We start from the raw sequence: 244,401 nt of genomic DNA on the forward strand, positions 1-244,401 counted from the left end.
TTATAGTACTTAGAATAAATTTCACAAGAATATTTGCTCTAGTTATTTTTGGCCTGCACTTTGATAACTTACACTAACACAATGGCCAGTCTGTTTTCTTTGCTGTAGAAGTTTCTTTGTGCACTATTCCTTGAACATGGGTCTCACGTTCTAACTTTACTTAGATGAAAAAAAGTGTTAATTTCATGAATGGTTTAATATCACTTCGTAGATTAATAGACTACCTAAAAATACGTTGGCTAGCCTATAAATGTGGATTGATGTATTAGCTGGAAATCTTGTTTGGAGAATGAAAATGATAAATAAGATGCCTAATAAAATGTTTTCTCAGAGATGCCTTACTAAAGAAAGGAGAGGTTAATTACTCCAAATGATGATTTTGAAAGGGAATGTCTACAATGTCGGTTACATTGAAACAAGGTGAAGGATCTGAATTCAAGTGTGTGGGTTACTTTACAATCTTACTCTTGAACTGTTATAAAATCTGTAATTTTTAATCTGGGGCTTCATTTATTAGTGGTTTATTAGAGTGGGTTTTGTTAAAACTGATTTAAGCACAAGCCAGCAATATACTATTCGGTCACCCTATTTTACAGAAGGTGCTTTAAACTTCTGATTTAATCCTGATACACACAGTGGACTGATAAATTAACTAGAGAGTTCACAAAGGTCATACATGAAAAACAATCTGATTACCTTATTAGCCACAACTCATTTATTTTTCAAACCTGGAGATAAATGCAAGTTTCCTTTTCAAAGTCACATTATAATGCATTTTATACTTATGATACAATGAAAAATTTCCAGACTTAGAAAAGATGACTGAATATTAACATTTGCCAGGCAATTTACAGTTTCCAAAGAGCTTTCTCATTAATTACCTCAGAAAACTGAATAATGATGTGATTATTAAAGGTTAATTAAGCAAATACTTGTGAAGTAATTGGGAGGTAATCTATTTCTAATGTAACTGGTCAATCAGGGGTATTTAGGAAATATTTTTGCTGGTTAACAAGTCTAACCAAAACAAAAAGATATTTAAATTGTTTCCCTAGTGGAAAACAATAAGCCCGTGTTTGCTCTTTTAAGCGTCAATTGTTTCAAAGGGTTCCTGATTCCACCGTTTTGATGGTTTGAGAGGTTTTATGAGGACTCTGAGCTTACCCCTCCCAATGTTACCGCAAACCTCACACTGCTTTCTGCCACTTTAGAATAAAAGAAAATATCTGAAGAAAGTAATTACGAGAAGGCACAGAGGGCTGTGGAAGTCAGAGAACTAGCCATCTACTTGCGGAAAGCAACACATTTTGGTTACTGGGTATACGGAACAGTGAATAAAAATCCAACTCATATTAACAATCGAACATGACTCTCCAAGTGCATAACCAACACAACAAAATTTTCTCAAAATATTTTCCATGGGTGTAACTTATAAGATTTTCAGTATTCTCATCAGCAGTATAACTCCAAACTGCTTACTCCTAACTTTGGGTAGCCTGGGTGCTGCCTCACGATTACCAAGTGGTTTAAAATCACATCCCTCCTGCTCCCGCTTTATCAGCGAAGAGACGTTATTTCCAGGTACGAAATGCGAGGTGGCCCGCAAAAGTAGAGGTAAAAGGTCTCAGTTACAGCCCGAGGATCAGCCCTGGGGAGTCATGGGGCTCGGCTTAGGTCCCCGCACTGGCTGGTGGAGTGGACACCGGGCACCTTTGTCTGCGCCCTGCTTCCCTGGACCCGGGCGGAGAGCCGCGGGTGGGGGGGCGGGTCCAGCGGTCCGGGCGGGCCCGGCACTGTCCTGGGTAAGCTCGCGGCAAGGGCGGCCCGGCCGGGAAGCGGGAGGTCAGAGGCGGGGCGGCAGGCCCCCTCCCACGGGAGCCGCGCCAGGTCCCAGCAAGAGCCGGGAGGGATCGCTATTGTTTTTGGCTGGCACGTTAAGCCCCACGCCGACCCTCTGCGCACCCAGGTTTCCTCCCGGAGGCCATTCGGCTTCCTCCGAGGCCCTATATAGGGGCCTTGGGCCCAGGCTGAAAGAGGTGCGCGCCCGCTCCGGCCTCTCGGACAAGCCCGGGCTCGGAGCGCCTCTCGCCCTCAGGTCTCCGTAGCCAGAGGCGTCTGGAGAGGTGAGGCGGGGGAAATTTCTCCCCGGTGCGAGGAGGCCAGGAGGAGGAGGAGAAGTAGTAGGAGGAGGAGGATCCGCTTCTCCGGGGTTTCCCTGACGCCAGCAGCAGCGCTAGACGCGCGCTCCCCGCGCCTGTCCCCGGCTCCGGGGACAAGGGGGAGGGGAGCGTGCCCGCCGCCGCGGCCCGCGAGGCGGCAGCTGGGATTGGAGCGGGGGCGGGCCGCGCGCGGAGCCTAGGAGGTGTCGGCGAGGGAGGCGCGCGCCTGCGCGTGCGCGGGGGTGCGCGCCCCGGGTCCCCGCCCCCCACCCCTGCCGCCCGTGGTCTCCGCCCCCCTTGCGCTGCTGTGTGGAGCCGGAGTCGGCGGTGGGTGGCGGCGCCTGGAACCTGGAGACAGACCCACCTCCCCGCCCCGGAATGTAGTGACTCCCCGCTCTCCGCTCTCCTCCCCTCTCCTCCCCACTGCAGGAGGGAGGCGCCCCCGAGTCTCCCCTCCCGCGAGAGGGGCCGCGCGGGCCGGGCCGGGCCGGGCTGGAGCAGCGGCGGCGGCGGCGGCCGCGGGAGCCTAGCCTGCAGCGAGGGACCGGCTGAGGCGCGCGGGAGGGAAGGAGGCGAGGGCTCCGCCGCGCTGCCGCCGCCGCCGCTCGCGGGGAAGAGATGGCGGCGGAGCGGAGAGCCCGGCGACTCCTCAGCACCTTCTCCTTCTGGCTCTGCTGCCTGCTGCTGCTCGAGCGCCGGGCGTCGGGCGCCGCGGCCGCCAGGAGCGGCTCCCCGCCGCAATCCCCAGGTAAGCGGCGGTCGTGGGGTGCGGGCCCGGGAGGCGCGGGGTGGGGGCGGGGGCGCGGCACCGGCACCGGCGGCGGCCGCTGCGGTGTTTTTGTTTAGGATCCAGGAGGAAACGTGTAGGAACTTCTCTGCCTCGTCTCGGGTTGCCGAGGAGAAAGGGGGTCGCGCAGGGTAGAGAGTGAAGTGGGCAGGCGGGGGCGCTGCTGGGGGAGGGGCGGCCGTGGGGGCGCATCGGGGGCTCCGGGCTATAGTTCTGCGCTTTGTACCCGGAGGCAGGTTCACCCCTCGCCTCCCTCCCCTCCCCCAGGCTCATCCCACTTGTAAGAGTGGGACATTCTTGTGCTCACACAAGCACCAGTAGAGGCCACTACACACCTCATTAAATAAACAATCGTACGGCCAATTCATTAATTTTCAGGAAAGGAAGCGGGAGGGGGGCTTGAACTCCGCATTCCCTGGCCAGGGATTTCCCAGCTGAAGTCTCAGGGAAGCGCTGGTTGATCTCGAGGGACTCCTCGTGCGGGATTTGTAGCCCCGAGGCTGTGGAAGACAGAGGGTGTCCGAGGGACACGGTTGTCCCCTCATAACCAGTTGTGTTGACTTAACGATGAGGGCGCCTTGGAGAACAGCTCCAAGTGATTCTGTTAGTGTTCCCGTTATGAAAATGCTTGTTCTTTCCTGGGAATTACAACTATATTTACAGCCTGTTAACTGCTCTTAACCTAGGGAATGGTCTAAGCATCGGATTTTAAGTACTTGAACGTTGTTTTCAGGTGGCAATATTTAAGTATATTTAGCCGCAAAAGCCATTTTCAGGTTTTCTATATCATAGATTATTGAAGTCACCTGCATTCCTATTTATTTAAGGGGACCAATTAACAAAACGCCAAACCTGCCCGTAAGGACCTTACAGTGTAATTGCGGAGCAGATTCAGCAGATGAAGGACAAATTAGCATGTAATCTGTTTAAATTGTTTGACCAAGGTGGTGTATCATAAAACTTGACAACTTTCACCTACTTGCATGAGATCCGAAATTTCTGTATTTGAAAGTCATCTTGTCAGGCACAGTGGCAGCTTCTGTTCACTAAACCATTACTTGTTTTTCTCTGGTTTATATTTAAAATCACACGGCAATGTAATTTGGCTGATAAAAGCTTTCTTTTGATATTCTTACAGAGTATATGTAGTACACGGCTTTTGCCAGTGTTAAATGCTTTAACCCTGAAGTACCAATGGGTATTATCAAAACAGCCACATAAACAATAGTGTTTTAGTATCACACTTGCACATTCAGCCTAGAGTACACATGTTGGTCCTGAAATGTAGGTAACTGATCCAACCCTTTCTATTCTTGTGGATAGGCAAGAAAAATGTAACTATCTTGGAAGACTCTTATTTAATTTTACATGTAGTTCATCTATTATGTGTGTGTTACTGCTTAAAATTTTGTCAATAATTTTGTAAGTAAAGTGCTAGTAATTTTAGATTAATAAAAGTAATAAGTCTCTTAGGAAGTCATAACATCTGTCTCACCGTTAATTCAATTGATGGGCTTTTATTTTGTGCTGATGAGAGGTGTAAAGCATGGCTGAAATGTGCACTTTGCCTTCATGGAGTATTGCCGTCTGGCATGTGGGTTAGAAAGATAGCCATTTAGCCACTAATTATATAGTAATTAAGTTGTGATAAGCACTACTGAGGAGAAGAGTAGGTTTTGAGAAAGTGTATACTGCAGGGACCTAACCTAGACTGGGTGTCAGGGTGTCTCAGAAGTGAGATCTGAGTAGGAGTGGAGGTGAGGAGAGTCACAGCTAATTAGTGGTATGGTTGGGTCTAGAGCACGGATCTTCTGATCCTGTGCAGAGTGCATTCCACAAACCATTCTGCCTCACTTCCAAAGGGAAAGGAATAACTGCAGCAAGGAAGGGTTGGTCAGTTCTTTAGCCAGCTGCAGAGACATCAAGGGGATTGAGAAGGGAGTAAGCAGCAATGGAACAAGCTGTTTCAATAAATCAGATGTCATTCGTAAGTGGTTTAATTTTTTAATTGCTGAGATACCTTTCTGTAGGGGATTACAGTGAATAGGTGCTAGGGTATGGAGATATTTGGTAGTAAAAGGAGAACAATAGGATGTGGGACAGCAGGATAAATGGAGTGTTTTTCCAACATTGGGTAGACATGAGGAGGTGGAGGAAAGAGAGAAGGACTGGTGATAGAAAATGGTCAGCAGTGGCAGAGGGTTGGAAATGATTAGGCACACAGTCTGGCTTTAGGAAGCAAGGAGGGGCAGATTACTGAAAAGATATGCAGGGACCTAGGGCAAGATGACATGATAAAGTCAACCGCGCATTGCAGGTCTTCTCTAATCAGAGTGAACAGGTTAAGGAATGGTGCTCAGGTGGGATTGGGATGCCAGAATGGAGAACGTTAGGAAGACAATGTGAGAGCTTATTTGAAATCAGTTTGAATTTGAAGTAGACTAGATCAGCTATTTCTACCATTTCAGCATCAATTTTTTGTATCCCAAGAGCAGAAATAGTGAAAAGTTTTAATCCAGTATTGGTTGCTTCTGAGTTACATGAAATATGTAGAAATTGTTTTTTAAAACTTTTCTTAGAATAATCAAATATCCAATTCTCTGATCAGATTGCAAAAGAACATTTGATGTCCTAATGATGCTGAGGCTAGCCTTGACCTAGACTTCAGAGGTGTACTATAGAGGTCATGTAGCTATACTTCTCATTTAAGGTAAGAATCCTCTTGTCAACATCCTGCATAGGTGACTCTGTCTGCCTGAATCATTAACTTGATGATGTGATTCATTACCTCACAAGGTAGTCTATTCCCGTTTTGAATAACTTCTTTTAGTAAACTTTGCTTTATGTAGTACATTTAACTTTAATTTTCACCCTCCCCACCTTCTTGAATTTTTTTTATCTTCTCCTGCCTTTTTTTGGCGTCACCCTATCTCCTGATTCATCTCTTACTCCTCTGATCAATTCTTCATTTGTTTTCAGGTTTTTCTTTCATATTCTCATCAAATATTGGTATCTAAGGTTGATCTCATTCTGTATACTTTACTTGTGTTCAGTTGCTACTGTAAGCTAATGACTCTCCTAGTCCACTCTGCTTCACGTGTCACTCTGTAGCTTCACTGAAGAGGTACCTTGCATTACACAAGACTAAAGGTAAACTCATCTTTGTACCTCTTCCCTCATCCCCTCTCTCCAGACAATAACAAACCAGTTTCTGGTCCAGGACTCTCATATTGTTTGAATGATTGCATGGACTTGTCTTCCTTTGTTACCCACCTTGGACACCACTGTTCATCACTCAACCAAGTTGTGATCTAGAAGTCATCCTGGACTCTCCTCCTTCCCTCTTTCCCATAGCCAGTAGTTCTCCTTGATTTTTTTTTTTTTACCTCCTAGATATTTCTCGAATCATCATCACTCCACCTAGAGTAACAATAGTAGCTCTGTAAATTAATCTCTTTATCTCCGCTGTTAGCCTCTAGAAGTCTGTCCTCCTGCTAGAATGAACTTTCTTATATATTTTTCTGAGCATGCCACTCTGCTACTTATAAACTCTTAGTGTTCTGTAGCTTGAGTGTTAGAGTCTGAACTTCTTGGCATGAAGATTGTGAGGCCTTTTGTGTTCCTTACTACAGGGCTCCCACACTCCCAGCTTAAAGCCTCATCTCTTGGCACTTCTAATGTGTACCTGGTGCTCCACCACTCCAGGTTAACTGCAGAGCTTCAGGTCTCCAGGCCTTTGCACATGCTGTTCTTTCTTCCTGGGTTTTTTTATTAATTAATTAATTAATTTATTTTTGGCTGCATTGGGTCTTTGTTGCTGCGTTTGGGCTTTCTCTAGTTGCGGCTAGCGGGGACTCATCTTTGTTGCGCTGCACGGGCTTCTCATTGCGGTGGCTTCTCTTGTTGTGGAGCATGGGCTCTAGGCGTGCAGGCTTCAGTAGTTGTGGCATATGGGCTCAGTAGTTGTGACGCACGGGCTTAGTTGCTCTGTGGCATGTGGGATCTTCCCGGACCAGGCCCCTGCATTGGCAGACGGATTCTTAACCACTACACCACCAGAGAAGTCCCTTTCTTCCTGCTAATGCCACTTCCCACCTACTCATCTATTCAGTGCATTTTTTTCTAGTAGCCCCCTCCCCCAAAGAGAGTTAGAGTCATCATTCTCTGTGTGCCCATAGCTTTCTGAGTCCTTTTCATCTTGTGTTACTTATTTCTTGTCTTCTCTACTAGTCTGACCCTCCTGAGGATTTGGACTTTTCTTACGTGGTGTAGAACAAACATCTAGCACAGAGTAGATCCCCATTAATTGTTTATTGAATGAATATTGAATTTCTTTTAACTCCCGGGCCTTACAGCACTAATCTGATCCCTTTATATGATGGTCCTTCACATGTCTGATGACAAAATTTGTGTGTGTGTGTGTGTGTGTGTGTTGCTCTCTCCTTCTTTCTAAATTAATCATCCTAATTCCTTCAGCCACTCTTCATCTTACTTAGTTTTTGACCTTTTGTGAGTTTGGTCATCATCTTCTGGATATGCCGCAATTTTAATATTTATTAGTTTTGTCATTTTTGGAAAGATCAGTGATCATACTAATTGATCTGTAAACAGAGAGTGATGCCCTGCTTTGCCTGCCTAACTGGATGAAGTATAAAGGAGTTCATAGATTTCCAGGATGAATGTTCAAAGGAGATAAGAAATGTGACGGCTTTTAGTAAACCATATGAAAGTTAATATGTAGAATGGTGAAAAAAGACGTAGGATATGGAGGCAGAGGATTTGGATGTGACTCATGGTTCTACACATTTCCATATATCTGTTGGGGGCTATAGGCAGGCAAGAATAATACCTTGCTTGCCTAACTGAATTGTCAGAAGAATGAAATGTAAAATTGCTTATAAGCTGTAAAGTACAGTGTTTGTATAGAATGGTTTTAATTTTTTTTGTGAACTTAAAAATATAGTATAATTCTATTAAATTTTTTGAAAGTGTAGTTTTCTTTCCAGCAATTTATCATTGTTGGTTTCTTCTTTACGAGTTTTCTCTATGCTAATATAAAATATAGGGGTAACATTAATCTCATTATGTGGAAGTTCTGTTTACCTATTTCATAGTCTTTCTTGCCAAACCCTTCATTTTATTACTGACTTTTGTGTGTTTGGGAGGTATTTACTATGCCATTGGTAGGCATTTTGGCTTCTAGGTAAAATTGCATCAACAATAAGAGAACAGTCAGTGGAAATGACTATAGGTAAGATATTATTGACCCAGAGAGCTAATGAGGTGAGGAAAAGTGTATATGATGTTTAAAAATTGACTTTGTCATGGGACACAAGCCAGTGAAAGATGATATTAAAATATAACCCCAGTTTTGGATTTGTTCAGAATCAAAGGAGTTTTTTGACTAAGGATTTTGAAAACAGACAAAAAATTCCATTTAGACCCACTGGTATAACTGTTGGTATATTTCTTTCTAGTCACTATATGGCACATCATTTTTATGTTGTAATCATGGTGTATGTACAACCTTATATGTGCATTATTCCATTTTTCTTTGTTGCCGCACTATCTTTAAATCGTCAATTAAAATAAGTTTTTAAAAAAATACTTAAATACATGTTTGTTTTGAAGTAAAAAGAAAGTACATAAAGTAAAACTTCCACCAGCACATTCGTTTTTTAACCCATAAATAACCACTGTTAATACTTTTTCTTCTGTATTTACAGAAGATATGTGTGTATAGTTTTATTTTTTACACATAAGCAGGATCATACTAATTGTTTTTCAACTTGTTTTTCACCTAATAACGCGTTGGAGATCTTTCCATACCACTGAATACGGATTTTCCTATAATCATTATTTAAAATGTCTGTACTCTTCCAGTGAATGAATATAATATTAATAGTGGCCAATAAAAGTATTAACTGAATACTCACTGAGCTGTAGGCACTGTACCACTCTCTATTACATGCATTTAATCCTTTATACATCCTCGTGAGGAAGATGGTAATATCTCCCCATTCTACAGTTGAGGTAACTGAGTGTCAAATATTAAGTGACTTGTCATAGGCCTCACAGTTCTCATGTGGAAAAGTCGGCATTCAAATCCAGTCCTTTACAGGTCAAAAGTCTATGCTCTTTATTATACTGCATACTGCTGCTAACAATTATTCTCCTTTTATAGATGTTGACGTTGTTTTCAGTATTTTGCTCTAATAAAGAATGCTGTAATGAACATCTTCCCACGTGTAGTCTTTCCTTCTGTATTTTGGATTCCCTTGGATAGGATTATTGGTGAAAAGATAATTTGTGTGTGTATGTGGGAGTCAGGGTTCCATTTATTTTAGAAGAGTAATGATACCATTGAGTAATACCATTCATTGACCAGTACTTTTACAATTTCTTCAAGATATTTCATCTTTAATTGTGACCTTAAGGCCATAATTTTAAAATGCAGGTCCCATAGCTTCTCTGTTTCATCTGTTAACTGAAGGAATTAATTAATAATTAATAGGTGATCTCAAAGGTCCCTTCTATCTCCAAGTTTCTATAACTCTGTAGTCTATAAAATTGAGTAGTAGATTTATCTCAGCTAAATGACTTCTGCTAAGTTTTGTGTTTGAACACTGATCTCGTTTCTGTTCTTTGATTCAAGAATTACCTTTTGTCATTCTCTAAAGCCCAAGTTACTATGCATCTTTTTTTTTTCCAGTGTGAAGTCGGATATGATTGGGAAAGTCTTTTAAATTGCCTGTAAATGATCGTGTATGATTTTATTTTATATGTGTAAAAATAGCTTTAGGGCTGATTTCAAGAAATAAAACTTCAGTGTTAAGCAATTGTGAGATATTTTAAGTTGCAGTACTACTTGAAATATTAGATACTTAGGCTTATAACGGATGTAAAGTAAACTGGCAAGGTTACTGATCTAGCTGATATTTTGATTCTGCCTTCAACTTCTTTACGTAAAGAAAGGAGAGAGAGGTAGTGAGTGGTTTTATATGTCCTATTTTACTAAAATCAGTACTTGAGTTCTTCTTGTTAAGGAGTTAGCAGTTGGGCAGTCTGAATTTCAGATTGTGTCTTTGCTTTTCCTATTAAAAAGAAGCATGAGAAATAACTTCTTGTTAAAAATTTGTTATTGAAGTATAGTTGATTTATAAGGTTGTGTTAATTTTTGGTGTACAGCAAAGTGGTTTAGTTATACATATATATTCTTTGTCATGTTCTTTTCCATTACGGTTTATTATAGGATCCCCTGTGCTATATAATAGGACCTTGTTGTTTATCTATTTTATGTATAGTAGTTTGTATCTGCTAATCCCAAACTCCTAATTTACCCCTTCCCATCCCCTTTCCCCTTTAGTAACCATAGTTTGTTTTCTATGTCTGTGAGTCTGTTTCTGTTTTGTAAATAGGTTCATTTGTGTCATATTTTAGATTCCACATATAAGTGATATTATATGTTATTTGTTTTTGTCTTTCTGATTTACTTCACTTAATATGATAGTCTCTAGGTCCATCCATGTTGCTGTGGATGGCATTAAGAAATAACCTCCTTTAAGTTTGTTTTATGGCAAGAATGTTTACATTTAATTTTGTAGTCAGTCGGATAGTTCTTGTATAGCCCAAACTAGAAATTTAGGTAATTTTGACTAGTTGCAAATATGTTATCTTTGAGGTATAATTATGCACAAAGCCATGCACTGTGGAGATACTAAGATGAATTGGACATATTTTCTATCCTTGGTCTAATAGCAGAGATAATAACTTAATTTGGAGAGAGAAAGTGTAATTACTGCTGTAGGTGGAGAAACAAATTCTGGAATCATTGTGTTACTATTAATCAAGTAATAGTACTACTTTTCTCATAATTTTGGTTCTACGTCTTTAGTCCCAACTTAGTTTTAACAGGTCAGTAGACTGTAACTCTCAGAGAGAGTTATTTTTCATTTCCTCTGTGTGAAATGATTACTGGAATGTTTGAATATATGAGAATGCTAATAATGGAGCCACCTGGGGGTGCAGCTACTTCCATGTCTTCAGGAAATCCGGAGATTGATCGTACAGGTTTTCAGGATTTATTACTGGTCAGTAATAGCCAGTAAAACTTACTGAGGAGTCCTGAGCAGAGTGAATTTTTAAAGTGATACCACATGGAAACTGAATACAGAACATTTGTTTTTCAGGTGCAAAGTAAATGAGTAAAAAAAAAAATTACCAGGAAATATCTTTATGTGTAAGGTCTAGTTAAGATTATAGCATTATCATATACAAATTCAGGGAATAGAATAACAAATTATAAGTTTTATTTATAATTTTTATTCATAGCATGACTTTTAATGTAAAAACTAAAATTTGAGGATCTTTTTGGTTAATAGTTGAAAGCTTTTGGTTTGAAGTTGGGTTATTAGTTTTAAATTCACACAGTGTTGTGTGTCCAGGAGATTGTATGTACACTTCCTATGGCGATAACCCCTTTATTAATAGCACCCCACCTACATAGAACTCAACCATCATGCACCCTCACCTCCAGAACGTAACTGAAGACTAGGGAATAAGAGAAATAATTTTCCAAGTCTGTACATTGAAGTAAATAAGTTTCTCAGAGTCCCAAAAGTCTTTATTTAGAGCCTATTTATCTTTAATTCATATGTAGTTCTAACAGACTGTATTGTCTTATTTCTAAGTCGATAGTTGATCAGAAGTGGTAGAAAGACTGTCTTGAAATGCCCCCTAACAACAGCAGTTAGTCACCTTTGTAAGGAATAAGATTTAAAATAAACATAAGACCACAGAGATCTTCCTTAAACAGAAATGGTTGTCTCAGCCAAGTTGAGGAAAGTTTCTTTTCCTTTCCATCACTGCCAATGGGTATCTCCTGCCCCTGGCCATTTCTTTTGCCCCTCCTCCTATAGATACAGCTGCTGTCTGGAAAGAAATATCTTCCCTCAGAAAATTCTGTGGAGTCCCATCTCACCTCAAATTAGTGTGAGTCCAGGCTGACACTCGAGGTGGGAGAAAAGGAAATATGAATAGGAAAAGAGGTGAGGTGCCAGGGCAGGGTTCCTTCTCTGCTAGTCCCTACCCCTCAAAGCCATAGAATTTCTCTATTAGCAGCATTCTTAACCCTGATGGCTAAAATATGTCTGTCAACTTTAAATTTGGGGGTAAAATTAATTGTTGGTTTGATTTTAAGAAAATAAAAAATATTAAAAATTTTTCAAACAGTATGTAAAATAAAAAGTGAGATCATACATTCCAACCCTCTCCCCAGTGATAATCACTTTTAATAGCTATGGACTTTCTGTTTTATCTATACAATTAAATATTTAAAATATATAATATATACATGTATAACTAACAAGTGATGTAGTGCTGTGCATACTGTTTTCCAGTGTGTTTTAGGACATCTTCCCATGTGAGTACATACAAATTTATCACAGTTGTTTTGATAGCCACATGGTATTTTATAGATGTATCATAATTTATTTAACCAATTTCTTTTGATGCTCCCCAATTTTTATTGCAGACATATGCAGTGAACCCACTTTTACAAAATGTCTTTGTGCACATGTTCAAATATAGTATAGAATAAGTTTGTAAATGTGGAATTGTAGGGTAAAAGAGCATGTGTGTTAAATTTTTTGCTAGTTATTTCCAAGTGGTTCTCCAAAAAGCTGATTTTTCTCTATCAACAGCAAATGAGAGAGTGCTGTTTCCCCACACCCTTGCCAACATACTAGTTATTTTCAGACCTCATAGTCTCTGCCAATCTGATAGATGAAAATGTATATCTCTTTAAATTTTATATTTTAAAATTATTAATGGAATTGAGCATCTTTCAGATTTTTATTAATGGTTTATATTATTTTTGAGAATTGTCTATTTGTCTTTTGTTCATATTCCTTTATCCTGTCTTGAATTAATGGTTCACTTGTAAATTAAACAATATAATTAAGAATAGGAACAATTTAAAACTTACAACTGTCAAAACTCCCATGGCTACTTGTGGTTCGTCACGTAATGAGAAGTGCATAGAGTAGTCGACTCAGTCTGCTTACCCGACTTCTGCTAACCACTGTTCATGTTTGCTTGATATAGATTCATAAACTTTCAAACTGCTCTACTTTGAAGGAAAAAGAGCTCATTGATTTGAGTGAAAAATAGGAATTGAAACAGATGCTACTACCTCTTTTAAGACAGAGCAATTTTAGTTTGGAGTAAGTTCAGTTAATCAAATACTTGCATGCCAGTTTGACTCAAGATACTGAGGTGGTGGTTTAAAGTGGAAAATGGATTAAGGATGTAGCAGGAAAGACAAGTTTAAGGGACAGGATATGATTTCCATTTTTGAATACCCTGAGCCTGAGATGTCAGCAGATCATCTCTGTAAAGGTATTACAGAATTGGGGCTCAGATGAGAGGTCTCTCTAGACCTCTGGCTAGAAATATAGGCTCAGGAATTATCTGATAGAGGTGATAGTTCAAGCCATGAGACTAGATCATTTCACTGAGGAAGGAAGAAGAAAACCTAGGGCAAAGACTTGAATATACACCCATCATTGGGTGTCCAAAGGAAGGAAATATTACTCTGTCTGCAGAACAAGATAAGTACCTAGAATTAGAGCTATGTAAAATGATAAAAGTTCATTTTGCCCCTACATATCTTATTCAGAAACATCTGTGTGAATAAATGGGATAGTGCTAACATAATGTTTGTTCTTTTCCCTTCTACATGCATGGTGTGGCCCTGGGTTAGAGTGCTAGGCAGGGAGAGGGGAAGCTTAAAAGGCAATTCTGAACAATTTTTTTTTTAAAGAATTGTAAGATATTTATTTAAAAACATTTATTTATTTATTTGGCTGTGCCGGGTCTTCGTTGCGGCATGCAGGATCCTTTAGTTGTGGCATGTGAACTCTTAGTTGCGGCATGTGGGATATAGTTCCTGGACCAGGGTTCAAACCTGGGCCCCCTGCATAGGGAGCGTGGAGTATTATCCATTGGACCACCAGGAAGTGCCCCCAATTCTTTACTATAAATAACATATATAATAATTTATCACTCTGAACTGAGGTAAACAATGAGTTAATATGTGTCTGTGCTTAGAACAGAGCCTGGTTTATCTTAATCACTAATTAAATGTAAACTGTTGTTTGTTTTTATTATTTCTATAAACTGGATGGAGAGGCTAAAAATACATGAAAATTAGATAAAACTTATATAATTTGGTTTATATTATCTGATGGCTGTGTATAATTAGATTGTTAAATGAGTAAGCTTATGTGGGGAAGGATAAGGGTTTGTTTAATTTGGAGTATTTGGTTAACAAGTTTCGAGGAGGTAGACTTGAGCTGGTTTTGAAGGCGTGAGTAGGCTTTTTAGATGGGCAGGATTTTCTGGCAAGGAGAGTAAAATGAAGAGCAGTATGAGTTGAGGCAGAGTAAAGGCAAAGGCAACAAAAATGTTCTTGATCAGTAAACCATTTCTAGAAAAGACTCACTTTTGTTATTCTGAAGTTTATCTTTTGTTATGAAATGGCGGGTGATTATTAGATGATGAAATCATAGGCCAGGTAATCTTTAAAGATTGTGATGCTAGAAGGGAAGCTGGAGGTAGTGCTTGTTCCAATTCTTAATGCCTGAAAGTTAACCTTATCATTACATATTTGCTTCCTAAAACTTCATTTATTTCCTGTTAGGCTTTGTGGGTATCTTTTACGAAACATTGATTTCTCTGGATTTTATTCAGAGCCGCAGAAATAAGCTTCAGGATGATGTGTATTGGGAAGTTACTGAGGAATTAATTTTTGCTACTTTCTGAAGAAATCCTTATTTTAAAAAAATTCTGTGGAAGTGTGCACTTCCTTCTTCAGAGTAGGTGTATTTAGGTAGAGATTTTGCAGTTTCAGAATCAGCCTTATTTATCAGTCATTAATGTTCGTGGGTAAGAAATATCAGGTAATATTATGGTACTAACTTGGTATGTAGTTCCACTTTGTTCAAAATTGTTTTAAGATTTGCCTCTGCATACGCATAATAATTTGACCTTGATATAAGGTTCCTTTTTCTTTTAGAACTCACTGGACAGCACCCCCTGCCCTCCAAATTTAGTGCTATACATAATAATAATGTCTACTAGGTACCCTCATACCCTCGTCTTTTTAAAAAAATCTGTATATTTGTAGAATTTTGTGTGTGCGTGGACTTTGAGATTTAGAAATTTCATCAGGATATGATTAGATGGAAGTTTATTCATTGTTTTTTTTTTCCTCTTTAAAAAATGGTACAGTGAAGTTGCATTTTTGGTTAGGCATTAGGTTTAAATTCAGCCAGTAATGTGAAAACTGCCTATTATCATTTTCTCATTTAAATACCTTAGGAAGACCCTACATTGGAGGCTGATATTTCATCTCAGTAAGTTGGGCTTAGATAACTTTTCTTCTTAGTCTTGGAACAAGTTATTTCTTTTGTTGACTACTAAATAAAGATGAAGACTTGCATTTGTATTGTTCAAAATCATTTTTTTTTTTAACTCTAGAACTGAAGTGTGATGAGATGCACATACTAAGAGAGGCACACTGGAGCTGAGCTCAACTAGGAGAACAACAAGTTCATATCTCATATTGCATGCTTATACTGAATGGCAGGTAGAATGGTTCTATTTAAATTATTTCATATTTTCTCATGTATGATTGAATTCATTTAACTTAAAATGTGTGTATGATATGATTTCTCTCATTAGTGAGTTTTGTTGTTGTTCTGAACACACGAATCTATTTTAGGGTAGGAAAATTTCTTCTATTACTTTACTACGTATACTCTGTATTCTCTTTCTGGAATTCCACATAAGTATATTTTCTCTGTCTCTTTTCTCTATGACACTTTATTTCCCCCTTTTTTGGTGTGTCAATTTTTTTTTTTTTTTTTTTTTTGGTGTGTCAATTTTTGCTTTATATGTTTTGAGGCTATATTATTAGATGCGTATGGATTTAGAATTGCTGTCTTTCTGGTGATTAAAGTCTACTTTTTTCTGATTTTGATATAGCTATATCAGCTGTTTTGCTTAGTGTTAAAATAAGAGTTTTCACCCTTTCACTTTCAGCCGTTTTTATAGTCTTATATTTATGTTGTGTATGTAGCATACTCTTAGGTTTTCTTCTTCTTTATTTAGACTGACAATTTTTGCCTTTTTTTCTAGAGCTCTTAGTCTATTTACATATAATGTAATGGCTAATATATTCAGCTTTAAATCTTCCATTTTTATTATTTACTTCTCATTGCTTTGCCTGTTCTGTGGTCCCCTTTCTCTTTTTTCTTGATGCCTTTTGGTTATCTTCAGTTATGCAGTTTTTCCCTCTCTTAGTTACCAGTTATATATTCTTTTACTATTCATTTAGTGGTTCTTAACACATTATTGACTGGGATTTTTGCAGACACTAACGCCTGTGGCCATAATACGTCTCCGGTCAAAAATGTGTTAAATGTATCTTTGACTTATTACTTTTACCATTTATTGGATAATACAAGACCTTTTGAACACCTTAATTCTATTTGTCCTTTTCTTCTAATTTTTGTTATTATTGTTATGTATTTTAGTTCTGTTTATATTTGATAGCCACATGACATTATTATTTTATAAGCCATTATTGATTTAGATTTACCCATGTTGCTTTTATTTGTCAGTTGCTCTTCATTTCTTTCTGCATCTCTGAGCTTCTATTTGGGGTCATTTCCTTCTGCCTGGAGAATATCCTTCAGTATTTAGTTAGGTCTGCTGGAGATGAATTCACTCAGCTTTTGTCTGTCTGAAAACATCTTTATTTCATCTTCAATTTTGATATTTTTGGTGGGGGCTGCTGAATGTAGAATTCTAGGTGACAGTTTTTTTCTTTCAGCCCTTTGAGAATGTCATTCCATTGTCCACTGAACTCCATTTTTGATGAGAAATCAGCCATAAGTCTTATTTTTACTCTCTTGTGGGGAATGTGCTTCTCTCCCTCTTTCCGCCTTTGGACACTTTTTTTTTTTTTTTTTTTTTTTTTTTTTTTTTGGACACTTTTAAGATTTACTCTCTATCTATGATATTCAGAAATCTGACTGTGATGAGCTCGTTGTGATTTTCTTTGTATTTATCATCCTTGCTGAGTTTCTTGTATCCGTGGAATGATTACTTTCATCATTTTTGGAAAGTTCTTGGCCATTATCTCTTCAAATTTCTTTTCTTCCCCATTGGAGTTTAGGCTTAAGGCTTCTTTGAATCCTCGTCATTCTGATGGGTTCAGAAAAACTATGGTTTTTGTAGTTTATATGTGTTGTTTTGGTTGTTGAGGTAAGAGTGACAGTCTCTTATGACTTTCTGCATTCTAACCAGAGGCAGCACTCCATTTATTGATTTCTTAATTTCATTTATTGTATTTTTCAGATCTAGAATGTCTGTTTTGTTTTCTTTTATGGTTTCTAGGTCTCTGCTGAAATTCTCCATACTGTATCTTTATTCCTTAACCCATCCTGTCATACGTGTTACCATGAAGGTTTGCTTTTATATTTGTTATTTCTCCTGGTTTTGGGGTTGTCTTTTGTTTTTATGTGATTGTTTATTTGTGATTGAGTGCCAGGGATTGTTTATGAAAAATTATAGACATAATCTGAATGCTACTATCTTCTCTCAGAAAGGATTTACCTTTGCTTCTCTTCTGGAATGTGGTTATATGAAGTCACTAATAATCTCAGGTCACTTTAATCCATTCAGGGATTGAGATGATTTAAAATTGGGCTTCAGACCTTATGAGCTGAAATATTTTGGGTTTACTTTTATTTCTTGTATGTAGCCCTTTGAGGTCCTAATCCACAGTTTAAGAGGTTTATCCTCCTCCTTGGCAGGTCCTCACTCCAATTTTTGTCCCCTCAGGGCTTACGTCTGTCAAGAGCTATGCTCATCTTCTCAGCCTCTTCAGCAGTAGTGGCCTTTAGAATCCACAGATACCTCTAGGTTAAAAAAAAAACAGCTCCAAATACCAGGTTTATTTATTTTGATTTTCTCATTTTCTAGATCTTGGTCCCTTAATTCCTCATGACCTTGATTGCCCTCACACAGATCTTTTGTATTTTGTCTAGTTTCTTTATTTCTCCGTAGTGGAAGAGTTGGTCTGAACTGCCTACTCCGTCATTCCTGGAAGCTGAACTCTTGCAATGCCCCTTTCGTCTTTTCTCTTATTTGTGTTCTGTTAGAAATTTTCACGCTTGTCTGGTTTTTTGTCATGTGCAATCTGCATTTGTTGCCCCTGTTGTATTTCTTTGAAAAATTATTCAGTTGTTTTGTGGCTGAAAGCAGTCTGTCCTGATTTCAGATTCTCTTTTCATGTGCATGGTATTCTCAAGTTTTTTTAGGATTTCTACAGTTGAGATTTCTGTAGTTAGGAATTCTAGTACTTTAAAGTTTTCTCTCAGTAAATTTTCCAGGTGAAAAATTTTGTTTCAGTTGATAGAACAATCACTCCTTTAGCTCCTGGGTCTTTTAAAGTGTCTATTGATGGGTACTTGTAATGATGGGATGGTGTCTGTGTGTGCAGAGTATTGCTAGTTGAGATGGACTCTTAAACTTACGTGGGTTCGTGTTCTGATGTTCCAGGTCTAGATGAAAGGAGAAAATTTTAGACTTGCAGTAATTTTGTGTTGCTAGATCATTGGTTTGTAGGGAGTAGGGGTGCAAGGTATAGTCATACTGCTGTGAAATAGGTTTACTGTTACCGTGTTTGTTTTCAGTGCTGGAATTAAAAAATTCACAATTTAAATGCTGGCAGTTGGCTGTGGAACTAGCAGTAGCAGCCTCTTCTCTTTCTGCCCCTTGTCTCAAAACTTCACTTCACACATGATCTGCAATGTGAATGCTCTGCCAGGTGCTTTGCCAGGCTTTTTTCTTGGAGGCACCCCAGGCCCACATATGGTTGGCACTCTTCTGTGATTTTCAGTGGGCTGCAGATTTTTCCCCTGGGTTTTTCTTTTAATCTATTCCTTTGATTATTTCAGCGGGTATTGGGGGTGGAGTGTTGGGTAGGCATTGATTACATTTATGAGCTCAGTTTTGCCATCTTGAACTGATAATCTACACTGTGTGTGTGTTTTCTCTTTTTCAGTTGGTTTAGTTTGGTGTCTGACCCAATTAAAAAAGAATAGTTTTATTATTTTCTTTTTACTTTTATGTACTTATAGATTATAATGCAATTTCTGAAGGACTCTAATAGGCTAATTAACTCTTGCCTGATACGAACTTGTATGGAATGGGGGTATTTTTTATTCCACAGACATTTTTGTGAATGTTGAGTATGTTTTCAGGACTGTGCTAGGTTTTGGGATTACAGACTTCAGCAAGTCTCTCAATCTTATATACCTATTCTTGAGGCAGAGATACATTTCTCTGAGGCTGAAAGACTTTTCTTCGGGAGAATGACAGCAGCAGTGTTCTTAAAATTTTGATTGTTTTTACCCATTGTTAAATATAAATGGGTACAAAGTATTGATAATAGTTCTTAATGTATGTAGAAAATATTCCAGTTAAAATCTTATTTATAATTTTGGCTGTGTTACTCATTTTTTTCCATATATAGTAAATTTCAGTGTATTCTCTGACCAGGTGATCATATCAAATAATAAGGGTTTATGTTACATGCATTATTGCATTTATTCATATGTAACACATACATGGAAAGTAGGATGGCATGACTTCTTTTTAATAAGGAATTCAGAGTTCAGTAAGGTAGGTAGGACATGAAACAGAAAAGTAGAAGTGTTATGTATTCATTATGCAACCTTTTACTTACGGGAAGAAGAATTAGGAATCTGCTTCAGTCTTAAATCTAGAATTTGCCAGTCTGAAAATCATTCTTTGGAAGTGGTTTGAATGATAAGGTATAGTAGAAGGAATTAGGAAAGCAGGTAGCTGAGGCCACAGGGTGGATTGGAAAAGAAAGTGGCTAGCTTCATTATGCTGTTTCAGGAAGGACAACGTTATTTCTATCATAGACATAAAATACACTATAAGGAATGTTGGCTGTCTTCACTTTATATCCAACAAGAATAGTACAATTTAGGAAAAACTGTTTAAATTGAATCTTCCTGACTAATGTTTTGTTGTGATATAAGTTGATTTTCCTCATATGTTCATCTTAGGTTAAATACATTATTTATGTAATGTTATAAACTTGATATGACAAAGTACACTTGCTGCCAGGTTTTCAGTTTTTAATGCAGTGGCTTTCACACTTGTTCAATTGTTAGAACATCTGGAAGCAGTGGTGTGCTTTGTGAGATAATTGTGAAGTATTAATACCTTTAATTACATTAAACAAATGAAGTATAATTCTGCAAGCTGTAAATATGACATGAATGCGGTTCAACTCAGTTTCAATTGAAGAAATATTTAATCAATATTTGTTGTGTACCATAACACAAGATAATTTCGTGATGAAAATGAATTATGGAAGAGGTAACAGAAAACAGAAGTAAGGTTCCCCTCCCCCCCACCTCCTCCCCCGAATCAATGGTTTATAGTATCTTTTAAGATTAGTTGAGGTCTTCATAGGGGCTGGTTGCTTTAGCCAATGGCAGCATGCCTAAGTGATTCTTGAAGTATAGTCAGTATTTTTCAGAGCATCATTATACATATACTGAGATAAATCTGTGCTCCAGAGGCCTGGTAATCTGCATTTTAAGAAGCATCTGCGAGATTTCTTACTCACAGAGCTTGAGAAGTATTTGCTAAATGTTGCCTGAAAAAAAACCCAGAATATTGCTTCTGAATTTAAAAGAAATAGTGTTTTAGAATGAACTTCCTCTCCAAGGGAATATAATTCATATGATAGGGTAGTTGCTATTTCACTTATATTTAGGAAATGTCTTTTTATAACTATGAACATTTGGAATATTGAAAAGAATTGCCATTTCGCTGAAAGTCTTCTGTTTTTTTCCATGGGAATAATCATATCTAATGATTTTTCAAATGTGAAATTTATTAGAATTTGGACTGTATTAATGTAATATCTGGAAGATTCAAAGTTATAATACATTTTAAAAAGTTTTAGTTTTGCTTTGTTAACTGCTTCAACTTTTGGAAGCAGGAACATAAATGAAAAGTTAAACTGAAAGTCTTATATATATAAACTTTAAAAAATTCTTTCTCCAAAATTGTGAATTTGAGACTCATTCATTCAGTAAACCCTTATTGAGTATATGCTCTATGCCAGGCTCTGTGCTGGGGTGTTGAGGATGATTCAAACTTAAACCCTGTTTTTGATAAAGTTCATTTTAGTGGGAATGAGATAGGGAAGGAATATATATATATGTATATATATAAATAAACAAGTGATTTGTGCATTGCCTAACTTTAAAGAATTTGAAATTCCAGTAAAAGGTATTTAAATAACCATTATATTACATGCAAGAAAAAAAACCACAGTGTGTATACATGTGTGGTGGTAGTGCTAGTGTTGCCTCATAGGCTGTTTGGTAGTCTGGGCAGTCTGCAATGATTTCTTGGATTAGAATGATGGAGGTGCAGAAAAGTTTATGGAATGGGAAGACATTTAGGTGATAAAATAGAATTTGGTGATGGATTGGATTTTGCAGTGAGAAACGTGTCCAAGATGATTGCTAAGGTTCTTTAGGATTTGTATAGCAGGATGGTTGATGTTATTTTTGAGGGGAAAGAAATAAGTTTATGGGGGACAAGAAGAGCATGAGCTTAATTTTGGATATAGTGAATTTTGATATGCCTTATCCAGGGGGCAGTTGGTTACAGTCTGGAGTGTAGTGAAAGATGTGGGCTGTAGGTTTGTGAGTCATCTGCTTAGAGTGTATGGTTGAGTAGAGAGGATGGGCTGTTACAGGACAGAGAAGTGAGTGGAGAAATAGGAGGAAAACCAGGAGAGGGTTGTATCATAGAAGTCAAGAAGGGAGTATCAGACTTGCTGGTAGATTAAGTATGGTGAGAAGTGAAAAATGTGTTTTGCATTTAGCTACCCATGAGTCACCCATGACCTTACTAAGAGCTTTAATTGGAATTTGGAAGCAGCTTGAGGGACAAGTGGGAAGAGAGGAAATGAAGACTGTGAGAAGTTCCAGAAATTTAGCTGTGAATGAGGATGACTGAATGCAGTGGTTGAGTCTAATAAGAATGGTGTGTGTGTGTGTGTGTGTGTGTGTGTGTGTTTATTGGGCAAGACTCTTGAGCATGTTTAAAGGCAGTGGAAGACTATGTGAGAGGGGTAGTTTGAATATACAAGGAAAACAAAATAATAATATAAGTTTCCTGAGAAGGTTGGGAGAATATGGGGTTGATTCTGAGCACAAGTGGAAGGATTTACAGTAGATCAGAGAGGAGAGATAAGGCTACTCTTTAACTGGAGGGAAGGAGCGTAGAATAGGTGAATATTCTTAATAAGGAAGTGAGGTCTTCTGCTGTGCATGTAGAGGTTTGAAAAGCAAGAAACAGTTTTCAGGAGAGTTGGTGAGCAAGTAGACCAGAGTTAGGATTGTCAATACTTTAAAAAGTACTAATATGAGAATATACTGTACTAGATTTACCATGAATTTAAATTCTGTGGGGATAACACTGTTTTCTATGCCTTTTCTCCCCTCATATGCTAGGGGCTCATGAGCAGAGCACCTTGGAGATGGTAGGTTCTCAGTAAATATTTACCCTAAACTACTATCTTTAAGTGAAAAATGCATAAACAGCAACTACTCTTGACTGACTTAAATTTTGTAGATTAATGATAGAATTAATAAGTGAAGGAAGCCTCTTCCTGTAATGGTGTTTAATTCACCATTTCAACAAATCTCTCCCTGCAGCCTACTAAACTTTTCTCTTTAATTAAGTAGCTGATTTACACAGCAGATTTTGCTCATTTGAGGACTCAATCCATGTCTAAACAGATAAAGGTAACAGCTCAGGCATAGTTAAGATACATTGTAAATGTGATCAGAATTTCACCTCAGGGCAATTCACTTTTGAGACATCCATCTCTAAAAACCTGTTGTGTCTAAAAGTGGGGACTTTTTATAACCAATTCTCCCTTATTCAGAGGCTAATTATGTAGTTTATTTGTCTCAAGATTAGGCACAGTCTCCTTGTTTCTCCCCTTCTAACCTATCCCTCGGTTTGGGCATTTTGTTACTCTAAGCTCATGGGTAAGGTAAGGAGAAGAAAAGCATAGAAAGTAGATAAATTAATGACTAAAATGAAGCTCTCTTGCTTGTTAGTTTTTCTTTTATTTCTGTGGTCCATTGGAAGCTGTCAGAAGTGACTGCAGTATTCAGTGTAATAAAATGGGTTTTCAGTGTGTGAGGGAAACCCTCATCTTGTTTAGATGATAGAGATAATAACAGTTCCAGGCAGATAGAATTATTTCCCTATGTTTCCATATAGGCATATGGCTCTTTATGGGTGGGGAGTAACCCTTTTCTCTGTGTCTGTCTTCACACCCCTCCCCAGTAGCTGTCCCCTTTCTGTCAGTCTTATCCATAGCCGTAGGCATCCCCAGCCTACTCCCCCTCCTCACTGCTTACATGGATTGCTATGCAAACATATGAAATGCTGTCATCTGGTGACCTGGGCAGAGTGTGACCAAGGTCAGGCAGGGTGCAGAGACCAGATGGAGGAATTCAAATTATGATCACTAGACCACGCCCCCCTAGGTAGTGGCCTAAACTTTTATCTCTATCCTCAGTGGCCTAAACTTTTATCTCTGTATCCTCAAGGCTTCAGTATCTGGCACATATTATGTCTCTAGAAATATTTTATTTTTGAATGAAAGACTATTTCAAAATCAGAGTATAGGAGGAATTATTTAATTTATCTTTCTGCTTTTGTAGATGAAAAATGTGAGGCTTAGATGCAGTAGTAGCTATTTATGTTCCTCTGACGTAGCTAATTATATTGTAGACCATACAGAGAGGTAAGTGAATATAATATGCAATTGCACCCTTCCAGGAATCCCAAGTTAAATAGAAAGTCAGCCATTTATCTAGCAGTTTGTGTGTGTGTGTGTGTGTGTGTGTGTGTCTGTGTCTGTGTCTGTGTCTGTGTCTGTGTCTGTCTGTCTGTCTGTGTCTGTGTGTTGGGCGGGTTGGTGGTGGTGTTTTTTGTTTGTTTGATTTTGTTTCTGGTGCCTATATTTTCTGGATACTGTGATATGGCAGGTACAGAGTTGCAGAAGACATAGACAGCTTTTGCCCTTAAGGAACTTTTCTGATGTAACATGAGACAATGTAAGAATCAATATGTCTCAAAGTGGTATATGATTAAATGCCAAGTAAGTGGTACACCTTTATATGGGCCAACGTTATAAAATGAAAAAAATGCTCATGATCCATCATTAGGAAGATATGTATTTTCAGTTGTTTTTCTAGAAGTGGGAACAGATTTGAGTTGGGAGAACTCTACATCTGGAAGTACATGTTGGTGCTTATTGTCTACTTGATGGAGACGATGGAAGGGTGTTGCTCAGTGTAAACTGTCCACGTGGAGACCAGGCTGGTTGATGGATTCTTCTGTGTCATATGATGCCTTGAGAACTCATGACTTTTTTTCCACTGGAAGGGGACCTTCAGGATCATCTGTGTCACCCTTTCCTTTCTCTCTGGTCCACTTGATTAGATCCACCATTACTTGAGCTGTGACTGGCACTATGACACTTTCTCATGTAGCTTATTTTCTCTCTGAATTTCCTTTATTACTAGATTTAGCAAAAAGTTCGTCACGTATAAAATGGATTTCTCATATTTTCACTGTTTGGGGAATAGTTGAGTGTGGAAAGAGAGTGTAGAAATCTGGGAGGGAAATGGTGAACTATTGATTCCGGTGAATTTATCAGAAGTACAGAGAACCAGGAACTTAGGTGCAGTTCTGGTCTCCCTTTTGGCTGCTTTTGGTTTGTGATGGCATAACTTCACCTGCAGATAGTCATGATGAATATTTTCCTTTTTATTGGTAGCAACACGGGGGTATGAATAGATCCTGTGGCATATCTAGATATAAGAAGCTATGAGGATAATGACATTTAGTACATAATATTTACCTTACTATCAAGGTGTTTGTAATCTAGTTGAAATATATTACCTTCAAAAGGTTTATAGTCTGATTGAGGGTTAAAGGACCTGAAAAAGTTAAATAACAATAGCATATATCTTGTTCTTTGTGCCAGATGAATGCTCATTACTGTTTTCCCAGTGTCTAGAACAGTGCCACGTACATAGTTGATTTTCAGTAAGTATTGGTCGATGGATAAATAGAAGGTACTGACAGTAAACATAGGGGGCCTCTTGAGGGCTATGGCAGTTGGAGAAGGACTGAGATCTTGTACAGTGCAAAGGATAAGTAACTTCATTCTGTCCAATTTTGTGTTTCTGATTCGTCCTGACCTCAACACTTCCCCCCACCCCCAACCTCTTCAAATCCTGAAGCTGTTTCTTCCTTTTGATCCCTGATTTTTTCCTTCAGAAGCAAGCCTGACTTCTCTTTTATTTTGCCACTGCTTTGTTCATCTCCTTAAATCTTCCTTGCTTCTTCTCTTCCCAAGTCATTGCTGTTTATTTCCTACGATTTAGAAGGATCATGTTTTGGTTTATAAGGTGACTATGTTTTCTTAGGTCCTAGTTCCCTCTTCCCCTGAAGAGGAGGTGAGGCACTATCTGGGAAAGACCTGAGTTATCAGAAAAAGTTCCAAAACATCTATGATTAAGAGGAAAATTCTGTAGGATAGGTGGTATCTTATAATAACATAGCAATTTTTGAGCCACATTTTCAGGCTGTCATAACTACATTTTAATTGGCTACGTTTTTTTAAACACAAATTAAACTAGTTATGTTCTCCACCCTCCTCAATTTTGGCAGTATAAAGGCCTGTTTCACAGAGAAGAACACGTAAACAAGTAAGTACAAGGAAGCTTGTGTGAATGAAATTCTGCTCTATAGCTCAGTGACTTTCTCTGATTTAAGATGTAGCTCTTGGCAACTTCAAATAGTTTGTGTTCTCTGAGGGAGAAGTCCAGTCTATTTAACTGTTTACTAAAAACTAATTATGATTCTCCAATGGGAAATAAGATTCTCAGACTCATTCATTCAACGAGCATTTATTGAGTAGCTAACATGTGTGAGGCACTGTGCTAGGTATTGAGAGATGGGAGAAATAAGAGTTAAATGGCATATCATACATAAAAATAATCAAAATGCTGTGTAGCAAGTGATGATGCTGTAAAAGGGGTGCAGAGTGCTTTACGAGTTCTAAAAACGGAGAAGTTACTTCCAGACAGAGTAACTCAGGGTAAACTTTATAGGAATGGTAGAATTTGAGCTGGATGGTGAAGGGCTGAGTACATGGTCTCTTCATCGGAACACAGGCTGTTGGCCCTGGCTGAGTAGAGTATGTGGAGATGGGAAGGGGGGCAGGAAATATAATGAGCAAACACCTATGAGTAAGAAAGCGTTTGTGATATGGGCACAGAAAGTGATTTACTTTGAGGTTTGGAGTGTTCATGTGAAGTGGCACAAGATAGGGATGGGTGCTTGGTTTGGCAATGGGGTGTGCTATGAATTGGAGGAATGGGTTGAGTCTAGGCTGTTTACCAAAAATTGGTGTTTCGTGGAACATTGTTCCTCTAGTCAAGAAGTTATTAGTTTTATTGTGGGAAAAAAAAGTATTCTCTGCTCAAATAAGTTAGAGAATTCCTTAGGAGAGGGAGAATGATATTGATATCTTAGAATGATTTCTGTGGTATACTGTTTTCAGTTATGTTGCTGTATTAAAAATAGTGGCTGTTCCAGTGTTCTATAGATTTTGTCAGTTGAAATTTGTTACAGTTTTTCATGATGACGTCCTTCAAGGATGGTTGAAGAGCAGCAGTGTAGGTGATTGGGCTGGCCTCACTCCCCTCTTCTCATTCCACAGAGGGTTCTGTGTAATTTAGATAATGGCAGTGCTTCCTACCTTGCTGCTCAGTGAGAAGTCCAGTACACAGTAAAAGATTCTTAAAAGGCTTTAGGGACACTCTGGAGTAGGGTGTGGCATGAGCAGTTGTTGGTTATACAGGTATAGGAGATGCCCTATGTTTCGACTGTGTAAAATACAGTTGGCTAGGGGGCTTCCCTGGTGGCGCAGTGGTTGAGAGTCCTCCTGCCAATGCAGGGGACACGGGTTCGTGCCCCGGTCCGGGAAGATCCCACATGCCGAGAAGCAGCTAGGCCCGTGAGCCATGGCCGCTGAGCCTGCGCGTCCGGAGCCTGTGCTCCGCAACGGGAGAGGCCACAACATTGAGGGGCCTGCGTACCGCAAAAAAAAAAAGATGGCTGTATTTTCCTCGTCTTTCTGTAAATCTCACTAGCAGTGCTGGGCGTTCCCAAGGTATGGGGAACTTTAGGCAAGTTGGTTAACCTCTCTGTGCCTCAATTTTCTCATTGTGGAAAGCTCTATATGCCAGAGACTTTAAAAAAGTGTGTCACATGTAACAAGTCATTTACTCTGTGGTTATATAACTAGTAAGTGACAAGCAGGAATTTAGTTTAGGCAAGGCTGTTAACCAGCTGGCTATACTACAATACACTAAACAGTGTAGTTTTCCCTCCTGGAATGCTGGCTTTTTAACTCTTTTTTTTAAAAATTTTACTTTATTTATTTTTTTATACAGCAGGTTCTTATTAGTTATCCATTTTATACATATTAGTGTATATCTGTCAATCCCAGTCTCCCAATTCATCCCACCCCCACCACCACTTTCCCTCCTTGGTGTCCATACGTTTGTTCTCTACATCTGTGCCTCTATTTCTGCCCTGCAGACCGGTTCATCTGTACCATTTTTCTAGGTTCCACATATATCCATTAATATATGATATTTGTTTTTCTCTTTGTGACTTATTTCACTCTGTATGACAGACTCTAGGTCCATCCACCTCACTACAAATAACTCAATTTCGTTTCTTTTTATGGCTGAGTAATATTCCATTGTATATATGTGCCACATCTTCTTTACCCATTCATTTGTTGATGGACACTTAGGTTGATTCCATGTCCTGGCTATTGTAAATAGAGCTGCAATGAACACTGTGGCACATGACTCTTTTTGAATTATGGTTTTCTCAGGGTATATGCCCAGTGGTGGGATTGCTGGGTCATATGGTAGTGCTATTTTTAGTTTTTTAAGGAACCTCCATACTGTTCTCCATAGTGGCTCTATCAATTTACATTCCCACCAACAGTGCAAGAAGGTTCCCTTTTCTCCACACGCTCTCCAGCATTTGTTGTTTGTAGATTTTCTGATGATGCCCATTCTAACTGGTGTGAGGTGATACCTCAATGTAGTTTTGATTTGCATTTCTCTAATAATTAGTGATGTTGAGCAGCTTTTCATGTGCTTCTTGTCCATTTGTATGTCTTCTTTGGAGAAATGTCTATTTAGGTCTTATGCCCATTTTTTTGATTGGGTTTTTTTTTTTTAATATTGAGCTGTATGAGCTGTTTATATATTTTGGAGATTAATCCTTTGTCCGTTGATTCATTTGCAAATATTTTCTCCCATTCTGAGGGTTGTCTTTTCATCTTGCTTGTAGTTTCCTTTGCTTTGCAAAAGCCTTTAAGTTTCATTAGGTCCCATTTGTTTATTTTTGTTTTTATTTTCATTACTCTAGGAGGTGGATCAAAAAAGATCTTGCTGTGATTTGGGTCAAAGAGTGTTCTTCCTTTGTTTTCCTCTAAGAGTTTTATAGTGTTCAGTCTTACATTTAGGTCTCTAATCCATTTTGAGTTTATTTTTATGTATGGTGTTAGGAAGTGTTCTAATTTCATTCTCTTACATGTAGTTGTCCAGGTTTCCCAGCACTACTTATTGAAGAGACTGTCTTTTCTCCATTTTATATCCTTGCCTCCTTTGTCATAGATTAGTTGACCATAGGTGCGTGGGTTTATCTCTGGGCTTTCTATCCTGTTCCATTGATGTATATTTCTGTTTTTGTGCCAGTACCATATTGTCTTGATTACTGTAGCTTTGTAGTGTAGTCTGAAGTCAGGGAGTCTGATTCCTCCAGCTCTGTTTTTTTCTCTCAAGACTGCTTTGGCTATTCGGGGTCTTTTGTGTCTCCATACAAATTTTAAGATTTTTTTGTTCTAGTTCTGTAAAAAAATGCCATTGGTAGTTTGATAGGGATTGTGTTGAATCTGTAGATTGCTTTGGGTAGTATAGTCATTTTCACAATATTGATTCTTCCAATCCAAGAACATGGTATATCTCTCTCTCTGTTTGTATCATCTTTAATTTCTTTCATCAGTGTTTTATAGTATTCTGTATACAGGTCTTTTGCCTCCTCTAAGATCAGGAACCATAGAAGGGTGCCCACTCTCACCACTGTTATTCAACATAGTTTTGGAAGTTTTAGCCACAGTAATCAGAGAAGAAAAAGAGATAAAAGGAATCCAAATTGGAAAAGAAGTAAGATTGTCACTGCTTGCAGATGACATGATACTATAGAGAATCCTAAAGATGCCACCAGAAAACTCCTAGAGCTAATCAATGAATTTGGTAAAGTTGCAGGATACAAAATTAATGCACAGAAATCTCTTGCATTCCTATACACTAATGAGGAAAAATCTGAAAGAGAAATTAAGGAAACACTCCCATTTACCATTGCTCTTTAACTCTTTAGTGTGCACTCATTCCTATCCTCTTTATTTAGTCATACCTACTTCTTCTGTTCCAATGCGAAAGGAAAGAAGTTCTTTTTAAATTGTTCAGGAATGTATATGGTGAAGAGAATGCCCATTATTGGAGTCTTACTTTCCTAGTTATTTACTACCCCAAATCCTTTGCTCCAAAGAGCAGAGGTTTTGCTGTGAAGTTTGGCATGTATTATATGCTGTTATGCCATACAGTAGGCCCCAAATTGTGACCCTAGGAATACAAATTGTGTATTAAAAATATTCTGGTGTTAAAACAAGGTAATTTCTAGGAAGCATTTTCCCTGAAACTAGAGTTAGTAAAGAATGCCAATAATTTTTCTTGTTAGTGGGTGAAATTACCCAATCTTACTCTTGATCTTTTTTTTTTAATTTTAATTTTTTACTGAAGTATAATTGAAATGTAGATATAGTTGAAATGTAGATGTATATTTTAAATGTACTATTCAATCAGTATGAATATACAGTTTTAATTTTTTTGCATTTTTTAAATTGGTTTGTGAAAATATATTCTGATTTAAATAATTGTCTCTCTTTGTTTTCTGTGTGTTTGTTATGAAATTCATATGTATTTTCAAGTCATATCTTTTTTACTCAGACATATGTCAAACAATAACCTAGTAGTGGAGGTAATCTTTTGTATGATCTTCTGGTATATTTGAATAGTTTCCCTTCGAAAATGGACTGTTAGTGTTGGAGCTACATAGAGTGAATAAATTTCCTGGGAGGAAACGATAATAAAATATTCAGGAAGTTATTAGGAAATGAGAACTTGTGTTCTTGTTCACTTAGATAAGCTGCTGAGACCTTTGTGTATATCAAAACAGTTTGTATTAGAGGAAGGAATGAGAGGTTTGGCAACTTTCTTCTGATAGTGTTAGGGACTGTGGACTGTAGAATGATGGGGTGTATGGTGCAAAGTTGTTTGAGAATTGTTTTTTCTCTATTTGAGTGTTTCTGTCAGGGAAGAAAAGTGAGAGTTTTCTGAAGCTGGGTTATGTAAATAAGAGCCCAGTGGGGAAAACTGTTCCCTACATTCCCCTCCTTGGTTCTACTAACAGTTTTTCTTCCTCATGCTTTGTTCTCATGTCATCATTAGACTGTTGGGCTCTGTCCTTAATTTTAGCCATTTTGTTCTAAAGTAACTAAGAACACTGTAACTCTCTAGGCAGTATTATTCCTTTTACTGGCTGGAATTGATGTACCAGTTGTATTTAACAAGAGGCTTGTTTTTCCTTAGCATGTGTTCATGGCAGGACGATTCGCCCCTAAGTTGATGAGTTCTGCATCCCCTCATTTGCAGGGACCCCTTTTAGGGTATGGGAGAGGCTCTAGCAATGTGTTCAGTACTTATATATTTCTGTACAATCTGCAAAAGTGAGACGTTTTCCCTATTCTTTTTCTTACAGAAGGCCCCCAAATTATATATTCTTCAAACCCCACAAAACTCAGATCAGCCCTGGTTCATGAGGCAGCTTGGGTATTGATTTCTAATCGTGGCTGAAGTAGATATGAAGGATATCAGGAAGGAAATATTAGTGAGGAAGCTGAGCTATTGCCTGGTATTTGCAGTGGCGAGGGGTCTCTTTCTGAGTGTCGGGAGCCATGGCTGCTGCTTCTGTAAACATGAGCCAGGAAGAGGCAGGAGAAGTTGGATTAGGGCTGGAGGAGGAGAGGTGGAGGGGAGGGTTTGCCACAGCCAGGGTGGTGAGCAGGTGAGGATGTCCTCCTTAGATTGAAAAGATGCATTTGCAAGAAGTGTTTCCAATAGCATCTTAAAATAACTGAAGAGTCATTCCAAGGTAGTATATTTCATCTTGAAATTTAATACATTTTTAGAATTTAACAATCATTTTAATGAAAATTTTTGAAAAGTCAATTTCTTAATTAACTGCTTCACTTGAGATTAGTGTTTATTGATTAGAATATTTTTCTGAAAACACCGAAATGTCACTGGTTTTTTGGGTTGCTATAACTTGGGTTTTGATAGCTTCTTGGTTTGGTAGGTGTTTCTCCTCTTTGTCCTTTCTTCTCTTTATTCATGTCTTTCTTCACAATTTCTTTTCGTCTCTTGCTTTCCTTACGTTTGGATTCAAAGCTCTTTCTTACACTTCTGAGGGTTTTGAATGACTGGACTGTGGATAACCACATTTTAAAATTGTATTTTAGTGTTCTGCTTTCTTTAAAGATAATTGTGTGCCCTGCATGGCCTGGAGACAGATTTACAGTTAAATAGATGTGTAATGTTCTAAGGAGCAATCACATCTAGCCTGTGGTTAACTGGCTTAGGTTCAAATATGCTTAAAATTATTTCACTTTTCCTAAAATTCCTTGTAATTGGACTAACTTCTCAGGACTGATAAGAGCATTTCTAGAAAGTTGCATGGATCTGCCACCTGGTGGTGAAATATTAGAGCAAGCACTAAATATTTGATGAGAGTTTAGATTTAGAGTCTACTTAGCCTCTTTAGATATGACATTTTCTTCCCGTAAGTTTTCTTTGAGTGAGCAAAAGTTACTTAAACATGACAGAACAGGGAAATTTTGACTAATGTATTACTGTTGACTACCTTGTATAGGACTCTTCCTGGCTTATGAAATTTGTTTATTACTGAGTTGAAATAGTTACTCTAGTCACTATGAGAATGTACTCCTCTTGAATTCGAAAGAGATGAGCTTTTTGAGAAGAAAAGTTTGTCGTTAATTATTCTAAAACTTTTAATATGAATAATCATTGACTCAGAAAAAAGAAGATATCAGGACAAAGACAATTTTTTGGAGAGAGAAATAAAGCATTCTGTTTATTCGCTTTGAAAAACAGCCAGAGGCGTTTTAAAGTTTTTTTTTAAGCAAATACATTAACAGTATTTAATGGCCCTAAATTAGCTTATTAATACAAATAAATATTTATTATATACTGGGCACTGTATTAGGTATAGAAGAGAAAGGCGTGAAAAACAACCCAATTGTCTTCTGTCCTTGTGGAGTTTATAAACTAGCAAGGGAGGCATACATACAGCGTACTTATAATTTAATTTCACTAAATATGACCTGATTGTTTTCCAGAATGTTTGTATTCATTTATACTCCCACCAGCAGTACATATGAATTACCATCCTCGCCAATATTTGATAGGACTTAATCTTTCTAACCTGCCATTTTGACACAGGTATAGTGTTATTTCAGTGTTGGTTGAATTTGCATTTTTCTGATTACTAATGGGTCTTGCGATGATTGCAGCCATTTAGCTGTCTGCTTCCTTAACTTTCCTATTTACATCCTGTATGAATTTTTATGTCAGATTTCTGGTCTGTCTTGTTGATTTGCAGTTCTTTTTATATTCCTGATAACTAATGAGTCTTGTAGTGACTGCAACCATTCAGCTCTCTGCTTCTGTAACTTTTTAATTTACATTTTATATTCATTTTTGTGTCAGGTTTCTAGTTTTTCTTTAATTTGCAGTTCTTTGTACATTCCTGATATCATTTTTGTTGATTCTAGACGTTGCAAATCATTTTTCTCTGTCATCTGTTTGTTTACTTTGCCTGTGGTGTCCTTTGAACAGAAATAATTAATTTTCATGTGGTTAAATCCATTGTTTTTTAAAAATTTCACTTTACTCTTTGGGCATTTTTGTGTTAGTGACCCTTTGTCTCCTACATTCTCTTCCTCCTTAATAGTTTCAGATTTCACATTTAGATAACAAATATCTATCGAGTACCTGCTATATTCTAGGCATTGGGTACAGAATTGTCAACTAGATATAATGAGTACTTAGCTGAACCATAGAGCTTTTCATAAGCTCTGTGAAAGATGCTCTTTCATAGAGCATCAGAGCAACCGGATGGCTAGTGGTATTATTTACTGATGTAGGAAACATAGGTGATGAGAAAGTTTGGGGCAAGAGTGGGGGTTGGGTGAAGGTAATTAATTCTGTTAAAAATTTAAATTAATATATTATAAAATTAACTTTGCATGCATGTACAGTTATGTGAGTTTTATCAGTGTATGGTGGATTCCTTTAACCATTCACTTGGTGAAGGATGACTGGATTGTCTTCAGTATGTGGGGATTATGAATAAAACTGTTACTAACATTTATGTACAGGTTTTGTGTCAACATTTTTTCATTTCTCTAGGGTAAATATCCCTGAGTGAGATTGCTGGGCCACGTAGAAGGTGTTTAACTTTATAAGAAACTGCCGACCTGTTATCCAGAGTGGCTGTACTTCTTTATATTCCCTCCAACAGTATATGAGAGTTCTAATTGCTTGGTATCCTTACGCCGCAACTAGAGAAAGCCGGTGCGGTGCGCAGCAACGAAGACCCAACGCAGCCAAATGCAAATAAAATTGATTCTTTTAAAAAAAAAAAAAAAAAAGTGCATTTCTCTAGTGACTAATGTTGTTGAGCGTCATTTCCTGTGCTTACTTGCCATTGTTGGTGAAATATCCATTTAAATCTTTTGCCCGTTAAAAAAATTAGGCTGTTTTCTGATGGTTGAGTTTTCAGTTTTTAGTTCTTATATAGCCTGTTTACAATTTTCTTTGTTAATGGTTTGCAAATATTTTCTCCCAGTCTTTTATCTTTTCATACCCTCAGTCTTTCACAGAGCAAAAGATTTAAACTTTGATGAGGTTTGAATTATCATTTTATTTTCCTTTATGAATTATGTTTGTAGTGTTATGTATAAGAACACTTTGTCTAATTCAGGTTTACAAAATTTTTTCTTCTCTGATTTCTTTTAGAATTTTATAGCTTACATTTGATATTTAGATTTATGATTCATTTTGAGTTTTTTTTTTTTTTTTTTTTTTGTGGTACGTGGGCCTCTCACTGTTGTGGCCTGTCCCGTTGCGGAGCACAGGCTCCGGACGCACAGGCTCAGTGGCCATGGCTCACGGACCTAGCCGCTCCGCGGCATGTGGGATCTTCCCGGACCAGGGCATGAACCCGTGTCCCCTGCATCGGCAGGCGGACTCTCAACCACTGCGCCACCAGGGAAGCCCTTGAGTTATTTTTTATGTAAAGTTTCTCTGTCCTCTTTTCTTTTTGTGGCATATGGATGTTCTGTTTTTCCAGCCCTATTTGTTGAAAAGACTGTCATTTCTCCATTGAATTGTATTTGCATCTATGTCAGAAATCAGTTACCATAATTGTGTGAGTCCATCTCTGGATTCTCTCTTTGGTTCCAGTGATCTATATGTCTGTCCTTCTGCTAATACCTCATTATTATTGTAGCTTTGTAGTGAGTCTTAAAATAGGGTAGTTTGAATTCTCCAACTTTGTCCCTAATTTTTGAAATTCGTTATTCTACTTTGTTTGCCTTTGCACATACATTTTAGTCATCTTGTCTTTATCTACAAAAATTCTGGTTGGGATTATGATTGGAATTGTATTAAATCCATAGAACAATTTGGGAAGAATTGACATTTTAACTGTGTGAGTCTTTCAGTCCATGAACAAAATGTCTTTTCATTTATTAAGGTCACCTTTGATTTCTTTCATCCATATTTTATAGTTCTCAGATATTTAAATATTTCATGTTTTTAGAGCTGTTGTGAATGGTTTTGTTTTCTAATTTTGATTTCTAATTGTTGATTGCCAGTATATAGAAATATGATTGATTTTTTGTATGTTGACCTTGTGTCCTTTGACCTTGCTTAACTCACTTAATAGTTCTAGAAGCTTTTTTGTAGATCCCTTGTGATTTTCAAATACGGTCTCCAACTAGTGACACCCTTATTTCTTTATTTCTGATCTGTATGCCTTTTATTAATTTTTCTTGCCATATTATACCAGCTAGGATTTCCAGTAAAGTGCGATACAGTAATGGTAAGTGTCGACATCTTTGACTTGTTCCTGATCTTAGGAGGAGAGCAGTTCAGTCTTTCACCATTAAATATGATGTTAGCTTTAGAGTTTTTGTGGATGCAATTTATCAAGTTAAGAAGTTTCTATTCCTAGTTTGCTGACAGTTTTTATCATGAATAGAAGTTGAATTTTGTCAAGGACTTTTCTGCATCTTTTGGTAAGATCATGCAGTTTTCCTTTTTAGTCTGTTACTCTGGTAGATTACATTGATTAATTTCTGATTATAAAAGTAATCTTACATTCCTGGGATAAACTCCTACTTGGTCATGACTTAGTATTCTTTTAATATATTGATGGATTTTATTTGCTAATATTTTCTTAAATTATTTCATCTATATTAAAGAGGAATTTTGATCTGTAGTTTTCTTGTTCTGTCTTTGTCTGGTTTTAATATCAGGGTAGTGCTGGCCTCATAAAATTAGTTATGCCGTGTTCCTTCCTTTTCTGTTTTTAGAAGAGATTGTGTAGAATGTTATTTCTTCTTTAAATATTTGGTAAAATTCAATTCTGAAACTAAATGTAAAATATAAAAACTTTCATACTCAGCATAGCAGTGTATTTATTGGAGAAAGCTAAGAAAATATTATTAGAAACTATAGAAATTGATTAAGAGAACCCAAATCACTTATCTCACAATTCAGATGATTATGGTTAACATTTTGGAATTTTTTTTCTAGTTTTCTTCTTTTGCATATATGCTTGTATATGTTTTAAATGCATATAAGTGCGTGTGTGTATTTAAAACAAAGTTTGGGATAATATTACAAATGTCATTTTATACCTGGACCCAGTATGGCTTCCTAATTTCATTGTATGCCATAATTTTACATAAACAGTATTCTAATGTTGAACATTTAAGTGTGATAAATGCCTTTTTTATAATTTTTTTTCCTGACAGTTTACTTAAGATTTATTTCTGGAACTGGAGTTTGACATATTGACTCATCATAGACATTGCCAAATTGCTTTCTAGAAAGAATGTATAATTTTTTCTCCCTAATGGATACTTGAAAAATGTTTGTGTGTATATATATTTATATTTTATATATAAATACATGTTAATATATGAATATGTATATACATAGTTTAAGAAATTTTAAGGACTGGAGTGTACCATTCTTAAAAGTTTAGTTTTTCAAATGACTGTGAGTGTATTTTATAAGTGTGCACACGGAGATATAGTTTTGATATAGAAATTAAAACTTTTAAATTCTGACTGTGAAAAAATATCAGGAAGAAATTAATTCTGATCATGCTAACGGTGTGACCTGTGATTCACAATTTCCATAATATTATTCTCTACTGATTTTATTGAGTAATTTACACGATATACCTTTAATGAAATTGTTCTTGAAAATATGTGCTTTAAATTTTTCGTACGAAATACTTATGTCATTTGTGTCAGATAGACATCTTGATCTACAAGGTTAGTGAAACAGATTCCTTTGGTGTAAAAGTAGAGAAGACTCCCAAAATAGTAGTCAGTAATCTGATTTTAGGTGTATTTTAGCAAGGTTACATATATGTAGTTAACATAAGTCATGGTTTGCTGAGGGCAGTTTTTACCTGTTGTTGCTGGTATAATTATTTTTAGTGTTCCCTCTCTCAAGAAATGTCCTGGTTTGGATAATAAATTATATAATCACCTTGTATTTATAATAAATTGGGCCTTTTCAGAATATAAACTTGTCAAAAGCTTTGAACCAAGTTTAACCGGCTAAGGAACTTTCAGATTGGTGTTTAGGAAATTATGTGCGCTCAAGAAAAATGGCGTTTTTTGACATCTGGCACTCCCTTGTGAAACATGGTTTTCCAGTGACAGTTTTGAAAAAATCTGATTTTGTATTTGTGTACCAACATTTTAAAATTCGCTTTCTCAATGTATGTTCAGTTTCATTCAGTTCCCTTTAACGAAGTAACAGGACAACAATTATTGCTTCCTCCCACTGTAGACTATGTTTTCAGATCTTTGAGGTAGTGCAAAAAGCAGAAATTTTATTTCCATGTCTTGGTATGTATAGATAAAAGTCTAGACTCAAAAAATAAGGTTAAGCCTTGCTTAATTTGTGACAGGTGTTTTGCCAGGATTCACAAAATAAAAAAGGAATCCAGATACAAAGAACACTCTATTTCAGGACAGCTAGAAAACAGATACAACCTGCAAAACACAAAACTATGGGATGTTTAACAAATTTATTTTGTGTACTGTGTTCTAGGTACTATTCTAGGTTCTGGGGATGAACACTGAATAAGATAAACATAGTTCTTGTCCTTATGGAGCATATAGTCTAGTGGGGAAGACAGAACGTACACTCTATTAAAATTAGGCATTAAGTACCCTAAGCTTAAAGTAAGTACTAAAACTGCAATATCCTGGTGTGATGTGATAGGAATCCACACTTTACTGTATAATTTACACAAACCACACGGAATAGATGTGTGCAAGTCTTGCTTAGAATTTAATCAACCTAAGTGCATTTTTTCAGTTCTTGCTTACAAATTTTATGTGCGTTCTTATGTAGGTTTACATTTAATCAAAATCTCAGTATTATAGTAACAACTTTTTTTTTCCACATCTTTATTGGAGTATAAATGCTTTACAATGTCGTTTTAATTTCTTCTGTGCAACAAAATGAATCAACTATATGTATACATATATCCCCATTTCCCCTCCCACCCTCGCTATCCCGTCCCTCTAGGGTCGTCTCAAAGTACAGAGCTGATCTCCATGTGCTATGCAGCAGCTTCCCACTAGCCATCCAGTTTACATTTAGTAGTGTATATATGTCAGTGCTACTCTCTCACTTCATCCCAGATTCTCCTTCCCCACCGTGCCCTCAAGTCCATTCTCTGTGTCTGTGTCTTTATTCGTGCCCTGCCACTTCAGTACCGCTTTTTAAAATTCCATATATATGCATTAGCATACGGTATTTGTTTTTCTCTTTCTGACTTACTGCACTCTGTATGACAGATTTGAGGTCCATCCACCTCACTACAAATAATTCAATTTCATTCATTTCTATAGCTGAGTAATATTCCATTGTATATATGTGCCACATCTTTATCCATTCATCTGTTGATGGACATTTAGGTTGCTTCCATGTCCTGGCTATCGTAAATAGTGCTGCAGTGAACATTGTGGTACATGTATCTTTTTTTTTTTTTGAATTTTACTTTATTTATTTTTTATACAGCAGGTTCTTATTAGTTATCTGTTTTATACATATTAGTGTATATCTGTCAATCCCAATCTCCCAATTCATCCCACCACCCCCCGCCCCGCCACTTTCCCCCTTTGGTGTCCATACGTTTCTCTATATCTTTGTCTCTATTTCTGCCCTGCAAACTGGTTCATCTGTACTATGTTTCTAGGTTCCACATATATGCATTAAAACACGATATTTGTTTTTCTCTTTCAGACGTACTTCACTCTGTATAACAGTCTCTAGATCCATCCACATCTCTACAAATGACCCAATTTCGTTCCTTTTTATGGATGAGTAATATTCCATTGTATATATGTACCACTGCTTCTTTTTCCATTCGTCCGTCGATGGGCATTTAGGTTGCTTTCATGACCTGGCTATGTAAATAGTGCTGCAGTGAACATTGTGGTAACTGTCTCTTTTTGAATTATGGTTTTCTCAGGGTATATGCCCAGTAGTGGGATTGCTGGGTCATATGATAGTTCTATTTTTAGTTTTTTAAGGAACCGCCATACTGTTTTCCAAGGTGGTTATATCAATTTATATTGCCACCAGCAGTGCAGGAGGGTTCCCTTTTCACCACACCCTTTCCAGCATTTATTGTTTCTATATTTTTTGATAATGGCCATTCTGACTGGTGTGAGGTGATACCTCATTGTTGTTTTCATTTGCATTTCTCTAATAATTAGTGATGTTGAGCATCTTTTCATGTGCCTCTTGGCCATCTCTGTGTCTTCTTTGGTGAAATGTCTATTTAGGTCTTCTGCCCATGTTTTAACTGGATTGTTTGTTTTTTTGATATTGAGCTCTATGAGCTGTTTGTATATTTTGGAGATTTATCCTTTGTTGTTTCATTTGCAATGTTTTCTCCCATTCTGAGGGTTGTCTTTTTGTCTTGTTTATGGTTTCCTCTGATGTGAAAAAGCTTTTAAATTTAATTAAGTCCCATCTGTTTATTTTTGTTTTAATTTCCATTGCTCTAGGAGGTGGGTCAAAAAAGATCTTGCTGTGGTTTATGTCAAAGAGTGTTCTTCCTATGTTTTCCTCTAAGAGTTTTATAGTGTCTGGTCTTACATTTAAGTCTTTAATCCGTTTTGAGTTTATTTTTGTGTATGGTGTTAGGGAGTGTTCTAATTTCATTCTTTTACATGTAGCTATACAGTTTTCCCAGCACCACTTATTGAAGAGGCTGTCTTTTCTCCATTGTATGTTCTTGCCTCCTTTGTTGTAAATTAGGTGCCCATATGTGTGTGGGTTTATCTCTGGGCATTCTATCCTATACCATTGATCTGTATTTCTGTTTTTTGTGCCAGTACCATACTGTCTTGATTACTGTAGCTTTGTGGTATAGTTTGAAGTTGGAGAGCCTGATTCCGCCAACTCCATTTTTCTTTCTCAAGATTTCTTTGGCTATTCAGGGTCTTTTGTGTTTCCATACGAACTGTAAAATACTTTCTTCTAGTTCTGTGAAGAATGCCATTGGTAGTTTGATAGGGATTGCACTGAATCTGTAGACTGCTTTGAGTAGTAGAGTCATTTTCACAATATTGATTCTTCCAATCCAAGAACATGGTATATTTCTCCATCTGTTTATGTCATCTCTGATTTCTTTCATTACTGTTTTATAGTTTTCTGAGTAGAGGTCTTTCGCCTCCTTAGGCAGGTTTATTCCTAGGTATTTTATTCTTTTTGTTGTGATGGTAAATGGGATTGTTTCCTTGATTTCTCTTTCTGACCTTTTGTTTTTAGTGTATAGGAATGCAAGAGATTTCTGTGCATTAATTTTGTATCCTGCAACCTTACCAAATTCATTGATTAGTTCTAGTAGTTTTCTGGTGGCATCTTTAGGATAGTCTATGTATAGTATCGTGTCATCTGCAAACAGTGACAGTTTTACTTCTTCTTTTCCAATTTGGATTCCTTTTATTTCTTTTTCTTCTCTGATTGCTGTGGGTAGGACTTCCAAACTATGTTGAATAAGAGTGGCGAGAGTGGACATCATTGTCATTTTCCTGATCTTAGAGGAAATGGTTTCAGTTTTTCACCATTGAGAGTGATGTTTGCTGTGGATTTGTCATATATGGCTTTTACTCTGTTGAGGTAGGTTCCCTCTATGCCCACTTTCTGGAGAGTTTTTAATCATAAATGGGTGTTGAATTTTGTCAAAAGCTTTTTCTGCATCTATTGAGATGATCCTATGGTTTTTATTCTTTAATTTGTTAATATGGTGTATCACATTGATTGTTTTGCGTATATTGAAGAATCCTTGCATCCTTGGGATAAATCCCACCTGATCATGGTATATGATCCTTTTAATGTGTTGTTGGATTCTGTTTGCTAGTCTTTTGTTGAGGATTTTTGCATCTATGTTCATCAGTGATATTGGCCTGTAGTTTTCTTTCTTTGTGACATCCTTGGCTGGTTTTGGTATCAGGGTGATGGTGGCCTCGTAGAATGAGTTTGGGAGTGTTCCTCCCTCTGCAATTTTTTGGAAGAGTTTGAGAAGAATAGGTGTTAACTCTTCTGTAAATGTTCGATAGAATTCACCTGTGAAGCCCTCCGGTGCTGGACTTTTGTTTGTTGGAAGATTTTTTATTATGGTTTCAGTTTCATTACCTGTGACTGGTCTGTTTATATTTTCTCGTTCTTCCTGGTTCAATCTTGGAAGGTTGTACTTTTCCAAGAACTTGTCCATTTCTTCGTGGTTGTCCATTTTATTGGCATATAGTTGTTTGTAGTAGTCTCTTATAATCCTTCGTATTTCTGCATTGTCAGTTGTAATCTGTCCTTTTTCATTTGTAATTTTATTGATTTGCATCCTCTCCTTTTTTTTCTTGATGAGTCTGGCTAAAGGTTTATCAATTTTGTTTATCTTCTCAAAGAACCGTCTTTTAGTTTTATTGATCTTTGCTATTGTTCTCTTCGTTTCTATTTCTTTTATTTCTGCTCTGATCTTTATGATTTCTTGCTTTCTACTGACTGTGGATTTTATTTGTTCTTTCTCTAGTTGTTTTAAGTGGTGGGTTAGATCGTTTATTTAAGATTTTTCTTGTTTTTGAGGTGAGATTGAATTGCTATAAACTTCCCTCTTCGAACTGCTTTTACTGCGTCCCATAGGTTTTGGGTCATCATGTTTTTGTTGTCATTTGTTTCTATATATTTTTAAATTTTTTCTTTAATTTCTTTATTGATCTCTTGGTTATTTAGTAGTGTACTGTTTAGCCTCCATGTATTTGTGTTTTCTGTAGTTTTTTTTTTCTGTAATTGATTTCCTATCTGCTAGCATGTGGTCAGAAAAGATGCTTGATACGATTTCAGTTTTCTTAAATTTTCTGAGGCTTGATTTGTGACTCAAGATGTGATCTATCCTATAGAATGTTCCATGTGCACTTGAGAAGAAAGTGTATTCTGCCACTTTTGGGTGGAATGTTCTATAAATATCAGTTAAGTCTATCTGGTCTGTTGTGTCATTTAAAACTTGTGTTTCCTTATTTATTTTCTGTTTGGATGCTCTCTCCATTGGTATAAGTGAGGTGTTAAAGTCCCCTACTATTATTGTGTTACTTTCGATTTCTCCTTTCATGGTTGTTAGCATTTGCCTTATGTGTTGAGGTGCTCCTGTGTTGGGTGCATGAACATTTATAATGGTTATATCTTGTTCTTGGATTGATCCTTTGATCATTATGTAGTGTCCCTCCTTATTTCTTGTGACAGTCTTTATTTTAAAGTCTGTATTATCTGATACAGATAATTAATTAATTATCTATTAATTAATTATTAATAGATAATATTGCTACTCCAGCTTTCTTTTGATTTCCATTTGCATGGAATATCTTTTTCTGTCCCTTCACTTTCAGTCTGTATGTGTCCCTAGGTCTGAAATGGGTCTCTTGTAGCAGCATATATATGGGTCTTGTTTGTGTATCCATTCAGCCAGTCTGTGTCTTTTGGTTGGGGCATTTAATCCATTTATATTCAAGGTTATTATTGATATGTATGTTCCTATTACCATTTTTTAAATTGTTTTGGGTTTGTGGGTCTTTTTCTTCTCTTGTGTTTCCCACCTAGAAAAGTTTCTTTAGCATTTCTTGTAAAGCTCGTTTGGTGGTGCTGAATTTTCTTAGCTTTTGCTTGTCTGAAAAGCTTTTGATTTTTCCATCGAATCTGAATGAGATCCTTGCTGGGTAGAGTAATCTTGGTTACAACCTACAGAAAACCCTACAGGTTTTTCTCTTTCATCACTTTAAGTATATCCTGCCACTTCGTTCTGGCCTGCAGAGTTTCTGCTGAAAAATCAGATGATAATCTTATGCGGATTCCTTTATATGTTATTTTCTGTTTTTCTCTTGCTACTTTTAATATTTTTTCTTTGAATTTAATTTTTGTTAGTTTGATTTATATGTGTCTTGGTGCATTTTTCCTAGGGTTTATCCTGTTTGGGACTCTCTGTGCTTCCTGGACTTAGGTGACTATTTACTTTCCCACGTTAGGGTAGTTTTCGACTACAGTCTCTTCAGATATTTTCTCAGACTCTTTCTCTCTTCTTCTTCTGGGACCCCTGTAAATTCGAATGTTGGTGCGTTTAGTGTTGTCCCAGAGGTCTCTGAGAGTGTCTTCAATTCTTTTCATTCTTTTTTCTTTATTCTGCTCCACGGAAGTTATTTCCACCATTTTGTCTTCCAGCTCACTTAATCATTCTTCTGCCTCAGTTTTTCTGTTATGATTCCTTCTAGTGTATTTTTCATTTCAGTTATTGTGTTGTTCATCTCTGTGTGTTTGTTCTTTAGTTCTTCTAGGTCTTTCTTGAACATTTCTTGTATTTTCTCAATCCATGCCTCCATTCTATTTCCGAGATTCTGGATCATCTTTACAATCATTACTCTGAATTTGTTTTCAGATAGATTGCCTTTTTCTTCTTCATTTATTTGGTCTTGTAGGTTTGTACCTTGCTCCTTCATCTGTGACATAATTTTTTGCCCTCTCATTTTTAAATTTTTTTTGTGGGTGAGATTGTGTTCCTTTCTTTTTTCTTTTTTTTTTTTTTTTTTTTTTTTTTCTTGGGCCTTTTCCTTTTTTTGCCTCTCCCTTTGCGGGGGGCGGGCTCCAGACGCGCAGGCTCAGTGGCCATGGCTCATGGGCCTAGCCGCTCCGCAGCATGTGGAATCTTCCCGGACTGGGGCACGAACCCATGTCCCCTGCATTGGCAGGCAGACTCTCAACCACTGCGCCACCAGGGAAGCCCCTGTGTTCCTTTCTTACTGGTTGTTTGGCCTGAAGCTTCCAACACTGGAGTTTGTAGGCTGTTGGGTAGATCTGGGTCTCGGTGCTGAGATGAAGACCTCCGTGAGACCTCACTGTGATGAATATTCCCTGGGGTCTGAGGTTCTCTGTTAGTCCAGTGGTTCGGACTCAGAGTGCCCACTGCAGGAGCTTCGCCTGACCCCCAGCTCTTGAACCAAGATCCCCCAAGCTACGTGGGGTGGCAAAAAAAAAGAAAGAGAACACTAACAAAGTAAAACATAAAATTAGACTGGAAAATTAATAGATATGTTAGAAAGAATATAAAAATAAAAATACAGTTGAATCAAAAACCGGGAGGTACATCAGTACCACAATAGTAAAAAAAGAGGAGGAGGGAAAAGAAAAAAAAAAGGAAAAAAAAGGGGGTGGGAAGGCCTTGGCTGTGGAGGGCGGGGCCTAAGCAAGGGCAAGATTTGGGCGATGCCTATGCTTAGGACCCACAGGACTGGAAAAGGCCCTGGATGCTGTGGGGGGTGGGGCTTAGGCTCAAGGAACAGAAGGGGCCCAGGCATGCCTTCTCACCTGGGAGCCCAGCTGGCTTCCTGGGCTGGAGTGGGCAGGGCAAATGCCCTCCTCTTCTCTCCTCCTCCTCTGGTCCCGGAGGGCCCCTCCCACCTGCTTCTACTGATCTCCCTGGCCTCTCTTCTATGCCCCTAAAGACCCACTCGGCCTGGAGGGGGCCTTGGAGGGCAGGGGACGGGCCTGGGAGCTCAGCAGCTCCCCATGCCTGAGTGGGTGGGGCAAATGCCCTCTGTTCCTCTCCCGCCCCTCCTGCCTGCCTCTCCTGTTCTCCCCTCGCCTCCTTCCTATGCCCCAAGGATCAGTGCAGCTGGAGGGAGGGTGAACCTTGGAGGGTAGTGGACCAGTCTGGGAGCTCAGCAGTCTCCCCTGCCTAAGTGGGTGGGGCAAATGCCCTCTGCTCCTTTCCCTCTCCTCCTGGATGGCTCCTCCCCCCTGCCTCTCCTGATCTCCCCGGCCTCCCTCCTATGACCCCAAGGACCAATGCGGCCTAGAGGGCTCCGATCCTGTCTGACCTCCACTTCTCCTCCCCCCTCAGTCCCCCCACATCTAGCTGGTTCACTTGGCGGTTCCTCCTGTTTCCTTGGGCATCAGGGTCCCCCACCAGTGGCCGGCAGGTGCCCTAGTTGTGGGAAGACACTAACTCGGTATCTTCCCACACCATCATCTTGACTCTGCCACCCTCTTCATATGTATTAAAATATTTTTTTATTGAGGTATAGTTGATTTATGATATTATATCAGTTTCAGGTGTTCAAGAGCGATTCAGAATTTTTATAAATTATACTTCATTTAAAGTTATTATAAAATATTGGTCATATGCCCTGTGCTATACTATATATCCTTGTAGCTTATTTTATATTTAGTAGTGCGTACTGCTTAACCCCTATCTTGCTCCTCCTCCCTTCCTTCTCCTCACTGGTAACCACTAGTTCTCTATATCCATTAGTCTGTTTCTGTTTTCTTATACATCTTTTGTTTTATTTTTTAGATTCCACATATAAGTGGTAACAGACAGTATTTGTCTATCTCTAGCTTACTTTACTGAGTATAATACTCTCCAGGTCCATCCATGTTGTTGTGTTGTTTCTTGATTATAATTATGAAACTAAATTTTGTTTCATTAAAAGCAAATTTCTTTTGTCCCCTCGTCCCCTTTTCAGAAGTAGGAAATTTTGCTTTTTCAAGACAGGGCATATTAATATGTAGTAAAAGGAGTAGGAGTACAGATTAGAATTAATTTTCTCAGTGATTTGTAAATAACCTGATAAAGTATCATTATTGTTCTTGATATCTTAGAGAAAAATGTCTGATAAGCAAGACAGTTTTTTCTGGTTATAAATAAAATGTTTTGAAATATTATATAGGACCAACTAGTGGACAGTCACTTGACTTTTTAGACATCTATGTCACCTTGCACAGAATGAGGGTGTAGTTAAGGTTCTTTCCTGTCTTAAATTAAAACAATTTTTAATTCTGTAATTTTGACTTTTAAAGTACTTTTAGAAGAAAAGAATAAAGATTTTGTTAAGCAGTCAAATAAAACTATATAATGCATGGAAGATGTGTTAAAAAGATGCTTGGCTTTACCCATATTGAGGGAAGTGCAAGTTCAAACAAATTTTTAAAAAGCTACCCAATTTTTTTTTTTTTTTTGAGGTACGCGGGCCTCTCACTGCTGTGGCCTCTCCCGTTGTGGAGCACAGGCTCCGGACACGCAGGCTCAGCGGCCATGGCTCACGGGCCCAGCCGCTCCGCGGCATGTGGGATCCTCCTGGACCGGGGCACGAACCCGTGTCCTTTGCATCGGCAGGCAGACTCTCAACCACTGCGCCACCAGGGAAGCCCAAAGCTACCCAATTTTGATAAAAGAAAAAGGCAAAAGTTATCTTACATACTATTGACAGGAATTATAAACTGATACATCCTTCTTGTAGGTGATGGTATTTATCAAAATTTAAGATATATATATATATATATATATTTTATTTTGCTGTACACGGGGCTCTCACATGGCATGTGGGATCTTCCCGGACCGGGGCACGAACCTGTGTCCCCTGCATTGGCAGGTGGACTCTCAACCACTGCACCACCAGGGAAGCCCCAGATAGGTATTATTTTTGACTCAGTAATTCTGTTTCTTGAAACCTACCCTACAGATATCTCTTACATGTGCAAAGAGTTATAGGTACAAGGATGCTCATTGAGGCATTGTTCATAGTAGCAAAAAATTTGAGATGACTTAAATGCTAACCAGTAGGTATAGCTCTCCTTTGTAGGGTGGTCATATGTCCCAGTGAGCTTGGGATGGGTCTGATTTATACCTGTGCTACCAGCATAATTTTAAGAGCACTCTCTTTCACTCTCAATAGTGTTCTGGTTTGGATGGTAATTTAGATGTTATAAGTACACATTAATAGCATTGATTACTATGCACCTGTTAAAAAGAATGAGCTATATGCATTGACATGGAACTATATCAAGACACATTGTTAAGTGAGTTGCAGGATTATATATACTGTCCCTTTCATTTTTTAAGGTAAAACCCCTAAACTGTGTGTGTGTGTGTGTGTGTGTGAATGAAAGACAGAGACAGAGAGGATTGTTAAAAAGGTGTGGAAGGATTCACACTAATTTGGTAATAAGGTAACCTCTGGAGAGAGGTGGTAACCCCATGAATGGGCATATGTTGATTGATTTTTTTTTTAATAGAAACAACAAAATGGAGGGAACTGTTGATTGCCAGCAGATTCTATAATTTTTAACTAGAAATCATTAATAAAATAACTATTAACATAAAAATTATAACTGTTTTATTCTGTCTTGTATAAATAAGTTTATTATATTTTTTTAAATGTACTGATGGAAAATTTTAAAGTTATCACTATAATTCCAACATTACAAATAAATAAGGTTTTCATATTACCTCTTTCCTATTCCTTGTATCTGTATATACATAGTTTAACATAGTTATAATCAGAGCATAGATATAATTTCATATTTTTTTAAAGTCACACTCTGTAGCATAGTTTTTTGCTACAATCTAGTACTTGGCATTTATGAATGCCTACTATGTGCTAGGTACTGTTCTAAATGTTCTCCATGTATTATATGATTTAACCCTCCCATCTGCATTATGAGGCAGTGACTCTTATTTCCATTTTATAGGTGAGTAAACTGAGACTAGATAATTTGCCTAAGGCCACATAATTAGCAAATGATAGAAATGGGATTTGAATTCATGCGGCTTGACTCTTGAACGCATGCTGTTATGCACTACTCTTGTTGCCTCCCTTCACAATTTTTCGGTGACTTTATAATATCAATGTGCTGTAATTTACTTAGCCATTCTAGTCATATAGCTAGTTTATAGACTTTAAGATTTGAACCCCAGAAGTTTTTAATTAAACAAACTGGTGCCTCCTCTGCAGGAACCTGTATGGGCATTGGTTTACGTACATGCAGTTATGGTTTAGTATTATTTGACCTTGCATTATGCATTACATTCCTGAAAAGTGGAGTATACGAGGCAAAAGTTTGTTTATGTAACCGTGTTTTTTCCAATTAGTTTCACAGTTTTAAAGAATTAGTCCTATGGAAAACAATATTTTTCTCATAAATAATAAAAGTATTGATACTTAATAAAAATCAGCAGTGAACTCAGCACTGTGTTTGGTTCCTTCACAGATTCTTCTTTTGTGCTCTATTATATTATTTCATATGACACCTGCAAGAAAAAGTATTGAAATAAACACTTAAAATGATTTGTGATTACTCAGTGGAGGTGCATGAAATTGAATTATCTGTTCAAATGGAGAGATTATGTGGATAATTCCCAAATCTTTTGTTTGCCTTTAGAATATGCCTTTATGCTTATGTTGAAATAGGGTAAAATTACAGGGTTCTTACAGAGAAGTCACATTTGTAATGCAGGAGGGGTTAGATGGCTTTCTGACTTCTGTTTCCTGGATTTAGGTTAGTTACTGCTCTTTTATCTTTGGGTGATATAGAGTATCAATGTAATAGAGAAATCTGGGTACTAGACAAGTGTTAGCTGCTGTCTTGGTCTGAGGGAGGTAATTAAGAGCTTTATTTCAAAGCTCACCTTCTGGATTTCTAGGTACTTGTTAACAATGTGTTTTGTTCTTATTTTATCTAACAAATACCTTAGAATCCTCTTTGCTAAATTATATCATTTATTTTTGATGGCACTTCTAATCTTGCAACAAAAATTTTGCATTTATTGTAGCATTTAGTTGATGACACTTTCATTGGAAATGTTCATTAGTCCATTGATCTTGAATGTATAATAGTTGGTATTTGGTTATACCATGTAACTTCTGTATCTGTTCTTTTTCAGTTATCTTATTTTCTTGGGTTTATATTTTATGTCGGTCATAAAGATTTTCACACATAAAACAAGAAAAGTGAAAATACTGTGTCATATAATACCCACTTAGTGTTTACATTTCTAATTGTTTTATAAATGTCCTAATTATTACTTTTTAATAAATTTTTTTTAATATTAGTTTTAGACTTACAGAATTATTGCAAAGGTAGTACAGACAGTTCTCATACTCCACACGGTTTCCCCAATTATTAACATCTTATATTAGAATGGTACATTTGTTACAATTAGTGAACCTATATTGATGCATTATTGTTAACTAAAGTCCATACTTTGTTCAGATTTTCTTAATTTTCACCCAGTGTTTTTTTTTTTCTGTTCCAGAATCTCATCCAGCATACTATACTACATTTAGTTGTCATGTCTCCTTAATCCCTCTTGGCTGTGAGAATTTCTCAGACTTTTCTTGTTTTTGATGACATTGGCAGTTTTGAGATGTACTGGTCAGGTATTTTATAGTGTCCCTCTGTTAGGATTTTTCTGATGTTTTTCTAATGAGTTGACTGGGTTTATGGTTTTAATAGGAAGACCATAGAAATAAAGTGCTAACTGTTGTCATCATATCATGTCCAGGATATATAATATCAACCGACTTATCACTATTGATGTCTACCTTAATCACCTGGCTAAGATAGTTAATGTTAAGTTTCTCCACTGTAAAATTAGCACCACCTCCTCCCCCCAGTCCAATACCATACCCTTTTGGGAAGGAGGTCTATGCACAGCCTGTACTTAAAGAGTGGTGATTCTGCTCCTCCTCCTTGAGGGTAGAGGATCTGTATCAATTATTTGGAGTTCTTGTATATGGGAGATTTGTCTTTTCTTCTCTACTGTTATATTTATTCAACCTTTTATTTATATCAGTATGACTAATGGATATTTGTTTTATACTTTGGGTTATACTATAATACCACTTCATTTTGTTGCTCAGATTGTTCCATCTTGGGCATTGGAAACGTTTATTTGTTCATTTGTCCCTTTCATATAGCTCCATCTTGGTTTCTTTCGTTTTGTTGTGTTTTTGTATTTTTAAGTACTTCTTACTTTCTGTCACTACAAGATGCTCCAGACTTTCCGGCCCCAATCCTAGAATTAGCCATTTCTCCACGGAGCCCTGGTTGCTTTCATAATACTTGTTTTTTAATAACAGCTTTATTGAGGTATAATTTACATATCATATATTCACCTGTTTAAAATGTTAAGTTCACTGGTTTTTAGTATATTCACAGAACTGTGTAGTTACACCACAGTCAATTTTAGAACATTTTTATCCCCACAAAAAGAAACCCTGTACCCCGTTAGCAGTCACTTCCCATACCCTATCCGCACCCCCCCACCCCCCAAAGTAACGCTTTCTGTTTCTGGATTCACCTGTTTTGGTCATTTCATATAAATGAAATCATACAATATGTAGCTTTCTGCACATTGCTTCTTTTACTTAGCGTAATGTTTTCAAGATTCATCCATGTTGTAGCTTGTATCAGTATTTCATTCCCTTTTATGGCTGAATAATAATCCATTGTACGGATATATCACATTGTGTTTATCCAGTCATCATTTGATGGATATTGGGTTGTTTTTTTATTTTTTTATTTTTTGCGGTACGCGGGCCTCTCACTGTTGTGGCCTCTCCCGTTGCGGAGCACAGGCTCTGGACGCGCAGGCTCAGTGGCCATGGCTCACAGGCCCAGCCGCTCCGCGGCATATGGGATCTTCCCGGACCGGGGCACGAACCTGTGTCCCCTGCATTGGCAGGTGGACTCTCAACCAGTGCGCCACCAGGGAAGCCCTGGGTTGTTTTTTTGTTTCTACTTTTGGGCTATTATGAATAATGCTATGTATGTTTGTATACAATACTTTTATTTTAAGATTTCTTTTTTGTTTGCTTGAATCTGAATCAAGATCTACACAGTTGTTTGGTATGTGTTTCAAGTTTCTTTTAAGTTAACAGTTATCCCCCCTACCTCTCTTTATTCCTTGTAATTTATTTGTTGAAGTAACTGGGTCATTTGTCTCAAAGAATTTTCTCTCAGTTGGTATGATGTTGATTGCATCCCCATGGTGTCTATCACCATATTACTCTGTCCTTTTTATTTATTTTTTCTTAATTTGTAGTTGGATCTAGAGACTTGATTCAGGATTTTGTTTTTGTTTTGTTGAGACTACCACATAGGTAGTGATGGTGTATGCGTTCATCAAGAGGCATATAATGTGTGATTGGGTCTGTTTCCCTGTTGCTATTAGCCACCAGAGTTCAGCATACTATGGCAATGGGTCACATCTGGTTTGTGGCCTGTTTTTGTACATTCTATGAGCTAAAGTTGGGTTTTATATTTTTAAAGGGTCTTTAAAAATTTTTTGAAACAAAGAAGAATATGTGACAGAAGCTGTATGTAGCCTGCAAATCCTTAACATACTTACTATCTGGTCCTTTTCAGAAAAAGTTGCTGACTCCTGGGCCATTGATGTTTATTTCCCAGAGCTGTTAATTCATTAGGGGTTGCAAAATTTTGATACTGTGTCATTCCTTCATTATTAGGTGGGCAACTTCTATAAACAGAAACTTTACTTGATCAACAATTTTATTGCCATAAGGAACAGTTTGATTAGGAAAAACAATTACATGACACCTTTCAAAATAATGATTTGATTCTGTAACATTCTCCAAAGCTGACCGATTAGCGTTTGGTTTTTAGGTCATTATAAAGTAATGGTATTCAGCATACTTGAGTATTTCAGTTTATGATGTTATTATGGTGATTGATGCTTAAATCGCCCATATTTGGCCAGTAAGATCCTCTTGGGTTTTTTGGGATGACCCTAGTAGTCATCGATAGCTTTGCGTTTTCTGGTGTGACAAGATGTTGCAGATTCATCTCATGTTCCAATTGCAAACCTAGAATTAGCTAGTTTATTTGAACGTTATTTTGTGTGGAAAAATGGAATTTAGAGGCCAAATCTGGGTATGGAAAGTATTTATTGATACTGGGTTGCTCATTGTCACTAGTCCTTTTCAGTGAAGTGCACTAGGAAATACATGTTTTTAAAATAAAATACAAATTCGTGTTGCTACATACAGGTAAAACTGAGGGATGTTACATGGCTTTTACCTAATCTTACTGATTTTACATCTGTATTGCTTTTCTTCCACACTAAGAATCTTGTTCTCTGTGACCTCAGTGAATTTACTCATTTCCTTTATTCCAACACACACACACACACACACCCAGTCTCAATATCAATAGCAACTGCAACAAAATGGTTATTAAAACAGTTTAAAACTTTTGTAATTCTTTTGGTCCTTAGGGTTTATTCCACTGTGTACAGTTTGGCTATTGTGTTCCTAAATTCTCTTAGACTAGTTTCTTTCTGTGTGGTTAAAAGGACAGCTGGAGATGTGGGTTTGTTTCATTTCTGCTTTTAATTTTTAGGAGCTTTGAAATTTTAATTTTTTGTTTTTTAACTATGTAAAGTATTTACATGGTCCTAAAGTCAAATCTATGAACAAGATCCATTCAGAGACATCCAGCTTCAATTCCAGTCTGCTGTAGTCATATTTTTTCTCTTTAAATGGATTAAAAATTATGTGTGTATGTATTCATATTTTACCTTTCTTAGATAAATATACCCACTTTCTCCAACCTTGCTTTTTCACTTAATTTATTCTAGAGATCACTCTGTAGTAGACTACATATAAAGTTATTCTGTTATCCTGTTTACCACTGCATAGTACCTCATTGTGTCAGTGTACCATAGTTTGTTCAGTGTGGCCCTTACTGATAGGTATCAGGATTGTTTCCAGGCTGTTACTGCAAGTAGTGCTGCAATGAATAGTCTTGCTTGTACCTTAATCTTGCTTTTCATATTTTGGCCAGTCTACTGTTGGGATAGATTCAGAGACATGGGATTGCTAAGTCAAAGGGTAGACATATATAATTGTGCTAGGTGTTGCAAACTTCCCTCTCTAGTGGGTATGCCATTTTGCATTCCCATCAGCCTGTTTCCCTATCCATTGCCTGGAGAGTATGTTGAAAACATATGGGTTTTTGCCATTATGATAGGTGAGAAATCGTATCTCAGCATAGTTTTAATTTGCATTTTTCTTATTATGAATGAGGTTGAGCATCTTTTAAAATGATTGAGGACCATTTGCATTTCATTTTAGTCTAATTCTACATCTGTGTGAAAGTGGTAAGCAGTTATAGTAGCATAGAAAAGTCTTATTTTACTCCCACAAATGTATTTAAAACTGTTTGGTTATTATATATATGCACATATGTGGCTTCATTGGGAGGATTTTGGGGCTCGTGTCTTATCCTTCTGATACTATTAACATCTTTCTTAGGTTTTAGAGGTTTTCACCTCTTTTTCCTCCCCCCAAGATTATTTCACATCAGAAGTGTGTTACCAAGAGATTAAGAGGTCAATGAATGAGATTTGAATTTGTCTGTGACAACATAACAGCTTACTAATGCAGGCTTGAATTAACAAGCCTTTGAATTCAGTTTATTTTCATCAGTAAATATACAGTTGAATAGAAGAATTCTAGAACCTAGTCTACAGACCTTGTGAGACTATGACATGGTTTTTCTGAAACATCTGTATATTTTGCAATGAGAGCTTGTACATGCACAACATTCTTTGCAGAAAATAGCTTTGATACTATAAGATTCATTATTAAGGATTTGTAGTCTTGTGTTATTCTCTTTTGTATATATTTAAGTTGTTAGATTGTCCTGTGGGATTTCATAAATATTGCTTTTGTTAATAAAGCTGCTGACAGCAAAAGCTTTCAGTAAATTATTCATATGCTGTTTGTTTTCTGTGTTCAAGAATTAATGCATCTTTATGCAGGGTTTTTTTAAGCTGAGCTTGGTAAAAATTTGTAGACATGGTGTACAGTGCACTTGAATAAAATCTGTAATGCTTGTTTTCCATATGAGAAAAGTACTCTGTGATATTTAGAGCAACATCAGCTCTCTAGAACATAGCCGATCTCTGAAGTATAATGGAAAATAGCTTTCAGAAATGTGAAATAATTACTCAGAAATTTCTCCTCTTTAAAGATGCGGGCCACTGAATTTTATCTCTGTTTTTCTTGTTCACTATCATTTGTGTACTTACTGTTCTCTTTGGTTCATTGAAAGCTTTACATCTTGTTTTAACATCTTCCCCTTCATTCCAAGTCTGTCATTGTTCTGGATAATTTGTGTGTCTGCTTGGCTTATCTTTCTAATACCAGCTTCATTACTTTCAGTACTTTAACTTCCTCATCTCCAGTGACTTCTCTTTTATGCTACTTCAAGCATCAGCTTCCACAATGGCACCCTACCCCTTGTCATCACTCAGCAGTGCTGAAATACTGAAAAAATATCACAGTCTCAGCACAGTCTCCTGTCCTTCCAGGTTTCTCACATTGTACTGGCACCATTTTTACCTATCACAGTTCACTTCTGTTTATTTCCTTTCCTATCTGTTTTAGATTCCATTGACAACCACTTTCTGATATCTTCAGCTCTATTTCATTGTCACTTTCTACTCATCTGCTTAGAAAAATTCAGTTTTAAATGTCTAAACTTTCTCTTCGCTTTATACTCTACAAAATCATGTTCTCTTATTTGAACCTCTTTAAATACAGTTACCAACCTTAACTGAGCTTTCAGTGTAGCTGAGTAATCCTATTTTCCCTTTTTCTGTGCTCTCTTCCTTTCTCACTGAAGCTGCTTCAGGTGTTTATCACTACCAGCAGACACCTTCCTCACACCCCCCCCCAGCCTACCCACACCATCAACAGTTGTACTCACCTTATGCTTAAGAGACTATACAAGCAATTAACAATGACTCCCTTAACTAACTACCACCAAGCCTACTCGTAATCTTATCCTAACTTCTTGTTATAACAAAGGAAGTGTCCTTCGTCTGATCCAAAATTAACCCTCCTACATGTCTTTTTACACTATATACTTTTTATACTATAGATATTAATGCTATTGATACAATTTCCCTTTAAGCATTGCTTTAGTTTCATTGTGCAAATCTGACATGCTGTATTTTTATCTTCATTAACTTCAAAATATTTTGTAATTTCTCATGTGATTTCTTCTTTGATCTATGGGTTATTTAGAAGTATGGTGCTTAATTTCCAAATATTTTAGGATTTTCCAGATATTTGTTATTGATTTATAGTTTAATTCCATAATGGTTGGAAAACATACTTTGTACAATTTCATTTCCCTCATATGCACATTAGTAGTCATCCAAAGATTTAAGGGGACTCCTATGCCAAACTCAGGAGATCCTCTCTCCCTCCTTCCCTCTCTCCCTCCCTCCTTCCCTCCCTCCCTCTCTCTGCAGCTTCCTCCTCTTTCATACTCTGCCCTGCAAATTGTAGTCACTTTGGCCTCCCCAACTCTGACCTCTGTCTTTTCAATTCTGTGTGATTTTGGAACTCCCTCTGCTTTGCTCTTCCTCAAGCTAAGGCTTGGAAAGATGGGATATCTATAGGCTGTAAGATGTGGTAATTTTAGAAATCATCTTGTTTGTTTACTTTCTCTCAGGGGTCATAGTCCTGTGCTGCCTCTTGTCCATTGTCTGAAAAGCATTATTTCATTGATTTTTGTCCAGTGTGCTAGTTGTCTAAGGCAGGAGGGTAAGTCTAGTCCCTGTTACTTTGGATCCTAATCTTACCCTCTTCTTGTCTGAATATTCTACTTTACCCTCTACTGGTTCTATCTTTCAACATGCTCAAGTCTCTCCTCTGTAACAAAGAATATAAAAGAAGACCAAGGTCAGATTTTCTTTATTTACCACCCTGTCTCTCCTCTACCTTTTATAGCCAAACATTTTGAAAGTGGTCTTGATACCCTTGTTTGTCAAACGTGTTGTTTGGTGAAATGGCAGAATCTGCACCACCTGGACACTTGTTATGTAGAAATCCCCACCCTAAAACTACTGAATGATAACTTGAATTTTAACAGAATATAACAAGGTGATTGGTCTATACACTAACATTTGACAAGTGCTGTTCTACATTTTACAGGCTCTGTTTCTTCATTTTTCCGTCTTGTTCCTGAGTGCATTGTAGTCTGGCATCTGTCTTTGCTAACTATACTAAATCTGTTCTTGCCTAGGTCATCGATGACCTTCTCAAAATGTATCCAGTGAATGAGTGTCCGTCTGTATTTTACTCTCAGCAGTTCATCCTCCTCCTTGAAATATTCCTTTGGCTCCTGGGGTGACATGTTCTCTTACCCTCTGACCTCTGTGACTTTTGCAGGCTTTTTCTCTGCCTTAAATGTTGGTATTCTGCAGAAACTGGCCCTCTGCTTTCTTCACATTTTACATTTCTTAGTCTATCTCATTTTCTCTTGTAACCTCAGTTTCAACATGAATTTCCATCCTGAATTCCAAGCTTGTATGTCCTTAAACTCTCCATCTCTGTGACAGACACCGTGATCCACCTACTGTGTCCTTTTCCTCAGTGATGGCACTTCAGTTTAGCCATTGTTCTGGCCAGAAACTTGTCAGTCGTCTTGGACTCCTCCATCGCGCTTAACTCCATACTTACCTCACTTCCACATTTAATCAGTCTCCAAAGCTTATTGCTTTGACTCTAAAAATTCATTAAATCTGCCCATTTCTCTTAGTCACTCTAGCGACTTGTCTAAATAGGATTTCATCAGGTTTTAACTGAGATCACTGCAGTGGTTTCCTGTTTTCCTTATCTCCAGTCTTGTTCTCTTTAAATTAATCTTCATTTTGCAGCAAAGTGACCCTTTTAATAAGTAAATGTGATCTTCACTTCTTATCTTAAAGCCCTTGCCAAACTTCTTAACTTCTTAACTTAGCATATAAAAATCCTCATGACCTGGTCCCTGTCCACCCAGTTCTGAATTTCTTTGAGTGCTTTGCCTCTTCCACTATCATCTTGTTTCTAGGCTTTTGTACCTGCTTTTCCTTTGACTGGGCACATTCTGCTCTTCACTGGCTGGCTCCTCCTCTCAGATATCACATTAATAATCACATTTTGCATGTATGTCTTCCCTGACTCTCTAGGCGAGTTTGCCTCTCTCTGTGCAGCTTATTATACATACGCTGTCGTGGCTCCTACCATGTTGTTCTGTGGTTGTATTTGTGTGAGCTGTGATTATATCATTGTGTGTCTTCACTGTAAGCAGTCTGAGGGTGGGTACTAGTGTCTAATATTGTAACTTAGGTGCTTATTGTCTTTCATTCATTCAACAAACATTCATTGAGCACTTACTGTAAATGCCTGGCAAGGTTTCTGCTCTCATCAAGCTTACGTTGGATTGTGGGGTTGGGAATAGCTTAAGGATGGAGTGAGAAACAATAAACAACAATAGAAGAATTTTTTATTCTTATTCATAGTAGATCCTTAGTAATACGTTTGAAAGAATTATTTTATAAATTATTATTTTAAAGAGCCCTTGAAGTCCAGAAATCTTTGATGTCATTGTTATTAATTTAAGCTCTTGAAACTCTGCTCTCTAAAAATATAATAACCCTTTTGGACCTAGTGATCTGTGGTAATTAGCTTATTATTCAGGAACTTTTACTCTACCTAGTCTTAGTTTTATTTTATCTAATTTCCCTGAACAAAGCTGCAGTATCAAAGGTTATTAGAGGTCACTTTAGAAATAGCAGTGAGAAGTAAACTTCAAAAATAGAAAAATAATAAATTATGTTATTATTAAGAGAGGATATTTTATGTGCATTGTTTTTTATAAAGGTCAAGATCTAGATCCTAAAATTAGAAAAATTTCTCTTTAAATAGCCAAAATATAGATTTGATAGTCAGTAGGTTAAGTTAAACTGAAATTGACATAATATTTGGAACACTTTTCTTAAAATGCTGTCACTTTATTAATTTCTAACTCTTTAATTATATGAAAAAGTGATATTAAATTTATTTTAAAATCTTGTATACCCAGAGTATCAATTAAGATTTTTTATTCCAAGCATTACAAATTTTAACTAACTTCAGCAAAAAAGAAATTTATTAGAATGATGTGGGGTAGCTTAAAGGATCAGTGGAAAAAACTAAAGAACCAAACAAGTGTCTACCGTATCATTTAGGTCAAAGAGATTATTTTTTTATAAATTATAACTCTTCTGGGTTATATAATTAATTCTACCTGTTTGAATTTTCTTGAGACCTTATGCCTAAGAGTATATGCTTCATGTTGCATAGTTTCTGATATATTGTAATTGCCTAGACAATGAACAACCCAGTTGAGTGTTTTGCTCTTAATGTTTTTATATTGCAAAAGCATCTAGGAGTAAGGACATTTTCCTACGTAACAGTACCATTAATCACATCTAAGAAAATTAAACTGAGTATTATCTAATATACTAAAAATTTTAATTCACCCAAATATTCCCTACATGCTTTTTGAAGCCCAGGACTCAATAAAAGTCCACTTATTTCATTGCATTTGTTTTTGTCTCTTCAGTCACTTTTCATCTAGAATAATTCTCTTGCCTTTGTTTTTCATGACATTGACTCCTTTTTGAAGAGTCCAGGGAATTTGTCCTGTAGAATGTCTCACATTCTGAATTTGTGTATTATTCCTTCATGCTTAGATTTAGGTTCAACACTTCTAGCATAAATATTACAGTGCTTCTTACTGCATGCCGTCAGGGAGTATATGATGTCAGGCTGTCTCACTACTGGTAATACTGAATTTGATCCCTTAGTTAAGGTGATGACCACCAGATCTGTTCATTATGAAGGTACATTTCCTCTTTATAGATAATCAGTAATTTGTGGATGACACTCTGAAATTGTGTGACTATCCTTTTTTCAGAAACCTTCATCCAATAGTTTGAGCATTCATCAATAATGAATTGATTATTACCACAATTTTTAATTAAAAGTTTCCAAAATGTTTCATTTCTAAATAGGCATTTCTGAGTAAGTGTCGAAGAGAGGGTGCTGGTAGTTGCTTAAAATTCTTTAATTTTTACTGTTTAGATATGGTAGACCGGTTATTTATATTTGACAGCCAGAAAGAGCTTTGCTTTGATCCCTCATATCTACTGTCATGATTCATAGTCTTTTACTCTTTGCAGAAACAATGCAGCTTTTTTTTTTTTTAGAAAGAACTTGCTTGTTTGCTTCAAAGCATATTAATGAAGAGTAGCATAGTCCATTGCAGTGCTGACCAATAGAAATAGAGTGTAAGCCACATAATTAAAATTTTTCCATGTACCACATTAGAAAATTTAAAAGAAACAAGTGAAATTAATTTTTAAATATTCTATTTAAATATATCCAAAATATTTAAACATGTAATCAGTATAAAAATTATTAATGAGATATTTTGCATTCTTTGTGTGTGTGCATACTAAGTCTTCTAAGTTTGGTTTGTATTTTATGAAATCTTAATTTAGATAGTCACATTTCAAATTCTCAATAGCCACGTCACGAAGTGGCTACTCTATAGGATAGTTCCAATATCCATTTGGATATTGGTTTAGTGGTTATGATCTTGGGCACAGGGAAGCCAAACTAACTTGGTTCGAATGTCACCTTCTTCATTGGTAGCTTCATGACTTTGGACATTATTTATTCTCTTTGTGGCTTAGTTTTCTCATTGTAAATGGGGATAATAATAATTACTACCACTAGTTTTGGAGGATTGAAAGAATTAATATAGGTAAAGCACTAGAATAATGCCTGGCACATGGTAACTGTGCAGTAAATATTAAGTATTATTATAGTACCTTTAGACTTGGTCCCATAATTACTTTAGGACTTGGTCCCATAATTACTATTTTGTCTTAGAAGTATCCTTGTATTTTGTTAGAGTTAGGACTAGTTCTTGGATCCCTTGACTTCTGTTTTGTATCAGGCTGTTTCTTGCCCTCAGTCTCCTGCTTTACCTCTTCTGTGGTGACTTTATAAACGAATAAGATGAACTAGATTTTCCAGGACAGTTTTGGTTTCAAGTGTTCACTCCTCTGGTTACTATAATTTGGTGAAATGAATGGGAAAACCCCAAAACTCTGCAAATGGCAATGAGTTAGTAAAAAATTTATTGTTATGACTTTTTAAAAAACCCACAAAATATTGACAGCCACAGTAAACTGGGTTGTTGTTGCCTTTCTCTTTGTAAAACCCACAAATGCCTCTGTATTACAAAAGCCTATATAATTGTAGCAGTGAGATAAAGCGTTAGCATATGGAGTAGAGGTGGTATTGAATATTCATGAGTATAGTTGTATCCAGTTCAGAGTTATTTAGAATGTGTTTCAAATTAGATTACTCTCCATTTTTGTATTAGGTCAGATTAACTGTAGGTGATTGGAAAGGAAGTATTTAAAGAAGTTTTACAAAGGAGATACCCTGTTTTAAAAAAACTTGACAATTTATTGTGATAAAACATTTTGTAGTCAGAACACTAGTAACGTACTGCTCATGGTAGAAAAGTGTGAACCATAACAATCAAAGAAATATTGAATTACAGTGTAAAACTGTCACCATTCAGATCTTTGGATTCACCTCCAGGTTAATATTCACATTATATTATCATTGAGCTTATATTTTCTTCAGTATAATATATAAAAATGGAACTGAAAAAAACTCTTGTTTCAGAAATTCAGAAGACCCATCAAGTACTGAGTGAGATGTATTACTCTTAGGACAGTCTTCTGGCCACAAATAACAAAAAATTGCTTATAAAATGTTTAGATAACTATCTAAACATGAAGGTTTATATAGTTAATAGAAGTTCTATATAGTTAATATAAAAATTCTTATATTTTTCTCATCTAGCAGAATGAAAACTGACCAATTCAGATTTTCCCTCTATTTTGATGTGTAATATAAGTATTGCTAATATTGTTGGCATGTTAACTATTATTAACATACTTTTTCTAAGAATTAGAGAATTTTCAGTTAACTGTTCATAACATTAGTGGTACTGTTTGTAGGTTATCAGATTGTACCTAGTCTTCTTGCTGATCACATGGAAATGATAAGGTATTAATATTATTTATTTATGACACTTTAAAAAGTGATACTAAAACATTTTTACAAAGGACAGATTTGAAATCATCTGAATATAAAATTTTTGAGAATGAAGCTGATCTTAAAAAACAGTGGAGATTTGATGTTATGCAAAGTCACTCAGAATCACTAATACTGAATTCCATCTTGGCCCACCCACCCTTCAAACCTGTAGGATTCTGAAAAGGATACAAACAAACAAAACACAAGAACAAACCAAGGTACAAATAGCAAGTAGCAGTGACAAACGAGGGGTCACTTTAATACTCTTTTGTAGTCTCGCCTTCTAGTTGGGAAGATAGGCCCTTAAAAACAAAGTTAAATGCTGAGAAGAGCACATGTTGGGCAGGATAAAAGACTTTTTCAGAGAGAGTTGTCAGAGAAGGCCTCTGTAGAAGTGACAGTTGGGTTGAAACGTGAAGGAAGAGAAAAAGCTAGCCCTGTGACAGTAGCGTGGTGTGGAGCTAGTGTTCACGCAGAGGGAGAGCAAATGCAAAGACTTCAGCATGGGAAAGAAAACTGCTTGTTCAAGAAATTGAATTATGTGGCCAGAGTTTATTGAGTTAGAAGGAGTGTGATGTAAGATTAGGCTGTAGAGAGGCAGGAACCAGATCCTGTAGCCCTTCTGAATGCTGTGGTAATGAATTTGGATTTTATATTAGCTGTAATAGGAAGCTGTTGAAAGATTAGGCAGAGAAGAAAGATGACCACACTTGAGTTTTAAGATCACTTCACATTATTTTATACATAATTGTCAAAATGTGACTAAAAGTAAAAAAATAAGGTCCATATTTTATGCATAACAATTTCTAAAATGTGACTGGTGAACACTGAGGTCCTAGATTTTAGCAATTTGGGGGGAAATATTGTAAGCTTTTGAACTATGAATAGTTACTGTTTATTGAGGACCAAGTAATGAGGTGGGTGCTTTTACACATGTCTTCACAGAAATTTCCTTAAAAGGAAGCTATTATTTTTCCTATTTTATAGGGGAGAAAATTTTGGATACAGAGAGAAATTAACTAGCATAGCAGAGTTAGGATTCGAAACCATGTCTGCCTGACTGCATTTTACCAAAGTTTTTTTCCACTATGGCTGTTTTTGCGGGGGGAGGGCAAGAGGAGGAAGGCTGAAAATTGAAGAAAAGGAAAGCACTCTTACTATAATAAATGTTTATTGAATAAATTCACATAATTTCATTTTGAGGAGTGGTGGGGAAGGTAGATGCTGTAAATTAGAACGATCAAATGTTACCGATTAGGATATTATGATCTTGAAAAAGAATTTCTGACCCTGCTTTGATTAGAAGTTCACATTTGCTGTTTTTATGGTATATCTGTACCATAAAAGTTTTTCAAAACATATGTGTTTGTCACACAGTTAAAATCATCCATATAATATTAACTGCTAACCACTTATCTTACTTGAAATCCCCAGGAAAGGAGTTTTGCATGCTCGGTAGTTCAGTTTAGCAGAATTAGCTGTGTGAGGAGGAATTAGCTGTGTGAGGCAGAGAGGGGAGCAATGATTGCTGTATAGCAAAACGGGGTAGAAAACATTTAACTCTAAAGTGTTGTTTGTTCTTCTTAATAGATAACATGAATGTATTTGGTTGAGCCCTTAGAATGTTGAATTATTTGAACTTTCTAATTTTTAAATGTTTTAATTATAAATTGAGAACTAGAAGCAAGAGAGCCTGAGCTATATGGAGATAGTGGACACCAAGAGCTCAGGAAGGATGAAATACAGGATTTAGAGACTGACTGGATGGGTTGGGATGATCAAAAGTAATGTTAAGGAGTAAAAGAAATATGAAGTCCTTCAACATTAGTCTCTTAGCTTATAGTGAAGAGATAATTTTCCTAGGATGAATAACATTCTACAGAATGCTTATATTTGTAGGTATTTAAAAATGTTTGGTTACCCTTCTGTTCTGTATTTCTGCTACTGTCAATGACTTTGAACCTCTTTGGGCAATAAGACAGCTAGATATCATTTTATTTCTGCTAGTATTTATATACTGTGTGGTGTTTTGTTGGTTTTTTTTTTTTTTTTTTTACTCTGGGTACAGTAAAATTTAGAATAATTATTGGCCACATAATTAAAGTGTGCAGTGAGTGTTATGATTTGTTGATATTTGGGGGTAGGGGGATTCCAACTGAAATGAGTTCCCTGTGGATATTTTCCTTTCACAAGATGGAATTCTGTCAAGAAGTGTGAAATATTCTATCAAAAAGTGAGGAATAGTCTATCAAGAAGTGAGAGCTATTCCATTAAGAAGTGAGAAATTTGCAGAGAACTGAGAACGTAGAAGAGATCAGATAGAATCATTAAGCCTATTTCAGAATAATTTGTACAGTGACTCTGGTTGTAGTAAACTAAAATTAAGCAAACTTAAGTGGATAGGGAATCAGGACCCTGGTGAGAAGTATAGGACAGTTTTTATACAAAGTCAGCCAGGGAATGAGTGTCTGATAACTCTTCTACTGTGACAAAGGAAAAGTGGCTAAAGACAATGGTGATGGATCTTTTGAAAAATAAACCCTCTGTCCTCAACAAAGGATTAATCACCACCACCAACAAAAAATTTTTTATCATAGAATAAAAAGATGACAAGAAGAATGCGTAAGCAATTGTTCATATTTTAAAAAGTGAATAATACAGAAATCCATGGAGTAAAAAGCTTTCTCCCTGTACACTCTCCATCAGCAGCTCAATCCTGCTACTCTCCCCAGGAGAAAACTCTGTTGACTTTTCTTCCAGACTTTTCCCTCTATATTTACATTTAATTATATGCATACACACACACACATACATATATATATACCTGTGTACATATAGTTTAATGTAAGTGGGGTCATCTTATACACATTTTAAAACTTGAATGTTTTTTATTTAACAAATATATGTATTTTGACAATCATTCAATCTAAGTATATGAATATACCCCAGACTTTTCATATTGTCCCCTCCTATGTACACTAAATATAAAGATGAAAATAGCTTTATTTCTGCTTAAAGAAACAATACTATTTTTAATGTAAAATATTCAGACAATACCAAAGATGAAAGAAATAGTTAAAAAGCAACTGAAATCTCACCACACTGAGATGATCCCCATTTTGGTGACTAGTTAAGCCTATCCCTTTAGGTATTCACACAAGTGTAAACATACACCCATATCTACCACATACATGTTTATAATATTTATCAGTGGATTACATACAAGCTGATTTTTATCACAAAATTGTTTTACTTGTGCTTGGGGATTTTTATCCTCCCTCCCTGTCCCCCCATCCCCCACCAGTCCCCTCTCATCTTTCCCCTCCCAGTGACAGGTCGTAACAACCTGGTGTATACTTTCCTATGTTTCTCAGTGCTCCTACAATCATATGCATATGCCTGCATTGTTCATTTTTCACAGAACTCATTTCAGATCAATTGAAACGTAGCTTACTCGTTTTTTGCTTGCTAAATATTCTAAGGCAGGAATCAGTAAACTACAGCCAATAGATCAAATCCATCCTGCTGTTTTTGTAAATAAAGTTTTATTGAAACACAGTTTCACCCATTTTTCTGTTGAGTGGTGTGACCTTTTAAATTTTTTATCTGTTATATGTGATATATTTTCTTCCAATCTGGTCTCTTTTGCTTTGTTATGGTATTTTGCCATACAAGAGTTTTTTTGTTTTGTTTTGTTTTTTAATTTAAACACAGTGAAGTAAAGCAAATCTATCTTTTCTAGCTTTAAGGTTTCCTATTTTGATTTAGAAGGTTGCCTAACTCCAGGGTACTCTCTCTCTGTATTTTCCTAAAACTTTTATGACTTAATTTTTTCATAAGTCTGGAATGTATTTTTCTATATGTATATGAGTGGTGGTGTAGTGTGGTTAAGATCACAGACTCTGGTTCTGTCACTTACTATATACCTGTGTGACCTTGGACAAGTTAATTAACATTTCTGTGCTTCAGTTTCCTTCTTTAAAATGGAAATAATAATAGTACCTATCTCATAAGGTAGTAGTGAAGATTGTGTGGTTACTATGTAAATAATGTTTAGAACAGTGCCTGATACACAGAAACACGTGTCTATTATTATATGTTGTGAGTAGATGTCCCAGTTTTCTCCTCTGTGGATAACTAGTTGCCCTAGTAACATTTGTTGAGTAATTCATCCTTTTCCCAAAATGCCATCTCTATGGCATTTTAATATGCCATCTCTGCATATTAAGTTTCCAAATATATATAGCTGTATTTTGGGGCTCTGTAGCTTGTTACGTGGCTCTGTTTTACCCTGTTTCAGAACATAGTGGCTTAATTACTGTAGCTTTATAAATATTGGTAACTGATGAGTGCAGTTACTTTACTTTGTTCTTCTAAATTATTTTGACTCTTCTTGGTTTTCTTTGCTCTTCTATATAATTTTTTTTAAAAGCTCATCAAAATTAACGAAAACCCTGCTTGTTAGTAAGTTTTATTGTGCAAGAGAGTGATACTAATTGCCTAGTATTGGAATGGAACCTGTGGTCTCATTAATACTTTAAGCAGTGGAAGTTTTTAGAAGTTATCTGGTTGTATAATCTAAAGATTGATACCATCCACTGTGCTAGGTGGGCACTGAGAATATGGTGAATAAAAACACTGGAGAAAGATAGATCGTAACCCTGCAGTTCCCAAACTGTACCCTGAGATACCCCACAGCACCTCAGTGAACTTACAGGAATATTTCAGACTTTTTAGGGAAACATATCTGTTAGACACCATGTAAACTTCTAGGTCAAGGTAGTTCACAGTTCAACATTTAATTGTGCTGCTTTCATCTTGATGCTGCGATATCTTCCTGAAGTTGGGTTTTTGGTGGTCACTGTGATAAAAAGCAAGTATCATGCAGAAATGTGTGGAACAGGAAATGAGGATGGCAATATCCAATGGGATTTAAATGTTTGAGAAGTTGTGCAAAGCCCATGGGTGCACACATCCCATAAGTAATTGTGATTACTGAAAGATGAAATTAAAATATTTTTCAATTTATGTGTATTATTTTTTCAAACGGGTACTAACTTGTTAAGACACAAGTGTTTATTCATTCATTTGAACCTAACAACCAGAACTCTTAGGTATTTCTTTTAGCCTAAGGAATTCATGAAAAAAATTACTGAACAAATAAGGATACCAGGAACCAAGAAAATTTGCGACTCTCTCTGCCTTAACAAGTTATTACAAACATTTAAAGATTAATACATTTGAAGTGCTATGTGGGTAGATTACTGTATGCCATGCCTGCTTGTAACAGGGCAAACTAATCTTGCCTGGGCTTTAGGGACAGATAGCTTTTCTGAGAAAGTGATATTTAAGCTGAGCTTGAGGGAAGACTAGTTAATTGGAGAGGGGTGCCGGTGAGAATAGCTTGTGTGAAGAGGGCAGATGTTGTATGAGACTGACAGGAGACTGACAGCATGCTTTACCGGATGAAGGAAGAGCGATTCAAGGGGAGGGGCCTGGAGAGGAGGCAGAGGCCAATCACAGAGTGATGCGGCAAGCCAGTTAAGGAGTTTATTTAGATTTTTTTTTAATAAAAAGTAGTGGCAAGCCTTTGAGAGATTTTAAGTGAAGGAAGAATATCTTAGGTCACCCCCTGCTGAGAGAATAAAATAAAAGATGATAAATGTAAATATTTAAGCAATGCTATATTCTAAGTATACTGAATGGATGGATATTTTTTGGTAAAATTTTGAAGTGCCTTGATTTTTCAAAGGCATTTGTAAACTTCCATGAGTATAATTTTTTCTTAATTTTTTGAACACATATACTCTTTTGTTCAACTTGGTTGATATGACATAGGCTTTTTAAATGAAATAAAATCAAAACCAAGATAGAACATTAAACTGTAAAATATTTATATTGGTGTAATTTTTTTTGTATTTTTTGTCAAATGGCAAAGACTTTGTCCAAATTTTAAAATTAATTTTATTTATTAATATAGTTAATGACTATTTTAAATTGTTAATTTGCATAATTTAACTGCCAATCTAATATATCTCTGAGTTTAAATTTGGGTGGTGTAATGAAGACTTAATAGTTATACAGAAAAGGTATAAAGGTAATTTTTCTTATTTAACCATTTTTTACTGCCCTGAAGTTTATATTTTGATTTATTTTACTATAGTTCCAGTAAATTAATGCAGTATAAAAATTTTTATCGTAATAAGAAGCAAATTACTGTAGGTTACTTCTGAAAATTTCCTAAAGCTCACTTTCAAGAGTTTTAGGACTTGAAGAATCAGTTTCATATTCATCAAATGGGGATTGAAACCCCTCGTGGTGTTTGGGAAAGGGTGCTTAGTCTATTTGGAATTTATTTATCGTTGTAAGTGTTGGAAAATGTTAAACCAAGTGAATGTTATTTCCTTTCCTCTGCCAGTGTGTTTCATATTTATTTATAACTATTCTTTTATTAGGTAATAAAGAATTAGTGTCATACTTAAATTCATAATGTAAGTAACCTATAAATAAAGGGCTGTGTAGATGTATATTTGAAAAAGTCTTGGTTTCATTTGTTCATATGAAGAAATCTGATTCCAACTCGAGTTGTTCACAAAGGAGTTGATCAGTAGTTCTCGTGAAAAAAAGAGGTAAAACTAAGTTGGAAAGCTTTCTCTGGCTGAGAATATAGGGTTTATAGCAAATGTTTTCTTTAAATTATGTTTTTTCCATGTTCAAAGAACTGGCTGAAGACTTAGAAAAATTAACCTGATCCCTCCAGTGGTCTTTACATCAAAATGAATTCTAGATGAAGATTAAATATAGAACATGAAACCACAAAAGTACTAGCACAAAACAAAGCTGAATTTTAAAAAATATTCTTGCGATAAAGAAAACCTTTTTAAATGTAACAGATTTACTTTTATGTAGTTAAAATATATTTTCTTATAACAAAAAAATCATAATATCAAAGTAGAAAAAAGAACATTTACAAAACTTGATAGCTATGTCCAAAAATTGCTTTTAGTCAATAGGATGAATAATCCACTAGAAAAATGGACAAAGGGTGTGTATAGTGAATTTATGAAAGAAATACAGCTGGTAAACATAGAAGAGATACTGTATTAACACAGAATCATTTCAGTTTTCTACCTCCTTTACATTCTGTAGAAAATTTCACTTTGAATACCGTAATTTTAAATATTTTTAAATCCCATTGTAGGGTTTGAAATAAAACTTTTACTAGATACTCATATCATCTAACAAGGTTGGATTATCTCTGCTAGCAGGGTCTTTTTTCCTAATGTTCTTCTAAATGGGTCAAATTTTGATTTTCTAATAAAAAGTAGATTTTATTTATTAGATATTCATAGTGAAATGACTGTATTTGTGTATCATACCTAAGGGGGAACCACTTAAGAATAATTTTTGGACATGTTATATTTTCTTACAGCAGTAGTAGAGGAAAGTTTTGCTTAACTTTGTTCTTTTTCTTTATTATTTTTGCAGGATCCAGCATTCGGACATTCACTCCATTTTATTTTTTGGTGGAACCAGTGGATACCCTCTCAATTAGAGGCTCTTCTGGTATACTAAACTGTTCAGCATATTCTGAGCCTTCTCCAAAAATTGAATGGAAAAAAGATGGAACTTTTTTAAACTTAGTGTCAGACGATCGACGCCAGCTTCTCCCAGATGGATCTTTATTTATTAGCAATGTGGTGCATTCCAAACACAATAAACCTGATGAAGGTTATTATCAGTGTGTGGCCACTGTTGAGAGTCTTGGAACTATTGTCAGCAGAACAGCCAAGCTCACAGTAGCAGGTAAGTTTTGTTGAGTAATTTATTTGTATTTTCAAATTTTTTATAAAGGGTAAATCTTGATGAAAGCAGTATTGTCTTAGAGTTTTCATTAAACTGGTTACAGCAAATACACTCATTTAACAAGTATCTATTGAGCATATACCAGGTGTATAGGATTATGCTAGGACTTGATCAGTGCTGTAGGGATTAAACTATAGCACTTTTCCACTTTCTAATGGTTTAGATGGCTTGAAGTTGCTATCAGAAGTACTGAGCCAGGTCTTTTTATCTTTTTAACTTGGAAATGGCAAAAGAAGTTGTGCAGGAAAATTGTCACTTTGATTGTGAACTTTTACCCTACCCACATAACCATTTAGCATGATTTTGTAAAACTTGTAGTATAGTCAGTCTTGGTTCTTTATGCCTTAACCAAGGAAATGACATTTAATTGGATTATTTAAAAATCTGTAGGATACCGTGCTCTGAAACGGGAGAGGCCACCGTAGTGGGGAGCCCGCTCACCGCAATGAAGAGTGGCCCACACTCACCGCAACTAGAGAAGGCCCACCAAAAACTAAAAATTAAAAACAAAAATCTGTAGGATATATATGTATATATATAAAGAGCAGAAGGTTGTAAAGAGAAAAATTCACTCTCTTTTAGCGCATTCCTGTTTGAAAAATGTTGGAAAGTGTAAGAACAATTAAAGATCTAGAAAGATAAGCTATGGTTCCTAAAGAGATCATAGTGTTTGCAGTAGATATTATAGTCCTCAGATCAGTGTTTTTACACTTGAGAACCAGATGAAGTAAGTTTCTGTTAAGGGTCAGATTGTACAAAAATTGTTTTATTTTTAAGTCTTATATTTATTCTCACCTTGGTGAAATGCTAACATGTGAACAAAGAATATGACTGAGACAGTAGTTTCCCATCTTGTTCCCACTCTTGGATCATGGCTCCCCACCTCCTACTCACTACAGGTTGTATTTGCTTGTTCATTCAGAGTGTGATGGCTCTTTTTCTCTTTGCAGCCAAATACTCAAAAGTTGAATTTGAGTGTGATGTACAGCCACTGTAATTATTTCATAATCACAGATTGAGGATGGAAAAATAAAAGGAGAAAAGAATCAGGCCTTTTGACAGTTTGCCTTTTCTCTTTTTTCTTTCTTCTCTTTCTTTCAAAAATCTTTTTGCCATACTTTCTCCAAAATGTTGATAAATAAGTTAGCATTATGACTGACTGCCCCTATAATGTCACTTAGGTCAGCCTTTGTTTATCATTCACATTTTAAGCTGGGCTTTTAATCTTAACTCCTTCCTCTCAGCTGTCCCCCACGTCCAATCACCAAATCGAGTGAATTCTGCTTCCTAATTCCTCTGTACTTGATCCACATGCTCCTTCCTGAGGCTACTCCTGGTCATCCCTCATCACAACCTTGTAACTGTCTGCCACCTCATTTTTTCCCTCCTCCAACCCAGTCTCCACTGTGTGGTCAGAGCACTCTTTCTCACCCTTCAGTGGCTCTCCAGTAAACAACATCAAGTTAATGTCTAAACTCTAACAGGCCTGTTGAGTTCTTTCGTGAGGTTACCTCCACTTCTCCAGCTTCATTCCTAACACTCCGTTCTGCTTCTGTCCCTGCCCCCTACCACCATCAGCACCCTCACCTCATTTTAGGCTCTGGCAGTACTGAATGTTTTCACTTCCTTTCACCCTCTGCCTCTGACCTTTGTTCACGGCTTCCTCACTGCCTATTAATCCTGTCCTCCAGCTTTTCTTCTCTTTCTTCTCCTCTGCTAGGTTTGTTCATCATTCCTTTTAGCTTTCATATCCTTTAGGAAACATTTTTGACCTAATATCTAAGTAAATAGGCAATTTTAATACAAAACCCAAGTTCTTTTGCTGCAAACAACATTCTGTAGGAGATTTGTTTAACCTGCTCTTGGCCTGGGTATCAGGAGGAAATAATATGTAAGCTAAGACATGAGTAGAAGTTCTTCTTAATAGTTGCATAGTATCCATTGTATTTGTATATATTGTGATTTATCTAAAAATTCCCTTTTTGATGAATAGTTAATGGATAAAAATTGTTTGATCTTATAGACAGTAGTATAGTGAACAAACTTTTGCAAATCTTTATTTCTGTAGAATAGAATACGACTGGAGATGGAGGGAATGAGGGCATGAAGAGGGTGGGAAAGGGGTGGGTACAAGGAACGGGAATGACTGCAAGTGAATACAAAGTTTCTTTGGGGGATGGTGAAAATGTTCTAAAATTAGATGATAGTGATGGTTGCACAACTCTGCATATACTAAAGACCATTGAATTGTGCACTTTAAATGGTAGCCTTTATCATATAAATTGTACCTCAGTAAAGCTATTTTTAAAAAAATGCTGCCAAAAAAAGATACGCTCCTGCTAAATTGCCATTCTGAAAAACTATTGGTTAGAGTTCTTTGTTTGCAAGCAATAGAAACTGACTCTGGCTAAGTCAAACAAGAAGGGGAATTTTTGAAAGCACACTAAGTAGATAGCTCATAGAATTAAATGTGACAGGTCGTCTTCTCTGGGCTGTCTCATATCTCCACAGCAGAAATTTTTCTTTTACTGCCTGGGCAGTCCCCTGGCTGTGGGTGTTTTGTGCCCAAAGGTGGGGTAACTGGGTAGTCTAAATACACACACTGTTAATCCCTTCTTGTCAATCCCATGCCTCGCTCCCACTCTCTCTCTTTTCTCCTGCAATTCTCCAAAGACAGCAGGACAAACTGGCCTCCTACTCGTGAGCAAAAGAAGCTGCAGCGTTTTCTGCCTCGATATGTCAGTTACTAGTTCCTCCATCTGCTTTCCCTATCCAGAAACTTTTTGAAATCTCTTGTCTGCCAACTTCCCATATGTTGTTGTGGGTTTATATTTTAAAAAATTACTCATTTTCATGAGAGCACAGGAGGGAGAATATTTTGACTTTTTAAAAATAGAACTAGTTCTTGGTTTTATTTGATTCCTTTTTTCCTCTACTTTATTAGTTTCTGTTTATCTTTGTTAATTCTTGCTTCTAATTTTCCAATTTCTGAAAAGTAGATATTTGGTTAATTTTATCTTTATTTCTTTCCTTCAAAAATCCCCTTGAAATAAAAAATAAGAAAAAATTTGTAGCAGAGCTAGACAACCTGTGTGTCATTTCCATATAGACTAATTGACTATCATAGAACTAGAAAACCTGGAATTATGTTTCTCATTATTTAATGTTTGCTAGTCTTTGAAGAAACATTTTGTTGTGTTCTGAGCATATCAGAGTCACTTAAAATTTTTTTTTATTTTTATACAATTTTTAAAGGTTACTTGCCATTTACAGTTACTATAAAATTATTGGCTATATTCTTCATGTTGTGCAATACATCATTGAGCCTATCTTATACCCAATAGTTTGTACCTTCCACTCCCCCTCCCATGTGTCCCCACCCCACTTTCCCCCACGTTAACCACTAGTTTTTTCTGTATATCTGCTCTTTTTTCTTTTTAAGAAAAAAAGATAATTTAGATTTTATTATAAGAAGAGGTTCTGCTCATCTAAGGCACCTTTAGAAATAAATAGTCAGCCCACAGATTGGGGAAAATATTCACAGTATATGCTTAAAAAAGAACTCATGGCTGCAATATATTTTTAATAACTACTACAAACCAACAATAAAAAGAAAAACAACACTTTTTTTTTTTTTTAAATGCGGTACGCAGGCCTCTCACTGTTGTGGCCTCTCCTGTTGCGGATCACAGGCTCCAGACGCGCAGGCTCAGTGGCCATGGCTCACAGGCCCAGCCGCTCCGCAGCATGTGGGATCTTCCCAGACCGGGGTCATGAACCTGTGTCCCCTGCATCGGCAGGTGGACTCTCAACCACTGCACCACCAGGGAAGCCCCAACCCTATTTTTTAATGGGCAAAAGACTTGAACAGACATTTAATAAGAGAAAATGTAGGTGTAGCTGATATCACATGTAAAGATGCTCAAAATCATTAATCATTAGGAAAATGCAAATTAAAACCACAATGGGGTACCATTTCACACCTGTTAGAGTGGCTAAAAGTCAAAAAGTACGCCAGTACCAAATGAGGATGTGGAGCAGTGGATCCTTGTATATCTGCTCTTAACCATTACGTTCTGTGGCGTCTACGAAGTATTTATGACTACATTTTTTTGGTTAATATTCTATTTTGAAATAATTTTAAATTTGTGGAATTGTCATAAGAATGAAACCAAGAAATCTCATATATTCTTCAATCAGATTACCCGATTGTTAACATTTTACCACATCTGCTTATCATCTAATATGCACATACCCACATAAAATTTTTCTTAACCATTAAGAGTAAGTTGCAGATGTTACCCCAACCTAAATACTTCTGTGTGTATTTCCTAAAAACAAGGACCTCTTCCTAAGTAAACATCCATCAATATTAGGAAATTAACCTTAATAAAATTCTATCATTTAATCCATAGATACAATTCATATTTCATTGGTTGTCTCAATAATGTTCTAAGTAGCAGAAAAAGCAAAAGCAGAAACTTTGCCCCATCATCCCCCTTCCTTTCTGGTCCAGGGTTACAAGTTTTACTTAGTAGTTCTCTCCTTAGATTCTTACGATCTCAAACCATTCTTCAGTTTATCCTTGTCTCATTTCAGATTTTCTAATTTTCCTCCATGAATAGATTTAGATTTTGCATTTTGGGGAGAAATATCACAGAAGTGATGCTGTATTATTAGTGCATCATATGAGGAAGCATGTGGTGTTTTGTTCCATTACTGGTGATGTTAACTTTTATTACTTGGTTAAGATTGTCTGTACTATGTTTCTTTACTCTAAAGTTAATAAATACTTTGTACTTTTATTAATTAGTAATAAGTATTTTGGGAAGAAGTAATTTGATACTCTGTAAATATCCTATTCTTCATCCAACTTTCACTTACTAGTTTTAGCATCCATTCTTGATTCTTCCTGCATTAATGTTCATTATCCCAGATCTAGCCAGAGGAAACTCCTTTTGATCTGACTTCTGTGTCCTTTTGATATGTCCCTGTTATCCTTTAGATACTTCCTTACTTTCTCTCACAAGATTTTCCAGACTCATATTGTTCTTTCCCTACTCCAGTCCTAGAATCAGCCATTTCTCCAAGCTGCGTTAGTGGAGAATAGTATTTAGAAATCATGATTAGGTCACCGTATGTACACATTGCTACTGAAGTGACATTGATTCTGGACTCTCTGGCCAGAGTTAGTATGCGTGTGTGTGTATCTGTAATAACTGTATATGAAACGTATATATATTTTACGCATATACATTTATATCCAGATATACATCTATCTATATACATCTATAGTTTTATAAAACTGTTAAGTTTACACTGATACCTCTGTTCTAGTGCAATACCATGGGATTTATTCTACCCTTCTGCTTTTAATATTTGTATCTTGCTTCTTCAACTGTGAGGAATCTGACTCCAGTTATTCCTAGTACATTTATTTACTTGATCTGTATCCCTGTATGTAGCCAATATCCTGACCCATGGACCTTCTTGACCCTGGTTCCACTACACATGTGGCCACACCGGCTGACTTGCTCCTGGTTCCTATGACTACATTTTAAAGTAATATTTAACTACTTTTTATTTTCTCGTTTTCTTTATTGTCTAGGTCTTCCAAGATTTTCCAGCCAACCAGAACCTTCTTCGGTTTATGTTGGGAACAGTGCAATTCTGAATTGTGAAGTTAATGCAGATTTGGTCCCATTTGTGAGGTGGGAACAGAACAGACAGCCTCTTCTTCTGGATGATAGACTTACCAAACTTCCAAGTGGAACACTAGTTATCAGCAACGCAACTGAAGGAGATGGGGGACTCTATCGCTGCATAGTTGAAAGTGGTGGGCCACCAAAGTATAGTGATGAAGTTGAATTAAAAGTTCTTCCAGGTATTAGATTATTATCAGCACTGATGGTTTTATGTTTATTAATGGATAAAAATTGTTCTGTTAGAATTTTTTTTAATAAACACTGTTACAGGTGTGGGTTGAGATATTAATGTCAGCATAAAGAGTTTCAGTTTCTTACAGGGAGACAAAAGAAGAAAACATACCAGACAGATTTTTAGCAAATGTGTTGGTCAGTAAAAATTTACCAAGCAGTAAAGTATGTTCAGTATCTGTGGCATTCTTCGTGGCCAAAGAAACATTAGCTCTGTGTCTTTTGTCAAACCTCTATCTTCTGCTCTCTCCCCCAATAGCATACTTTTTATAGTTCTCTTACCTCCCTGTAATAAGGTTGTTTTTATAGTTCTCTTACCTCCCTGTAATAGGGTTGTTTTTGTAGTTAAGTCTTTTTACTTATAAGAATCAGAGACTCACTCAGGCTGGTTCATATAAGGGATGGGCAGAGTAGTAACTGTTAGTACAGCATCTCTAGAGACACTGGTGAGCAAGAGTTCTTGGATCTTTGTGATGCTCCCCCATTTTAACGAACGCTCCTCTTTCTGTCTTTCCTTCTCTTTGTGGGTTCTCATTCTTTCTGCCCTTACTGGCTTTCCTCATAATCTGTTTTGTGCATCTTTTCTCAGCTCTGTAACTTCTGCTTTCTTGTGATGTCCTCTCACTTGTGGCTCATCATAGTCCCTCTACCCTCTTGGTGTTTCATGACCTTTCAGCTTCTGTTCGCACTGCTACATGCCTGATTCTTTCCATATTTCTCATTTCAAATCTGAGTTGGACCATCCCTACATTGTTTGGACAGTTTTTATATATAACCATTTTGTAGGCATGTTTTTAGCCTATGGATTGGCTTGCAAAGGGAGGCCAATGTTATCCAATGTTATGAGCAGCCACTCTTGAGAGTATTCCTAATGGGCCTTGAACTGATTTTTTAAAATGCAGTTTCTTCCTTTGTCATCGTCGTTCTTGCTCTTATCATTCCTATCCCAGTGTATTCTCAGCTCAGCAGCCACAGTTATCTTTTAAGATGTTTATTAGATCATGTCACATCTTTGCGTAAAACCTTCTAATGGTTTCCCATCTCAGAGCAAATGTTAAAAGTCCTTGGCCTGTAAGGTTTTGTATAACCTTAATGCCACCTCCCTCCCCCATCTCTCTTCTTACATCTCATACCCTTCTCTCCCTCACTCTGTGATTGTTGCCACCTTATGTTTTTAGAACACTCCAAACATGCTCTTGCTTTAGGGTCTTTCTACTTGCCGTTTTCTCTGCCTGGACTCCTCTTCCCTCAGATATCTCTGCCTGACTCACTGTCTTACCTCTCTGCTCAAATATCACTTTATCAGTGAAGCTTTCTTGGACCACTGTTTAAAACAACAGTCTTCCATTTGTGCCCCAGCACTTTGTCCTTCCCCCTTCATTTTACTTGAGAACATATCACCAGCTGACATACCATGTCTTTTATTTGTTGTCTCTCTCCCCTTATTAGTATGTAGGCTCAACTAGGGCAGGGAATTTTGTCTGCTGCCAAGAATGGTAACTGGCACATAGAAGCCAATAAATATTTGTTCAGATTTGTTTGTTTTGATCAAAATTTGATTAATTCTAGGTAAATAGTTCAAGGTGAAAGAGAACTATTGCTATATAGCGATGTCTTCCTGCCTACTTCCTGACTTGCTTTTATGTGACAGAGGGCATATTTGATAGTAGACAGAGGTCATATTTTTTTCTCTAAATCTGTGGTAGCAGTCAAGCAAATCCTAAAACCAGATTCAAGTAAATAAGATTCTTGGTGTCAAAAGGATGAGCCACCATGAACTATCTGAAACAAAAAGTACAGAATGTTTTGTTTACTTAACGGAGAGCTATGCTTGTAAAGCATAGTCGTCTTGAATAATGCAAACTGCTAATCTCCTATAAAATTTTTGGGAAGACATTGTTCTTGGTGTGTTGGTTAGGAGGCTGGGTTGGGTTGATGTCAGTAATAGAAGCATGTTTTGTGGTTGGTTACAGAGATGAGAGCAGTGTCAGCCTTAGAAGCAAGGGATTCCACCACTGAATGGCTGACTTTTAAAGGCATTGGTTAAACTCATTGGTTGGCTTTCAAAGGCATGTTCACTGAAGCGAGTTGTACTGAACTATTAGACAGTGTTTACTTGTTGCCATAGCTACAGAACTGTCATCGATTGGTTACATAAGTTTAAGGCCAGCTCTGGTGGTTGTTACCATGGCTATAGAACATCTTTTTCTAAGAGTATGGGGATAAGAGTCACATCTCTTTGCCTGAGAACAGTCTTTTTTTCTCAAAACTTAACATTAGAAATAGCACCCCCATCTAGTAGAGAACCCTATCTTCTACCCCACGAGTATGGCCTTTTCATATGCTCATAAGAGGGCAGCTGTATGAAGTGAATACACGTATAGTGGTAGCCTGTTAGTTGCACCATTATAAAATCAAAGGTTTGACAGTCTAAGTGAGAAAGTCAAAGCGATGAAGATCAAAGATTTTCAGAAGTAACACACAGGTGTAGGGAAGGAAAAGAAACCACTTATGGTATCCCTGTGAGTGGGGAGGATACTGACTGCTAAGGGTCCTGAGCTTGATCAGTCTTTTTTCTATTTGTACCACTCATGAAGCATTTACTTTATGTTACCTTTTAAAATGAAGGGGATTCATGTCAGATCTCACTCAGATGACCAGTAAGCACATTGAAAGCAGGAGCTATAACTTATACATCTTTAAGGCCCCCAGAGAGCCTAGCACAAAGTTTTGCACATGGAAATTATTAAGAAATGTTTGCTAATTTAAATGGAATTTTCTTGTCACTTTTGCTTAAACTATTTTGTTGTATAAAGCCACACAGACTGAATAGGAATTTGCCATTCTTTATCATTAAAGTGGTAAAGTACTTTCTTAATTATTGTCTTTTGTTTAATTTTTTTTTTTTAGATCCTGAGGTTACATCAAACTTGGTATTTTTGAAACAACCTTCTTCCTTAGTCAGAGTCATTGGTCAGAGTGCAGTGTTACCATGTGTTGCTTCAGGACTTCCTACTCCAACCATTAGATGGATGAAAAATGAGGAAGCGCTTGACACAGAAAGGTAAAAATGTCTGCCTAAAAGCCTTTTCAGCCTTAGTGTGAGACTTGGTCTGATCTTATTTGGGACTCTTGATTAATTTTAAAACGATTATATCTTTCATTTTTATTTAACTATATCATGATGCTCATTTATCATTCTTGAAATATGTTTATATTGCTGTATATGATTAGGATGTTTAAAGAAAAAAATGCTTTTAAGATATTAAGGGATAATTATTCCATTGTTTTTTCCTGAGCTGCAGTACACTTAAATTCAGGCCTTAGGACCTCCTTCCCTAAATTGTTGCAAGAGTTTCTGATCCTGACTACCTGAGACGTCTCACTTACTCTCATATGCATTTTGTCGATAGTAGTTTTTTTCTTTACTTAAACAATAAAAGAAAATGTATTCCTCATTCTTTTGTTTTTGCCTTTTAAAATCATACCAGCTTCCTTGTATGATCACAAAATTTTCATCTTACACACCAGCCTTTTCTGTTGACATCAGCCACCTGTCATCTCTCCCAACCCCCCTCATTACTTCCTTAGGTAATGGATACTTTTCTCAGTTGTATTTTGGTAAGAGAACTGAGGTGGTGGTGGTGGTGGTAGTTAGGTATGTTTTGTTTACAAAACAAAGTCGTTTTGTGCATTGTAGGATGTTTAGTAACATCCGGGCCTTTGCCCATGAGATGCAGTAGCACTCCCAAGCTGTGACAACCAAAAATGTTTCTAGATATTGCCAGATGTCTCTTGGGGAACAAAATTGTCCCCAGTTGAGAACCAATGTCCTAGAGCAGTGCTTTCCAATAGAAGTGTGATGTAAGCCACATACATATATAATATTAAAATTTCTAGTATACACGCACTACTAAATATACTAATTTATGCAGTGTACAGGTGAAAGGGAAATTTAGTTCTACCAAAACAGTGAAGTTTGTGTTTAATGCTGCTTCAACTTTTACATTTAAATAAAAATTAAATAAAATTAAAATTCTGTTCCTCAGTCAGTCTGGCCACATTTCAAGTGTCAGTAGCCACATGTGGCTAGTGGCTATTGATTTGGACAGAGCAAGTATAGAGCTTCGCAGTTGAGTAATTCAAAGTAAGCAGATAATCTTAATTTGTGTCGTTCAGTAAACAAGACATGGAAGGGGATATCTGACTAGTCAGCTTAGTGATCAACCTTTACTGATCAGTGGGGATGCTAGAATACAATCAGATTGTTCCTCACTTGTTCCATTAGCAAAACTGAGAGTATCATCTTCAGTATCATCTGATTTCTTGCTGAACACCTATGCAGTCACCAACTTCTGCCTGTATTTTACTTCCTTTTTTCCACACTCTTTTTCCCAGCTAAATATTATGCAAAGAATTTCTAAGACTTCAAGGGAATTATTTTAAACTTACGCTACCTGAAACATAAGGAACCTTAAAATAGGGGATACAAATTTCAAGCTCTTAGAGTAGAAATTTTAATTGGCTGCATGTTAGAACAAAGTATCAGGAATGGGAAAGCTGAGCTAGGTTATTTTTAAAACTTTTATATTTCATAATCATAGAAGTACATTCTGAAGATAAATAATGATATAAGAGTTTGATTTCTTAAGTAAGAAATAAAAGTGAGAATTTCTGTGATTCTCATTTGTTTATACAGTAATTATTCAACAAATATTTATTGAATGCTGATTACGTTAGGCCCTATTCTAGCAGGGAGTAGAGTAGTGAACCAAATAGAGGTTTTTTGCTCTCACGGAGCTTGTATTCCAGTGCTGAAGAGTGAGGCAATAATCATATGAACGTATGAAATTTTAGTTTATGATAAGTGCTATGAAGAAAATTAAGGCAAATTTAGTAATTTCCTAGTAATATTACTCTGAATTTTAAGGATAAATAGGAGACATAAGATTGAGTAGACTGTTTCCAACCTTGAGTTCTGTAGGCTTCTGAATACTTGCGTTATATGGTAGAAAAGTCTGAGAAGCATTGCTTTGATATATCACTGTCTCAGGAAGCTTCAGAAGAATATAAGAGCAGGATACTGTTGGTGTTGTTCACATTGATGTTTCCAGACCCTGGCACAGTGCTTGGCATATAATTGGGTAAGGATAGTGGTGACCAGTATATTTTGGTTGAATATCTGAATGTAGTATAGGAAAATGTAAGTAGATGAATGGAACACAAGAGTGCTTCAGGTTAGATGCAGGTAATTACTCAAAATATCTGTTTCTCCCAGGGCCTTATGAGATATATAGATGGACCTTAGTTAATAAATTGTTTAGACTTCAAATTAGAAAGAAATTTAGAAATTGAAAGGAAAAAGTGGCTAGAAATCCAGGTAGTAACTGGGCTGGGTCTAGTAAAAAAACTTAAATTATTGGACATCCTTCTCTATCGTTAATTTTAAGACCTCTTTGAAAATGAATATTTTAAAACATTTCCATGGCTTTTATAAATGTCTTAAGAATTGATATATTTACTTAATCTTTTGATCAGATTTGTTCCGATCCAAACCAAACATAGGTATTGAAGTGGAGGTGGTGGTGGAAATGTATCCCATTCATTGAGTAGTTTTATTTGAAAGGGGGAGAATTTAGAAAATACAGATGCCAAAGTACAAGGTGACTGACAGCAAAATGTAATTTAGTAATTAATGTTATGTTTTAGTGGAATGATAGATTAGAACCCAGCTGCAAAAGAACAGGTTATAGTTATAAAGATGCTTAATGTTATTACAGTTGACAATAGTAGAAAAATTAGAGTATTTAAAAAACAAGTAGAGGACTTCCATTTCTGGGAAGATTGAATAGTATTTTTCTGTATTCTTCCTGCTAATTACAACTAAAAACTCTAGCCATTATATGTAAAACAAACATAAGAAGACTCTGAAAGATGGAGAGAGGAAGATTGACTGGCTAGGGGCTTTTAGACCGAAGGAACACCATGATGGTGTGTTCCCTGGTTTTTGTTTTTGCCTCGTATGTCCCAGCTTGAGCTGAAGAAGCTGATAACTTGGAAACACCACTAGGCATAAAAAGAAAAGCTCTACCAAAAGTGTGCTCTCTCTAGCCAAAAGACCAGGAAAGAGGCAGCCTGGCAAGATAAAAACTGTTAGACTATAATCGCTCCTACTCCAGCCATACACCACATAAGAAACTGTGGCCCCATCCTCTCCCATGCCAGCAAAGGCCAAGTGGGAGGCCTAGACTTCCATCCTTACCAGGTTGTAATGAGGTCTCCCATCCTCCCTGCTATATGGTGTCAGAGGCTAAGTAGAGAGCCAAGATTTTCATCCCAACTGGGAAGTATTGAGGCCCCCACCCCTGCTGTATCAGTGGAGACACACGGGGAGCCTGGACTTTTATCCCACCTGGCAATAAGAGACACTCCTTCCCAACTTCCCTTTTCCACTGGAGTGGTATCAGAGGAGGCCTGTAGAGAGTCAGGACTTTCAGCACCATGTAGCATTGACACCCTCTCTTCATGGTATCATTGGATGCCATGTGGGGAACAGTAATGAGTTACTGTTACTGCACCCAGCCAGGGGGGCAGTATCAGTGGAAGCCTGGTGAGGAGCCAGAACTCCCAACCCTGCTAAGGGGTAAAGAGGAGTCCCCACTTCCCCCTCAGGTATCAGTGGAGACTGAGTGTAGAACCTGCACTTCTACCTCCACCTGACATAATGAGGTGGCACCTCCCCTTTCCTCTGGGTGTCAGAAGAAGCCAGCTGAAAACAAAAGGTTTAGTAAGATCCAGAGTCTTATATAATATGATGCCCCAAATATCCAGATTTCAGTTGAAAATCACCCATTCATACCAAGAACAAGGAAAATCTCAAAAGAGAAAAGAGAGTCAATTGATGCCAACACTGAGATGACAGGTCTTTGAATTACCTGACAGAGATTTTTAAAGCACCCTTAGGTAGGTTTATTCCTAGGTATATTATTCTTTTTGTTGCAGTGATAAATGGGAGTGTTTCCTTAATTTCTCTTTCTGATTTTTCATTGTTAGTGTATAGGAATGCAAGAAATTTTTGTGCATTAATTTTGTATCCTGCTACATTCATTGATTAGCTCTAGTAGTTTTCTGGTGGCATCTTTAGGATTTTCTATGTATAGTATCATGTCATCTGCAAACACTGACAGTCTTACTTCTTTTCCAATTTGGATTTCTTTTGTCTCTTTTTCTTCTCTGATTGCTGTGGCTAAAACTTCCAAAACTATGTCAAATAATAGTGGTTAGAGTGGGCACCCTTGTATTGTTCCTGATCTTAGAGGAGGCAAAAGACCTGTATGCAGAAAACTATAAGACACTGATTAAAGAAATCAAAGGTGATACTAACAGATGGAAAGATATACCATGTTCTTGGATTGGAAGAATCAACATTGTGAAAATGACTATACCACCCAAAGCAATCTACAGATTCATTGCAATCCCTATCAAATTACTGATGGCATTTTTCACAGAACTAGAACAAAAAATTTTACAATTCGTATGGAAACACAAAAGACCACGGATAGCCAAAGCAATGTTGAGAAAGAAAAATGGAGCTGGAGGAATCGGACTCCCTGACTTCAGACTGTACTACAAAGCTACAGTAATCAAGACAGTATGGTACTGGCACAAAAACAGAAATATAGATCAGTGGAAAAAGATCGAAAACCCAGAGACAAACCCACACACATATGGTCACCTTATCTTTGACAAAGGAGGCAAGAATATACAATAGAGAAATGGCAGCCTCTTCCATAAGTGGTGCTGGGAAAACTGGACAGCTACATGTAAGAGAATGAAATTAGAACACTTCCTAACACCATACACAAAAATAAACTCAAAATGGATTAAAGGCCTAAATGTAGGGCCAGACACTATCAAACTCTTAGAGGAAATTGTAGGCAGAGCACTCTTTGACATAAACCACAGCAAGATCTTTTTTGACCCACTTCCTAGAGTAACGGAAATAAAAACAAAAACAAATGGGACTTAATAAAATTTAAAAGCTTTTGCACAGCAAAGGAAACCATAAACAAGACAAAAAGACAACCCTCAGAATGGGAGAAGATATTGCAAATGAAACAACAAAGGATTAATCTCCGAAACATACAAGCAACTCATGCAGCTCAGTATTGCAGAAACAACCTAATCCAAAAATGGGCAGAAGACCTAAATAAACATTTCTCCAAAGTAGACATACAGGTTGCCAACAAACACATGAAAAGATGCTAAACATCAATAATCATTAGAGAAATGCAAATCAAAACTACAATGAGGTATCACCTCACACCGGTCAGAATGGCTATCATCAAAAAATCTGCAAACAGTAAACGCTGGGTAGGGTGCAGAGAAAAGGGAACCCTCTTGCACTGTTGGTGGGAATGTAAATTGATACAGCCACTATGGAGAACAGTATGGAGGTTCCTTAAAAAACTAAAAATAGAACTACCATATGACCGGGCGATCCCACTACTGGGCATATACCATAATTCAAAGAATTACATGTACCACAGTGTTCATTGCAGCACTGTTTACAATAGCCAGGACATGGAAGCATGTCCATCGACAGATGAATGGATAAAGATGATGTGGAACATATATACAATGGAATATTACTCAGCCATAAAAAGGAACGAAATTGAATTATTTGTAATGAGGTGGATGGACCTAGAGTCTGTCATACAGAGTGAAGTAAGTCAGAAAGATAAAACCAAATACTGTATGCTAACGCACATATATGGAATCTAAAAAAACGGTATTGATGAACCTAGTTGCAGGGCAGGAATAAAGATGCAGATGTAGAAACGGACTTGAGGACCTGGGATGGGGGGGCAGGGGGGAAGCTGGGATGAACTGAGAGAGTAGCATTGACATATATACACTATCAAATGTGAAATGAATGGCTAGTGGGAAGCTGCTGCATAGCACAGCGAGATCAGCTTGATGTTTTGTGATGATCTAGAGGGGTGTGATAGGGAGGGTGGGAGGGAGGCTCAAGGGAGGGGGTTATGGGGATATATGTATACATATAGCTGATTCACTTTGTTGTACAACAGAAACTAACACAACATTGTAAAGCATTTATACTCCAATAAAGATATATTTTAAAAAGATTTTTAACACAGTCATCATTAAAATGCTTCAACAGGGAATTACGAACACACATGAAACAAATGGAAAAATAGAGTATCTCAGCAGATAAATAGAAAGTCTCTTCAAAAAGAAAGAGAAGACTTAAAGGAGAACTAAATGGAAAATTTTGAACAAAGACAATAACTAAAATAAAGAAAAACTCAATAGATGAGCTCAGCAAGAGACTAATGGGACAGAGGAAAGAATCAGTGAACTGGAAAAAAAAAGGGAGAAGACACAAATGATCAGTATTAGGACTGAACCAGGAATGCCACTATAGACCCTGCAAACATCAAAAGGATAATAAGGGAATACTATACACAACTATACATCATGTAAGTTTGATGACTTAGACAAAGCATATCCTCTAAAACACAAACTACCACATCTAACCCAATGTGAAATAGATAAATTGAGTTAACCCTCTTACTCTTAAGTAGATTAAATTTGTAATTTTAACCCCCCGCCCAAAAGTCTGCAAGTCCAGATAGTTTTATTGGAGAATTCTACCAGTGTTTAAAGAATTAAAACCAATTCTACACAATCTTTCCAGAAAATAGAAGAGAAGGAATTGAAGCTATTACCCTGTTAACAAAACCAGAGAAAGATAGTACAAAAAGGGAACACAACAGACTAGTATCCCCCGTGAATATGAACATAAAAATTCTTAACAAAGTATTAGCAAATAGAATTCAGCAATAAATAAAAAGTTATATGTTCTATAAGTGTGGTTTGTTCCAGGGATGCAAGGCTGACTTAGTATCCCCGAATTAATCAGTACAATCCACCAGAATTAAAGAAAAAAAAGAAAAACCTGAACCTGATCAGATTAATCAGTGGAGAAAAAGCTGCTGACAAAATTCAACACCCATTCATTATGTTAAAAAAAAAAAAACCTTAGAAAAATAACTTCAGAGCATCTACAGAAACCTACAACTAACATTATACTTAATGGCAAACAACAGTACTTCCCCATCAAGATGAGGAACCAGTTAAGGAAGTTCACCATCACAGTGCTAGAAGTTCTAACCAGTTCAATAAGACAAAAAAAGGTATATAGATCAGAAAGGAAGGCATATAACAGTCCCTATATGCAGATATGTTTATGTAGAAAATCCTAAGGAATCCACAAAACTTACAACTAAGAAGTGAGTTCAATAATGTCACAAGATACAAGATAAACATAAAAATCAGTTGTATTTCTGTATTCTAGCAATGAACATGTGAACACAAATTGCAAATACAGTAGCATTTGCAGTCACTCACATCTTAAGTGTAAATTAACAAAACTTGTTAAATTTGCATACTAAAAACTATAAAATGCTAATGAAAGAAATCAAAGAAGAGCTAAATAAATGGAGCGACATACCATGTCCATGGATTAGAAGACTCAGCATAGTAAAAACGTCAGTTCTCTTCAAATTTATATACAGGTTAACTCAATTCTTGTCAAAATCCCAATAAGATTCTTTGTAAATATAGATAAAATTATTCTAAAATTTATATGGAAAAGCAAAGGAACTAGAGTAGTTAAAACAGTTTTTTTTTTAAAGTGGGAAGAATCAGTCTATTTGATTTTAAGACTTACTATGTATCTAAAATAAAAAAGACTATATGGTGTTGATGGAAAGATAGACCGATATATCAGTGGGATAAAATAGAGAATCCAGATATAGATCCATACAAAAATTCCCAACTAATTTTTGACAAAGATGCAAAAGCAATTCAGTGGAGGAAAAGTAGCCTTTTCAACAAATGCTACTGGAATAACTGGACACCCATCCATAGACAAAAACCTGAACTTCAAGCTGAGTCTCATACGTTATGTAAAAAATCAACTCAGAATAGATCATGGACCTAAATGTAAAATATGCATCATGAAATTTTAGAAAAGAAACATAAGAGAAAATCAGGATCAAGGCCTAGGCAAAGAGTTTTTAGATTTTACACCAAAAGCACAATCTATAAAAGGAAAAATTGAAACTGGATTTCATCAAAATTAAAACGTTTTGCTCTGTGAAAGACCCTGTTAAGAGGATGAAAAGATAAGCTACAGAGTGGAGAAGATATTTGCAAACCACATGTCTAACAAAGGAATATTATCTACAAGGTGTAAAGATATCTCAAAACTCAGTATTAAAAAAAAGCATATAGTTTAACTAGAACATGGGCAGAAGGGATGGATAGGTGGTTCACCAAAGAAGATGTACAGATGGCAAATAAGCACAAGAAAAGTTGTTTTAACATCATTAGCCATTAAGGAACTGCAAATTAAGACCACAAGATATCACTACATACCTATCAGAATACCTAAAATTTTTTTAAAGTGACAATACCAAATGCTGTCAAATATGTGGAGAAACGGGATCACTCTGACATTGCTGGTAGGAATGTGAAATGGTACAGCCACTCTGAAAACCTGTTTGGCAGTTTCTGAAAAAATATGTTGCAACTGCCATATGACCTAACATTTTACATTCTTGGGCATTTATCCCGTATAAATGAACTTATGTTCACACAGAAACCTATACATGTATGTATATAGCAGCTTTATTCATAATAGCCCCAAACTAGAAACAACCCAGATGTCCTTCATTGAGTGAATGGTTAAACAAGCGATGTCTATCCATACTATGGAATTACTCTTAAGCAATAAAAGGAATGATAATTGCAACAATCTGGATGAATCTCCAGAGAATTATACTGAGTGAAAAAAAGCCAATCCCCAGAGGTTACATATTGTATGACTATTTACGTAACATTCTTCTTGAAATGACAGAATTATTGAAATGGAGAACAGATTAGTAATTGCCAGGGGTTAATGAGGGAGGTGGTAGAGGGAGGGAAGTGGGTGTGGCTGTATGTAAAAGGACAATATGAGGGATCCTTGTGGTGGAAATGTCAGTCTCCTGGTTGTAGTTTTACTAGATATTACTGTTGAGGGAAACTAGGTAAAGGGTACATGAGATCTCTTTGTATTATTTCTTAGTACTGCATGTGAATCTACAGTTCAAAATAAAAAGTTTAAAGAAAAAAAAATGAGAGCATGTAAGATTAGCTTTCACCTACCCTTCCTTTCCTGCTGTTTTAGAGGAAGAGGGTGTGTAAGAAGTCCTTTTGTGCTCTCGATATTATTGTTTTCCATTCTCTCCAGCGAAATGTCTATTTCTAACTTCCTGGCAAGTTCTTTTGGTATACCATTTTGTAGAATTACCGTTTTTTATGTCTATCTTTCCCACTCAGTTGCATGACAGTACTGATTTTGTTTTTGTTCACTGCAGTATCCCAGCTGCTACCTGACATATATAGGCACACCAATAAAGAATTGTTAAATGAATGATAAATCCCTCTCCTTATCTTTATCATCCAGCTTCTTAAGAGTGGTCATTACTTTATGCCTTCTCTTTACCCCTCTTGTTACTGCCATAATTCATCCTCTTTAATTCTGAACCATTACACTAACTTTACAACTTCTAGTCTTTTCCCCACTCCTCACTTCTCTTGTTTCCTCACTAAATCTGATCTTGTTATTGATCTGCTCAAAAGCCTTTCCCTTTTGCTAAAGAAATGTCTCCTTAGCACAGCGGTCCCCAACCTTTTTGGCACCAGGGGACTGGTTTTGTGGAAAAAATTTTTTCCACGGACCAGGGAGGGAGGGGTGGGGGGATGGTTCAGGGGTAATGCAAGCAAAGGAGGGGATGGTTCAGGGGGTAATGCCAGCGATGGGAAGCGGCAGATGAAGCTTTGCTTGCTCACCCGCCCCTCACCTCCTGCTGTGCGGCCCGGTTCCTAACAGGCGGCGGACTGGTACCGGTCCCGGTTCTGGTCTGTGGCCCGGGGTTGGGGACCCCTGCTGCAGCACACCAAGCTCTCCTCAGCTGACCCCCGGCTACTCAGAGACACATATATACATACACTCCTGTGTCCAGCAACACTCGATTTGGGTCCGTTGACCATGAATGCTTTTTCACTCATTGTTTCTGTTGCCTGCATTTTTGAATTTTGGAGCTGTAAAAGCTTGATTGCCATTTTACTATAAGCCACCATATGTTAGGTGAACAAGTTAAGTGAATTCTGATAAGCTAGTGGACGTTCTTCCTCCCAGCCTTCTTTTAAGGAAAGTAAAGTAAGCTCCATTAAGAAAGATTGACTTCTCCGGTACTTGTACTCAGTTATGGCAAACATGAGGCATAGCAGTATCAGGAATATTTTTTAGTGTAAGTATTAGATATAAATTGCTGTACCCCAATTTCAAAAGTACCATACCAGCCAGTGTTTCAAATTGTGTTCCTCTCAGCTGGGTATCATGTGTGTGTAGTGCTAGTTTCCCTTTTGTGAACCTTGTTTTCCATTTATGAAACTTAGTTGTGATTTTGTCCAAGAGTCATATATAGGATATTAATTTTTGTAAATTTATTTTGTGAGGCACCCACACCCTGTCTTATCTCTGTTTCTTTTATCCCAGTCATTCTTGCTTTCTTCCATTATATGTTGTCTTGCTTCTTTATCACATAAAGTTGTAATTTGAGGGTATAATTAAGATAGTTCACATTGGAAGACCACTTGATGAAGTTTAGTCTTGATCTTGCAGGGTATTTCTTAGAGAAGTCACCAAATCTGATTCTGGTTTTCCTTTCTTTGTCCAGAAACTTAATCTTGCCTATCAGATTTAGAAAGACTACCCAAACCCACAGTGTACTGAAACTTAGACCAAGATAGTACTTTACTTACAATGAGAATTATTAAGTGTGGCACAGACTGAATAGTCGTCGTTTCCTCTGACTTTTTTCCGTGTCAAGAATTCCATATGGGGCTTCCCTGGTGGCGCAGTGGTTGAGAGTCCGCCTGCTGATGCAGGGGACACGGGTTCGTGCCCTGGTCCGGGAAGATCCCACATGCCGCGGAGCGGCTAGGCCCGTGAGCCATGGCCACTGAGCCGGCGCATCCGGAGCCTGTGCTCCACAACGGGAGAGGCCCGCGTACCTCAAAAAAAAAGAAAAAAAGAATTCCATATGAAAAGCCAAATTGTAATCAAAACTTTTTTTTGTTGAGCATAGTTACAGACAGGAAATATAACAATATTAAGATTTGAGAGAGAAATCTGCCTGTGAAAGTCAGTTAGATGTAGAACCTCAAAGTAAAAATAAAATTGTAATTCTCTAAAATCTCCAAATTTAACTAAACTTATTCACTTTATAAAAATTTCATCAGAATGTTAGTTTGTGATTTCTTCCTTGATGTTATAGGATCATTTGGCTTTCTTTTTAAGTATTCTGTTTGAGGGAGAGAAAAAGGGAAGGAGGGAGTGGGGAGAGGAAATGAGATTTTCTTCTGGTAGTTATTTTCCTTTCCAAGGATAACTTCAAATAATATATAATACATCTCAGTGTTACATATAGCAAAATTCCTTTATAAAAATACTTTACCTGTACAAAAATAAAAAATATATATTTTCCTTAAATAGACTTAAGACATTCTGAGATGGGTTAGTAATGATCAGCATCCTTGTTGATGATAGCGTGATGGTGGCTGGTTCATGCCCAGCTACCACACCCAGGAAGCTGCTCTCTGGCAACTGTTCTCTCTCCCTTCCCTTCCTCTTTTCCTCCCTTTCCTAGCCAAGCCACTGTCGGAAACTTTCAGTAGGCACTGTGACCCCATGACTTACTGTTTCTGATCTGACGTTTGCCCTCTCTGTTAGTCATTTGAGTATAGCATAGGTGTGGTGGTGTGACTCTCAGATGGATACCAGACTTGAAAATTACGTAATTTGCAAAAAAAAAAAAACTGGGCAGAGTAAAGAAGCAGAGATGGATTGTGGGGAGTGGAATTGGTCACAAAAATGGTATCCCTTTGGGAATAATTAAAGTGTCGGAGATAATTCATTGTAACATTTTGATTTGTATTTGTGATATTTATGCATGTGAAATATGAGCAAAGCAAATTGGAGTAAATTAAATTCTGATATTTTATGTTGGTCTCAGTCCATCTATAGCTGTATAAATAATACTGTCTAAGTGTTCTATCTGTTTTATGTGGAATGCTTTTCAGGTGTTATTTTCCTGGTTCTGAATTGTATCAATATGTTTTAATGCAGCTCTGAAAGATTGGTACTGCTGGCAGGTGGTAGTCTGGAGATCAGTGACATCACCGAGGATGATGCTGGCACTTACTTTTGTATAGCTGATAATGGAAATGAGACCATTGAAGCTCAAGCAGAGCTTACAGTACAAGGTATGCAAATGTTTCCTTTATAAATTTTAAAAAGCCTGTGTACTTTATGGGTTTGTAATTGTTAAAGGTTAATGTGGAAGAGGCAATACACCATAATAGTTAAAAGTAAATGGGCTACTTGAGTTCAAATGCTGGGTCTTACACTTCCTAGCTATATAACTATAGGAAATTTACTTCTCTGAGCTTCATTTTTCTCATCTGTAAAGTGGAGATTTAATGAGAGTACTTACCTCATTGGAGTTGTTTTCAGGACTAGAAGAGTAATGCTTGTAAAACTCCCAGAATAGTGACTAGAATATGGTAAAAGCTCAAAGTTAGTTATTGTTGTTATTATCTGTAGTGTAGGGTAGGGAAGGGTGTGATCTATGGCATCTGGAAGGTTCAGTTCACTTTTCTTATCTCAAAAATGATTTCTCTTTCTCTGACCCAGAACCACATATCCTAAGCATTGGTGTTCCCTCCTTTAGGGTGAATAGATCACCTAGGAAGGAGCGCAGTGTGGCTCTCAACATAACAACCTGTTTGATTTGATGATTTCTTTCTTTGCAACTAATGCTGACCATTGCAGCATCTCCCTTATAGGTTCTCTGATTTGGAAGTCAAAGAAAATGACCATGGCATGTACACATAATCTCCCCATCTCCCTTGTTTTTCCTCCATATGGAAGTGTACCCTCAGAGGAACATTTGCTCTCTCTCCTATGAATTGTCTGCAAATCTGTCTTTGTTTCAAATAAAAATCTTTAAGATCTTCTCTGTTACTTTTAGGGAAATCCAACACTGCTTGGATATGTAGAGGTATATATTAACTTATGATATTCATTATCAGGTTGTCTCAAAGTGTATTGTATTTGATATACTACTTCCTGATACATGGTTTGGGGTGATCTCATATTTTATATGAAGGTTTCTTTCTCTTGGTACATTTTGTGGGTTTCAGAGTGGAAAGTAGTCACATTCCTACTCTGTTTGATAGGAATTGGGGAGCACATTGGGGTTCTGTGCTGGCAGAGGCATAGAATGTTTATTTTCTGTATTGCTATTTGTGGATGGATTCATAATCTCTGCAAATCAAAAGTGCAGGCCTTAGAGTTCATATAACTGTTACCTCACTTGAGCTCAACCATTGCTCTGGCTAGATAGTAAGTAGGATTAGACCAGTGGTAGAATGACTGATTTCTTTACCTCTATGTAATTGGAACTGGACAAGTAAAATATTAGTGAACTTCCATGCCTCCCTTGGTGGATGTTTTCTCTTTTTGTTTTTTTCGTTAGTCAGGTTCTTGGCTTGATGCTCTCTCCATTTTTCTACCTGTGCCTCAGTTTCCTCCAAAGTAAAGTACCTTGTTATTAGCGTCAAATGGGAGGCGTAGTGTCTGCCATATGTATTAGTTACATTTGTCCATGCAATTAATTTCTGCTCTTTGTTTTTATTCATTGTATGGAATCTAATTAAGACTCTGTCTGTTAGCTTAATTAACTGCAGTTTTTAGTTACAGGATAACACATACATCTGGTACTTTGTATCCTGTTCCATCTTATCATCTGTGCCTTAAGAAAGTGCCCTTTAAGTGAATACATTCTAGAAAACTGAGAAAAGAATAAGAGTGAAGAAACCCAGATATTAAAATTAAATAACCTTCTCCAATCAAAACAGCATGGCATTGGCCCAAGAATAGCCTAGACAATAGAAAGGAATAAAATCTAGCTGATACAAGTAATTATGGAACTTTAAAATATTATCAAAGTGGTACTTCAATTCAGAGGGGAAAAGTGTTTTATTTATTAAAGGGTATTGGTACAAAAGACTTTTAAGTGGAAGGAAATAAAGTTGGATCTCTACTTCATTTCAAAGGTCTAAATGTGAAAAGGTGAAGAATATATGGGATAGCGTTTGAATTATCTCTGATGGGAGAGACTGTCTTAGGAAAAAGAGAAATGGCATGTCAAGCAAAACCCAACAAATTCTGACAACATACACATTTTTTAAAAAGTTATAGAAAAACCCTGTACAAATGATATATTGGGAGAAAATATTTGCAACACATAACTGAGAAAGGGTCAGAATCATTAAAATAAAGAGACCTTTCAGAAAGAGATTTTTTAAAAAGAAATAACCTAAAGAAAGCTGATAAAGACTGCCAACAGGCAATTCACAGGAGTTTATTAGCTATTTGCATTTCTTCATCAGTAGGTAGTCAATTTTACTAGCAGTCAGAAAAATACAAATTTAAAAGATACCATTTTCCCCACCATCATATTGGCAAAAATTTAAAAGATTTTGACCTTCAGAGAATGTGGTGTGGTGCTCAGTACTGAAAAGTATTACTGATACCATCTCATCAGTACAGAACAGAGCAAAAACATCACCTCCTTGGTACTAGATATTGTATTCTACAATACAGTTTAAGGTTGAACTAGCTTTTTTGATAACCTTATTTTAGGGGGCAACCAAATTCATTTACTTACCAAGTCTTATCAATAGTCCACCAACTCTTCCTTTTCCTCCCCAACCTCAATTGGGGAGAATGTCTAAGGTTCTATGTTAGGTCCTTCCATTTTTGCCTACTATTGAAATAGCAGCCTATCTGCTAACTTCTCTGTATCTAACATAGTTTCATATTGGCTTGAGGCTAATAGTTGTACATATGTGTTTTAGAGTGCCTGCCACGATTTTGATTTTCATTAGATGACTGGGGAACTCTGGTGCTTAAAAATATCTCAAGGTCAAAAATCTTAGTGAGCAGACCAATAGAAGAGTTTTGGTTGTTTTTTATTTCACTCAGAAGTTTACACCGAATGCTTTATAAGTCTATGGTGATGAAAAGTTAGAAAAAATAGCTAAAAGGTGTTTTCAAAGGTATGAAGCTAGAGATTGGCATAAGATCTCTATCCATGAAAGAATTACTCTCTAAACTAGATGCCCCAGGTAGCTTTTTTGGTGGTAAGATGTTCTATTAAATATTAACTTTTCATTCATCTGCTTGCCTGAAATCTTTGAACTGAGTTGGGAGTGGTTGAAATTGAGCAAGACTTCTACACCTTTGATGAAGAAAGTAGTTTCTAGGCTGGTTTCCATTTTCTGTCAATCTAATTCTAGCTGTTGACTCTCTCACCCAAAATCAACTCTGAAGAAACTAGAGGAGTGAGAGGGAATTATGGGGAGACTCAGGTGCTATGAACCTGTATGTGTTTATGGATGAGTGAAAGAAAGATGGTTTGTGGGGGTGGTGGCTGCAGCCTGGGACGAAGGACTGCCAGCGGTAACAGTGAGAAAGTAGATTGGAAGGAGGCTGTTAAATTTTATCTTCCTCGCTGGTGTTGCCTTGAGACTATCTTTTCACAGCAGAAATGAACAGGAATGGCCCAGGCTTCCATGTCCATTCAAAAGGTCTACTGGGGCTCTGATGGCATTAATGAAACTGATATGGCCTGACTGCCCTTAGGGGATCACTTTTCAACTTTTTCCCCCACACTGCCTCCAAACTCCCAGATTGGTAGGTTTTAACCTAGGAAGACTCCGAGGCCGGTGCTATTTCTACCTAAGAATTTAAATATGAAACCTTGACCAGAGGAGTTACCTGTGGAATGCCCAGCAAATTGGAATAAAAAACAGTAGTTCTGAGGTCCTTAGAACTCTTTGCTCCAGGGCTCATCCTCCTGCAGTTAGGGCCTGGTGACCATAGATGTTCTCAGATAGAGTGGCTGGTACACCAGAAGAACATTAGTTTATAGCCAAGCTACTCCCCTGAATTGTACAGCTGCTCTCAGAGAAAGACAACCAAGTGAATAACATATACCATCTGATGGAGAATTAGTGGAAAAATTGACCAAGAATTTAAAATAAGCATGATAAATACATTTAAGGAGATAAGAAGGATATTAGCAATATAATGCAAGAACTAGAAAATGTGAAAACAGAACCAAGTAGAAATATTAGGTATGAAAAATGTAGTGAAGGTAAAGAACACGGTAGACTGAGTAATAGTCTAAGATATACAGCTGATGAACAAACTCCTGAGTTGGAAGATTACATTGAGAAACTCTCTAAGAACATAGCATTAAATGAGAGAATGCATAGAATAAAAGCCAAGGGGTGTGAAAGTTAGATGTAGAAGGGCTTGTATCCAGATAAATAGGAATCCTAGAGGAGATCGGAAATAAAAAGAGAGAAAGAAATATTTGAAGAAATAATTAAGATAAATTTCTCAGAATTAAAGATTAATGGAAGACCTAAGATTGAGAGGGCTTTTAATGACTGCTAAATACTTTTAATGACTGCTAAATACTTAAATACCTAAGATTGAGAGGAGAAAACACTCACCATTAGACTCATTTACAGTGGCTGATAACATCAGAGTCAAAAAGAGCTTCTAAAAGCTCCCAGTGACAAAGAGCAGATCACCTATAAAGGGACAAGAATTAGATTGCACCTAGTGTTGATTTTGAGAGATGTGATTTCAAGAGGACAGTGGAGTAATTTTTTAAAGATTTAAAGGAAAAGAACATTGAATTCACATAGCATTTATATATACCCAAAATGTGAGGCATAGGAAAAATTCTCATCGTACAAGACCTAGGAAGGTTTGCTACACAAAAATACACACTGAAAGCACTTTTGGAATGAATACTCAAATAAGAAGAGACACATTCAGGAAGGGCTGTAAGAGATATGGGAGTTTTAAAATGTAGCCCCCAAATTCTTTGAAGTCCTCCTAGTGAGTGCTGGAGTTTATTATACCCCTTGTCCTTGAATCTGAGTGGGCTTAGAGCTATTTGAATCAATAGAGATATCACATGACTTCTGAGACTTATAAAAAGCCATGTGGAGTTCTCTTGGTTCTCTTGAAGTTAGTGCTTTCCAGACACTTCCTCTTGGGATCTCCATCTCAGAACCTAGCTACCATGCTGTGTGAAGCCCAGACCGCGAGGAGAGCCTACATTGTAGGTGCTCTAATAGACAGCTCCACCTGAGACCAACTTTCAGGTCATCTAACCAAGGAACCAGACTTGTGAATGAAAAAGTCTTCAGTTGACTTCAGCCCCCAGCTTTCTGTGTCACCCCCAGACATTCAAGTCTTCTTAGACATTGTGGAGCAGAGATAAGCCATCCCTGCTGTGCCCTGTCATAATTCCTGACCTACAGGATCTGTGAGCATAAGAAAATAATGGTTGTTTTATGCCAATAATGGTGGTTTTATGTTTTGGGGTTTGCTGTGCATCATTAGTAACTTGGGAACATTCATTATTGTTGTTTTTTAAAAAGGAGAGAATCAAAGTAAAGAAAAAGTATGTTAATGATAGCCCACTACTAAAATTTTTGACAATACCAAGTAGTGGGTATAGACAAGTGTATGTGTGTTGTTAGGGGAAAGCTAGAAATACTAATATCTGTATACCTATAGATATAAATATTAAGAAATAAAATATGAGTTTGGAACTTAAGGGCAGTTACCACAGAACGAAATAGAATATACATATAACTTTTAAACAGCAGAAGAAAGATTTATCCAGCTGAAAGCACAAAAGGGGGAAAAATAAACATTGTATACTATAAAGACAAAGTATGAATAAAATGCAGAAATAACTCCCAATATAATGGTAATTATAATAATGTAAATGGGTCAAACTCATCAATTAAAAGCAGATTGGATTACAAAAACACCCCAATATGTTGTTTACAAAGATACACATAAAACTAATAAGGCAGTGAGATTTAAAATAAAAGGATGGAAAAGACATAATAGGCAAAACAAAAGAAAGTTGAGGTAGCCATCTAAAAGACGAAAATAGCAGAAGGAACATTTATTCGTAAGAGGAATCATAGATCAAGAAGATATAACAGGAAACATATAGTGAACAAATCACAGCAAGATCTTTTTTGATCAACCGCCTAGCGTAATGGAAATGAAAATAAACAAATGCGACGTAAATAAACTTAGAAGCTTTTGCATAGCAAAGGAAACCATAAACCAAACTGAAAGACAGCCCTCAGAATGGGAGAAGATATTTGCAAACGGAGCAGCTGACAAGGGATTAATCTCCAAAATATACAGACAGCTCATGCACCTCAATATCAAAAGAACAAACAACCTAATCCAAAAATGGACAGAAGACCTAAATAGACATTTCTCCAAAGAAGATATACAGATGGCCAACAAACACATGAAAGGATGCTCAATATCACTAATCATTAGAGAAATGCAAATCAAAACTACAATGAGGTATCACCTCACCCCAGTCAGAATGGCCATCATCAAAAAGTCTGCAAACAGTAAATGCTGGAGAGAGTGTGGAGAAAAAGGAACCCTCCTACACTGTTGGTGGGAATGTAAATTGATACAGCCACTATGGAGAACAGTATGGAGGTTCCTTAAAAAACTAAAAATAGAGCTACCATATGACCCAGAAATCCCACTCCTAGGCATATATCCAGAGAAAACCATAATTCAAAAGGATGCATGCACCCTGATGTTCATTGCCACACTATTTACAATAGTCAGGATATGGAAACAACCTAAATGTCCATCAACAGAGGAATGGATAAAGAAGATATGTTACATATATATGCTGGAATATTACTCAGCCATAAAAAGGAATGAAATAGTGCCATTTGCAGAGACGTGGGTGGATCTAGAGATTGTCATACAGAGTGAAGTAAAGTCAAAGAGAAAAATAAATATTGTATGTTATTGCTTATATGTGGAATCTAGAAAAATGGTAGAGATGAACTTATTTGCAAAGCAGAAATAGAGTCAAGATGTATGGTAATTTACGATTACCAAGGGGGGAAGGGGGGCTGGGATGAATTGGGAGATTGGTAATGACATGTATACACTACTATGTATAAAATAGATAACTAATGAGGACCTACTGTATAGCACAGGGAACTCTACTCAGTGCTCTGTGGTGACCTAAATGGAAAGGAAATCTAAAAAACATGGGATATATGTATGACTGATTCACTTTGCTGTACAGCAAGAAACTAACACAACATTGTAACGCAACTATATTCCAATAAAAAGTAATTAAGAATAAAAGAAAGCTAAACAAAACAGTACAGTCAACATAAATGTATATGCAGCCTCAAAATATATCAAACAAAAACTAAATAACAGCTGAGGGAAATAGATAAATCAACAGTTGTTAAAGAGTTTACCATACTCCTCTCAGGAAATGACAGAAGAGACAGAAAAGTTTAGGTTGGCCAGAGTTACCTCTACTATTTAATAACATAGTTCTACCAGTACCATAAGAGAAGAAAAAGAAATAATGGTGTTGAAATTGGAAGAAGAGATAAGATTGTTCTGTTGACAGATGATTTGGTTGTCTACCTGAAACACCTACAGAATCAGCAAACTAGTATATAATAGAAAACAACATTGGGCAGGTTTGCCATACAGGATAAATTTATCAAAATCAGAATTATTTCTCTATACCAGCAATAATCAATAGAAAATATTTAAAAAGAAAAAATATTTTAAAATAGATAAATTTTCAATAGGAAAAGACTATAAAATATCTAGAAATATAACTTACCAAGAATATACAAGACCTTTGTCAAGAAAAATTTAAAACTCTAGTAGAGAACATAGATGATAAATAAATAGCAAAGTAGATGTTTCATGCTCTTGGATGGGTTGATATAATATTTAAAATGTCATTCATCCTCCCAAGTTAATGTATAAATTTGGCATATATGAATCAAGATTCTTAATGGATTTTTTGATGAACCTGGAAGTTTTCTTCTAAAATGTACATAGAAGAATAAAGGTTTGTGAACTGCTGGGTTTGCTATGGAGAGTAAAAAGAGTGGAGAGCTTACTCTACAAGATATTTAAATGTATTAAAAAGTCACAGTGCTTTTTTTTTTTTTTTTAAAGAAAGTATTGTATTGTCACAAGAACTGAGAAATAGACCAGCGGAAGGAATGAGGAATGGGCTAATTGTTCAGTAAATGGTTTGGGGGGAAATGGCTTCCTAAAATGGAGAGAAAAAAAATTGAATTTCTGTGTTACAGTGACCATGCAAATGACTTCCATTTGGTTTAATAGTGACTGAAATTTGAAGGGTAAAACTGTAAAGTTAATAGAAGAAATTGTAGGAGAATAACTTCGTCACCTAGGAGCAGGAAAAGATTACTTTAGGTAAAACTTTAGATGCAGAAATCATGACATAAAACATGGATGGCTTTGATCGTGTCACAAATTGATGGCATTTTTCATGAAAGTTCAGGTGATGAAAGAAAAATGAGGAGAAAAGGAAAAGTTAAATATTTGGGTAAATCAAAGTGAATATTGAATATGTAAAATAATAATGTTATATGAGATTTAAAATACAGTACACAAACGTATAAGTCAGGAGTAAGGATATGGAGTTAGTCTTCTAAGGTTCTTAAAATTTCCAGGAAATGGTGAAAGTACTACTTTATATTAGAGATTAATAAGGCAGGGATGTGTACTGTAATCTCTGTGAGAAGCCTTGAAAGAATAATAGAAGAATCTATAACTAACAAGATATAGAAGAAGAAAATAAAATTAAAAATTCTCCAAAAGAAGGTAAGAAAGGAAAGGAAAAGGAACATAGAATAAGTTGGACTAATAGAAAGCAAATAGTGAGATGGTAGGTTTAAATACAAATATATCAGTAATTGTAAATGGACTAACTACTCTAATTAAAAGTCAGATTGGAAAGAAATTAAAACCTAACTATGTATTACTTGTATGAGAGACACACTAAATATAAGGATACAGAAAATTTGAAAATTACAAGGATGGAAAAAGGTAAACCATGCCTGAACTAACTGGAAAAAAGCTGTTGTAGATACCAAGCAAAAAAGCAAGATGCATTATTAGAGATAAAGTGGGACATTTCATATTATTAAGAGTTAATATACCAGGAAAATAAAACCATTCTAAGTATATTACCTCATAACATAATCTCAAAATGTGAAAGGCAGAAACTGATAGAACTACAAGGAGAAGTAGACGAGACAAACCCACAGTCCTAGTGATAAATTTTAACACACTTCAGTAGCTGATAGGATATGTAGCACAAGACAAATAAGTATAAACAAAATAAAAACCACAAACAGTTATATTACAAAACTGCACAACACAATTAACAAACTTGACCTTATTGACATTTGTAAAATATTGCACCAAACAAATAAACTCTATGTTTTATAAGTGCCTGTGAACCGTTACTATTGGGTGGGCCAAAAGGTTCCTTCAGTTTTTTCTGTAAGATGACTCTAGTAGCACTTAGATGTCTTCAACTTCATTTGAAACAATTTTGTTAGATTGTATGTGACAGTTGCCGCATCAGGGTGCATTTAAAGCAAGACTTACCAAAATTGGTGAATTTTTGTAGAGCCATTTTAATATTGAAGATGGAAGAAAAAAGCAAAAATTTTGGCATATTATGCTTTATTATTTCAAGAAAGGTAAAGACGCAACTGAAACACAAAAGAAGATTGTGCAGTGCATGGAGAAGGTGCTGTGACTGATCAAACGTGTCAAAAGTGGTTTGCCAAGTTTCATGCTGGAGATTTCTTGCTGGACAATGCTCCACGGTCAGGTAGACCAGTTGAAGTTGATAGTGATCAAATCAAAAGAATAACTGAGAACAATCAACGTTATACCACACGGGAAATAGCCAACATACTCAAAACATCCAAATCAAGTGTTGAAAATCATTTGCGCCAGTTTGGTTATGTGAATCGCTTTGATGATAGGGTTCCACATAAGTTGAGCGAAGAAAACCTTCTTGACCGTAATTCCCCATGCGATTCTCTACTTAAATATAATGAAAATGTTCCGTTTTTAAAACAAATTGTGATGAGTGATGAAAGTGGACACTGTACAACAGTGTGGAATGGAAGAGATCATGGGACAAGCGAAGTGAACCACCATCAACCACACCGAAGGCTGGTCTTCATCCAAAGAAGGTGATGTTGTGTATATGGTGGGATTGGAAGGGAGTCCTCTTATTATGAGCTCCTTCTGGAAAACCAAATGATTAATTCCAACAAGTACTGCTCCCAATTAGACCAACTGAAAGCAGCACTCGCTGAAAAGCATCCGGAATTAATCAACAGAAAACGCATACTCTTCCATCAAGATAACGCAGCAAGACTGCATGTTTCTTTGATGACCAGGCAGAAACTGTTACAGCTTAGCTGGGAAGTTCTGATTCATCCGTCGTATTCACCAGACATTGCACCTTCGGATTTCCATTTATTTTGGTCTTTACAATATTCTCTTTTTTTAAAAAAACATCTTTATTGGAGTATAATTGCTTTACAATGGTGTGTTAGTTTCTACTTTATTACAAAGTGAATGATGGAAAAAATTTCAGTTCCCTGGAAGACTGTACAAGGTACCTGGAACAGTTCTTTGCTCAAAAAGATAAAAAGTTTTGGGAAGATGGAATTATGAAGTTGCCTGGAAAATGGCAGAAGGTAGGGGAACAAAAGGGTGAAATACATTGTTCAATAAAGTTCTTGGTGAAAATGAAAAATGTATCTTTTATTTTTACTTAAAAAACCAAAGGCACTTTTTGGCCCGCCCATTAAAATATACCATATACTGACTACAGGACAAATCTTAAATTTGAGAGAATAGAAATTCTATAGGTTTGACCACTGTGGAATTAAGGTTGGAACTAATTACAGGAAAGTGACTTTAAAAAAAAAGATAAGTTGAAGATCTCCTAGTGTTTGAAACTTAAGTGAATCACTTTGAAATAATCTATGGGTCAGAAATGAAATGTTGAAAATTTAAAAATAGGTCATATCTTTGTTAGCTTAACCTTTCAAAACTTAGGGGATGCTTAGAGGAAATTTATAGCCTTAAGTACATATATTAGAAGGGAAGAAATGCTGAAAATTTAGCGATTTAAATATATATCTCAATGAATGGATAAAGAGGATGTGGTATACACACATACACACACACACACACACACACACACACACACACACACAGTGGAATACTACTCAGCCATAAAAAGGAATGAAATAATGCCATTTATAGCAACATGGATGGAGCTAGAGATTTTCATACTAGTTGGAGTATGATACAAATGAAATTATTTACTAAACAGAAACAAACATAAGAAAACAAACTTATGGTTACCAAAAGGGAAGGGTGGGGGGAAGGAAAAATTGGAGTTTGGGATTAGCAGATACAGACTTCTCTATATAAAGTAGATAAACAACAAGGTGGTACTGTACTGTATAGCACAAGGAACTATATTCAATATCTCGTAATAACCTATAATGGAAAAGAATCTTAAAAAAAAAATATATATATATATATGACTGAATCACTTTGTTGTTCACCAGAAACTAACTGTACTTCAATAAAATAAACAAACAAATAAATATCCATCTCAAAAAAGCTAAAAAAAGAATAGCAAATTTAACCCAAAGAAAACAAGTAATCATAAGAGCAAAAATTAATGAAATAGAAAACAAACATTCAAAATAAAGAGTTTCAGCAAAGCCAGAAGTTGATTCTTGTAAGGAATAACAAGACAAGACTTATATGTAACTTGACAAAGGTCTTTATTTAGACCAAGAGTCAGCAAAATACAGCTCGTGGACCAAGTCTGCCAACCCCTTCGATTTATTCAGCCTGTGAACTAAAAATAGTTTATATAGTTTTAAATGGTTGAACCATATCAGAAGAATAATATTTAGTGATATATAACATTTTATGAAATTCAGATTTTATTGTCCATAAATAAAGTTTTATTGGCACACAGTCACACTCATTTATGTATTGACTGTGGCTGCTTTCATGCTACAGCAAAGGAGTTGAGTAGTTGTGGTGGAGACCACATGGCCCACAAAGCCTAAAATATGTACTATCTGGCCCTTTTCAGAAAAAGTTTCAACCTCTGATATAGACTCTATAAAGAACTATAGATCAGTAAGTAAACAAAGACAGATAATCCAGTAGAAAACGGGCAAGACTTGAACAGCTACCTCACAGGTCTCCAGGTGACTACTAAACATTTGAAAATGAGGTTCTTATCATTAGTTCTTAGAGAAATATAAAGCCACAATGAGGTACCACTGTACTCCACCAGAGTGGTTAAAACTCAAGAGACTAACAATACCAGGTGTTGGCTAAGATGAGGAACAATAATGGAGACTCTAATGTACTGCTGTTAGGACTGTACATTGATTTAATCACTGTTTGGCAGACTCTACTAAAACTGCATACAAACGTTATCTTTTACAATGGTTGTATTCTTAGGAGTATACTCATCAGAAGTATATAACTATATGCATCAAAAAACATGCATGATAATGTTCTCACCAGCTTTATTCACAGTAAATCAAAACCAGAAACCATCAGCCATAGAATAGATAGTGTTCTAATCATACAGTGGCATTATCAACAATGAAAATTGACAGACCACCGCTCAACAACATGGATAATACCATTGAATCAAAAAAGCCAGGCACGAAATAATACATACTGTATGATTCCATTTTTATAAAGTTTAAAAATAGGCAAAACTAACCTATGGTTTTATTTTTTTAATCTTATTTTTTTATACATCAGGTTCTTATTAGTTATCCATTTTATACATATTAGTTTACATATGTCAATCCCAATCTCACAATTCATCACGATAGTGATCACTTTTGGACAAGGGCAGGGTAGTGACTATTGCACAATGGGGTTTCTGGTGTGTTAATGTTCTGTTTCATAATCTAGGTGGTATTTACAGTAATTCAAGCTGTAATGTTAATGTGTGTCACATGAGGCCTTCTCTTTTCGTTTATAGATAGGAAGTCACTGTGTACAAAAAATTTTTGGAAAATTTTATTTTGAATCTTGTCCCATAACTGAAAGTATTTGTTTCTTTTTCTGATGGGGAAAGCAGTTTATGAGAAATGGTTGGAGGTTATATATGTGTATTTATTTATATAGTTATATTTATAGTCATAGCTGTCTGATTTCTGTTATTTTTTTAAAAGTTACAGCTACAGGAAATTCTTTAGTGAGTGTTAATGCAGAAAGGGTTATAAGTTCAGTCTTCATCTGTTAAATATTTCAAATTTATTGTTTTATCGTTAACTCCTGGGATTTCTACACATGCTGTGACGTGAATTAGCTCATCGTGTATTTCCTGTCATCTCAGATTGTTGATAACACTTAAAATGGGTCATGAGTTTTTTTTTTTAAACAGGGATTTTTCCTTTTCTCTTAAAACGTTCATAATTGCCTACGATACACATCTTCCCTCCCCCGCAAAAGAATAAATTTTTCCATTTGTATTTTTGTGAGACAAATTGATAAATTCTAAATTGACTTTGTCAATACTCATAACAAATCTATCACTGAAGTTTTAAATTACACCCTCTTTCTCTGAAGTCATACCCTAACGTCACCCTATTGGGTTGGCCAAAAGTTCCTTCGGTTTTTAATTAAAAATGAAAGTTACATTTTTCATTTTCACCAAGAACTTTATTGAACAGCATGTTCATCCTTTTGTTCCACTGCCTTCTGCGATTTTTCAGGCAACTTCATAATTCCATCTTCCCAAAACTTTTTATCTTTTTGAGCAAAGAACTGTTCCGGGTGCCTTTTACAGTCTTGCAGGGAATTGAAATTTTTTCCATTAAGAGAATATTGTAAAGACCAAAATAAATGGAAATCCGAAGGTGCAATGTCTGGTGAATACGACGAATGAATCAGAACTTCCCAGCTAAGCTGTAACAGTTTCTGCCTGGTCATCAAAGAAACATGCAGTCTTGCTGCGTTATCTTGATGGAAGAGTATGTGTTTTCTGTTGATTAATTCTGGATGCTTTTCAGCGAGTGCTGCTTTCAGTTGGTCTAATTGGGAGCAGTACTTGTTGGAATTAATCATTTGGTTTTCCAGAAGGAGCTCATAATAAGAGGACTCCCTTCCAATCCCACCATATACACAACATCACCTTCTTTGGATGAAGACCAGCCTTTGGTGTGGTTGGTGGTGGTTCATTTCACTTGCCTCACGATCTCTTCCATTCCACACTGTTGTACAGTGTCCACTTTTCATCGCCCATCACAATTTGTTTTTAAAACGGAACATTTTCATTATATTTAAGTAGAGAATCGCATGCGGAAATACAGTCAAGAAGGTTTTTTTTTGCTCAACTTATGTGGAACCCTATCATCAAAGCAATTCACATAACCGAGCTGGTGCAAATGGTTTTCAAAGCTTGATTTGGATATTTTGAGTATGTTAGCTATCTCCCGTGTGGTGTAACGTTGATTGTTCTCAGTTATTGTTTCGATTTGACTGCTATCAACTTCAACTGGTCTACCCGACCATGGAGCATCGTCCAGCGAGAAATCTCCAGCATGAAACTTGGCAAACCACTTTTGACACGTTTGATCAGTCACAGCACCTTCTCCATGCACTGCACAAATCTTTTTTTGTGTTTCAGTTGCGTTTTTACCTTTCTTGTAAAGCATAATATGCCAAAAATGTTGCTTTTTTTCTTCTGTCTTCAATATTAAGATGGCTGTACAAGAATTCACCAATTTTGATAAGTTTTTTTTTAAATGCATGCTGATATGACAGCTGTCACAATACAATCTAACAAAATTGTTTTGAATGAAGTTAAAGATCAGTAAGCGCTACTAGAGCCATTTTATGGAAAAACACCGAACGAACATTTTGGCCAACCCAATACTGCTCCTACCCTTCTATTCTGCTCACTCTGATCTCTGTCCACGTTAAACATTGATCTCCCGTTTTCTCCCAGTCTTCTTTGTGATCTAACTTTCCTTTACGTCATGATTAATTACAGTGTTCTGCTCTCATTTATTAGAACTCTCAGTTTCCTTGGCTTAGGATAAACGCAAACTCCTTATAGCATATGTACAGAACACACCCAGACCCTTCACGTGTTAACTACTTCTCTGTGGTACCCCTCAGTTAACAGCAGTCTCTGGACCCAGAATGCCTGGGTTCCAGTCTTACATCTGTCACTTAGCTATGTGAACTTGGCCAAGTTATTTAACTTACCTGTTTCTTCATTTCTTTTATCAGTTAAATGAGTTATTATAAGGGTTAATTAAATAAACTTCTGGCACTCTTCCACCTGAACCTTGCATGGAAATGGATTCATCTTTATCAGACAGCATTTAGGATCTGAACATATGCAATTTGATGGCTCTGTTCCCTGTATCCTTTCACCCACAGCTAAAATTTCTAGATAGTTCTTAAAGAATAGTTCACCTCACTCCTCTTTGAAGCTTTTCATAACCATTCTCTTACCCTCAGGTAATTATTATGTGTCTTAAAATAGCTCTCTTTTTACCAGTAGTTTTTCTCACTGATTTGTTTATGTGCCTTTCCCCACTACTGCTAGACTGAGGTCCTTATCAACAGGGACTGGTCTTAATAATTTTTTATCATTGTAGATTATCAGCAAATAATTATTAAATATATGAATGAAACTTTGTGTTGAAATCGTGAAATATGACAACTAGAACGATTTCATGTTTGTGGTTACTTTATTATTCATGTTTTCCTTTGTACCTTTTCATAGACTTTTAGTATTTTAAAAGCAACTGAGATTTATTTATTTATTTATTTACTTTTTAAAATTGAACTACAGTTGATTTACAAGTTGTCTTAGTTTCTGGTGTACAGCAAAGTGATTCAGTTATACGTACATATATATATATATATATATACTTTTCATTTTCTTGTCCATTGTAGTTTATTACAGATATTGAATATAGTTCCCTATGATATACAGTAGGACCTTGTTGTTTATCTATTTTATATATAGTAGTTTGTATCTGCTAATCCCAAACTTCTAATTTATCCCTACCCCCACCTTTCCCCTTTGGTAACCACAAGTTTGTTTTCTATGTCTGTGAGTCTGTTTCTGTTTTGTAAATCAGTTCATTTGTATCATATTTTAGGTTCCACATATAAGTGATATCGTATGATATTTGTCTTTCTCTTTCTGACTCACTTCACTTAATATGGTAATCTCTAGGTCCATCCATGTTGCTGCAAATGGCATTATTTCATTCTTTTTTATGGCTGAGTAGTATTCCATTGTGTGTGTGTGTGTGTGTGTGTGTGTGTGTGCGCGCGTGTGTGTTTACACACCACATCATCTTTTTAAAAATTTTATTTTATTGAAGTATAGTTGATTTACAATGTTGTGTTCATTTCTGGTGTACAACAAAGTGATTTAGTTATACATAGATATATTCTTTTTCATATTCTTTTCCATTATGGTTTATTACAGGACATTAAATATAGTTCCCTGCAGTGAAAAGTAGGACCTTGGTGTTTATCCATTCTATATATAATAGTTTGCATGCTAATCCCAGACTCCTAATTTATCCCTCTTCCCCCTTTACCCTTTGGTTAACCATGTTTGTTTTCTATGTCTTTGAGTCTGTTTCTGTTTTGTAAATAAGTTCATTTGCATCATTTTTTAAGATTCCACATGTAAGTGATATCACATGGTATTTGTCTTTCTCTGTCTGACTTACTTGAGTAGTATTCCATTGTATGTATATACCACATCTTTCTTTTTCTTTTTTTTACATCTTTATTAGAGTATAATTGCTTTACAATGGTGTGTTAGTTTCTGCTTTATAACAAAGTGAATCAGTTATACATATACATATGTTCCCATATCTCTTCCCTCTTGGATCTCCCTCCCTCCCACCCTCCCTATCCCACCCCTCCAGGCGGTCACAAAGCACTGAGCTGATCTCCCTGTGCTATGCGGCTGCTTCCCACTAGCTATCTACCTTACATTTGGTAGTGTATATATGTCCATGCCTCTCTCTCACTTTGTCACAGCTTACCCTTCCCCCTCCCCATATCCTCAAGTCCATTCTCTAGTAGGTCTGTGTCTTTATTCCTGTCTTACCCCTAGGTTCTTCATGACATTTTTTTTCTTAAATTCCATATATATGTGTTAGCATACGGTATTTGTCTTTCTCCTTCTGACTTACTTCACTCTGTATGACAGACTCTAGGTCTATCCACCTCATTACAAATAGCTCAATTTTGTTTCTTCTTATGGCTGAGTAATATTCCATTGTATATATGTGCCACATCTTCTTTATCCATTCATCTGATGATGGACACTTAGGTTGTTTCCATCTCCGGGCTATTGTAAATAGAGCTGCAATGAACATTTTGGTACATGACTCTTTTTGAATTATGGTTTTCTCAGGGTATATGCCCAGTAGTGGGATTGCTGGGTCATATGGTGGTTCTGTTCTTTATCCATTCATCTCTAGATGGACATTTAGGTTGCTTCTATGTCTTGGCTATTGTAAATAGTGCCTCTGTGAACATTGGAGTGCATGTATCTCTTTGAATTATAGTTTTCTCCAGATATATGCCCAGGAGTGGGATGGCTGGATCATGTGGTAGCTCTATTTTTAATTTTTTGAGGAACCTCCATACTGTTTTCCGTAGTAGCTGGACCAATTTACATTCCCACCAACAGTGTAAGAGGGTTCCCTTTTCTTTACTCCCTCTCCAGCATTCATTATAGGTAGACTTTTTGATGATGGCCATACGGACTGGTAGTTTTGATTTGCATTTCTCTAATGATTAGTGAAGTTGAGCATTTTTTCATGTGCTTGTTGGCCATCTCTATGTCTTCTTTGGAGAAATATTTATTTAGGTCTTCTGCCCATTTTTTGATTGGGTTGTTTGTTTTTTTGATATTGAGCTGTTTGTATATTTTGGAAATTAATTCTTGTTGGTCACATCATTTGCAAATATTTTCTCCCATTCCGTGGGTTGTCTTTCTGTTTGTTTATGGTTTTATTTGCTGTACAAAAGCTTTTATGTTTGATTAGGTCCCATTAGTTTATTTTTGCTTTTATTTCTGTTGCCTTGGGAGACTGACTTAAGAAAACATTGCTATGATTTATGTTAGAGAATGTTTTGCCTGTGTTCTCTTCTAGGAGTTTTATTGTGTCATGTCTTATATTTAAGTCTTTAAACCATTTTGAGTTCATTTTTGTGTGTGGTGTGAGGGAGTGAAAAGCAATTGCGATTTTTTTTTAAAACCACTAAAAGATTATTCTGGAGGAAGATGAACCATTACCCTCATTTATATTATTGAGGTCATAATTGTCACCTTCATATACACATATGTTCACAAACAGTACTTTATCATCTTTATTAATTCCCATTCTTGACCTTTTGAGGTCTTCCATAGTCACCATAAAACTTAAAAAAAAATACTGAGATCATTAAAGATGAGCTTTCTTCCAAATGGCTGCTTTAAAACCCTTAAAATCCATATTTGCCTTCTTGGTGTGCATTGAATCCCTTCATCTTTACTTACAGCCCATGAAATGCTCCACTACTTTGGCTTGATAACACTGTATTTATGTTGTTTCTCCTCTTATTTTCCTGTCCATTACTTTTGTTTTCATGAGCATCTTTTCTTCAGCTTTCTCATTAAAATATTAGTGTTCCACAAAATTCTGTCTTCAACCTATTATTCTTCACACTCACGGTTTCAGATATAACTTACATAACAGTAACTCCGAGATTCCTAGACCAGACCCTCCGCTGAGCTTCAGACATTTCTAATTGGATGCCCCTAGGTACCTCAAACTTCACCTGTCCAAAACTGAACTTAACATTTTTCTCTAAATATCTTTCTCCTCTGATTTTTCTGTATCTCAGTGGTATCACTGCCCACCTATTCACTTTTGCTAGAAATCTGGGAATCATTCTTGATCATTCTGATCTTCTAAATTTCTTCCCACATCCAGTTCTTTAGTCTTTCTTTCTCCTTGCTTTAATCCCCTAGTTCAAGTTCAGTTAATCTTTTTTCTAAGACAGTGGCAGTAGTATCCTAACTGGTCTCTCTTGTTCTAACCTGGTCCCTTATGAAATCCATTCTTCAGAGTGGCTAAAGTGATCAAAATCCTTTAATTAAAAACTTGGAAAAGTAATTGCAGCAGATATAAGTGGCACTTATAAATTAACAAGAATGAAAGAAAGCCTCAGTTGAAGGGAAGGGAAAGATAAAATAGTCTGTTTATGAAACTGAACAGTTGACCTGAAAAGAGTTCAGCCTTGCTAATAGTGGAATAAATGCAGGTTAATGCAGCCCCCTTTTTTGGCCTATATAGAGAGTTTTAAAATAATAACCTACTCTTGGCAAAATTACAGTAAAATGGGGATTCTCCTACATTGCTGGTAGTAGTCGTGCAAACTTAATCTTTTTGGAAAGCAGTTTGATGATATAATTTAAAAGGCTTAAAATTTGCACCTACTTTGACCAGCATTTCTACGTCTAATAATTCGCATTAATGAAATAATCCTGGATGTGTGTAAAGATTTATGCATAGAAATTGCAGTGATATGTATTGGAATGATAGATATTTAATGGAGAAAAATTGTAAATGGCCAACAATAGCTGATTGGTTAAATAAATAATGGTCTCTTCATATACCAGAATACTATGCATCCAGCAAAAATCATATTTTAGAAGACTATTAAATGACAAGTTAAAATGCTTTGAATATATTAAATGAGGAAAAGTAAGGTGCCAAAGTACCATGTGAGAGAGATGATTTGTCTCATAAAGTTATGATGTAAATTGGGTCATATTCTTTGACTTTCTTCTTAAAATTACCTCAAACCAAATAGCAAGAAGCCTTAAATATCTTCCTCTTGAGGTCTCCTCCCTGTAATTTTCAGAAGGGGTCGTTTTTCTTCCAAATGCCAAGCAGAGCGAGAACTAGAGTCTGAGTCTGAGCAATATTGCCACTGCTTCTCAAAGTATTTTAATTTCAAGGGCAACAGCTAGCTGCTGAGATACCCCATACAGTTGTTTTGTTGTACTGTCCCTTCTGCCTAGAATCTTTCTCTTCCCACCCTCTTGCCTGGCTTTCTTCAGAAATCTCTGAAACTCTGGCCCTGCTCACTCCCATCTCTTGTGCCCATCCTCTTCCCACCTCCTTCCGTTAGGTACTTTTTAGTTTTGCACATATACCTTATACATACCTTCCTTGCTTTACCTGTCACATTTAAATTTCTTTTCATTTTGTGTATCTTTCTCTCCTGCCATTCTCAGTTCCTTGAAGACAGGACTAGGTCTTGTCAACTTTTAGATCCTTAGTACCTAATGTAGTGCATTTGACAACTAGTGGATGAGATGTTGGGACACTTTTATAGTTTGCTGTCTTTATCCAGACTATTTCACAATTTCACTTTATAAACTTTACATTTTTGAAGTCCTTGCCGTAAATTAAGAATGATTTACAATTGTTTTATAATCCTGTGTTGGGACCTGAATCATTTTGAATTGGTTTTGCAATTCTTAGATTTTTATCGCATCAGTGGTCATGTTAGCTTTCAGATAAATCCCATATTTTACAAGCTTGAAATAATTTTCTAATAGTTATGTAAATTTATTCTGAACTACAGTAGCCTCATTTCCATGGTAACTAACCACCTTCAGGAGAGAACCTGCAGGTATTCTAGAAAAGACAAGGAATATCCACATGAAATAAAATGAATGATGTAAGGTTAGAACCTAGATTTATGTGGAATACAGATGCACGGTTTTTGACCATGAAAATGTTACAGAATAGAAGAGCCATTGAGATGCCTGAAGATTCTACCTGCTTGTTGTTTGTGCATTAGTCAAGATACAGCATGAGAAGAACTCAACTCTCTATTGTGATTTTATGTTAACAAGTGACCCTAATCAGGGGGAAGCTTTGTGGGACAAGTAAGCAGGAACTGTGGTATAGAAATGGATCCCTGGTTTCTATAAAACCACTAAGAGATCAGCACTGAACTTCATAGAAGGAATAGGGTATGATGAAAAGAGAGATGTTTTTGGTGGCATGTCACTGTTTTCCAGTCTCTGGCCATGTGATCTTGACAAATTAATCAGTTTACTTCAGCTTCATTTTTCTTATTTGTAAAATGAAGATGAGAACACCTTCTTTGTACTGATGATGTAAAGAAGATGCCTAATATAGCACCTGACGCATTGTAGGCATTTAGTAAATGTGCCTCAGGTAATGTTCTCGGGGTTCAAAGAATCTTTCCTTTCCTTTCCTTTCCTAAGCCCTCTTTACTTGATCCTACTTCCTTTGGTTCTTTTTTGCCTATTTACCTAGATTCTGCTTCTTCCTTGGATCATTCAGATTGACATCTCAGAAGACTTTCTGTTTTGGTTTTGTCACATGCCCCTAACCATCACATGACCTTTGCACCATATTTTGCAGTCCGTGAGCCAGGCCGGTCACACTTCACTCTTGTGCCCAGTCTAGTGCATGCTGGACGTTTGCTTGTCTAGATGAGCAGATTGGACAAAATATTAGTAAGCATTCTTCAGTATTTATTTAAAGAACATAAGAATTGTGATATTAGGGCAAAGTCATCCCCTTCTAGCCCAGAAATAAGTGAGGAAGTTTGACTGTCATCTTTGGCATTACTATTCTACTTCCTAAATTACGTACGTGTCTTTACCTCAGAATTTTAAGCTTAGCCCACTCCGGGTCTCTTATTCATTGATTTTTAGATATATTCAGTATTTCTGAGGGAATATGTTCTATATGGTATTTACTGTCTTACTTTTACTGAACAATATTTCTTTTACTCTAAGGGGTGCTATCAAATTTACCAAATTTGTGGCAGAGATCCATGCTAGGAAGAGTGTCAGTAATTTTAGTCATATTGTCAGTAAGTTTCTCAAATATATTACGTCTCTTAAACTCCCATTCTCTTCTTTAATTTTAGTTATATTCCTCTTTCTTCATTAAAGAGATGATAGCCAGAATTGGGAGCAGCAGCAGTTTTAGGAACCTCTTACTAAAACTTGAACTCAGAAGCTCCAAAATGGGAAGTAGAAAGATAATCTCCTAGTGAGAAGAATATCTAGAACATATTTCTTCTTCATTGCAGATTTCTTCCACCTTTACACAGTCCCACCCCCACCATTGTTTATTGATGACACTTTCAGGTAAACCCAGTTTATACACAGGGATGGGATCTTGCCCCAACAGGAGTATCTTATCTCAATACAACACAGTTACCCTTAATTTATCTGAAATGTAACTGCTTTGAATCGTAATCTACATTCGGAATAACTGCCAAAAAGCTATGTGAATCTAAATCTGTTCTGCTTTTTCCCAATCCCCATTGTAATGATAACCAACATTTTACTGGTCTTTTTGTCCAGAAAGATTTCTTAGATTGAGATCATGTCAGAGATTTTCAAACTGTTTTATTGGCCGGGGGGCGGGGGGGGGGGGGGGTGTGCGGGAGGCAAAGAACTAAAAAGTAAAATCTCATTTTGAAAGCCAGAAATTTAAAATATTGATAGATAAGCATGGCATTACTCTACTGGAGACTGGGCAGGGTGGACGTAGAGTTTCCTCACACCATCCCCTTCATTACTTATTTAGATTTTTTTCTGGTCTGTGATTACAGAAACAGAATTTCAATGACTATCTTAAAAGTAATATCAAAGATATTTTCCAAGCAATATTTATTCAGTATCTACTGTAAATTAGGCAGAAGGCAGAATCTAGTTTCACTGGAGATGGAATCAAATAGGATGCAGTTCTCATCCTCAAGGATACAGTAGGCAACACAGAAAAGTAATTAAGCATTTCTAGCCCAGAATGACAAAAGCTGCATTATTATGTGTCAGCCGTGTCTTTGAGACTCATTCTTGTCCAGTTGATTTCAGTGATTCTTGTTCAGAAAGTAGAAAAAAATGACACTCGTTGTTTTTAACAGATAAATTTATTCCTTGAATTTTTGACATCACATTGTGAATCAGAAAAGGAAAATGAGTCCAAACTTTTTTAATTTAAATTGTTCTTTGCCATTTGAGAGAACATGGATGGACCTTGAGAGCATTATACTAACTGATTTTTTTTTTAATTGTTCTTTGCCATTTGAGACAACATGGATGGACCTTGAGAGCATTATACTAAATGAAGTAAGTTAGATAGAGAAAGACAAATACCATATGATTTCACTGATAGATGGAATCTTTTTTTTTTTTTTAATAAATTTATTTATTTATTTTTGCCTGCATTGGGTCTTCGTTGCTACGCGTGGGCTTTTCTCTAGTTGCAGAGAGCAGGGGCTACTCTTCATTGCGGTGCGCAGACTTCTCATTGCAGTGGCTTCTCTTGTTGCAGGGCACGGGCTCTAGGCGTGCGGGCTTCAGTAGTTGTGGCGCATGGGCTTAGTTGCTCCGCAGCATGTGGGATCTTCCTGGACCAGGGCTCGAACCCCATGTCCCCTGCATTGGCAGGCAGATTCTTAACCAGTGTGCTACCAGGGAAGCCCTGACAGATGGAATCTTAAAAACAACAACAAACTTATAGATACAGAAAACAGATTGGTGGTCGTCAGTGGTGGAGGGTGGGTGAAATGGATGAAGGAGATCCAAAGGTACACACTTCCAGTTACAAGATAAATAAGTCCTGGGGATGTAATGTATAGCATGGTGACTACAGTTAACAATACTGGATTGTATATTTGAAAGTTGCTGAGACAGTGAATCTTAAAGGTTCTCATCACAAGAAAAATATTTGTAATGACTTTTTTTTTGATGTTAACTAGACTTGTTTTGGTGATCATTTTGCAATATTACATGTATTGAATCATTACATTGTACACCTGAAAGTAGTATAATGTTATATGTGAATTATTTCTCAGTAAAAGTTTAAGAAAGGAATATTTATGTGAAAGATGAAATTCAGTAATGATCACAGGCCTAAATTATTTTCTTCTATAGTTTTGAAGAAACAGAATGGACAGAATTTGGGTTGTGAACTTTGGAATACTGAGACATGACTGTGGTCAGTTGGGTGTTCTGTGTCATTGTCAAAACCAAATCATTTGGCAAGATGCTGATCTTTGCCATCCATTTCTACTTCTGTCTTATATGGTATTATTCTTTTTTCTCAATTATTTTTCAAATGGTAGCAGTTCTTTTTCAACCCTTAATCATAGTAATTTTCTAGTAGCAAGAATGACGGGGTGGTGAAGAATATTTTTTTCCTAAAGAAAAAATCTTTTCCATTTTTTTCAACATTTCTCTGTATTGGGAAAATTTCATAATAAAATGTTGAAAGAATTTTACAGCAAATACGCACTACCTAGAGTCTACAATTGACATTTATTGTAATTGCTGTATCACATGTCTATCAACTCGATCTATCCATCTGAATTTTTTGATACATTTCAGAGTAAATGGTAGACACCCCCAAATACTTCAGTTCATATTAGCTAGGCGTAATATTTTGTTTGTGGGTATTTTTTCTTTTGAGATAAGATTTATATACAGTGAAATGCACAGATATTAAGTGTACTGTTAATGTGTTTGTTGGGCTGCACTTGCCCCGCTTCAAGACTGAAGAGCCCAGAGTCAGCAACAAAGACATGAGTGGTTTAATGGATGGGAGCTCTCACATGTCTGAAGCAAGGTCCTAGAGCAACACCCCATCATGTGCAGCAGATGGCAGGGCGGGACATGGTGGCAGTCTTCGCTTCCAGGGCAGAGGGTGTGGGGTGGGGGATAGGGAGACTACCAGTTTTAGGGGGAATTGATGTCAGATTGGCTCATCAGTTACCAGGGAAACCAGCAGCGGGGCACACCCCTCACTGGCCCCAGAGTAGAGAGTTCTGTTGTAAAGCTAGAACATCAGTAGCTGGGGCCTAGGGCAAGTATGTAGGAAGGTCAGTCATGTGAGTAGGCTGTAGGTGAAGCAGGCACTGGTAGTGCAGGGGATGTATAGAGAGCAAGAGAGCAGCCATCTTAGGTGGCCTGACCATAGTGTTTCAACAATATGCATTAACTATACACCAAAACCCCTATCAAGATACAGACTAGTACCATCACTGCAGAACATTCCCTCCCCAGCAAATCCTGTCCTTACTACCCCAGAGCCATCTACTCTTCTGGTGTTTTCCCACTGTGTATTAGTTTTGCCTCTTCTAAAGCTTCATATAAACATGGTCATGTCATCTATACTTGTTTATGTAAGGATTCTTTCACAAAGCATAACGTATTTTAAATTCATCCATGGTGTTGCATAATTAGCAGTCTATTCCTTTTTATTGCTGAGTAGTATTTCTGAGTATTATACCAGACCTTTTCCCAAAGTGGTTGTTTATTCCTACAAACAATGTATGTGAGTTCCCTTTGCTCCACATCCTGGCCAGCATTTGGTGTTGTCAGTCTCTTTAATTGCAGTCATCCTGGTGACTATGTAGTGGTATCTCTCTATAGTTTTAATCTGCATTACCCTGGTGATTAATGATGTTGAATACTTTACCATCTGCTTATTGGTCATTCCTGTATCTTCCTTTGTGAGGTTATTTTCTAGATTTTCTAAACATAGATTTTTCTCTGTAGATGGTACATGGGTTTGTCAGTCATCTTAAAGAGAATTCTTAAAGTGTTGTGTTAGAGAATTGTCCATTTATTGGTACCTGAAAGAAATGGCCAATAGGAAAATTAAAACACTGCTATAATTTCAGGCCTTTGGTTTACATGTCTTTAGAAATAGTTGAATCTTAGCTCTCCATCACTTCTACTTTTATTATTTTTGGATTTGAAATTTTTCTCAGGATAGCTATTTGAATTTCTCTTGAAGTAACAAAGGAATAATGTCAAATGTGCTATGAAATGTCAGTAATTTACAAATTGATCCCAAATATGTTTGCTTTCATATATTGCTCTTTGATAATATCTGTACCTATAGTAAATAATTAAATTTGCTTAGTATATTGGTCTTCATCTAATTACAAGGTTTTTTAAAAAATCTAATTACAAAATCTAGTCATTGCATTGGCAGTGGTAGAACACCTTTTTGCCAAAACCCTGGGGGAATTTTGGCTTTTCATGCTTGTAGGTAAATTATTTGTGATTCATTGGCCCTGAGGTCCAGTCAAAGAAAACTATAGAATCTAGACCATATCACACTAGTGTGTTAAAGTGAGAAAATAATATGTAAGCAAACTGTCAGAGTTGTTATCTTCAGCCCTTTTTAGTAGCAACATAATGGTTGATTTTCAGTGATTGTGTAACAGAATTATACTTTACATATATATGCCTTACATTTTGAGACTTTAAAGAGATTTAATAAAGTACATGTTACAATACCTGACTTATAGCTGATACTCAACAGATTTTAGTTCCCTTTTCTCTTCTAAAACCCTTTAGAGGTATTGTTACTAATCTACTGATTGATAAAGCTTCTGAAAGTCCCCAAATTATATTTTCCTCTTAAATTTTTTCCTTGGCATGCTGCAAATAGTTGGCTCATGCATTTAAAAAAAAAATGGAACAGTGACAGCAGTGGAATTATGAGCCATTTTGATTTGCCAAGAAATTTTATTATAGTAGAAATATCATCAACCAACTTTTATTTACAAAGTGTAGTCTGTATACTTTATCACATTTATGTTACATGGATCTACCTGGAATATTCTTTAAATATCTTTTGTACTAACAAACAAGGTGTTTTTACATACGTATTTCTTATATCCTTTTAAGGAAAAGTAATTTCCCTAAAATCACAAAACACATTTGAAGGCAAAGCCCAGAACTTCTGATTCCTGGTCTAGTATTCTTTAATCTGAACACTTTAATCAGTGTTTACCAGTTCATAAGGGTCTTTATTCTCTCCCAGTGGTTTTAAAACATTTTTAACTACTATAAATAGAAAGAAATAATTTTATGCTACAATCTAATACACATATATATGTCTGTCTCTGAAATAAGTTTTACAGAGCAATATTTACCCATACTATGTGAAGTGCACTGTTTCTTAATCCACTCCATCCTGCCTTTTCCTGTTCTATATTTTAAAAAATTGATTTCATGAAACATTGATAAGTCAGCTGACAAAGGGGTGGGAGTAGTCCTCTCTGATTGGGAGGAGTATCTAATCACTGACATTGTTGAGAATTGCTGGCACATTATTGATGGAAAGACATCAGTATGTGCTAGTATATAACTTCCTTAGTTACCTTTTTATGTTAATTTCTAGGACTATTGTTGCTAAAGTCCAAAGTATTAATGTTTTAAATATTGAAGTTATTGTTTTTACCTTGTATGGACAATGTACTTGTTCAATGCCTGCACCCAAGTTGACCATGACTATTGGACTGCCCTTGGCTTACCAGTGGGTGAACAGTTTGAAAAATAAATATTCTGCTTTGTATTGAACTGCTGGAGCTTGTATTGAGCAGCAAATTCAGGGATTCATTGAACTTCTCCTAAGAGTTAAAATGCTCATTTTCAGCTGCTCTGCGGAATTTTCAAGCATATATACTTTAATTTGCATTTGGAAAAAGTATACAGAGATCTTTCTCTGCTAGGCCAATTTGGAGAATTTTCATGAGTGGTAAGGAGTGAAAAATAAATATGTCAGTAACAGTTTGATAAATAAAGAACATGTTTAAGAACAAGCTTTTCATCTTTGGAAATGAGGAATTAGTTCAGAAGAAGCTTAACAATCATTTACTAGTTTTTATAATAATAACAATCATTATTCAGGGAACTGTATTCGTTCAAGATTTTCATAATAAGATTACAAAATTATTTCTCCAGCTGTAAATTGATACTACAAAAATAATTTTATTGCTTTTTTAGATTATAAGAATAATTGATATTTTATATTCCCTCTACAAAAGCAAAAGAAATCTGGAAAGAAGAAAAATTAAAGTCACCTATAATGTCATCACCCACAAATAGCATTGCTGTTAACCTTTTAGTTTATATATTTCTAACTATTTCATGAACAAATTCATGGTTTCTTAAAAAATGAAGTAATACCATTCATTCTGTTTTTTTTTTTCTGTGTCTTTTCTATTGGGTATCGTGGTCACATCTTGGTGTCAGGACATACAAATCTATATTTTATATAGTGGAATTATAGCAGAGTCAGCAAACTTTTCTTAAGGACCAGATTTTTAGTCTTGTGGGCCTTATAGCCTCTGTCACAACTACTCAGTTCTGCCATTGCAGCAGAAAAGCAGCTGTAGACTGTACCGAAACAAATAAGCATGACTGTGTTCCAAAAAAACTTCATTTGTGAAAATGGCCCTTAATTTGCTGACCCCTGCTATATAGTATTCCAGTGTCTTCATTTCTTTATCCAGACCCCTAATAAGTAATGTAGGTGGTTTCTACTGTTTTACTACTATAAATAACACTTTTATGAACATCCTTATACATATACATTTGTACACTTGTTTATCTTTTTATGATAATTTCTAGGACTACTGTTGCTAAAGTCAAAGGTATTAATGTTTTAAATATTGATATATCTTGCTAGGTTGCCCTTCCAATAGGTGGTATCACTTTATTTACTTACCAGTAGTGTGGAAATACTGGTTTCCCCATAATTTCCCCTGTGTTGGTGTCATCAGGTTTTTTAGTCTGTGCAAATGAGATAGGAAAAAAGAGATCTTATTTTGCTTTTTAATTCACGGGGGGGGTTGGACATCTTTTCAGATTTTTGTACTTTTATTTTCTTTGTTCTTACTGGACAATTTTTGAGTTGTCTTCTATTGACTTGTAGAATTGTTTATGTATTCTAAATATTCTTTGACAGATGAATTGCAAATAATTTATTCAGATATTTCACGTATTTTTTTAACAGCTTTATTGAGGTAATTAATTGATACAGTACAGTGCACTTAATATATTTAAAGTGTACAGTTTGCTAAATTGTATATGTTTACACACATGAAAATATCACCACAGTCAATATAATTAACATATTCATCATTCCCAAAGTTTGTCCAATGCTTCTTAGTAATCCCTCCCACCTGCCCTTCACACTCCTTATCTCCAAGTAGCCACAAATCTGCATTCAGTCACTGTAGATGAGTTTGCATTTTCTGAAGTTTTATATACATGGAATTACACAAGTATGTGCTCTTTTTTTTATCTTGTTTCATTCAACATACTTGAGATTCAGCCACACTGTTGCATGTATCACTATTTCTTTTTTTTTGCTGAGTAGTATTCTGTTGTATAAATATATCACAGTTGTTCATTCACCTTTGATGGACATTTGGGTTGTTTCCAGATTTTGGCTACTTAAAATAAAGCTGCTATGAACATTCTTATAATTTACATTTAATTTTTTTTTTTTTTTTTTTTTTTTTGCGGTACGCGGGCCTCTCACTGTTGCGGCCTCTCCCGTTGTGGAGCACAGGCTCCGGACGCGCAGGCTCAGCGGCCATGGCTCACGGGCCCAGCCGCTCCGCGGCATGTGGGATCTTCCCGGACCGGGGCACAAACCCGTGTCCCCTGTATCGGCAGGCAGACTCTCAACCACTGCGCCACCAGGGAAGCCCTTACATTTAATTTTAAGGTGTATTTTATCATACAGAAAATTTTCATTTCTATGTAGTCACTTATGTTGCGATTTTTCCTTTTGGAATTGGATCTTGTTTAGGCTGCACAATTCCCCCTCCCCCTAATTAAAAATATTCTTTCCCATTTTCTTCTAATACTTTTGTAGTTTATTTTTACTTTTTGATCTTTGGTCCATCTGGAGTTTTTTAAATATATGGTAATAAGTGGAGATCAAACTCTGTATTTTCCCAAATGGATTGTTACCCCAACACTATTCTTGCCCTACAGTTATTTGAAATATCACCTCTGTATAATCCCAGTTTCCAAAATTATGGGTCTTATTGCTAGACTCTATTTTGTCGATCAGTTTGTCTGTTCCTACATCAAGACTGTACCATTTGAGTTAGTTTTGATATTTTGTTAAGAGTCCCTCATTGCTCTTTATGAAAATGTTTTTGCAAAGTTTTTGACTGAAATATAGTTGATTTATGATGTTGTGTTAGTTTCAGGTATACAGCAAAGTGATTTGGTTATATATATATTTTTTCGGATTATTTTCCATTATAGGTTATTAGAAGATATTGAATATAGTTCCCTGTGTTATCCAGTAAATCCTTGTTTATCTATTTTACATATAGTAGTTTGTATCTGTTAATCTCAAACTGCTAAATTATCCCTCCTGCCCCCCTTTCCCCTTTGTTAAGTTTGTTTTCTATGTCTGTGAGTCTGTTTCTGTTTTATACATATAGAGTCTCACATTTTTTAAATAGACTGTGAAATCAGCTTGTCAAATTTTCTTAAAATTTTTCTTGGGATATTAAATGGCATTTCATTGAATTTATAGATTAACTTCAAAAGAATTATAATTGACCTTTTTACAAAATCAAATCTGCCCAGCCAGGTGTATATATGTCTCTCCACTTTTATTATTTTTAGCTAAAGATTTTTAATAGGTAGTATATGCAGAGGATAAAATATATATATATATATATATAAAATGAAATATAACCCTATGTCCTAGCCCCCCCTCCACAGAAGCAACCACTACCATTAATTTCTTTTATATCCCTCTAGAGATATTCTGTTCCTAGTCAAGCAAAAATATGTGCAGAAATGACATTAGGTATAACAAGCGGTCAGAGAATATTATTGTCATCAGGAGCAGATGCAGCTTTTCTGGGGCCTAGAGTGAAAATTATTTTGGAAGCCTTGTGTAAGAAAATGAATAGAGTAGTTATTTACAATGAGAAAATTAACCACAACAAATTAAGTTTTTTAAAAAACTAATAATCACTGCAAACAACACAAAATTCCAGAAAAATCACATTTCTTTTTGACTTTTGACACGTAATATTTGTTTTGGCTGCATTTTATTTGGTTGTCTCCTCATATGACAGTGATTTTTAAGGTCATTTTCTATGAGAATAGAAAGTTAATTTGGTCTTTTTGCTCCAGTGTTTAGGCTGTGGTGACATGAATATGCCTCTGCACCTTTGTGTCTCTGTTGGGTCATGTTGGTACAGTGGTCAGAAGGAATATTTCAGAATCCATTCTATACTGAGACAGCTTAAGTATACATGGATGCTTTGGCAAATCACATAAATACATCATCCCACTAAAGCAACTAAAGGTATATGTAGTTCAGTTTCCTCATGGCTTGTCTTGAGTTCAAAGATGCCTTCAGCCACTCCACTGTTACCCAACATGAAGGGAAGTAAAAATGGAAAAAACAGTGATGTCTTAATGGATTGTGGTTAAAATAGCTTATTCTTTAGTGGTTCCAGTCTTTTGCTACTTCAAACAGCGAGCAGGGAATACTCTCATGTCTATGTAAATGTGTGTCTATCTGTTAGATGAATCTCTCAAAGTGAAATGCTGGATTATAAAGAGTATATGTAACTTAGATTTTGCTTTACTATACTTCATATATCTATACTTTATAGATACTGATTACCCAAGAAAGATTGTATCAGTTTGTATTAATACCAAGATATATGAGAATGTCCATTTCTCCTGCTCTTGTCAACCTAAGAGGTAAAAAAGAGTATCTTGACATTTTTATTTGCATATTTTTACACGAGTGATGTTTAGTATCCTTTCACATATTTCAAAGTGTATTTATTATGCACTGTACATTCATATCTTTTTCTCATTTTTTAACTGGATTGTGAGTTTTTTTACTTTATTAGAACTTTTATATTTTAAAGAAGTTAGACCTCTGTGTACCCTTCCCCCCCATCTTTTTACTTAATGATAGTTTTTAGTCATGCACAATTTAAACTTTTTATGTAGCACAGTATGTTTATCTTTTACGGCTTCTTGGTTTGTGTCATATTTAGGCCTCCTTCCAAGATTATTTTTAAAAATCTCATGTTTTCTTCTAGTGCTTTTATGGGTCTGTTTTTAACCATTAAATCTTTGATAGATATGAGCTTTATTTTGGCATAAGGAGTAAGGCATGAATCCAGCATTATTCTTTTCCAAATAGCTTCATCGTTTCTAGGATTATTTACTGAGTTAGGCATCTTTTCCCCCTGATTTAATGTGTCACTTCTGTCATGAGAATTTCTTACATGCCTGGGTCTATATTTGTGGCTCCATTCTTTTATACTTTCTTTTATGTCCTTTAGTAAAGTTTTATAGTTTCCGTCTTAAAGGTTTTATACTTTCCTTGTTAGGTGCATATCTATTTAATTGTTTTTGTTGTTATTGTGAATTATATTTTAAAATTTGTACGTATGTATTGTATGAGAATATGAATGACAGAAAAATATGTTAATCTTTTATACTGCTAGTTTAAAAAATTTATATTCAGTTCTAATAGCTTTTCAGTTCATTGTTTTGGCTTTTATTTTTCCTTTTTAAATTTTATAAGTAATACAATACCATTATTAAATAATCAAACCATGTTAGCAAAGTAAATCTCCTTCATTGCCCCTTCCTCATCCCTACCCCTTTCCTCAGAAGTAACCACTGTCATCATTTTACTGTATATACTTCTAGATGTCTTTAAAAAGCATTTACGTATGTGTACATCTAGAAATATATTTTTTGTTAACAAATAGGATCATCCCATCTGTGTTGCAAGTTGCTTTTTGACTTTTTAATCTTTAGATTGTTCCATGTTTGTACATGTAGACTACATCAGTATTTAAATGCTCAAAGCAGTGCTTATTTATTAAACTTTTCACATGCAGTGAGTCAACTAGAGATCTTGTAAAAATGCTGATACTGAATCAGAGGGTTTAGGGTGGGGGATAGAGACTGTGTTTCTAACAAGCTCCCAGATGATGCCAGTGCTGTTGTTCCTACACTTTGAATGGGAAGACTATAACATATCCTTCAGCTAGGTGTACCATAGTTTAATTATTATCCAGTTGATTAAATCATTGAAGTTTCCCCTTGACTACAAATAGTATGACAATGCACACTGGAATTTTTCCATGAAAGATTTCTTGAGTATTCTAGTAGACAGTCATTGCCATGGTGTGCTTGTGTGAGGGAACAGGAATTTCTCCAACTGCACCCCTATATTTGTATTTTTCTTTTCCTTAATTGCACTAGCTATGACCTCCAGTAGAATGGTAAATAGTCATTGGTACTGATTCTTTGATGGGAACATAAAACTTGTACAGCCTTTGGTAATATTTACAAAATTTTTAAATATGAAATCACCTTGACTAGCTGTTCCCTCTAAAATTCTGTTCTTCTGAAACTCTTACACATGTGTACAAAGATCTATATGCAAAGATGCAAATTACAGCATTACCTGTAATAGAAAAATTAAAAGCAACCTTAAATGTCCATTAGCAGGAGAGTGGTTCAATAAACTGTGATATAGTCAGACTCTGGATCACTATGCTGCTATCAAAAGAGAGGTGGCCATATATACTGATATGTAAGATTACTAAGAGAGAAACGTAAGTTGCAGAAAAGTATTTATTGGCTGATCCATTCTATATCTTTAAAATGCGTGTATGTGTGTAGTGTGTTTGAAATACATAGAAAAAATTTGCAAGACTCACACACCAAAAATATTAGTAGTGTTTATCTCTGAGGAGGGTAGTGGTATTGGGCTTGATAAAGGGGAGGATTTTATGTTTCCTGTATTCTTTATACCTTTTGTACTGAATACTTATTCAAAATGATAAAAAGGAAGATGGAGAAAAGAAAGCAAAAGCTAACAGAAAGAACCAAGTGAAAGAATACTAAGGAGTAGCTGGGAGCAGACAAATCTAAATCATCCAGTAGTCAGTAAAAATTTCTAAATAGACAATCCATGAACATGCAAAAGGCCAAATGGTACAAAAGCATAATGATACGATGAAATACCACCTCACACCCATTAGGATGGCTACTAACAAAGAACCAGAAAATAACAAGTGTTGGTGAGGATATGGAGGAATTGAAACACCTGTGCACTGTTGGTGGGAATGTATAGCCACTTTGGAAAACAGTATGGTATTTCCTCAATAAATTAAAAATAGAATTACCATATGATCCAGCAGTTCTACCTCTGGTATACTCAAAAGAATTGAAAGCAGTATCTCTAGGAGGTAATCGTACACTCATGTTCACAGCAGCATTATCCACAATAGCTAAAACATTAGAAAAAATCCAAGTGTTCATTGACAGAGGAATGAACAAGCAAAACATGGTATGTATGTACAATGGAATATAATTAGCCTTATAAAGGAAGGAAATTCTGACACATGCTATGACATAGATGAACCTTGAGGACATAGTGCTAAGTGAAATAAGCCTGTCACAAAAAGACAAATACCATATGAGTCCACTTATATGAGGTACTTAGAGTAGTCAAATCATAGAGACAGGAGGTAGAATGGTGGTTGCCAGGGATTAGAAGGAGGCCGGTGAGCGGGGTGTTACTGTTTAATAGGTATAGAGGTTCAGTTTTACAAGAAGAAAAGAGTTCTGAAGATGGATTGTGGTGATGGTTGCCCCCAGATATGAATGTACTTAATACCACTGAGTTGTGCACTTAAAAATGGTTAGGATACTAAATTTTATCTTATGTTTATTTTACCACAGTTTTTAAAGTTGAGGGAAAAAGTATATGGTGACAAGTCACTCTCCTTATTTGCCAGTTTCCCAGTTACCCTCCTGTGAGATAACTACTGAACCAGTTTTCTGTAGATCCCTCTATGCATCAATAGCTAATTATATCTCTTCCTTTTGAATTCACATCTATGTAACACTGTCGTCTTCTCTTAAAATATCATACCTTTCTATCTTACTTTACAGTTCATTAAATACATGTCTTTATTATCTCTCTCCCTCACAGCATCCAGTAAAACATCTTTGTAGCTTAGTAGTTGCTTATTACATATTTGTTTAATAATTGAGCAAACAAATGAATTCTGTGGTCCTGGAAGGCACAAGAATTGGGGAGTTCTCTGTGTATATAAAAAGGTGATGATGTATACAGTAGTCTCCTTTAGTGACCCCCTAATGCACAGTTCTCACACCTTAGCATGATAGAATAATCTGGGAGAACTTGTCAAGATGATGATTATATGGCCTTATCTTTTGGAATTCTCAAACATGTGTGGTGAAACCCAACAACCAACATTTTTCTAAGTATCTTTGCATATCTCTGCAAATAGTCTATGAACCTCTTTAAGTCATTTGTATGCTCCTACAATGCTGAAAAGCAGAGGGCTTACAAATTGAGTTTAGCTATTTAGGGAGCATATCTAATGTATGTATAATACTAAGTGAAAATAATCAACCATGAGGCCTTCATACCTTCTCTGTGTAAATGTGGCACACAATTAATGTTCATCATGATAATAGTGGGATATCATTACAAAGAATAAGTATGTTCAGGCTTGTCAGGGAAGGGGAACCTATATTTAATAAAGATTTCTGTGAATTCTTCACCAAAAAACCATGTGTAGAGCTGTTTGTCAAATTTAAGAGCTTTAAGGACCCTGAGACCCTAATTTTGAGAAACATTGCACTAGGATTAAATTCTACAGTCACAAAAGCCAACTTATAAACATAAATGTGAGTGCTGAAGTTATATGATTATTAAGATTTTATATTATAAACATTTAAAAGCACATTTTAAAACTTATGCAGAAAATTCACAGCAAAGATTAGATGTATGAATTCCTATTGGAGAAGCAGTGGTATAAAACATTAAATCCTTGAGAAGCTTGAGAGTCCTTGAAAAAATTCTTATTTATTTATTTATTTTTATTTTTGGCTGTGTTGGGTCTTCGTTTCTGTGCGAGGGCTTTCTCTAGTTGTGGCAAGCGGGGGCCACTCTTCATCGCGGTGCGCGGGCCTCTCTTGTTGCGGAGCACAGGCTCCAGACGCGCAGGCTCAGTAGTTGTGGCTCACGGGCCCAGTTGCTCCACGGCATGTGGGATCTTCCCAGACCAGGGCTCGAACCCGTGTCCCCTGCATTAGCAGGCAGATTGTCAACCACTGCCCCACCAGGGAAGCCCCTTGAAAAAATTCTTATTCTCAACATCTAATTTTCTGATAGTGCCGATTAATGGAATTTTTAGAATTCAAGTAACCATTGATTTTAACAAATATGCATTGAACACCTATTATGGTTTAGGCCACTGGGGTTTCAATGGTAAATAGGGCAGTGATGGCCTAGGACTGGGGAGGAAAAGGGGGGGCGGCTATGGATCAGGAAAAGCTTCTTTAAGGGATTGTTTTTAGAGATCTGAAGGATGAGTACCTGTTAGCTAAGTTGAGAGGGTAGGGGTAAGGAAATGCAGTGCAACTGGATGTGGAGGTACAGGGATAGGATAGAAATGTAATTTCAAGGTCGTGTGGCAATTTTGTCATAATGTTGCTTCATAATTGATTTCACCTGTTTCACCTGGAGATTAAGGACAACATTCATCTTCTTTGGAACAAGAAGCTTTCTCAAGAAGTATTGGAGGGTTCTAATGTATTTTTGTTAGTTGAGCCAGTACTTACAGCAGACTTGTGATTAGACTGTCAGACAACATCCCTGAGGGGATTTCAGACTTTAAAATGCTTGGGTTTTATTTGTTGGGATTTTTTTAAGGACTTACATGTAATTTTGTGAATTATTGAAAAGAAGCTTAGGAACAGCAAGTGTGCAGTGTGCAGTTTAACATAAAATGGACAAAGTTGCTTTATTTCTCTGCTTCAAGTGCTTTTTAAGAATTTCAGTGTCTAAACCTTTAAAATCAAACAATAGGAACTCCAACATTTCAGAGCTAATGTAAACAAAACTGGTTATAATCTTCTAAATAACAGCATAATAAAGTAACCTTGAAACTTTGGTGTTGGCCCTGCATTGTTTTCTGTTTGAATTGAGTGGCAGTTTCCATCATTATATAATAGTTATGGAATTAAGTGATGTTTCCAGTAAGGGAATTTTGCAAGTGTAATATGTTCTAGTATTAAGTTCTACTTGTGCATTTAGCAATTAAAATTGTTCCTGTAATGATGATGGCATTAGAAGGGATAGGGAGCTGTCAAAGAGAATTTGAAGCTTAATTATCTCTTTGGTAACAAAATGCATAATCTTCCATTACGATGCTTATTTTCTTATGGTAATTGACTCATTTGCTCTCTGGTTATCAATTTAACTTCCCAACCACAAACATCTGCTCTTACATTATGTTTAATTGGTGTGAATACTATCTGCAGAGAGGTTAAAATCTGGAGAACATTTTAAAGGCATTATTTTATAATTCATGAAAGGGAAAAGTAAATGATGAATTGAACATTGTTTGTGATGATTTTTTTCTGATAGTCTTTGGAAGTCTGTTTACTGAAAATGCATACTAAAATTATATCAATTGGATTTTCTTTAGAAGAGAATTTTGCTGTTTTCCAGAATTACATACTCTGCTTCAGGGGGCGCCTCAGTCCCTTAGACTTAAGGGATATGTCAGTTCCTCAGAAACATGGTACCATAGTGGTTAAGATTGAAGGCTTTGAAGGTAGAAAAAATTGTTTAGTACATAACTAATCTGAAGATGAGGGGTGGGTACAAATTGTGTTTGTTTGCTTATAATTTTTTAAATGAAAGGTAAATCATTCAAAAAAAATTAATGGTTACCTATAGGAGAAGGGAGGGAAAAGGGTAGAGAAAACAGGGTTAGAAGCAAGACTCGTTGGAATATACCCTTTTTTGCAGATTTTAAATGGCTGAAAAGGGGAAGTAAAATGAAACAAATGACTCTGTATGTGTAACTAGTTGGTAGTATAGCCACACAGAAAGTTAAAATTCCAAGTGAAAGTTACTGTTCCAAATAAATTTAAAATAGTAATTAAACTATATATACCTAGTAGAATATTCTCAAGGACAAAAAGAAATCTTCAACTTGTTTGTTTTCTTTGAGAAGGAACAGAGAAACATAAGCAAAGATTAAATGCATCTGGGAAAAAACATCTTAATGAACATGTTAGGAAATTTTTGAGGAAATAAAGGAATAAATTAGGAGAGTACTTGTTCTGCCAAGTATTTTAAAATACTATATAGTAACAATCATTAAGTTTGTGGTTCTGGCCCAGGAATAAACAGGTCAATGAAACCACTTAATATGCAAAATAAACCCCTAAGAGTATATAGGATTTAGATATTAAAACTATTTCAAATCGGTTACTTTGATTGGGACTACTGGAGTTGCTGTTTAGAAAAATATAAAGCTGGATGCTTAACTCAGTGAAGTCAAGATTGTTTCATAGACATACTAGAAGAAAAAGTAAGTGAATATTTTTATAGTATGGAAGCAAGGAAAACCCTTTGGAGTAAGAATAATAAAATACAGATGCCAAAAAAAGAGAGGACTAAAAAATTTTACCACATACAGATTTAAAACTTTGATACAATAGGCATCCTAAATTTAAAAAGACAAAAGAAACAGCTGAGAAGAAATATTGGCATGTAAGAGAAAGGATTAATATCTTACTGTATTAGTCAGGGTCCAGTCAGGAGCCAGAAATTGCACCAGGAATTTGAACAAGGAGAATTAAACATAAATAATTATTAACTAATAAAAGGTGTTTTAACTACTAAATAGGATAAAGTAGGATTCTAAAGAATAAAGAAAGAGTAAATATAAGAATTAGCTACTACCTCAAGAGCCGAGGGAGAGAATCCAAAAAAAGGAACAAACTTGGAAGAGGGCACCCTTACTCAAGGTTGCAATTCAGACCTTGGAGAGAGTGTAGTCACTGCCAGAGAACACAGCCCATGGGCCAAACTGGTCCACAGGAGATCGCCTGTTGGATGCCACAGGCCTGAGCTGGTGTGTGGAAAGCCGCCTGCTGGGATGCCGTGGGCCTGACTGATGATGAGCAGGAAGTTCCCCAGCGGGGTGCCTTGAGTCAGAGCTGATATATTGGATGCTGTTTAATGGAATGCTAACAGTCAGAGCTCCTGCACAGAAAGCTACCTGCTAGAGTAAACTGGAGAAACTTACTAGAGACTGAGCAGAGAAACTTGCAGGAGGGTGATCACCAATGGTTCTCCCACATGCCTTCTAGCTGCCACACTGTAGGGCCGAGAAGAACAGCACACCCCAACCTGAAAGATAAACCTTTTCTTCTGCCATGCCTTACAATGTCCCTCCAGTGTCCTCTGTTCACAAAGTCTAACATTGCATCAGCTGGCAAAGGTCCACATCCATCATTACAAAGAAGAGTGGATTTGGAGCTGAGAGGCCATAAATTAATAACTGGCATTATGTGAAAAGCTCTTACATATAGATAAGAAAATTGTGAACACTCTAATTGAAAAAATAGCAGAGTATGTGTACAGATAATTCACCAAAGAATACAGATGACTAACCAATGTTTGAAAAGAGAGTTAAATTCACTGCTAATAGATTTCCCTTACTTCATCTAGTTGTACACTTATGTTTTCTTGATCTTGCATCACTGTGTTACATTCTTACCATCTTTGGCTTCTACTGCTTACCTGGGGTTCTACCTGCTCTCTATACTCTTACTCTTCATTTACCCAAATTATAAAGCTAGTCTGGACTTCTTCCCAGGACCTGTCCCCTCTAGCCAGTGCAATAGATTAAAAAAATGAAAAAAGAAAGAAGATTGGAAAGGAAGAAATAAAACTCTCTCTATTCACAGGCAACATGGTTGTCTACGTAGATAATCCCAGAATTGTCTATAAAAAGCTGCTAGAACTAATGAATGAGTTTAACATGACCACAGGATAAAAGGTCAATATGCATAAATCAGTTTCATCTCTAGATACTAGCAGTGAACAATTAGAAACTAAAAAAAAAAAAGTACCACTTACAGTAGCACCAAGAAATTTAAAATACTTAGGGATACAGCTAATAAAGTATGAACAAAATTTGTATATTGAAATATATAAAACAGTGATGAGAGAAACCAAACATGTAAATAAATGGAGAGATAAACCATGTGCATGGAAAGGAAGACTCCGTATTGTTAAGGTGTCAAACTGCAGATTCAGTCCAGTCCCAATCAAAATTCCAGCAGGCTGAGCACATTTTAACTCAACTGTTTAAAAAAAAAAAAACTGCTGTTGTTGTCTTCTTTGTGATATAGGGAGTTCCTTGTCATTTGGAACTTCAAACGGATTTGTAAGACCACTTGTCATGGATGTAGCAGGAATAGGAAATTATGGCATTAGGTAGGAAGTTGGACTAGATGATCTACTTTTACCCTTTAAATTCAAAGTCTTACTGAATCTATTTGAGTCAGTGATTTACAACTTTGGGTTAAGGGGAAAGGGAGACAATGGGATAATCAAGCTTTTTCAAATACATTTAACTTTTTCCCAAAGATTCTGTCACTCTACCTCCCACCCTTAAAAACCATTGCATGTAATGAAGGGTGTTACTAATGGAAGTGTGTGTGTGTTTCTGTGAGTAAACTATTTAAGGCCTCTAATGTGACATTTGTATTACTTTTTGGGTTCTTCTGTTACTCATCAAGCTGACTGAAAAGGAAGATAATGTCAGTCTTCTCAGCTCTTTTTGAATTGTACTCATGGCTTTTCTAAAATGGTTTAAATCTTAGGGAAATAGACTTCAATATTCAATTTTTGGACAGCTTAGAACTTTCCTATTTTCATTTTCTTCAAAACAGTCAACTTAGTAAATATTTCTCAACAGAGAAACTCAGAAATTATTGTTATAATTATTCTGCCAGTCAATTATGCCAGAATATCAATTTTTAAAGATATCATGTCCCTAACATATATTTTAAATATGTATTTGTTATGTTTTTATGAAAACATATGAAAGCCTCAAATAATTAAAAATCCTATTAATTCTATGATTTTTAAAAATTGCTTGAGATATAAATAGCTACCTATTTTTATTTTTATTAATACCTTAATTTTCTTTCTGTTTTAAAGCTCAACCTGAATTCCTGAAGCAGCCTACTAATATATATGCTCATGAATCTATGGATATTGTATTTGAATGTGAAGTGACTGGGAAGCCAACTCCAACTGTGAAGTGGGTCAAGAATGGGGATATGGTTATCCCAAGTGATTACTTTAAGATTGTAGTAAGTATTTTTCAAAGAAACTTATCTCTGAAACCTTTAAATATCTTTAAATGTAATCACCAAGAGATCTGTTATCTGTAGTACATGAAATGGTGTATATAAGATGAAGATAGAAAAATTCGCTTAGAATATAATCTCTTCATTGACTGATGAGAAAGCTGAGCCCAGAAATATTTTGGTAGCTCATGTAAGATCACAGAGCAAGTCAGTGTTCGAACTCAGCCTGAAGTCCACATCTCCTGACCAACAGTGTAGTCCTCCTCGGACGTACTAGCACTCTTTAACACAGCCGCCACCACTTTCTGGGTAATGATTATCCTGTGTGTATATTCACATGTACCAATTGTCTTCATAGCTCTCTATTCAAGGAGCAGAAGTCTGTCTTTCTTATACTGATGCCCAGACCCTTCAAAATAAGGGTGGCCCAGTGTTGGACAGTTGTTGTGAAAATAAACATAAAGATTCTTTTGAAAAGTAAAGCAAAAGTAAATAAGTAGCCTTAAGTCTACTTAAGAAGACTCAGTCATTATTTCTTTTTACTTTATATGTATATAGGAAATGCTTAGTAAATATTATCCACTGTCATTATTATCATTATCTAACATCCTGTTAACAGAATTATCTAGGTTTTAGTAATAAAGATTAATGACATATCTTAGGATGCATACCTGACATTCATAGACATAATCAGAAGTAATTATGGTTGTTCAAGACTTAATGTCTCATTACAAATTTCTCATATAACTAATTCATTCTTCATAGGAATACATTTTCTATTTTTAAAGTACGTAATCTCATATGTTACAAAAAGTAATTCACAAGTATTTAACCCTAATTAAAAAGCAGCGTGTTATGGTTAAATTAGCATTTTTCCTCTTTTATCATTATTTTCATACTATTTTTTAAAATATCAATAACAATAACTATAGTTGACATTCATTTAGTACTTTATAGTTTAAGAAAAGCTTTCATATATGTGGCCTCATTTAACTTATCTGTTAGAACTATTGATATTAGAGATAATCTTAAGAAAATGCCTTGAATTCACAAATTCAGACTCTCACTATGGTCACATGGTATTGCATGCCAGATATTTTTCCAAGCAAAGGTGTAAGTTTGCATACATTGCAGATAAGACTTTCTATAAGGATTGAGTTCGTAATTGTTAATGACAGTGTTTCCTTTTCTAGTCACTTGAGTCAGTATCTTGTCAATAAAATTGAGTTAACAAGTTCATAGGTAGATAATATTCAGTAACTGAATCATACAATTTTACTTGTTTTTCCTCTCCAGAAAGAGCATATCCTTGAGATTTTGAACTGATGTTTATCAGTTAAATCATAAAATTTTATTTATGTTTTTCTTCCTCAGAAGGAACATAATCTTCAAGTTTTGGGTCTGGTGAAATCAGATGAAGGGTTCTATCAGTGCATTGCTGAAAATGATGTTGGAAATGCACAAGCTGGAGCCCAACTGATAATCCTTGAACATGGTAAGAGGGGCTGAAATAGTAAGATGAAAGAGGCTGACTGTGTTTGAGGAACTAGGACCTATCACAGGAGCTCTCATTCCAGGATATCTAGTGATTAATAACCTGTTTGTAAAGGCTAATATATGGCATAACTAAGAGAGAAAAAAATAGCAGTCTAAATCATTTCTGTTTTTCTAAATGACCTAGAAACACAATTTTGGATAATGTTGAAAAGAAATTGGTATTAAGAAAAGAAAAACTGAACATTTATAGTCTTACACAAATGAATGTTCTTCAGATTTCAGTCATTTTAATCTTACGAATATATTTCTGATCTATTAAAGTAGAAAAACTTTACTTAATGTTTATTTAGTAGTGAATTTTTCTTTAATTTTTCCAAAATAAACTTGCCTTTTCTGATTTTCACACACAAAAAATGCTTAGAGGGCTTCCCTGGTGGCGCAGTGGTTGAGAGTCCACCTGCCAATGCAGGGGACACGGGTTCGTGCCCCGGTCCGGGAAGATCCCACATGCTGCGGAGCGGCTAGGCCCCTGAGCCATGGCCGCTGAGCCTGCGCGTGCGGAGCCTGTGCTCCGCAACGGGAGAGGCCACAACAGTGAGAGGCCCGCGTACCGCAAAAAAAAATTTTAAAATGCTTATTATAAATTCAGACAACATTGAAAAGTAAGAAGGGAAAAAAAAAACTCACATCAGTCAGGGTCAGTTCTGGGGAAACCACACAGTAATTTGAGCAAAAACTAAAGAATTAAATATTCTTTATTAAAAATTATTAACTGTAACCAGGGATTGGAGTGGCAAGGGGTTGGCTAGTAAGGAGTAAAGAGAATTCTAATGAATATAAAAGAATGGCAGACATAAGGAGCAGCCCCATCCCGTAGGTCTGAGAATGTTCAGGAAAAGGCCCCTCTCAGGGCTGATCCAAATCATGTTAGAGAGGGTGTGGCCATGGTTTAATGGATGATGGAGAAGTTGCTGTGCTGCCATCCCATAGAAGCTTGTTCAAAACCTCCTGTCTATTGTGCTGGGCAAAAGCTGTTCACAGGGAGGTGTCTCAGTGAAGGTATTCTGCTAAAAAACCACCAGTGGGGTTGGGGTATTGAGGGAAGCTACTCACCAGCACGCTGTACTGATAAAGTTTTAACACATGTCAGCAAAGGAAAAATACGTAAAGGGCCCAGCTTCCTTTTTGCAGAGCAGGCAATAAAGTATGAATTTGGAGCTGAAAGACAATAAATTGATTACAAGCACATGCTTCAAACCCTGCCATCTAGGGGTACTGCGTATGAGCACACACAGATGTGTATATGGTTTTATAACCTATTTTCTTGCAACAGCATGCTGTGAACATCTTTCCATGTCAGTGAGTATACATCTGTGTCAACATTTTTCATTGTTGAATAGTAAATATACACTTTGTTTTATATAAATGATTCCCCATTGGTTAGCATTTAAACTGTTCCCTGTTTTTTTACTATGATGAATGAGGCTATGCAGAACTTCTTTATATGATTATTTTCTCATACTAAATTACTAGAAGTTGAATTGTTGGATGACAGGTTTTTATGAAATTGATAACGGTTGGGTGTACTATTTGTTTTAGCAGGGAAAGCATTTTTCATTTTGTGTGTTTCTCAAGAATGCATGAAAAAGAGGCTGCTTTAGACATCTCATTGGGTGTCTGAGTCAAATTTAAGTTCCGGTTGCGTTGTGATCAGGGAAACTAATGGGCAAAGCTACTCTGTCTTTTCACTAAAATAGCATGTAGGATTTTAATATGCTATTTCTTGAGAATGTATTTCAGAGTACTGTCATAAAAGGGCGTAAAATAGTAGAATTGCTCTTTTTCTTCCTATGTTTGTCTGTCATCTTACCTTTCCCTTTACATTGAAAACGATATAGGAGAAGCATATCACTTTTCCATTTTGGCAAAATGCCTGAGTATGATTCCCAAATAAGGCATTAACAGAATAAGTGAGGTAGATAGGCTTATTTCTTTTTATTAGTGGCAGTGTTTTTCCTTAGTACATGTCATGGCTCTCCTAGGGTTATTTCCATGGAACTAAATAAAGGGACTTCAGTATATTTGTGCTTGTGATTACCATTATAGATTTAACACTAACAGTATAAATGGTGGCTTTGCTAGGAGGATGCTAAACTAATCCTAACCGGACTTTCCTCTGAAAATGCTTGGATGGCATAATAATTATAGTCATAATGTGTGTTTTATTCTTTTTGAAACAACCTTTCAAAAACAGACGATGTTTTGTGAGCTGGTGAAAATTTTTAGTGACCTTGTCAGGGATGCATTAAGGATGCACAGATTCTAGGAAGGAGAGTAAATGTCATATTATTAATTTGCTATTTTAATTTGTAAGATAAATATTTATGTGGGAAAACTAAAAGAGAGACTGTAACGGTTTATAAGATCTGATCTCTGCCTTTCTGAGGTTTATGATGTTGTAAGGGATGTAAGAGATGTGTATGACATTAATACTAGTCCATAATAAGTGTTATTTTTATAATATAAATAAGGCAGCATACAATTCAGAAGAGAGGAATTCTGTGTCAACAGGGAAGTTTTTTCATGGAAAGTGTTTCCTTTGTAATAGACCTCAAATGATAAGATTTCCAGATGTTAATAAGAGGACCTGGCTCAGTATGGAAACAGAATAGAGTATCTGTTCCTGTAGGAAGGAGGCCTGTAAAGTCAGAACAGGATCAGATTGATCACGGCCTTGTTTAATAATAATCTGAAAGTATTTGAGCATCTTTGACACAGTCTTATTTTTGTAGAGGGAATTTTCTGATTCTTCTTGGAAGTGTGTAGTTATAAATCCTGGTCATCAGCCTTTTGGCTAGTGCTTGGCTGCAAGAAGGTAATTTCAAGCAACCATAATTGGCCTGTGATATAATTGGACAGCATGACTTTTAAGTTAATTATCACCTATGAACATCAAATGAAATTTCATAATTATAGTTAAAATATATAAAACATCTGTGCAACAACACTAGGAAACAGTATTTCTAATCAAACTGGGAAATAGAATTTGAGAATGAGTATGTCTCAAACATACTTCCTCCCCCTCCCCCAGCTTTATTGAGGTCTAATTGACATATAAAACATTGTATAAGTTTAAGATGAACAATGGGTGTACAATGTGATGATGAATGTATATATTGCAAAATGTTTACCACAATAAAGTTAGTTAACACATCCTTTACCTCACATAATTACCATTTTGTTGCTATGGAGAGAACATTAAAGTTCTATTCTCATAGCAGCTTCCAAGTATACACCTCAGAATTGTTAACTATAGCCACCATGCTGTACATTACATCCCTAGAACTTGTAACTCTTAAACTAGAAGTTTGTACCCTTTGACCAGCATCTCCCCTTTTCCCCCCATCCGTCAACCCCGTGGCAACCACCATTCTATTCTTTGTTTCTCTGAGTTGGATGTCAAACATACTTCCTTAATTAAAACATTTAAAATGCATTTTTTAGTATTTAACTTTACTCTTATGCATTTTAGGAGCAGCAACCCTTGATTTTAGAAGATTGTGGCTTTTAAAATATTTTAACAACATAACAGTATTATTTTTATTTGCTGCTAGTTCAAATTATGTTATTTTATGCTAATATACTTTATGTCTTATAATCATCTGTTGAATGATTTTTTTAAGTATTGGCATATAAAGTACTGCAAGTATGAGTAATAAGAATTAAGGTAAAATGTGTTTTTGTCAGTTAACTTTTTATTATCCTTTCTTTGTGTCAGTTGGAATTTAAAAATAGATTCCAAAACTATCATGTGTCTTGAGATATAAAAACACAAATACGATTTTTCTTTGTATATTCATTCATGTCAAGTCTGATAATTGGCAGTTTTTTAGTTCCAGTAAGGGAAAATGGATTGGTGAAAAGGGATTAATACGAACTTGTTTTTAGTAAAGGAAATTCATATTTTACCGACTAATTAAATGACTTCTAGGATATTATGGCTGTGGTAGATAAGGTTCCTGAGCTTTACTTTTTTTTTGACAGAAACATTTGTAAAAAATTCCGTATAGTATCTGAGGTAAATATTGAATAGTAGAAGTTCTGGAATAAGTGACTAATGACCTGGCATGATTAAAAGTTGGCTAGATAGCAGGAAATTGTTAGTCATTAGTGGAATATTTTAAATCTAAAGCACTTAGAATGTGTGATAGTTGGTGTTGATTTTAATCAAAGGATAAATTCTAATCAGTTATTTTGCTTTTTTGTAGCAGTAATTATAACTTTAATAAAACTTTTAACTCAAGACAACTCTGATGAAATTTGACTTCTTAGCATGAATTCCATGTCTAGGAACTTTCTAATATTGAAAATGCATCTAATGTCAATGCCTGGGTTCTGGTTCTTATCTGCCATTAACTTGCTGAGTGATTGAATCAGGCACTGAAATTCTGTGATTTTTAAATTTTATTTAAAATTAAGGAATTAAATGATCTCTGAGGCCCCACATCACTCAAATAATCTGTTAAATGCAGTTGTTTTAGAAATAGGTGCATTAAATATAAGGTGCTTTTCAGAACACTCTTTAGGTATTGAAATAAATAGATACATTGTTTGCAAAAAGATTAAGACATTGCCAGCTAATTTTATGTTACCTGCCACAGTATGTAACAAAACAAACCAGGTGCTCAAAATCTGAAGTATTGGCTTTATGTTCCAACCCTACTAAGATGAGGTAATCTCTACGAGCATCGGTTTTCTTATCTATAAGTATAAACAATAATCTCTGCATAGCACACATCTGAGGGACAAATAGAATAATATATGTGAAGTATTTTGTAAATTTTAAGTACTCTAACCTTAAGGTACTTTTTTAAATGTTTAAATTTATTTTTGGCTGCGTTGGGTCTTTGTTGCTTGCTGTGCACGGGCTTTCTCTAGTTGCGGCTAGTGGGGGCTATTCTTCGTTGCGGTCGGCGGGCTTCTCATTGCGGTAGCTTCTCTTGTTGCAGAGCACGGGCTCTAGGTGCAGAGGCTTCAGTAGTTGCGGCGGGTGGGTTCAGTAGTTGCGGCTTGCAGGCTCTAGAGCACAGGCTCAGTAGTTGTGGCGCTTGGGCTTAGTTGCTCCATGGCATGTGGGATCTTCCCAGACCAGGGATCACACCCGTATCTCCTGCATTGGCAGGCAGATTCTTAACCACTGCGCTACCAGGGAAGTCCTAAGGTAATAGTAATTTGAAAGAATATACAAAGGCAAAACTACTGAATAGGAATTCAGTAGTTGGCATTAATCCAAATCAAAGTGCATATAAAAGGTTAACTTCATGAAGCAAGGTTTGAGGATTTTTTTTAAGTAGACAACAGAAATCCATTTAATATTCAATTATATCATTTAAATTTGTAAAACAAGAAAAAAGATCTATGTGACCAGATTGCAAGGTATTTGAAATAAAACTAAACTTGGCACTGAAATAGATGAACATAATACATGTTCATTGTCAAAAATAAGAATGCATAATTGACTGAAATATAAGTAACTGTACCTTTCTTTTAACCCTTCCCCTATCTCACTTTCTAGAGATAGCCCTTGTTAACATTGTATATGTATTTATTTGTTCAGTAAATATTTGTTGAACAAAGTTCTGTATGTAATATAAAATTCTATATCCATTGCCCTAAGTGGTAGGGATTAAATAGCTAACAAGCAGACATGATTCTCTGCCTTCACAGTGCTTCTGTTGTATTAACAGAGACAGACGTTAAGCAAGTAAATAAACAGAATAATTCAGCTTTTATGTCTACTTAAAGGAAATAAAAAAAATGCTCTGTTAAAGAATTATTGAGGGTATATTGGGAGTTACTTTAAATAGGATAGACAGAGAGGCCTTTCTGATGGGATATGCTAGTTGGGACCTGAGCATTAGAGAAGTCTCTGTGTGTGTGTTTTATGCTTATATATACACATACACACATTCATGTATAAACTTTTTATTTGAAGGTGTGAAATCATTCTTTTGTGATTTTACCAAACAGTATTTTATGCACATGTCGGTACTTAGAGGTTTACCTTTTTTTTTTTTTTTTTTAACTTCTCTATTCTCATCAAACTTGCGTATGAGGAGACTGGTGTTTTGCATTCTTGATGACAATATAAATTTTTTTGAAATGCAGTTTAGTAATTTAGAATTCACATACCCTCTTATCACATAACTCTCTTTATAGTAATTTATCTTGCAGGTATAGTTACCAAATATTTAAAGATATTTGTGTTAGACTAGCATAAATCTGAAAGCAATCCAATCAATGCAACCAATAAGGGGGCTGATTAAATACATGAATACAATGGAATACTAGGTACCTGTTAATAATGTAGATCTGTATAAGGTAGATATGGAAAAATACTTAAGTTTTATTATTAAGCAAGTAGCAGAAAAGATTTCTTGGGTGGAAAAGGTAGGAGAGAATGATAAAGATTTATGTATGCTTATATGTGTAAGAAACTTTTAAAGATCTACACAACAATCTGTTAATTGTGCTTGTATCTGAGGAGCAGAATTGGAAAAGTCTGAAGATGAGGAGGATAGAACAATGTACTACTGTAAAATTTTGAAAAGCCAAATAAAAACTATTAGAAATTAAACTTGGAATATTGCAATCAGGTCTATACATAGTGATTTTCACTTTGTTCAGGGTAGTTTAAAACTTTCTGAGTTTTTATTTCTTGAAAGAAAATGCCGTGGGAGAAAAAAATAGGTTGTTAAGAGTATTTGGTAACTATCTCCAAATAGCTTATCTTCTTATCTCCAAAAGCTTATCTTCTTATCTCCAAATATAATATCTTCTGTTACAGCATTTTTTCCCTGGAAGATGAATCAGGTCATATAAATACTAAGACAGCTATAATTCGTTAAAATATTGAAAGCAAATTTGTTTTGTTAAACCAACAAGTATTTTATTGAGTACACATACTGTGTAAATAAATCGAGATTTATAGTTACTAACCCTACTATATAGGCCATCAGGAGAAGTAATGTAAAATCATGGAGAGTCTAGCTGGGATGGACCTTAGAGACCTGAGTATCTAGTCTAGCTGAGCTGGAGACTGAGTTAAGTGACTTGCCTTATATCACATAGCTAGTTGGCATCAAAGTTAGGACTGATAATTAGGTTTTCAGTTTCAAAATTCACTTCTATCACTTAAGGAAGTTTAATTTTTTTTAATAAATTTATTTATGTTTATTTTTGGCTGCATTGGGTCTTCATTGCGTTGCGCGGGCTTTCTCTAGTTGTGACAAGCGAGGGCTGCACTTCGTTGTGATGAGCGGGCTTCTCATTGCGGTGGCTTCTCTTGTTGCCGAGCACGGGCTCTGGGCACGCGGGCTTCAATGGTTGTGGCATGTGGGCTCAGTAGTTGCGGCTCGTGGGCTGTAGAGCGCAGGCTCAGTAGTTGTGGCACACGGGCTTAGTTGCTCCATGGCATGTGGGATCTTCCTGGACCAGGGATCGAACCTGTGTCCCCTGCATTGGCAGGCGGATTCTTAACCACTGAGCCACCAGGGAAGTCCCTAGTTTAATGTTTTTAAGACAGAGATCATTTACGTTCTTTTAATTTCAAGTTTAGTCTTTTAAATCTACAGTCTACTGTGGTTACACTTATTGATAAGGTTGGTCAGGTATATCATTTTGCAAGGATGATCATGCATCTAGTGTGCCAGAGACAGTCCTAGTTTATGTCTGTTGTCCCACCATAATTACCAAAAGTGCCTTTTTTCACTCGCAGAGTTATCTGGGTGTGGACAGTATGTTCTAAAGTCACTCCAATAATTGCTAATTTATTGAATCTAAAAGGTTCTAAATAGTTAATAGGGTAGAGGTTTTGGATTATGAATCTTAAGAACTGCAGTACAAGCTGTGCTAAACGCCAGAGTGGTACTGTAATTCTGAATGGGAAGAAATGCTTTCTGCTAGATTTGAAAAACAAGGAAGGCTTCTTGAAGAATATGGCATTTAAACTGAGCATAGAAGGATGAATGGGATTTTAGATTGGTCATGTTACACAAAGGGGAAAAAAGAATGACATTTCAGGTGTATAAGTAAGAAGACTCAAACTGCATTTGAACAATAGAAGGCAGTACAGTTCAGCGTTCTCAGAAAAGTATAAATACAAGATTGTACATCCTGGAAGATGTGTCCAAACCAGATTATTTAATACCAAGTCAAAAGGTTGGAATTTTTTGAGTAGCTGGAAGACCCTAGCAATTTTCAGGTACATGAAGAAACAGTAGCAGTTTAGGAGGATTAGTGTATTTGAAATGTGTTGAATGCGTTTAGAGAGAAAAATAATGGTATCTGTGATACTGATTAGGAGAATTTTCTACCAAATCAGATGTGATGTTTGAGACCCTCAACTGGGCGGTGACAGTGGAAAGAGAAATTCTTTTTATCCCTCAATGGCTCATACATGGGAAATATTTATTAAATGTCAACTGGATGTTTCTACAAAGAAGATAGGACAAGATTTGTGATATTTTTTTGGATATTTAAGATAAGGGAGAGGAAAAAATTGAAGTTTTACACTAAATACAAGTAGAGAGATTCTCTGTATAAAACAGGGTTATGATCTTAGCCTACTTAGGTTAGGAAAGTTTGTCCCCATTACTGTTGAGTTGTGCTGTAATTGCTGCTCTGTTTTTAGATAGTTCTGGGGAGGTAGAAATAGAAATAAAAGTATGATTAGTTTGTTTAATGTTTAACAGTTCATCTATATCAAAAGTCATGAATTTAAGACCAGGACTTGTGAGGTCCAGGTAATAACTTAGTGCCTTAATTATAATTTTTGGTGTTTAGCAGTTAAATAGAAGTTTTGCAGATGACCTTTCTGGACACAAAATGGATTTAGAGATTATCAAAGAGCAGGCTTGAATTTGAATTGTTGCTATTATTTTGTTATAAAGAAAGAATCCATTATGCAGTGCTAAAACACCAGAAGGAAGATAGTATGTCTGAATATCTTTTAATTGGTAGCTATGTTTAAAAGATGTTAAATTACACAGTAATGTCATAGTTGGCAGAATATCATTTGGGTCTAAAAGACATCACTGACAATCTGGCTGCTTATAGCCTTGATTTCATATAGTTTCAGTACTGGATCAGAGTGGTTTTCATTTTAGATTTTAGTGTTGTTGATGTTGAGAATATCTCCTGATTGATGCATGCTTAAGAGATCACCAGACATAAAATGTATAGTATAATTTGATATGCATTTTGAGAAATTTTGTCTATAGTATTAGCATTTTAAATGCTACTACTGCCTCATAACTACTGTAATGTCCTAATATTTTAGCTATATGCATATTTTAAGAAACAGCCTTTGTTCACCAGCAGAATTACTCTCTGAGTTTCCTCTTACACAGTTTCTTCCTGACCGTTTCCTGACTTTTTAGCTGGATTCTAGTCTGATGACAATTGTCTCCTAATTTTTAGAGCTCCTCTTCAGTTTACACCCCTTTACAAATCTGAGTAGATGTAGTTTCTTGTCAAGTAGTTTTGTTAAAGATTTGGATTAGGTACTACTTGTATTCTATTACTTTTTACACAATCAGAGGAAATAAAAACTGTTAGACTTTGGACTTCTGAATCTGAATTTTTAAAAATGCTAATACTCAAATGTCTTGGAAAACTGGTTATGATTAGGGTTAATGTTAATCATTAAGCACACTGGAACAAAGTCAGTTTTCCCTTTTTGTTAGTCTAAATGGGTAATGAGCAGAAATACCTTTACACATTTTGTCTTTCCTTTCCTCTTGGGTTTTGGAATCTTGTTAAGAAGATAGCGTTTTGATTTAGGATGAAAGGAGAGAAGGCTGTCTTTTTTCTGGGCTCACTGCTGTGATAGGTGCGTCATCAGCAACTGGCACACCTTTTTTAATGAGTGCTTTTGATGTCAGGAAAATGTCAGATGACTTCCTTAAAATTGAAACATCTCTCCTGCACACAAGAATGGGAGGAATGTTTTGTGTTCATTTTGTTTTATAACTTCCTTCAATTGTTTATATAAGTCATTTGTTTAAAGCAGCAGTTCACTGCCAGGGCTGCTTTTCAGAACATATGCCTATGAAAACTGTCCAATAGAGTGCCTTCCTCTGGTATCAGATTAGTTCTGCTCTACCTTTGGGACTTAGTTCCTCAGAGGGGGAGCTTTAAAGTCTGTGGGAACATTCACATGCAACTCTATTCCCTTTCTTTGAAACTGAATACTCAAAATAAGTAGCCTTAACCAACTGTTTTTGTGAGTATGTGTTCACACTGCATTGTGCCCCTAACCAGTCTCTTAGCTATTCAGCGACGGTGCTAATGGACGTTTCAGGTATTTGGATAGTTTTGAATTATTTTATTTTGGCGTATGTTATTCTCTCACAACCAGGAAGACCAGTACTGAATACATAAGTACCAGCTTTATTTGGGCCTCAGACTGCTGGGAAATCATTTTAAGTTTTTCTAGTCTCCTCCCTCCTCCTTCCCTGTATAGCAGTTATTTTAAATCTACTGTTCCCTTACTGTTAGCAGATGACTGCATTTCTCAATTCATTGGAATTTAAGATTCTTTTTGTGATAAAATGCACGGTCAGTTTTTTGGTGACAGTTCTGTGGGTGTTATGTTTGCTGGATATTATGGTTCGTAAATATTAGATCATTGTTAAGTATGGTTGTAAAATCCTTTAGAGCTTCACCTAATTTTTGTCTACTGAATCTGCCAATTTCTAAGAAAATATATTTCTAAGAAAGGTATGATTGTAGATTTATTCAGCTCTCGTGTTTCTAACTATTATTGCTTTATATATTCAGAAACTATATTGTCAACGCATTAGGAATCATAACTTATCTTCCTGGTGGATTACTGTGTTTCATCAATCTAAGACACCATGGATTATAAGATGCATCCTGATTTCAGACATGTTAAAATGTGGAAAAAGTGCATCTTAGAAACAAAACAACATGGTATTTATTTTATCAACAGGAAACACTCATTGAAGGCCCTAATTCTTGTTGCCTTCAACTGTGTTTTGTCTGATACTGACACTACTATACCTGCTTTCTTTTTAATAGCATTGCCTGATGTATATTTTCTAGTCTTTCATTTTCAAACTTTTGTTCTCCTTTTATTTTATGGTTATTGACTATAGACAGGTTTACACTTATCATCTGTGTGAGTCCTGCCAACCCACCTGAATTTGTTTCTATTTTTCAAATAGTTATCCTTGAAATTTGACATACATATTGATATTTACCCATATTTTTCCCTAGCAGCACTTAGGGTTAATCATGATATCTTTCCCCTCACCAGATAATTGAAAAACTTTATCACGCTGCTTTCACTGCCTTCTTGCTCATATATTGTACCTTCCCCCAGTTATATTCTTTGGATTACAATTTATACTTTCTTGGAATTGTTGTTTTTAATTTATTTTTCTAAAGTATATGTTACAGTACATTTTTCAGAAAGGATGTGTGAGAAGTAAATTTTCAAGACTGCATATTTGAAAATGTATTATTTGCTCTCTTTTAAGGTTTCATTGTATTTTGGCATACTGTTGGGAATCTTTCTTGTTCATCTTTAAATAATAGTCTAAAGCTTTATTCTCTGTAAGCTTTTGGAATTTTTACCCTTTGAATTCTGCAGTTTCATGATGCTGATTTCTTTCTTCCTCCACTCCCAATTCATATTGTCCAGTGTTGAGTGGTTCCTTTAAAACAGACATCTGTTTAGGTCCAGAAAATTTTTATGATGGTATGTATTTGACATTTGTTGCTCTTGCTACTTATTCTGTTAACTACTCTTAAATTTTCCCTTTACATGCCACTTCTTAAGTGTTTTTTTCTGGCAAAATCCCTAGAATTACTTTCTAGTCCACTAATTTTATCTTTGAGTCCAGTTTGCTTATCTGCCTATATTTTTAATAAGCTTTTTATTTTAAATTTTAGTTTTAGATTTATAGCAAAGTTATGAAAATAGTATAAGGAGTTCCCCTACATCCCATGCCATTTCCCCTATTGTTAATGTCTTACATTAGTAAGATATAGTTGTCACAGTTAAACAGCACTGATACTTTTTCTTATTAACTAAAGATCATACTTTATTCAGAGCTCCTTAGTTTTTATCTAATGTCCTTCTTCTGTTTCAGGACCCTATCCAGAATACCACATTACATTTAGTCATCACATCTCATTAGACTCTTCTTGGCTGTGGTAGTTTCTCAGACTTTCCTTGTTTTTGATAAGTTTCAAGGAGCACTGGTCAAGTATTTTGTAGAATGTCCTTCAGTTAAGATTTGCCTGATATTTTTCTCATGATTATACTGGGAATATGGGTTTTGGGGAGGAGGACCAAAGAGGTAAATTTCCATTCTCATCACATCATATCAAGGTATGTACTATCAACATGACTGATCACTGTGTGTGTTGACTCTGATCACCTGGCTGAGGTAGTGTTTGTCAGGTATGTCCACTGTGAAGTGACTCCTTTTTCCCTTTTCCATACTATACATTTTGGAAGGAAGTCACGGTACACAGCCCACACTTAAGGAGTAAGGAGCTATGCTCCACCTTCTTATAGCAGAGTACATAAACTATTTGCAGTTTTTCTGCACAGGAGATTTGTCTGTTCTCCCCCCATTTATTTATTTATTTGTTTGCTTGCTAATATTTTCTCAAGGATTTTTGCATCTGTGTTCATGAGATATATTGGCCTGTAATTTTCTGGCAATATCTGTGTGGTGTTGATATTAGGATAATACTTTCTCTATAGAATGACTTAGGAAGTATTCTGTTTCTATTTTCTCAAAGAAATTATGGAGAATTCATATTGTTTATCCTTTGAGTGTTTGGTAGACTTCACCAGTGAAACCATCTGGGGCTGGTTCTTTCTTTACGGAAGGAAGGCTTTTAATTATTGACTCAGTTTCTTTAATAGATATAGGGCTATTGAGGTTATCTATTTCTAATTGTGTGAGTCTTCATAATTTATATATTTCAAGGAATTGGTCTGTTTCCTTAATTCTATGGGCATGGAGTTTGAAGTACAGACAGTTCCCAACTTAAGATTTTTTGACTTTACAGTGGTGCAAAAGTAATACACATTCAGTAGAAACTGTACATCGAATTTTGAATTTTGATCTCTTCCCAGGCTAGGAATGTGCCACACGATACTCTCTTATGATGCTGGGCAGCAGCAGCAAGCCACAGCTCCCATTCAGCCGTGCAGTCACAAGGGTAAACAACCAGTACGTTTACAATCATTCTGTTACCCATATAGCCATTTAGGTTTTCACTTTTATTACAGTATCTAGTAAATGACGTGAGATATTCTACACTTTATTATAAATTAGTCTTTGTGTTAGAAGAATTTGTCCAACTTAGGCTGAGGTAAAAGTTCTGAGCACGTTTAAGGTAGGCTAGGCTTAGCTATGATGTCCGGTAGGTTAGGCATATTAAATATATTTTTGACCTGCAGTAGTTTCAACTTAGAATGGGTTTATCAGGACATAACCCCATTGTAAGTCGAGGAAGATCTGTATTCCCTTATTATACTTGTAATGCCTATGAGATCAGTAGTGATGGCCCCTCTTTCATATCCGTTATCAGTGATTTGCAGCTTTGTTTTCTTGGCACCTGGCTAGAGGTTCCTTGATTTACTGGTTTTTTCAAATATACAGCTCTTAGTCTTACTTTTTCTGTTGTTTTCCTGTTTTCATTTTCATTACTTGCTGCTCTAATTTGTATTATTTCCTTTCTTCTGCTTGTTTTAGGTTTAATTTACTCTTCTTTCTCTAGTTTCCTGAGGTGGAAACTTAGGTTATAGATTGTAGATGTTTTTTCTTTTTCTAATATGTGCATTAATGCTATAAATTTCCCTCAGTACTTTTGTTGCATCCCAGAAATTTGTATAAGTTGTATTTTTCATTCAATTCAAAGTATTTTTTCGTTTTCCCTGTGACTCTTTGACCCATGGATTATTTAGACGTGTGTTTATTTCCAAATATTTGGGGGGGGCTCCATTTATTTCTGTTACTTATTTCTAGTTGAACCCCATTGTGGTCAGAGAACATACTTTGTGTGATTTCTATTCTCTTAAATTTGTTAAAATGCGTTTCATGGCCCAGATGCTATCTCTCTTGGTAAATTTTCATCTAAGTTTAAGAACAATGTGCATTCTGCATTGTTGGTTGGAATGTTTTATAAATGTCAGTTAGATCAAGTTGATTGATGATGCTCTTCAGATCATGTATATCCTTACTTATTTTCTTCCTGCTTGATCTATAATTTACTGACAGAAGGGTGTTTAAACTCTCCAACTTTAATAGTGAATTTATCTATTTCTCCTTGCAGTTCTATCAATTTTTGCTCATAAACTCTCCAACTTTAATAGTGAATTTACCTATTTCTCCTTGCAGTTCTGTCAATTTTTGCCTCATATATTTTGGCACTGTTTTGTTGGATGCATATGCATTTAGGATTGTTATGTCATCTTGGAGAATTGATAACCTTATTGTTGTGTAATATCCCTTTTTATCCCTGGCAATCTTCCTTTTTCTGAAGTCTGCTTTGTCTAAAATTAATACAGCTAGCTGTTCCAGCTTTCTTTTGATTAGTGTTAGCATTGTATATCATTTTCCATCTCTTTACTTTTTTTTCCACTGAATTCATTGTAACCTTTAATTATGTGGTTTTATAAAGAAAAGATATTTAAACAATAACCACTAACACATGAAGTTCTTCAAAGATATGTTTATGGGGCTTCCCTGGTGACGCAGTGGTTGAGAGTCCGCCTGCCGATGCAGGGGACACGGGTTCGTGCCCTGGTCTGGGAAGATCCCACATGCCACGGAGCGGCTAGGCCCGTGAGCCATGGCCGCTGAGCCTGTGCGTCCAGAGCCTGTGCTCCGCAACGGGAGAGGCCACAACAGTGAGAGGCCCGTGTACCGGAAAAAAAAAAAAAAAAAAAAGTTTATGTAAAAAGGGATCCTCCTACTCAAAATTTTGAAGTCATTGTTCTAATCCGTAACAAAAAGATGTTTGTAACTCAGCCCCCTTTGACAGTGCTTAAGAAGAGAATTTGTAATCTGCTTCCTGTTCATGGCTGCTTCATCCCTTGAATATTATCCTAAACTAGAATTTGGTTTTTTGTTCTAGCTATTCTTGTCCTCTTCTTCCTTGTCTCTATCTTATCTTCTGCAAGTGTTTTTTCCCAATTTTTTATTGTGGTAAAATACATATAAAGTTTACTGTCTTAACCATTTTTAAGTGCACAGTTCGTTGGCATTCATACTGTCATGCAACCATCACCACCGTCCATCTCCAGAACTCTTTTCACCTTGGCAAACAGAAATTTTTACATAATATTTGTCTTTTTGTGACTGCCTTATTTCACTTAGCATAATGTCCTCAAGCTTCATCCATGTTGTAGCATATGTCAGAATATCCTACCTTTTAAAGACTGAGCAGTATTCCATGGTACATGTTTACCACATTTTTGCTTATCTATTCATCCACCAACAGACACTTGGGCTGCTTCCACATTTTCATTATTGTGGATAATGCTGCTATGAACATGGGTGTACAAATATCTCTTTGAGACCCTGCTTTCAGTTCTTTTGGGTATATACCCAGAAGTGGAATTGCTGGATCGTATGAATTCTATTTTTAATTTTTTTGAGGAACCTCTGTACTGTTTTCCACAGTAGCTATACCATTCTACTATTTTACATTCTCATCAGCAGTGCACAAGGGTTCCATTTTCTCTACATCCTTACCAATACTCTGTTACTTTCTGTTTTGTTGTTGTTGTTATTTTATAGTAGCCATTCTGATGGGTGTAATTGTCTCTTTACTTTTTTTTTTTTTTGCGTTACTCGGGACTCTCACTGTTGTGGCCTCTCCCATTGTGGAGCACAGGCTCCGGACGCTCAGGCTCAGCTGCCGTGGCTCACGGGCCCAGCCGCTCCGCAGCATGTGGGATCCTCCCGGACTGGGGCACGAACCCGTGTCCCCTGCATCGGCAGGCGGACTCGCAACCACTGCGCCACCAGGGAAGCCCCCGTCTCTTTACTTTTAATCTATCTGAATTTGTTTGTTTAAAGTGAGTTTCTTGTAGACAGCATGTAGTTGTGTGTCTTGTTTGTTTTTTTAATCCATTCTGACAGCCTGTCATTTAACAGATGTATTTAGACTGTTTACATTTAATATGATTATTACTGTGGTCAGATTAATATCTACTGTGTTTCTGTTTTCTTACTATTCATTGCATTTTTGTTTCTTTCCCCTCTCTTTTTTCTGCCTTTTATGGTTTTGAGTATTTTATATGATTCTATTTCATCTCCTTTATTTGTGTGTCAGTTTTACTTCTTTTAATATTTTTTTAGTGGTTGCCCTAGATTTTACAATAAACATTTTAAACTAATTTAAGTCCATTTTCAAATAACACTATTAACACTTCACTTGTGCTACAAGTATTTTATAACAGTATTCCCAATTCCTCCTTCCCATCCCTTGTGTATTGTAGTCATTCATTTCACTTATCCATATTATTGCTCTAAGCAAATAGTTAGCTTTTAAATCAATCAAGAAAAATAAAAGATTTTTATCTTACTTCCATTTATTCCTTCTCTCACACTTTTCCTTTCTTTATGTAGACCCAAGTTTCTGGCCTATTTCATTTTTCTTCCTCCTGAAGACTTCCTTTTAACATCTCTTTCAGGGCAGGTCAGATGGCAGTGAATTCTCTGTTTTTGTTTGCTGACAAAGTGTTTCTTTCTCCTTTACTTTTGAAAGATAGTTTTGCTGGATATAGAATTCAAGGTTGGTGATTATTTTTTTTCTTTCAACACTAAATATTTCATTTTACTCTCTTATGTTCATTTTACTCTCTTATGTGGTTTCTGACAAGAAGTTCGTTGTAATTTTTATTGTTTCTCTGCTGGTAAGGTGATTTTTTTTTTTTTTCCCTCTGACTTCTTTCAAGAATTTCTCTTTCTCCATGGTTTTCAGCAGTTTGAATATATGTTTTAGGTATGAATTTTTAAAATATTTATCTTATTTGGTTTCTCTGAGCCTCCTGGATCTGTGGTTTGGTCTTTGTCATTAGTTTTTGGAAAGTTCTTGGGCATTATTTAAATATTTCTTCTGCTCCGTTCTCTCTTTCTTCTGCATTTCAATTAGCCATATGTTATACTTTTTGATACTATCTTACAGTTTCTGGACTTTTTGTTTGTTTTGTTTTTTCCTCTTTTCATTTCAGTTTGGGACGTTTTCTTCGACCTATCTTTAAGTTGACTGGTTCTTTCCTCAACCATATCAAGTCTACTGATGAGCCTGTTGAAGGCATTCTTTTCTGTTACTGTATTTTATTTGTAGCGTTTCCTTTTGATTCTTAGAGTTCTGTCTATCTGCCTAGAGTTCTGTCTGTCTGCCTATGTATCTGTTCTTTTGTTATCTGCTTCATGCATTAGAGCCCTTAGTGTATTAGTCATCGTTATTTCAAATTCCCTACCCAGCAATTCCAACATCTGTGTTCGTTGTTCTGAGAGTTGTTTTGTTTCTTCAGACTGGGTTTTTTCCTTGTCTTTTGGCGTGTCTTGTAATTTCTTGCTGAAAGTTGGGCATTTTGTATCAGGTAATGGGAACTAAGGTGAATAGGCCTTTAGTGTGAGAATTTATGTTAATCTGGTTAGGAGTTGAGTTGTGTTTAATGTTTGTTGTAGCTACAGGTAACACGCTTCAAATTCCAAGGCATACTTGGTTTTTTTTTGGCTTCTACTCTTGACTTTGAAACTTTCCTATTTTCTGTTCCTCAGAGAGAGTGTTTCTTGCAGTTCTTTCACCTGTAATCCACTGTTTTACCTGAGCCTCATTTGTGTGATGTTACGCTGTGGAGAAGGAGGACCATTATTTTATAATCTTTTGATTAAGTCTCAGATTTTAAGTGGGCCTGTGTCTCATGGCTGTGACCTTCACAGGTGTTTCTCTAGTGGTATAGCTTTTTCCTCCTTGCTTCCTTCCCTGCCTATAGTGTTCCCAGTCTACATGGAAGTTCTGTCCCATGTTGACTGTTGGTTGTTGTATTTCCCTCCCTCCCCTTAGGTGAAACAGGAAAGCTAGAAGAAGTTGGAGAGGGTAGAACTTCCTTTTCTCCAACTGAAATAAAGGTTTCAGAATTGTCCTCCAGCAAAATCTTTTCCTCTAGAAAGTAGGCTTTTGTTACGGAAAAGGCTCTCAGCATGTTTCACAATGGTTGGTTACTCCTTCACAGCCCCTGCCTGAGACAGGAGGGGATCTTTTTTGCATCCTCCTGGTGAGAACCTGGTAGAGTTCCTATAGGGAAGGCCCATAAAAATACTAAGACTGTGGCCCTTAGGAGTTTCTTTTTCTGACACTAGTCTCCTCTCAACCTCCATGGTTGCTGTATGTCATTGGATGCACCTGTCTCACCAGATTTGGGGGCAGCAGTTTGCCTTGTAATCCCGGAAAATCCAAGAAAAGTAATTCATTGTAAGTCTCCCCAGCTTTTTCGTGTTGTAAGGACAGGAATGATGACTTTCAAGCTCTTTATATGCCAGAACCAAAACCAGACATCTCTCCTGCATTTATTTTTATTTTCTAAGATATCTAAAAGTTCTTAAAATAATGACGTATTCTTGTTTTATGGTATCCAAATCTTTAACATCTTTTAAAGTTTTCTCCTGTTTGCCGATTTATTCTGTTCTCTTGATTATTACTTCCTGAGTTTTGTAAACTTCTTTCATTGTGTTATTTCCAGATGCTTTAGCTTTCTATACGTATTTATCTTTATCCGTATCTGCCTGTTGTTGACCTATGTAGAGTCTATTCAAAAAGTTTCTTCCTTGGGGAAGGGGTTTTAACATTTTAGATCAAGGGTAAAACCAGGGCAATATGTGGCTTGGTGTGAGCAGAAGAGAAAACATATCTGGCCAAGGTATTTCCAAGATAGTTTTTTACTTAATTTCCCACGTGTTTTCTCATGTCTTTAATCTGTGGAACATGTCTGGTCTTGCTCTTTCATGCTCGTTTGAAAATTATTTTCTCCTCTGCGAGGTTTGGCTGTAGATTTTCTCTATTCTTTTGTTTTCACCAAACCACTTTCTATCTTTTAAGAATTCCTCAACATTTTAATTTTAAGGATGGCATATTTTCTTATTCAAGTGGTTTTTTTCTGTAATTTCAAGGGATTTTGGTTGGAAGATATTTGGTAGATATGTGTGTTCAGCTCAACTTGTTCCAATATCTTTCAATTAACAAAATAGATCAATTATTACTATTGATAATAGTAAGTTAATATTAATTGAACACTTACTCTGTGCCAGGGAACATGCTAAATGCTTTTAATATATTATCTCTTTTAATCCTTACATCAACACAGTAAAGTGGACGTTGTTATTATTTGTATGTATACTTAAGAAAAATGAAGTTTAAAAACCGCAGAATAACCTGCCCAGGATAACACATTTAATGTATGTGTGAGAACCAGGATATGAACCTAGCCTTTCTGACTGACAGGTCCATTTAAACACTGGTAATTCTGTGGACGTATAGCTTCTACCCCACCAAGCTCAATTAAGTTCAGTTCCTTACTTACCTTATAGTTTATCACTTAAGTTGCTTTATTCATAAGATAAAATTGCCTCTACCAGGACCAAATCCTGTATATTTTTTAAGATCCAGTTTTAAATGCCACCTCAGCTGCAGTGCTCTTGGCAATATTCCAGCAAAAATAGATCTTACTTTTTACCTCATTTTACATTTGTTTGATCTCCTTCCTAGCACTGTCTACTTCCTACTTTATATATAATATAGTCATTTGATGCATACAGTTTCTTCTCTACTAAACTGTAAGACCACTGGGAAAAGGATTTGTGTCTTCTATCATTTGTGTCATTTATCTTTATGATTCCCAGCATTGCCTGATATGTATACCATTTTGGTAAATATTATTAATAAATAATGTGTATTTATTCAGTTCAATTTGTGTCTTTATTTATAAATGGATCCTTTTAAATCAATTTCTACATCAGGGTTGTTGACTTATAAGTATTTGTGTGGATTTTATTTAATATGAGTAGGGATCATGAGCATATCTGCTTTAATCCTGCTGTTGGGATTAATATTTATGAATATTCGGGAGATGACAAATAGTTTTAGAATTAATTAGAGGCTCCTCATTATACCGGTATGGATAAAGTTTTAGAATTAATTAGAGGCTCCTCATAATACCGGTATCGATAAAGGTATCTGAATTTGCATAAATATATCAAGGAGATTCAAGATATTTGGGAGTTGTTTGAGTGTGAAATAAACCTTTTGATTTCTGCTTCTAGAAGTTAAATAATATGAATCATAGTATGGAACATGATTCATAGATCAAAAGTGGCATCAAATAAATCATTGTTTCTGTCACAATAAACCCAGAAGGAGAATAGTATGTATTTGTCAATTCTTAAATTCATGTCACAATTTCACAAAGCAATTTGATTATAAAGTATCTTTTTAATAGTACATGACAATCAGATTGTGCCATTTCAAACAAGTGATATGTTAAGCATAGAATCCTTGAGATTTATTGGGAAGACCATTTTTTACTGTTTCAGAAATTCATAGAATTTTAGAGTTACAAATTTTACCTATACAGTGATTGTTTTTACAGTCACCCTTAACTATTTTCCAGTGATAGGGAATTCTTTCTCACAAGACATCCGTCCCATTCTACTGTTGAATAGAATTTTATGTTTAAAAAATTATTCCTTACTTTCAACTAAAATCTGCCTCTATTTTTTAAAGCTGTACTTTGAACCTTTAGAATCTATAAAAATCTCAAGATTCTTCACACTAACTCCCACGTGGGGGCATCCAGCAGAATGGGATAGGGCAATAGGTAGAGGAGCTACAGCTATTTCTTTATATGAGTCTCTTGAAAGCAGATGTTTATAAATCAGATTGTGACAGTACAGGAGGCTGCTGAGCCTAAGTCACCACCATTATGTAGCATTACTCCATTGCTTTAGCTGTCTTTACTTCAATATTATTATATTTTAAATTGGAAAATAACAGTGAATTGTATTAGTTTGAGAAGGGGGGAGAAATCTTTTTCTTATGATTCTCACTAATGAGCTTTCATGAAATATGCCTAATCTGTTGAGAGATACCATTGGGAACAACCGGTATACAGCCTTGAACTCATTATAACTGCCACATATTTTTCAGTGGCTCCTTTATGTGACAGATTACTACTCTCAGGAGCAAATAATTTGCAGCTCTTTTCACATTGTGTCAGTGTTTTTATTTTTAATAAAGTGTTGTGATTAATAGTCTCGTATAATTGTTTCCCCAATTGAGTGTAAATGCTTCATTTGAATGTTTTTAATCTGAAGGAACAGATTGTTTTTTTATTGGACTCTCGTTGTTTTTCTGTGCTTTCAAGATTTTTTGATTGCTTTGTTTGAGGTATCTACAGTGGGGGAAAATGAACTTCTCTGTTAGAATTGTGGAGTAGGACCCAGTAGAGAAATTTTAAGGATGAACACTGAGATACTTGAACATTCATACATATATTTTTATGATAATTTCAGAACAGGACAAGGACATATGGCAACTTCGATTGACTTTCCAATGGCAGTTATAAAAATAGCTTATCTCTTTGGCCCAATGGTACTATGGTGATATTACCTTATAGTTACTATCTGAAATGCCAGGATGCTTTCACTGTCATTTTTTTTTTTTTTAATTTTTTTTGGAGGCCAGACTTAATGTATAAGGTAAGACAAGAGGTGGAAGAAAAAGAATTATTGAAAAATTGAGAAATTATGAACTGCATTTTTACAAGAATCCAGTGCCTCATGCATCATTAGGACAGCCGTTTGTTGGTTTTGCTCTTGAAGTGGTGATACTTTTCATTGTGGTCACTCCTTCATCCACTCCCAGGAACCTGACTGGGATGAGAAGTATTTCCTGTAGCCATAGAACAATTTTGCTTTTGTTCAGGAATCCAGAGTGCAGGTTGGGCTTCATTAGCACAACCATTGAGTATTTCATTAACCCTATCCTGGGCCAACTACTGTGCTTATGGTGTAATGGAGTTGGAATTGTGGAACGTTATATGAATTCAGAACTACTTACTAATAAGAAAGCTTGAAGACCTATCTTGTGAAATTGAGTGTTGAATACATGTAACTTTTATTTGATAAAGAAAAGAAGTTGGGTGAAACTTTTAACAATTAGAGAAAAATAATTTGAGATTAATTTGAAAGTTGAGTAGCATATGTTTACTTATATACACACAAACATTTTGGCTTTTTTTTGGCTAATAAGAGAATTATTTAGATTAGAATGTTAGGGGAAACTGCCTAGCTTTGTGTAGTTAAAAGTTTTTATTTTCACATAAATTAAATAAGTCCTCTTTATAAATTCAGCTTCAAAAGTTTTCTTTATGATGTAAATGTATATTTTAAAGTCCTTCATATCCCCACAATTACATATTTTTGTTCTTAAGTGTTTCCTTAGTTTTTATTTATTCAGTCACTGAGCAAATATTTATTGAATGTGTAGTAGATATTAGTTCCTGCAAAGGAAACAAATGAATACAACAATTAATGTAAAAATACATAAATGTTTCCTATAATGATCAGAGCTTAGAAATGCTTTTAATACAATGGGTTTTTTAAATTACAGTTCTTTGAAAGGGTATTGATATAATGGTATTATTGTAATATTTTAAAAGTACTTGGAAGTTATACTTTTCTGAGTATGCATTCCAGAGTAACCAGTATTGGACTGGCCCTCCTCATGTAAATAACTAGAAAATTGGACAAAATAAATGAAATAAATGTTTCTAGACATTTGAAAATATGCAGGACCATAATCCTTAAGAGATGACCCCCAGCTTTCTTCCTGGAAGCACTTTCCAGACTGGAGTACAGGGTTGGGAGAAGGAAGCAGGCAGCTTAGCAATCTCAGTGAGCTAAGGAGACAGAGAACAGAGTTTAGGGCTAGAAAGGTAGTGGAATTTGTGGGGCAGGCTGCTGGAGAGAAGAAAGATGTGCGAAGAAGCTCAAGAAAACTGTATAGGGTTCCCCTTGAGTCTTTTACTAAATACTAAGCTGCACATAAACAGAGCAAAACTCTCCACAGTCCAGACAAAGAACACCTACTAAGGAAAGAACAGCTACTGGAAAGCTGAAAAATTACTGGAGCATACACAGAGGTGAGAAATATTCACATTCTGTTCAACTAGAGTAGAGAGAGATCTCAAAACACACCAGGTATTCAGCAGATACTATAGAAAGGCTGTATTTTAAGAATAGGGCTAATACAGCTCTAGGTTCAAGCCTACTGTAGAACCATCCTAACAGCTTAAAACACACCTTGAAAGGAACAAGTTGGGTTAACTGCCTGCCAGAACAAAGTTCAACACTCTCCTTAAGAAAATGACAAAATTCAAACAACTAACAGGTAGCATACACAATGTCTAGCATATAGTCAAAATTAGTGGACTGGCCAAAAAAAAAAGGAAAATGAAATGTGAACCACAATCTGGAGAAAAGTCAATCAGTAGAAAACAAACCCAGAAATGGAAGACATGATGAAATTAGCAGACAAGGAATTTTAAAGCAGCTATTATAAATGTGTTCAAAGATATAAAGGAAAATATGAACATAGTGAGGGAACAAATGGTAGTTCAGTAAAGAAATGGAAATGTAGGGCTTCCCTGGTGTTGCAGTGGTTGAGGGTCCGCCTGCCGATGCAGGGGACACGGGTTTGTGCCCCGGACCGGGAAGATCCCACATGCTGGGGAGCGGCTGGGCCCGTGAGCCATGGCTGCTGAGCCTGTGCGTCTGGAGCCTGTGCTCCGCAACGGGAGAGGCCATGGCAGTGAGAGGCCCGCAAACCACACACACACACACACACACACAAAAGAAATGGAAATGTAAAAAAGAACTAAATGGAAATTCTAGTATGGAAAAATATGATATCTGAAATAACCCTTGGAGGAGCAGAAGTTTGCCAGAATTAAGGAAAAGCAATGATGCTAACAAATATAAATTTCTCTTTTCAACTATCTTGTTGAACTGCGCCTAAAGGTTCACGTAAGTTAATGTTAATATAATCGCTATTAACACAGCTCTACACAGAACATTCTTTTCATATAGCTCTGTACAAGCAGTATATAATTAATTTTAAATAATTACATAATTGCAGTATAGGATAGTGAAATAAGCTCTTCTTAGTACCACATGTGAGAAATTATATGGCTTTTAGGTTACTGCTGGCTCTGTAGATTTAATCAGTGTGATATGGATGCCAGAAGCTTTCTTAATTTTTATTACAATAACAAAAATGTATAGTATCTTTGTGTATGTTTTGGCAGCTTCATTTTGAGAGTTTATAAAAAGGTTCTGGAACCATATTATAAAGGGAACAGAAGAAAAAACTGGGAAAATTTGATCAAATAAGAGAACTACCCCCAAATACTTGCCAAAGTGGTCTTTGGAAATTCATTCATATTTGAAAGTATGGTATTTTAAAAAGTGTTGAAAGCTCTGTTTATATAAGTGGGCCTTTTTAAAAACTTTATTTTGAAGTAACTTTAGAATTACAAAAATGTTACAAAGATTGTGCAGAGTTCTTATAATATAGTATTCACCAACTTCATCTAATGTTAACTTCTTATATAACTGTGATACTGTAACATCTTGTATAACTTTGATACTGTAAACAAAACTAAGAAAGACATTGGTTAACTATTAACCAGACTACAAAGTTTGTTCTGATTTCACCAGTTTTTCCACTAATGCCCTTTTTCTGTTCCAAATCCACTTTTGGATTGCATATTGCATTTAGTTGTCACATCTCCTTAGTCTCCTTCAATCTGCAAATGATCTTCAGTCTTTCCTCGTCCGTCCTACCCTTGACAGTTTCAAAAAGTATTGGTCAGGTATTTTGTGTAATGTTCTCAGTTTGCATTTGTCTGGTGTTTTCTCATGATTACATTAAGATATGGACTTTTTTGGGGACAAATACTACAGAATTGCTGTGCCCTTTTCAATACATCCAAATCAGGGGTACATGATATCAATATGTCTTATTATTTGGTAATGTCAACTTGATCGTGTGGTTATGGTGGTTTCTGCTAGATTTCTCCATTGGGAAGTTATTATTTTTCTCTTTGTAATTAATAAATATTTTAGGTGTTACACCTTGAGATTGTGTAAATATCCTGTTTTCCATTTTGGGGGTAAAGCTTTTTAACTGCTGAGCTTTATTATAGAATAATTGGGTAGCCAGTTTTTTTGTAACTGTTGCTGGGACCTCACCGGATAGCAGTATTTCTGAGTCTTCTCTGCTTCTGCTCAGTTTATCCAGAGAGGGATGCTTCAGTCTTCTACCTAGTGATAGTAAGCCTACCTGGTTGCCAACCTACTGGAACCTGTTGAGGAGGGAGATAGGCTGTTCCATGTTTTTAGTATGTGGTCTTAATCCCTCTGATGGTCTCCTCTGAGCCCACAGCCTCTCCGATTTAGTTTCTCTTGAGTGTAAACCTCCCATCTTCAGGGGTGAGTTGGAGGTTTAAAAGCTCTTAAGTCCTCTACCTCCACATCATCCCTGTCTTCTGAAGTGCTGCCAGTTCCTCAAGGTCGGTTGGTTTGAGTCTCATCAGTGTGTCCCTCTGGAGGCACTTACCTTGACTTTGCTCCATTAATTAATTTACTTCTCTTCTCTCTCCCTTTTTTCATATATTTTGGGTTGGGATTACAGATATCACTCAGTTTCGTCCAAAATGGAGTTTGTGTTCCTCTTTCTTGTCCTGTTTGTTGTCTGGGGTATTTTAATAAAGTGGTGGACCCAGAAATGTATTTGACCCTTTGTCCTAAAACTGAAGCCAAAATAACCTTCATCTCTCAGCTTTCACATTTACAAACCTTTGGCTTGACATTTTCGCTTTTAGGAATTTGTCTTACAGAAATGTGTATACCTGTACACAAAGATAAATGTATAAGAAAGTTTACAGAAACATTGCCCATTAGTAGCCTCAATTAATTAATTAAACAGCATAAATGTAAGCAACATAAAGAAACGATGAATAAAATTGTGATGTATTTGTATTTTAGAATAATATGCAGCAGTTGAGAATATTCAGATCTGTTTATATATACTAATGGGAAGCTCTTAAAGACACATTATATCATACAGCAGTTTGGAAAGCAACATGTTTGGTATAATTTCATTCTCATACTTATGTATATGTATAAGTGTATCATGAAAAGGAAAATATTTGGAAGAACATGCACCAGACTTTTAACAGTGGTATTTTGGAGATGATGAAAAGTGAAACTTTGATTCTTATACTTTGTATATTTATGTAATGTATTAAATAACTTTTATAACAAGCTTATTATCGCATTTTGATTTTTAAGTAAAAACATATGAAATAGATTATCTACCGAAGCAGTTGAACAATGACTGGAGGTTTTCAGGCAGGGGCTCTTGTAAAGGATCTCTCTGCTCGGTACTAGCTCATGTATCATTTAGTTCAGGATTGCCCAAACTGGATTACTGTTTGGGGGAAAAGGGATTTCATGATCGAATAAGAATGAGAAATCCAGGTTAACAAACTGAACCGGTTTTTCTCCTACAAAATTGCTGTGAGTCTTCAACATGCTGATAAGCATGGCCAATCTCCACAGTCTTCCAAATATGATTGTTTCCACAAAGAAATGCTCTGTGGAACCGTACTTGTGATCACATCGCTGTTATGTTTAGAGCAATAAGCACCATGTAAATCTGACTCAGTTCTGAACACTGAATTCTGAATAATGCTGCTGTGAATGTTCTTGGGGAATACAAAGTAATTCCTTAACACAAGGAAATGTGGGGGCAGCAAAAGAGACATTTTCCCCAAGATACTTTCTTAACTTCTGAAGGAGTTCAGAAGATTTTGAAAGAAGTTCTAAAACTAATCTGTCTTCAAAGAAATATTATGAAAAAGAAACAAATTTTTAAAACAAGTCTTGAAAATTTCAAAACAGGGTTTCAAAAGAAAACTTAAATGTGCCTGCTCACAGCTCACTTGGCTGGTATGAGTGGGTGTCAAATTAGGATAACTGGATCCACTTAACCGAGAGCAACATGCCCAGCACAGAATTTAATGATCTCTACCTAGAAACTGTTTTAAGTGCATAGATCTATTGGTTAAGCTCATAATTATAATCTACTAGAAGTGACACTTTGTCACAGATCTAATGTATCATTAAACTGGAGCCATCAACCACAGTGTAGCTGGATTTTGAAAGTGATTTCTCACTTTCAAATGAAAAGTGACAAATCCTTTTATTTTCAAATGAAAAATGAAGAGTAACTCTGATGATTAATTCAGGTAACAAAAAGCTAGATCAGGAGAAACATAATCCTTCAGGATCTCACATAGATCACTTCAGTTAGTTCCACTTAAGAGCTGATTGAGATCATTAGGTATCAGTGAAAGTGCCAGCGTGAAGCTACTGCCAAGCGTTTGAGCAGCAGGTCAAAGCTAACAGCATTTTTGATGTTCAGATTTTCAGGGTATAATACCGTTTCTCAAACAAATTTCCCAGTTGTCTTTGACTCGAGTCCGATTTACATGTTGTTCATCGCTCTAAACCTAGTAGTGGTGTGAACATAGGTACAGACCTGGAAAGTCCATTCTTGTTCAGTAACCAGGCAAACCTAGAGCACAGCATGTCCTGGAAATGAGACTGGAAAGCTAGATGGGACCAATCTGTAGAGGACCTTGAACACTGTGCTGAGGCATTTGGACTTTATTCTGTAGGTAGTTTGGGGAAGTGATGTGATCATCAGATCTTTTTCTTTCTTTTTTTTTTTTTTTAGCATGTTTTATGTTTATTAAGCAAATATTATACAAGTGAAACATGAGCATATTGTCATAGAAAGAAATGAAACAATTAAGTACAGCAAAACCAAGAAATCCCCTTTTCCATATCTCTTGAACTCTTCTTCTTAAAGATAACCACCGCCAAGAGTAGAGTGTTCATTGTTTTCCCCCACTGAGGCATTTACATATGTGTGTATTTATGTCTTCGGTGTCATATGGGAAAATCTACCTGTGAGATAATATTATCCATGCTGCTCTGGAACTTCCTTTTTCACTTAAGCAAATGAGTTGATGGTAAATCTAGTGTTGACATGTGGATCCTACCTCATCCAATTTTACAGCTTCACCGTGTTCCTTGGGAAGGTAGCCTTTTAAATTACTTAACCACGTCTCTGTTGATGGACATTTAGGATGTTAGCAACTTTGCTGTTATCAACAACATGGAAATTGAACATCTCTGCATCTTTCGGCACTAGTGCAAGTATTTCTTTAGCATAAATTCCTGGAAGGATTTATCATTTCTAGTTTGATAGAGGGTTGCAACTCACCTTCCTAAAAGTCAACACCAATATACTTTTCACATGACTCTTTTAGGTTTTTTTTTTTTTTTTTTTGCTCATTCTTGAAAGTCTTTTCTATCATCAGTGTTTTTACTCTGGCAATTGGATGAGGCCCCCCAGCAATATAGCTCATGCTTTCACTGCTCCCCAGTAATTTCTATTACTTATTGATCAGAAAAGTCAAAAGATAAAGCTTCCTCCTCAGTTTTCATCTCTCCAGACTTGGGACTATTAGTAAAATTTCTCAGGTTTATGGCTCTTCACCAGAATGGTTTCTAGGGATTGAAACAGACGTAGGAGCAGTCAAGTTTATCCCCAGCTCTGCTCAAATTGAATTAGGTCTCCTCTCTTCTTCTTTCTTGCCTCCCTCCCTCCCTCCCTTCCTTCCTTCTTTCCTGATACATTTTGTAATGGGAGAGAGGTAGCTTGTTTCTTAATTTTTACTCATTTCTTTAGGTATTGGCAAAGAGGTTTTCTGTGAAGAAATTTCAATCTTAAGGCAGAAGTCGAGTTGATTCTTTTCTGTGAATGCAGTGGTCTTTTTAATCATCACTGACAATATTAATTTTACTTACTGAAAAGTGTTTTTTGCTGGTTTTGTTTCTTTTTGCAATTTTACCTGTGGATGTTGCTCCTTCTTTTAATGCAATTAAGTATCGATCTTTCCTGGTGGTTCAAAGCAGGTTAACCAAATGTTATTACTGATGTTTGACTATTTTCTAACCTACAAAAACAGCGAATTCATATTTTGCAAGGCTTGTAAGACCCTCTTTTTCTCTGCCTATGCTTTTCTGTGTAGTTTGGTCACCGATAGGGTTACCGGGTGGGGTGGACTGGCCCCTTGTGAACCAGAACCTCTGAGGGCTTCCCACTGCTGGGCCACACCGCAAGCAGTGTGGGGGGGAGGGGCAGAGGGAGGAGGTTGAGCACTGCTTCCCATTTCAGCACCCTGAGGAATTACTCCTCCACTTTTTATACCCACCTGTTGACTGTGGCACTGGGACTACACGGGACCACGCTTATCTCTGCGACAGTGTCTCCTACAACAGGGGTCCCCAACCCCTGGGCCGTGCAAGGGAAGCTTCATCTGCCCCTCCGCATCACTCACATTACCGCCTGAACCATCTCCTCCCAACCACCCGCCCCGCTTCCGTGGAAAAATCGTTTTCCACAAAACCAGTCCCTGCTGCCAAAAAGGTTGGGGACCGCTGCCCTACAGCATGTTGGGTAGCACTTGGCTCCCTGGATCTATTCTTCTGTCTTGCTTTCATGCATTCTGCAACATTTCTGATCTACTTGTTACACTTTTTTCTTTATTTTCCTCCCCATAAGGTAATGAGCATGCTCACTTTACTATATTGATCTAAATTCTCATGAATGATTTTAAGGAATAATTACTGACTCAAGAAATGGTAGAAAATCTGAATATAACAACCATGATTTTTTTAAATTGTTGATGAATATCCTTCCCCATTAGGGATCCAGATCTGAATTGCTTTATGGATAATTTTTATATTACTCTCATATAAATTATTTATACTCTTGCAAAGCACGGAAAAAATAGAGAATTTCTCGTGTCCTTTTAGAAAGCCAGCTTAATCATAATAAAAACACCTGACCAAAACTGAATACAATAAAAGTTTAGCCTCTTGAATGAACATAGATATAAGCATCCCAAACAAAATCTTAGCAAAACACATACAGTGGCAAAATAAGATAATAACAATACATTACCAAGGAGGTGAGTATGAGTACATTTCAACATTAAAACAAATTGATGTAACATAAAATATTACATCACAGAAAAAAACCCAAAAAGAACAGGTATCTCAGTATCTATAAAAGGCCTTAAACAAAATCTCATTTATAATTAAAGTGTATTTTTTTAACATCTTTATTGGAGTATAATTGCTTTACAATGGTGTGTTAGTTTCTGCTTTACAACAAAGTGAATCAATTATACATATACATATATCCCCATATCTCTTCCCTCTCGCGTCTCCCTCCCTCCCTCCTTCCCTATCCCATCCCTCTAGGTGGTCACAAAGCACTGAGCTGATCTCCCTGTGCTATACGGCTGCTTCCCACTAGCTATCTATTTTACATTTGGTAGTGTATATATGTCCGTGCCACTTTCACTTTGTCCCATCGTACCCTTCCCCTTCCCCATATCCTCAAGTCCATTCTCTAGTTGGTCTGCGTCTTTATTCCTGCCTTGCCCCTAGGTTCTTCATGAACATTTTTTTTGTTGTTTTTTAGATTCCATATATATGTGTTAACATACGGTGTTTGTTTTTCTCTTTCTGACTGCCTTCACTCTATATGACAGACTCTAGGTCCATCCACCTCACTAAAAATAACTCAATTTCGTTTCTTTTTATGGCTGAGTAATATTCCATTGTATATATGTGCCACATCTTCTATATCCATTCATTTGTCAGTGGACACTTAGGTTGCTTCCATATCCTACCTATTGTAAATAGAGCTGCAGTGAACATTTTGGTGCATGACTCTTTTTGAATTATAGTTTTCTCAGGGTATATACCCAGTAGTGGGATTGCTGGGTCGTATGTTAGTTCTATTTTTAGTTTTTTAAGAAACCTGCATACTATTCTCCATAGTGGCTGTATCAATTTACATTCCCACCAACAGTGCAAGAGGGTTCCCTTTTCTCCACACCCTCTCCAGCATTTATTGTCTGTAGATTTTTTGATGATGGCCATTCTGACCGGTGTGAGATGATATCTCGTTGTAGTTTTGATTTGCATTACTCTAATGATTAATAATGTTGAGCATTCTTTCATGTGTTTGTTGGCAATGTGTATATCTTCTTTGGAGAAATGTCTATTTAGGTCTTCTGCCCATTTTTGGATTGGGTTGTTTGGTTTTTTGCTATTGAGCTGCATGAGCTGCTTGTCAATTTTGGAAATTAATCTTTGGTCAGTTGCTTCATTTGCAAATATTTTCTCCTATTCTGAGGGTTGTCTTTTCGTCTTGTTTATGGTTTCCTTTGCTGTGCAACAGTTTTTAAGTTTCATTAGGTCCCATTTGTTTATTTTTGTTTTTATTTCCCTTTCTCTAGGAGATGGGTCAAAAAGGATCTTTCTGTGATTTATGTCATAGAGTGTTCTGCCTATGTTTTCCTCTAAGAGTTTGATAGTGTCTGGCCCTACATTTAGGTCTTTAATCCATTTTGAGTTTATTTTTGTGTATGGTGTTAGGGAGTGTTCTAATTTCATTCTTTTACATGTAGCTGTCCAGTTTTCCCAGCACCACTATTGAAGAGGCTGTCTTTTCTCCACTGTATATTCTTGCCTCCTTTGTCAAAGATAAGGTGACCATATGTGAGTGGGTTTATCTCTGGGATTTCTATCCTGTTCCATTGATCTGTATTTCTGTTTTTGTACCAGTACCATACTGTCTCGATTACTGTAGCTTTGTAGTATAGTCTGAAGTCAGGGAAGCTGATTCCTCCAGCTCCGTTTTTCTTTCTCAAGATTGCTTTGGCTGTTTGGGGTCTTTTGTGTTTCCATACAGATTGTGAAATTTTTTGTTCTAGTTCTGTGAAAAATGCCAGTGGTACTTTGATAGGGATTGCATTGAATCTGTAGATTGCTTTGGGTAGTATAGTCATTTTCCCAATGTTGATTCTTCCAATCCAAGAACATGGCATATCTCTCCATCTATTTGTATCATCTTTAATTTCTTTCATCAGTGTCTTATAATTATCTGCATACAGGTCTTTTGTCTCCTTAGGTAAGTTTATTCCTAGATATTTTATTCTTTTCATTGCAGTGGTAAATAGGAGTGTTTTCTTAACTTCACTTTCAGATTTTTCATCATTAGTGTATAGGAATGCCAGAGATTTCTGTGCATTAATTTTATATCCTGCTACTTTACCAAATTCATTAATTAGCTCTAGTAGTTTTCTGGTAGCATCTTTAGGATTCTCTGTGTATAGTATAGTATCATGTCATCTGCAAACAGTGACAGCTTTACTTCTTCTTTTCCATTTGGATTCCTTTTATTTGTTTTTCTTCTCTGATTGATGTGGCTAAAACTTCCAAAACTATGTTGAATGATAGTGCTGAGAGTGGGCAACCTTGTCTTGTTGCTGATCTTAGTGGAAATGGTCTCAGTTTTTCACCTTTGAGAACGATGTTGCCTGTGGGTTTGTCATATATGGCCTTTATTATGTTGAGGTAAGTTCCCTCTCTGCCTACTTTCTGGAGGGTTTTTATCATAAATGGGTGTCTGAATTTTGTTGAAAGCTTTCTCTGCATCTATTGAGATGATCATATTGTTTTTCTCCTTCAGTTTGTTAATATGGTGTATCACATTGATTGATTTGCATACATTGAAGAATCCTTGCATTCCTGGGATAAACCCCACTTGATCATGGTGCATGATCCTTTTAATGTGTTGTTGGATTCTGTTTGCTAGTATTTTGTTGAGGATTTTTGCATCTATGTTCATCAGTGATATTGGCCTGTAGTTTTCTTTCTTTGTGACATCTTTGTCTGGTTTTGGTATCAGGGTGATGTTGGCCTCCTAGAATGAGTTTGGGAGTGTTCCTCCCTCTGCTATATTTTGGAAGAGTTTGAGAAGAATAGCTGTTAGCTCTTCTCTAAATGTTTGATAGAATTCACTTGTGAAGCCATCTGGTCCTGGACTTTTGTTTGTTGGAAGATTTTTAATCACAGTTTCAATTTCAGTGCTTGTGATTGGTCTGTTCATATTTTCTGTTTCTTCCTGGTTCAGTCTCTGAAGGTTGTACATTTCTAAGAATTTCTCCATTTCTTCCAGGTTGTCCATTTTATTGGCATAGAGTTGCTTGTAGTAATCTCTCATGATCCTTTGTATTTCTGCAGTGTCTGTTGTTACTTCTCCTTTTTCATTTCTAGTTCTATTGATTTGAGTCTTCTCCCTTTTTTTCTTGATGAGTCTGGCTAATGGTTTATCAATGTTATCTTCTCAAAGAACCAACTTTTAGTTTTATTGATCTTTGCTATCGTTGCCTTCATTTCTTTTTCATTTATTTCTGATCTGATCTTTATGATTTCTTCCCTTCTGCTAACTTTGGGGGTTTTTTCTTCTTCTTGCTCTAATTGCTTTAGGTGTAAGGTTAGGTTGTTTATTTGAGATGTTTCTTGTTTCTTAAGGTAGGATTGTATTGCTATAAACTTCCCTCTTAGAACTGCTTTTGCTACATCCCATAGGTTTTGGGTCGTTGTGTTTTCATTGTCATTTGTTTCTAGGTATTTTTTGATTTCCTCTTTGATTTGTTCAGTGATCTCTTGGTTATTAAGTAGTGTATTGTTTAGCTTCCATGTGTTTGTATTTTTTACAGATTTTTTCCTGTAATTGATATCTAGTCTCATAGCGTTGTGGTCGGAAAAGGTACTTGATACGATTTCAATTTTCTTAAATTTACCAAGGCTTGATTTGAGACCCAAGATATGATCTATCCTGGAGAATGTTCCATGAGCCCTTGAGAAGAAAGTGTATTCTGTTGTTTTTCGATGGAATGTCCTATAAATATCAATTAAGTCCATCTTGTTTAATGTATCATTTAAAGCTTGTGTTTCCTTATTTATTTTCATTTTGGATGATCTGTCCATTGGTGAAAGTAGGGTGTTAAAGTCTCCCACTATTATTGTGTTACTGTTGATTTCCCCTTTATTGCTGTTAGTATTCGCCTTATGTATTGAGGTGCTCCTGTATGGGTGCATAAATATTTACAATTGTTACATCTTCTTCTTGGATCAATCCCTTGATCCTTATGTAGTGTCCTTCTTTGTCTCTTGTAATAGTCTTTGTTTTAAAGTCTATTTTGTCTGATATAAGAATTGCTACTCCAGCTTTATTTTGATTTCTCTTTGCATGGAATATCTTTTTCCATCCCCTCCCTTTCAGTCTGGATGTCTCCCTAGGTCTGAAGTGGGTCTCTTATAGACAGCATATATACGGGTCTTGTTTTTGTATCCATTCAGCCAGTCTGTGTGTTTTGGTTGGAGCATTTAATCCATTTACATTTAAGGTAATTATTGATATGTATGTTCCTATTCCCATTTTCTTTTTGTTTGTTTGTTTTTTTTTGGCAGTACGCGGGCCTCTCACTGCTGTGGCCTCTCCCATTGCGGAGCACAGGCTCCAGACGCGCAGGCCCAGCAGCCATGGCTCAGGGTCCCAGCCTCTCCATGGCATGTGGGATCTTCCTGGACCAGGGCACAAACCCATGTCCCCTGCATCAGCAGGCGGACTCTCAACCACTGCACCACCAGGGAAGCCCTCCCATTTTCTTAATTGTTTTGGGTTTGTTAATGTAGGTCTTTTCCTTCTCTTGTGTTTCCTGCCTAAAGAAGTTCCTTTAGCATTTGTTGTAAAGCTGGTTTGGTGGTGCTGAATTCTCTTAGCTTTTGCTTGTCTGTAAAGGTTTTAATTTCTCCATCAAATCTGAATGAGATCCTTGCTGGGTAGAGTAATCTTGGTTGTAGTTTCTTCCCCTTCATCAGTTTAAATATGTCCTGCCAGTCCCTTCTGGCTTGCAGAGTTTCTGCTGAAAGATCAGCTGTTAACCTTATGGGGATTCTCTTGTGTGTTATTTGTTGTTTTTCCCTTGCTGCTTTTAATATTTTTTCTTTGTATTTAATTTTTTTTTTTTTTTTTTTTTGCGGTACACAGTCCTCTCACTGTTGTGGCCTCTCCCGTTGCGGAGCACAGGCTCCGGACGCACAGGCTCAGCGGCCATGGCTCACAGGCCTAGCCACTCCGCATCATGTGGGATCTTCCCGGACCGGAGCATGAACCTGTGTCCCCTGCATCAGCAGTCGGACTCTCAACCACTGCCTCACCAGGAAAGCCCTGTATTTAATTTTTGATAGTTTGACTAATATGTGTCTTGGCGTGTTTCTCATTGGATTTATCCTGTATGGGACTCTCTCTGCTTCCTGGACATGATTAACTACTTCCTTTCCCATATTTGGGAAGTTTTCAACTATAATTTCTTCAAACATTTTCTCAGCCCCTTTCTTTTCCTGGGACCCCTATAATTCTCCTGTTGGTGCGTTTAATGTTGTCCCTGAGGTCTCTGAGACCGTCCTCAATTCTTTTCATTCTTTTTTCTTTATTCTGCTCTGCAGTAGTTATTTCCACTATTTTATCTTTCAGGTCACTTATCCGTTCTTCTGCCTCAGTTATTCTGCTATTGATCCCTTCTAGAGAATTTTTAAATATATGGAACGCTTCACGAATTTGCATGTCATCCTTTTGCAGGGACCATGCTAATCTTCTCTGTATCGTTCCCATTTTAGTATATGTGCTGCTGAAGCGAGCACATCATCAGATCTTTTATTTTCACAAACGAACTCTGGTGGCAGAAGGAAAAGCCACCAGCCTAATTCTTAATATAATCAGACCTTTTTTTTTTTTTTAAGTAACAGATTTTTTACTACATTTGGCCTAGATATCTGTATAGTTCACTTATGCTTTAGGATCCTTGATAATCAGTTGGCATACCTGTGAAACCTTTGAGTAGTTTCTGGGCATTTTAATTTTGTCATGACTTCAGATAGGTTGATTTTAAGCTCAGGTGTTTTGAGCAACAGAGAAGTCCTAGGACTCAGTAACTATTGCTGTTTTACACTAGAAAAAAAAATATTGTTTAATTGTTGCAACTAGTCAGTCTAAACCGTTTCATTCTTTTCAACAGTATTATTGAAGTATGATATGTAAAACTCTCTACAGATAACATCATTTTGTATATAGAAAATCATGAAGAATCCATGAGTAAACTATTAGAACTAATAAATAAGCTTAGCAAGTCAGTATCAGTATACATAAATCATTTGTATTTATATATACTTGCAGGAACAATCTGAGATTGAAATTAAGAAAACAATTTCATGTATAGTAGCATCAAAAAGAATAAAATACTTAATAAATTTAGCAAAGGAATTTCAAAACTTATGCTCAGAAAACCATAAAACATTTTTTAAAGAAATTAAAGATGTAAATAATAAATGGAGACAATTCGTGTTCATCAACTTAAAGAATTAATACATTCACAACAGTGTATGAGGAGTCCAGTTTTTCCAACACTAAGTATTGTGTACCTTTTTTGTGTGTAACCATTGTAGTGGGTGTGTAGTAGTATCTTTTTTTTTAAATTAATTTATTAATTTTTGGCTGCCTTGGGTCTTCGTTGCAGTGTGTGGGCTTCTTATCGCAGTTGCTTCTCTTGTTGCGGAGCACGGGCTCTAGGCGCACAGGCTTCAGTAGTTGTGGCTTGTGGGCTCAGTAGTTGTGGCTCATGGGCTTCGTTGCTCCATAGCATGTGGGACCCTCCTGGACCAGGGATCGAATCCGTGTCCCCTGCCTTGGCAGGTGGATTCTTAACCACTGTGCCATCAGAGAAGTCCCTGTAGTAGTATCTTATTGTGATTTTAATTCACATTTTCCTAATGACATTGATGTTAAACACATTTTCACATGTGTGTTGGCCATTTGTATGTTCTTTTTGGTGAATGACTTTTCAAGTCTTTTGCCTGTTTTTAAATTGGCTTGTTTTCTTACTAATTTATAGAAGTTGATTATATATTCTGATCCTGAATATATATTCTGAATTATATGTTCAAGTCCTTCATCAGATACACACTTTGGAAATATTTTCTGCCAGTCTCTGGCTTATCATTTACTTAGTTATGTTTTCCTTAATGTGCTGAAGTTTTTATTTCTAATAAAATACAATTTATCTGTTTTTTTCTTCTGTATCTTGTGCTTTTGTTATCATGTCTAAGAATACTTTTCTAACCCAAGGCACAAAGACTTTCCCCTATATATTTTTTCAGAAATTTTAGTTCTTCTATTAAGTCTAGGAGCTGTTTTGAGTTAATCTTTGTATGTGGTGTTAAGTAAGGATCTAAGTTCATTGCTTTGCATGGGGATATGTAGTTGTACCAGCATCAGTTGTTGAAAAGACTGTTCTTACCACATTGAAACTTCTGGACACCTTAGCTGAAAACCAGTTGACCACAAATATAGGGGCATACTTCTGGACTCTCAGTTCTCTTTCACTGATCTATATGCCTATTCATATGCTGGACTGTCTCAATTACTAGAGCTTTATAGTAAGTTTTGAAATCGGGTAATCCAAGTCCTCCAACCATTTGCTTCATTTTCAGAATTATTTTGGCTATTCTAGATCTTTTGCAGATCTTAATATTAAATTTTAGGGGCAGCATATCATCTTAACAACATTAAGTCTTCTAATCCATGAACATTTATTTATTTAGATGTTTTCATTTAGATCTTTATTTAGAGTTTAAAAAATTTCTCTCAGCAATGAGTTGTAGTTTTCAGGGTACAAATCTTACGGGAATAAAATAAAAATATTTTATTCTTTTTTGATGCTGTTGTAAATGGAGTTGTGTTCTTAATTTTACTTTAGGATTGTTCATTCCTAGTGTATAGAAATAGAGTTGGTTTTTATATATTGATCTTGTATCCTATGACCTTGCTAAACATATTTATTCGTTTTGGTAGCTTTTTTTTTTTCCTAGATTCATTAGGGTTTTCTACTCAGTTAATTATTAATTACAAATAAAAACAGTATTACTTTTTCCTTTTTAATCTTTATTCAGTTTTTCTTGCCTTCTTGCACTGGCTTGGACCAGTACAATGCTTAATATAAGAAGCAGGAGCTAACATCCTTGTTTCCAGCATTGGGGAAAAAGCATTTATTCCTTCACCATTTAAGTATAATGTTCACCATATGTGTTTTAGGTCTAGGAAGTTTACTTCTTTTCCTAATTTGTTGAGAGTTTTTATTATGAATAGGTGTTTGATTTTGTCAAATGCTTTTTCTGCATCTATTGAGATGATCAGGTTTTTTTCTGTTAATATAATATATTACATTGGTTTTTGGATGTTAAACTAGTCTTGAATTCCTGTGATGAATTCTACTTGATCATGGTTTATAATCCTCTTAATATGTTACCAAATATGGTTTACTAATATTTTGTTAAAGATTTTTGTATCTATGATCATGAGGGTTCTGTAGTTTTCTTTTCATGTGGTATCTTTGGCTTTTATATCAGAGTAATACTAGCTTCACAAAATAAGTTAGAAGTGTTTCTACTCTTTTTCTGAAAGAGTTATGAAGGATTAGTATTAATTCTTCTTTTAAATATTTGATAGCATTCACCAGTGAAACCGTCTGGGCTTGGACTTTTCACTGTGGGAAGATTTTTATTTAAATTTTTCTATCTATTATAGTTCTGTCTAGATTTTGTGCTTCTTCTTGAGTAGGTTTGGTAATTTTTGTCTTCCTGGGAATGTTTTTATTTCCTTTAAGTTGTCTGATTTATTGGCATAAATTTGTTCATAATATTCCCTTATAATTTTTTTTTTTTTTTTTTGTGGTACACGGGCCTCTCACTGTTGTGGCCTCTCCCGTTGCAGAGCACAGGCTCCAGACACACAGGCTCAGCGGCCATGGCTCATGGGCTCAGCCGCTCCGCGGCATGTGGGATCTTCCCAGACCGGGGCACGAACCCGTGTCCCCTGCATTGGCAGGCGGACTCTCAACCACTGCGCCACCAGGGAAGCCCTTCCCTTATAATTTTTAATATCTGTGGGATTCGTAGCATTGTTCCCTCTTTTATTTTTTATTTTGGTAGCTTACATCTTCTCTTAATTTCTTACCCTTGTATTTTTTTAAGAATGTGGTTAAAATTTAATTTTTTTCCAGCTTTATTGAGGTATAATTGACAAATAAATGGTAATATATTTAAAGTGTACAACATAATGATTTGATACATATACATTGTGCAAGGATTCCAACATTTAAGTTACTTAACACATCTATCACCTCACATGGTTACTTTTTTTGGGTATGTGAAAAAGCTTAACCTGCTATATTAAGAAAAGAAAAAAAGCTTAAGGTCTACACTCTTCAGTAAGGTAGAACCTTAGGTAATTCATGTGAGACTTATCTTCTGGTAAAGGTATTTTAATTTTCCTCTAAGCACTGCTTTAACTGCATCTTTCCATTTTTAATATGTTGTATTTTCATTTCATTCAGTTAAAAATATTTAAAAAAATTTTTTCTTGCTATTCATTGACTTGGGTTATTTAGGAGTGTTTTTTGATTCCCAAATATTTGAGGTTTTCCCAGATTTCTTTGGATTCATATATTTTGGGGCTCTTTTGTTAGATGTATATGCATTTGTAATTGGTATATTCAAAGAAGAAATACATAAATAAATGATAACAGTTGGAGATTTCAATATCCTACTCTCAAAAACTGATAAAACAATTAGAAAGAGTATAGAGGACTTAAGCGATCCTGTCAGTCAACTTGACGTAGCTGACATCGTAGACTCTCCACCCAGCAACTACAGATACAGATTCTTTCCAAGCACATATGGAACAATTGCCAGGATAGACTATATGCTGGGACACAAAACAAGTTTCAGTACCTTTTAAAAGGCTGAAACCATACAAAGTATGTCTCCAACCACAACAGAATTACATATAGAGTGGCATGGACATATATACACTACCAAGTGTAAAATAGATAGCTAGTGGGAAGCAGCTGCACAGCACAGGGAGATCAGCTCGGTGCTTTGTGACCACCTAGAGGGGTGGGATAGGGAGGGTGGGAGGGAGGGAGATGCAAGAGGGAAGACATATGGGGACATATGTATATGTATAACTGATTCACTTTGTTATAAAGCAGAAACTAACACACCATTGTAAAGCAATTATACTCCAATAAAGATGTTAAAAAAAAAAAAAGATATCCACAGCAGGTCCATTCTTTGTCTGGATCTTGCTTTCCCTTGCTATGAAAGTGGTAAATCCCACAAGCTCAGGGTTTTTCTCCTGTAACACCTACTGCACATGCAGGCATTCATCCTGGGCCCTTTGCATTGCCTTCACGAGACTTGGGGGCAAGGGGAATTGACAAAAACAAACAAGAGTCCCTGACTGCTCCCATAACCCTGAGTGGCACAACAAGGACTAAAAACTTCTATTGGCTAAATCCAGAGGCCTCTTAAGCTAAAAAACCATGGCTGGTTTTAACACTCCACCACTTCCTATTCCTAGGAAGGGTGATTTAGCCTTTTTTAAATGTCAGTCTCCATATATAATATAGAGATAACAATGATAGTACCTATTTCACAGAGTTGTAAGGATTGAATGAGTCCATGTAAAGAGTGAGAGTGCCATGTAGAAAGTGCTCAATAAATGGTAGCTGTCTAGAGACTTTACGTTGGTCTTCCTCTGCCTTTCCCTTGGAGAATTTATTCTCTGTGGCATATTTATTTAGACTGCCTCACTTTAAAAGATTCTCCTGTAATTCATAGACATTTTCAGGAGGTTGTTGTCCTACCATTTCATTGAAAACGAGGTCCAGAATTGTCATGCTTTCGTCTCTGCCTCTCTTCTAATTTCCCCATTAAGGTTAGGACAGAATTGTAACGAATTCCATGAGTTGAAAATTGTGAGATTAAACGTATACTCCAAGGTGAAGGAGATTTTAGGTTAATATTAGGAATGGACTTCTAAAGTCAGAAGTGTCCAGCAACAGAATGGGCCGACTCCGGGCATACAGACAGAGGCTTTCGACTTGCAGAGCTCTGATTTGCCACTGCTTCATCTGTCCCATCAAGTCCCTGGGGTCTGCAAGCTGTCGTAATCTATTACACTGCAGTGAGGACTGTACCAAACAGATATGCTACCTCATAAGTGTTATATTTGTGTGACTTTGGAATTTGTGATGCACGATTTTATACTGTTGTAGTCAAATGAATTGATGAGAGGAAATGAACTATAACTTAGTGAATTGAGAAAGGTTATCAGACTTCCCTGGGTATTGCCAAATACAGAGAGCAAACTTTAATGTTAGACTCCAGTTGAAGATCTGGCTCTTGAATCTCCTGCAGAGCTAAAGGCACACACAGCTCTGCAGTGAGGTCATGATAGTCTGGGGCCTATGTTGAGTGTAATTAGGCCCATCCATACTACACACATTGTTCCATATTTTGATAAAGTGGGAAAAAATATTGAGGTTTTATCATATATAAGACTTTTATGTGCAAAGTTCAACAGATGTTGCATGCTGCTGTCAGAATTAAAGAAAATTACTTGGGCACTGATGTGTCCTTCCATGAAATGTTTTATTCTTAGCTGTCACACTCCCTGTCCCTTGCCGACAACCATTATAGTGACCAGAAAGTCTGCTTGCTCTGCAGTGATGTGTCTTGACTAGTGCCCATTAGTTTTCAGTAGTTACCCCTGGCCTGCATGTTAGCCTTCAGTTTAATGGCCTTTTTTATGTTCATTCATTTTATTTTATTTCCCATCGTGGTTTTGTTTATTTCTTTTTTGTTTTTTGTTTTTTCTGTTCTCTTTTTTAAAACCGTCGTGGTTTGCCCTTCATATTCCCCAATATTTGCACATGACAAGATGTTGCCATCCCAACATTACCTCCCACTTCACTGACCAGTGCCACTACTGACCATCTAGCACCAGCCACAACTGGACCACTGCCTTCAGCTCCTCGGGATGTCGTGGCCTCCTTGGTCTCTACCCGCTTCATCAAATTGACATGGCGGACACCTGCATCAGATCCTCATGGGGACAACCTTACCTACTCTGTCTTCTACACCAAGGAGGGGATTGCTAGGTAAGTGCCTGTACGTCTGGAGCCGGTTAGTTGCATCTTGTCCACCCAAGACCAGCCGTCCCTACCCTGACTCTTTACTGTGTAGAATCTGTACCAACTTTCAGTCCAGAAAATATGATCACTGAGATGACCTAGTTTTAGGTCATTAAAAGTAAATTCCTAAACAGACTGAAGTCCTGGTATTCTTTCCTGCCTCTCTGGGATGACTTGGGGAGAGAGTTATTTAAGTTAGAAGTATTAAAATGTAACCAGGGCTACCGTTTTTTCATAAGAGTCAGTCAGGCACAACCCATAGGCTATGTCTTTCTTAGAACTTTCAGATTCTAGAAATTAAGATAGTTATTAAAGTAATCTTAATGAATATCTGTCTGCACCCGTACACGGATGTGGGTTGCTGAGCTCTGGGGTGGGGTGGGGGGGGGTCTCCTTGATGACACAGGAGTATTTAGTGACTCATTTTCCTAAAACAACATTTCATTAAATTTCTCTCCATCTCCACCTCTTTCAGGAACTCACGTTGCCTCTCCATTGCTTTTGGAGATTCTCCAGAATCACCAGGCTGCTTTACTCCACAGTCTACCTTTGTTTTATCTATCCAACCTTATTTTCCTTTAGCCCCAGTTTAGCTCACTTTCTAATGAAACCAGTCTAATTCCTGTCACTGTGCAGCCTATTTTCCCAGTCTGTTCTCTTCAGTCACTTCCCCCTTGAAAAAACCGTTTTTCAACTGAAACTAAAATTCAGTTAATCTTTCTTGGCCCAGACTAAGCCCCATGAAGCCCTCATAAATCTTTCTCTACCTTTTTCAGCACATACAGCTTTTCTCTTGTATGTATGTCTGTGCCACTGATACTGGCACTTAATTATGATAACACATGATCTAATACTACCATAGTTGTTACTCTTCTGTTATTTTATGTGTATTTGTGTTGTTTTCCCAACCAGGTTATAAACTCTTTGGGAGGTACCATGCCACATGCTGACTGTGTACTCTGAATATTGCTGAGTAGATTCCTTCATTGTGCTGTTACTTCACACCAAAATAAGAAAACTAAAATAATCTGTTTTGGTTATGGCCCTAACCCATGAAATAAAGCTTGTATTTCTACAGGGGTGCTTAGATTCGATATATATTGTATTTAATACCAGACTGGCAAGTTCAGCAAGTATAGGCACCTTCGTCAAGTCAGTACCCCTTGGTTTAATACTCTTGAGACATCTGAGTGACATAATTTGAGTCAGATAGGTGGAGCTGCTCCCAGGGTCATAGAATGTTCATCCGAACACTGCACTGGATGTTTGGGGAGTTACAAAGATAAGGAAACGTAGAGCTAGTCCCAGAAAGGCAAGATATTACTACCAAACAGAACCTGTCTTAAAATGTTTCCAGTAGGCTTTTAGATCGCATTGCAAACGTCATGGGATTACACAGAAGGAAAAAAGCTTTTAGTAATTCCTCAGAAGCAAGCTTATGTGCATCACAGGGCCTTTGCCCTTGTTGTTCCTTCCACCAGAACTGCATTTCCGTCACAAATAACTGTCTGGCTTCTTGTCCGTCATCCTCAGATGATCCCTTCTCAGGTCTTCCATGACCACCCACCCAGCTTAACCCCTTGGTCACTGTCGCACAGCGGGGCACTTGTTCCCAAGCCAGTTGTTAAATTTTCAGGAAATTTTGCAAACCCAGTGACATGGCTCAGTAGCTCAGAATTGGGTAGAGGGAGTATTTACAGTGAGAAGTGCTACAAACCGGAGCCAGTTGTTAAACATTTACCAGAACATCACTGTAACATACCACCGTATTTTGTTTTTTAGCTTTTGTGTTGTGTTTCTTCAGAACACTTAATACTCGAAATTTTCTCTTCATATTAATGCACTCATGGTGTTTGTCTTGTTCAGTGGAGTATCACCATCACCTGGAACAGAGCCTGGCTTATAAGTAACACTACAAGTATAAATAAATACTTGTTAAGTGAGTAATTCTAATGAATGGAGAAATAATAATTATTCAAGAAATGTTGAGATAATTAACCTCCGTTTAATAGAAGGAATAAAGTTGTACCTCTGTCTTATGTATAACAACAAGTTATAGATGTATCAAGATATATTTTTAAAACTTCTAAGTGTATTAGAAGAAAATATAGAAACTATTTTCATCACTTAATGTATCTTTTAAAGGAAGACAGAAAATTCAGGAACCATATAGGAGAGATTGACAGAGTTTATTATATAACTAAAATTCCATGTGATAAAACATAATAAAAAAATCAAATTATCAACTGATAAGCTGGGAAAAAATTTAACATTTGTAGAAGATTGTATTGATATCCAGTCTGTATAAAGAACTTCTACAAATCACAAGTAAAAGACAGATATCTCAAGAGGCAGATGGTATAAGTAGGTGCCTCAAAGAAGTTAGTGGAAAGCCCATTAAAGTTCAAAAAAAAAGTTTTCACGATTACTAACAATCTTGGAAATACAAAATGATGAGTTACCATTTTTCACGTGTAAGGCTGGCAGAAATTTTAAGTTGATAATATCCAGTGTTAAGTGAGCTGAATGTTGGGATTAAATCCAATCGAGACTCTTGGTGGTAGTATAAGTTAGAGGAGCCTTTGGAGAAGGTGATTTGGCAGAATTAAAAAAAAAATTTTTAATGCACATTCCTTTCAACCCAACAAACACTTCTAGGTGTCTGTCTTATAGATATGCCAATATACATACACATAGGGCACTCATAAAAAATGTTTATGTAGCATTATTTGTAAGGATTAAAAAAAGGAAACAAAGTAAATATCCACTGGTAGAGGAATGGGCATATAGTTAATATATGTATATCCATATGAAGTATGATGCAGGAATTTTTTCAGTGACTTATATCTATATATTTTGATGTGTATATAAATGCCTAGGTCAGTGATTCTCAACCAGGGACAGATTTGCTCCCCATCTCCCAGTGGGCATTTGGCAATGTCTGCTGACATTTTTGGTTATTGCAGCTGAGATGGGAGGGGATGCTTACTGCTGTCTAGTGAGTAGAAGCCAGAGATGCTGATAAACATCCTACAATGTACAGGACAGCTCCCCCCCACCCACCAAAACAAAGAATTATCTTGCCCAAAATGTCAAGATACAGGTCTACATGCCACCTTTAGGTCTCAGGGTGGAACAGGTTTTAAGGAGGGAGAAAAACTAGGACTTTTAATTATACATACTTTTGTTTTTAGTGAAAATCTGTCACTTATTAGTGAATCATGTGTTGAAATAAGCAGGGATGATTAATAAATGAAGTTGGAATTGAAAAAATGTAGAAGATAAATTGGCAGGGGCAGGAGGACAGGGCAAGTATATGTGAAGAAAGAGGAGATGCAAGGAAGATCCAATTTCATTTGTGTTGTTGAAAGGATGGGAAAGTAAGAAAGCTCTGGCCTAGAGTTTTTGGTCAGAATTAGTAAGAGATTACAATAAAGTGGAAGTTTGGAGCCAAGTGTTGGAATGCCAGTAAGAATTTTGACAATCAGTTAAGAAGGGACCATTTTGGACTTCTGAGCAAGTGTACACTGTGGTTTTATTAAACAGCTTTTATTAGCAGTACTTGGAGGGCACTGCATAAGATTAGAGAGGAAAAGCAGTGGAGTCAGGGAGACAGGTCAGTAGTAGTTAGGTTGATCTAGGCATGTGGTAGGCCCAGATGAAGATGACAGCAGTGACTTGGAACAGACAATAAATCTGGGGAATATTTCAAAGGAATATTCTTGGAGATTGTAATAATAATTTTTGTCGCTTCATTACTTTATGATTTCTGAATAGAAACAGTGAAGGAATAGAAATAACACTAAGTCAAAGACTAGATCCCTGTTACTTGTTTTATAAACAAAATTTATTTAACCTTTATAAGTTAAATTTTCTCATCTAAAAAATGAAGGTCTTCATAGACTTAAAACATTTCGATGTGAGGATATATGCCGCTGCCTGCATTTACGAATTCCCTTACTTCCTGCATTTGATAACTCAACCACCAGGTGGCATTATGTGCCTTGGTCATGAGCTATATAATTCTGTTGGGTACCTGAGTTTCCTGAAATTCCAAAGGGTTCTTCCTCTGCCATTTCACCTATGAAATGTTCACCTTTTTTTTTCAATGCCTTTAATGTAAACAGCAGTATTTTCTGTTAGCCACCAAATGGAAAGTACAGAGTAAGTTATTCCAGAAATTAATAGCCTTTTAGAGTTGGACAAAGCCTTACATATCTGTTAGTCTAGTCCGGGAGCTGGCAAACTATAGACCCTGGGCCAAATCAAACTTGTTATTTTTATGGCCCAAGAGCTAAGAATAGTTTTTACATTTTCAAACGGTTACATTTTAATAGGTTATACAAGTAACTACAGTTGACCCTTGAACGACATGGGTTTGAACTGCACACATCCACTTATATGTGGATTTTTCTGTACTATGGTACAGTACTACATGATCCACAATTGGTTGAATTCCCAGATTCAGAACTGTGGATAGGGAGGACCAACTAAAGTTATACTTGGATTTTTAACTGTGGAGATGGTTGGTAATATTTTTCATTTGGCATCTTGGCCTGTAGATATTTACTATCAAGCCCTTTAAGAAAAAGTTCACCACCCTGGGCTCGTTCTTTCATTTAATACATGAAGAAACTGAAGCCCAGAAAGAATTGGTGACTTTCCCACGATCCCCTAGCAAGCTAGTAGTATTGCCAGAACTAGAATTGGAGCTCCTAACTTCTGGCCCAGCACTGTCTTAGTATAAAGTGTATCTTTTTCTTTCTCTTTTGACTCTTAGCTAAGACATTCTAACCTAAGACCCATCATAACCTCACACATTTATGAGAATTGTCCTTCATAACTCACCCTGGATCTTTCCTGAAGTCAGAAGTTTTTTTCTAGACAGACACTTGGTTCTGGGACCTCAGACCAATCCACTGTTAGAAGCCTTTTCAGGTGCTAGATGTTTTATCTTAGGGAATCATACCTACTACTGATTTTTTCTTATTGTAATGCTTCTGTAGAAATTTGTTCTAGGTATTTTCCCCTTTTACATAGAAACAAACAAAAAGATAAACGTGATATCATTAGTATATCATTTACACATCAAAAGGCAAATTTTCATTCATTCATTCAGTACACATTTGCGATGGTACTTCTGTGTGTGAGCCTTCTGCTAGTGCTTCTGTGGTATGTGAACATGAATGAACACTCTTTCACTTTTATTTAAAGTAAGATAGTGCCCCCCTCCCCCCACCGGCTGTCTTTCTGAGAGAGAACTTGTTTAAAGTTTCATGTACAGTGAGCGAAACAGACTATTCTGTGCTCTGGCATGGAGCTGTTAGTTTAATGAAATGTCAAATACCATACTTCCTTTTCGACGGCATTTGTGATTGGATCAAGTGTCAGAAACCTCACAGCATAAGAAATCAGTTGATACTCTCCTTCTAAATCTTGTGATTTAGAGGTTTAGCTGAAGAGAAAATAATATCTATAGATATCCCAAGTGTCTCTGAGCAATAACTTTTATTACCATGATATTCTTTTCCAATGGACCTAACTGACTGTAGACAGACAACCTTTATAAATACATTGTGGGTGGGTACTGTTTGTTTGTTTTAATTAAAATAACATAGTTTAAAGAGCTATAGAAAACTATTGAAAAACGCTCACATCTCCGAAATGCAAATGTTCACACACAATCAGACAAATTGGCATATGGTCATGTAGAACTAAACAAATCTTAATCAGTAGCTTCAGGGAAAATTATCAGTATTTTAAAGTAAGAATTTAATTCAACAGATTATTAGGTAATTTTAAATAATTTCTTCCACAGAGTAGTTTTGGGCCCTTTTATTGCTCTCTCAAGATAGACACAGATCTTTCCTCACATGATCAGTAATTCTTAAAGACCAGCTATTTGTCTAAAGCAATTATTTTCCTTTACAATATTTGTTGAAAGCAAATATAATCTGGTTTTTGTTATAGTGAGTACAGTATACTGAGCATAATTATGGGCCCAAGTGTGGACACAGAGACCCCCAAAATAGAGCCTGGAGGCCACCTTTTTTAAGAACCTAACTGATAACTGTTTTTGTGTTTTCATCTCATAACACTAGACCACTGGCCATTTGTACTGTTTGTGATAAGATTTGTTAAACGTTTCAAATCAGTTTGAAAATCATTCAAGAAGATTTTTTGTTTTAAGAAATAAATTATAAAAATCAGAGGCATGGGCTTCCCTGGTGGCGCAGTGGTTGGGGGTCTGCCTGCCAATGCAGGGGACACGGGTTCGTGCCCCGGTCCGGGAGGATCCCACATGCCGCGGAGCGGCTGGGCCCGTGAGCCATGGCCGCTGGGCCTGCGCGTCCGGAGCCTGTGCTCCGCGGCGGGAGAGGCCACAGCAGTGAGAGGCCCGCGTACCGCAAAATAAAATAATAATAATAAAATAAAATCAGAGTCATGATTAGCTTATTTTATAGACTGGATTCATTTAAATTGTTAATGTTTTGTTCTCAGTTTTGAAAGTGATAATCTCTAATTTTCTTTTTATTGAGAGTCTGTTATCCAGAAGATACACAGCATTCTTTGATACTGTATGAAAATTGGGTCATACCTATAATCACCTTCTATATGTCTCCCTGAGGATAACCCCTTAAAATTCAGTGATTCCTAAAGCGTACAGAATTGGTGACCAGCTGCCCCATTTGAGATGGCACCAAGAAGATTCTTTGTGTCTTTTCTGAAAGGAAGTTGTGATTATAGCCAGCAATATCAGTAATGTTTAAGCAAGAACACCAGCGATTTATCAGACATGTATGACATTGCTCTTTGCCAGCGTCCATATTCTGTGCACTGTTCCGCCCCCAAAGGTTTCCTTCTTTGAGAGTTAATTTGACTTAGATTTATTAAGATTTTGATGTCATATGGTATCTATAGGCATTACAATGAAAATGAAACTGCACATTCTGGAAATTTTCCTAATCGATCCCTCTTTCTCCAAAGGGAACGTGTTGAAAATACCAGTCGCCCCGGAGAAATGCAGGTAACCATCCAAAACCTAATGCCAGCGACTGTGTACATCTTTAGAGTTATGGCTCAAAATAAACATGGCTCCGGAGAGAGTTCAGCTCCACTACGAGTAGAAACACAGCCTGAGGGTAAGTCTCCCACCTCTCTGTCAGCCCCACCTGTAGGGAGACCTGTATGAAGGGCTATCTTATATATAGCCTGGCATACCATAGGAGTGCAGAAGATAACAGTTCCTCACCTTCAAGGTCCTTACAAAATAGTTTCGGGAGATCAAATTAATTCACATCAAGCAGTAGCAAATAGTGTAAGACAATATAATTCTGCTGATAGACACCCAAATTTCACTGATCCGTTAAGACCTAGCTCAGATGCCTTCCTAGAACCTTCCCTCTGATCTTATCTAATATTGTATCTCAACAGTCCTAAGATACATTATCATTTTCTTCCTTGAATTATGGTTATGAATATATCTCATTAATTTTATGGCAAAGACAGAGTCTTGTCTATCCTTTTATTTCCCACCATATCTAATGCAGTGCCTCACACAGGAAGTAGGTATTTAATCATTGTTCAACGGGATTGCCCTGATCTTTATACATACCACACTCTTTGGAATCTCTTCAGGGCTTTACTTTGGACCTGCTGTCTTTTGTGCTAAATAGTGTTACTTCCAGTTACATTTCTTAAGATTTTCTCCAACTGAAATGAATGTCAAGTTGATTTATCTTATAAATGTCTTCTATGTCTTAAATTTTGGTTTTAAACTATAGGCCAGAAATGACAAGCAGTCAAATCAGAATTAATGCTTATCTCATGAGGCTTTCTTCTACACTTTTACCTTTTAACATGAGCCACTGTTTTTCCTTGGAGCCTTCTCCAGATTTCTTTTACTGTTAACTGCACTAGTGTTTCTGTATTAACAAACTTGCAGTAATAAAATTTTACTTCAGCTAGGGAGCATGGGAAATAAATTCATGAAAGCTACTGACCAGGGAACTAAACATATTAAATGAATTTACCGCTGAAACTATGGAAATAATTCAAGGACTCTGCCTGATGGGTAGAATAAGTAAAGTCGAAAAGCTGTGGAACTTCACTTTCTAATGCTGCAGCAAATCATTTACCTGTCAAACAGTTATTGAGGACCTCCTCTACCAGGCACTGCAAAAACTATAAGAGATGCAGAGGATGGACAAGATAGGAATTCTCCCCTTAAAGAATGAGCAGTCAATATAGGAGGCCATTGATCATTCCAGTAATAGAGCTTAAAGATCAGGAATCAAACCCAAGCAACAACAAGAGGGCCAACAGAGAGCGGGGTGGTGGGGGGGGGGCGTTGATTTAAGGAAAGAATGTGTTCTCGCTGCAGGGAAAGGATGTTGAATTTCATGGTTACTGTGTTCACATGAGAGCAGGAGCAATCTATTAGATTTCAAACTCAAGCCACGAAGCAAAACTCAATTTCCTTCATTAACTCTCACATACAGGCGTCATTCATGAGAGATAATGGGATACAGAACAAGGAAGAGTTACTGTAAAAGTTAGGTATATCAAGTCAGGTTCCTAGAAAAAGATGAGACCTGAGGTTGACCTTAAAGCATTTGGCTTAGAGCAAGCATTCTTGGGGAAGGACACTGCTTGACCCCACCCCAAAATAGGACAAACAGTGCACGTGCAAGGTGAGTCATGATGAAAGTAAAGGAAAAGACCACTGAATTTGATTCAGTTCCAGGGTTCAATCCTGGGGCCATGAACTTTCTGAAGATACATGAAAATATTTGTGTGTCTGTGCATGTTCACATTTTCCTTGGGAAAGAGCCTGTGGTTTTCACTATCATTTCAGAACTTACAAGTCAAACTATTGAGAACCACTGGACTAGAAGGGCCATTGTCAAGTTAGAGATGAAAGAAGAGATTTATTGAGTGCCTGTCATGTGCCAGGCACCATTCTAGGCAGCAAGATGTAAAGACGAGTAAGACTTGACTTCTGTTCACAAGGAGCTTACAGTTTGGTACCAGCGCCAGACAAGTAAACGGGCAATAATGTGATGTACAGTCATCACAAGGAAAGTAGGCAGCACAATCATTTATTCAAGGAATTCGATTAAACGAAAGTAGCTAAATAAGAATATAGATGGAAGGGCCAGCAGATTCTGGTGTGAGTATTTTAGGGGTAGAGAGTGACTATAACATGTTTTGGCAAAAGAGGAGTTAGTGGAGAGAGATTTGCATTTTATCTGGAGGTATACAGCTTGGGGGCAGGTGGGAGGGGCCGTAAGTGTGGGAGTCAGCCCTGGGAAAATAGTTTACATTTTTAGCTTTTCAAACCAACTTAAATTTTTTTCCATTTTTTAATGCCACTGTACAGATGAAATGGAAGAATTTACTAGCTCCTATTTTAGGATCATCTTTGCCTACATTTAGCCAATGAATATACTGAAAGTGATTTCAAGGGAATTTGTTCTGTTCTCCTTCCCTTTTAAAAAGTTAGGGGAAAGTTTTCCATAGCAGCAGAAGTGTGACGATTCCCACCTGTTAGGCTGCACAAAATATGCTCTTAAGAGAATAACATGATTCATGCCTAAATAAAGCAAACAACTGCCAGAAAACCATATTCAGGTTTCTCTGCTTTGGTAGGAAAACGAATCTTCAACTGTCATGCTGTTATTTAAGCAAGCCAGCTTGTTTTACATTTTGTTTGTTTTTTCCCCTTTCCTTAAATCTAATGGATGTCTGTTACAGAAGCAGTGGCACCAGAGAAATGGTTTTCAGATAGAGAGTATCCACCAAAGTGTAGATATAGGTACCTGCCAGGATTTGTGTATAAACTGGGACTGGAACCTGTCAGTCAGACAAAAAGAATATAGTAAAAAAGGATGTGAGCTGTTGTAGGATTTAGAGCTGGGCAGACAATCAGTCAGCCAATTGTGGGATCTTCCAGTCACATCATCCCACAGAGGGTGTTGTCATAATCCCCTAACTGGTTTTCCTGAGTCCACGTTTTAGAACGAGGAAGTGCTCAGCTCCTAGCTCCACTACCCGCCAACTTTTCCATCTTTGGGGAATGGTTCTTAACCTCTCAGCCTCATCCATAAGTAGGGATGATAACAGTATCCGTCTCATTTGGGTTAGTGCACAGATTAAATAAGATGTAATTTAAATAAATGTAAAGCACTTAATGCTGGCCTGATTGCAAGCATTCAATAAATGGTGGCTATTTTTTAAATTATTATTTATCTAGTCTTGTGCCATTATTGTTTTTCTTCCATGCATGTGTTCACATGTTCTTTTTAAATGCAGATCTGATCGTGTCATGTTCCTGCTCATAATTTTTCAGTAATTACCTAACACCTGCAAGAAATAATCCAAACTCATAGCAGGGCCTTAGAGGTTCTCCTTTATCTGGCTCTTGTCATCCTTTGCAGCATTCTGTCTCCCATATCCATTCTTTGTTTCAACCTGAACCACATGACACTGTCTTCTTACCTGTTATGTCCAAATTGATTGGATCAATTTCCCTCTTGGTGTCTGAGAAAACTACTCATTCTTCCTGCTCCCCAGAAGTCCTCACCAATCCTTCCCTTTCCTAACCACCCCCACCCAAAGCAGAATTGTGTGCTCTCTTCTTTCAGTTTTCATTACAGACGTTACCTAATCTATCAGCACTTAGGATCTTCTTTGTAACTATATGTCTGACTTCCCTCTAGACTGGGAGTTCTTTGTGGGCAGGGACTCTGTCCATCATTCATTGTATCCCCAGAGCCTGGTAAAAGAAGGCTCTCTTTTTGTGATGTTTGCTTTTATGTGCTGCAGTCCCACTGCAAAACTAGGATTTTATAAACCACAAGAAGAATTCTGCACTGTTCACTTTTTTCTTTGAATAAATTTGAGATACATCACAGATGATTTTTGGTTTTTCAGTCATAAAGACGGAAATCACTTAATTATATATTATCCTGAAACCACTTCAGTCAGATCACTTGTTTTCGTAGTTTTTATTGTTTTAAAAACATAGCCAGGGCTTCCCTGGTGGTGCAGTGGTTAAGAATCCGCCTGCCAACACAGGGGACATAGGTTCGAGCCCTGGTCCGGGAAGATCCCACATGCCGCGGAGCAACTAAGCCCGTGTGCCAGAACTACTGAGCCTGCACTCTAGAGCCTGCAAGCCACAACTACTGAGCCCACATGCCACAACTACTGAAGCCCACGTGCCTAGAGCCCATGCTCTTCAACAAGAGAAGCCACCTCAGTGAGAAGCCCACGCACCGCAATAAAGAGTAGTCCCTGCTCGCTGCAACTAGAGAAGACCCACGTGCAGCAACGAAGACCCAACACAGCCAAAAATAAACAAATTAATTAATTAATTAAATTTAAAAAAAAGCCATAGTGTGCCATTATTGCTGAGAATGGTCTTGAGGGATGCAGTAAATTTTATTTATGTCCTACTGTCTTGAAATTTTCTTTCTAGTTCAGCTCCCTGGCCCAGCACCTAACATCCGAGCGTATGCAACTTCACCTACTTCCATTACTGTCACCTGGGAAACACCATTGTCTGGAAATGGGGAAATTCAGAATTACAAACTGTACTACATGGAAAAAGGAACTGATAAAGAACAGGTATAATAGGAAGCCATTTTTTAATGCATTGATTGGAATAGTAGAGTTGAAATATATTTCCAAAACTCAATACCTGCTTGTCTAGAAATCTGAGGAAAAAAATATGTATAAGAAATGAAAAGTTGATAGATTCTATTTCTTGGTACAAAGGTTTATTCTGTAGTTTTTGCCAGCAAGGGTTCCTAAACATCAAGGAGTATTTCTCAGCAAACTGCAGTGCTTATGATTAATTTGCTTTAACTGTTAAATAATATTCTGTAAAAGGGACAAAAATCTGCATTATGTCAAATATAGAATTTGTATAGTTAATTCTTTATTTTGCAGCATTTCTTTTGGCTTGAGTTGTGTATATATAAATTGTTTTATTTTATTCAAGGATGTTGATGTTTCAAGTCACTCCCACACCATTAACGGGTTGAAAAAATATACAGAGTATAGTTTCCGAGTGGTGGCCTACAATAAACATGGTCCTGGAGTCTCCACACAAGATGTTGCTGTTCGAACATTTTCAGATGGTGAGTCTTTCTTCCTGTGGAACAAAATACCATGCTTGGGGGCGCTGGTGGCATAGTAGCAAGATCATGGGCTTTGATGTCAAGGAGATTTGACATCTGAACTGGTTCAGATACCAGTTCTAGTAGTGTGACTTCGGTCAAGTCACTTCACACGTCTGAGCATGTTTCCTTATATGTGAAATTTATAATACCAACTTCATTGGGTTGCTGTAAAGATCCAGTGAGAGAGCATAGAACATGTAGTGCCTGGTACTGAATAGTTTCTCTGTATTTTTATTTTTACTAGATGCTTTTGTATAAGTAAATATTATTGCTTGTTCATAGCACAGACCATCCCAGGGCTGTTGGAAGGCTGGGCTTGCTCTACTTAGTAATCATATTTGCCTGCCAAATAGGTCTTTTTTTTTTTTTAACATCTTTATTGGAGTATAATTGCTTTACAATGGTGTGTTAGTTTCTGCTGTATAACAAAGTGAATCAGCTATACATATACATATATCCCCGTATCTCCTCCCTTTTGCATCTCCCTCCCACCCTCCCTATCCCACCCCTCTAGGTGGACACAGAGCACCGAGCTGATCTCCCTGTGCTATGCAGCTGCTTCCCACTAGCTACCTGTTTTGCATTTGGTAGTGTGTATATGTCCCTGCCACTCTCTCACTTCATCCCAGCTTACGCTTCCCCCTCCCCATGTCCTCAAGTGCATTCTCTATGTCTGCGTCTTTATTCCTGTCCTAACCCTAGGTTCTTCAGAACCTTTTTTTTTTTTTTTTAAGATTCCATATATATGTGTTAGCATACGGTATTTGTTTTCCTCTTTCTGACTTACTTCACTCTGTATGACAGTCTCTAGGTCCATCCACCTCACTACAAATAACTCAATTTCGTTTCTTTTTATGGCTGAGTAATATTCCATTGTATATATGTGCCCCATCTTCTTTATCCATTCATCAGTCGATGGACACTTTGGTTGGTTCCATGTCCTGGATATTGTAAATAGAGCTGCAGTGAACATTGTGGTGCATGACTCTTTTTGAATTATGGTTTTCTCAGGGTATATGCCCAGTAGTGGGATTGCTGGGTCATATGGTAGTTCTATTTTTAGTTTTTTAAGGAACCTCCATACTGTTCTCCATAGTGGCTGTATCAATTTACATTCCCACCAACAGTGCAAGAGGGTTCCCTTTTCTCTACACCCTCTCCAGCATTAATTGTTTGTAGATTTTTTGATGATGGCCATTCTGACTGGTGTGAGGTGATACTCATTGTAATTTTGATTTGCATTTCTCTGATGATTAGTGATGTTGAACATCCTTTCATGTGTTTGTTGGCAATCTGTATATCTTCTTTGGACAAATGTCTGTTTAGGTCTTCTGCCCATTTTTGGATTGGGTTGTTTATTTTTTTGATATTGAGCTGCATGAGCTGCTTGTCAATTTTGGAAATTAATCCTTTGTCAGTTGCTTCGTTTGCAAATATTTTCTCCCATTCTGAGGGTTGTCTTTTCGTCTTTTTATGGTTTCCTTTGCTGTGCAACAGCTGTAAAGTTTCATTAGGTCCCATTTGTTTATTTTTGTTTTTATTTCCATTTCTCTAGAAGATGAGTCAAAAAGGATCTTGCTGTGATTTATGTCATAGAGTGTTCTGCCTATGTTTTCCTCTAAGAGTTTGATAGTGTCTGGCCTTACATTTAGGTCTTTAATCCATTTTGAGTTTATTTTTATGTATGGTGTTAGGGAGTGTTCTAATTTCATTCTTTTACATGTACCTGTCCAGTTTTCCCAGCACGACTTATTGAAGAGGCTGTCTTTTCTCCATTGTATATTCTTGCCTCCTTTGTCAAAGATAAGGTGACCATATGTGAGTGGGTTTATCTCTGGGCTTTCTATCCTGTTCCACTGATCTATATTTCTGTTTTTGTGCCAATACCATACTGTCTTGATTACTGTAGCTTTGTAGTATATAGTCTGAAGTCAGGGAGGCTGATTCCTTGAGCTCCGTTTTTCTTTCTCACGATTGCTTTGACTATTCGGGGTCTTTTGTGTTCCCATGCAAATTGTGAAATTGTTTGTTCTAGTTCTGTGAAAAATGGCATTGGTAGTTTGATAGGGATTGCATTGAATCTGTAGATTGCTTTGGGTAGTATAGTCATTTTTACAGTGTTGATTCTTCCAATCCAAGAACATGGTTTATCTCTCCATATATTTGTATCATCTTTAATTTCTTTCATCAGTGTCTTACAGTTTTCTGCATACATGTCTTTTGTCTCCTTAGGTAGGTTTATTCCTAGGTGTTTTATTTTTTTTGTTGCAGTGGTAAATGGGAGTGTTTCCTTAGTTTCTCTTTCAGATTTTTCATCATTAGTGTATAGGAATGCAAGAGATTTCTGTGCATTAATTTTGTATCCTGTAACTTTACCAAATTCATTGATTAGCTCTAGTAGTTTTCTGGTGGCATTTTTAGGATTCTCTATGTATAGTATCATGTCATCTGCAAACAGTGACAGCTTTACTTCTTCTTTTCCAATGTGGATTCCTTCTGTTTCTTTTTCTTCTCTGATTGCTGTGGCTAAAGAGAAACCTTGTCTTTTTAGCAAGCCTTGTCTTTTTCCTGATCTTAGTGGATGTGGTTTCAGTTTTTCACCATTGAGAATGCCGTTGGCTGTGGGTTTGTCATATATGGCCATTATTATGTTGAGGTAAGTTCCCTCTCTGCCTACTTTCTGGAGGGTTTTTATCATAATTGGGTGTTGAGTTTTGTCAAAAGCTTTTTCTGCATCTATTGAGATGATCATATGGTTTTTCTCCTTCAATTTGTTAATGTGGTTTATCACACTGATTGATTTGCGTATATTGAAGAATCCTTGCTTTTCTGGGACAAACCCCACTTGGTCATAGTGTATGATCCTTTTAATGTGCTGTTGGATTCTGTTTGCTAGTGTTTTGTTGAGGATTTTTGCATCTCTGTTCATCAGTGATATTTGCCTGTAGTTTTCTTTTTTGTGACATCTTTGTCTGGTTTTGGTATTAGGGTGATGGTGGCCTCATAGAATGAGTTTGAGAGTGTTCCTCCCTCTGCTATATTTTGGAAGAGTTTGAGAAGGATAGGTGTTAGCTCTTCTGTAAATGTTGTTAGAATTCGCCTGTGAAGCCATCTGGTCCTGGGCTTTTGTTTGTTGGAAGATTTTTAATCACAGTCTTAATTTCAGTGCTTGTGACTGGTCTGTTTATGTTTTCTATTTCTTCCTGGTTCAGTCTCGGAAGGTTGTGCTTTTCTAAGAATTTGTCCATCTCTTCCAGGTTGTCCATTTTATTGGCATATAGTTGCTTGAAGTAATCTCTCATGATCCTTTGTATTTCTGCAGAGTCAGAAATACAGTCAGTTGTTACTTCTCCTTTTCCATTTCTAATTCTATTGGTTTGAGTCTTCTCCCTTTCTTTCTTGATGAGTGTGGCTAATGGTTTATCAATTTTGTTTATCTTCTCAAAGAACCAGCTTTTAGTTTTATTGATCTTTGCTATTGTTTCCTTCATTTCTTTTTCAGTTATTTCTGATCTGATCTTATGTTTTCTTTCCTTCTAACTTTGGGGTTTTTTTGTTCTTTCTCTAATTGCTTTAGGTGTAAGTTTAGGTTGTTTGAGATGTTTCTGGTTTCTTGAGGTAGGATTGTATTGCTATAAACTTCCCTCTTAGACCTGCTTTTGCTGCATCCCATAGGTTTTGGGTCGTTGTGTTTTCATTGTCATTTGTTTCTAGGTATTTTTTGATTTCCTCTGACTTTTTTCAGTGATCTCTTGGATACTTAGTAGTGTATTGTTTAGCCTCCATGTGTTTGTATTTTTTACAGGTTTTTTTTTCCTGTAATTGATGTCTAGTCTCATAGCATTTTGGTCGGAAAAGATACTTGATACGATTTCAATTTTCTTAAATTTACCAAGGCTTGATTTGTGACCCAAGATATGATCTATCCTGGAGAATGTTCCATGAGCACTTGAGAAGAAAGTGTATTCTGTTGTTTTTCGATGGAATGTCCTATAAATATCAAGTCCTTCTTGTTTAATGGATCATTTAAAGGTTGTGTTTCCTTATTTTTTTTCGTTTTGGATGATCTGTCCATTGGTGAAAGTGGGGTGTTAAAGTCCCCTACTATGAATGTGTTACTGTCGATTTCCCCTTTTATGGCTGTTAGCATTTGCCTTATGTATTGAGGTGCTCCTATGTTGGGTGCATACAAATAGGTCTTTTAAATTCCTCAGGATTTTGTGACAGTTTATTTCTCACCTGTGACTGAATATTTGCTTATACCTATGACCCTAAAGCAGTCGTTTTCAAAGTACAGCCTGCCAACAAGATTGAGTTGGTCAAGACCAGCATTTTTAAAAAATGTTTTTAAAGTAGAACAGAAAATAGCAGTTTATTGCACTTAGCGTACGTATTATGTCCTGAAACTCAGCTAAATCCAAGTGTTAACAAAAATGTCTTTTTCTTAAAAATGTGTGTATATGTGTGTAGCCCTTATATATAAACAAGCGTGCCTTAGAAGCTATAGTTTGACTCCTTTAAGCCGGTAGTCAGACATCACATCACCAACAAAGGAGCAGACTGACATCATGTGATATGTTGCATCGAGAAAGATATAACTTCTCCTCTATGTTGTATCCCTGCCAAAAATGTTTAATTTAAATATGATCATGATGAAATAACTAGACATATTGAAATTGATGGACATTCTGCAAATAATTAAATAAACTGTCCTGAATTCTTAGAAAATACTAGTCTCATGAAAAAAAACAAAAAATGTAGGGGAATCGTTCTAGAATCTAGATTAAAGGAAAGTAAAGACACATGAAATAAAATAAAACATGTGTGATCTTTGATTCTGGGAGTTGAAACAGCTAAAAAGGACACTCTTGGTACAATTACTTAATGTTAGGTTGGTATAGTATCAGTCACTATTAAATATTAGCTATGTTATTAGGTATATTAGGTAGTATTTTTGTGTTGATTAGATTTTTAGTGTGATCACTGTATTATCATTTTGTTGGAGAATGTTTTTGTTCTTAGGGGATACATACTGTAGTATTTAGGAGTGAAGTATCATGACGACTGTAACTGTCTCTCAGCCATCCAGAAACAATATGTAGATAGATAAACATGTTTGTGTAAATATAATGAGAGAAATAAAGCAGATGTGGCAGAATATTAACAATTGGTGAATCCAGGAAAAGAATGCATGGTGTTCATTGTATTCTTCTTGTCACTCTTTGTGCTTGCAATTTTTCAGGATAAAAAGTTGGGGAAAATAAATGCAAACTGTAGTTTGGTTAGCCAACTACATTACCCTGTTTTTTGAGGTAGGCTCTTAAATCTACCCATGAGCCACTTTTAACTGCATTAAGTGGCTTGGCATGCTGACTACAGTGCCTGTCACGGGAACTGAATGTGTCTCAGCATGGTGGTTAAGGGCAGCAGTTCGGAGTAAGATAAATCTTAGTTCCTATACCAGCTGAAACAAATACCTTGAGCAAGTTAACTCTCCTGAGCTGCATCTGTAGTTTTCTTATCTATAAAATGGGAATAATAATAGAAACTCCTTTGTAGGATTGTTTTAAGGATTAAGTAACTGTCATGTAGGAGCATGCAGCAGATCTTAGCTATGATGGTGGCAGTGGTGTTGATGATGAAGAAGAAGACAACAACAACAATTATGTTGGTGCCTTTGCAGCTAAGTCAGAGGTTCAGGGAGATGATCAGAACCATCCATGGACTTTTTTCAAAACACAGGTTCCTAAGTCCTTCTCCAGACCCTCTGTGCCTGAATCTCTTGGTTGAGGCCTGATGTACTTTGTTGTTAGCACAGGATTCAACAGCGAACAAGAAATAGTCTCTGTCCTTCAGAAGCCTGTAGCTCAGTGGGCACTTAGTTATACGCCTGGTCACCAAATGTCAGAGAATGGGAGGGAGAAATTTCCATGGATGGATTAGGAGAGAAAAGCCAAGGTTAGCATTTTGTGATGGAGAAGAAACTAATCAGGTTTACTTAAATTTTCTTTGCTTCCTATAATTACTACAGAAGACGACACTGGAGGGTGTATGGACCATAAACTTTGAGATACCCTTGTCTTATGTTCTAATATGTGAGAAGCTAAAGTTATACAGCTGTTTTTTAACCAACGGTCCCAAACTTCTCACATCTGAATGAGTGTTCCCTGCTACGTAGTTCCCTTGGGAAGCCAGATCGTTTCTTAACTGGACTGTCATTGCTTAAACATCTCTTTGCTCTACTTGGAAACTGCCTTTAAAACCAGTTTAGGACCCCACAAGAAATCCAAGCTCATTGGTTTGTGTACATCACATTTTGGACTCATAGTGATATTACCCAGTTGATTCACTTGCCATAGTCATTAGACTTGTTTCCAGAAAACGTATCCCAAGATAAGGATATGCTACTCCCAAGAATATTCAAAAGAATACGTTAAAGATTCAGAATGTATTTGGGGTCTAGAAAAGTTTACAGTCACTATCATATCCTTGAAATAAGTACCTGACTTCCCAAAGGTACAGCCTGACTTGGATATGGGTGCGTATGTGAACGGGTCTCATTATTTTAAATGAATCAAATATGGCCCCACACCTTGTCCAGATACTTTCAACATGAGGGCACTGGCTGCTGGGTTAGACCTTCAGGTTGTATATCAGTGTTTGAGATGTGCATTTGTATAAAGACCAGCCAAGAACAGTCACATGATGGGTGATGCCTGAGTGATTGAAACTTTTTTTCTTTTCTTTTTTTTTTTCCGCCTATGCAGTTCCCAGTGCTGCTCCTCAGAATCTGTCTTTAGAAGTAAGAAATTCAAAGGTAAAACTTCATATTGCTGTTGTTCATTTTCTATTTGCCTCAGGAGGGCAAACAGAGAGGGAGATTCTGCATCAAAACAATCATAATCAAGCAAAGAAATAAAGTAACATAGATATTACACTTGCCAGTTTAAAGCTGGGCTTAGAAGCCAACTCTGGTTGATTCTGTTCAACTTTACTGCCTTTCTGCTGTGCAAAAATTACTTTAGCCTTTCTTCAAGTACATTGCTATTATTATGTAAATCATGACATCCTAGATGTTAGCCATCCGGAACCTTGGTGACAGGTAGAAAGAAGTAAGTTGTTGTTTATAATACCATAGCCTGTTTAGTACTGTGAGGTGAGCCCACTGTGAATCAAAGGCAGACGTCTGTCAGATGGTTGCATTGCTGAAGCTGTCCCTCCTGGTCAAGTTCACTGTGCACTGAAGGCCATGTGTGCCTCTCAGATGCCCAGAACCCCTACTGGGCTGCATAGACAACTGAGACAGTCAGTTCTTTCAAAAAGGACTATGGGACTCCTTTTCCTTTAAGAAACAGCCAGCTGTTGATTAACAGTCCCCTCTTTGAAAAGTTTTAGACAGAAATTGTCTAATTTCACTGTTGCTACAGTGGAAGTAGAAGAGAACCTTACACCTAACAGTAGTTTACTTCCTAATCCACATGCCTCTGACCTTACGTTTTCCTTCAAAAACTTTCCTGACACTTTTGCCCTATGTCTTCATTCTGGCAAAATAAATCAAGTGCCCAGCGTATACTGCCCACAAATACAGTCTCCCCATTTGAGCTTTGATGGTTTTAAAATTAAACACTATTTTTGAGTGATTATTAAATAACTTAGTAAAACTCTGAACACTGTTGCTTTTATGGTTCCTTCTCTTACACACTGAATTCAGAGTAATAATACATAAAACAGGACCAAGATTTGATATATTCGGTCTTTTCCCTGTAACCTTGTCTTTCCCAGAGTATTGTGATTCACTGGCAGCCACCTCCTCCAGCCACACAAAATGGGCAGATCACTGGCTACAGGGTTCGCTACCGAAAGGCCTCCCGAAAGAGCGATGTCACTGAGACTTTGGTGACTGGGACACAGCTGTCACAGCTGATTGAAGGTAAGCTGCTTTGCACATAGGCGAAAGCTAGGAGATGGTGTCTCTCTCAAACATTGAATTGTGCTAGTCTAATGACTGCTCTGGGCCGTTGACTTACACAAAGCAAAAATGGTTTAAAACAATTTGTAAGAGTTCAGTCTACTTCTGACTTGATAAAAATTAGTGGAAAACACTCTTACAGGTTCTGCCATCTCTGGTGAAATTGCATTTGAGTTTCATTGCCTTACTTGTGTTTTTCTGTGTTCTCCATGTTTTCTTTTTTGAATATACACACACACACACACACACACACACACACACACATACACACACACACACACACACACACACACACACACACACAACTCTTTTGTAATCTGAAAGAAAGGTAAAACAAAGCTATATAAGCAAAGAATCCACTCAGTCTAGTTGGTAGCAGAGGCCTACAAAATGACTTCTATAACGCTGACACCACTCAGGTATATGTGGCCTGAAGCAACATTTGTGAATAGCCACAGCCATGCAATAATCTTTCTTGCTTCTACAGACATGATAAAGTTCTAGAAAATTCTGTCAAGGATAGCTCTTTTGTATAGTTCTCCCCTTGTGTGAAACAGAGCAAGTGGCACACCTGATAAAAATGAACGCTAATCCATATAATCTGAATAGGTATAGGTTTCTGAAAATTGGAGAGCCAGTGACAGTGAAAAACTGTACTCCAGTAAACCAGCAAGCTTTTCTCTGTACTCCTCACCTCATGGATGAGATTGACTTCTTTCAAAATAGGAGAAGGTGAATGTTTGTCTTCAAGGGTATCTTTCAGTCTTCTAGTTTCCTCTCATAACCCCACAGCTCTAAGCTGCAGCAGGTAAATATGGCTGTAGGGGTGTTGCTGAGAAGTCTCACCAAAGGAGCATGACAGCAAAATTGGTCACGGATGTTCTTAAAAGTCAGTCTGATTTTACTCCAGACACAGATAAATAACATTTCCCAAAGATAAGGCTTTTATTTTGTATGTTTAATAGTAGATATTTATGGTATACCAGGCACTCTTCTTGTTTCTAATAAATAAAAGTAGATACAGTCCTTGCCCATGAGGAGACTATTCGTTTTCTCAGTGGAACATTTGATGTATAAGCAGAGTACCACTTTCATCATAAAAATAGCCTTTTCTTTATCAAGAAAATTCTTGCATTTTAAAATCATATTTAGATTCATTCATTTGTTTAATAGACTTTATTGAACTTTTATTAGCAGGTACTGGCACTGAGTATACAATGATGAGCAAAAGTGGAGATCATTGTTCTCCTGAAGCATTAACTTGAAGCTGATAAGTATTGGAGAACAGTATGGGTTCCCAAGATCCTGTACTGAACAACAAATTATAGGATTTTAAGTTTTAGCCAGAAGTAATTTTTGTGTCTTCTTTTTGTACCACTTACAGCACTAAACACATTCTGCCGTATCTTTATAATATGAATCGAGTGCCTTGGTTTTAGTCGATGAGCTCTCTAGGTTATCTTGAGGGAGAGGAGCTCAGCCTCTATACTCACGCGTCTCTCTCACTTGCACCTACTTATGTGCACTCTCTCTCTCACTTGCTCTCTCCCTCTCTTACATTCCAACTCCCCAGAGGCGAGGGAATGATAATCTGATTGGTTGAATTCTTCCAGGTCCTCAATTGAACCATGTTTGTTGTCTGTTAAAGTTACAAATGCTTGTGTAGCCCATTCTGGCACATCCTGTTCAGTGTGTGCAGGGAGGAGACAGAGAGGTAAACTGACTTGGCCCCAGCCGTTCTGCTTCTCCTCCTGTCTTGCTTCTTGCTTTCTTGCGGACAAACAGAATCAGGATGGGCCTGCAGAGGACAGAACCTCCCATCTCTCCTCTCACACCACGTGACAGGATTGATTAACTGAGCAAGGGCTCATCCTGCATCCTAGCCAACTTCTCTCTCAGTAGCTCTCTCTTTGGAGTTTCTGTACTATGTTGCTGGCCAAAGATGCTGTTATTTGAATATGGGGAAGTAGGATAATTTTTCATAACCCTTACAAGACCTATCACAATATCTAGAATCTAAGTGCTCTAAAAATGTATGCATGTGAACTGTACACTTAAAAATGACTAAGATGATAAATTTTATGTGATATGTATTTTAACACAATAAAAAGAGAAAAAAATGGAAGCATGAATATATGAATAGCTGACCATATTATTGACTGTTCCCCACTTTGTAGGGTAGACTTTTACATATAGATCTTTGTTGCCTTTGGTACATTTGTATATCAGGTACTTTGTTAGCTGATAGTAAATATGAAACATTGCATAGTAGAGAGGCTTTATTTCTCTTTTACTTATAGTATATACTTATGGGCAATAGGCTGTTGAGAAATAGATTTCTAGGCCATATTAGATGTTTAAATTTTTTTCTACTGTGGTTATGGGGTGGCCCAGAGAACAGAGGTAAACTGGTAGGTGTTATACCTCTGCATTATTTTCTGGTCTTTGGTGTCTTTTGAGACCAACTGACTTTGTTCCTTTGTTGTAACTCTTTCATTCCTTTGGCCTCTTTTTGGCCTCGGCCTCCTTAGTAACAAAATGAAGGGATTGCATTAAGTGATCTCTAAGATGCCTTTAAGCTCTTTTAAAAGATCTGAAGTCTCCTGGGACCTTTACTCATTTTGTTTTCCTCTTGGATTTTGTGGGCTTTAGCCTCTACTTCAGAGGTAGGAGCTCCTCTGTGCTGTATTTATGTATTGCTTGTTCTGTATTAACTTTAACTGGAATGTTATCAAGATAGTAGCTTTTTATTAAGTTGGTGGATGAGATATTTGCTTTAATGAGAGATTGCTGATCTTTTGTTTTTCCAAACCTCTTGTTTCAGCCCTTTTTTTTTTCTGTCGTTTGGGTTGCAGGTCTTGATCGGGGGACTGAATATAATTTCCGGGTGGCTGCTCTAACAGTCAATGGTACAGGCCCTGCTACTGACTGGCTGTCTGCTGAAACTTTTGAAAGTGACTTAGATGGTAAGAACAGCAATCGGCAGGATTGGCACAGGCTAGGTACTAACTGAAATCAAATAAGTCAAACTGGAAAGGCACAGATTTTGGGTGTTATGTGGCTTAAATCTGTGAACTTTAGTGGATTTATACTGCTGTCATTCCTGTAATACAGCAAGTGTCCTGGAATGTTTTTTTTTTTTTTTTTTTAAAGAGAACCGTCCCTTTAAGCAGAACCAGCACAAGTAAAAATATACAAGTGCTTTAAGTCTGGTTTTTTACCAAGGCCGTCAAGTAGATAAATGATCTAAAATTTAAGGCTGAACCACATAAATTGTGCCTTTATTTCAGTTACAGTTTCCCTCTTCCCTTAGTCCTGGAAACCTTTCCCTTTTTCTCACCTGTTTATTCAATAACTCCATGTGGGTGTGTGTATGTACCTTTATCAGAGACAGGTGCTGCACTTAAAAGACAAAAGACCTGGGTATTTACTCTAATTCTTTGCTTACTAATTTTTAAATAGTGGTAGAAATTTATGCCTTGAAATAATGTATGTGAAAGGTACTGTAAATTGCCACCTTTTAAAGCCTCTTAGTCTCCCACCATTTAAATCAATTTGTGGTTCTAAAGTTTCATATTTTCTGACTTACCATATTACTTTGGGGAGTAAATAATTGATATCATTGCTGTAATATGATACTTGATCACCTGTTGACAGCAGGCTTCTAATTAGTTGATGTGCCTTTCTCATTCCACCTGGTAGAGTTTGGGACTCAGATGTAGGACCAAGAGGAATGGGTAACAATTGAAAGACAATGTATTTGTTTTTCTCCATTGGGAAGACATTCTTGGATCTCTTTCTCTTCCCTTCCAAATTAATACTGCAGTGTTTTGTATTTCAGGCTGTTTGAGTTTGTTTTCTTAGACTGCAGTAAAACCATGGGCCATACTTTACTGTACATACAGATTCTCTGAATTCTTCGGCAAAATGGAAAAAACTAAGCCCCAAATAATTTGGCAGAAGGCTGAACACCATTTCCCAAGCATGATGAAATATTCTAAAGGAAAGCGGCTCTGGATATCATCCTGCTTTTCTGTTTTCCTTCCCAGAAACTCGTGTCCCTGAAGTGCCTAGTTCTCTTCACGTCCGCCCACTTGTCACTAGCATCGTAGTAAGCTGGACACCTCCGGAGAATCAGAACATTGTGGTCAGAGGTTATGCCATTGGTTATGGCATTGGCAGCCCTCATGCCCAGACCATAAAAGTGGACTATAAACAGCGCTATTACACCATCGAAAATCTGGGTATGTGTGCTAAGTAGAGGAAGTAATCGCACATGTGATTTCTTTCTTTCTACCTTTTTATTGTGTAATAATTTTATTTTTACAGAAAACTTTCAAAAATAGTACAAAGAATTTTTATATATCCTTCACCCAGATTCCCCAGAGGTTAACGTTTTACCACATATGCTTTATCTGCTGTATGTACCTGTTTTTTTTTTCGCAGAACCTTTTGAGAGTAAGTTGCAGACATGATGCCCCTCTATATCCACTCATATTTACTTTTAATTTGCATTTCCTAAAAATAAGGGCATTTTCTAATATAACCACAGTGCAGTTATCAAAATGAGCAAATTAACTGTGAAACTATCTAAAGACTTCATATTTTACTAGCTGTCTCATTAATGTCCTTTATAACAAAAGAAAAACATGGTTTTCTGTTGCAGGATCACATGTTGTATTTATTGTTTCTCATTAGTTTTCTTTTATATGTAACAGTTCCTTGTTTTTTTCTTGACTTCCATGACTATGACATTTTTGAAAAATACATATAGACCATTTATATTTTATAGAATGTTCCTCAGTTTAGACTTGTGTAATATTTCCTCATTACATTCAGCTTATGCATTTTTGGAAGGAGTGACATAGATGCATGTGTTCTTGTCAGTACATCATATCAGGAGGCACATGAGAGTCTAATGCTAGTGATGTTAACTTTAACCACTTGGTTAAAATGGTATCTTCCACATTCTCTACTATAAAGTTATTATTTTTTTCCTTCATAATTAAAAAGTACCTTGTAGGGGAGGTACCTTGAATCTTTGTAAATATCTTGTTTCTTGTCCAACTTTTACTCACTAGTTTTAGAATCTTTAGTTAACAGTTATTACTGTGGTGTTTCCCAAGTGGTGATTTCCTAATTCCATTATTTCTTCTACATTTATTAGCATGCTTTGATAAGAAAGAGCTTTCCTTCTCTTCATAGTGAAAGAGCGGCCAATGGGAGTCTCTTTATGACTAGTTTCTCTGTCCGTTTGACATCTCCCATCTTTCTTTGAGCACTTTCTTTCTTTTTGACACAGTACGATGTTACAGGCTTATCTGGTATTTTCCTAGCCTTTGCCCTTGAATCAGCTATTACTCCTGATTTTTTATAAATGATATTTAGAAACCAGTATCTGAGCACTATACATGCTCATTGTTACTGGGGTAGAAATCCTGAGGAATCTATTAAAAAGGCTACTAAAACTATAACTGGGTTTAAAAGGTCACAAGATATAAAGTCAATATATAGAAACAGTTGTATTTCCACATACTAACAATAAGCAATTGGAAATTGGAATTAAAATAACAATACCACCATCAACAGAGGAATGGTTAAAAAAGTTGAGGTACATATATACAATGGAATATTAACCATAAAAAAGAACAAAGTAATGCCATTTGCAGCAACATGGATGGGCTTAGAGATTGTCATAGTAAAGTCAGACAGAGAAAGACAAATATCATATGATATTGCTTATATGTGGAATCCAAAAAGAGGGGTACAAATGAACTTATCTACAAAACAGAAATAGAGTTACAGATGTAGAAAATAAACTTACGGTTACCAGGGGGTAAGGGGGAGGAGAGATAAATTGGTAGAGTGGGATTGACATGTACACACTACTATATATAAAATAGATAACTAATAAGGACCTACTGTGCAGCACAAGAGACTCTACTCAATACTCTGTAATGGCCTATATGGGAAAAGAATCAAAAAAAGAGTGGATATATATGTATAACAGATTGACTTTGCTGTACACCTGAAACTAACACAACATTGTAAATAACTATACTCCAGTAAAAATATTTAAAAATAGCAATACCACTTAATAGCATCAAAAATATGAAGTACTTAGGAATAAACTTTATATATATATAAAGATTTGTGCACTGAAGAGTGGAAAATGATGGCTGAGAGAAATTAAAGAAGACTTAAATAAATGGAGATACCATGTTCATGGATTGGAAAACAGTACATTACAATGACAGTCCTCTCCAATGCAATCCCAAGTAAAATCCCAGTCGACTTTTTTCTAGACGTTGATAAACTTATTCTAAAATTTACATGAAAAATCAAAAGAGCTGGAATAGCCAAACATTTTTGAAAAAGAAGAATAAAGTTTAGAAGACCCACACTACATGATTTCAGGATTTATTATAAAGCTACAGTAACCGAGACATTTTGATAGTGTTTATGTAAAAGGTAGGTGAAACAGGATAGAGTCCACAAATAGATCCATACGTATATGGTCAATTGATTTTTGACAAAAATACTGAGATAATTCAGTGGGAAGAGGATAGTCTTTTCAACAAAAGGTGTGGGAATAATTGGATATCTGTATGAGAAAGAAAAAAGAACCTTCATTGACCCTTATCTCATACCATACACAAAAACAGATCTAAATACAACAGTTAAAACTATAAAACTTCTAGTAGAAAACAGAAAAAAAATCTTCATGACTTTGGGGTAGCAAGGATCTCTTAGGATGCAAAAAAGCACAAATTAAAAATAAAAAATTAATAAATCAGGCTTCCTCAAGATTTAAAACTTCTCCTTGGAAAGACACCAATAAGATGAAAAGTCTCTGAGCCAGAGGCTAGAAGAAAATACTCATCATTCAAGTACCTGACAAAGAATTTCAGTCTAGAAGATGTAAAAACAAACAAGCAAACAAAAAAAAGCACCTCTAACAACTCAATAAGAAGATAACAATCCAATAAAAAAGTAGGCAAAAGATTTGGATGGACAGTACACCAAAGAATATGATATATGAGTGGACAATAAGCACATGAAAAGATTCTCAGCTTCATTAATCATCAGAGAAATGCAAATAAAGCCACGATGGAATATCACTACACAACCTCTAGAATTGCTAAAATTTAATAGACTGATAATACCAGATATCAGCAAGGATATAGAACTGGAACTCACGGTTGCTGATGGGAATATCAGATGGTACAACCACTTTAGAAAACAGTTTGGAGGTTTCTTAAAACGTTGACCATACAACCCAACATTCCCACTCATAGATTGTTAACCAAGAGAAATAAAGACACATATCTACACATAGACTTCTACACAGATGTTCATGATATATTTATTTATAATAATCTAAAGGGGGTAAACAAGTAAATGGTAAATTATACTATATCCATACAGTAGACTACTACTCAGCAATTTGAAGAAATAGGCTATGGATACACACAACAAAACAAATCTCACAAACATTATGCTGAGCAAAAGAAGCCAAACACAAGAGAATACATATTGTGTTATATTTTTATGAAATTACAGAAGGGACAGCACTTATTTATAGTGACACAGCAAGATGAGTGGTTGCCTGGAAATTGGGGTGGTGGAAATTTACTGCAAGGGGCATAAGGGAATTATTTGGAGTGTTGGAAATATTCTCTATCTTGATTGTGGTCATGATTACACAGGTGTATATATTTATCAAAATTAAAAGTATACATTTAAATTGGTACATTTTAGTTCGTACTAATTATGCCTCAAAGTTGAATTACAAAGCCAAAATTTTGAGATATAGTTAATATTTTATAATAGAAAATGAATTGATTTGGGTAGATATAATTACTTTTCCAAATTGGATTATATCATTATTGAGATCTTTCTTTGAAAGACTTGCCTTTTAATTCAGAATCTTCCCTGACCAACTTTCTTGTTCATATCATTTCTTTGTAAATATCTTTCCTAAGGACAATTTTAGGTGTCCAACAAATTACTTACCTTCATCTTTTCTGGTAGAAAATAAGCAGCAATCTAATGCTTTATTCAGAAACAGAGTAGCCTTTCTCTTTTTCCTTTCAAGAAGAAACAGCACAGTTAACCTAGGAAGTGTTCCCCACACGAACAGTCTTATAAGGCAATTGTAGGAGAGCAGAAGAATAGGATAGGATAAAAATATCTCTGTGGTGACCCACTCCTACTGTTTCCTTTATGAAGCTACTGAAATGAAAATCCTCTGCAGTGCAAGCAGTACGTGGTCTTTGAATTTCAGGTGCGTTCAGTCTAATCGGAGAAGAAATGTAAAACACAGGAAACAATGAGATGAGTTGAAGTCAAGTATGTTCAGAGAAGGAAAAGGTGGTACGGCACAGTAGAGCAGTCAGGGGAGAAGCTTGACCTGTGCTTGAAAGACTGAGTCAGAACAGAGTGGTTGAAAAGAAGAGATGAGAAGGAGCACTGCATGTGCTGAAAACAGTAAACAGATTTTATTAGTTAAGAGAGTGTACATTGAGAAGTAGCAAAAAATTAATTTTGCGTAAAGTAAAATAAGCTTGCTATATTTATCATCACAGATAGAGCTAAGATGCATATAATATTGAACAAAAGTCAGCAGTTGAGAAATTCTTTTAGGAATTCATTTATTCACACAAGAGCTCTCTCCTGAGCTTCAGATCCATATAAACATCTGCTTGATGGGTATTTGCACTGGGATATGTCCCATAATCTATCATAATTTAATCAAAATTAAAATCAGTATCGGGCTTCCCTGGTGGCGCAGTGGTTGAGAGTCCGCCTGCCGATGCAGGGGACACGGGTTCGTGCCCCGGTCTGGGAGGATCCCACATGCTGCGGAGCGGCTGGGCCCGTGAGCCATGGCCGCTGAGCCTGCACGTCCGGAGCCTGTGCTCCGCAACGGGAGAGGCCACAACAGTGAGAGGCCTGCGTACCACAAAAAAAAAAAAAAAAATTAGTATCTTCTCCTGCAAACTTTCAATCCGCAAATACCCCAGACCCTGTGCTAGAGACAGAGCAAAGAATCAAACAGACATGATCCCTATTATTAGAAATGATACAATTTCTAAATAATTGAAATTGTTTAGAGTGCTGAGGAAGAGAAATGAGGTGCCACAGGCTATGTAACTAGAGAGGCTAATCCAGTCTGGGAAGAGCCCTTTCAGATGAATAGGCATTGTCTAAGTAAAGAAGGGTGGCATGTGTCCCTAGCGTAAGGGACAGCTGCACATGTTGCAGCCCAGTAGTAAGAGACCACATAGTGCTCAGTGAACTGAGAGATAGCCAGTAAAGATGGAGCCCAGTGAGCAAGGCAGAGTGGTGAGAGGCAAGTAGGTATAATCAGCAAGGCTTGATCATTTGTGTAGGGGAGGAGGGAGAGGTCTTAATGACTCCCAGCTTTCTGACTGGAGCAGCAGGGTGCATAGTCATACCATTTATGAACTCTAGGGAAAACTGGAGCAGCTGAAGGAGCAGGGAAAGGGGAGAGAGAGAGATTTGAGACATCCAAGTGGAAATCCAGATAGACAGTTGAACTTAGAGGTCTGGTGCTCAGAAGAAAAGTCAAGACTAGTTTGCACTTGATGGCACATACATGCTAATCCAACCAAGGAAATAAATGAAAGCACATCGGGAGAGAGTGAAGAGTAGGAATAGAAGGGGACCTAGAATCAAGTCTGGAAAATGTGTATCGTAGTTGCTCTGCCTCTGTCCCCAATCTCAGTGAATGACATCACCTTCCACCATGTTGCCCATATCAGCACCCTTTCCTGCCAGTCAAGTACTAAGTCTCATTGATTCCATTTGTTGTCAATTCTTTCTCACATTGGAAGACCAGGTGCCTTTATATATTGCTCACTGGTATCTAGAGGATGGGCCACCAAGCAGCTTTTAAAGTAATGCAGGACACTTGAGGTGTGGCCACTTTGGAAATCTACCCAACTTTGCCAGAAGTGAGTGTTATGGGTCAGCTTCTCCCCCTGCAACACTTCAGTGGAGCCCAAGTCTTCATTTCTGAAGCTAGACTTTTGAAGTACCCATACTAAACCTTGTCTGAATCAGGAATGTGATAAAGTAGACTCTTCCTGATTTGCCTTAGCCAGTAGGAGAATGAATACTATTCCAACTATTTAATACCTCTCTTTTTCACCAAGTCTGACTAGCAGCATTTTATATGATCACCTGGAGAAGTGTTTCTTTCAGTCTTACACTTCCTGCAGCACCACCTCCTAGCTGGTTGAAATTCTGGGCCATGTCTTTTCCAACCAAGAAGTCTGCATGAAGGCTAGATTAAGTTGGCATTCCTGGATTTGGAGGCACTCCAGAGAGTTAAGGATCTTCAGCAGTTACTGAGTTAACAGTTTATCTCCTGCTTGTCTAGCTTGGCTGTTCCAGTTGCTGTCCTCCTGAGAAGGAAAGGGGTTTGTTTAATTTCAAGCTCCACCTATGGGCTTCCAGCACATGAAAATCTTATTTATTCATTTTAATCCAAGCTCTTCACTATACAATAACATCACTAAACCATTGATTAGCTGAAGCCAAGAGAGGATTCAGGAACAGTCAACCTGACTCCTGGGACTAATTCCAGGAAGTTTATCGCAGCCAGTTTTTCTATATACTCTGTATGCTGCCATCTCCATACCTCCCCACCCCCAGAATAATCCCACATAAAAAATTTAAAAATCTTTCCTGGCTTTTTTTGCAATTAAGATTATGCATCGTCACCCGTGAATTTTTTTAATTCTGTAGTGAGAATTTTTTTAAGTGTTTCCACTTGTTTCTTTCCTTCAGATCCCAGCTCTCACTATGTGATTACCCTGAAAGCATTTAACAATGTGGGTGAAGGTATCCCCCTCTATGAGAGTGCTGTGACCAGACCTCACACAGGTAAGGTACCCTGTCCATCTCTGGTCTTCAGCATTTTTTCCAGCAGCTTAAGTAGAATGTTGGCATGAGGCCTGCCCCATAGGTATCAGTGAAAGGAAAAGAATATGGCAATTTAGGGTACAGGCTTCAAATAGGAAGATAAATGGGCTTTAAACATGGAAAGTTTTATGAATCCCTGTTTTGCTTTTTAGAAAATGTTAACAGTCCTGTCATGTAAACAAATCTATGTAAATGTGTAACACATGTTTTTAATATGTTGGGATCTAGAAAGCATAGTCGTGAGAGAATTAAAAACGAATTTTCATCTTTTGGTCATGTGAGTTATAACTAAAATGAGAAAAAAAATGAAAGGATCTCCATATCTCTGAGGAAATATATAGGTTACTGATGGAATAAATGTATATGATTGATGAATCCAACTTTTTTTTTATTAGTCACCTGAGTTATTTGGGAAGGTATTTTTCTATGTGCTTTTTATATGCTTTATCTATAGAAAGTATGAAGTCATATGTACTATCCATTTGATCAACTGTACATTTATTACAAAAGGGACCAAATATTTATTATTTTTCTTTGTAATTTAATCTATTTTATTTAATCTATTTTAATCTAATTTAATCTATTTTATTATTTTTCTTTGTAATTTAATCTATTTAAAATATCTTTAAAAGAATAATGTAAAATTTCTGTAGATTATGTAAAACATGATTTAGGTTTGAATGAGAAAGTTCATTGAAGTGAATATATTAGAATGCAAAATTTTCTAAAGGGTACTGAAAACCAAAGAATTTATCACTTTCAGAAATGCTCTTTTCTATTTGTTTCTCAAAATTGTGAATCTGTATTGCCTGCTATGTATTCTGGATACTTTGCTTAATAGTATGGATTTGGCATTATTCGTTTTAAAAAGATAATCTCTGTCCCCTTTTTTTATGCTTTTACTTAAAAACACCAGCACCATGCTACATATCCTGTCTTCTGCTCCTGTGTGCTTACAGTTTATAAGTTCTCTTAAAAATAGCTTTGGTATTTCAGAAAGGAAAAAAAGTAAGATGAAAAAGAATATTTAAGCCGTTTGCTACTTTCTTAAATCAGTCTATAATAGAAAAAACAAATTCGGAATTATTTTCTTTTATGTGACTTAAAAATATAACATGGCTAGAAATATACAAGGGGAAATGTTCATAAGTCATGTAACCTAGTTATCTTTTCCAAGAGTTGTTACAAATAAGAAAAAAGTTCTCAAAAAAGTCTTGGTGATGTTTGCACCTGAAGGTGCATTTTCTGTAACTAATTGGTATGTGTCCTGATCTTTGAACAAAGCCCTTGATTATAATGTATGCTGTTCCTGTGTTATTTTTAGTCTTCATTGTGTAGGAAATACACAAATAGAGACTATTTCTTTAGTTTGGCAATTATTCATAAACAAGGCCCACGCCATTTCAGATTTAGGTTATAGAAAGGACTAGTCACCGTAACTATATGGGAAACCCACTTTAAAACCTTCACTTAAAATAGATCAGTGTGTATATACTTAGAAAACTGGCCAAGAGTTGGGAAAGCCCAAATGGATGCTGCTGTATTGCTGTGGGCTCATGGTGCCTTTGTGCTCATTCTGGCCTTTGTTTTGACAATGATGCTTAGAGAATGTGTCTGTTGCATATGGTGCAGGACAGCACATGAGTATAGACTTTCCTTTCTATCAAATAAGTGCTCTGATTTCTAAAGTTCATCAAGGCTGTGTCATTTAGACCTTTAATAACTATGGCATTTCCCATAGCTGATTGGGATTCATCAGAGGGTTGTTCTAAGTCTACTGGAGAAAGTGTGGAAATATTCCTGCGTGGCGTCAGCTTACCTTTCCTCTATGAAGAGTAATGCCCTTGAGTTCCCTTTGCTTTATTTGCATGTGAGCCATATTGCTGCACTTCTTTTAGACCCAGGACATCAGCAGATCTGAACTGGACCCTGCGCCCAATACCAAGGCCAGGCTAAGTTGCTGTTGGCTAATGTTCAGGACTCATGTTCCAGAGTAGGGACCCCTACATGTCCAGTGATACCCACTGATAAGCCATGTCCCAAAAATTCATCCATAGTCACTGAAATATTAAAACAGATCATGAGCTTTGTGTTATTTGTTTAGAAAGAATACCCTTGATATTAAAAGCAGTTTTCATCTTTTAATGATTTTTGGACAGGAGGTAGAATTTTCAAGTAATGTAAAGGAAATTTTTTAGGAAAAAGAAAATTCAAGTTTGAATACATTAATATAATCACTGGATTATCAAATTTTATATACCTGTTCAATATACATACAGAATACAGGAGAAGAAAATAGTTAATTACTGTTTCTCTAGATGCTTTCCTGCAATTTTTTCCTGAAAGAACACAAGTGGAAATATTCTTTTAAATGAATGGTGGTTATCTGTTAACTCCGGATTCTCTTTCTCTTTCTCCTTCTCCATTTCTCACCTTTCATTCCATTATATTACCCTGCATTTCCCTTTTCTTTTATTTTTGTTTATGTTAAAATGGCACTTCCATTTTTTAATTACTTTTTACCCAGACACTTCTGAAGTTGATTTATTTGTTATTAATGCTCCATACACTCCAGTGCCAGATCCTACTCCCATGATGCCACCCGTGGGAGTTCAGGCTTCCATTCTGAGTCATGACACCATAAGGATTACATGGGCAGACAACTCACTGCCCAAACACCAGAAGATTACAGACTCCCGATACTACACAGTCCGATGGAAAACCAACATCCCAGCAAACACCAAGTATAAGGTACTGGCACATTTGTTCTGGTTGAAAACCTAATTCTTGATATTTTCTGACTCTGAAGCTCTTGATTCATATATTTCCAGAATGCTAATGCAACGACTTTGAGTTATTTGGTGACTGGTTTAAAACCAAATACACTCTATGAATTCTCTGTGATGGTGACGAAAGGTCGAAGATCAAGCACATGGAGTATGACAGCACATGGGACCACTTTTGAATCAGGTATGTGTTGTCAGAACTTTGTCACATGGCATTTCTTCTCTTTGCAAGAAGTGAAAGCCAGTGAAAGTCTGTGCTAATGTTGTGCCATATCTCAAGTCATAAGACATCTCATCACCTGTTTTTCCTACCCAAGGAAAGAATTGAGTGCATGAATTGACATATTTACAGAACACAGTGAGCAGCTACAGCTGGAGTTCAGTGTTTGCTTTTTCAGCTGATTAATTATGTTTTTTCATCGTTGTACAAGAACATTAGCAAATAGGACAATATAATGCAAAGTGTACTAGATTTTAGGAGTCATGAGACTTGAGTTCAATTCCAAGGTCAACCATCTGTTGACTGTGATCATAAGCAAGTCATCCAGCCTCTCTGAATCTATTTCTTCCATCTATAAAAGAGGGGTGATCTCTGCCTTTCCTACTTTATAGGGTAAAATAAAGTACCCTATAAATAAAGTACGTGGTAAATTGTAAAGCACTGTGTAGACGTAAGGAATTACGGTTATTAACCTTGCTTTACTGGGAAATTGAGATAGAAAAGATGAAGTGGGCTGCCCTTCACCAATGCTATGCTTGCTAAAGCCTCAGCACTTTACCAGAGCCTCCCAAGCCTTCCCTAGGAGCTTTCTTGCAAACTGGTTAGTGTCTTATAAAATCTCCCACTGGAGTATTCTTAGGGTTTTTCTCTGTAAGTAAACATGAAAGAAAAAAGACAGCTAAGTAAATCAAGGGGAAAGCAAGCCATCCAATTTTAAGATTTTGCTTGCTTTTTGCTCACTTGTAGACCTACCCTTCTGCCCCTTGTACTTGCCTAGCATGGGGAGGTGTGTAACCGTTGGGAGGCTCTGTCTATTCCACCCTCCTATTTCTTTCTCTCTTTTAAATGCATAATGAAAAAACTAGAGCTATAAAGTCTCCGTAGACTGGGTTTGGCCCTAATGTCTTTTTATCTTCACAGTTGGTTGAATTTCCTGCAGAGAAAAGGGGATAGATTTGGAGAGAAAGAAATATAATGCACAAAAGCTTAAATAGACCTTGAGTTTGCTTTCTTTGCCAGTTTTAAGAGTATCTTTGTGCTTTCATTCCAGCCCATTAGGTAATAAATGATACTCCATCAGGAGTTTGCATTTCACTGGGCTCCCTTCCGTTTTATACTAGGAGAATTCCAGTATTTTAGGAAAAGAAGAGTAAGTTTAAGGATATACTTACTTTGCTCATTTTCCAACTAGTACATTAAAAGTTTTCAGCCATAACATGGAAATACAGATGCACTGTCATTTTTATTTTATTGGTTTTTCTGTTCCATAAACAGCTTTACATTTCAGAGCAATAACCTTCGTATCTTTTCAGCGTAAATTTAACTTTTAAAAAAAACCCATCAATTTGTAAATCATTTATTCTTTGGGGGAATGGTGGTTTTCAAACACTGTATTTGGTTTAGAGAGCCAACTGTAGGTAGAGAGAAAGTTACTTTATACTTAAAACTATTCTAACAAAACAATCCAAATTGGGGGGAAAATGTCATCTTGGGCACATTATATAACATTTCTCATTTTCAGTCTCCTGATCTATCAAGCAGGGACTACAAATGTCTTTTGATTTCCCTAACTAGCCTGCATATCCCTGACCTCCCCATCTGGATGCCTATACTGTATCCTCATGGTGTGATATTTCCTCTTTGGTACTTTGCATATCCTTCTTTTCATTGGAGCTATTTATAGATAGACAATGAATTCTTTGAAGCCAGGAGGCTTTATCTTTTTTGCCTCTGCCCTTCATTGTGCCTTCTAAATGGAAAGGGTTGAGGAAAGGGTGAATTAAATTGAAATGGATGGGAATTACTGAAAGTATTATTATTTTGTAGCTCCTGCTTCTCCACCCAAGGATGTGACAGTTGTGAGTAAAGAGGGAAAACCTAGGACCATAATTGTAAATTGGCAGCCTCCCTCTGAAGCCAATGGCAAAATTACAGGTAAGAGGCCTAAGATGCCTTTGAGTGTGTGACTGTTCCCTGTTCCTGCCTGGCAGAAGCATTCCAGAAGGGTGCCTCCTTGTTAGGAGAAATGGGGGTCTTAAAGCTGCCTTGGCCATTTTATGAGGTATGAGTCGTGATGGTCCTGGAAGGTGGAGCAAGGACGTGCTGTTTAGTGACATAAAAATGATTCACTAGCTGGTTGTTCTGACCCATGTTGCATGAAAGTCTGAAGGTTATGGGTTGTACTAGACAGCCTTTGGTTATAGTGGAACTTATGGACATATTTATTTTCCTCAGGAAAGCTGTTCTTCTCTATCTCTGACTAGATGACCAGCTTTGAGATTAAAGACCCTGCCTAATTCTACAGGATAATACCCAATAAATAAAAACTCAGTTCTTTTACCCAGAAGCCAAAAAAACCCATTAGGCTTTTAGTTTCTTTTTTCACCCAGAGCTGCTACTTCAGCTTCCCATGCTCTTACAACTAGAGTTAAAAGTCCGAGTTGGCTTAGGCCTTTGAAGGGACCTTGAATTTTTTCAGAACAGAGGGCACTATGCCTTCCTTGGCCTTATCAGGGAGGAAAACCTGCCTCTGCTCCAGGTAGGTGTATGCCTCCTGAAGTTTCTTCGTATGAATAAGGCAGCCTAAGGAAACTGAAGGCCTTTCTTAGCATTGTCCTGCCTTGGCTTTCAGGAGGAATCCCTTTCCATAAATCCCAAGTCTTTATGAAATTTTTACTTTAGGTTTTAGAATGTGCCTCTTCCATAAAGGAATTAAGCATGACTTGACATGGATTACATTTTGTTTTGTCTTTAAAACCAGTAATGATGCAGTGCATTTTTGCACTGTGTAGGTCAGGTAGGCTTGTGATTGTGGTTCTTCCTGCCTCAACCATGGAGATTGAGTGCCCTCTGGTGGATGTATCAGGTGACGTTTCACTGTGACTTCACCCACCCCAAGTTTGGGAGAATTTAGCAGAGGTGGCTGCGCATCTCCTAGGAGTTTTTCTCCTGGGAAATCACATTGGTGAGAGTTAAAACAGCATTGATGGGCTTCCCTGGTGGTGCAGTGGTTAAGAATCCACCTGCCAATGCAGGGGACACAGGTTCAAGCCCTGTGGGAAGCCCTATGGGAAGATCCCATATGCCGCAGAGCAGCTAAGCCCGTGCTCCACAACTACTGAGCCTGTGCTCTAGAGCCATGAGCCACAACTACTGAGCCTGCGTGCCACAACTACTGAAGCCCACGCGCCTAGAGCCCGTGCTCCGCAACAAGAGAAGCTACCACAATGAGAAGCCCGCACCCCACAACAAAGAGTAGCCTCTGCTTGCCACAAGTAGAGAAAGCCCCACATGCAGCGACGAAGACCCAATGCAGCCAAAAATAAATAAATAAATTTAAAATATATATATATATATAGAGCATTGTCAGGCCATTACTAGTTACTAGTTTTCAAAACTGCATTGAGTTAATTGTAGACCCTTGAAGTATAGGATGTTGGAATGATGATTAGGTTATTTCCCTTATATAATTTCCTAGCTTATGAGAATATTTAACCCTATATTTTTACCTTTACTTTTATTACTTCAGCTGCAGATATAGATGGTAACTTACAGTCTGGCACTGTTGAAATTGTGGTTTTATCTATATTATGTTTAGTGTAGCATTTAAAATGCTTTTTACCGTTGCTAATTTAATCTGTAACTAGTTCTCTATTTGTATATGCTGTAACATATATCTTTATTGACTTAACTGATTGCAAAAGAAAAAGCAGGAATAAGATTTCTTTTCCCATTAATTCCTTTGGATAGGTTACATCATATATTACAGTACGGACGTGAATGCAGAGATACACGACTGGGTTATTGAGCCTGTTGTGGGAAACAGGCTGACTCACCAGATACAAGAATTAACACTTGACACACCATACTACTTCAAAATCCAAGCTCGGAACTCAAAGGGCATGGGGCCCATGTCTGAAGCTGTCCAGTTCAGAACACCCAAAGGTAAAGCCTCCCAAACAGAGTGTTTCATTGTGTGTCTCTTGAGTGGGGCTATGCGTGCACATGTCACTTTAGCATGTAGAGACTGTGGATGATACAGGAAGTTCTGATGATGCGCTTATGAGCCACAGTGTGAGCATTAATCTCAAAATGATCCCACCCACTGACTACCAAATCAGTGTTCCCTAGGTTACTGACCTAACCATATAATTTACAGGGGAACTCTTGACTTCAGGCTGTTTGAGGCAGATGAATTGCAGTGATCTAAAAGTTCTTACCAGTCAGATCAGATGGGATTCTCTTGGTTCCCATACAGCGTAGTCGCATGTTTATTTGATGGATGATTCTCTTTCAACACATGCAGGCTCTTAACCTGAAAGGCTTATTCATGGACCTTTGTAGAGAGAAAGGGTTGAGGCTTTTCTCAAAAGGGGCCCTTTAGAGAAAACTCTAGATAAGAAAGTGAAGGTAAAATATTGAACCAAGTAAGCTTAGGAATAAAAGTCGGGGACTGAGTCTGGAAGTGTGGAAACCATACATGGATTTCTTTTCTGTTAGTACGAAAAACAAGACTCAACGTGTTTGGAAGTTTGTGGGTTTTTATTTTTTCCTTTAAAAATTCTGCCTGTCCCATCTTCAAAGCTTGTGATCCTTGCTCTTGTTTTTTTCTTCCCCTGTGCTTGGCCTGTTAGCGGACTCCTCTGATAAAATGGCTAATGATCAAGGTAAATGAGTAGATGGCCTCTCTTTCCTTTCCTCTCTTTTGTGACCTATTATTAGCTTTTTGGTTTTTTGGGGGGTTTTTTTTCCTGAAAATCAGTACCAGTACCATGTGTTAAAAATCGAATATTTATTGGCCAGAGTAGAGTTGAGTCCATGTTTGTGGCACTTGGAGTATCTGAAAAGCTGGGGAATCTATTGATACTTAGGAGCTAAATAGACTGGCAGGAAAAAAACTGAGTCAAACTTCTGCAGCTATAGGAGATTGGCCTTAAGTGTGGGCCAGATTATCATTTGCGCTAAGATACTGAAATTCTGTAACACAGATAGGGATTCGGGACATGATGAGAACAAGCATACCAATTTGTCATATTTGTAGCATCTAGAATTTTATTAGCATCTCTAAGTGAAAAATTTAATCAAATTCAGTGAATACCCTCTTTTCCTCCCCCCAACAGAAAATCTACAAATGTACCCTACTGAATTGTATGATTATCTGTGATAAAATTAGTGGTCTCTGTTCTCTTGTTTTAAGCTTAATTCAGAGCTGTTTTTCCATTTCTTCTCTTAAATATATCTGCTTATTTTAAAAGAGGTTAGAGACAGTTTACAGTGGAAGTTTAGGAAGCTTGGGCCTCAGTGTCACCATTCTTGAAATTGTCAGTGTAGTCTATTCACTGCAATTGCTATGGTGGAGAGGTAACTATACTTTGTGATTTTCATCTCTGGGAAGTCAGCTAAAGTAGGTATCTGTTTTCTATACTAAGAGCAGTAAAAGTAAATTTGATGGTTGCTTTTATTCTTTAGGAGTAGTTACTAGAAATACAGAGTCTTTGGATCTTGGTTAATGGCAAGGAAGATTCAAAATTTGAAATTTCAAGTTTTAGGGCTTTGGAAATGTGTTTGCATTCAATGAGCCTTTTGTTGTATGTTAGAGAAACTGCAAACATACCTCTGTGTCTGTGTGTGTGTGTCTGTGTGTAAGGCACCCTAATCATGGTAGAACCTTTGACTTAAGCCTGAGAATAGAAAAGTAACTATACTGAATATGCACAGAATATAAATGTGCTCACTGTTCTTCCCTCACTTCACTCCATAAGCCAGGGTGCAATTCTCAGCTACGCCACACCTTTGGTAGTTAAAATTCTTTGCCCATATTTATTTTTGGTGTTTGGCTAATCCCTGGAATTTCTTGTTCATAGGTTAAATATAAAGGAAAAATGTTAAGAAATATGGGAATTAAGTCAATCGGTTTCTTGGCAAAGTGTGTTCATTGGCAATTATTTACATAATATGTTACTCTGGATAGCTTGGCTTAAATGTGGGCTACCTGACAAATAAGTACACTTAAATATGAAGGGCCTTACAAGGGCTGTTTCATCTCTGCCAGCTTATCACAGTGAAAAGAAAAACTGGAATCTTGAAATATGGTGTGTGCCATTTGGGAGGAATGACGGCATCAGAAGTAAAGGGATAAAGTAATAAGTATGGACAATGGGAAAGGGTCAAGGACTGTGAGTTAAATTCTAGAATATGCCCTTTTGGATACCCAAGACCTTCTTTGGGGGTTTTGAGCTTCTGGAAACATAGAAAATACTCTTTTCATTTCTAGATTTATTCGTTAAATGAACTCATACAGAAACCTTCAGATTTTAATTTCTTCCATTTCCTCCAAGTCTGATCATTTATAGCAGTACTTGATATTAGCTGTAATGTTTTACAGCAACACGTCTGGTTTATGCATTTCCAGGCAAGCTTTATTTCGTAGAAATAACTCTCATTTATAAGTGTTTTCTGAAGCTTCATGCTCTTTACCTCTGCAAAGGATAAGATTATATTCTTCCCTAAAGATTTATTTAGTAGTTAATATTTATTGAACATTTACTGTGTGTCAGGCAGTATTCAGAATACTTTATAGGATTAAATTTCCATTTAATCCTCACAACCATTTCATGAAGTAGGTACCATTATTATCACTGTTTTACAATGAGGGAACTAAGACCCAAAAATAATAGCTAAGTAACTTGCCAAAAGTCAAACAGTTAGTGCGTGATGGAGCCGGTGTTGCGGTGCAGGCAGTCGGTTACGCACTGTGCTGTATTATCTATGTGGAACAGCTCTACTTTGCAGTTCTTGCACACTTCTTCAAAAGAAGCATGAGACTGCCTTCTGGCCCCAGACTTTGCACTGAGGAATACCTTTGCTTTACTGGGGACGGACTCCTTATATTTGCTTTACAAGGCAGCTTCTTCTATAAATGTGAAGAATAAAATTCAAGACCAAGAATATAAATTTCTAAAAGGCTGATATTTGTGTTTTCTGAGGTCTGCTTATGAGGTGGTCCCAAGCCCAAGGTCAGCAGCCTCACTTGTTATGTTCCATGATGATGGATTAGGAGACAGTGTCCTTCGTGAGCAGCTAGAGGGAAGACTTTGGTTTTTTTATCTTTGGATATTTAGGTTGACTGAGCAAGAACTGAGAACCCAGTTTGAATGTCCAGTTGCCTTCCTGCTCCCGTTAGGGTAACTTTATATTTGGAAAGGCAGCTTTATATTTTGAGAAAAGAATCCAAACGCTACTGACACCCACTAGGCCAGATCAACATAGCCGGTCCCTTGGAAGAGTCCATTTCTTTAATGCAGATTAACCTAACTGGTCCCCTTAGTCCCTTTTCCATGAGAAGCTACTTTAGCCATAAGTGCTCTGGGTAGTATTTCAGCTAATGTTTCCTGAGCTAGAGAAACCTTAACAGCAAGGGGCAGCTTTGTTACACCCTAGGTACAGCCATGGAACAAGGGTGTCAGACTTTCAGATGCCTCATTGCATAGAAAGCTATACCTTAGTTTGTTTTGCACAAATAGGCTATATTTTCCCATTGTGTGTGTGCTACTTCCTTTTCTCATGGACAGAGTAGACTGAAAATATTTTTTTTTTGTAGAAAACACTCGCTAGCTGTGAAGTAGACTTGTCACACCAATGGATTGGGTTGTTATTGACATGAGTTCTTCTTCTTCAGCCTCAGGGTCTGCAGGGAAAGGAAGCCGTCTGCCAGACCTAGGATCCGACTACAAACCTCCAATGAGCGGTAAAGCCCTTCCTGTGGCTTTTTTGGCCTCCTGTGGGCATGATGCAGTTCTGCTTGAAATCTTGAAATGTTTTTTGTAGCTCCTGTGTGGTGGATTGTAGCATGTTACTCATTTCTTTTTATTTAATAGAACTGGCTTTAGGCATTTTCTGGCAAATGTTTGCTGAATTACTATAAACTCATTCATTATAGGATCCAGAAATAAAATTGTTTCCCCACATATCCAGCTTAAAATAATTCTAAACAAACAAGTCTTCCTTTTGCCCACTGCCTCTAGAAAATAATTAGAATCTTGCTTTCAAAAATAAACCCTTTAGTGGGATTAGCTATCATCTAGAACAAGGCAGAGAAATGCTTTGGAATCATTAATTTATCCCCACACTACTTACTGCAGTGTTTTTAGTTTGGGAATTCTAAAAAATTATTACCAGTCTCCAAGCCATCCTAAGAGCTGATGCCTTCTAATTACTTAAATGATGACACCTACTTCTCTACTGAACGTCACCATTTGTAAGTTACTTTCACACATGAAATCACATTTGATCCTCATAACACTGTGGTGAGGCAGGGAGAACAAGTATCATTATTCCCATTTTATACATTAAGAGACTCAGCAGAGGGGTAATGTGCCTGGATCCACCCACATATGCTGGAAGTCCTAGAACCAAAACCCAGGTCTTCTGACTTCAGATTGTGCCTTTTCCACTGTCACACACAGCCTGAAAGGCATGGGGTTCTATACCAGATGTGGGAATCCAGGATGGCAAAATGTCCACAAAGGTAGTTACTAGAAATGACCCTTACTGTCTCCTCACTTGTAGAGTAATTTTACTCCAATAAAAAAAAAAAAAGAAACATATGGAAGAGAAAGGAAAAGAGTTTCTAGTTCTCTGGAAACTCCTGATCTAATTGTGGAAACAAAATTATCTCAGTCTCCAGTATCTATTTAAATAAAAAGTGATATTGCCCAGACTTCTGTGAAATCAGCCAGTTCTTAGGAGAGCCAGACAAATTTGCTTGCTTCAAGAAATTTTTAGGCTCTGAGTTCTAGGACTTTATGAGTTTCTCCTCCTGGGATGCATATGTTATATTTATGTGCTGTCCACAGTATAATATTCAAGACTGTGAGAAAAGCAGTTATTTCTTTGTCTTATCTTTCATTTATGCATTCATTCATTTATTCACACATATTTCTAAAGGTTCAGGTTCTGTGTAACAGGCTGTAGGAACAGGAGGATTGAGTAACAAACTACCTGATAGAGAAAAGAGAAAGCTTTGTAGAAGAGATGATCTCTGACCCAGATTTTAAAAGGCACAGAGAAGATTGCTAAATGTTGAGGAGGGGGTTGAACATCCTAGGACACAATAAAAGCACGTGTGGAGGCATGGCAGTTTAAAACAGCCTGCTTGGACATGGAGGCAACCTAGGTGTCTGTTGACAGGTGAATGGATAGAGAGGGTGTGGCGCATATGTGCAATGGAATATTATTCAGCCATAAAAAGGAACTAAACTGAGTTATTTGTAGTGAGGTGGATGGACCTAGAGTCTGTCATACAGAGTGAAGTAAGTCAGAAAGAGAAAAGCAAATACCGTGTGCTAACATATATATAGAATCTTAAAAAAAAAAAATGGTTCTAACAAACCTAAGGGCAGGACAGGAATAAAGACGCAGACGTAGAGAATGGACATGAGGACATGGGGAGGGGGGTGGATAAGCTGGGACGAAGTGAGGGAGTAGCACTGACATATATACACTACCAAATGTAAAATACCTAGTTAATGGGAAGCAGCTGCATAGCACAGGGAGATCAGCTCGGTGGTTTGTGACCACCTAGAGGGGTGGGAGGGAGACGCAAGAGGGAAGGGATATGGGGATATATGTATATGTATAGCTGATTCACTTCGTTACACAGCAGAAACTAACACAACACTGTAAAGCAAGTACACTCCAATAAAGATGTTAAAAAAAAATTTTTTAAACCTGCTTTCTCCAGGGATCACACTGCCTAGAGACAGGATAGAGAGTCTCGTGTTAGAGAAGGTAGGTTAGAACCAGCCTGTCAAAAGCTCAAGTGCTGATGCTAAGAAATGTGAGCTTCCTCATGTAAGTAACATATGTAAGATGTCTGATACTACTGGTAAACTATGACTTCCATTTATTGAGTATCTACTATTATTACCCTGATGACAGCGGAGAATGAGTTGGGTGTCACGAGTATGAAGTCAGAAAAGAGTGGTTTGGAAGCTGTTGCAATAGTCCAGGTGAGCCTTAATGTCCCTGGTAGGAGGGATGATGCTCCCATTGGCAGCTCATTCTTACTCTATTTTAAAAGGGAGCTTTTGGCCAGCTCAGAAGTTAGAGGTCAACTGCAATTAAATGAGAATTTGTCTCTGTTGAATGCAGGAAAGAACTGCCGCCACCACCTCTGCTTGCCTCCCACACCCCAGCTCCCCAGCCTCTGATTGCAGTGCCTGCCCCACCCAGTAACTCAGCACTGCTGTTAATAAAAGTTTTATGTAAGGCCCTAGTATGGTCTAATTGTATTGGCTCCCAGTTCCATAGTCGTTCCCAAATATAAAAATGTTATTTTATTGAAGCTCAGTGTGTACAATTTAAGTTGTCTATCTGCTGACTTTTTTCTCAGAAATGAAGGATAAAAGTGATTAAAGCAAATGTAGAAGAATAAGCTCTTAAGCTGCCAAAATTATCCCACATTTAGGACTGTGCTTAGTAGCCTATAAAATCATAGAATCAAAAGTGAAAGGTCCGCTAATCCAATCCAGTGTTATGGAAGGGATTCCCACAATAAGTGTAGTTTGGATTAGATCGTAAGTTTATAAGCCAGGCTGTATATGAGAATCACTTTAGGAGCTTTTCTAAGAACACGGGTAGGAGGCCATACCTTCATGGTAGGAATTTCTTCCACAACATCCCAGACGGGTAGGATGACTCTTCTTAAGTACTTCTTCTAGTGACTAAATATTTAGTCACTAGCAATAGTTAAGCAAAACAGCTCATCCTATTAATTGTACAGCTTTGATTGTTAGGGCAATAAGAGAGAGTAACTAGAAGAAAAGATGTCATCTATCCATGATGGTTAGATCTGTGTAGAGGGATTCCCATATTTTATAATATGAACATGCATAACTTTTATAACGAGGTGGGAAGCAAAGAACTATGTTTCAGAAAATGGAAGAGCAAGACTACAAAAGGCCTTGATAAAAAGCTGAGCCTCATCCTGTGAGCAATGAGGGAACAATAATAGGAAGAAGAAAATCTGTTTCTTCAAGGTCCTAAATGATGTGGCCTCTGCACACCCCTCTAGCCTCACCTTCATCTTTTTTCTGCTCACTTCCTTCTCTCTAACTTTGCATCTCTCTCTTTGCTTCAGCAATACTGGCTGCCTTTCTCTTCCTTGAACGTGCCAAGCTCATTCCTGCCATAGGATCCTTCCACTAGCTATTCCCTCTCTATGGAATGTTCTTCCTCCAGGTCTTTGTATGGTGGGATCATTCATGTCATTCAAATCTCAGCCCAAATGCCATCTCCTCAGAGAAGCTTTTCCCATCCATTCAATCTAAAATAGCCACCCAGTCACTCTGTATCATATACCTTCATTTTATTTTTTCATAGCACTTATTACAAACTAATAATTTCTTATTTGTTTATTGTCTGCCCCCACCCCTACCTATCTTTGTTGTTCACTGTTGCATCCTTAGTACCTAGAACAATGCCTGGCTCATAGTAACCACTCAATAAATATTTGTCAAATTAATGCATATGTACATACTTTTTCCTGAAACTGAATAAGAAAATTAACTCTGCATAGACTGTGTATTTATAAAAAGATGTTATTTTTCAAATAATTTTTTTGTGATGGCAGACATCTATATGTTGGAAAAAAACCTTTTGTTTTCTATGAATGTACATTTTTTAAATAGTTTTGCAAGTCAGAAAACTGAAATGATTCACAAATGGTGCTTTATAAAATGAATTTACATACAACATGAGACACCAGGAGACAGACCCCCTTATTTGTCCAAGCACAGTGTTCAGTATAACTTGAGAAACTTTTATTGAACATCAGCTTTGTGCAAGGTACTGTGCATAGGGCAGAAACTCCGCTCTCTAGATTTCATGATCTAGTGGAGATGGCTGTGTTCATGAGGCACTTTTATACAAGGCACGGTGATGACTGTTACCAAGAAGCTCACAGAAGTATCTATACTGACATGACGGTTCTGTAGCCTGATTTTATGCTAGAATTCTCTAACACTAGCAAGCGTACGGTTTTCCCTTTCCAGGCAGTAACAGCCCTCATGGAAGCCCCACCTCTCCTCTAGACAGTAACATGCTGCTGGTCATCATCGTTTCCGTTGGCGTCATCACCATCGTGGTGGTCGTGATCATCGCTGTCTTTTGCACCAGGCGTACCACTTCTCACCAGAAAAAGTAAGGAGCCCCAGTTGTAGCCCATACATTTTTTTTGTACGTATTCTTTTGCTTCTATGTGACTTCTGTATCTGGAGTTGTACACAGAGTTAAAACATAAAATATGTGAAAAGCGATGTTTTAAATATTTTTAAAGGAAATGCAGAATGGTTCCTCTTATTAAGTGTGTGTCATTCAGGGTCCTGGCAGGAAAGAGATGGCACACTGAAAGGGGGTGAAGGAGGCTTTAATGAAGGGACCATTTACAATGTCCTAGGTGGGGTTAGCGTTAGGCAGCAGTGTTCAAGGGCCAGCAGCAGTGATAGGCCACTGTCACCCTTAAAAGGGTGAGGGTTTTTTCTGATGAAGAGAGAGCTGTTTTCAGGGATCTGAAGCAGCAGGAGAGGGCTTGCGACAGGAACCGTGTGGGGTGGTAGGACTGTAACTACTGCCAACCTCTAGCCCAGCAGTGAGGGGGCAGGAGAGAAAATACCTCCTACCTTCCAGTGTCTTGCCTGTGCATTCTACCTTCCAAACCAACTGGAAGCCAGGGACAGAGTTACCTTGTAGATGTAGTTCATTTAACTCAACCTCTCAAGTCACAGAGCCAATTAGACAATCGATCTGGAGAGGAAAGTGGACAATGTCCAGCCTTGTTGGGGGCCCCTTTGGAAGACTGTCTCTGTGCACACAGTGAACCAGATGCACAGGAGTTTGTGGAATTTCATGGCACAAATGTCAGCTGAGATGGACGGAGACCATAGACCATAGACTCTAAATCTAAGCTTAGGAGTATTTTTAAAGAAGTGCTACCAAGTGTAGAAGTTGAGGTTGGGACTGCAGGAGGTGGGGTGGGGGGAATGCGGTGGAGAGATGTATTGATTAAATGAACGAGAAAGGATTACTTATAATCAGCATATCACATTAGCAGAGAGGTCAGGTGGCTGCTAGCTCTGAACTCCTCTGGGATTTTGAGGCTTGCGGCTAATTGTCTAGAGGAGCTAGCAAGGTGATTCCATAATATGGTGCTTGATAACAGCCTGCACTCCGGAACCTGAGAGAATCCTTGACCCTAGGTCATATTCTACTCCTATCTCTGGCCAGCAAGACAGATGCCATAAAAAAGGACATTCTTGAGTTACCCGTAATAGCAAAAACACAGTATGGGTAATAGAACAACTTTAGTTGCAGTATCCTAAAGGATCGTAAGATGGAGGTATTGCTCCATAAAGAGAAAAGAGAAATTCACGTCTGTGTGATTATCATCAGACCTGGTCTGCCCAAGGCAAGGATGCGAGGATTTAATAACAATAAATCTGTTTGTTTTCAAAATAGAGGGCAAGTACAAGCTACCATCTAACTGCTACTAGTTATGGCTTTATGTCATTTTCTGTAGGTTCTGTGATGTTTTTAATCTTTCTTTTGCCGAAATAAAATAGCTTTCTGTAGCTCACCTTCATCATGTTTCCAAGAGGATGGGGGCTCTCTTTATAAGCCTCTTGATGGCTGCCTCTTACAGCTTTCCCTACCTACCTTTGACTGTAGAAAACGGTTTCTCTTTAAAACCTCAGAGATGACATTTTTCTACGCTACAACTTTTCTATAAGCTGCTTTTTCAGCATTTCCCATTTATCTCTATGAACTTGATTTTGCATCTAGTTTTAGACATCTTGAGATCTTTATTTAAAAGAATCTGGAAAAACAAAATGACAACATTCCTTAATGTTTGGGGCGATTTAAAATTCAAAGTAAATAAAAAAATAAAGTACTTAGTCTTCAGATTGAGAGGTGGGAAAATGAGTTTGTAATAGGCTCTGTACTCTGTATTTGCATCTGCAGGTCCTATAATTTGCGTCCCTTTGGCTAAAAGAATCGTATCAAATCTTCATAGAGCTTTCCCCTCCTCCTCCCCCAGTGATCTGCTTTCCAAGTGTTCCATTGACCATCGAAAATATGTGAGCTTTTCTCAGTACTTTTCTTCCTCTTTAGTACCTGAGACACCTCCCATTTCAATTGTAGCTGTTTATAGACTCTTACAACCTCAAAGCTGACAGAGTATTTAGAGTCTAGCCCCTTTTAGTTTCTCAGCACATCCCTCTGTAGCCCCCTCGCTCTCAAAAGATGAGAACTATCTCAGTGTTCCGCCATCAAATCTGAAAACCTTTCCATGTCGGGAATAATCATTTTCTCCCCCTTCCTCCTGTCGGAGACCAGTTCTCCACTTACCGTCTGGATCCCAGCGTCTCCTGCTTTCTAGGACCTTGTACTTGTGGTTGTCCCTTTCTCCAGCACAGCTAACCTCTCACTCTCTGTTGGCTCTGCCCCTTCAGCATGTAAGTGTGCTCAAACTTCTTCTATCTTAAGAAATAATCATAACCCTTCCTCTGTTGCATGGTCCTTACCACCAACCACTTACAAATCTCTGTCTTTCCCTTCACCACAAATTTCTTGAATACTTGTCTACACTCACTTGTCCATTTTTTCACTGCCCATTCATGCTTCAGTCCTTTTCTAATCCAAATTTTGCCCCTACTGCTTCAGCAGAATTGCTTTTGCTGAGGTCACCAGTGACTTCCATATTGCTAAAGCCAAAGGAGATTTTTCAGTCCTTATCTTAATCTCTCCCCACTTAACACAGTCAACTACTCCTTCCTTCTTGAAACATTCTCTTGAATACATTCTCTTGTATTCCGTGATTGTGTGTTCATTTTCGCAGCCTCTCCAATCTACTCAGCCATCAAATACAGACATTCCTCAGGGCCTGGTCCTAGAATTACTCTCTTCTCCTTCTACGCTCTCTCCTAGTGATACTTGCTCCTTTGGCTTCATTTACTTCTGAATTTCAGCTACTCCCATATTCCTCTCTCTAGCCAAGGCCTCTCTCTTCTGAGTCTCAGGCTTGCCTCAGTCTCAGAACCAATTACCTGTTTTATGTTTCATCTGTAGTGTCTCAGAGCCACTTAGCATGTCCAAAACAATTTATAATCTTTTCTGTCAAACCTGCTTCTCCCCAGTGTTAGTAAATGGCTTAAGCCAGAGACCTCGGCATAATCCTTTATTCCTCTTGTTTCTTTATTCCTATCCTTTCCCACATCCATTTTTTCACCAAGTCTTGTCATTTTGGGCTCCTAAATAACTGCCAAATCTCTCTCTTTCCTCCATCCTCACTGTCCCAGGCCACCGTCAGTCATGGCTGAGATTATTGCAGTTGCCTCCTAACTGCCCTCCTGTTTTGTCCCCTACCCCTCAAATCCGTTCTTCTCATCCCAGTTGGTTTAAATTTTTAACTCAGAGTTAATCTCCTTACTCTCCTGCTTAAAACCATTTAGGGGTTTCTCTTTACTCATAGAGGGAACTGCAGACTCTTGGCGTGGCTCTAATAGCCCTTTATGATCTAATCCCTGCCCATCTTGCCAGCATCATTTCATATCATTCTCCCTATGGTTCATACGCTGCCACCACTCCGGACTTTTTACAGTCCCTCTAGCACACCAGGCTGTTGCTCTGTGCTTCAGGGCTCTGACATAATCTGATTTTACCACCTGGAATGCACCTTCTGCCCTGTCCCATTTAGGTCTTAGCTTAAATGTCACTTTTTCCGTCACATTTTTCCTGTCCACTATATGTCCAGCTATTAAGAGGTTACTATAACACTTGGCATTTCATTAAGCTCAGAACATTTAAAAATAATAGTTCAGGGCTTCCCAGGTGGCGCAGTGGTTGAGAGTCCGCTTGCCGATGCAGGGGATGGGGGTTTGTGCCCTGGTCCGGGAGGATCCCACATGCCGCGGAGCGGCTGGGCCCGTGAGCCATGGCCGCTGAGCCTGTGCGTCCGGAGCCTGTGCTCCGCAACAGGAGAGGCCACAACAGTGAGAGGCCCACGTACCGCAAAAAAAAAAGAAAAAAAAAGTTCAATGTCTGTCTTCCTCACTTGGCCAGAAGTGCTGAGGGTACAGCAATCCAGCATAGGGCCTGACATACAGTAGGTACCTAATAAATGCTTATTGAGTTGGGTGAGTGACTTAATGGAGAAACTAAGGCACAGAAAAGTCGACACTGTCATCCCCATTCTTGACTTAACCCAGTGGTGGTCCTAGTTTGAGTTACCTATGGAGTTCCCTTCCTCCTTTATAAGCAGACTCTATGTCTACTCCATTGTTATATTTCTAGTTAATGGTGTCCTTTCTCTATTGATTGGAAACTTGGGGAGAAACCTTTTGCTTTAGAGATTATTTGATTCAAAAATGCTGTCTAATCTGCTTATACTCAAAAAAGTCACAAGGCACTATTCAAATACGCCCATGTACATACCTCTAAATAATGTGGACAAAGCAGTGATACACTTACTATTCCCAGAAGGAAACTTCTTGACTCTGTTTTTCTTGTTTGTTTCTGATTTTGCCTGAAGCATCTCTCAGAAGGGAAGTTTTAATCATTGAAACCTTTTGACTAATAATATTCAAGAGTTACTTTTAAAAATCCTCTTAATTTTGTACCTAGGAAACGAGCTGCTTGCAAATCAGTGAATGGCTCCCACAAGTACAAAGGGAACTCCAAGGATGTCAAACCCCCAGACCTCTGGATCCATCATGAGAGACTGGAGCTGAAACCCATTGATAAGTCTCCAGACCCAAACCCCATCATGACGGATACTCCAATTCCTCGTAACTCTCAAGATATCACACCAGTTGACAATTCCATGGACAGCAACATCCATCAAAGGCGGAATTCATATAGAGGTTCAGGTTTTTCCCAAATGTTTGGAGACTATTTTCATTTAAACCATTTTCCATTTTGTAAGGTTGCCTTAATTTGGTGATTCCTATACGAGGTTAGGTTTAAAGAAATGTGTGTTACAGGATCAACCTCTGATGAAGAATAGCTAGCTCGTTAGGGGGGAGAGGTTCTATACCCAGATGAGACAGTCTTCTAGCTCTGTTAGGTCTCTCATCGTGTTCACCAACCTGACACTCAAGCATTTGAGACAACGTAGCCTATGTCTGTGCATTTCATTCCATCCCTTCAGTGGGGCCCCAGCTCTCATTGTGGTGTTCAGCATGTTCTTGGTCTGGCTGCTCTCCCTCACAGACCTGCAGTGAAGCATGGTAGGCAGCGTTGTGTCAACTGAGTTGCCTCAACAGGGACTCCTGTAATGCACTAATGGTCATTTTCCTCTTTATTTCACTTCCTGCAGAACCACCTTGTCCCATTGTTGTTTGTGAGTCCTGAATCCCCCACCTGAAATGTTTTACTGCTGAGGCTGCTCATTGGCCTAGGGCACATGTTTGTAACCAGCCTCCATATTTGATGTCTAGGGCATGAATCAGAGGACAGCATGTCTACACTGGCTGGAAGGCGGGGAATGAGACCAAAAATGATGATGCCCTTTGACTCCCAGCCACCCCAGCGTAAGTTAAAAGCTTCTCTTTTCCCGAGGGCTGCCAATCTATCCAGTCATGTCGGGGAACAACTATCAGTGATCTCTTTGACTTCACTTGATCCTAGCACAAAAAATAATCTACCAAAGCTTTGGCACCATGAGGGAATAAGTATCAAGCATTTGCCATATTTTGCAATTAATATTTATTCTTGCAAGTAACTTCTTTAATTTCAGTGCAAATAAGCTAAGAAGCCAATTTCCACAAGCCTCCCAGGCATTAGGGAAGTGACCAGTCTCTTTAAAAGTACATCGAGTCTCTGCAGGAGAGATGGGGCTGAAGATGGCACAGTATTCCTTAGGCTTCCCGATACATAATCAGTGTTGATAGGCACCTGCGGAATTTTTTTTTAGTTAATAGACGTTATATTTTAGAGGAGTTTTAGGTGGACAGCATGGAATATTTTTCAACCTTATCTGACCCATGCTTCACTTTGATAAGCATGAAAATTGTCCAGCCTCCTTTAATAATATTTGAAACTCAAAATAAGTTAACTGTCATGATTAAAAAACCAAAAAGCAGTGGGACAGACCAATTATATTTTTAAACTAGTGTTTCTTCTCCCTTGTTACTGTTTTCAAGGTGGGGAAGCCTTTCAGATTAGCTGGCACAATGGGACTTGAGGTTGAGGGTCCTCTGTGCCATTCTAGAGAGATAAGAAGTCACTTGCCTACCAATATCAAGTTTAAAAAACTATTTGATCTTGAAGTTATTTGCTCTGGACTGAACAGTAGGTTAGTAAACATTAACACTGTCAGGTGCCTAGATTCAAATCCTGAAAGATCACTTTTTAATTTAACCTAAATGAGCTTTTGGATTTTTATTCATTTCTTAAAAGATGTCCCATTTCAGAACTATTAGCCATCCCTGTTAACAAACGACAGAGATTTTAAATAATCACAGATATCCTACACACAGAAGATGGTACCATATACTTGGAAACTGGTGGAATCCCTGAGAGTGTAAACGTCTGCACACACGCTGTCACTTGCACGAGATTCTCAAAATCAGCTTTGAAAGGGAAAGGGCCCATTTGCTAACAGGTCATTTCTGCACAAAGTAGTTTTTGCTTAGGGTCCACGATAAAAAAAAAAGAGGAGCCTGTACTTCGAAGTGTGCAAGGAAAACCAGTTTCCCTCTCATCAGAGGTGCCCTGGATGGGGTCCCCAGGTTTAGAAGTGTCCAAAAAGAGTAAATTATTCCATTCCAGTTGCTTTTGATTTATAAGAAGATGGTAGCTTGACTACTTACTTGTTTGTTTTATATAAGACTTTAGTTCTTGCCTGAACTGGCTTATTTTTAAAACTTGTAAAATTTGACTAACCCTATTCCTAGATTTGTTATTTTTAAATATGTTACACAGAAAAGATGTGCTGTACTAGTTGATAGCATTCCTGTTTTTTTTCTTTTTTTGGTGGTGGGAAGGAGTATGCATAAAGGTACAGTATTACTTAATTTGTGCCTCAGCAGTTGGGTGGGTGAGTGGATCCTTTAATTCAAGAATCTGAAACCCAAATTTACTTGTGATGTACTTGTGATCTTCAGGTTTAGAGATATGCTTTTCCCCACGTGGCTTCAATCCTTTTTCACAACCTGGGATTCCCTGGAGTCTGCATCCCCCATCCACCTACCATGGCTTTAAATGTCTGAGCACTGCTGAGAAAGGCTTGGTGGTGTCAGGATGAGGTTCCATCAAAGGCCTTGCACCAGAAGCTTTGGATTCTGATTCAGCTAACAGCTAATGATTGCCAACTGTATTCTAGACAGACACTTTCACATTTTTAATTTGGAAAAACTGGCAGTGCCTTAAAGTCAACTTTGTTTTTCTTTTGTGAGAGTTCTCTGTACCTAAAACACTTTCAAGTTGCACTTCCTAGATAAAAATCAGGAGGCTTTTTCCCTCACCCTGGCCTTAATTCTGGAAAACATTGATTCTGAAACACCCTACTTCTGAAAACTACCTGTCTTCCCCTGGAGGAGATGCTGACTGCCAAGCTGCCCTAAGACCTCTGCTCAGCCAGATTTTCCAAGTTGTATTTTATTCCAAGGGACCACCTGCAGCTTCTGATCCCTGAGGGCAGGGAAAGCCCCTGATTAGTTTCCCAGGCCTTAAGGGGGGAGGGGCAGCACTGCTCCAGGGTCCCTGGCTGGTTGTGCCACCTGCTTGTTTGCACGTGGCAAAGAGAAAGCTGCAGAATAAAGGCCTCAATTTTTTTTTTTTTTTTTTTTTTTGCGGTATGCGGGCCTCACTGTTGTGGTCTCTCCCGTTGCTGAGCACAGGCGCCGGACGCACAGGCTCAGCGGCCATGGCTCACGGGCCCAGCCGCTCCACAGCATGTGGGATCCTCCTGGACAGGGCACAAAGCCGCGTCCCCTGCATCAGCAGGCGGACTCTCAACCACTGCGCCACCAGGGAAGCCCAAGGCCTCTATTTTATTGACTGGGATTTTCTTCACCAGTCATGTTGAGTGGCTCCCCAAAGATCTAGGGAGATTCTTGGTGACAAGGTATTTTAAGAGACTCCAAAGGCAAATTAAGTTTTATCACAAAGTTTGTGAAGTCCTTGCCTAAAGGGAAGAATAAAAAGATGCCATGTGTTCCTAGCCAACCCTGCCTGTTTACCTGTTTGGGGGATTTAGAGCTGGTTATCTTGATGTTAAACATTCTGCTTCTCCAGCTACTCTATGGGAGTACCTAAGAAAAGTTTCTATCCCAACTGGGCTTCTGATTTTGTTTGTTTGCATCTCTGGGATTGATAATGAAGCCTCATTAAAGAAGCACTTTGTCTTCATAGAAAGTTGTATGTGGAACATCTGTGTGAAATTTTGGATTTGTTTGCTAAATGCAGCAAATTGAATTCCTTAGCCAGTGTGGGAAGGAAAGAGGCAATTTAGGAAAAATCCGTTTATCTTTTAATATGTGAATGGATGTGGCTGAGCTCCCAGACTGGAAAGCAGGAAGAGATGGTGCCCTAGGCCTGTGTTTCATGCTTTTAGTACTAGATTGTAACGTAAGAATTCAGTTCCACTGGCATTCCTTTTAAGATGAAAGCTGATTAAACAGCTACTTATTCATTCAGCCTAAATACCTATTTCATGCTTCATTCAGCAAGTAAGAAAAGACAGAATGAATTAGGAATATACTCAAAGGAAAAGGGACTTCTATCTTTTTAAGCAAGAGAAAAAAATAATAGATACCCAAACCACCATTTGTTTGCTTATGGATTTATATTTTATGACATATTCAAGGAGATATTTTTAATAACTCACATAATCCATATTTATTGTAGAAGAATTGGAAAATAAAGATAAACCAAAAGAAATTTTTTAAAAAATTCTTCACCACTCTTCCCCACAAGATAATCACTGTTAACATTTTAGTAAAAATCATCAGGGTTTTTTCTTTCTGTGTTATATCTAGAGACATATGCATAGGAGTGTGTTGATTTTTTAAAGCAAGTATAAAACCCATGGCTAATTGTCCAAATTCAGCCACCTGCCACCAAAAAGCCAAGGAAGTGGTCGTACGGTATGGGAGGGGGGCATGCGGTAACTGCTCTTGAACTGTGATATGTGTGTGTCTGTGCAAGCATGTTAAGCATTTCTCTGTCTTGTGTTCATTCACAGCTGTGATTAGTGCCCATCCCATCCATTCCCTCGATAACCCTCACCATCATTTCCACTCCAGCAGCCTCGCTTCTCCAGCTCGCAGTCATCTCTACCACCCGGGCAGCTCATGGCCCATTGGCACATCCATGTCCCTTTCAGACAGGGCCAATTCCACAGGTGAGAGATGAGGATGGAGCCCCAGGTGGAAAGCATTCCAAAAAGCATCGGCAGGCTGCAATGGGGAGGACTTGCCCTGCTTAGAACGACTTGGATTTTTTTTTCAGTGTTATTTGTTTATCATAACGTTTCTGTTACTGACTCAAATTTGTTTCTATAAAATTCAGTCCATTTTTTTCCCCTACGTTTTAAGTGCTTAGGGCAAGGTGTTGTTTTAGTAAAAATGTAACTCTAATCACATAACCATGTCTTGTTCCATCATCTTGCATCTTAATTCCGTCATATTTTCAGTTTGTTTATTTTTTTAATCCTCCAGTTTGAAAGGAAAATGTATTCTGGGTGATTTTCAGACACTAGATGTTGCCTTTGCCTAATGTTGGGAAGGTTCTTAGGGCAGCCATAAGGTAGTTCTAATGTTAGGCCTTAATTACTTACTTCTGCCATGTACCAAAGTAAGAGCAACACCTGGGGACAGCAGGGCCAGTGGCCATGTTGAGCTTGTGCATATTGTAAACCTCAGGTTGCCTAGTGGATTACTGAAATTAGAAAGGGCTCACAGGCATAGATCATCTCTAAAAATAGATAGGAAATTAGCCTAACAATCTGCAGTGTATTTAAAGATATACATTGCCAGACTAACATGTCCCAGTTTGGAAATCTTAAGAAACAGCTTTATCGAAACAGTTTTAAGGAAGAAAAAGTGAAGGTGAGAGGACAGCAAATGGAATAAATACTGTTCCTCATTAATTGAAAATTAATTTCCATCTTCTCAGTTTTAAGGTGCAAAAAACCCACTTCTCATCTATACAGTGTTCTCTTTTTCCATCATTTGAAACTTGTCTTTTAATAGTTACATATGTTACTAGTAGAACTAAGTTTTGGTAGTTCTGGAAAATAAGGGAATTTCAAGTGAATTCCATTTTAAAAGAGCCTCAAAACTTCGTGCTAGAAGCTTGGGTTGCCGGTAACATCCCTTCCTCCTTTACGTTTTGATCAATTATAAACATACCCAAAGCATCAAATGGAGGTCAGAGCTTATTAAGAGATGCCTGATAACTCCGAAAGTTATCTACTCCCAAACCTTTACTTGGTTTGGAGAATGCTGCTTGAACTCATGTCTAAAATTGGTCTCTCCCTCCCTCCAAATCCAGGTGTGGGGTCCTGCCTTTAGGGAAAGACAGTCTACAGGAGGCTATGGAAAACCAAAGGCTGCCTCACAGACATAATCTCAGATAGAACAGACAAGAAAGCAGCCCTCCAAACCTGCTCTTAGAAAGTGGTTTTTGTGTCCCGACTCTGTTTCTCCATTTTTAAAGGCAGAAAGGCCTCACCCACTGGGATATGGGCCTACCTAAGTGCATGGCAGGGTCTTCCCATCAGATCAGCCCCCTCCTCCTCCCTCTTGGACAAGGAGGGGGTTGAAGGTTGGCAAGAAGCATAGGGCTCTCGCCCACCCCTCGTCCAAGTGGTCCAGTGTTGATAAAAGCTTGGTTCTGTATGGATTCAGGCGGAAAGCGAAAAGAGGAAAAGTAACTATTTGTACCACTAAAGGGTTTCCTGTTTTAATGACCAGAGGAGATAAAAGAAGATAAAACTTGTAATGGAGCCACTGAAGATGGATTTGAAATGTAGAGCAGGTATCTAGAAGTGATCAGAGTTCTCCTCCTGTTGTGTTTTCCTGTGTTTCTAGAGCCCAGTATTACCACAGACCTGTAGATGTGGGCTTGGCATGACTAGACCTTGTCCAGGGCCATCTCTGCTCTGGAGGGCATTGGCTGTGTCTTTTCCTTGGACATTTACTATGTCACTACCACCTGATGCAGAAAGCGTGCTTTCCACTTGCCCAAGCGCTTGGCCACTGTTCACTTTGTGTGTCTTAGACAACTCTGAGAGGTCAGTCGGGAAGTAGGGTCCCTCACCAAAGCAGAAATTTTAGTTACAACGTACTTTCCCTCGTGGGCCAGAGGTGTTGCACAGTTTCAGGGCACACCCTTCACAGAGAATACAGTGTGCTGGTGCCCTCTGGAGTTGCTCCACACTCTGATTCATGTAGGCAACCCTCTCTTCCTTTTTCACGTTTCCCACCATTTCTGGCCCTCAGAAGCATATGCATCAAATGAAGGCAGTTGCGGCATCCCAGGTAGGCCTGTGTGCCCAGAGCTGACCTAACATATCTGCCAGTACAGTCGGACATGGTCCAGGCTAGAGCCTGCTTTCTCTCTCCTCATCCTTGTAACCCTCGCTAACCAGCTTCCACCCGGCCCAGGATCACACAGGGTGGGACCAGCAGCTCCCCAGGTGTGGTGATAGCTGACCTGAGCAAGCATAAGAAGTGAGATCCTCAGCGTACCCCTGGAAAGGACAAGAAGTGACCTAGGCCTGCGAGGGTTATCACAGCCAGGCTCTCAACACTTGGGGAGGGTGTATGAGTCCCTCATTGCTGGGACCCAAGGCCTTTAAGTTAAGGGAGTAGCACTCATGACTGCCATGGCCCATCTCCTGAGAGCCCAAGGGAACAGATTCATTGCTATCTCAGCAACAAAGGCAGGGAAAGGTTGGATTTCTGCGGGTTGCTCATGCATTACTGCTTAAAAGGGTTTATTTTCCTTAACAAGGTTGAGGACTCTAGGAATCAAGGGAGGCCCTCCTTCAGGCTACCTGGTGCAGCCTATGGCCCTGAGCTGGTATCCTCCAGACCCCTCCTCAGGGTGGGGATGGTGATCTGCACCAGCTCACACTATTGGAAAGGTCTTCCTCATATGGTCTCCCTGGGACTTGGTGCTGCTTCTGCCCCTGCAGAGTCGGGGGACAGGTGGTATTGGGCATGGAAGAGCAGTGTGATGTGTATTGGATGGAGCATGGACTTGGGACTCGGGCAGGGATTCGGAATCCTGCCCCGTTGGTTCTGTGTCCTTGGGCGGTGCTTAACCTCCCAGTGTCTAATGAGTTACTAGGAGAATTGAATGAGCTAATGAGTGTAAAGCACTTAGCATGGTGCCTGGCTCAGAGTAAGCACTCGGGTAGTTTACGAAGAAAAGAACCTTATCAATTACTCAAACCCTGTGTATACCACTTTACATACATTTTCTTAATTAATTCTCGGGGAATTACGTGTTATTCTCCCTATTTTTATAGGTGAAGAAACAGATTCAGAGATTTGGTGACTGCCAAGTTCGCTCAGCCTGTCTGTAGAGATTAGGGTTCAGGTCTGTCTGACTCCAAAGACAGTGCTTTTACTACCCCCCATGCTGCCTTCCAGAACAACTCTGACCCCTCTTCACATATTTTGAGATTTTTGTCATGTTCTTGAGTTTTCCCCGTCTCCAGGCTTTTTCTTTCTCTGGACCCCCAAATACCTCATGGCATGATCTTAAAGCCATTTACAGACCTCTGGACTGTTTGGTTGTCCAGGTCTCACTTGAGCTGTGGGGCTGTTGCTCAGGGGAGGGTGTGCACAGTAGCCAGAGAGCGTGCAGGGCCTGTGTGCCTCTCCTGCACTGACCACCAGGCCTCGCAGGCAGAGCTGGTCCTTGTCAGGTACCCAGCCAGTCTTGGTGGTAAGACATGTTGTCTGTGAAAGGCTAGTCTCTGAGACTGTCAATCAGTGACTGACATTTTCAGTTTTCTTTTCTTCTTCCTTTTATTTATTTATTTATTTACTTACTTACTTACTTACGGTTGCGTAGGGTCTTGGTTGCTACATGCGGGCTTTCTCTAGTTGCGGCCAGCGGGAGCTACTCTTCACTGAGGTGCGCAGGCTTCTCATTGCGGTGGCTTCCCTTGTTGCAGAGCACGGGCTCTAGGCACATGGGCTCAGTAGTGGCTCGCAGACTCTAGAGCACAGGCTCAGTAGTTGTGGTGCACGGGCTTAGTTGCTCCACGGCATGTGGGATCTTCCCAGACCAGGGCTCGAACCCGTGTCCCCTGCACTGGCAGGCGGATTCTTAACCACTGTGCCACCAGGGAAGTCCCTTCTTTCTTCTTATTTACATCTTAATAGACAACATCTCAGGAACATTGATATGTGCTCCATAGTGAGTACTGAGAAGAATTTTAAATCTGTAAAATTGTGACCACTTGGTTGTGTAGGTGAAACAAATCCAGCATCTGGTTGACAAAATTGTTCGGGACTCTTAGATTAGACTGTTCTTACTTAGCCTTGACAGTGGTGCTAATCCATGATCCCTTGGACTAGCATTGATCCTAAGTGCTTATTGAGCTGGTTTCAGGAGCCCTTAGAGGTAGCCAGAACCCTGGAATGTGCATATGTTCAATGGTAAAATAAATGCTAACATTTGGACTTTCCTGCTGTAGAATCTGTTCGAAACACCCCCAGCACTGACACCATGCCAGCCTCCTCGTCTCAGACATGCTGTGCTGATCACCAGGATCCTGAAGGTGCTACCAGCTCCTCTTACTTGGCCAGCTCCCAAGAGGAAGATTCAGGCCAGAGTCTTCCTACAGCCCACGTTCGCCCTTCCCACCCACTGAAGAGCTTTGCTGTGCCAGCAATCCCTCCCCCAGGTCCTCCCACCTATGATCCAGCGTTGCCAAGCACACCGTTACTATCCCAGCAAGGTGAGTGGGGACAGCAGCACCACTGGAGGGGCCCTTTGGCTCCAGCTTATGGCGCAAGTCACCTCTTCTTTGCAGAGGAGCAAAGCAAATGTTCTCCAAGCTTATCCCTGCAATTTAGTGTTGCAGGGTGCATTGCCCCTCTCAGGGAGTGTAAGGGCTCCTCCTTTGGGAACATATATAAACCAGAGAATAATTTGGCGGGGAGCAAGGGCTGATTTTCTGAATTGTGTTTTGGGTGCAGAGTCCTTGGCGGTAAAAGCCAGTGGCATGGGTATGAACAACAGATGTGGTCTGCCCAGCCTCCTCCCAGAGTTGCCTCACTCCATAGGGTTCCTGCCAGCTGGAGAAGGGTCAGGGAGGCCAAGACTTGGAAACAAGCAAGAACCTTAGGGTGGAGGAATAACCCTGCAGAAGGAAAGTTAACTCCTCGAGTTCACCCAGCTCAGCAAAAGCCCTCTCACCTCCAAGGCGTGCTTTCTGCCTCCTACTCTTTCACATTTTTCTCTATTATGATGGTTTGTTTCAGAATAAATCACTGGTTTTCAAGCTTTCTGGTCTCAGGACGCTTTTTAACTCTTACAAGCTGTTGCAGCTGCACAAGAGCTTTACTTCACATGGGTCGTAACTATCATGATTTACCATATTAGAAATCAAAACAGATTCTAAAACTATTTTATTCATTTAAAAATAGCAATAAATCTATCATGTTAAGATAAATAGCATATTTTTCATGAAAAATAACTTTCATAATAAAAGAGTAGCATTGTCTTATATTTTTGCAGATCTCTTTAATGTCTGGCTTAATAGAAGACAGCTGGATTCTCACACCTGCTTCCGCATTTAATCTGTTGCAATATGTTGTTTTGGTTGAAGAAAATCTGGCCTCACAGATATGTAGTTGGAAAAGGGAAGATTATTTTTATAACCTTTAAAGACAACTGTGGATATTCTTTTTTTGATAACTACGGCAAACTCAACAAGTTGTAGTTTCTTATAGGTTTGTTTGTAATGTGGAATCAGAAACCATATAATTATTTGTAGTCTGTTCCAATAAATCCATATATCTTGTACTTTGAATGCGTGGTGCTGAACATCACGTTGGTCTTTGGAAAGTAATGGTTCACTAAGTTACACAGATCCTCCGAATTTTGATACATTTTGTTAAACAGTATCTAAAAATACATTTGTTAATATCACCAATGTCTGGAAGTATTGGGAAGCTCTCAAGCTCATGGTGGCAGATACAAGTTTTTCAAAATTCTGATTTTTCACTTTAAACTTAAATTTTATCATTGGAAATAAATACTGTCCGTTGTTTTCCCTGAAGTGACTGACTTGACTTCATTCACTTTCTAGAAAATATCTGCCAAATGCTCAAGTCTGAATAACCGGTTTGTGTGTCAGTCTTTCTCTGACCTAACATTGATGTTTCGTGATGAAAGCAGCAGTTCGGCTCACAACTCAATTACAAGTCCCTTTATTGAAGACAGCTGTTATGCTTTGGTGTACAGCAGAAGTATTTTACCCATGTTTCCATTTTAGAATATTTAAAAGATGTGTAATCAAGGTTGAGATTTCATAACATAATTTTTGCTACTTCATTAACGATGATCTTAAACTGGCTCTTTTTAAACTTGCAAGTATGCATGTCCGTGAATGACTTTAGTTTGGTGCCACTGCCTTAATTTGTGCTAAGGCTCCAGCGGTTTTACCCACTGTTGCTTTTGTACCATTGGTGGAAGGGCAAAAACTGTCTTGGCATGATTATGAAAAGAGTTTTGACCTCCCAGATATCCTGCCAGGGGCCCTTGGGCCACCACACTTTGAGAGCAACTGGACTAGGAGATGAGCTTTCTAAAGCCAAATGGAACATTTGGCCTCTTGGATGCCCTGCTTTCTCCCTCCTGCCATCTTGTTCCAGGGCCTTTTCAGAGCAGGATCTCTGCCCTGGGTCTGGGTGCATCCCTCACCCTTAGCAGCATTTGGACCTTGGGTATCCTTGTGAGGTCTGGGGGAGCAAGCTCAGCCACACACCTGATGGTGCCCTTTCCCCCTCAGCTCTAAATCATCACATTCACTCGGTGAAGACGGCCTCCATTGGGACTTTAGGAAGGAGCCGGCCTCCTATGCCAGTGGTGGTTCCCAGTGCCCCTGAAGTGCAGGAGACCACAAGGATGCTGGAAGACTCCGAGAGTGTGAGTTCGCAGGGCCACCAGCCCCGCCAGGATGACTAGGTGCATGTCCCAAGGCCTGAGAGTGCGCTGGGCACGCTGATACTCTGTGCTGGCCCAGAAGTGTGAGGCAGAGTCGCTCACTCATTCATCAGGCGAGCACTGAGCAGCTCCTGTGAGCTGGGGCTGTGCTGAGGGTTTGATCTGCTTGGATTAGCTTGTCACACCAGCCCACCCACCTGCCTTCCTTTTAACTGTGTCCTGTCTCTCTGGTCCTCTTGTCTTGGTTTGAACCATCCACGTGTTCTTTTTCCCCTTACTCCCCCTTCATGACCTTTCCTGAGCAGGATGCTGGAGAGGAACGTGCCTGCATGGTTGCTCTCAAAACAAAAATCAACAGGGTCTCTCCTTGATCTTTCACTCCCACATTCCAATAAATATGTTCTGCCTCTGCATTTCCAGGTACAGGACTCTCTTAGGAGGAGAGCTTGGGGCCCAGAGATACAGGGGACATACCAACTGTGCTGGGTCCAACAGAGACTAGAAGGGACGAGTGAGGTCCTCGTGACCCTGGCAGTGTGGGTTGGAGGAAAGGCATTCTGCAGTGGAAAGAAATGAGTGGTTGCTGGCTTGGGCACATCCTGCAACCTCTGATGCTGCTGGGCCAGCAGGGGCGTGGGTGGTCCAGTCTCTTAGGCAGTGTTGTCACTGACCACTTGACGCTTTGACGTCTCTCTGTGGGCCCTCCTTCTGGACGGCTGCTTGGACTGTGCCTGGTAACTGTTCTCTTTTCTGTAGAGCTATGAACCAGATGAGCTGACCAAAGAGATGGCCCACCTGGAAGGACTGATGAAGGACCTAAATGCCATCACGACAGCATGACGACCTTGACCGGGACGTGACTCCAGACCTGAGTCTAGAAGTCTTGGGACTTAGCCTTGAAAACAAGGAGTTGTACAGAGCACGAGAGGACAGCACTTGAAAACACAGAGTGAGCAGGCCGCCCGGCCAGCACCCCCACGTGGGGCCAGCTCCAGGCCTGGCCGCCTGCCTTCTCCTGGTCGGCCTGGAAGACGCCGTGTCAAGGCAGCTTCCCTTTGCCTGCCGCTACCCTGCAGGACTGGGCACCATGGGCCAAAATTTTGTGTCCAGGGAAGAGGCAAGAAGTGCAACCTCTGTTTCACTTTGTGGTCAGGCTGCGTCTTCATGCTGCGACGGCATCGCCTTTATGGAGTGTAGACGTTGGCATTTATGTACAATTTTATTTGTGTCCTATTTTATTTTACCTTCAAAAGAAAAACACTATCGAAACCCAAGGAAGTCTGTGGTGTTATCCACAAGTGGTTGACGTTTGACTACTTGTTTGAATTATGTCTGGAAAGTCATTGACAGTGTGGGTTGTTCCAGGGGTTGGCGTGTTTTGTGTTTTTGTTTTTATTTTTGATTCTGAGTCATTGCATCCTCTACCAGCTGTTAATCCATCACTTTGAGAGGGGGGAGGAAATGTTGCATTGCTGTTTGTAAGCTTTTTTATTTTTTTTATTATAATTATTAAAGGCCTGACTTTCTCCTCTCATCACTGTGAGATTACAGATCTATCTGAATGAAATGTAACATTGAAAAGACTTGTTTGTTGCTTTCTGTGCAGTTGCAGTATTGGGGTGGGGGGCGTTGGGGGGGTTGGGAACTGGAAATGGAGGGGCTGCTGAGGTCCTGTGAATGTTTCAGTCATTGTACTTCCTTCCAGAAACCTGCAGAGAATGGAAGCATCTTCTTTACTGTCCTGGCATGTCCATCTCTATTGTCACTAAGTTGCAACTGGAGTTTCATTTGGATCTAGTTAAAAATTTCTTCTGTGCAATAGGTGGGTTCGAGGATGTAGCTGCCCTGGTGTCTTGGTCATATCCTGATAAGAATGTCCACGCTGAGGAGTCAGGCGCTGTATTGCAGGAGTGATGGCAGGACAGGGCACGAGCCTGGCCGAGTTCCTGGGAAATCGGAGAAGAGGTTAGAGACCCTTTCCTGCTGTTACCATGTGTTCCCTTCGGGGAAGTCGGAGGTTAAGGAGGGAGCTTTGTTCCCATGTAGGACTCCTTGCTTCTCCCTAGCTCCTGTCCTCAGCCAGTCCAGCTCTCACTTCCACGCCTCAGAGCCCCACGGGGAAGGTGTTAGCAAGAATGAAGCAGGCAGGGGCTGCAGCACCAGTGAGGCTCCCCACTTCTTTCTGAGCACTGTTCTGTACGTAGCAGGGGACGGGGAGAGTGGCCTCCCCAACTCCTACACACCATCCCAGCAGCTCAGCTAAGCCCCTGATCTGAACAGGGCAGCAGGAGGTCTCTGAGGTGTGCTGAGAGGCTGGCCACACAAGAAGCCTTTGCCTTTGCAGGAGGTTCTTGTATGCTTTTTCTCAAAAATGTAAGGAGCTGAGGTTTTTCTTTTTGTTTAATATAAAGAATCTCTTAAGAATACAGGACTGACCCTCAGGCATCTTCCCCTGCTCCCCAACAAATCCCCAGAAGAGAGTGTGGAAGGCAGTGCAGAAGGCGGATTGCGCTTTGGTTCTGTAGCCAAGAAGAGGTCAGCTGCTGAGAACACCAGTGGGCACTCGGACCTGCCTGCCCTGGGGCCTGTGCTCTGCCCTGGCCACACAGGCGCCCTGCTTGCCTTTGTACCTTGGTTATTTCCCCTATTTAGGTCTTACCACACATTTGCTTTTCTAGAAGATGAACTCTGTTTCTCAACTGGGGGCAATGAAAAGTGCAATGCTGGAACTCCTGTTGCCCTGCTAGCTGGTCACAGAGGATAGTGCCAGGCCGGATTCTGGAAACCCAGTGCACTTAAACTGATCCTGAAAAGAGCACTCAGAACACTCTGGACACCAGGAGGGCTAGATTCCCCAGAAACTGTCTTACCTTTTGCCCAAAGAAACATGCTCGGTATTCGGGGCATTCCCTCCCATGAACCCTGATACTTTGGTTACCTCAGGGCCTTGGTACCTGGATACTGCCACAGAACTGGGGTGGGGGGAGGGGCCTATTTTTAAATAACTGTTCAAAGTTCGGGGATTTTTTTAAATTAAGAAAAAGGAAAGTTATTCTGTATTGCACCTTTTCACAGTTTAATACATTTTCTTACATTTTCCTGTGATTTTTGAAATTAAACCATTGTGTGTCTTGTAATGTCCTAGTTGAGCTGCTGACCAGCAGTTTCCTTCAGGAGGATTTGGAGCAAATGTGTCTGTTGCCTTGTCACCTGCTGGAAGGGGACCTGGAGGGCTGCTGGGGACTAGTTTCTGTACACACTTGTTTGGCCTTTTCTGTAGTTGATGCTGTAAACTCTATGGCTTTTTGAAAAACAATTTCATGTTTTTATTTAGTATTGGAAATCCAATACACTTTTTTAAATCCAATCAAACTCTGGTCTGGACAAAGTGTTATTTTCCTTTTTCCCTAGGAAAACAGAACTTCGGGGTCCCGTTTCCCATCCTCAAGTGGACTTCACCATTGCCCTCGTCACTGTAAAGGCAGGAGTTCGGAGGGGCACCCAGGGCGGTGTAGCGGGTGAGCCAGGTGGTGATCTGGGTGTCCTCCAGCCCCAAAGACGAGCCCTGTCCCTGTCCCCACCCCCATGACCATTGCTCCCCTGCAGGGACTGAGAGCCCGAAGGATCAAAGATGACACCTGTCAGAAAGAGCCAGGTGCCCCCCTCCCCCGCCGCCCCAGGCAAAAAAGCGCAGCTGTTCCTGAATGGTGTGCAGGCCGCATCCCTGCTGTGGCAGCGTCCTGCGCAGCAGCTCGTACTGTTGGCGCACAGCCTGGGACCCACGCTAGGCCCGGGCCTCTCCACCCCCGCCTCGCACAGGTGTGTGATGCCAAGAGCGGGTGTCTGCAAGGAGCCCCACCTTTCCCAGGCTGTTTCAACTTCTGACTGCATTCACTGTGTCTCAGCTTGGGCTGCTATGACAAAAATATCATAGACTAGGGGGCTTAAACTGCAAACTCTTATTTTCTCACAGTTCTGGAGGCTTGGAAGTCCAAAATCAAGGAAAGGGCAGATGTCAGGTGAGGACCCACCTCCTGGTTTATAGATGCTGTCTTCTCACTGTGTCTCATGTGGCAGATGGGTGAGAGAGTTCTCTGAGGTCTCTTTTACCAGAGCACTAATCCCATTGTGGGCTCAACCCTCATCGCCTAATAATCACCTTCAAATACCATCATACTGAGGAGTAGGATTTCAACATGCGAATTTGGAGAGAGACAAACATTTGGTCCATAACACTCTGTAAGATTTCTCACAGTGTATGGAGTCTGGGCTCAGAATAGTGAGTGGGGAGCATAGCAGCCACAGGCCTGCCCTCCATGAATGTGGAGTAGCGTGAGGGCTGGATACAGAGCCCAGCCTCCTTACTAACTGCTCCCTCGGCCCCAGGACTACTTCTGCTCTGCGGCCGTGTACTTTATGAAACCCAAATCCCATCATTCCCATTAGCCATGCCCCATTGGCCTCAGGGTGGAGTCAGAGGTCCCAGTGCCAGAGCCTGTGCCAGTCTGCCGCAGCCCCAGGCCAGACGCTGTCACCCTGTGTACCCAGTGTCTAGCAGAGAAAGGTAACCTGGGACACGCTTTTCAGTCTTTGCATCTGGAACACCACTACCCCCGTGTTCTAACAGCCAGAGAACCGGTGGGGACCCTCCTCTGCATCCCTAGATGGAGCTCTTTACAGTGATTTATGTTTTGTGTCTTTTTCCACTGGACTGTGGACTCAGTGGAGACACAATTTCTCACTCCTCTCTGAAGGCCTAACGCCAAGGGCAGATTCTGACAACAGCAGATGCTTGTCTCCTAGAAGGATGGATAGACAGGCAAGAGGACTCATGGCCTGGAGTGTGTGGGAAGGCTTCCCGTATACACACACCCCCTCCCGCTCCCTTAGAGGGATCCTTGTAGGTCCCTAGTGTTACTGGTGCCAGGACCCTCCCATTCCAGCAGCCATGGCCCTTTGGTGTCCTGGGGTGAACTTGAAAGATAACAAAGACCTGTCTGCCTGGCACAGTTATAAGAAATGAGGCTGATGAACTGGGTGCAAGGTTGTCCTCCAGTTGGTTCTAAGACAAACACTGTGAACAAGGCTCTATATGAAGAAGAAATGCCCTCTTTCCCCAGTCTATCAGCCCCTCCCAAATTTAGACATCTTCCTGCCAGGAGTGTTGTGTCATCAGGAGAGACTGGAGAACAGCACTGAACCAGCTGTCAGACTGATGGGGAGGGGGCAGGGGGCGGAAAAGCAGGGCCAGCCTTACCCATAGACAAGGGGCCTCAGGCAGGAGGTGCCTGACTCTTCACCTTGGGTCTCCAGCTACCAAAGGAGAGAGTTCACCAGGGAGGGGGAGAGGGGACGAGGTGGGAGAGAGTAATTCAAGGAGATAGTACTTTACATTTTCCATAATCTTTTAAAAGTATGTAATGTTGAAAAAATGTTATCTGTGACTATAATTACTACTCTCTGGGCACAGCGGATGATGTTCATCCCAAGATGCTCTTTTACTCAACTATGGATTGGATGGGTTTGTGAAATGAAAACATGGGCCTAGAGCTAAGCTCAGAAGGGGTGAGAGGGAGCTCTTGCTGTGCTATAGTGAGAAGAATTTGGAATTTCCTGAAATAATTGGGGGTGGGGAGGCAGCGGGTATATCAACAAGAAGATGAGAGAATGAGGGGCAGGTGGGAGGATGCCCACAGTGGGAAGAGGCTGCCCTTAAGGTGCCCCAAAGAATGTTTTGAAATGAGAAGATCTGAGAGGTAATTTAGTGCAGTTTGCTCTTTGCACCTCCATGACGTAAACCCATCCAACTCCCCAAGTCTTGTATAACGTCTGCCATGTGCACAAGGCCTTGCACAAATTACTGGCTTTCCCCCTTCAAAGAAAGGCGTATCTGGGTCGACGTGGTGACGGATAGACCACAAGTCTGGCATGGTGATTGAGGGTGACCAAAAATGGGGTTGGCTCAGAGCCAGAAGTGACCAAAAGAGTTGAAACCTGAGAGTTCGCAGAAATCAGGGGACACAGGAGGGCACAAGACCTTTCCCACATCAAGGTATGAGAATCCCAATCCGCCTTATCCAGGTTTAAATAGGCAGACTGACCGCAGCTGGTGTCTGGGTTGCAGTCATCTTACATTTCCACACCCTCCACCTCGGTGTCCTGGAGCAAAGCTCCACCACTCCATCATAGGTGTGCACACAGGTGCCTGCCCCTCATTAGTGGCTCTACCTTTGTGGAGCTGGTCTCCCCAAGGAGAATTCTGGGAGCCATTGTAAACTCTTCCCTCAACACCACAGTACATGGCTCAGCAAACCCTGCAGCTCTCTCTCAAATGTCTCCAAACTGGCTCCTGTTGGTCTCTATTGGGCAAACTCCTCATCGACCCATCCCCCCACCTCAGCCTCAATGGCAATCCAGCCTCCACACGATTTGATTTTTCTTTTCTTTTTTTTAAATAACACATTACTTCATTTATTCATTGCATGAGTTTGGCAAACAGCACAAAACTTCAGCAACATTTTAAACATGTAAAGTCAAACGCTGAACAGTACTGGAAATCTGTTTTTACATAATTAGTTATAGTGAGTACACAGGTAGGGTTCTACAAAGCTAACAAAATACCAAGGATGGCTTAGCTTCTGAACATATACCACAAAAACACACACAAAAGCAATATAATTTATCTTTACAAAAATTACAGCCAAGCAATAAAAAAGGATGTTAATAATGAAGATACTAACACGTATGTTCACTACGTATATCTTATACATTGAAATGCTACACCTTGTACCCTGAAATGCCATGTGTAGAGAGCCAGGCAGAGTAAATTTAGGCTCATCACTGAGGTTAAGAATTATCTGAGAATTTAATGCTTGTATGTAACATACTCAATTGAAACTTGCTATATACCAGTTCCTAGATCACAACAACGCATTTCACCATATATCTGAGAAGTTGAGTCTTCTTTGTTGGCAGTGTAAAATTTTTGACCAGTGTCAAAATTCTGGTAAAACACACATTGAAGGCATTTCCTAGTGTATGCAATGTTTGGGGGCATTAAAGAATGTGGGAGAAATTCTTAGATTACACACTAAGTTTCTGCTGAGCTTTGTCAAACCAAACAGCTCAACTATAAGGCAAGAAAAATTAACCCCCCTATAACAGATTAGGGGGTCTTAACCAAATAAAGATAAGAATTCAACCTTAGGAAAAAACTCCCTACATAAGCAGATATGAAACAGTGGGCACTAAAATGAACATCTA

The 244,401-nt window shown here is 37.5% G+C and overlaps 1 protein-coding gene and 1 non-coding gene across 12 annotated transcripts; one reads left to right on the forward strand and one right to left on the reverse strand.

Annotated features, from left to right (window-relative positions):
* Positions 1-2,635: 2,635 nt before the first annotated feature.
* On the forward strand, positions 2,636-240,510 carry NEO1 (neogenin 1). Of its 11 annotated transcripts, XM_027123550.1 has the most exons (30): positions 2,811-2,907; positions 15,487-15,595; positions 68,495-68,812; positions 74,481-74,756; positions 77,719-77,872; positions 90,074-90,210; positions 130,966-131,120; positions 132,492-132,612; positions 174,576-174,795; positions 181,816-181,970; positions 186,311-186,459; positions 186,836-186,974; positions 193,784-193,833; positions 194,799-194,946; positions 196,634-196,699; positions 197,841-197,951; positions 199,035-199,229; positions 205,804-205,899; positions 208,514-208,689; positions 208,770-208,908; positions 210,772-210,879; positions 212,695-212,889; positions 216,623-216,691; positions 220,998-221,145; positions 225,625-225,863; positions 226,440-226,532; positions 230,189-230,347; positions 234,662-234,925; positions 236,984-237,120; positions 237,895-240,510. In XM_027123550.1, the coding sequence occupies exons 2-30, from the start codon at positions 15,589-15,591 to the stop codon at positions 237,976-237,978; spliced, it is 4,308 nt and encodes a 1,435-aa protein (XP_026979351.1). In that variant the 5' UTR covers positions 2,811-2,907; positions 15,487-15,588; the 3' UTR covers positions 237,979-240,510. The 11 variants fall into 11 exon arrangements, with proteins under 11 accessions (XP_026979356.1, XP_026979354.1, XP_026979348.1 ...); XM_027123547.1 differs by lacking the exon at positions 15,487-15,595 and having other exon boundaries at positions 2,637-2,907; positions 236,984-237,159; XM_027123545.1 differs by lacking the exon at positions 15,487-15,595 and having other exon boundaries at positions 2,637-2,907.
* On the reverse strand, positions 168,333-168,439 carry LOC113629365 (U6 spliceosomal RNA). Its single transcript, XR_003436500.1, has one exon. It is a non-coding gene; the product is annotated as a U6 spliceosomal RNA (small nuclear RNA).
* Positions 240,511-244,401: the final 3,891 nt, after the last annotated feature.

Source organism: Aethalodelphis obliquidens, unplaced genomic scaffold (genome assembly GCF_003676395.1).
Source record: "Aethalodelphis obliquidens isolate GAN/ISIS:26980383/991018 unplaced genomic scaffold, ASM367639v1 scaffold26, whole genome shotgun sequence".
Lineage (NCBI taxonomy): Eukaryota > Metazoa > Chordata > Mammalia > Artiodactyla > Delphinidae > Aethalodelphis > Aethalodelphis obliquidens.

What these genes read in the sequence shown, in the direction of transcription:
- NEO1 (XM_027123545.1), top strand. Translation starts at nt 2,778, where the DNA reads ATGGCGGCGGAGCGGAGAGCCCGGCGACTCCTCAGCACCTTCTCCTTC. An exon ending in AGCCAATGGCAAAATTACAG is followed by an intron (nt 210,880 to 212,694) that starts GTAAGAGGCCTA and finishes TCCTTTGGATAG; the next exon opens with GTTACATCATATATTACAGT. An exon ending in TGACTCCCAGCCACCCCAGC is followed by an intron (nt 226,533 to 230,188) that starts GTAAGTTAAAAG and finishes GTTCATTCACAG; the next exon opens with CTGTGATTAGTGCCCATCCC.